This window comes from Rosa rugosa, chromosome 2, assembly GCF_958449725.1.
Source record: "Rosa rugosa chromosome 2, drRosRugo1.1, whole genome shotgun sequence".
NCBI lineage: Eukaryota > Viridiplantae > Streptophyta > Magnoliopsida > Rosales > Rosaceae > Rosa > Rosa rugosa.
In genome coordinates this window covers 2,385,487-2,673,844 of record NC_084821.1, presented here as the reverse complement: position 1 = coordinate 2,673,844, position 288,358 = coordinate 2,385,487, and the positions used below count along the sequence as shown (strand labels likewise).

General features: G+C 40.1%; 19 protein-coding genes, 2 long non-coding RNA genes and 3 pseudogenes across 27 annotated transcripts; 13 read left to right on the top strand and 11 right to left on the bottom strand.

The window, feature by feature from the left end:
• Positions 1-7,327: 7,327 nt before the first annotated feature.
• On the bottom strand, positions 7,328-13,059 carry LOC133733231 (uncharacterized). The gene is made up of 3 exons (XR_009857582.1): positions 12,712-13,059; positions 9,453-9,585; positions 7,328-9,364 (listed from the first exon to the last, which is right to left on the bottom strand). It is a non-coding gene; the product is annotated as an uncharacterized LOC133733231 (long non-coding RNA).
• A 10,604-nt stretch (positions 13,060-23,663) lies between these two features.
• On the bottom strand, positions 23,664-33,840 carry LOC133734705 (uncharacterized). 2 transcript variants are annotated; one of them, XM_062162318.1, is made up of 7 exons: positions 33,399-33,840; positions 33,093-33,230; positions 32,357-32,470; positions 31,303-31,822; positions 28,405-31,206; positions 24,480-27,263; positions 23,664-23,983 (listed from the first exon to the last, which is right to left on the bottom strand). In XM_062162318.1, the coding sequence occupies exons 2-7, from the start codon at positions 33,208-33,210 to the stop codon at positions 23,920-23,922; spliced, it is 6,402 nt and encodes a 2,133-aa protein (XP_062018302.1). In that variant the 5' UTR covers positions 33,211-33,230; positions 33,399-33,840; the 3' UTR covers positions 23,664-23,919. The 2 variants fall into 2 exon arrangements, with proteins under 2 accessions (XP_062018302.1, XP_062018303.1); XM_062162319.1 differs by having other exon boundaries at positions 33,093-33,219.
• Positions 33,841-65,843: 32,003 nt separating this feature from the next.
• LOC133728266 (uncharacterized) lies at positions 65,844-80,482 on the top strand. The gene is made up of 8 exons (XM_062155665.1): positions 65,844-66,206; positions 71,298-71,568; positions 72,180-72,214; positions 73,048-73,115; positions 73,634-73,694; positions 73,775-73,828; positions 78,575-78,724; positions 78,831-80,482. The coding sequence occupies exons 1-8, from the start codon at positions 65,844-65,846 to the stop codon at positions 78,927-78,929; spliced, it is 1,101 nt and encodes a 366-aa protein (XP_062011649.1). The 3' UTR covers positions 78,930-80,482.
• Positions 80,483-82,864: 2,382 nt separating this feature from the next.
• On the top strand, positions 82,865-88,068 carry LOC133731601 (protein EMSY-LIKE 3). The gene is made up of 10 exons (XM_062158973.1): positions 82,865-83,225; positions 84,254-84,459; positions 84,566-84,675; positions 84,770-85,010; positions 85,117-85,311; positions 85,435-85,503; positions 86,661-86,906; positions 86,992-87,060; positions 87,146-87,209; positions 87,612-88,068. Exons 1-10 carry the CDS (start codon positions 83,198-83,200, stop codon positions 87,782-87,784), a joined length of 1,401 nt encoding a protein of 466 aa, XP_062014957.1. The 5' UTR covers positions 82,865-83,197; the 3' UTR covers positions 87,785-88,068.
• Positions 88,069-88,189: 121 nt separating this feature from the next.
• LOC133731602 (uncharacterized) lies at positions 88,190-90,781 on the bottom strand. Its single transcript, XM_062158974.1, has 2 exons — positions 90,267-90,781; positions 88,190-88,587 (listed from the first exon to the last, which is right to left on the bottom strand). The coding sequence occupies exons 1-2, from the start codon at positions 90,631-90,633 to the stop codon at positions 88,265-88,267; spliced, it is 690 nt and encodes a 229-aa protein (XP_062014958.1). The 5' UTR covers positions 90,634-90,781; the 3' UTR covers positions 88,190-88,264.
• A 13,614-nt stretch (positions 90,782-104,395) lies between these two features.
• On the top strand, positions 104,396-106,707 carry LOC133732971 (receptor-like protein 2). Its single transcript, XM_062160572.1, has one exon. The coding sequence runs from the start codon at positions 104,444-104,446 to the stop codon at positions 106,670-106,672; it is 2,229 nt and encodes a 742-aa protein (XP_062016556.1). The 5' UTR covers positions 104,396-104,443; the 3' UTR covers positions 106,673-106,707.
• Positions 106,708-114,922: 8,215 nt separating this feature from the next.
• LOC133732790 (uncharacterized) lies at positions 114,923-116,208 on the bottom strand. Its single transcript, XM_062160374.1, has 2 exons — positions 115,720-116,208; positions 114,923-115,187 (listed from the first exon to the last, which is right to left on the bottom strand). The coding sequence occupies exons 1-2, from the start codon at positions 115,982-115,984 to the stop codon at positions 115,084-115,086; spliced, it is 369 nt and encodes a 122-aa protein (XP_062016358.1). The 5' UTR covers positions 115,985-116,208; the 3' UTR covers positions 114,923-115,083.
• Positions 116,209-133,268: 17,060 nt separating this feature from the next.
• LOC133732377 (receptor-like protein 2) lies at positions 133,269-135,950 on the top strand. The gene has a single exon (XM_062159916.1). It carries the CDS (start codon positions 133,495-133,497, stop codon positions 135,697-135,699), a length of 2,205 nt encoding a protein of 734 aa, XP_062015900.1. The 5' UTR covers positions 133,269-133,494; the 3' UTR covers positions 135,700-135,950.
• A 6,291-nt stretch (positions 135,951-142,241) lies between these two features.
• Positions 142,242-144,594, top strand: LOC133734014 (receptor-like protein 3). Its single transcript, XM_062161676.1, has one exon. The coding sequence runs from the start codon at positions 142,804-142,806 to the stop codon at positions 144,529-144,531; it is 1,728 nt and encodes a 575-aa protein (XP_062017660.1). The 5' UTR covers positions 142,242-142,803; the 3' UTR covers positions 144,532-144,594.
• A 16,827-nt stretch (positions 144,595-161,421) lies between these two features.
• Positions 161,422-163,086, bottom strand: LOC133728217 (sodium/hydrogen exchanger 3-like; annotated as a pseudogene).
• A 1,346-nt stretch (positions 163,087-164,432) lies between these two features.
• On the bottom strand, positions 164,433-168,083 carry LOC133733101 (uncharacterized). Its single transcript, XM_062160712.1, has 3 exons — positions 167,633-168,083; positions 166,796-167,528; positions 164,433-165,715 (listed from the first exon to the last, which is right to left on the bottom strand). Exons 1-3 carry the CDS (start codon positions 167,968-167,970, stop codon positions 164,651-164,653), a joined length of 2,136 nt encoding a protein of 711 aa, XP_062016696.1. The 5' UTR covers positions 167,971-168,083; the 3' UTR covers positions 164,433-164,650.
• Positions 168,084-169,449: 1,366 nt separating this feature from the next.
• On the top strand, positions 169,450-172,251 carry LOC133731726 (non-structural maintenance of chromosomes element 4 homolog A-like). Its single transcript, XM_062159132.1, has 7 exons — positions 169,450-169,912; positions 170,027-170,107; positions 170,353-170,584; positions 170,678-170,768; positions 170,970-171,183; positions 171,284-171,375; positions 171,800-172,251. Exons 1-7 carry the CDS (start codon positions 169,714-169,716, stop codon positions 172,046-172,048), a joined length of 1,158 nt encoding a protein of 385 aa, XP_062015116.1. The 5' UTR covers positions 169,450-169,713; the 3' UTR covers positions 172,049-172,251.
• A 112-nt stretch (positions 172,252-172,363) lies between these two features.
• Positions 172,364-175,042, top strand: LOC133734271 (non-structural maintenance of chromosomes element 4 homolog A-like). The gene is made up of 7 exons (XM_062161897.1): positions 172,364-172,784; positions 172,886-172,966; positions 173,083-173,323; positions 173,405-173,525; positions 173,629-173,842; positions 173,948-174,024; positions 174,321-175,042. The coding sequence occupies exons 1-7, from the start codon at positions 172,673-172,675 to the stop codon at positions 174,606-174,608; spliced, it is 1,134 nt and encodes a 377-aa protein (XP_062017881.1). The 5' UTR covers positions 172,364-172,672; the 3' UTR covers positions 174,609-175,042.
• Positions 175,043-176,453: 1,411 nt separating this feature from the next.
• On the bottom strand, positions 176,454-177,559 carry LOC133730117 (uncharacterized). The gene is made up of 2 exons (XM_062157782.1): positions 177,326-177,559; positions 176,454-177,231 (listed from the first exon to the last, which is right to left on the bottom strand). Exons 1-2 carry the CDS (start codon positions 177,471-177,473, stop codon positions 176,858-176,860), a joined length of 522 nt encoding a protein of 173 aa, XP_062013766.1. The 5' UTR covers positions 177,474-177,559; the 3' UTR covers positions 176,454-176,857.
• A 4,387-nt stretch (positions 177,560-181,946) lies between these two features.
• Positions 181,947-184,381, top strand: LOC133729297 (non-structural maintenance of chromosomes element 4 homolog A-like; annotated as a pseudogene).
• Positions 184,382-184,605: 224 nt separating this feature from the next.
• Positions 184,606-188,762, bottom strand: LOC133731751 (enoyl-[acyl-carrier-protein] reductase [NADH], chloroplastic). The gene is made up of 13 exons (XM_062159162.1): positions 188,556-188,762; positions 187,718-188,007; positions 187,042-187,151; positions 186,883-186,938; positions 186,717-186,801; positions 186,590-186,637; positions 186,209-186,283; positions 186,021-186,132; positions 185,833-185,884; positions 185,697-185,748; positions 185,549-185,606; positions 185,148-185,246; positions 184,606-185,058 (listed from the first exon to the last, which is right to left on the bottom strand). Exons 2-13 carry the CDS (start codon positions 187,989-187,991, stop codon positions 184,904-184,906), a joined length of 1,176 nt encoding a protein of 391 aa, XP_062015146.1. The 5' UTR covers positions 187,992-188,007; positions 188,556-188,762; the 3' UTR covers positions 184,606-184,903.
• Positions 188,763-198,376: 9,614 nt separating this feature from the next.
• LOC133728183 (autophagy protein 5-like) lies at positions 198,377-199,457 on the top strand (annotated as a pseudogene).
• Positions 199,458-208,350: 8,893 nt separating this feature from the next.
• On the top strand, positions 208,351-211,970 carry LOC133732969 (protein NRT1/ PTR FAMILY 7.1-like). The gene is made up of 5 exons (XM_062160570.1): positions 208,351-208,859; positions 209,347-209,746; positions 209,845-210,062; positions 210,204-210,763; positions 210,896-211,970. Exons 2-5 carry the CDS (start codon positions 209,347-209,349, stop codon positions 211,752-211,754), a joined length of 2,037 nt encoding a protein of 678 aa, XP_062016554.1. The 5' UTR covers positions 208,351-208,859; the 3' UTR covers positions 211,755-211,970.
• A 5,444-nt stretch (positions 211,971-217,414) lies between these two features.
• On the bottom strand, positions 217,415-218,470 carry LOC133728177 (AP2/ERF and B3 domain-containing transcription factor At1g50680-like). The gene has a single exon (XM_062155587.1). The coding sequence runs from the start codon at positions 218,468-218,470 to the stop codon at positions 217,415-217,417; it is 1,056 nt and encodes a 351-aa protein (XP_062011571.1).
• Positions 218,471-226,454: 7,984 nt separating this feature from the next.
• On the top strand, positions 226,455-229,620 carry LOC133733272 (protein NRT1/ PTR FAMILY 7.1-like). Its single transcript, XM_062160915.1, has 5 exons — positions 226,455-226,496; positions 227,070-227,223; positions 227,312-227,529; positions 227,761-228,320; positions 228,423-229,620. The coding sequence occupies exons 1-5, from the start codon at positions 226,461-226,463 to the stop codon at positions 229,285-229,287; spliced, it is 1,833 nt and encodes a 610-aa protein (XP_062016899.1). The 5' UTR covers positions 226,455-226,460; the 3' UTR covers positions 229,288-229,620.
• A 2,551-nt stretch (positions 229,621-232,171) lies between these two features.
• LOC133733998 (uncharacterized) lies at positions 232,172-236,057 on the top strand. 4 transcript variants are annotated; one of them, XR_009858004.1, is made up of 9 exons: positions 232,172-232,440; positions 232,868-233,020; positions 233,301-233,338; positions 234,099-234,144; positions 234,249-234,357; positions 234,451-234,522; positions 234,743-234,793; positions 234,909-234,976; positions 235,501-236,057. It is a non-coding gene; the product is annotated as an uncharacterized LOC133733998 (long non-coding RNA). The 4 variants fall into 4 exon arrangements; XR_009858002.1 differs by having other exon boundaries at positions 234,260-234,357; positions 234,451-234,793; XR_009858001.1 differs by having other exon boundaries at positions 234,451-234,793.
• A 13,083-nt stretch (positions 236,058-249,140) lies between these two features.
• On the bottom strand, positions 249,141-255,316 carry LOC133732818 (protein FAR1-RELATED SEQUENCE 5-like). Of its 3 annotated transcripts, XM_062160407.1 has the most exons (8): positions 255,205-255,316; positions 254,985-255,046; positions 254,044-254,144; positions 253,827-253,885; positions 253,516-253,600; positions 252,432-252,472; positions 251,284-251,386; positions 249,141-251,089 (listed from the first exon to the last, which is right to left on the bottom strand). In XM_062160407.1, exon 8 carries the CDS (start codon positions 250,289-250,291, stop codon positions 249,332-249,334), a length of 960 nt encoding a protein of 319 aa, XP_062016391.1. In that variant the 5' UTR covers positions 250,292-251,089; positions 251,284-251,386; positions 252,432-252,472; positions 253,516-253,600; positions 253,827-253,885; positions 254,044-254,144; positions 254,985-255,046; positions 255,205-255,316; the 3' UTR covers positions 249,141-249,331. The 3 variants fall into 3 exon arrangements, with proteins under 3 accessions (XP_062016391.1, XP_062016390.1, XP_062016392.1); XM_062160406.1 differs by lacking the exon at positions 253,516-253,600; XM_062160408.1 differs by lacking the exon at positions 253,516-253,600 and having other exon boundaries at positions 254,044-254,136.
• Positions 250,411-251,076, bottom strand: LOC133728145 (putative protein FAR1-RELATED SEQUENCE 10). Its single transcript, XM_062155558.1, has one exon. It carries the CDS (start codon positions 251,074-251,076, stop codon positions 250,411-250,413), a length of 666 nt encoding a protein of 221 aa, XP_062011542.1.
• Positions 255,317-270,695: 15,379 nt separating the features above from the next.
• Positions 270,696-274,712, top strand: LOC133732351 (zinc finger CCCH domain-containing protein 14-like). The gene is made up of 3 exons (XM_062159889.1): positions 270,696-270,941; positions 272,438-272,498; positions 273,613-274,712. The coding sequence occupies exons 1-3, from the start codon at positions 270,857-270,859 to the stop codon at positions 274,367-274,369; spliced, it is 903 nt and encodes a 300-aa protein (XP_062015873.1). The 5' UTR covers positions 270,696-270,856; the 3' UTR covers positions 274,370-274,712.
• Positions 274,713-288,358: the final 13,646 nt, after the last annotated feature.

Genomic DNA, 288,358 nt, shown 5'->3' with positions numbered 1-288,358 from the left:
TGGCCATGATCGAAATACAGAACCACGCAGCGGCAGTGGAAAGACAAAACCATATAGTCCTCAACACACTACAGCAAAGGGTCAAGAATAATGCCACCTTGGAACGCCTTCTCCAGCAGACACTGTTACCAACACTCAGTGCTACCCTAACACCTGAGACACTTTTCACCATGGGCGCACCTACATCTGGGATAGCCAGCCAGCCTGCCAGTACTTCAGGTGTCAATAACATATCAACCAACACCTTTGTCCCCACCACTGGCACCACTCAGAGGATTATCTACATGAACACAACTTTACACAATGATTCCCTTACCAAACCACCGCTAGAGCCTTCCTTACTCCTAGGGTTAAGTAACACAGCTTTAGATATGACTACCGGGTTACTCCTTCAAATGAACCAAACCATTAACAAACTTCAGCAACGAATTGAGGCCGCCGAGATCAGGGCTTGGTATCCGGTGTCAGTAAGGTTCAAGGGTAGGCCAGGCCTAGGCTGAGAAGCGACCATCTGACTCAAAGCCCTTCAAGATGAACAAATATAAAGGTACCACACACCCTTACCCGCATCTGGAAATTTTCAACTCCTTCCTCAACAACACCCACTACTCCCGACGCTATGGCTTGTCATGCTTTTGAGGAGACCCTGTGAGGAGGCTCTCACATGGTTCTTGGGTCTGCCACCCACTTCAGTGGATTGCTTCCAGCAACTAGCAGATAAATTCGTGACCAAGTTCATTCTTCGTGCCAGCGAGTACCAATCAACTGCTCAACTTTTCAGAGTGAAACAGCTGGAGGGCAAAGGATTGCGAGACTTCGTGACTAGGTGGCAATCTATGGCTACCAAGTGTCGGAATCTCACAAGATGATAGCAGAGAATGCATTTCGCCAGGCACTTAGGCCAGGTCTCTTCCTCTATGAAATCAATGCTCACAGACCAAGGGATTATGATGAACTCATGGAAGTAGCCACTCTACATGCATAGGCAGAATTCAAAATTTTTGGTATTTCCGAGATGGTAGCAGTACCGAGACTCCAGCAGCAGCAATAGTAACCCTCAACCCAAAACCTCTGGCCTAGGTTCGCCCCACACAAGAGGGCAAGGGCAAAGATTGGTAACAAGATAAACCCAGCTATAGTTAAGACAAACGCCAGTAGAACTATGGCAAGAGTCTAGAAAAGCCAAACAACAGTACGGCGACAATAACCGTAACAGGGACTCCCAGGACACTCCATATGTGAAAAATCTCCCTCAGCCAAGGTACGAAGTATTCACGACACTCAATGCTTCCTATGAAGGGATATAGAATAACCACATAGACATCATCCCTCCTCCTAAACGTCGATTCAGCAAAAACAAGCAGGCAAAGGAGGATAACGATAAGTATTGCACCTATCACAAAGACTCGGGTCACAACACTAATCTCTGTTATGCCCTAAACAACGTCATCGAATACCTCATTCAGAATGGTCAGTTGCACCAATACAGGCCTCCCGCCACTGGTAACAACACCATTAAATGTAGTACCCCGGAAATTCATTATTATTTTCTGAGGATTATTCAGGAATTTAATTAGTAGTTGTTTGACGATTTTGTGGTTTGTGGGTGAAGCGGAAGTATTTCGGACGAATAATTACTCGAAACGTTTTATTTTCGAGGGGTCAAAATGTTGACTTTTTATTCATTGGGTTTCTCCAAAAACTTCCTTCATGAAAGTCGTAGAGCGAATCGATACGATTTCGTGGACATATGGTATGCATAAATCGGAGTTAGTATGAGGAAGTTATGGCCGATGGAAAATTGGAGAAATTTCTCTAAATATAGAAATTTCCGGGTTTTTTTTCATAAAACCCAAAACTTTCAGAAACTCCATTTTTTTCCTCCGTTCTCTCTCCTCAGAACCGACAGAACCCAACCCGGACCCAGAAACCCGACCCGGTCAGAACTTCCATCTCCGGCCACCCCAGACGATGCCGCCAAGTCAGGGACGTTCAGATTGACCTAGCGCTCCTCCTTGTGGTAGTGGCTTGCAGCGGAGGGCACCGTACGCGGCAGATCAAAGCTGCAAAGCTATGAGCTTGGGACCCGATGGTAAATCCGACCTCCGGCCCACGGCTGGGTCTGATCCTTACCTTTCTAGAATCCTCTCCTCCTCTAGATCACACATATACAAGCCTTGGAGGACGATTCATAGTGTGGAGCAAAAGATCAAGGTACGAAGTTTAACGGTGGAGGATTCTTGGATTTCAAAACGTGATATAGGCCAATCTAGGCCGATCCAGACTTAGCTCCAGGTTTTGAGTTTGGTCCAGCGGTGGTGTTCTTCGCATACGGTACTATTTAGGGGACCACGCATACGGTTTTCTTTGTCTAGCAGTACCTCGGTACGTCCCCCTGTACACAATTATAATTCATGAATAATAATTCAGCAATTAAATACGATTTCAACATCATATCCTCATAAATCAACATTTCCATTTCTTTTCCGATTTAACCCAAACTTCACCATTAACATCAATTCATTAATTTCAAGGTTCTATGCTAGAACCGAGAGATATCAGACGGTGGGATTCTCGTAAATCGATAATCAAAATATCGAACTTCGGAAATTCAAAATCAATATTAAACTTCTCCGATTTGCACCAAAAATCATATCTACATGTTATACCACTCACAATTAAATTATCTAGCCAAAAACAGGACTTCAAAACCGGCCATACGCGCCTCCACGAGCCACCAACAGTGGCGGTGCGTGGGCCCCACGTGCCGCCGGCCAACTCCGATTCTGGTCACCAAATTTCACCAACATCATCATCTCAACATTCTAAACAACTTTCATAACTACAACAAAGTCCAATTTCAAGTCGAAAGTCCGGAATTTACCTTGAAAGCAAAGTGGGAAAAATTGAAACCCTTGATCTTCAATCCTTCGATTCATGCTCTACACTTCAAAGAGACTTTGAGGGATGGTTGTATGATCCAAGAGCTCAAAGACCCAACAAGAATCATCACCGGAGGTAGCCGGAAACGAGAGAAATCACCGGAAATGTCAAACTGCTACAGTAACTTTCTTTGATTCGATTCGTCGTATGTCTATGGTTAATGATAGGATGCAAGACATATATGGATGGAAACCTTATTTCAAGACAAAGAGATCGATACCAATTCCATGGCCATAGGTGGCCGGACTAAACGGCGGTGATGCCGGAAAGCCACGCCGACAAGAGAAGAAGAAATCCCGAAATGGAAAGTCTGATTGCTATTTATAGACATGAATTCAACATAATTATAAAATTGCCACTGACTTGAAACCCTTATAACTTCTTCGTTACAACTTTGATTTTAGCGTGCCACATGTCCCCGAACTCTGTTTAATGTTATCTACAACTTTCATGAAGGAAATTTTCTCAAAAAATAACCCAAACAAAAAGTCAACTTTTAGGACCCCCTAAAAGATTGAAATGGAGTCAAAAGTAAAAGTAAATGTCGTTTACCGTCCGAAAGACTAGTATGCCGGTAAATTTAGGTTGGGACGTAACAATGAAGATACTGACACCTGGTGGTATCCTCATAATCAATGGTGACAAGGAAATGGGTAGTCAGTGTAACTCTTTAACTATCGCCTGGGGCGAAGGGGAGAAGTGCTCTCGCTAGGTGGACAACCCTCTCCCTCTAACAAACCAGATGATCCCCGAGATGACCCAGGAATAAATTGCGACACTATATCTCAGCAAAAGAAGAGAACCAAGCAAATAGTGAGACCAAGCTCAGCTGAAGAGATCATATCTGTCTCAATCTCGGATGACCATTGCGAGAGAAAGGTAAGGATTAGGTCTGGTCTGGATCTCGAGACAGGTGATGCTTTGATCCAATTCCTCAAATCCAGACAGGAGATGTTCGCTTGGTCCTATGCCGATATGCACGGAATCTCGCAAGAGGTAATCGCCCATGAGCTAAACATCTCCCCTTCTTGCCCATCAGTACGATAAAAGCGGCGGGCCTTCAATGAAGAAAAATATAGGGCCATTCAAGCAGAAGTGAAAAAGTTTAAAGACATAAGCTTTGTCAGAGAGGTAAACTACCCCATTTGGTTGGCAAATGTGGTCATGGTCAAGAAGGCAAATGATAAATGGCATATGTATGTGGACTACACTGACCTAAACAAGGCCTGCCCCAAGGACAGGTTCCCGTTACCGAGAATCGACCAACTCGTGGATTCGATAGCCAGACACAAACTCTAAGCTTCATGGATGCTTTCTCTGGGTACAATCAGATCAAAATGGACCCCAAGAATCGGGAACACACTGCTTTCACAACTGACAAGAGCCTCTATTACTACGAAGTAATGCCTTTTGGCCTCAAAAACGCTCGCGCCACGTATCAACGGCTAGTTAACGCCATGTTTGTTGAGCATATTGGTACGATAATGGAGCTATATGTAGATGACGTGTTGATCAAGAGCTTGACAGTAGATGGTCACATCCCTAACCTGCACAGCGTGTTTGACATTATCCTTGGCAGTGGTATGCGATTGAACACAGAAAAGTGCATTTTTTCCGTACATGGTGGTAAATTTCTAGGTTTTGTCGTTACCACGAGGGGAATAGATGCTAACCTTGAGAAGGTTGAGGCGATACTGGACATGAAGACACCAATCACCAGAAACGAGGTCCAGTCATTAATTAACCAATAAGATGGTTGCCTTGTCTCGCTTCATCTCGCGGCTAATAGACAAGTGTACCCCATTCTTCAAACTGTTCAAGACCCAACACCAGAAACAAATCAATGGGGTCCGGAGCACGAGGCAGCTTTTGTTGCTATCAAGAACTATTTGGCATCTGTTTCTATCTTGGCCAAGCCTGTCCCAAGTGAGGTAGCAATATCTGGCACGGCTATCAGCTCTGCCCTGGTCAGGCGAGAGCACGCCAATAAACTACCAGTTTTCTACACCAGCAAAGGTTTTATAGATGCCGAGACCAGGTACCCAGGAATTGAAAAGCTAGCTCTCGCTTTGGTCAGTGCCGCCAGGCGCTACGACAACACTTCTAGACCTACACCATTCATGTCCTCACTGATCAACCCCTCAAGCAGCAACTGCAGAAACCTGATACATCAGGACGCTTGGTGAAATGGTCAATTGAACTGGGTGAATTCGATATCCATTACAAACCAAGGATGGCCAGGCTGCGGCAGATTTTATTTCCGAGTTTATACATCTGGAAGATGCCGAGAATCAAGAAAAAACGCCAGCGACACTGATACCAGGCGAGGTCTGGGAACTGTACATTGATAGTTCTTCTAACAATAGACACAGCGATGCCGGCATCATTATTACAGATCTAGAGGGTTTCACATACAAGTATGTTCTACGCTTCAGCTTCAAAGCATCAAACAATATTGCAGAATATGGAGCCTTGGTAATGAGTGTACAACTGGCACAAGAGTTAGAAGCCATAAACCTCAACATTTTCAATGACTCCTAATTGGTGGTTAACCAAGTAAGTGGTGATTTTCAGACCAAAGATTCTAACTTGAGCCATTACCAACACTTGGTAGGGGCCTCGTTACAGGGCTTCAGTTCTTTCAAGATTACCAAGATACCGAGACTGAAAATGCGAAAGCAGACAGCTTGGCGAGACTTGCTACAGCTCCTCTCGAGGATGGCGACAACAACATCAGGGTCGAGACACTAACTCAACCAAGTATTTCTAAACCATACTCTGAAATCTTTGTTGTTGAACACCAGCCTCTCCCTCCTGGATGACATCTTTCATCACTTACCTCACTAATGGCATACTGCCAGAGGATCCTATTGAGGCGACACGCCTCTGGCGCAGGGCTTCACTTTATATGCTCAAAGACGGCAAATTGTACCACAAGGGTCAGACATTCCAATACCTAAAGTGCATCACAACAAAGGAAGGTAATTATGTTCTACTCTCGCTACATGGCGGGGTGTGGGGCAATCACTCTGGCACCAGATCCTTGGCTTACAAAAATTTGCGCACTAGCTATTACTGGCCAACACTTGGTGCGAATGCTGAACGTGCTGTCAAAACCTGTATGAAATGCCACGAGTTTGCCAACCTCACACACGCCCCCTCGGTACCTCTATCTATCATTATTGCTCCATATGCTTTTGCCCAATAGGGATTGGATTTCGTAGGAAAAGTTCCCAACAACACAGATCAATATAAATTTGCCATTGTTGTAGTCGACTACAACACTAAGTGGATAGAGGCAGAACCCTTGGCCACCATCACCACAGCAAAATTGATAAATATGCTCTGGCGGAATATCTTCTGTCGCTTCGGTATTCTTAAGACCATCATTACCGACCATGGCTCACAGTTCGACAATGACACACTATGAGAATTTGTTAGGAAATATGGCACCACAATACTCTACGCCTCGCCAGCACACCCTCAAACATAGTGGAGGCCATCAACAAACTCATCAAGCATAACTTGAAGAAGAGGTTGGACAAGGCAAAGGGTTTGTGGGCTACCAAGCTACCTGAGGTACTCTGGGCTTTGAGAACCACTGCCACTGGGGCAAACAGGGAATCTCATTTCCTCATGGCTTTTGGCACTGAAGCAACAATACCTGTCGAGACCAACATCACTTCTGATCGTGTCGTCAGCTATGATCCCGAGACCAAAATAGAGGGGCTGAATCTCAACATGAACCTACTTGAATAGAAACGTGAGCGAGCACACTTAGGCAATATTAACAACAAGTAAAAGTTAGCTTGCCACTACAACTCTCGCATCGTCCAGCGTCCTCTCAAGGTTGGGGATTGGGTTATGAAGGAGATCATGCCAACACCAACAGGTTTGAAGCCCACATGGGATGGCCCCTATGAGCTTATTGAGTCTTCTGGCCCAGCCATATTCTACCTGAGGAGGACAGATGGCAATACTCTGCCACATCCTTGGAAGGCCCAACATCTGCGTTATTTCCCCATGTAGGCGACAACAACACCATCCCTGGACTCTCGCTACTGTTTCCCGTCAACACCAACTGTCGGTTGCACATCTACTTTTCCAGCTTTTTGTTTTTCAGTCTACCTATGTAATGGCTACTTTACAGCCTCCCTCATATGCTTGTATTTTGGTATTGCTTTTAGCAGCTTCTTAAAACAACACTAGGGGATTATTCAGTATATTTTGCCCATGTCTTATGCTTTATCTCTTATACATGCCCAAAATAGTAATCCTTTCAAAGTGTCATTTTAAGTAAAATACAAAGGACTACACGCTAAACAGCATCACAAACGTGCCTAAACAACTATAAATTAGTCAAAAGTATGCAAACATACTACTAGCTAACATATATCCTGATCAAATACATACAACTTCCAATAAATAAAACAGCAAATTTAACATATACCAAGTATAAACAAATTCTGCTCGTTTATTCCACCTAAAGCTTTGTGGTCAATAGCAATACACAGATATCTGTCAATTACATTTCGCTAAACAAACAACGCCAACTTTACGCTAAACATCTTCTCTGCCCCACGAACGGTGCCAACTTTGCAGGCATGACCAGCCACCACTGACGGACGACATGCAGCATGCCACGAGACTCAATTTCCCTCACCGCCTACGCCTTTTCCTGTTGCCCTTGGATCTCCCTAGCCAATCAGAAGACATCTCTGCTCCAGTATGGGTTCTTGATCTCCACATGCGATAGCGGCCCATCTCTTTGCTGGAGAACCGAGGCCTGCCTGAGATTAAGCTATAAAGCCTATATCCCAGGCCTGAGATTAAACTAAAAAGTCTACGGTGCTCAAACAAGGGCACGCCTACAAGCATGGCTTTAAGGAGAAGAAGCAAAATCAGAAACACAGAGAAACACATTTTCTTTGTTATCTTGATACTTCACACTCTACCATCGAAACACTATTTATACAGCCTACTGAACCATCGAAACACTGTCTTTGGCTTGGAAAACTCGACGGTCAATGAAATGTAATAAAATGCAATTATGATTGCGTTGGAATTAAAACACTCATTCAATGCTCACAGCGCATGGGAAGACTCACTGTCAGTCTATGAAACCCAAAAGTCAACCATGGTTAATTTAAAGCAGGTCACTCCAATTGGGCCAAACGGTGTCCAAATCACCAAAGCAAACAAATTATCCACAATAATCTTAAAAACAAAAAAAAGGTTAAACTAGCACTATCCTATTACAAAATGTCACTCCTTAGGGGACTTCTGAAAGAGGCTGCTACTGATCTCCATGTCTCGAGGGTGTCGGCGCACCTGTAGCTGTCGCTAGCAGCGTTATGGCAACTGTCTTTATCGGTGTCGGTGCACTCGTAACTGGCGCTGACAACGCCATTTGCCATTGGCTCGACCATGCTGCTGTCGGTATCGACCTGGCTGGGCAGCATCCAAAAAGGCCAAGCGCCTCTCTTTATGCAGGCGTAACCCATCTTGCTTTGCGATCTCATTAGCTTCTTCTTGCTCTTTCTTCTCAACCTCCATATCTAGCATGACCTTGTCCAATCTCGCTTTAGGTGCGCACCGGTAAACGTGCCAGAACCATGAGAAGACGGCCTGGAGGATTAGGAAGACTTTGATCCCCCAGGCTATGACTCTCCTTGGCTAGACTGCCTCGAGGGCCCAGCGTCACCAGTTCTGACCCTCTTAGTAAGCTAAGGATTAATTGGGACCCCCTTCATCAAATCCCCCAGCCTTAGTGGCTTTCTCTTCTTCTGGGCAACTGTCGGTGTCGGTTCGACACAAGTAGCTCCTTCCACTATTTCATGGCCACCCTCAGCAACATTTTGTGGTACCAAGACCTCTGCCACACAAGCGGTATCAGTATCGCCACCCCCTTCCCCTTGCACTTCTTGAACCACCACTTCTTGCACTACAGCCTCCACTATCGCTTCCCTCTAGCCACCACTTTCTTAAATCTTTTCCCTCTCCGGCCCAGCCTCTTCCTCTCGCCTCAGCGCCGCCAACTTCTAGGCAACAGAGGTCCATCCCTTGCCCAGAACATCCTGCTCTTGGTTCGCAACCTCTTCCAAATCGAGCTCCACCTCAATATCTTCTCGCTTCTCCCCTTCATTGACTCCTCCTGTATCCTCGATATGCAAGTCATCGAGGTTAGTACGAGATATTCTACCACATTGGGCGGAAATTCGTCAAATTCCTCCACACTAACTCAGAGATCAACCTCCCCATCACAACGAAAAATTTCGCCAAAAGAGCAGACTAACGTCATGCCTCTGGGCTTCTAGCGCATCCTTGGCGAGACCCAAAACCAAGTCATGATCCGACAACTCATCACACACACTCGTCTTCTTCTTGTTCTTCTCTTTGGCCTTGTTATCCGGCATCTTAACTGCAAAACAACGAAACAAAGCGTTAGCAACACAAATATACTAGTTAAAACAATTACGACTACACATTCACCAAAATGCAATACTCACTCGTCTTCCTACTCAACCCATACTCCTCGAGTACAGCGAAACGACACACACGAGATACACGCCTCGTCCCCTTACCAAAGTACTTCACGACCCTCTGAAGACGCTTCCTCTCCAGATCGGTCAATTCAATCGACTGGGGGACCACGACACATACCCAAGTGTTAGAATCCATATCTTATAAAGTCATCTAAATCTACAAAAGTTCATAAAAATGAGGGCAAAAACTTACTCAAAGGTTGAAAGTCACGGGACACAGGAGGTAAATACTCATTTCGCCATCTGATTACACACATTTTTATACATGTAATTGTATCTAAAACACTATAAATAAGTTAATCCTCAAGTCAATTATTATGTAATTAACCCCTTTTTTTTTATTGTGTAGAGAATAAACGAAGTTGCGGAAACGAGATAGAATGATGTGAAAATGGTGAAGATTTGAGTTTCCGACAAAAGGATGAATTAGTCAATGCGAGTCAACTATGGTCAATGACATCAAGGGAGTGGAATCCAATTGTCTCGGATGGTATATGCGGAAGTTCATTGAGAAGAGAGAAGAAGAAGAAGAAGCAAAAAAAAAAAAAAAAAAAAAAAGAGGAATATATATATTTTAAATAATTAAAATCTAGCCTTGATAACGTCATGAATTACCCTTCTTCCCCTCCCCACGTGCACTCTTCATCTTTTTCCTTTCTTTTTTCTTTTTATTTTCTTTCTTTTTTTTCCTTTCCTTCCTATCACGTTTTGACACATGTCCCATCCCTCTCTTCTTCCAGCCCTACACTACATTAATTCCAAGAAAAATTTTTGCGTGGGGGCTGCCACGTGGTGGGGCAGTGCAGTCCTCCAATCAAAAACCCAAAATTTTTCCCTCTTTTTCGAAACTGCCCCTGGTTTTTAATGTGAAATACCCAAAATATCCCCCTGCTTGGGCACTGATTGGCCCGCCCCACTGCCACGTGGTGCGGGTGCCATACGGAAGTCTCTCTCTAATTCCAATCATCCTCTTCTTTTAGAAAAAAAACGCCGACCTCACCTCATTCCATATTTATTCTTCTACCTACTGTAGCCACATACACCACTCCACCATTCCCTATCATCTTCTTCTCCAACACACCACACTCAACCACCCTCAATTCCATTTTTTCTTCTCCTCACCAAGAACCACACCACCTCACCAAAATTTCATCTTCTCATCTTTTCTTCTCCTCACTAAGAACACCACCACCATACCCACTTTATATTTTCTTTCAATCATCACTACACCACATCAAATCCTCATCAATTTTTCAAGGGATCTCATCTACATAAAGACTTGAGACTGGGTATAGTGGGAAGACATAAATCAAGATTTGTCATAATTACTCCATGGCAATTTGTGACTTGTTTTTGTTACTTTTCACTCCTCTTCACCTTTACCTCTTTAATTGATGTATATTGTTGTTGATTTGTGGATGGGTTGTGAGTAGTCTATTTAGGAAGCTAGGGTTTGAGCCCTAGCATGGATTTAATGTAATAAATATGTTTTGATTTAATGGTTTTCAATTTCGTGTTTGGCATATGTTCTATTCTATAATATTTGGTTTAGATGCATGCTTAGGAGCTTGATTACCTCTTGAATGTGTAGATAAGAATGTCTAGAACAAATTAGGGGACCTAATCACTTCTCTAATTGATGGCTAGGACACTTGTTTAGAACATGGTTAGTTACAATACCAATTTCGATTGTTGTATTGGCTAGCTTGGGAACCTTGATTCTAGGACTCTTCGCCATTTGGTGCAACTAGAGGCCCTAACAAGGCTCTAGATTGTCCCAATTGAGTTTCTATGACCCTTGATCCGGAGTAGGAATACCCTTTAAGGAATCTAATGACCCATGAGCCTTGAAAAGCCTTGAATACGGTTCTTGATGCCATTATGAATTGAATGACCATTGTCGGAGCATATTTGTTCATTAAATTTGGCTAGGATGATACCCTAATGACCTAATTTCCATATCTTGATTAGTACCTATTATATTAATTTTTAGTTGCAATTTTATTTTTCGCAATCAATTAAACTCAATTTTCACAAACCACTTTCATTGTCCATATCACTAGGTTGTGAGATTCCGCATTCACTTGTGGTTCTCTTGACCCATTTTAGGTTTGGTTGTTCCGAGCCGGGCATGTAAATAGCTTGGTGCTATTTTTCTAGGTTTATTTGTTAATTGTTGGTGACTTAGTAATCGGCACAACCAAGGATTGGAGTTAGCTTTTCAATCCCCGTGGTACGATAATTTCGGGTTCAAATATTTCCCATTTCTTTGATGACCGTGCCCTTATTGCCCGTAAGTTGCATTTAAGCACCAAATCACCATCCCTTTCTGGCTATCATTACTTTGCCCCTCCACGACGCATAGACAAAGGACAACAACTCCTCCACAATAGCATTATGCTTCCTAGCCTTCATAATGACACACCTACTATTGCCCTTCTTTGTTGAATATTGCAATTTGTAGCAAGCACTAATCTCGTGATGAATGGGGATTTGTCCATTAATTGGTTGCACTTCATAGCACAACAGTACCGAGCAGTTGCCTGAGGGTATTAGGCAGCACTTGACCGATGGCGAGATTTAGTCAAAACAAAATGTATTATAGCCAACCAGGTAGCGGTAGCAACAACCTGCACCTAAATTGGTACTTGTACACGGCAGTACAACCCTCTTCAGGGTGACTCGCCATCTCCCCCTCTCGCAAGGGGCGAAGCTCCACCTCATCTGGGATCCTCCAATTCACTCTAAACTCCTAGATCTGGTCTTCAGTCATGGTATCACTAGGCTAATCAATGGGAGTCCCATCACATAACTTCCATCGGCCATCGCTACCCCTGGCTATGGTACCTGCCGGTATCAGCTGGCGCTAGAACCCCCTTCATCCCCTCCCCTATTGGCAATCCCAGTAGCAGGCCCTTCAGCGCTTTCACTCGCTTTTGCCTTACCAGCCCGTTTAGGACCCATCACATCAATCTGCCAATAGAAATGGATATCAATCAATTTCTCAGTCTAACTTCCTATACCCAAACCACAACCATGCCCAGATTCCTATTCTACCCAGAATCTGGTTAACACAAGACCATGTTAGAATTTGAAACCACCCTCTCAAACACGGCAAATCGGCCTATATTCTACCATGATTATACATCCAAAATTACCCAACCTATTCATTTCACCAATAGCAAAGCAAAACATAAACATTCAAATTCAAAAAAGTCCGTACCTTTGAATTAATTTCTGGGAAGATTGTTGAATTCCGCAAGCGGTCGCGAACACTTCAAACCTCCTTCAACACCAGGAAAGACAAAAGGTGCTACCTTTCTCTGATACACAACCCACTTTTCAGAAATTTTCTCAACCTTTCTTTTTCTGGGTACACTGCACTCTCTGCAAAAACCTTGCGCTACGCCAAAACGAGGGAAGGAACAGTCCTGCTTTCCTTTTGTCCTTTATTTATATACCACAAAGAGCAACGTGAGCCCCAGGAAAAAATTAAGGAATTAAGATGAAATTAATTGAGATTAATTTTGTTTTTTTGATAAGTGATAACGACACTAGGGGAATTTTTTAGAAAACTTTACTGAAGTGAATCTTCAGTTTGTTAACTCGAATGTAAAGTAAGTTTCAAGACGAGTTCGTGATAATTTTTGTGGAATTTTCGGACGTCCGAACTATTTGTTACGAATTTTGGAAGTTGCGAATTGAGAAATTCATTTTTAATCAAAGGATTTAATTTCGGTGCGATCTAGGTCGTTGGTTTCGTTCAGAGAGCTGGTGACCCGTTTCTTGGACCCGCGACCCATGAAGAAGACCCGACAATATCTCCTCCGTCCGGCTATTTCTCGAAGGCGGACCACCGGCGCTAGGAATGTCTCGACATCCCGACCAAGCCTATGGCTTGGGTTTCCACCGACGAGCTCCAACGAAGCCAATTCGAAGTCGAGAAATTTCCACTGTTTCGGCTGTTCTTCAGCATTCTCCAGCGACTCCAAGCCGATGACGACATGCAAGGATTAGTCTTCTCGTTGAGCTCTACGTTCTGGTATAACTATTTTTCGATTTCGATTGAGTTTTGAGGAATTGATGTTTTGGGTATAATTCGTCCACCGCCGTGTACAGCTGTTCAGATTACAGGTTTAGATTTCCTTTGGTCATTTCGATCTTCAATTGGAATTCTGGGCTTGAGTTAATGTAAGGATATTGGGCTATTATCCTTCAACACATAACTTTCCCAAGGTTGCTAGGAGAACACAAGTTGCATAAGACTAGGAAAAGGCTTCTCCAAGTTTTTCGGTGGCTCAAGGAATCAAAGAGGCGTGCAAGACTTGAAGAGGAAATCCGGGAGAATCATTCTCACTGATCTTGAGTTTAAGGTGGTATTTATTCCATATCACTTTGCATTTAGAATTGATATGCATATCGGTTAAGTTGATTTGATATACTTATCTGCATTAAAAGGTTTTTGAGATGCATATCAAATATAGATTGGATTTGCAAACAGTTAGGAAGTATTGATTGTTTATCAAAATCAGTTTTAAAAGCTTTCCTTACTTATCTTATTTGATATGAAAAAGAGATTTGATTGAGAGGGAGTCTTTCTCCCCTATAAAAGGTTTTGAAACTGATTTCATTAGCAGAGTTTTTTTTAGCATCTAAAAGTTGTCTTGTGTTGTGCTGCATATGTTCTCACAAATCATTTTCTGAAAACTCTCTTTGCTTGTTGGCTGTTTTCCCTTGCATACTATGTTCATTTGCATACCTTATTCTCAAGATCAGTGAGACGTTGAGATCAAGGAAGGTTGGAAGATTAGCTCATTTAGATCGTGTGGAAATTGAGTTAGAAGTTAGATCAGTTGTAAATCAAGTTAGCTATGTTGCTAAGTGAAAGTGATAGTTATGAACATCACTACTTGAATACTGTAAACTCATTTGATTTATAGTGGATTGATTTTCTCGTGTTGGCTACGTTACAAGCCACGCAGTGAAGTTTCCTCAGTGGAGAGGTTTACACTGCGTTAGCAATCTTTGTGTTGAATTGAAAGTGCATACTAAGTTTTACAAAGCAGTTTTCTTAATCAAATTGTTTTATCTGATAATTACAGTTAATCCTAGAATATATCTTAAATGCAGAATGGTCGAGGTGGTGAGAATCCTAGAAGTGAGCTATCTCTGTGAATGGGAAACAGAATAGCTATTGTTGCTGCTGTGCTTGACAATATCAAATTCGTTGTTGCCATGATAGTCACAGACATTGACTTTGGGGAATTGAATTGAAGTGAAGAGTGAGAATTCATTATTATCAAGAATTTTCAATAAAGGTAATAGTCTCAAAGTGCACATTGGTTTGATATGTAATTGTTAAGTAGACGAGATTGATTTGGACGCTATTAATCATTTAGCTTGGAGTTGTGAATTTGATCTACTATTAATTGTATAATTGGAATCACATACCCAGTACATGCATATTTGTATTTGGTCTGTGATTATCCACTGTTAGTGAAATTCATGGTTTTAGTATCAAGTATAAACTTGAGTTATGTCTTGGAAATGGATTCACTCTAGTAATGGTTGTCAACATACAACGAAGGGGCTGGGTTTGAAATTTATGTCGTTAAGGTGAGTTGGGTGTTTGGATTAATTGTAAAGTTTGAGTTCGAAATATATACGTCTTCGCAACGTATGTTTTATCTTGTTGTTGATCAAAAGGAAGTTATCTTGAAAATAGTCAATATTTGGGTGTCCATAGTAATTGAAAGAACTACACCCAATGAGAAAACTAACGTACTTTCTTGACATTGATCTAATGAAATTGGTTGCCTTTTGACAAGAGTTATTGGTCGGAAGTGCTGCACTCCTAATTGTCGGACTAGGACTCCAGTTACCCAGGACGTGAGATGTAGTGGTGTTGGCCTAGGAAAGCGAATGGAGTTAAAGCTGCGATATTCCAGGTAGGGGACTCTGGACTTGCCTTAGTTAGTGGTTTTAATGTTTTCTAATGTGTGTGTATGAGTCATTTTATTATAAATTGAAAAATACGTTAGTGCACCTAACTATGCTAGCAAATGAGTATGTTGTGATGGCTTGAGAGCGAAGGGTGACACTGACTTTCTTGTGTTGATCCCCTTAACATCCGGAGGGTTAGCTACACTGGTTGGACGGTGCTTTTGATCGCAGTGACGATTTGATTCCGTGTGTGTAGCTAGGTAGCGGACGCTCTCGCTACGCTTACCTGATTATTACTTTATTTGAGGTAAGGTCGTGTAGTTGGTCTGTGGAACCGGCCATCAGGTTTGTCTTTTGGATCATGGTGCACCAGTGTTAGATTTTATAAAGAAAAGTTTTCTTATAAATGATTTTCACTACTCGCCGGCACCTATGTTTGAGTTAGTTTTCAAACCTAGCTGGGCAGAGTCTTAATGAGCAGCGAGGACAAAAGCTCACCCCTACAATAGTTTGTGGATGCAGCAACTGTGTACTGAGACGGGACAGTTGGACGAACGTTGAGCATGGCTTAGGTTCTTGATTTCTTAAATTGCGTCACTGCCAGAGTTTGTTCCACGTGACAAGTTCCTCCATTCTCCTTAGTTTTGCATAACTCATTCGACAAGTTTTGATTGTGCGTGAATTGTATCTCTTTGAAATCTTGGACTTTTGACTCTGAATCGGACAAATATCCGTAAATTGCTCTTTCCGGTTTTGAAATGACTAGTGCTTGTTTCAAAAGTTCTTTAACATCCCAAACAAGGTTTTCACCTTGTTTAAAATAAAAGCTTCCGCTATCCAAAATTTGGTAATTGAATTATCAAAATATTCAAAAATTTATTTCCTTTGCCTTGCGACTTTTAGGGTCTGAGTTAAGGATATTTTTGCTTGGATCATAAAGGTTTGCAGCACTGTAATGACTTCGATTTGGTGAGGTGCAAACAGATCGGATCACGACCCTATACACTAATAGGGTCACGATCCCACGATCTAGCCACGTGTGAGCCCAAAAACGGAATAATCATGAGCATACGCGGCCATCCTTACAAACGGCACACATGCATTTATGGAACGTTACAAAAGTCAAACGTTCCTCCACTACCACACGACACACCAGTCACAGCCAACCACATGGCATAATTCAAAAACCCAAGAAACCGCCAGGCATACGAAAAGACAAACTATGTACAACTGTCGCCAACTACTCTCAGCTCATCTAGCTCCCCGGTCCACACCTCCCTTGGGTATGGACTTGGGGGACTGGGAATATTGACAACGAGATTGATCTCGGTAGGCAGCATGTCTCGTCTTATTGGTATTCTTTTCACCAAAACAAACTCCTCACCCAAGGAACTCTTGATCGGGGACTTGGGGCACTTGTTTATACCTCTTATATAATATGCCAATAATACCAATAAAACAAGACGAATTGCCAAATACCCACCAGCAGGGCCTACTGAGACCACCGCGATGTGACAGCCCAAGCTGGCCCATCCCCAGCGTGGACACACTTCAAAGAGAGCATGCCTCTCGGCCCTCTCCCACATCTGAAATGAACAGGACATAACGTCTTCCAACGCCTATATAAGGCCAAAAACCTTCCACAACAGGTAAGTTCTCTAATCTAATTCTTCTCTCGATATTGTCAACATTTACTGACTTAAGCATCGGAGAGTCTTAGGCCGGCAAAAGCAGTCTCTTTCTGACTTTTTTTGTGTTGAACAGATTGTGAAGAGAGAGGCGAGACAAGATCAATCAGTGATTCCAGACCCTGTCAGCAACCAGCTCTCGGAAGTCCCCGGAAACAGTTACCAAATCGGAAAACCAGTCCGATTCAACTGGTTTTTAAGGTAGAATCGTTTTGTTTTTGGGTGCGGCTATTGCCACCCTACCATTTTATTAGTTCACCCAACACATAATTGAATTATTAAAAGACTATATTACCCAAATGCAAAATGACTAATAAGTACACTAATTTTTTTAAAATTCTAATATGTATGGAAAACTAAATACATAACTAATTAATTAAATACAAAGACTATTTAATTTTTCATTGAATAACATTAATTAATCTTCATCTTCTCCACCCAAATTTGAATTTATTAATATTTTTTTTAATCTTTTTGTTGCCTCCTCATTGTAATTGTGGTTCAATTCAAAAAACTATTAGTATGAACTTCATCATCTTTGCAATACCCTATGTAAAACACACACACACACACACACACACAAAAAAAACTTTTCTTCATTGCTCATAGTTGTTAACTTACTAATTTTTTAACATGGATTAAAATAGATGAATATTGAAAATGAAAGAAAAGAAATTTAAAAATGGAAGTAAATCATATTATAATTTTATTAGGAAACTTTAATATATTCTATTTGGTATAAATTAAATGAGAGATTTTCGTTAAAAAAAAAATTCTTTAATTTGATATGTCATATAAGGATATGTCTGGAAAGAGAAATGGGTTAGATAAGTAAATATAATAATTGAAATTAATATGTAGGGTGTAATGAGCAAGTAGGGTGAAAAAAGAAAATGGTAGGGTGGCAATAGCCGCACCCTTTTTTTTTTTTGCCCACACCTAGCCGTTCTTATCCCCGCCTCCAACATCTACCACATTGTCCACCCATCCTTGCCGACTCCCTTGTCCCTCTTAACTCTCTACAAGCTTTCAACCATTTTCATCTATCTACTTCATTCCTCCTCTCTTTCATTCTTGTCAGTAGAGGTAGCAAACGGGCCACTAGGCACGAGCCCCGCACGACCCAAGCCTGTTAATGGTCCGGCACGATCCGAACACGTTAGAATAACGGGTCAGGTTGGGCCTAGAAATATTGGCCCATTGGCCCGGGCCGGGAATTATGGGTCGGCCCGTTACAAACACAATGTTTCATTTTGTTTTTAAGTATATTAAAGAATTACAATGATGGGATTTGAACATCAGATCTCTTTATTCAAAATTTCATGACAATTCCACCAATGCAATTTTATTAATGTTGTCAAATTAGTGAAATAAAACATTATATCCTTATTTTGACATAAGTATTTTTTCTAAATATTAAATATATGTTTATTAATAAAGACTAATCTCACAATAATACGACTATAGAAAGGAGAGAAAAAAAATATGATACTAAATCTTCATTTAATTAATAAAGATTAATCTCACAATAATACACTAATGACTTTTAAACCTAGGGAGAAAACCCTAGCTATCTTTCTCTCGTCCTATAGCCGCACAGTTTTCTTCTCAATCTCTATCAACACTCGTCTGGTGGCAGCCCAGCGCTGGCACCGACCTTTGTCGCGCTGACGTTGCGGTGTCGCTGCCGGACGGGTGATACATATAGGGCATGCTCTTTGGTTGTGGAACAATTTTGGCTTGAAGGCTTGATAGAATTGGTCCTGCCAAATTTTTTTTTTTTTTTGCTGCAGATCTGAGGTGGATGCGGGGGCACCATCTCAAGGGGAGGCTTTGGGCGGAGTAGCTGGTTTGGGCTTCTTCCAGGCGGCGGCGACGGCTTGATGGCATCTATACAGGGTTAGGATGTTGGTGGCGTCTATGGCACCGTGCTCCGACGGTCTGCACAAGATGGCAAAGGCTGGGCTGGGTCAATTGTTGAGCATTAGGTTGGACTGTTTCTTGGGACCATTGGCCTGCAGCCCTTCTAATTAGCTTAGGTTTTCTTTGCTTTCCTATTTCCTATTTTTGTAGGGAACTAATGCACTTTTTGTGTTTTTAGATGCCTATTTACTATGTATGTTTCATAGTTCATACGTTTGCTTTAAAATAAATTAGCACTGATTGTCTAATGTGTGGTGCTAACATACCACGTCGTAAACTTACCCTAGAGATGGCAAGGGATTGTATGTATCTGTGCATTTCTAGCTTGCGTTGAATGAAATTGATATTTCAATTAAAAAAAAAAAATTATGAGTGTTTCTATTCCTACCTCTAAAATTAGCATTTAAACCTCTTATTTTTTTCAAGTGTTATTGAATTTGTCAATTCATGTACAATGACCAATAAAGACAAAATATATAAAAAAAATATGTTCCTAACTCCATTGTGTTCAACAGACCCGGCATATTCTTCCATGATGTTTGAACAAGCACTCTATTCATAAATGGCAGCCTCAAATTTAAACTTACACTCCTAACAAGTAGCATAATCACAAAAGATTCAACTATTAATTTCAGAACCCATTGAAATCTTACCAAAGAAAATTAAAGTGATTAACAAACATGTAATTAATCACATGTTTTATTGCAATTTGGAACCAATAGCATCATGGTCTTTAGTTTTTTAACCACTGCAAGTGGCCTAGTGGTTCTTGCCTAATTGGGTGTGCTCCCCAACCTAGGTTCGAATCCCGAAGCTGTCAAAGTGGCCAGGCACTGTGCTGCAATGCACAGTTAGAGCATTTCACATGCGCCGAAGGGGTTTATCTTGGGCCTAGGAAGCCTTTGGGTTCCCCTTGACAAAGTCAAAAAATGGTCTTTAGTTTTTTCTTCACCTGAGCATGCCTTGTTTTCTTTTCTTAGATTTTGGTCATCATTCTTGTCTTTTATCTCTCAATCTCGACACCCTTATTATTCTGTGTTCTTCTACATAAGTGATAGTATAAACTTCCTACCAAGATGTCAATATCAATTCTGTCAGTGCACTCAACTTCCTCTTCGATCCTGAGGTTTAGCATCGACTTCAAGTTGTACATCCTCCAAGAAGCAATTTAGTCTGCTATTCTCCACATAGAAGTCATTCAATACCTCTCCTTCTTTTGGCATACGTGATCTATGGTAAGGGTTCACTCAATTCGATGTTTGAATGATGAGACTACAAGGAAGTGGTTGCTTGCTCTTGAGTACTTTTGTTGAAGAACCCTAAATTTGGTTAAGATTTTATGGGTAAGGCTATTTAGGGAACATAGGGAGGTGTAATTAGCATTTTAAGTATTCGAAAGACTATGTTAGAGGTCTAATAAGTGGAGAGATCTAAATACTAATTTTAAAGGTATGAATAGAAACACTAATAATATACTAATAAACAACTTATTTTTGAGTTATTTTTTCTTTCTTTCTTTCTTATAGTGGAATATATAAAATTATTAAGAAACTAATCTTAAAAAACTAAGATTAAGAAAAATGTTTTGATAAAAAAAAATTAGGAAAAATGTTGTAGAACTTTATTTATTTTAATTTTCTACGTAGTTAAATAAAATCAATTTTTATTTACTCAAATTAAAATTTTTAAATCGTATTTTATAATGAAATGGCACGAGCACACCCCCTTTATTAATACGAGCACAGCCCGGCACAATATAGGCTCAAGCCATGGGCCGAACCAAACTTAATGTTAGTAAATGGGCCGGCACAAGCCCAACACTATAATAAATGGACCGGGTCGTGCCAGCCCCGCCCGTTTGCCACCTCTAATTGTCAGTTGATTTTTTTTTATCTCAAAGCAAAAAATTACCAAAAAAATAGGGATGTCAACATGCTAATTTGGGATGTATGAAATAATTTTAAAAAAGAGAGAATTCCACAAATAGTCACTCAACTATAACTCATTCGACACTTTGGTCACTCAAGTTTCAAACATATCACTTTGGTCACTCAACTATTACACTGTCAATCACTTTAGTCACTTTGTTAATTTTTTTCATTAAAAAAAATACTCATTGGGTGACTAAAGTGATTGACAATGTAATAGTTGAGTGACCAAAGTGATATATTTGAAACTTGAGTGACCAAAGTGTCGAATGAGTCATAGTTGAGTGACCAAAGTGTCGAATGAGTCATAGTTGGGCGACAAAATCTGCTGCAGCGTTGGCATGTCTACTGGTCCAAAGCCAGTTTACTCGATCGAAACGACTAGCCGATGCTCGTATATCCGCAACAACATGTGTGGCAGTCCAATCAATCGACGAAAGGGGGTTTTAAAAAGTTGAAATCAAGACCAAGGAGTCAGATTCCAGCTGAAAAGAAGAAAGGGATAAAGAAGATGCAAGAGAAAGTCCCAGTCTGATCGCCATGGCTTCAGCTGCAATAGCTGAGGAGGCATGAGTTGACTTGGAAGATCCTCCGAGAATGTTTCCATTGGAATCCCGTAGCAAGGTTCCTAGACCACAAGCCAAAGAGATGGGATCCCAAGCGGCATCGGTATTTATTTTCAGTGTGCCTGGGGCGGGAGCTTTCCAATTTGCAGGTTGTGCAAGATCAAGAGTTGGCCTCATGAAGTTGGGGGAGAGAATCCTTTGAGGGATCATGAGAAATTCCGTTGAAGCAGAAAAGGCTCTTGAGGCAACAGAGATAGAGGACGGAGCTTCACAATTGAAGATACAATGGCATCTGTGTTTCCAAATGAACCAAAGTAAGAACAGAGCATGGGTTTGGAAGGCCGTGTCAGCAGGGGAAGAAATCCCGTTCAAATTAAACACGGTAAAGATCCACCGATCAAGGGATGTGATGGATTGGGGATCAATCCTATACGAAAGAGGGTGACAAAACCATGTCTTCATTGCCCAAGGGCATAGGAACAGGACATGTTCAATAGATTCAGGGTGAGACTCACAGAGCGGGCAGATTGGAGACAAAGCCAGGTGTCTTTGATGTCTATTGTTGTTAGTTGCCAAAGCATTTGAGATAGCTCGCCACATGAAATGTTTGATGCGTGGAGTTATCTTCACCTTCCAGAGCCACTTCCAAATATTTTTGTGAATGGTATGCGATTGGTGCGGGTGAGCTGCGAGATGGGGGGCTGAGGCATTCACCCTGGTGTCATATCCCGATCTTACAGAGTACATGCCTGAAGTGGTTGCCGACCAAATTAGAGAATCCAATCCATCTGGGCCACCAAAAGGGGTAGCTCTTATAGCATTGATAGCCTCGGCGGGGAGGTGAGGGATGATTGAGTCCAAATTCCATTCATGAGTATTGAAGTCAATGAAGTCAGTGACTGGAACATCCGGTGCATTATGGGGCATAAAGGCTTGGAGATTGAGGGAAGGGAATCTTGGGATCCAGTTATCTTGCCAAAAGTTAATGGAGGATCCAGAGCCAACCTGCCAAATGCACCCAGAAGTAAGAATAGATCGGCCTTCCAGCAGGCTAGACCATGCCCAGGAGGGGGAAGACCCTCGTGTTGCTTCAAAGAAAGAGCAGTAGGGAAAATAACGGTGCTTCAGGACACGGACCCAAAGCGCATTGGGATTAGACAGGATTCTCCAACCCTGTTTTGCTAGAAGGGCCAGATTGAAAGTCTCAATGCTTCTAAAACCCAAACCACCATCAGATTTTGGGAGACCAAGGGAGGACCAATTTTTCCAGTGTATGCCCGAAGAAGTGTCTTTACCCCACCAAAAGTTTGCAAAAGCGGAATTGATTTGGTTGCAAAGAGTAGTAGGGAATTTGAAAACTGACATTGGGTAGGCAGGGATTGCCATGGCCACTGATTTGATCATGATTTCTTTTCCAGCTTGGGAGAGAGTTGAAGCATTCCATCCAGAGATTTTCTTTTCAATGTTTTCCTTGACATAGGCAAGAGCTGACACCTTTGAGCGGCCCCAAATTGTAGGCAGCCCAAGGTATAAACCCGGATTAAGAACGGGTTTCATACCCAAAACCATACTGATGAGATTAACAATTTCAGGGGGAGTGTTGGGGCTGAAAAAGAGAGGATTTCTATGTATTGATGGATTGACCTGAAGCTGAACAGTAGTGATGTAAAGTATCTGATAGAACCTCACAATTATACAATGTGGCCTTGAGGAAAAAGATCGAATCATCCGCAAAGAATAGGTGACTGACCATCGGTCCATCGGAATTCAATTTAACCGCATCGAGGAGGTTAGCCTCACAAATCTTCCTTATCATAGTGGACAACACATCATTAATAAATAAGAACAGGAACGGGGACAAAGGGTCTCCCTGTCTTAGTCCACGAGATGGTTTGAATTTCCGACCCGGAGCACCATTAACAAGGATTGCCATTGAAACAGATGTAACACAGGACATAACTAACCTGACCCAGTTTTGATGGAAGCCCATTTTGAGGAGAACCGCTTCCAGAAATTGCCAGTCCACACGGTCATAAGCCTTGTTCATGTCAAGTTTGATTGCAAATTCCCCCCCTGATCCCGACTTCAGCAACTTGAGCCAATAATATTGTCCTCATGGACAATCAATTGGACTTGCATCATTAACAAAAGCATATGTAAAAAACCGAGGGGAAAAATTACACTTATTCTGTACCCACATACAGCCAAAAAGGGCATGTCTAACACCATGCCCGTTGATGCCGTAGTTCTTAGTTGCAGAGCCAATGTTCACTTTTGTCATTACATGCATATTTCAGGAGTATTGCTGATTCCCTCTAAATTGTCTTCAGCAGGACCATGGGGTCCTAACTCTCTCCTCCTCCTCCTCCTCCTCCTCAAGCTGCTACTTACTGTCTTCTTGGACGACCTCTGGGAATTTGATTTTTCTTCTTTTCTCTGCTCTGGCCCTTATAACCAAAAAAAAGAAAAAAGACGAATTGAATAATCATTATGAATGATATCAAAGAAAAATGAATAAGCTAGTTCTGAACTCCGTTTTTTAAGTCCTTTAAAGTTGAATAGACGAACATCAGCATTAAGAAATCGAAGAGGATCTCCCTAACAGAAAGACAAACAGAATGAAAAAGATAAGACAATTGGAGTTTATGACACAACAAAATGCCTTCTCAGGGGAATGTCCAAATGTTATTCCAGAAGCTAGTATTATTTAATAAGAAGCTTTTATATATTTGTTTATTATGGGAACTCTATATTTCCTTGGGGTACCAATAAATCTGTAATAATTAACCTTTTGTAATTGTTTATTATGGCATGGCCACAATTATTGAATTATATACAAGATCTAAGAAAACCAACATGACTCAGGTGGTGACCATTGTTGATCATCATTTCATACTTTGTTAAGAAAAAAGCAAAAGAAGAATGGTCTGTACAGCGACATACCTTCTCAGTACAATGTCCAAATGTTGTGGATGTTTGGGTTCGACTTTGTTCCTGCTATGGAAGTCAGACGTTGAAAACTGGGGGCACCTCTCCACATACAAGTATTCCAGTAAAGGGCACTCAATAGCACTGCCTGTACTGCTGCAGAACCTTGTGAGTTGTGGAAGCTTTATCAAAGTTAAGTTCTTCAATTCTGGAAAAACAATCTTGTTGTCCACTGTGTCCTTACTTGCTTCAATAATGTTGTCCAACATTGGGCAAAGCTCCACTGAAAGATCTTCCAAGTGCAAAAGACATTGAGCTACATCAGCTGTGAAGAGATTTTCCAATTCAAAGCACCTGGAAACTACCAAACTCTGAAGATTCTGGAAGATTGCACAATGAGCAGGACCATTCCATATCTTTATTAGTTTCCCTAGATTCTCCAATCTCATTTCTATCAATTGTGTCAATATCATTTGTTCTGGCTCAAGCCCTTCACATCCAAAAACATATTCCAATTCATCTATCTCTTCACAAATCAGTTCTTCCAGATTTTGTAATCTCTGCAGCAACCGTGACGGTAGGAGTGCATCCACCAATTCATAGCAATGTTTCACCTTCAGTAACCTAAGATTGCATAGAGACCCAGGTGGCAATTCACCAACACATAACTCCTTCAGGCAATCCACTTGAACGAGATGCAACTCTTCCAAGTTCTGAAACACTGGTTCATTCCAAAAGCGTGTTATTGTGTTCATCAACATTTTCAAGTTCTCATTGGGGCCAATAACAGATAAATACTTCAGTGCATGTAATCTCCCACAGTCATATTCTACAAGAATGTTATCTAATCCCCAACACATTATATACTGCAGTTTCTCTGCTTTCATTGTCACCGCATTGATAAACCAACCTGGTAAGGCATTGATGGTTGTATCAAGAGTCAAGGCTCTTGTAAAAGCGGGTGAAGAACTTGAAACCAACGACACTTTTCTGATGGATGGGTCTCTGCTGATACAAATATCAAAGTTTACCCAATTTGGTTCAACCTCCACATCTTTAGGCAAACATTTAGCATCAGATATGAAAACCTTCAAAACATTTAGACATGACAAGCCAGTTAACTCATCAAACGCAACAATATTTTCTTCTCCTGCTCCCTCAACTTTACTCCCCCAGTCTGCAAAATTACACTGCATGTATAGTTCCTCTAACAAATTAAGGTTGCATATCACTTCAGACGGAACATTATCAACATAATCACCAGTGATGTCTAACATCCTTAGATGGCTCAAATCTCCGATTTCTTTTGGCAGTTCCACAAGAGGAAGTTCTCTCATACTAAGAATCTCAAGTTTTTTCAATTTTCCGAGTATGGATATGTTATCTATGGTTGACAAGCAACCATCTAGATACAAGGTCTGGAGGTTGATCAAGATATTGAATGATGTGGGTAGAAAAGAAATTCTGGTTCGGCTTAGATCTAATACCCTCAACACATTCAGACTTTGAAAGAAATATTCTGGGATCTCATTCAACCAAACATTACTTTGCAGAAACAAAATAAGGAGTTTCGGACATACCAACTCTTCAGGAAGCTTCCAAATTTTATTCATAATTAGTGAAATAGCAGAGTAGCCTTCATGTGCACTAATACTTGGCCATTCCTTTAATTGACAACCAGCTTGTACAAAAAACAGTGGGCCATCCTCAGACAACGAAATCCTTATGGCCACATCCCGAATGACATCATGGATCTTTACACATCCGTCCTGTTCAGTTTCCAAAAGCAAGCTACAATCTATAAGGTACTTGACCACCAAATGTGCAGTTACTCTGGCATCTTGCATTGTGCAGGAATCTTGAAACAACCCTTTCCCCATCCCATACTTTAACAACTCTTCAATTTGGATATCATAGTCTTCTGGGAAGAGGCAACAAAGCAAGAAGCATGACCTGGCATCATCAGATATCAAGTAATCATAGCTTAATTTTATACAATTGAACACAACTTTCCCATCTTCAAGGCTGGCAGGTTGAGAAGCCTCTAGTCGTCGAGCCGCTTCCTTCCAGTCATCCAAACACTTATCACCAAGTGCCTTCGCAACTGCTATCAACGCAACTGGAAGACCAGCACATGCTCTAGCTACCTTCTTTGCAACATCACACAAACTGGTCGATTCAAAAGACGTTCTTGCTTTGTTCACAAATAAGGTCCAAGAATCTTCTTCTGATAAGACATCAAGAGAAATGTTTGATTGGCATTCCATGGCACGACAGACATTCTGTGTCCTTGTGATGAGTAGGACTTTGGAATTGCATCTTTGAAGCTCGTAGTAGCTGGGAATTCCTATGTTTGACAAATCTGTTCTCTCCCAAATGTTGTCCAAGATTACAAGGATCCTATTTCCTCTCCTTATCCTCTGCATCAATCTACGAGCTCTTCCAATTTCTGTCTCCTCCTCAAATATAAAGCCCAACATATCTGCCAATGTGCCTTGAATTTTTCTCAAGTCAGGGTTTTGGGATACAACAGCTGAAATCACCTGATGAAACATCCCATTATCCCGAACTTCTGCACAAACATGTTCAACCATGGTTGATTTTCCAACTCCTCCCATTCCGTAGACCCCAATGGCTGTGACCTCATCAGCTTCTAGTGCCTTCATAACCTTATTCATGGCCTGTCTTGTTGCTTCAAATGCTTGAAAATCTCCCATGGGCATTGTAAACTCAGTTTCAATAGGTCGTAATGTACTGAACACAGATTCCGCAATGGCTTCAATATGTTGTCCTTCAGTCCTACAAAGATGAATTAAGGTTCAAATAATAATCAGGTGTATCAACAATAAACCCAAAATCACAATTACAACTCTTGGTAATAAAGACAGCTTATGAATTAACGGCTATATGAATAATGGCATTTAGACTTCCCAAAAACATGCCCAGTTGAAACATTGCATCAACACTAAGCCAGGTTGCTTTAGATTTCCTTGTCCCTGTCTCACAGTAGAAGGTTGGCTGAGTATTGGCACCTTCAATCAAATTTGCAGATGAGAGATCAATTGGTAAAGATGAAGGAGGTGGGCAGGATAGAGGTGTAGTATTGGGAATATACAAGATTTAGGATGTTTGGAATAGAGAGAGGATTGAAAAAGAAGAATGGTTGATCATTACAAATGAAAATTAAGAATCAAGAATGAAACAGAAGGTTATTTAAGATTTGTTTGATGGAGAAATCTCTCTCCCCCTCTAAAATGAGAAGACACTTTTTCATTCACATTCAATTTTTTTTTTTTTTTGTACCTTAATTACACTTGAAGAGTAAAAAAACCATTACTAACAATTCATGAGGGACAAAATGTCAAAATGCAATAAACACATGATGAAAAGTAAATCAAAAATTAAAAGCAAAACAACCTTCGACCACTCATTGCCACACATATCAGGTGTGGTTGTACTTTCTAGTATAATATTATGTTTAAATGTTGAAACTTCCAAAAAAGTAATTTGTTAAAATAAAGTCAAAAGAACACAGTGGAACAAGACAGAGGCTCCATGTTTTCTCCAGTCTCACACACTCTCTTTCCTACTTCTCCTAACTGTAAGGTTTCATATTTTTTTTCTTTAATTCATATTAAAAAAGAAAAACAAGAAATGGATCTTTAATTCATATAAGAAGCCTTTATATATTTGTTTATTATGTGGAATTCTATATTTCCTGGTGCACTAACACATAATAATTAACATTTTGTATTTGTTTATTATGGCATGGCCACTATTATATACAAGACCTAAGAAAACCAACATGACTCAGCGGCGACCAATCTTGATCATCGTTTCATACTTTGTTAAATGAAAAAGCAAAACAAGAAAATGAAAGACAAATTATACGATAAAAGAAAAGACAACTGATGTAAGTTTATGCCAACGTCTGACATACCTTCTGCCAAGTAGACCAAAGTAATGTAATTTATCGTTGACTTGGACTTGGTTCTTGCTCTGGAAGTCAGAAGCAGAGGCCGTAAACTGGGGGCACTCCTTCACATACAAGTGTTCCAAGGAAGGACACTCGATATCAATAGTAGCACCTCCACTGTACAATATAGGAAGTTTCTCTAAACCCAAGTTCTTCAATTTTGGAAGAATGATCTTCTTGTTGTTCACTCTTTCCGTGCGTACTTCAATTAGTCTTTCCAATAAAGGGCAACTGTCTACAAAAAAGTCTTCCAATTGAAAAAGAACTTGAGCAGTATCAAACGAGAAGAGACATCCTAGAAAGTTGCAATGATAAATGAACAAACTTTTAAGAGCTTGGAACATTGCACGTGGAGCTGGACCGTTACATATGTTTCTTATAGCAGGTAGATTGATAAAGGTCATCTCTCTCAGTTTTGATTGCTCTGGCTCAAACCCTTGACATCCAAACACGTGTTCCAGTCTAGACATATCCCTACAGATTATGTTCTCCAGATTTGGCAATCTATGTAACAATTTTGATGGTAAAAGAATATTCCCCAAGTTAGGACAATAATGGACCTTCAATAACTTCAGATTGTATAGAGACCCAGGTGGTAATTTTCCAACACATAACTCTTTCAAAGAAGTCACACACTCCAAATGCAACTCTTCCAAGTTCTCGAACACGGGTTTAACTGGAACCCATGTTATAGCATTCATCAGCTCTTCCAAGCTCTCACTGGGACCAATAATAGAGAGATGTTTCAGCATATGTAACCTCCCATGGTGATATTCAACAAGAATGTTATTTAACCATTTGCAGTTTACGTACAGTAGCTTCTCTGTCTTGACTGTTACCTCATGGACAAACCAAGCTGGTAAGGCACTAATTCTTGTGTCAAGACTCAAGGATCTTGAATCTTTATGACTGTGTTGAAAGCCTTGATTACTTATGTCTCTCTTAATGTCTCTGCTGCTTGTGTCCCCACTAATACAAATATCAAAGAACAACCAATTGGGATAAAACTCAAGCTCTTCAGGGATGCATTTTGCAGGTAGGGAAACCTTCAAAATATTTAGACATGTTAAGCCAGTTACCTCACCAAAGCCAATATTGGTTTCTTCTCCTTCTCCTTCAACCTTACTGACCCAATTCCCAAATCGAAATGGCATGTACAGTTCTTCTAATCTATGCAACTGCGATATCACTTTTGATGGAATTTTGCTAATAATTCCATCAGTAATGTCCAGCATCCTTAGATTGATCAGATTCCCTATTTCTCTCGACAATTCTTTCAAAACATTTCCTCTCATACTAAGAATCTCAAGCTTCTTTAGTTTTCCAATTAAGGAAAAGTCAATCAGTCTCTGGCAAAAATCTAGATATAAAGCTTGGAGGTTCATTAGGAGACTGAATGATTGAGGAAGTTCTGTAATGCTGGTGAGGCTAAGGTCTAAGACCCTTAATTCATTAGGACTTTGGAAAAAAGTTCCTGGCATCTCATTTAAATCAGCATTCTGCTGTAGTAATAAAATCTGGAGTTTTGGACATACCAGCTCTCCGGGCAGCTTGTGGATATCATTGTTCATTAATGAGATTGCAGAGTAGCCTTCATGTAATTGATGTTGCCAGCTTTTTAAACCACAGCCAGCTTTTACCAAAAACCCATGCCCGTCTTCAGATTTTGCAATATTCAGGGCAGCATCCCGAATGACATCATGCATCCTTACACACCCCTTTTTCTCACTATCCAAAAGCAAGCTAAAATGTTTCAGGTACCTTACAGCTGAATCAGCTGATGCTCTAGCTTCTTGGATTGTCTCGGCATCCCGAAACAATCCTTTCCCGATTGCATACTTGAACAAGTCTCCTATTGGGATGTCATAGTCTTCAGGAAATAGGCAACAAAGCAAGAAGCATGACTTGGTATCTTCATCTTTCAAGTAATCATAGCTTAATTTTATACATCTGAATGCCTCTTCTTCATGTTCAGGGTTGGCAGATTGCGACTTCTCTAGTGCTCGAGCTGCTCTTTTCCATTCCACTAGTTCTTTACCTCCAAGTGCCCTTGCAACTGTTATCAATGCAATCGGTAGACCAGCACATTTACTAACCACCTCCCTCGCTACATCATAGAAAACGATCGATTCAGAGTCTATTCTTGCCGTTTTCACAAACAAGGACCAAGAATCTTGTTCTGATAAGATATTGAGATGAATAATTGCTTGGCATCTCATCTCATGACACACATTCTCTCTCCGTGTGGTGAGTAGGACTTTGGAATTGCACTTTTGAAGCTCCTTATAGCTAGGTATTCCTATGTCTGACAAATCCATTCTCTCCCAAATGTCGTCCAGGATTATAAAGATCTTTCCCCTTCTCTTTATCTCCTCACTCAATCTAGCTGCTCTGCCAATTTCTGTCTTCTCATGTAATTTGTAGCCCAGCAGCCCTGCCAATGTGCCTTGAATTGTTTCCAAGTCAGGGCTTTGGGATACATCACCGATAATCACATGATGAAAAATTCCACTTTTTCGGGCATGTGCACCGACATGTTTTACCATGGCTGTCTTTCCAACGCCTGCCATGCCGTAGACACCAACGGCAGTGACCTCGTCATCTTTTAGCGCCTCCATAACGTCATCCATGGCTTTTCTTGTTGGTTCAAATAATTCAAAACCTCCTGTGTTGATTTCAATAGGTTGTACTTTTTCGATTTCCAAAACAGATTGTACTTTACTGCACACAATTTCCACAATGTGTTCGAGAAGATCTATATCAGTCCTACAAGGAAGAATTAAGGGTCAAATAATCGTCAGCTATATTAATAAGTACAAGTATAACTCTTGGTAATTGAGATGCTACTCTCATGACGCTTACCTGTAATTCTGTGTATCAAACCCAGCAAAGTCGGCCACTTTTCTTAAAGCATCTCTCCACTGCTGGACCTTCTTCGATTCGTATCGCCCAGACCTTTCATGCTTGGCTAAAGCATCCTCAAAACTCCCCTTTTGTTTTCTTACATGACTAGGGTCAACCTCATAAAAAACTGGAAGAATTCTAGGGCCGTCCTCCATGAACTGACAAATCTTTGTAAGTTCATCCAAACACCAAGCAGAAGAAGCATAATTTTGGGACAGAACAACAATTGCGAACCTTGATCCTTCAATTGCCTTTAGGAGAGTGGGAGAAACATCATCCCCTACTTGAAGATCTTGATCATCCATGAATGTTTTAATTCCACTCCTCTGCAGCCGATCGTATAAATGGGATGTAAAACCCCTTCGAGTATCTACACCCCTGAAACTCAAATACACGTCATACTTCCACCGACCAGCTGCTGATGATGGTTCAGCTGATGAAGGAAGAGAAGCATCAGCTTTTCGAGAGAACCAGGCCACTGAAAACAACCAAAAGAAAAACCGAGGTGTCAACAACAGGCAAAGAAACCAACAGTAAGGGGAACAATGGAAGAGAGACTATCTAAGACAAGCATATTGTCTACACAGACAGCCCCAAATCTTATCGTGTCTTTGTTTACTCAACTAGTTGCATATTGTTTATATTTTCAACCATAGATCTTATCGTGTCTTCAATTAAATATGGTGCAACTAATCGTTGCTATTCAAATTATACAAGACCCTTGTATTGTATAGAAACTTAATTTATTTGCTGATATTGCCATTGGAATCTTGTTACTCGAGTGCAGAAACTTAATTGAGTCCTTGATTATTGTTCTATACAACAAATCCATATTGAAAGGAATGTGGTAGCAGATCTGGGGGTCTGCAGATTGCCTACCATCCCAAGCTTTATTACCCAAGCAGTTTTGGATGACATTGATGGCTTTGTGAGGCTTGTGCCCCCATCTTTGTCAAAAAGAAAAAAAATAAAAAAACATTCCTAGAAAATAATGAAGAGTTGCATTACATACCATCTGAGCTGACCATTTCTGAATCTCGAGAAAAATGATCTAATAATTGATTCACTGGAGCTGATTCAATGGTTAAGCCCTCACTTCTTTTCTCATTTCTTACTCGATTTTTTGCTGCATGCAGGAGAATTGTTTAGAAATGTACTCACAATTATGGAGTTAAAAACTAATAGGAATTCATAAGAACCTTTCTTTGATGAGATATATGAAAGCTAATTTGGTAGTATCGACAGAAGGAAATTAAAAGAGGTGGAAAAATTGGTCTTGTAAATAGTTCACTGGTACTACATCCACAATGTTTGATGAGACCCCAACCTTGATCACCCTCTCAAAAAGGAAGATAGAAACAAAAACTAATAGTTCATAATTATGGAATGACATGCTAATGCAATATTGTCTTACATTTAAACTACTTACACAGTCCAAGAAGACAGTAAGTCATCGATATCATTTGAGAAATTTCTGACAAATATTTATCGAGACCTAGTTGGTTCAATCGTACTTTCCACAATATAAGCAAATCATGAGGAAAACTTGCCGTAATGTAAAATCTTTGGTGCCATGTTAAGCAATTTCCCTTAATCTTTAGTACAGAGATCTTTGAACCTAAAACTCCAATCAATAGCTGGGTAGCTGGAACCTACCCTCTACTTGCTTTTTGATAATTGTAGACCATTGTTTGTAGTGAGAACTAAACAGAGTAGACTGCTAGAGAATAATGTGCTAATTGATTCACCTTGGAGAATAGCACCACATCCACCACACTGGAAAACCTGAGAATCCGGCAACTCTGGTAGAAGCAGCCGACATTTAGGACATCTGACTAATCGGACTTTAGTATTGGGTAAATCCATGAGGTTTCCCTGCAAAGAAACTACATAATGATGCATCCGATATGAGTTAATTCCAATTGAAAGACTATGATCCACCTCAATCATTCATTGGCAATTATCGATGAAATTTCGAATTCAACTGTTACCAAAAAAAAAAAAAATGTGTTCTTAGAGGAAAAATAAGAATATATAGGGGAGCAGCAACGTACCTGAACTGTGGTGTTGTACAGAGAAGTGAAAAGGGACGGAGAGACTGGTATGCAATTGCTAGTGTTGGTATAATACCGAGCTCAACAGTCGGTTTCGGTCGGTATTGAAAACTCCGATCGTCGGAATTTGGAGGCGGCAAATGATTGCAGAAATAAAATCCGGCTATGAAAGAAGAAATATGTATATACAGGTTGCCTCGGATCTGTAGATCTTGAGGTTCGTGAATCGTGAATCGTGAATCGTGAAAATCAGAGTTGTAAGCCAAGTGAAGGAGATGAGGATTGCAGTATGAGGAGAAAGAAGAAAGAAAACAGAGGTCGAAGAAGTGACGGAAGAAAGAGAAGGTCGAAGAGACTGGGAGAAAGAGAATAAAGGGGTGGTAGATGGTTCCAAAGTTCAAATTTCAATGAGATAAGCTTGATGCAAACATCCTGGTTTTGAACGAGTGGCAAACACCAAGCTAGAGATAACACTTTAATGAGTATATGAGATATCATCATTTCATGTTAAACTAATTTCACTTAGAAATACTGAGAGCAAGTTCACCCGTTGGGTTACTGGGTCAGATACTATACACTGTTTTTTGCCTTTTATTTCCACCCTCTGGGTCACTGGATCAGGTACTGTTCACTCTGGGTAACCTTCTGAGCAAGGTTTCAAATTTGGGTTTCAATTTCGATTTCAATACTTCAAATTTAAGGAAATTTTTTAGAAAGTTTCGATTTCGGTGGAAATTTCAGTTAAAAATGAAGAAATCATATTAATTGCATTTATAAAATTATATTTTTGAATGAAACTTTTACATGAACCAAACTAACCTATAATAAACCTATTTACAATGTAGCCACTCTAAAATTATACATTTATAATAGAATTGTGATATTTAATATGTACGAGTAATTAACTAGTACTGTAGTAGGTAATAACACTATACTCTCACATCAAGATGATCACCACAGGCTCCACAGCAGCCTAAGCAATGAGGATGCACATAGGCAATCTTTACCCAAAGGAACTATCTGGAATTCTTCCCCACAAGAGGAGACAACTCGTGCTCTGTCTCAATAGTACAAGAATCAGTTCCTTGTTGTTATATGTTAGCTTCAGACTTCACCCAAACCACACACTATTCAATTGTACAACAAACAACTCCTTCAGAAAGCACATGTGATCCATTGTCCAGTAGTAGCTAGGTCTTTATCAGTTGTTGACTTGTTGTATAAATAGCATCCTACTGTAAACAATCTTCAATCAAGCAATTCCATTTCTCTTCATGGTATCAGAGCATCTGCTTAACAGCTCTTGATCCTGTGAACTCCAAAACCCTCCCTGGGTGTATGGAGTAATTTTCTCTGTACACCCATGGGTCTAAAACTGATTGCAGCATTTCTGAATTCTTCCTCTTACTAGTTCGATTCCAATTAAGTCTGCTTACTTTCTTCTTTACATTCTTGTTGTGTCCTCAAGCTAAGAGCTTTCATTTTTCACTTCAACTTTTTCTTTGTTTAAGTCTCTCTGCCCTTTTTTGTCAATTCCAAACCACTGATCCATCTCTTTTTCTCAATTTGATCATCTTTCTTGTTTCTTAATCGTTATTCACTCCTTATTCTCCCCACATCTTCCCTTTTCCTTTGTTTACAATTTCTTCTTCCCATGCTTGCCAACTCTCTCTCTTTCTCTCTCTCTTTCTTGTCCAGACGCTGCATCATGTTCCTCTTGCTTTTACTTTGTTTTTAGTCTCTCTTTTCCTTCCTTTTTGCGTTTGTTTTGCTTTGTTCAGTCTTTTGCTCACTTTGCATGTGCTTGGAAAATAGATATCTCGCTTAATAGCTCTCGGTGCACTCAAGGTGTTTCTTGGACAGCCCCCCCCCCCTTGTTCTACTGTGACATTGTCTCTGCCATTGCCTTGGCTGCAAACCCTGTTTTTCACAATCGAACAAAGCATGTAGATGTGGATTATCACTTCATCAGAGAACCTCTAGCTAACAAATCAATGCAGCTTCACCACATTTCATCAGCTGCAAACGTTGCGGATATCTTCACTAAGAGTCTTCCTAAACATCGGTTCTTTAATCTCAGTTCCAAGCTGATTGTGCGCATCCCGCTCATCAGCTTGCGGGGGTGTAATAACACTATACTCTCACATCAAGATGATCACCACAGCAGCCTAAGCAATGAGGATGCACATAGACAATCTTTACCCAAAGGAACTATCTGGAATTCTTCCCCACAAAAGGAGACAACTCGTGCTCTGTCTCAATAGTACAAGAATCAGTTCCTTGTTGTTATATGTTAGCTTCAGACTTCACCCAAACCACACACTATTCAATTGTACAACAGACAACTCCTTCAGAAAGCACATGTGATCCATTGTCCAGTAGTAGCTAGGTCTTTATCAGTTGTTGACTTGTTGTATAAATAGCATCCTACTGTAAACAATCTTCAATCAAGCAATTCCATTTCTCTTCAGTAGGTTGCTAAACTAGTGTTTTTATCTATATGTAATTATAATAAACCTATTTACAATGTAGCCTCTCTAAAATTATACATTTATAATAGAATTGTGATATTTAATATGTACAAGTAATTAACTAGTACTGTAGTAGGTTGCTAAACTAGTGTTTTTATCTATATGTAATTATAATAAACCTATTTACAATGTAGCCTCTCTAAAATTATACATTTATAATAGAATTGTGATATTTAATATGTACAAGTAATTAACTAGTACTGTAGTAGGTTGCTAAACTAGTGTTTTTATCTATATGTAATTATAATTGTGCCGTATATTAATAATGTGAATGTAATTTACTTTTGTTTTTTTTTATGGCTGGAACCCAGTTGAATTGTCATTGTTCCACAATATATAAATTACTCAACCTTGACTAACTCAAACTTAACTAAATGGCGTACAAGTTGAATTGTCATTGTTCCACAATATACAAATCACTCAACCTTGACTAACTTAACCTTGACTAAATTTTTTCGAACAGGTTGACATCGATGTAGGTATAATACTAAAAAGAGCGAAACCTCTCTCCACTTAGGGTTTCGAGTCTAGCAGCGGCGCCACCATCCAGGCTGGTTTCCGTCGTGCCTAGCAACGTTCGCCGTCGAGATTTTGGTTTGGAGGACTGTGTCTCCCTGGGCGAGAAGAAGTCTTCTTTGAAATCGATTCCGGGTTCCGGCAGATCGATCTCTTCCTGGGTCGGGTTATTTGCCGGTTTCCAGTGCAGAGGAATCGGGCTCGGATCAGGTGTTTATCACAGTCGGCGCCATTTCGTTCAGTGGGGCAGTTATTTGGTCTGCAGAGAGGAGGCACCTTCGAAGACGTGCACCTCTGGTGATCAAGGAAGCATCAAGGTCGACGCGCGTCAGTCTTTTGCCGGATTGATGGGGTGGTGGAACGGCAAGCCTCCGGATGGATGGATGGCGGTAGAGGAAACCTGGCCAATGGAGGCTAGGGCTGCTGTTGTCTCTGCTCGGGTATGGGCTTGGGCTTTTGGGCCTGGACTTGAATTTGGGTTGATGGGCTCTTCTCCATCTGCTCGAATTTGGACCTGGTTTTTGGAGCCTGGTCTCAAGCTCAAGCTTGGGCTGGTTGAGTTTGTTGCAGTTGCTTCGGATAAGAAGAGCAAGACCAACCTGTTGCCGAGGTTGTTGGCTCCCGAAGAGGGCGAGTATGGTGCTGGCTCCAACCCTAAGGGGAAGAAGCTAGCATTTTTCTAGGTCTCTGCTGTTAGACATTTGGTTTACAAGCCTTCTAAAATTGGAGTAATCTCTATAAGCTTTTTCTAAGATGTTTCTAGTTGTATTTGTACCACAATCGAGTGCTGGAAGATTAGACTAGATGAATGATTTTTCCTTAGAATAGCGAGGTTGTCTTGCTTGCTTAGGCTTGCTATCCAGCGAGCGTCCCTTTAGACTTTAATGAGTTTAGTTCGGCTTATATAGGTTATCTGGATTTTCAGATTTTCTTATGTAAGTTCTGTTAGACTCTGGCCTGTTTTCATGGCTTGATTACTAATGAAATCAATTCCTATTCAAAAAAAAAAAAAACTTAACCTTGACTAAATAGCGTACAAATTGAATTGTCATTGTTCCACAAATATATAGATCACCCTTGACTAACTCAACATTGACTAAATGGCGTACAAGTTGAATTGTCATTGTTCCACACTAAATGTGTACAAGTTGAATTCGGACAACGCATATAAAAGCATTGTTTGAGTAATACTAGTCTTACCCAAGGTTTCAAATTTCAGTTTCAGTTTCGATTTCGGTACTTCAAATTTAAGGAAATTTTGGAGAAAGTTTCGATTTCTGTTAAAAATAAAGAAATCATATATAATTGCATGTTATAAAGTAGAGAAAAGATAGAGAGAGAATAGTTGGGAGGAAGTAGAAGTGTTTTCATTCAGTCTCATTAGCCTCCTTTTATATAGAGGTAGGGTTTACATTAAAGTACACAACTAATGAGTATTTACGTGGACAGCCATATAGATAATAATATTTACAACACTCCCCCTTGGATGTCCACCAATGAATGATGATATTGGACGCGCTTATTGTTGCCTCGTTAAAAACCTTGTCAGGTAACAAAATCCCAGTAGGACAAAAATAACCCTGGTCGAATGACAAAAAGAGCACAACGCTCATATGTCCTAGGTAGCATGCTTCTGGATGCTCCCCTGATGAGAATCTCCCCCTAATTGTTGCAAGCCTTAATTATGTATGCGATAAGCTACATGTACCATGTATAGTGGTTTGATGCGTCTATCACTGAAGTGAGACCATGTGTGCTTTCATATAGAGGCTCATCACAAATTTTCATACCTGCAAAGGTTAAGCAATACTAACAAAGCTAGACTATTTTCAATAAGCCTTACCTCTTATGATAAGGTTAGAAACAATCTCATATGCTCAAATTCATACACAAAGTAATAGCTAAACAATATAAAGAAATTGACACATTTAACTTTGTATAGTTTAAAACATTGAAAAATCATCATGGCATATCTAGCCATACACATCAATATCTTTGTGTATTGATATGTCTCATATAAACTCTTCAAGAGCTCTAAGTAATTCATAACTTTGCGAAAGTTAGAATATGTTGCAACATTATATTCATACACAACACCAAAAACAGTCTTTTACCGCCCATAATGTGCGCCGTAAATACCCTTTTACGGCGCACAAACGCAGGCTGTAAATGCCGGAGCCGTAAAAGACATTACTCTTTAACGGCGTTCATAAGAGGGCCGTAATTGTGCATCCAAGCAGGCCGTAAATATATTCTCAACTATTATCCAATTTGATTTATGGGATGTTTGCACGCCGTAAATGTCAAGAAAGCACGCCGTAAATGACTTTTTAGACCACTTATTACGGCACACAGGGCATGCCGTAAAAGGCTATCTAGCACTCTATTCATGGCCTACTTCGAATGCCGTAAAAGACTGTTTTTATGGCACACTTTTGCATGCCGTAAAAGAAGTAGTTGCCTAGTTTTTTACGGCCCAATTTGCATGCTGTAAAAGGCTTTCCTGTCAATTTTTATGTCACTTACGATGCACATAGGCTGCCATAAAAGTCTTTATGGCAGAGAGGTTTCGTGGCTGCTCATAATCCAAAAATGGTCAACTAACATTTCATTTTGTAAATCCTAAGCAAGAATAATAATCTCAAAGTACAAGTGAATCGAATCAACATATATATCATAGATAATAGAAAGGGTTTTAACAATCCAATCTACTACAGACTAAGTACAATTTCTAGCCAACTTGAGTTTAAACTTATGTTAAGAATATAGCATATTACAAAATATACTGCATCATCTTTTGAACATCTAACTATCCAAATGCAGATTCTCTCGATCGACCATCACTTTGAGCACTTTATCATCAGTAGGGCATGTTAATATAAACCTCAAAATTTGGAAGTCCCTCAAAAACTGGAAGTCCCTGTTATGAATGTAAAACACAGTTAATAGGATTAAATACTTGTTACTCCTCAAACTTTTGCCTGAAAAACAGTTTAGTCCCTCGCCTTTCAAATTAAACAGGATAGTCCTTATTCTTTCTAATTCTCATACAACAGGTCCAAAACAGGTCTAAAATGACTATTCTACCCCCAATTTTCTATTATTATTATTATTTTTATTTTTTTCTCTATTTTTTAAATTTGTTTCCCCTTTTTTTATACTCTCTCTCTCCCTCCCCCCCTCCCTCTCTCCCTCTCTCCTAGCCGCACAGTCTCTCTCTCTCCCTCGACCTCTCTTCTTCTTCTCTTCCTCTGCCATCACCGGAGACCACCACTTCCGGATTTGGATTCGGATTTGGTGTTAGGGTCCACGGACCGGTTGGGACCCAACCCGGAGACGGTGCAAAAGCAGATCAAGGTTGCAGAGTTCAAGGTGATGGATGCGATCTACGATGGATCGGGAGCTTATTATGCTTCTCCGCCGCCGAGCTCCGTTCCGTTGCCGGCTTTTTTGGCTAAGAACGGAGCAGCGACCAGCGATCTGCGAAGGCTGCTGCGTCTCAATTTGGTGTGAACACGTGGCCCTCCGACGATGATTGGAGAGTGACCGGAAGGCTGATCCTGGCTGAGTGTTTGATCAGACAGTGGAGACGCAGTGTGTGGAGGATTGAAATCAGTGGCTGATGATGATGATATGTCCGAGTTGGCTCAATTGCTTCCTTTATTTTTTCAAGAGGAATAGAGGCATTGAGTGTGAATAATGGTTATGGTAATAGCAGGTTTCTAGTTTGCGAATTGAAAGAAGAAAATGGAGTAGGAAATCTGGGTTTATTTTGTATATTGGTGTAGTATGATAATGTTGACATGGTTCAAAGAGTGAGGGAGGAGAGGTAATGTGTCTGGGTATCTATTTGCCAAGAGCTTCGGTGATGCTCGAACGGCGTCGGCGGGCAAAGGGGTTTCTGGGATTTGGGTGCTGGATCGATTGGAGGTGGCGGCGTGATGAAATGGTAACCGGAGATGGTGTTCTCCGGTGGTTGCAGAGGGAAGAAGAAGAGAGAGGGAGCAAGAGGTCAGGGGAGAGAGAGAAGGACGCGCAGCTGAGCAAAGAGAAATGGAGAGTTTAGGTTTTTGGTGAGATGGTGGCCGGAAGTGGAAATCTCCGGTGATGGCAGAGGAAGAGAAGAAGAAGAGAGGTCGAGGGAGAGAGAGAGACCGTGCGGCCAGGAGAGAGGGAGAGAGGGAGGGAGGGAGAGGGGGAGAGAGAGAGAGAGTATATAAAAAAAGGGGAGAAAAATTAAAAAAAATAGAGAAAAAAATAAAAATAATAATAAAAATAGAAAATGAGGGGCATAATAGTCATTTCGGATCATTTTGGACTTGTTATATGAGAATTAGAGAGAATAAGGACTATCCAGTTTAATTTGAAAGGCGAGGGACTAAACTGTTTTTCAGGCAAAAGTTTGAGGAGTAACAAGTATTTAATCTCAGTTAATAATAAACAGAAGCAAGTACTCAGCAAACCATCTAATAGCAAATGACCATCTGAGTTAAACATATATATGAAGATGTCAATTTTTCACTAATAGTAACAAGTTCAATTACCTAATATTTCAGCACAACTTTTCTGAAAACAATCAATGACTTAAAAACACAAAATAAACCAACAAACACTAAAAGAGAGAGCTAGTATCCGGCCATAGCGCTTTTCCATTCCTCCAATCACACCAAAAGTAAACCCAAGCTCTCAACTACTTAGGAGAAGATATATGAACTCTGTAAAACAAAACCTGTACATAAGCCCAAAAAGAACAAAAGTACCTCTGAAAAAATGCAGCTCTTTCAGACTTTCCAACAATGCAATAAAAATCTGATGCTATATGAAAACTCAGATAATTTGAAATGAAACCAAGAAGTAAGAACCAGAAAACCAAAAAGAACGAAAGTAACCTTATATCTGCACACAGATATGGAAGAAAAAGAGATGATAGAATAAATTACCTCAAAGTTTCAATACTAGCTAAACCAACTTGATGTACTTGATAGGCCATGCAATTGTACTTCCTTGAGCCATGCTTAGTGTTCCAAACTCTCTGGTTGTAATTTAGGTATTATAAATGCAATCAAATAGACTCTTACATCAGAAGTGCAAAAACAAAGAAAATTGGTAGCAAATAAAAGTATCCTCACAAGGAGGTAAACACTCAAGTGATACAAAGGTATCATAGAACCATAAACAACAAAGAAAGAAAACAAATAACGTAAGAAATACGCAATCTAGCCTTGTGAAGTCCATTAATTATGTCATTATTCCAGCTAGCAAATGTAAGATGTGGACATACATTAATCACCTAGAGCAACTGTATATAATTACTTGTGAATGGAATAACCGAGATTGCATTGGATTCTAGCTTACCCTGTTGTAATAAGGAATTGTATCTGTATCCTTATTATTTAGGGAACTTGATATACTTGTGAATCAGGTAATATATTGATACAAGATAGAGGATATTACTTGAAGTATTAGGATTCGTTAATGGGAAGAATTCTGATATCTTACCTCTATATATATAAGGTTTGGTCCCTGCGTTCTCTACACAAGAGCTTTAAGGAACTCAGCCCCATTAAGAGTAAACTCGGACTTAGAGCAACTGCAGAAGACCAACCTTGCTTCAATGGCTTTCGACTCTTTTTCGGCATCAGGTATGTTCTCTATTCTGACCAAGATATATATTAATTTAACATGCCTTTAGTCGTGTGTTTATATACATGTGAATGTGCTATATTAGTGATTATTCAGATTTAATTCACAACACACATTTAAGTTAATACAATCAAACTCCTATAGTACTATTACTGAAACTCCTATAGTAATGTAAAGGATTGCAGTAGTGAATATTTGGTCAGAAGACAACATGAACTCACAAGATTTTCTCAACAGAGTACAGCATATACAATCGAACTGTCAAAAGGGAAGTATTATCTACTTGCACAAAACTAACTTCATAATCATGCCTAATTAAACACACTTACAATGGCCTAGTCATAGAAATCATCATTACCAAATTAAAATTCATCCTCCCTGATCAGCTGGGGAGTTTGATTAAAACTTAATTGCTTGGTCATACTGATAATATTTTATCAGTAACAAAATACAAGATTCAAAAATTATAAAGCACAGAATCACATATAATACATCAAGATTAGGCAGATCTCAAACAATTTTAGGGAACAAGAAAGAATAAGATTGGCCGAGAAATTCATACCAAGTAGGGCTGGGATTTAGAACCGTAAAACCGACAAAACCGCACCGAACCGGACCGAAAAACTCAGTTCAGTTCGGTTCTCCAATATATTTACTTAAGTTTTTTTCGGTTCGGTTCTAGAAGAAACAAGTTCGGTTCGGTTCCGGTTCTTTTTTTTTTTTTTGCTGGGAACCGAAGGACATATGTCCTTGTATCATTGGAGGTTGGACCAAGCTTATTTCCCTAAAATAAACTCTGCTATAGGAGATCTCAGCCTATTTTATATACAAAAATGCAAACTTTCTCTTCTTTTCAGCTTTTCTCCCTTGCTTTCTCCGTCCAAACAAAAAAAAACTATTAGCTTTCTCCGATGGAGAATGAACCTTTTCTCTCCTCCCCACCCCCACTTGAACAGTTGAACCCATCATTGAGGACCCTCATGATTTCTCTTTCAATCTCCCTCCTCCCCTCACCGACCTAATTGTGCTTCTCTTACAAGAACCCCCACACCAACATGATGGAAAACACCAAGACCCACATCCCTCTTCATCGTCTTCCTCATCTTCCAGACCCCGGAATGCCCCGACCCGCAAACCCACCATTCTCCAGCGATGCAAGACCGCCCGGGCCATGGCTGTCATGTGTGACCTGAAGCCAAAGACGGCCCAGGTCCCCATTCAATCTAGCACCAAGAAGGCTGCTGCAAAGAGATGGAACTGGAAAATTGTTTGTTTCTGGGTTTTTTTTTTTCAACTTCATCAAGGAACCGTTGAAACCGGAAAACCGATCCGAAGGTTCTCGGTTCCGGTTCCTGTCGGTTCCGGCACTGTCAACTACAACAACCGAACCGAAGTTCCCTTTCCGGTTTCGATTCCGGTTCCGGCGAATTTTTGCATTTTCAGAACCGAATCCAGCCCTAATACCAAGTGCCATTAGACTTTGGGTGCCAGTTCAGGTAATAAATCAACCAATCTCAACTATGAACAATTGGTTTCAGCATCCAATTTATCTACTCTGATCAAAAGCAATGATCACCAAACCAGTTAAATAAAACCAAGTTCCAGAATAGATAGAAAGAGTCATAGGTAGCCTTTTCATCAATTAACAGAACAAAGAGAACAAAACGATAAAAAACCAAAACCAAAACCAAAAGAATCCATCTTTTGGTGAACATAACTAGTGCTAACGTTCATGCCTCCATATACTGATACATTACCTAGTGAAAAAAAAAAAAAAAAAAACAGGTACAGGGCATATGTTACCCAAATGAAATGGACAAATAATAGACTAGTAGAAATGAAACAAATGCAAAGACTTTATCCAGTCATCAACCATTGCAGAATCAAAATAGACCCATCATGCTCCTCCCTCATTATTACGAATCTGTCTCAGATCTCTGCATGTTCATGTGAACAAGAATTTCAGCAAACTATGGCCCTCAACACAGCTAGCAAGAATAAAATGAGAAAGAAAGAAACCCACCTGAAAGTTGAAAAGGGTCTGGCTCCCATAAATTTTGACATGTGTACAACATTTGGGCAAATACTCATATTAGAATTCCAATTTCATTAGTCAATTACAGCTCCTAACTCCAAATCATAACCATCTCCTACTTCCTGCCTCGGATAGGCTTTGACCAAATCAGTAACTATGATAAAAAAAAAATATAAACTTTTTCTCTAAAAAATCTATCTGGGCTTGATCATAAATGCAGAAAACTCAAAATTTGAACACAACTCAATAGACCCAGAATGAGATTTGATTCCCCGAATCGAAACACTCCAACTAAAGTCCCACTAAAGCTAAGAACAATCAAGATTGATCAAAATAAAACCTCAAATGTAGGTACATACGGTCAAACAAGCAGTCAAACCAACAAACTAGGCAAACCAAGCAGACAAGAAACCTTCCCACAATTGAAAAACCCTAAATAGATCGAGCAGAAGATGAAAACTGAAACAATAAGTGAAAAAAATTGTACCTTGATTTGGCCAGAGAAAAAAACCCAGATAGCAAATGAGCAATACAAGGCCAAAGTTCTCAACTTTCTCCAAAAGGGTTTCAGAAACTTCAAGACCCTGAAACCGGTGGCCCCAATCTCCAAGAGCGGCAACCACTTCAATGTTCTTTAATTCGTAGCTCAATCGATCCACGACATTTCGATGAGAGGAGCAGAGAACGTGATGGTGGTGGGAGGTGCGCGGCCGGCGACTCGGCGGTGGAGAAAATCCAGTGAACGACGACTTGGCGGTGGGAAGAGACGTGGATTTCCTGAGATGGCGAAAATTGAGGTCTGTGTCGGGGAGAGAGAGAAGTTTTTGTGTTATGAAATGAAAAAAATAAAAATGAAATGTGTAGAGGGAAAGAGATGGAGGAAAATAAAAATTTTGGTGAAAATTTTTGCGCCTTTTACTTTTACGGCACACATCAATGCATGCTGTAAAAGACCATATTGAAAAAGACATTAACGGCGCACTATCCTTGCACGTTGTAAAAGATAATACTATTACAGCATGTATCAATGCATGCCATAAAAGACCAAATGAAAAATGACATTAACGGCGTGCATCTATGCATGCCGTAAAAGACCATATTGAAAAAGACATTAACGGCGCACTATTCTTGCACGTTGTAAAAGATAACACTATTACGGCTTGTATCTATGCATGCCATAAAAGACCAAATGAAAAATGACATTAACGGCGTGCATTAGATGCACGCCGTAAAAGACCATATCAGAAAGGGTATTAACGACCTGCGTGAAAATGCGCCGTAAATGTATACCTATTACGGTATGCATTAATGCACGCCGTAAAATGTGCGAGGTAAAAGAGTCATTTTCTTGTAGTGATAATTCAAATTCGATTTCGTAGTCTTGTCATAGTATTCATTAAGGCAATTTAGATTTCGTTGACTAGAACGAAATGAGTACATATGAGCTAGCTTTAGACTCTTTGATTCTATGAGTGAGCTTCAAGCTCTTTCAACCTTTCATGGACTTGAATCATTCATGTATTTGAATTCCTTGAGGGTTTGATAAGCAATACGCTTATTATGACACTTTGCTTTTGAGATTTTGCTTTTAGCAATGTGTCTGTAAGATCTTCATAATATACGATGACAACGTGCCATAAATCTCTCGTCAATATAACAGCTATATGTAACACTGACTTTATAGAAAATTGTCATTCGTATAAGGGAAGATGTTCACAATCTCATGTCTCTATAAATAGACATTGTGTCATAGTGATTTACCCTTTTGTAACTTGTAGGGTTAAAGGTCTAAGTATTTCATCACGTTTCAAATATTCAATTTCATTGGAATTGCCTCTTTCCAATTTGGCCAATAATATACTTTGTCGACATTCATAATGAAACGTGGTATAGCATCAATACAGCCCTTAATGATTTTTGGTAGCTACCATATGTAAATTATCATCAATGATCATTAATCATAGATCCCACACATTCTTATATGCATGCATTAGCTGTAATAAGTTTATTGATATTGGGTACCCATGCCACTTCTGGGGCATATATTGTCATTTTTTAGGACAATCATCTCTCATAGATGGATTATGTCAAGAATGTGGATCTTTTTACTTATAATCTCCTGTAGAGCGTTATAGGGCTTGTATGAACTTCCCTCTTTGGAAGCTTATAACTTTAGACCTGGTGGATACATTCCACACAAATTCACGCCGTTATTTAAATGACAGTAGTTTTTCCTCCCCCTAACGGCGGGAAAACTGTCTTATTTTGACCATGCTCAAAAACATGCATTAAAAAATCTATCACTTTCTTTGGAGTGAAGATGTTCATTGGCTGGTGGCGGATCCAAACCAAGTTTTAGGTCAAAACATGCTTTATTCATTAGCATCAACCATATTGATTTATTATTGTATCACTAAGACATCATTTTCTAATGGCGTACCTACACCCTCTGTATGTGTAGCCATATTAGGAGCTGTGATATTGTTTAATGACATTCTCTTCAGGAGAACCATGTCAATTGGATGCACTTGCATCCCACAAATCTAATGGAGTCTACATTGTTTGTATTAATATGGTTGGTCTCAGGAACTTTAACCCAAGCAGATGGTCTTTGCATTTAGCATATAATTTTGTCACTTTCTTTTATCAATTCACTAGTTTAGATATTTCTCGAAGTCAAAATGAGACGATGGAGATATCTCACACCAATTCATATCGTTCTTCAGGAACAATCTTTCTCCCCCTCATTGTAGGAGGATTGTCTCATTAAAATGACAACTCGCAAATATGCGGTAAATAAACAATTTGCTTATGAGTAAGATTAGCAGTCATCAAACTTGTAAGTGATTGCACGCAACATGGTAGACAAAAGATGACGTAATCGATAATGCCAAATAGTGTATTTGGTTCAATGAACTTCTGGTTCATGACATTACATATATGCCTCAATTTACTGTGAAATTCGATACAGTATATATCTGATGGCATAAAGTCTTCTCCAACCATATAGGAAGCAATTAATGCAACAATATTTCAAATTCGGTAACATGATAGTAGCTCATTTGGAGTCATAAATCAAGATCTACAACTCATGATATGAGTGTTACCTTAGCTTGAGTAAACATCAATTGTGAAATATTAACAATTGGAATGGACCAAATTCATTTTGAACTGCTGGCCAGAATGATATACTCAAAATTTCGAGTTAAAGACTACAATCCATAAGAACAAGTAACTTTATCATGTGGAGAACCTCAAGTTCTGTGTCATATAAATGTGTAGTCATAAAGAGGAGGGACTTCAAGCCCTCATATTATTGGAGATCCAAGAAACTTGAGGTTTCAATTTTTTTCAATTTATAACAACCTCTTAAGGAACATCAGGTTCCTAGATAATCGGATTTAGAAACATTTAGTTTCAATGAAAACTCAAGAGATTACAATAAATCTGTGGAATAACACAATAGTGCTTTCAAGTTGCTTATTTTAAGCAAAAGATGTCAGGCATGTGAGATGAATCTCAATGTTCTTATTAGTCAATGCAATTTAATCTGAACAATGCCTTTTTGAAAGTGGCTTGAGAAAGATCCACCATATAGTATACCATAGACACACGCCCATTTCTCAATTTCCTCACATTTGTGAATGCTAGGACAGTATTTGCATTGACTCATGATTTCTCTCTAGCTTGCCATGATCCACTTCTGGTGGCATTTCATAGTGTAGCCATGTCAATCGGCTTTCTCACCATACAATGAGACCATGATAGTGCGAGATTGTACATCTATGGTAATAATATTATGTGCTCTTCTGGAGCCATTTGTTAAGGTCTTTAGGATCGGAAAAGCTTGTTACATAAGCTTAATTGTATGAAATATCAATAATTTCAGTGAATCATGAACATCCATTTGGTCACATCCAAGCCTTGATTTTTACTCAATTATATATGACACTTCAGGGTCTTGAGCAATTTACATATATCCAAAACTTCTAGTTTGGCATTTTATACTAGTCTTGGGAGGACCAATTTATAATGAACTTTAGGTTCATTTCAAATTCATTTTGAGCTTCTGGCCAAAGAAAAAGATGTACTCAAAACGTCGAGTTTAACTTCATGATCATAACTTTTAAGTGAGAAACTTCAGGTGCTCATCTAGTCAGTATGATCATTGAGGAACTTCAGACCCTCATGTAATTAAGGATCAAGGAACTATAAGTTCTGATCTCTTTTAATTACAAAAGTCACGATCACAAATTTTGGAGTATACTCATACTCATTCGTCATAAGCCAATGGTTAAATATATGCTTACTTTTAAATTGGTGTCAATATAATTCCCTCAAAACTTCAGGTTTGAGGTTGACCGAGATTGAAACTCTTCGATAAATTGTCCATATACTCGAAACTTACGGCCCGAGTCTACACAATTAGAACTTCAGGTTCTAAGGTGGAATGCTTTAAGCAAGCATAAAGAAGAATGTATCAATCGACATTTGAAAATTACTTGAAACTTCTAGTTCAAGTTGACATAAAGTCAAATAAACTATGAATGAATTATATGTGTAATCGAAGCTTTAGGTTCAAATATTTTTCTATGCACTGCAAGTTCTAAAATTTCATAATTTGAACTTCGGGTTCAAATAAATTTGGTGCTCGAAACTTCAGGCTCGAGATGACTAAAGTGAAGCTTCAAGTTCACTTTTAACTAATTTATATTTTATACTCAAAGCTTCGGGTTTGAGTTTTACTATTAGAACTTCAGGTTCTACTTTGAAATTTTGAACTTCTGGTTAAAAAATATTACACTCAAAATTCATATGTTCGAGGTATAGGACTGCTGGTCCGTATGAGTAACAAAAAAAATTAATTTAAAAGATAAGTACTATAATGAAAGTACATAATAAAATAGAAAAATTGCAAGGAGGAAAAATAAATAGATAAACTATGCAATAAAATTAACTGTGGAAACTTCTGGTTCCATTAATGAAGAAATTACACAGAACTTCTGGTCTGCTTAACTTCTCAAAATGATAATTCTTTTTTCATGCTGATAACGTGTTATAAAGTAGAGAGAAGATAGAGAGAGAATAGTTGGGAGGAAGTAGAAGTGTTCTCATTCAGTCTCATTAGCCTCCTTTATATAGAGGTAGAGTTTACATCAAAGTACACAACTAATGAGTATTTACGTGGACAGTCATATAGATAATAATATTTACAACATTGCATTTATAAAATGATATTTTTGAATGAAATTTTTACATAGACTAAACTAACCTATAATAAACCTACTTACAATGTAGCCTCTCTAAAATTATACATTTATAATAGAATTGTGATATTTAATATGTACGAGTAATTAACTAGTACGTAATGTAGTAGGTTGCTAAACTAATGCTTTATCTATATGTAATTATAATTGTGCTATATATTGATAATGTGAATGTGATTTACTTTTTCTTTTTTCTTTTTTTATGGCTGGAACCCAGTTGAATTGTCATTGTTTCACAATATATAGATCACTCAACCTTGACTAACTTAACCTTAACTAAATGGAGTACAAGTTGAATTGTCATTATTTCACACTAAATGGCGTACAAGTTGAATTGTCATTGTTTTTTTTATTTTACTAAAATAGTTCAAAGAAGCTCTCTAATGGCTCTGACTCTCTCAAGAGCAATATCGCCGGTTCCTCTATTTGACGAGCGGCGACAAAACTTTTTGCTTGCTTCTTCTCAATTCATATTGCAGCGGCGATAATTCTCTTCGTCTACCTCTCTCGTTGGTTAGAGGAGGCGATTTTGCTGATGTTGGTGGGTTGGGGATAGAAATCCTTGTTGACCGGATCTGGTTTGGTGTTCCTATTGGTAGAGATGATGGATCTGCTCTTGATCCATTGATCTATGGTGGCAAGCGGCGGAGTGATTTGAGTACTGATTCGTGGTGGGGCAGCGTTCGACCGTATGGGGAATTTGGGCGAGGCAAGGGCTTCGTCTTCTTCTCCATTTCCTTGCAGTCTTCCAACGACGATAGTGGCACAGCTTTCGGGGACGGTGCAGCTGGTATGAGTCTTTGGTTAATGAGGACGGAGTCTCGGGTCTTTGATGGTGGAGGCGAAATTTTGCCTCGGGTTGTTGGCATAGGGGCTGTTCTGGTGGCCACCGGCGGCGCTTGGGACAGAGATGGAGGATGCATAGAGGTCGGCAGTGGCGGCGGCAACTGTGAGGTAGCTGGAGGCCGCGACAAAGCTTGGGCAGAGGTTGACGTGTGGAAGTTGGGCACTGTGCTCCTAGGGTTTGCTCTAGGGGCTATTGTTAGGTCTGGGCTCAGTTGGGCTTGGGCCCTGTCTGCTAGGGTTTGGGCCTGGAATTTGATTGTTATTTTAAATTTGATCTTTTATCTTTTTGTTCTAAAAGATAATGGGTCTGTTTGTTTCTTGCTTTGAGTGGGAAAGATCACAAAGAAAGGAGATACCCGTTAAGCCCTATATTGGAGGCGTTATTTTTATTCCTCAGGCTTCTACTTTTCTTTGTTTGGGCTTAATCTTAGAAGGTGGGTGTGCTAGGAGAATACTAGTTTAGGGGTGGCTTTGTAGTAGTTTCTACGAAACGGTTCTTTCTGTCGCCCCCATAGAGGGGGGATCGTTTTTGTACTGCTTGCTGAGCTGCATAATGGATGATCTCTTCGACTCAAAAAAAAAAAAAACTTAACCTTGACTAAATGGCGTACAAGTTGAATTGTCATTGTTCCACAATATATAGATCACTCAACCTTGACTAAATGGAGTACAAGTTGAATTGTTATTATTTCACACTAAATGGCGTACAAGTTGAATTCGGACAATGCATATAAAAGCACTGTTTGAGTGTTACTAGTCTTACCCAAGGTTTCAAATTTCGGTTTCAGTTTCGATTTCGGTACTTCAAATTTAAGAAAATTTCAGAGAAAGTTTTGATTTCGGTTGAAAATAAAGAAATCATATTAATTGCATTTATAAAATGATATTTTTGAATGAAACTTTTAACATAGACTAAACTAACGTATAATAAACCTATTTACAATGTAGTCTCTGTAAAATTATACATTTATAATAGAATTGTGATATTTAATATGTATGAGTAATTAACTAGTACTGTAGTAGGTTGCTAAACTAGTGTTTTATCTATATGTAATTATAATTGTGCTGTATTTGACAATGTGAATGTGATTTACATTTTTTTTATGGCTAGAACTCAGTGGGAGGCTTGGCCATCAAGCTTTTTTCACTAATAATTAGAAAAATACAATTATTTTTTTTGGGGGGGGGGGGGGGGGGACGTAATACCAAAACCCAGTGAATGAAAATGAACAAGTACAACAAAAACAATATAAAGTATTAAAAATAAGTGTTACTACGATATGGTTCGATCCATATGGTTGAACTGCTTCCATTTAGTATCATACAATACTGCTCCTAAGTACATGAATTTTGGAAATGATTTTGGTAGCAGATAAAAGCAAAAAGGTTTTTTGTTGTATTAAACTTAATTGGAAAAAAAATCAAAATTTCATATTTTCTCATGAAAATATAAGTAAAAAATTTCATTGTCGGTGGCATATAAATTTTGGAGAAATTTCGGACAAAATTTCGGTGTAAATTTTTAAATATATTTTTTGTGTGTAGATATTTCGAAAATTAATAATTTCGCTGAAATGTATGGAAAATTTTGAAAAATTTTGGAAAACTCTTGACGGAAATGATATAGCATATGAATTTTGTTTCGGTACTTCCAAATTACATAAATTTTGATGGAAATTTCAGCAGTTTTGGAGAAATTTGAAATCTTGCTTCTGAGTCAGTTTCGTGACCTACAAACTGAAATTTGGTGACCCAGAGTGAACAGTATCTGACTTAGTGACCCAGATGGTGAAAATAAAAGGCAAAAAGCAGTTGACAGTATCTGACCCAGTGATCCAACGGGTGAACTTGCTCTGAAACTTCACTTTTGGGATCAGGTACATCTGTACATATCAAAGATATTTTATACTGCCAGCATTAAACATGTCTTGTTATACATCTCAAAAATGCGGTCCAAAAGTAGCGATCCTTAAAATAACACCACAAAACTCATCATTTTGAAGCTTCAAGCTAGAATATCCAAATGCTTGATAATGCGGATGCCATTCTTTTTCCCTAAATGCGCCAGCGACCGGGGAACTCCGGCCACATGTTTGCTCCAAGGTATAGGCTAATATAAAACACCCAAATCAAAGTTTAGCAAGTACGATTTTTCTTTTCTTCTTTTCAGAAGGGCTTAACAGGAGAGGGTACACTTCCAGGAACCAATCAAGTCATTGAGTCAAAACTCAAAGTAACATAGGAAAACTACAATGATAACATAGAAGGAAATGTTGAAAATTATATGTGCATTGCATACATACCCAGCAGCAACAATTTGCTGAAGCATATTCCTGAGCATGTCAACTGACCACTTCACTGTCACAACTCACAAGGTTTATTCAATGGCTGTTGGGATCCCTTTTGCAGGTGTTTTGAACCGGAAAAGTTTCTAGTTTGTCTATTGAGTTTGAGGCCCCGGCTACATCACCAAACGTGATATAGTGACACACAGAAGTAAAACAAGTCATCCAACTAAAATGAAATGAAAAATTACCTCGGTAATAACCATTATGAGTAGTTACTGTTTGAGCCCAAAAGTAATTTTGGCAAGATCCTTTAGTGGATTCAGCACAGCGGGCCGATACCTGCGGCCCAAAAATAAGCCTACTCGGGTTTGGGTTACAGCTTCACCCATTCCGTGATCCATAACGAAAACGAAACCTTATTGGAGTCGGGTAGCGAGGATTGAATAGGAAACTTCAACCAATAATCCTTCTGTGGCAAGGAGCAGTCGAAACCCTAGGTATATATACCAGGTTTCAAGGACGAATTAAAGACCTCTCTCAAATCAATCAATCCCAGCGATTACAAAGCCTCCCCGGAGCAAACCTTCAACCTCGTTGAAACCCGGTGACCGCGCGCCAGTCCTAGTCTCTCCTAGAGCCGACTGTCAGCATCACCAGATCAACCCGGCGACCGTACTTTCAGTCCTAGTCTCCCCAGGAGCCGACTGCTAGCGCAACCGCCACCGTTACTACCAGGGAAGCAAGGGTAACGCCCTCGCAACCCAGCGAAGCTAAAGTCACGCTGTAGCACAAGCCCGTGCTTTCTCCCAAACTTCCCAGTGATTGCTCTGCTTAGTTTAAAACACTAAGTATCGATTCGGTGACGCGAAGAGATCACACCCAAAGTCCTTATCCGTAAGGCAAGAAGTCCTTCCCCGGAAGGCTAGAGAAGAACCTTGTGGCGAGGTTGGTGGTTTCCTCGTCCACAGACGCTTGAAGAAGAAGTCAGGTCAAGGGACTACCCCGACGACTGCACCCCATGGTGCTGGCACGCCTGCGCACACGCTCAAAAGAGACAGTTTGCAAGCCAACTGGTTTTTGCGCCAAACATTTTGGCACGCCCAGTGGGACCAACTAGTGTCTCTTCGTGAACGTTAGCCATTGGGAAGTCAAGCGAAAACCCTTACCAAAAGGGCTACGCTAACTGCTCAAAGCATAAGACCTCCAGTTACACACCGCATCCTCGTGCGGAGTGTCGTGGTCTTTCTGAAGAACAAGTTATTCAAAGATTCTCTCTCCATTCCAAATCCTCTGATATGTCAACTGAACGAGGAGAGAGTCACCAGACCGCTGCTGAGGGTCAAACTGTCACTGCTACTCAGATCAATGAGCCTGTCACTACCACTATCTCCAACACAGTGGGGAGTGGAGGAACAGAGGCTTTCGTGGAGAAGCCTATTCCAGAGGGAGCGACCACTGAGGTCGCGCTCGCGATCATCCTGGAGAACATTGAAAATCATAGCAGGTGGATAGCCGCTGATTTTGAAAGGGAAAAAGCGAGGACAGACAAGATCATACGTGAGATAAACGAGCGTCTTTCCCAACAGGCAGAGAAGACTGCAGAACAAATCTCACAGACAGAGAATGCATTGAGGGCGCATGCTACAAGTATTGCAGAGGACCAGAATCGGGGCCATAAAGGATTAACAGAGCTTATTGCGAATCATACGAAGCAGGCGGCGTCTGATATGGCAGGTCTTCGTAAAGATGGAGAGATTCTCGCAACTGAGGTGGCCATGCAAAGAGCCGAGTTGAACCAAACTAGAGAAGTGTTGAATAAAACGTTAGGAGACCCTAACGTTATCCTCGGTTCCCTTGGTCAACCGTCTGGTTCAGGCAAGTACGTGCCGCCGAATCAGCGAGAGAAGGTTAGCAGCAACACCGCTACACCTTCCACAACAGCTGCTGCTACGCCACAGAAAGATAAAGAACAAGCATTGGTTATTGGCGGTAGCAAAGAAAAGGCTACTTCGTCAGGCGGGCAGACCGCCAGACAGAAGCAGCAGACATCAAAAGGTGGCGAAGCTTCGTCCGACCCCACCTTGTTCGTTCAATACGACAGCGACGGAGCGGAAAACATATATCAAGAGCTGCCAAGAAGTTATTACGGGATTGACCAAGCTGGTAATCCTGTCAAGATAACAGCTTTGGCGAAAGAGATGCCTATGCCAGCAGTGACTCTTCAACAGCCCGCTACAACTCGCGTTGTCCAGATAGGAGAAGGGGCAGCAACTGTAAACCAAGCAATACCCGTACAGGCTGCTCGCCACACTATGGCAATACCTCCACCTCCTCCAGGCCCGGAATATGTTAGACGAGAAGAGGTAGAGGAGATGATCAGGCTGGCCAACCCTAGAGCCCAAATGGATGGGGTCTATGAGGGACCTTTCCCGCCACATATAATGCTCGCGCCATTTCCCAGGGGATATAAAAACATCATATTTTCTACTTTTTCAGGGGAAGACACCGAAAATGCAGTCACTCATCTGGCCAGGTTCAGAGTGCAATGCGGCCAGTACCAGAATGATGACATCCTCAAGTGCAGGATCTTTGGCACTTCTCTTTCGGGAGCGGCCTTCAGGTGGTTTTCCAAACTTCGACCAGGAACAGTGGCAGATTGGCCCGCAATGGAAAAGCTCTTTCGAGAAACTTTTGGAGCCATTGAGCCTGAGGTTGATTTGGCTTCTCTCACCCAAATGGCTCAGCAGCCTACTGAATCCGCTGTTGCGTACCTTCAACGCTTCCAGATTCAGAAGGCCAAGCTGAACGTGATCCTGCCGGAGAAAGAGTTGATCAAGTTAGCAATCAAGGGTTTAGAGCCTTGACAGCGAAAGAAGCAGCATGGCAGCATGATCCAGTCAATGGGAGAACTCATCACAGAGGTGGGCAGCTTCGAGCATCTCCTCAGAGAAACTGATGCAAGGAAGAATGCCTCCAAGGGGACATACGTACCAGGAAAACATCGCACCGTAGCGGCCCTGAGCTACCAACCGGCTACTTATGACCCCTACTATCACCATCACAGTGAAGATTTGAGTCAGGATGATCAAGAAGAAGAGGAGGATAATGACATAGCTGCTTATGAACTGACAGGGAGAAAGAATCCAGCCTTGAAACAGTTGAAAATCTCCAAGGAACCTGTCAAGCTCAAATCAATGGCCTTCACCAAACCGGAATTTGCGACGTATACATATGATGCCAATAAGGCGCATGAAATTCTAGATGAGATGATCACCGCGAAGATGGTGAAGACCGACTTTGGACCTTTTCCTCGCCCAGACCAACTGAAAGGGAAGAAGTACTGCAAATTTCACAACCTGTGGAATCATAATACAGCAGACTGTGTGAAACTCAAAGACCAGATTCAGGTATGGCTTAATAATGGTAGTTTGCAGGTAGAGGCTCCGGTAACAGCGGCAGCGCTCGTAGACCTGAACCCTTTTCCTGACACTGGGATCAACATGGTCGACGTGAACTGGACTAAGCAGAGCCGGAGGAAACCAACCCTGGATTTGAATGAAAGGGGGAAAGGAGATCAACCTGTCAAGGATGAGCCTCCTGCGAAGAAGAAGGTTGAGCCAGTAGGTCAAGCCTCATCTGTGGTCCTATGCTCGCGATGCAAAGAAGAGTGTGGCATCCAAGTGTCACACGAAGAGGTCGAGCAGACATTCCGTTTTGGTTCTCTCCCACCCATCAAATGGGCGTCGCCATCGCGGAACTATCAACCTTCCAGCCCAAGAGAAAAAGAGAAACTGGAATCACCACCATCCCCAAAGGATTCCAATCTCTTCCAGAAGTTGAAAGCGGCCGCGGTTGATCAGAAGTCAGAGGAGAAGGCTATGATCAAGCGCAAAGACATCCTGACCAAACCCTACATCCCTCCTGCTTCTGCCGCCACTATCAAGGAAGGTAAGTGGTACACAAGGGAAAAGGGGAAGGCAGTGGAGATAAGTCCTTCCAAGAAGAGAAAACTGCAGCGCAGATTTGGAGAAGCCAAACGCGCGCTAGAGGCTCTGGACCAGGGCCTGATCAAACCTTCGCAGCTGGTCAAATCACCTGAGCAGTATCAGAAAGAAATGGAGATACTAGCTGCTAAGCCGTTAATAACTCCCCGCAGCTTCCAGAAACAAGCAAGCTCAGCAAAAGGGGCATCTAAGCCCAGTGTTTTTTGCAGGCTCACCGATGAGAGGAGACCTCCGCCAGCTCGAAAGGAGAGTTCACCGACTAGGCGACCACATGTCAGGCGCAAGTTGTTTCGCGACGACTCAGAGGCCAAATCCTCAATTTTTGAGAGACTGGGGGGCAAGGACAAGATTACTGATACGTTACAGTGGAAACCTAAAAAGGTCCAGAGTGTCGTTGTCGCCCCTGAGGTCACTGCAACAAGTGAACCAAAATCCAGCTCGCCTAAGCGGGTTACCGGGATACCGGGGCAGGAGCAATGTGAGGTGAAAGGCCTTACGGAGGAATCATTGGTAGAGCGGCTGGCTAAGCAATTCAATACTGACACCCCTGTCAAAGAACCCAAGCTGAACCTGCAAGAGGACATGGATGAAACAGTTATGACCGATACTACCTGCAACATGGTTTATGTACTCCCCGCGAGGTATGCACTACCAGTCGCCACGCAGGATTGTGTAGAAACTGAGGAAAATGGCGCACAACCTTTGCAGATTACATCAGCAATCACAGCACCTGTGGAAGAGGCTGTCTTTCTTGAAACAGAAGATGCTAACAGCAAAGAATTCTTCATGAGCTTCACCAGGCCAACACCCGCTATGGTTCAACACATGCGACCTTTGTACATCACAGCGGAGGTTAGCGGCACCAAAGTGAGCAAGATCATGGTAGATACCGGAGCTGCTGTGAACGTCATTACTACCAGGACCATGCACTTGCTCGGGATAAAGAAAGAGAAGATCCAGTCTACATCCCTTACACTCAAGAACTTTGCAGGGACTGTGACAAAGACCCTGGGATTACTTTTCTTGCGCATCAAGGTTGGCCCTGCAGAAGGGGTTTATGCTTTCTTTGTGACTGATTGTTATGCAGCCTATAGCGCTATTCTGGGCAGGGATTGGATCCATCGGAGTTATTGTGTTCCATCAACTCTCCATCAGGAACTCATTATGTGGAACAGGGAGACAGATAAGGCGGAGGTGATCAAAGCGGACCCTAGTCCATTTCCAGTTTCCGCGAATTATGTAGATGCCAGGTACTACTTGGAGCCTATCACTCCATTGCAAGTCAGTGGCATCGATAACAAGGGCCGCCCCACAGGGGTGACGGCCTCTGATCTCGCACAGTGGGGGCTCACGCTCGCAAAGGAAGGCTTAGACAGGCCTGGCCACGCTGTGCCCAAACCTTTAAACGATTAATGGATTACGACCTTCCAGAGGAAGGGATAGAGGCCCTCCACTCGCTGTATGAAAGGTTATCTTCGTACTTAGTGGAGAAAGAGGCCTATGATCGAGTCGCAACTTTAGAAACCGTCAATGAAGAGTTCTCTGACCAGGAACAAGAAGAGGAGATAGAGATTCAGCTCGCTCCGGCAGCGCTGGATGACACACCCCCTAAGGTCAGAGACCCTACTGAAAAGGTCAATCTTGGAACAACAGAAGAGCCTATGGAAGTGGCTATCATTACTTACTTAGAGCCTAGCGAAAAACAGAGGCTTATTGAGCTGTTACTGGAATTCAAAGACTGCTTTGCAGAGAAATATGAAGATATGCCCGGCCTGTCACCGGACTTGGTTTGTCATCAGCTACCAACACTCCCTGACAAGAGGCCTGTGAAACAAGAACCGCGAAGAATGAATTCAGAAACCCAAGTCCTCGTCAAAGAGGAAGTTGAAAAAATGCATAAATCAGGCATTATCAGGGTGGCCAAATACAATCAGTGGCTTTCCAATATAGTGCCAGTTCGCAAGAAGAATGGCAAGATGAGGGTCTGCGTGGACTACAGAGACCTCAATATTGCTACACCTAAAGATGTTTACCCCATGCTGGTAGCGGATATGTTGGTAGACGCCGTAGCTGGACATGAAATATTGTCCTTTATGGATGGCACCGCAGGATATCACCAAATTCCGGTCGCGGAGGAGGACAGACATAAAACCGCGTTCCGATGTCCTGGGTTCGCGGGCGTTTTCGAGTATGTGGTTATGCCTTTTGGGCTGAAGAATGCTGGAGCCACTTATCAGAGAGCCATGAACTTGATCTTCCACGATATCCTGGGAAAGATTTTAGAGGTTTACATCGATGACGTAGTGGTCAAATCGAAGAAGAAAGGGAACCACATCATAGATCTCAGGAAAGTTTTCGAACGCATGCGCCAACATAAGCTGAAGATGAATCCCGCCAAGTGCGTGTTCGGCGTTCAAGCGGGAGATTTCCTGGGCTTCATTGTACATCAGAGGGGAATTGAGATCCCTGAGGATAAAGCGAGCGCAGTCATCAACGCGTCCCCTCCACGAACGAAGAAGGAGCTACAACGCCTGCTGGGTAAAATCAACTTCCTGCGACGTTTTATTTCTAACTCTGCAGGTAAGATCCAGCCCTTTTCTCCATTGCTGAAGTTGCAAGGACAGAATGAGTTTGTATGGGAATCTCAACATCAAGAGGCCTTCGACAAGATCAAGGCCTATTTAGCGAGTCCACCAGTGCTTGTTCCCCCGCGAGCTGGATTTCCATTAAAACTATATATTTCAGCGGCTGAGGCCTTTATCGGTAGCTTACTTGCCCAAGACGATGAGGGAGGTGTCGAGCATGCCATTTTTTACCTCAGTAGGACACTTACAGATTGCGAGACAAGGTACACTCCTATGGAAAAATTGTGTCTCACATTGTACTTCTCTGCTTGCAAGTTGCGACATTACATGTTATCCTTTACTACAAGCATCATTGCTCAAACCGACCTGGTTAAGTACATGTTGTCGCGCCCTATTCTAAGGGGTCGCATTGGCAAATGGGTATTGGCTCTATCCGAATTCTCGCTACAATATGTTCCACAGAAAGCAGTGAAGGGACAAGCTATCGCAGATTTTTTGGCACATCACCCTATGTTGGATATTCCCCCAGTCAAGGAATTAGAGATAGCGATCACCACCGCAACTCGACCAGATTTGGCGCACATCCCAGAGTATGCAATATGGTATCAAGCCACTGTCTCACTGCAACCCTGGGTATTATTCTTCGATGGCTCAAGAACAGAAACATTAGCAGGAGCAGGAATTGTTCTGGAAAACCCAGTGGGCGATCGTTTCTCCTATTCTTTCCAATTGGAGTTTAAATGCACTAATAACCAGGCAGAGTATGAGGCCCTTATTATTGGCCTGGAAGTCTTACTGGAATTGGGGGTAAGGGACGTTCAGATACGCGGTGACTCTCTGCTCGTGATAAATCAGCTCCAGGAGAAATACAGGTGTGTAAGCTGTTTGCTCGTGCCATATCTTACTCGCGCCATTGAGCTTCTGGATCAGTTTGATGACGCCGATTTGGAATACATACCCCGCGAGCGCAATTTCGCGGCCAACGAACTTGCTCAGTTGGCCATAGGCATTACATTAAAGTATGGAGTTCGCGAGCGCATTCTGAAAGTTGAGCGCTGCACGCTGCCTTCATGGCTCGCGCGGCCTGACCCGCCCGACGATCCAATCGTCGCTGTCCTAGAACCTATTGACGTCGATTGGCGAATTCCGTTGATCGCTTATCTCAAGCATCCAGATCTTACAGCAGACAGGAAGGTTCGTTTTCTTGCCTTAAACTACTTCCTCAGAGGCGACGAGCTGCGACGACGTGGGGAAGATGGCATGGACTTCAGATGTGTCTATGGCAGCGAAGCAAAACGACTAATGCGCGAGGCCCATACAGGAGTTTGTGGCGCCCATCAAGCGGGGCCTAAGATGCGTTGGCTTATCAGGCGACATGGCTACTATTGGCCTGGCATTTTGAAGGACTGTATCACGTTCGCAAAGGGATGCCAAGATTGCCAGGCACATGGTCCAGTGCAGCACATGCCCAACATTCCCATGCAGCCTATTATTAAGCCTTGGCCTGCACCTGGTGGGGCATTGGACTTGATTGGGATGATTCACCCCCATTCCTCCCTCCAACACAAGTTCATCATCGTGGCCACGGATTTCTTCACTAAATGGGTCGAAGCTGAACCTTTGAAAGAGGCTTCTGGTGCCACCATTCGCCAATTCATTTTCCAGCACATCATCTGCAGGTTTGGTATCCCTGAAGTGCTCGTTTCCGACAGGGGGGCAGCATTCATGGGCGGTGAGGTAGAAAAGCTTGTCAACGAATTGGGCATCCAGTTCATCCACAGCACTTCATATTATGCTTAATCCAACGGTCAAGCGGAGGCCAGTAACAAGATTATTATCACCCTTCTCAAGAAGATGCTTGTTGAAAACCCTCGCCAGTGGCACAGCACGCTGTATGAGACACTGTGGGCCTATCGCACCTCCAAGAGGAATCCCACTGCTACAACGCCCTATGCACTCATGTTTGGTCATGACGCGGTTTTACCCTTGGAACTCAACGTTCAATCCTTGCGAGTCCAAGATCAGCATCACTTGATCGGTGAAGACTATGTCCAAGCGATGTGGCAAGAGCACGAGGATCTCAGCGAGCAGCGCCTAGCAGCTTTGGATAATTTGGTAATGGAAAAACAGCGTATTGCTCGCGCCTATGACAAGAGGACACGTGGCCGTAGTTACAAAGAAGGTGACCTTGTTTGGAAGGCTGTTCTACCCTTTGGTGAGAAGTTGACAGGTCGCGGTAAATGGACCCCGCGATGGGAAGGACCCTTTGTTGTTCACCGCATTCTGGAGCGCGGGGCTTTTCACCTCAAAGATTTGGACGGTGACATCCATCGCAACCCCATCAACGGACGATTCCTGAAGAAGTATTACCCTAGTGTTTGGGAATTCGAGGACCCTCCAGATTCCCCTTCTCAGACAGGGGGGCAACCATAGTCTTCGTCAGTTCCCACCATCCATTACTACTCAGGCCTTTCTTGTGGCCTTCGTATCCTGTCTTCCCTTCACCTGCGAACACTAGGGGGGCAACAGGCTATATATTCAGGCCTTCACAGAGGCTTTATATTGTAGGCCTTCACAGAGGCTTTATATTGTAGCAATTTTATTTTCAATACTTATTGTAGCAATTTATTTTCAAATTCCTTGACAAGATGTGTTAAGAATATATATATGTAATGGCCTATGCATGAGGCCTTATTTTATAGCAGTTTCTTTTGAAAAAATACTCAGAAACTTTCATTCATAAAGTGGCTTTGCGGCCAGAAGCAGTACAAATCGAAACTATTACATTTGCAGGTTACAAGGCCAAAAGTGGCCCAAAAATCATAAGAGTTGCTGAAGTCTTGAATTTTGCGGCGACAAGGGGGCGGTGCTGTGATCATGAGTACTCTCCCTCTCTTCACCCACATGTCTTATCTGATCTGAGTCGCAGCTGCTCTCATTTGTACTGAAGATGGAGGGAAGGAAATAATCCATTACTCTCCGGGATGGAGATGGTCTGCAGGGGAGCGCGACTCACAACCACATCTACCTCTAGGGGAAAAACAGAAGTCTGACAGTCTGCCCCCGGAGGTAGGCTGCGAAAGAAGAACGCTCGGCCTCCAGTGGCTGCCCGCTCTTCTCCCGCCTGCTCCACGCGAGAAATCTGAGGAGAGGGATCACTCAGAATCAGGTTCCGCCGCGTTAGGAGCGCCGCGTGTTCTTCAGCCTAACTGAAACCGGAGATTCCTATCCGGATTTCCAGAGACCAAAGACATGCGGATGGACCTGAGATTAGGCCATGAGACCTACCCAGGTATTGAGATTAAGCCATAAGACCTAAGGATTTGGATTTGAGGCTGAGATCGTGAGGAGAAGATTTCAGAAACAGAAGGAAGAGAAGTAGGGTTTGTGACACTATTACTGGGAAAGCCATGTTCGCTTGAGTTTTTCTTCTCACAAGCACAGGTATTTATAGGACCAGTTTCAGTGGTCTCGACTCTAAGAGGGGCAGTTGAAGTACGTTCAATTCCATTAATAAGAGTATCGATGGAATTGAATGCAAAGATCTCGGAAATGAAGATGATTGAAAGCGCGTGGGAAGCGGGGCAATTTTCAAGGAGATAACCGCTTTGTTTCGAGAATATCTTTTCAAACAGTTTCAACAGCAATAAAGGTGGATTAAACGCTAAACTGCCAGAAAATCTGAACATGTATTTGGGCCAAGCAAGGTGGGCTAAATATTTTAGATATTAATAATAATATTGTTCCTACAGATATGGGCCCAGTAATGGAATAACTAGGGGCCCAAAAGTCTCCGGCCTGCTCGGGTCAAGCGGAGAAAGAGCTCGTCCAGTCGAAAGCTAGCATCTGCAGCAGCTTGAGCAGCTTGTTGGGCTGCCACACGAGCTTGGGCCAGTTCTTGAGACAGCGTCTCGAAAGCAGCGAGGGATTGTTCTAATTGAGGCTCCGCGTGGGCAAGCATAGCAGTGACATCGATCAAGCGGGCCTGAAAAGAAAGAATCTGGGATCTCAGGTGGTTTCTCTCAAGCGTCAGATCCCTGATGAGATCAGCTTGATCACCCAAAAAACCACGAGCATTGTCAGTTTGATGAGTAAGAGCTTGGTAGTGTGTTTCAGTCTGCCTAGCCTGCGCGTTAGCGACTGCCCTCTCGTTAAGCCCTTGTGGGAGATCTTGCAGCAGTTGGTCAACCTCTTGGAATTGTTCTTCAGTGACAGCGCCCTCGCGAAGAAGCACCCTCAGATACTACAAAACTCTCGTGGGCGCGCCAGGAATCAAGATATTGGGACCCAAGAGACGACGAAGACCTTCTCTGGCTTCATCTACAACTCCAGGTGGGGTCACTTCGAGCACGCGAGCTAATCGTTCTAAAGTGGACGGAGTAGGTGGCTCAGCGGCAGGGGCCTCAGGAGGCTCCGCAACAGGTATAGCCTCAGGCACAGGTTCATGAAGTTCCTCAGGTTCCCCAGCTTCAATGACTTGGGGGGCATGGGGAGCAGGTTCCTGGCCAACCACATTAGGAACAGGTTCAGCAGGATCCTCGTTCGCTATTTCTTCTGCTGCTGCTTCCGCGTTTGGACCCTAAAAAAGATGCACTTTCAGAATAACCGAGCCAAAGGTAAAAGATGAACATTTTTTGATTAAGAGAGTTACCTCTTCAACTGGTAGCTCGCGGAAATCTACTATTGGCGCTAGGGCAGCCTCACCAAAGGTTGGATCCAAGTCAGGCGCTGTCGATGCCAGAAGGGGAATGGGTGCCTCGCGGAAGGTAGGAAGGAGAGACAACCTGTCTTCAACCTCAGGTGGACCGTCAATTGTAACTTTTTCTGGAATTACAACCAACTGCATTTGGTCTGCCGCATTGATCACAGAGGGAGGGTCACCATTGGTCTCTTGGGCGTTTGTACCAGATACGCCCTCACCGGCAGCAGAGGATCCTTCCCCAACTGGCCTTGAAAGCCTGCGACGAACCTGAAGCAGAGAAACGTTATAAACCATACATAACAGAACAGGGCATCAATGTTTACTGTAGAGAGGCTTTACCAGTCGATCAGCGGCTGGTTCATCTTCTGCCCATGGATCAGTTCTGAGCTCAGCGCGACTGCGTTTGCGTGCCAGAGCAGCGGCAATCTGTCAAGATTTAAACAAAGTCAATTAGACGTCGAGAAAGCTGCTAAAATAAAGAAGGTTATAAAGCGAGAATCCTTACAGTCTGAGGATTATCATCGTCAGAGGAAGTGTCCTCTACTTCAGGCCTAATCAGTACTGCTTTTTGTTTAGCAGCTGGACCGGTGGCCGGAGAAACACCCACTGCGCGACTGCCTGAAGGTGGTGCGCGTCCCTGCTATAAATTTCGAGTTAGGGGACAGAGGTGGAGGTGATAAAGGAAACAAAGGAACATATCAAGGCAAGTACCTCTGGAGGTTGCTCGCGAATAACAATACCAGCTTGAACCAAGCGCGGGGCTCGCGCGGGTCGCGGAGCCGGTTCGGGTGGTGGAGGTCTCTCTTCATCTTCATGGAAGCGAGCGATTGCTTCAGTATCAGCATCATAGGGATATCTCAATTCTTCGAAAATGGCCGCAAAGAGTTCATCATCCCTTTGCCTCCAGCAGTTAACAGAAACTTCCTCCCACCATTGATCATAATCTTCAGCGGTCCCATCCACGGGGACGAGATTATTAGCCCAGTCTGGGAGGTCGACCAGTGCGAGCATGCTTTGCTCTGGAAGAGGCCCATCAGAGGGACCAATTCGTCGCCAAGAGGTATAGAAATTCCAGGCATCATAGAGGGGAAAAGGCACCAGCTGAATAAGACCAAACTGGGGGGCAAAATGGTTGGGGGCGTAGAGCTCATAACTGAGTTCATCAACAGCGAGCCTAATGTCTGAACAAGAGATCGCGCGGCGAAAAGCCAAGCGCGCGCGATCATTATAATTGGGAGCCCCAGGAAGAAATCCGTTTTGAAGAGGAGCAGGGTATCTCCTACTGAGTATTAAGTCACAGTATGGCATTTCGTGCAGGAGATACAAGTATGAGAAGCATTCAGAATAGGGGGGAGATGTGTACCTCGCATCGCAACAAAACCAATGACCAAGAAGGGCATTAGTCGGTGGTAGTAGTGGAATATCGTCGCGGCGGAAGAATGAAAAATAAGTTTGAATCCAGAAATCAAGGATCCAAAAAGGGCCAGAAATGCTGGTCTCAAAAGGATGCATAGTGGCCTGATATAGAGTACGGTAGAGGGCACCCAACACTGGTTGTCCTAATCCTACGTGGCGGCCATTGTAGAGGGCTGTCGCTAGAAAAGTCCAAGCACCAGTGGGCTTACAGGAGGAAGTACAGAATATGAATTTACAGAGCCAATACTCCAGAAAAGCAATGCCACCAGTCGCATTGCGTTCCTTGCGATAGAAAGTCAACCACCGCGGGTAAGAGCCGCTATGAGCACTGCGACCAGTTTGGTCCATGGTTGATGCGAAGGTGTCAGAATCGAATTGGCCATGCAGGTAGGGCTCGCCATCGATGGGCAATCCAGTAATGGTGAGGATGTCCAACAAAGTTATGCTCATTTGACCAAATCGAAAATCAAAGGTATTGGTAGCAGTATGCCAGAAGCAAAGGAAGGCAGCGAGTGGTGAGCGATTCCCACCGCGAGGAAGGCGAAAGCATAAATCAATAGTGTGGGTAATACCTGCCTCATTCCAGCGAGCCAAATCTCGCGCTCTTACTTCATGATACCAGGAAAGCTCATCTTCGCTAATTTTGGATGGCCAATGCCCTATTTTTGCTCTATGATTCTGTGCACCCCAACTACTGAAATCAGCAGGGGTCCTCTGGAGGACTTGATTGGGTCTACGAATGGGCAGGCTATAGAGAGTGAGAGCGTCAGCAGGAATGGAATCTCGCGGTGCCGGACCCAGTCCGGCGTGATGGTCCGACAGCCTGAGAAGCAGAGGCCTCTGGATGGCGGTATGGATACGACAACGGCCACCGATGTTGGCTCCCCAAGTGCGAGCGACATTCTCAGTGAGCTCTTTTTCCTGATCGATAATCACCTTCTTTGGGGGAGCCATTTCTGGGTTTCTGTAAAGCGGGTATGGAGCGAGAGATTTCTGGGTTTAGGAGACTGGAAGGGTTTCTGATGTGACAGGTCTCTAGTTGGTTGCGATATTTAAATAAAAGATTTTGTGAGGGAAACGATGCGACGAAAAGACGTTTTGCCAAGCGAATAGACGCTACCTTCATTAATGACATCGTTTCGATCACCGGACGTGTCTTTTTAGCCCCCTTCTATCAGTTACATCTTAGTGGGCCTGATATCGGGGCCTGGGGGGCAATGTTTGAGCCCAAAAGTAATTTTGGCAAGATCCTTTAGTGGATTCAGCACAGCGGGCCGATACCTGCGGCCCAAAAATAAGTCTACTCGGGTTTGGGTTACAGCTTCACTCATTCCGTGATCCATAAGGAAAACGAAACCTTATTGGAGTCGGGTAGCGAGGATTGAATAGGAAACTTCAACCAATAATCCTTCTATGGCAAGGAGCAGTCGAAACCCTAGGTATATATACCAGGTTTCAAGGACGAATTAAAGACCTCTCTCAAATCAATCAATCCCAGCGATTACAAAGCCTCCCCGGAGCAAACCTTCAACCTCGTTGAAACCCGGTGACCGCGCGCCAGTCCTAGTCTCTCCTAGAGCCGACTGTCAGCATCACCAGATCAACCCGGCGACCGTACTTTCAGTCCTAATCTCCCCAGGAGCCGACTGCTAGCGCAACCGCCACCGTTACTACCAGCGAAGCAAGGGTAACGCCCTCGCAACCCAGCGAAGCTAAAGTCACACTGTAGCACAAGCCCGTGCTTTCTCCCAAACTTCCCAGTGATTGCTCTGCTTAGTTTAAAACACTAAGTATCGATTCGGTGACGCGAAGAGATCACACCCAAAGTCCTTATCCGTAAGGCAAGAAGTCCTTCCCCGGAAGGCTAGAGAAGAACCTTGTGGCGAGGTTGGTGCTCTCCTCGTCCACAGACGCTTGAAGAAGAAGTCAGGTCAAGGGACTACCCCGACGACTGCACCCCACGGTGCTGGCACGCCTGCGCACACGCTCAAAAGAGACAGTTTGCAAGCCAACTGGTTTTTGCGCCAAACAGTTACATCTGGAGATGAATTCAATCTTTTGTTTTATATGCTAAATCTATGTCTTTTGTTATCCCCAAGGGAAAAATTATCATTTGATTATACTACTGGTTGCAGCAGATACGTACAGCCGTCATATGAGTCGAGTACAAGCATACCATGTGCTAAATGGAAGTACCACCAAATCCAAATGAAGTGCATTACAAAAGAATGAGAAACACATTCAAAAAACAAGGGGTTTGGACAAAACCTTATGGCCGGAATCTGCTCGGACATTTTCCTAAGCACGAGTGTCAATATACACTTCGATCGAATGAGTTTCCTGAATTACTACCAGAAATCTTTGCAGTATTCTCGAAATCACAATCAACCAACTCTTCTAGTCTGTAAACCTGAACTGGCATCCATACAAAATAGTAATAATTACTATGCAGTTTTACTCAACGGAAAGAAGAAGTGCTAATTGAAACTGAAAAGGTTAGCAGTTCATCAAAATGGATTCTTTGTTTGTCTGGCCATTTTGAGGCATTTATCCAAGATGCAGATTACTAACTTAAGGTGTCTCCTATATGGTTTGGACTTTTATAGTAAATCTTAAAGATACGACTTTGGATTAGTAATACAAGGCTAATATGTGAAAGTCGATCGAGCAATGCATTAGCATAGGAGCTACATGTCAACAAGATATAAAAGCGAAAAGTGACATCAATCACTGTGAAACCCCTAATTCTGATTCTTTCTGATCAAATAGAAAAAACTAATAGAAACCCAGTAATAGCTGACTGAAAATGAAATGAAAGGGTGGGTAATCAAAGAGGAAAATGAGAAACACTCCTTTCCCATCAACTAGTAGTAATTAAATCAATGAAGCAAATCACTCATCAAACACAATCCACTGCAGAATCATCAAGTATAGGGGTACAACCTTTTGGAGGATTGGTAAAACTTTAAACTAGCCTTTACTCTGGCTTGGTTATTCCTGTTTATTTTAGCCCAACCCCTGATTTTTTATTTTATTTTTCATTTCTATGAGTACATTTCTCTTACTGTAAAGAAAAAACAGAGGAAAATTTAAAGTAAAACCTAAGCTAAAATGCAACAACAGACTACAAATATCAAACTAAAGCAAAAATGGTTTGACTATGTAATGTATCAGATTTCTACAAGGGTCTACAAATTTTCATAACCTCATGTATCATTAGAGTAAAGAAACACAAATTCACTAACTTGCCAGGTGTTCACAGTTCACATGAACATTTTTGTGTTTATATGATCTATCTGCACAAATCCGTCTAAAAGAAAAAGATCATCAGTCATGACGAATGATAACAACCAAAAGTAAGAATGAAGAATAAGGCTAGTAACTTAAATTCTTCTTTGGGAGATTGGAGAGACTACTTTCATTCCCTTAATGCCACATAATCGCATTATGACAGTATTCTTTTTCAGAACCCTTTGGATGATTGGGGTTTTGTTTGAAACAGAAATTGAGGCTTTTGGAGTTCAATGAATCTTATGAGTTGAACTGAACTATAATATGTCAAAATGAATCTATGAATTGGATCCGATGCTCACTGATCAGTTTAAATTGAAGGTACACTCTTATTCAGAATCTTGTAAGGTGTATAAATGTATAACGGGAATTAGTATTCAAACTTAATCTGCAGACATTTTCATTTGAAACAAGGGAACCAATGAATAGCACTTAGAAAGCTGGATAATTCAGACTAGAGGCAGGATAAATGGTATGGCAACAAGTGGACAACACAGCTTTTGGCTCTCAGGGATGGACTCACTTAGATTATTCATTAGGGTATTCAAGATTTAGGAGTTAGGTTATTGATCAAGATGCAGGTTAAAAGACCGGAAACCCCTGTTAACCTGTGAAAAATAGAACTGACAGTGAAAGGGACCCTAATATGGGGTACTCAAAGCTAAATATTTAGGGAAAAACTCTGTCAAAGTTACTGGTACACTTCTGCCTATATTTAACCTTTCTAGAAGATATTAGGTTAAGCTAATTTTTGTTCATATTAACCTCTTAGATCTTCAACCAAACATTGCCTATCCATAATAAGGAGCAAAAACCTGCTGAAGAAGCTGTAGAAACTGGAGCTATGACAGAGTTCCGCCAGCCAATGAACATTCAAATCACATTTAGCAAGTGACTTGGAGAATCAAATGTGCAAAATTAAATCTAAAGCTAATATAAAACACGCACCCAATAGATAATGATCTAACACATACAGACTCTAGCTAGCAAATTAAGCTAAAGACCTCTTTTCATTGGCACTTGCATGATTTATGAGAGACAGGGGTATTAAAAAGGAACTGCAACAATCAAACGGTCAAACCATCTCCTGTTGTACATTGAGCTTTTGCTAGTATTCTTGTTTTGTTCCACAGCGTCAGTCAGGTCTTTGAACTGAAAGTCAGAGTAACATAGAACAACTACAATGATGATAGCATGAAATAGTTAATGATGTTACTACAATTTCAGGACAGAGATATACAAAGAGAATTTTTTAGAATAAAATATGGACATTAGACATAATCATGAGCATATCAACTGATCACTTCATTGTCAGGAAGTTATGAGATGGCTGTTGGAAATTGGAATCCCTTTAAGCAGTTATTTTTAACGACGTGATATATTAGCACATCAGCTAGATCAATCAACTATTTTAGCCTCATCTGATAGATCACCAACCTTGAATATGTTGACAAACCAGTCCCAATATCAATGATATCCAAATGAAATGACCATAGAAAATTAGGTTCATAACCATAATGAGTGATGTACGTGCTGAAATGATATCTTTCATTTTGAGCAGCATAACAAGTCTATGTACATAGTTTTGTTATCTGCAAAGGGAAAAAGAAATTAATTTGAAAACACAACTGCCTGCAGTTGCAATTATATATGAACCGGGTACTAGATCGTGTGCTAAACAGAAGCTACATTTCAAATTAGCTGAATACTAGGACACTGTGCTATACAGAAGCTACCACAAAACGATCTACGTTAGAAAAGAATGAAAAAACATAAATAATGCAGTAATGAAACCTACTGGACCAAAATCTTCACTCGAATGAGGCAGTAATCTTTCCTATTAAAGTCACAGTCAACCAACTTGCATTGCGTACAAGTTCATCAACCTGCACCCATTATTTATGTACTCACAGCCAAAATTAAAAGAGAGGAACTCATCAAAATGGCTTTCTTTTCTTCTCTTGCCAATCTGTGGTGCTTAACCAAGCAATATATTGCTATTTCAAGGGTTGTACTATACGGTTGATTGGGAGTTTCATACTAAAACTCAAAGATACAGGGATTTGTAATACAAGTCTCAAATCAAAAAGTGAAGCAATGCCAATACACTACTACAAAAAGTTAATCACACAACACTAATCACACAACAGAACTTAAATCATCTGTTGTGTGTTTGAGTAAGCTCGATTGTACAACAGTTTTACGGATATTCTGTTGTGTGAGTATCAACAAAGTGATAACTTTTTTATCAAAACTACATTGCACAACGGAGTTAGGAATTGTCCGTCGTCTGAGTGTTAAAAAATTTAGCGGCAGATTTCCCTCCACTTTGGAGTCTTGGTTGGCTCTTGAAACACCGAAATTTAGGCTACTAGGTACAACGGGTTTCATTATCTCCGTTGTGTGATTGAAAAACTAAGCACCAAAGTTTGATGAAGCTTGCTTGAATGTCATCCCCTAGATAGGCCTAGTGTAAGCTGTTCTAATTGTACAACAGATTTAAGATTTTCTGTTGTGTGAACTTGGAACTGGGCGGCAACAATTAATTTTGAGCCAAAGCTGTAGGCGCCATGTTTTCCCTCCATGATTTCACATTTTGATTTTTGTGCTGTATTCAGACGACAGTCGATGAGATGTCAGTTGTGTGAATAACTTTGAGAATTTTTAGCTAGGTTTAATTTTGCCACATCGTGTCCAAAAGAAAGGGAAAAGAAAAAAAACATAGCTCGGCCTCCTCTCTACACTCAACACTCATGGGCTCTCTCTCGACCTTAGACCTACAAACCCATCTCTTTCAAACGCTTTTCCAGCGAATGGCTTCGATTTCATAGGAGCCTTTTCCTTCCCTTTCCTCACCTTCACCCTCTTCTCCCTCGCTGTCACCGTCCTCAACAGCCTAAGCCTCCTCCTGGTTTTGGTTTTTCTCCGCCTCCCGCTTCATCTCTCTCTCCCGCGGCTCGCATTCCGCCGTCAAAGCTTCCGTCAGTCCTCTTCATCTTCGTCATCGGCAACCTCAAGCTCGTCGGTTATCGGTGGCGAACAACCTGTAAGCAACTTCTCTTCGCTTTCTCAGATTTCCTTTTCGTTGCTCCGGTTGTTGCTTCAACCAGATTCGGAGCCTAAAGCGTTAAATCCTTGAAAGATCTGAGCGCCTGAACTTGAATTTTCGACGAATTAGGGTTTTCTTCGTGTTATTGTAGGGTTAGACGAGTGTAATTGAGAATCAATCAATTGTTATACACTAGAATTGGATGGGTCGTGATTGTTAGGGTTTTACCGATTGTTGATTTTTTCGTTCTCTGCCTATTTGATATAGTTAGGTGGTTCTCGTTTTATGTTCACATTAATTTGGAGCTGATTATATCATCAATTGAGCAATTTCTGAAATTTATACCATGTTTAGTTGGCCAGGAAACTAAGAATCAGCTTATCATTTATTAATATTCTATCGGATGCTTCATGTTGTATGTTTGTTTTCTGGGTGTTTTGGGTCAGAAGTGAATTATCATGATATTGAGTTTCCATTGGTTTCATATCACACATTTGTTCTTCAGCACATAAACACAGATTTAGCCCCTTACTTTCTATAGCTCTCTTTGTTTCTTTAACAAATTGTTCAAGTTACAATTGTGACTGTTCTGCTTCTGTGTTCTCTAGGTGGAGGTTGGAAGACAAAAATATATGCGAGAGATGTAAGCATTCACAACTTTGAAATCTTGTAGTTGTATAGCTAATTGTATAACGTGTAGAAGCTTTCCTGTTACACTTTTGCCTTTTCTTTTCTTATTTGTTGGATGGTCCAGAATCTGTAACTCTTTCCAATTGCACTTTTGGTGTTCCTTTTTCGTTGGATGGTATTTGGTGTTCTTTTTCGTTGGATGGTATGTGGTTTTTCTTGCTTTGTTTTATGGTTATAGCGAGTTACTAATTTATGATGGAACATTAACAGAGGTTAATTTGATTTACTGAACCTTGCTTTTGAAGTATCTAGTTAACGGTGATAATCTTGGTAGTGGTATGAAATGTGTAAAAAATGATGTAGAATTTGGTGATGTTGATGGTAATCATCATAAGGGTACTGATATTGATACTGTAAAAGATAGTGTACAATGTATTGATGATAACAATGATGATTGTAGGTGTGCAGAGATATACATTTGATCAAATTCTATCTGTTTTTCTCAAGGATATTGGTCATACATATGTTGTTATACCCATGTTTGCAGTTTTTAGTAATAGGCAACATGTGGATTTGTTCAGATTTTTCTCTGTTGTGAGACATAAAGATCGGTATGATTTAGTTTCAAAGAAGAGGCTATGGTGTTTTGTGTCCAAAGAATTGGACTTGAATGGTGGAGCAACAGTGACTTTTGTAAAGTTGATCTACTTTAACTATTTGAATGAGTTGGAGATATGATTTAGGGAGAGTTGTACAAGTAGGACTTGAATGGTGGAAAATTGTTTAGTTGCTTATCCTATCAAAGAGCTGCTGATCAATTTTTGGTTTTCATTGTGCTAATTTCAGTGTTGTGCATTTGCCTGGATTTTGAACAAGCGAAAGCATCAGCTAAGAGTACTGGTCCAACTTCTAAGGTATAGATTACTCTGCCAAAATTTCTCAGTAAATATTACCATTCACTCCAACTAATTGTTCATTAGTTTGGATTACTGTTAACAAGTAATACATTAGTTTGGATTACTCTCCTCACCAGGTTGTTACTAATTCACATTCACTTTGTCTGTGTATACAGCTATACTTGCATACTAAATTTGCTACGGAGCAAGATAAGAATGTTGAAGCTTCAAATCCATTTGGTCAATGTCATTGTTTATATGCTTTTGTTTACTGGTTTTTAATATCTTTTCAACACAAAGTGCCTTTCATAGAAGTCTAGTTAATATTGTTGTTGGTGACTTGTTAACTAGGATACTCGTGACTAGGGTATTATAATTCAACTGAGCTTTAAACAATGAGTATGATTTTCTGGATTATTATGTGAATTTTATTACTACAGTATGTACTCTGTATCATAGATGTTCTCGTCCTTGCTCTCTCTTATTTGTTGTCTTAGTTTATCTGTGGTCAATGTGATTTTATTTGTGATCTATAGATTTTATCTGTCAACAAGGACATCTGACGGACTTTCAGTATCAACACTGACCCTTTCCAAGGTGATTGTCTATTTTGTTTCCGTTTTGATTATGATTTTGAATTTTTGCACTCTCTTATGTACTGATTCCTATCGTTATAGGGTTTACAAAACCGAGAGGGAGAAGATATGGTTGCAAGTGATCTTGTACTCAAGGTGTGTGACAAACAAGATACAGGATTGTTATGATGGTGTATACAAGATACAAACAATTTTTGCCCTTTTTGATTTGGAATCCTACATATGATGGTGTATATACTATTGTCCCAGTAGAATACTATCATATGATGGTGTATCTACGAATATACTGTCCCAGTAGTATACTATTGTCCCAGTAGTATACTATCATATGATGGTCTGAATCCTACATTTGTACTATCACTAGGCCAATAACCTGAACACACGACACTTTTTACACAACGAAAAAAAAAAATTTGTTGTGTGATAAAGGAAAATGAATCATACAACACGTTTAAAAAACTTACGTCGTATAAGGCTAATAAAATTCAGAAGTTTTTAGCTAGAAGGTCATTACACAACACTTACGAGAATGGTTTGTTGTGTGAATGAAAAAAAAATGAGCGGCAGATTTCCCTCCTACCTCGACTCAAATTCAGCTCCAAATTTGTACTACATTGCACAATAGTATAGTTATATATGTTGTGTGAGTATAGCTTTGCAAAATGTCATACAACAGTTTTTATTTTTGTGTTGTATGATTAAGGAATATATATTGGGAGGTTTGGATGTCTCTCCAAATGCCCTCAAAACCTACAAATTTTGATTAACGTATATGTCATGATTGTAAGCTCCTACAACATAAACTACTTATTTGTGTTGTCTGAATGAGAAATTTCTATCCTAGCGCCAAAACTGAAACTTTGATTGCACATAGCGGGAACTTTCCCTCCTTACAGTTCTCAGCTCAAATTTAATGTGTGCAGAATCAGACAACGTAACTTCATTTATGTGTTGTCTGACTCATGAATACAAAATAAAAAGACGCAAATGCCCGAGTTTTTGACAACTTAACTAGGTTACAGCTAGCAACTTTTGTCTTCCACTTCATTTATTTCCAACACTCGAACAAAACACCATAAAACACAATTTCTTCATCAGTCTTATTCTCTCCCCGAAACACAAGTCATCACCCAAAAAGCCATCCCTTCTCGACTTGAGATTAGTGAAGGAGGATTCTGCAAATTGAGAAGAAGGATGAGGTTCTTCAATCTATTGAAGATTAAGGTTTACAACGTCGATTTTGGAATTTGTGGGCTACTCGATCTAATGGTTTAAGAGCTATTCGATTTGGGGTTTCATGGGCACTTGATTTGGGGATTTGTGGGCTACTCGATTTAAGGGTTTCACGGCTGCTCGATTTGGGGGTTTCACTAAGTTCTTCTCTCTTTCTCTATGCTTTGATTCGACACAACCTAGAAGGAGAAACAATCATAGTTCATGTTCATACTCGCTCCTTTGAGTATGGGTTTTGGGATCGGCAACCTAGACGGAGAAGCAACCGCATACCCTTTCTATCTGTTAGGCGATGACGATAACGATGACTTAATTTAACTTGCTGCTATGGTGGTGGTTCCTGCTGCCACCCAGCCCAAGAAGGGTGTCCCAGCCCAAGCCATTTTCAACGTGCTAAGTCTGCCAAGCTCCCCTCCAAGCCTCTCTCTCCTGCTCAACCTGGTAATTGTTCATTCATTTCTTGGCTTTTCTTGTTATGGAATACACTTTTGACTATTAATTAGCTTTGGTAACTCTATTAGAATTCTTAGAACTGAAATAGATTAAGGTTCAAATACTGCACACCATGTGTTTGATAGTATGCCTCAAAGACAACCACCAAGCTGAACCAGTGGGATGTTCTGTTGTTTTCGAAAAAGCTATACTTCTTCTTTTAATCTCACTTTTTGATACCTTAAAATAGATTCTTCAATGATTGTTTTAAACTTGGTTTCATGAAAAATGAAGTTGAAATGAGATACTTATGCTATTTTGAAGTTAGCAGAGTGTTTCAGGATTTCTGCAGAAATCAGCATTTTCTATCACTTTGGATCTCTGTTTGACCATTCATTTGAACTCCGAATAACTTGAAATTTTGAAAAATTGCAGCTCTACATGTCTAGTTCAAATCTGGAGAGTTGTGCTTGAAATCACTAAAAGAATAATTGTTGGTAAATTTTTCTTTCTTGCTACCAGTTTTCTGAAAATTTCTGAAACTTGCAGGTAACTAGCAGGTCTCATATTAAATTCTCTACTCAATATTGGTGATATACTGATGATCACTTGCCTTTGACAGATGGGAGACTCAGTGCAAGAGTGAAGTATGACTTGAGTGACGATTTCAATTTGCTCAGGTAAAGTTTTGTTGGTTTCATTTTCAGAATACTCTTCCTTGTGTGTGTGTGTGTGTGTGTGTGTGTTTAGAAATGTGTAAGTAATGACCTAATTGACATTCTTTTCCCTTTTCCCTTTTCATATTGGGGTTTTTTGTATAGTTACTTTGTTTTGTGGCTTCATTAGGTGAGAAAAAGTTTTGGCCAAGGAAAGGGATTTGAGCCATTTTCAGATTTTCTGGAATTTCGACCCAGTCACTTACTTTTGCAAGACTATACTGATTTACTAGGAATTTGAGGTTGGTTCCTTTTAAAGAGTTTTAATAGACATCTTAAAGGGTCATGTAGAACTGGAATCACCCAAAATGGAATTTTCTGGAATTAGTTATGAATTTTCAAAGTCAGGAGTCAGTCACAGAAATTTCTTATATCAGCTTCCTAACTTTAGCCAAAAGACAGACTCCTATAACACTTTTTGATTCAAAGAGGGCCTCTTATTCGTATCAACATTAGTTACATTACATCTTATACACCTGGTATCAATATTAGATTTGCTCTAATATACTTTTCCTATTCTGCTTTGCAGGCCCTCAAAGAGTACCACTCCTGCTTCAGACACCACTGAGTATGCTTCTTTCTGCAGTTCCTATAATGATATTTGATGCATGTGATTTGAGCCCAGAAGAAAAGTTCCTGAGTTAGATTTGGTTTGTGTGTTCCATGTTGAATCAGTTAATGTAGCTGGGATGTGCTACTTATGTGAATATACAATAATATGGTGGATGTGTGCTATCCATGTTGTGACCTTACTTGAGTGTTGTTATCTTGACATCCTATATGTGCCCTATATAATATATATATATATTTTTGGGGTGAAGCAGCTGTTTTGTTTTCGTTTTCTCCTGTTCTATACAATTTAAATAACACCGTTGGATTCTACTTGCCTTAATATGTTACTTATTTGGTATATATAGAACCTAATGATGTTAACTCTCTTGTGTTTCAATTTCAGTGTGCATACTGATACCTATGTGCATCTTGAATTGGTTAGCTGTTCTATAGTGAGGCTGGCTTCTTGAGTTTTCTGGTCGCTAATCTGTGTTATATGGGCGTGGATTCCTTATCCATCTCTCTCTCTCTCTCTATATATATATATATATACATATATATACATATATATATATATACATATATATATATATATATATATATATATATATATATATATATATATCTATTTGTGAATAATTATTTACTTTACTACATTTGTTTCATATACTTTGCATGATTTATGACATCAGCTTATGCTATTAGGAGCACCTGAATTTAATTTTTTCATGTTTTGCTGCTGAAAAGTGTTCATTGGGATTGGACATTCACCATTTTCAACTCTGCCATTGACTAGAGCAAAGTTTTATTTTTGTAAATTTGCATTTGTTCTACATACTTTCTGTTAATTTTTAACATGTATACATAATCATTGTACTAGTTATGTAAAGGATAAAGTTGATTCTGGCTATCTGGTTTTTGATCATTGAGATAACTTGATGAACATGTGTGTGTCGTTGTACTAAATTCTACTTTGTCCAGGACTACAAAGAATTTCATGAGACAACTAAGCATGCTCTTTAGAAGTTTAAATCTTGTGCTTTTGTTCTATTCTGTGCAGGACCAAAAGGGAGAAAGGGAGCAGGGGTAGAAGCTTGGTATTTTCATATGTGGAATGAGGGGGCTAAGTTTGTCGTCAATACATATATCTAGGAGCTATTAGAATTATTTTTTTGTCTTAATGTATGGATGATTGGGAAATACATCCTTTGTAGACACATGTGATTCTTTAATGTATGAATCGGAGTACTTCAATTGATGAATTGGATTCAAATTTCTTTTCAATATTGATCAGTACCATTATTTAAGTAATCATGGAGCATTAATTTTGCCCAATTCTGATCACACAATGATCAGGTAACAATCATACCACACTAGTACTCTACAAGCTGTTGTGTGAGGAGTAATGAAACAACTGAATAATTCTAACTCATGTTGTCTGACAAGCAATCAAACGACAGACAAGACAAGAACTCAGTTGTCCTAATCTAAATCATACAACAGAAAAATTAAAAAAAACGTTGTCTGATAATGTTTTCCAACAACATCTTGAAACAAGTTTCGTTGTCTGATGCATGCACCAACCATGCACAGCATGGCTGCGCAGCAGCTTTGCCTACCATCTGCCGAGGGAAGGCACAACGCTGATAACAAGAGTATGTCGACTGTTTTTATATCATACAACGGTGCATTACCGTTGTGCTATTTTTCATCACACAACGCGCCGATACACAACGGTGGCTGTCCATATCCCACAACGAAAAATATCCGTCGTCTGTTTCATTTTTTGGCCTAGTGTATAATAACTGGATTTAGGGCAACGCCCTTGCTAGTGGGCCCAAAACGAGTCTGGCACCTTAGATCTCATGGTCGTCCCAAGTAATTGCATAATTGAAATTAACACTGCAATCCAGTTTAATGAACTTTGTATTAATATTTCATACTGCAGGCAATGCAATCTGGTGTTGCTTATTATGTGATGGGAATGGTAGTGAAGGAAAAGGGACCGGTTTTTCACTTGGCTTTTCATCCCTTGGCCACAGTAGGTAGCATTAATCCTGGGTTCCTTTGTTTTAGCAGAACAATTGTACATTGCGAGGTAGGCTCACATGTATTTATTTGTCTCTGGTTAATTTAATTCAATTAATCTATGCCTACATATGCATGACAGTTGATTGACTAGTCTGTTTCACTCTTGTTCGTAGTGTTATCGGAGCAGCTTTAATCATCATTGGTCTGTATCTCGTGATCTGGGGAAAAGCAAAGGATCAGTCTCCTCCATCACAGTGCTGCATGATCGATGAAGTAGCACTACTAACACAAAGATCAATAGATGATCAACAATGTTAAGAGATTCCATGTCACTGCAAGCATATGGTTGATCCTTCAAAACTCTGGCAAACCAGTTTGTTAGTCTTTTTTCTTTTTTCTTCTTATTTTGAATTGAAAGGATTACCTTTGTTCTGATTAAATATTCATCAGCTAGCTTAAAGTATTAACTATGTTAAGTAAAATTAGGACTAGATTGTTTTAGCTGTTAGAGAATTTTGCATGTGATTGTGCCTAAAGAAATCTAGCCTACTTACGAGTTATTTCTTGCCACTTCATGGATAGGCTGATCCTTGCAAATTCTACCATGCATGTCAGCTTTTAGTTGTCGTTTTCCTTTTCCTCTTTTCTTTTCTTTTTCTTGTTATTTTGATTTTTGAGTAGCAAGGATCACCATTGTTCTGTTTTAAGTACTCATCAGCTAGCTTTAAAGTATTAACGTACTATTAGACATAAGATTAGACCACCATTGTTCTAGCTGCATGTTTGAGCATTTTTCATGTGATTGTGCCTAAAGAAATCTGGATTGCTTAACTATAACAAAATGACCTCAACTGGAATCAGATAGTAGGCTGCAAAGGTATATAATTAAGCAATTTCCAGTTCTAGTTGGGTGATTTTTGGAATGATCTCTGTTCAAATACAAACATGAATTTGGCCTGCTGGATGTTTTTAGGCTTCTGAATATTATGCAGCTTAATAAATGAAAAACTCTACTTTGGATTTTGGACATTTTATACTCTGTTACAGGATATTGCTTGGTCACTTTGGTGACTCGACAAGAGTTAGTGCATACCGAATAAGTTAATTGGCCTGAAAATTTGTGGTTATTGCTTGTATCCTACATATGATAGTGTACATATGTTGGAATCCTACATATGATAGTGTCCCAGTAGTATCCTTGGTATATTCGTAGTATGCTGGATTCACAATTACGTACTGGTATGTCGAATGTGATGTTGTGCATTATTTTGTTCGACTTCGTCTTGACCACATGCATTTGGTTTACTCTAATTGATTCAATGAAGACATAAAAATAAGGTCTTGTGCATGCATGTATCTCAGAGAGGATGCAAAAGCATTAAAAATAAGGTTTTCAGGTGTCTAAGATCACGTTGGTATTGTAATGGATCATTTGCCAAAAGTTAGAAACTGGACCTAATTAACTTTCTTTGTTTGTGTTTCTGCCATGTTCTTTTTTTTATTTTTATGCAGAAATATGATGTTGACACAGCAGCAAAGGCAACTGTCCTTGGCATCCAAGTTGGGTGTGGATTCAGGCCTAAGATTCCATGTAGGAGATGAATCTAGAGCTAATGCTGCACAAGATAATGAACTTTTCCATCAGAATCCTCAAGCATATGCTGCACAAGATGGAAATTGGATTGCTCGTATTGCAGCATTGTTTGTGGGTGAGGATCGAACACAATCTTGTATAGCTTATGAAATTGGAAGGCTTAGTTCAATGAAATGTTTTTTTTTTTTGATAAGTTCAATGAAATGTTTAAATGCTTATAAAATTGTATATAGTGAATCGATTGGAGTTTATTTTGATGTATCAAAGTTACTTTTAGCATTAATATAAAATTATTGTTCATTGGTAATAATCTCTAGCATTGATTTTGTATGATTTCACCTAGCATTGATCTCATACAACATAATCAGTTCAAAATTAAGGCTTCTCCTACAACACTAATTGGCTATTAGCCAATCTGATTACAATATTCACACCACAGCTAACCAAATATAGTGGTTGTGTGAACTAACAACCAACAACGAAAGAAAACAAAGTTCTGTTGTGTGAGATTCATGACACACAACATAAATGAAATCATCTCTGTTGTCTGAGTAATCAACAGACAAGAGAGATAATTTCACTTCAGTTGTGTGTTATTAATCTCAGACAACAAAGAATGAGTAATATCTGTTGTGTGTTATGAACCTCAGACAACAAAGAATCAGCTATATCTGTTGTGTGTTATGAATTTCAGACAACAGCGAATTTCTTCTTCTGTTGTCTGAATGTGTCGACACATCCCCGCGCATGCCATGGCAGGCACATGCCTGCGCAGAATTCACACAACGGAAACAGGTATTCTGTTGAGCAAAGTATTGTCACACAACGGTAAAATCACCGTTGTGTGATTTTTCAATCACACAACACTCGTTTAGACCACAGTGAGGCTGGTCATCACACAACTCCAAATATCTGTCGTCTGATTAACTTATTGTAGTAGTGATATAAGCATGTGTAGGAGCCAGATGCCAACGAAAATACCATCAATCAATTTCATCCACCATATTCTGTGTACTTTGACACCAATAGAAAGAAGAACTCAATCCAAGTTTTGATTAAAGTTTGTAAATTTGGTATAATAGGAATACACAAAAGCAAACGTAAAGGAGAATTGCAGTGCTATGGACTAAGCAAGTGACAGTAGTGAGAGGAACTTGCCGGAATTTCAAATGAGAGAGGAGGAAGGAGACAACCACAAGCCACAGGAGCGTTCGGTAGAGCTGAGCAGCGACTTCTTCAAATGCGCCTGCGCGGTCTTTTCTCGGTTAGCACTCCAAGTGCTAAATTGGGTTGGTCCGGTTTCTCGAATAACACGACCCATGTAGTTGCCATGGGCCTTGCTTGGAATGGGTTGGCTCTGTTTCTTGAACACTCGCTCACTAATTTAGTAAACCGTGTTCATCTACGTGTGGATTAAATTTTGATAGTGAAAAATAATGAGACAAATAATAAAATAAACTTGTTTCAATTGCTAATCACAAAACACATATTATTTGATCTTTTACAACATATAATGATACTTCCGCATCGCAGTTTGATATCTTTTCAAAAAGTATAATATTAGCTAATGCTGTATTTGAAATGCGTCATGTGTCATTACAGATTTCTAATGGCACGATAGATGCTGAAGGTGGATTCCACGGTCTACTAGCACAACATTGCGGCTTGCCAGCGACAGTGGAAGTTGGGTTGAAGGCATGGGTGCCCAGACCATATTTCCATGGGCATGGGCTTGTGGTGTGGTTCGTGGTGCCTTTGTTTGGGCTTTAATTATCAAGCCCGCTCGTTATTGAGTCCGTATTTGGAATCTAGGAGGTTTTTACATAAAAAGTTTGGTTCTGGGTCATCTTTGCATAGGGACTCGAATTCATGGTTCTTGTTCTTAAAAGTTCTTATGCTGACATCCAAGTTTTTGACACCTTTGATCGCACTCACTCTCTCGGGAGCCTCACCTTAGTCTGGTATTGAAAATTCTTTTACAGTGTATCTCCCTTGTTACAATTACAATTATGGTCACTATTACATTTACACTGCTCACATGACATATGCATTGCATTTCGAAGCCTTTAGACATTTAATCATGTTATGGTTATTTTTCATTTTAGCTATGTTTGTGCATCTTGTTTCATTTCATTGCCTTTCTTTCGATGTTTGCATTACTCTCTGTACTCAGTTTCATTTAATATGTACGCACGTCTTTTATTCAGAAAAAAAAGTACCAAGCTACTCATTAATTTGGTTAATTATTGATGACATATTATATAATATCAACTAAAATAGTTTCTTTTAACATATATTTCTCAAAGCATTGGTATTATGTCCCGAACTATGTTTGTCCTCACTTCTTAGGCTCTTAATTTATTATTTATCTTAAAATAGAAGAATTTAAAATTGAAACCTCATCCACACTCATGAAAATAAATATGATAGGACGAACTAGATCACAGTTTCTAGTTAAATTTTTGTTAAAAAAATAAAACATATTTTTTTCCGGCCACCAATAGGAAGCGCGGAACTCAAACTGTATCATTAATTAAAAAAACCTGAAGGCGCCAGAAGAACTCGTTTGAAGTCCGCGACTTCCCTCCGGACCCCTCCAATCTCCAAATCCCCACTCTCTTTTTTTCCACCCCTAAACTTTTGAAAATTGTAATTCCGCCCCAAATCTAGAACAAGTATTCCAAATCCCCAATCCCCCCCTATCAACCCTAATCGATCGCCTTTCTCCACCACTCGCCGAGCCGATAATTCAACTTCTCCGAGCCCACGGAACCCTACTGGTCGTGAATTTGGGTCCAATTTTGACGAATTGGCATGGTTTCTGCGGTACCTCTATGTACCAGTTCGAGTTCTTGACGAGATTGATCGAATTTCCGAGGAGTCTGAGTGAATTCGACGTGGGTTTGATTTGGAATTAGTGAAAGGTTGAGTCTTTGAGAGGCTGTGATGGCCTACGAGCTCTCGGATAGCAGTGGTGAGTTGAATTTTGGTATAAAGATTTGTGTTTTGTGGTTTTTATTGAGCTCCAATTCTTGAATTTATGTTAGTATGATTGAATTTGAGCTCAATGGTGGTTTTGGGTTGTTTGATTGTTGCTGTTCAAGTAGTGATTTTGATGGCATTTGGTTAAGTTTTTGAGTTTCTTTGGTTTATTATGATCGGATTGAAGCGAAGTTCATGATATGCATTATAGGTAATAAAGATTGAGGGTGATGATTTGTGCTAAAGATTGAAGTCTATTGTTATGTTTCTTGTGTTGAAGTTGGTTACTAGAAGCCAGGTTTCTATATTCTAGCCATGGTTGATGTGTAGGAAGAGGAGCCCTAATGTGAGAAACAAGAAACAGAATAGCATTGAGAGTTTCGATATAGTGAGTAAAATACATGTACTTGTTGATGGGTTTTTTTTTTTTATACACCAGAGAAGTTGGTAATTGGAGAATTTAATGTAGGAATAGCGATAGTAGTCAGAAGGTGTATTTTAAGAATGAAATTTCTGTTTCTTTTTATGTTTTTAACCTCCAAAAACCGTTGTAGAGTGATGACTATTGGAGAAGCGTTTCTCTTTCAATTTTTCTAGTTTGTTTAACATTGATGCCGCAGTTGGATGTTAAAAGTAAAGTTTTTAATAGACTGTATGGTTTTAGAACTCTTTCTTCTGTTCAAAGTATTTCTCATAGACTGTTGGTATTGTCTGCATTGCATATTCCATGAGTCTTCTACACATTTGAGGAAGAATGTATTTTATCTGCAATAAAAGATCCCTGTTTGTTCTTTATACATATGTTTTATGCCTGTGTTATGAGAGTCAGAACAAAGGAGTGTCCCCTTTTGTATTTTGCATGCAGTTATTGACATGTATTTAATTAAATGAGGTGATTTTATGATGGGCATGAATGAGGATTTTATGTTTTGCTATGCAGCTCCTTTCTAAGTTATGCAATATCTAAGGGCCATGTCTCTAGAAAACAATAGTTGTCAATAATCTGTGTGACCTTTACAGGAACGGATGATGACCTTCCCCCATCTCATCAAAACCGATTTCAAAGAGGAGGCCGAAGTTCTGGGAATGGAAGATCTGCAGCTGTTGGTTCTGCTCCATTACCTAGGATGCATGGTGATATGGAAACACAGATCCACCACATTGAGCAAGAAGCATACTGTTCAGTCCTGCGGGCATTTAAAGCCCAATCTGATGCCATCACCTGGGTAGGTGTTTGTTTGATCATGTTATTGTTTCTTATTTTTCTTCAACTGTTATTTTGATTTATATATCCAGTAGATTTGAAAGTCGGTCATCTTATGTAATTTTCAGGAGAAGGAAAGTTTAATAACGGAACTTAGAAAGGAGCTGAGAGTATCGGATGAGGAACACAGAGAACTTTTGTCCAGGGTCAATGCCGATGACATGATCCGTAGAATAAGGTTTGATTATATGGGGGGGCATATTTCTCTGAGCAGCAAATCTGTATTACTTTTGCTTTGTTCTGAATTTTTTTCATGTAAAATATCATAATAGGGAGTGGAGAAAAACCAGTGGGCCTCAGCCTGGTACACATAATGCTGCTCAGCCTGTTCATGACCCCATACCTAGTCCAACTGTTTCGGCATCACGTAAGAAACAGAAAACATCACAGTCTGTAGCTTCTTTATCACATGGTGGTGCTCCATCTCCAGTGCTGCCTCCATCCATGCAACCTTCCTCATCAGCCTTGAGACGTGGTCCTCCTCCAGGAGCTCGGAGCAAGAAGTCAAAATCAGTACGTTGAAATAACTTTAATTAAGAAATGTCGGTATGAAGTTTATGTTATAGGATCTATTAATCTGTTTTTGCTAAACGAAGTATGTTGCTTCTTCCCTATGAAGTCCACACAGTTCCCTTCTACAAGTATTACCGGAAGGCCCCAAGCCCCAAACCGAGGTTCTTCAGGTGGCTTTGTTGCAACTGAGCCTGCTGAGGCAACAACTTATGATCCATTAATAGGAAGAAAAGTATGGACAAGGTGGCCTGCGGACAACCATTTCTATGAGGCTGTAATAACTGATTACAACCATATTCAGGTATATGCTCTTGCATTGACTGAATTCATCTAAACTTAGATTAAGCTTAGTAATTGGCAGCTTTGATCACGCGATACTCCAACAGAATCTTTTCCTAATCTTATAATTGTCGAAATTTGACAGGGCCGACATGCTCTGGTTTATGATATCAATACAGCAGATGAAACATGGGAATGGGTCAACCTAAAAGAGGTAAAACCTGCTGCTTATCCTAGCGTTTTATGTACTGTTGTAACCATTTCCTTTAATAATAGATCCATGTCTCATAATTTGGAAAAGTTAAGAGTCCAAATTTTTGTTATTTTTCCTTTTTTTGCACATTTTGACAAGTGAATGACATCTCCTTGTAATCTGATTCTGGGGATGTTTCTCTATAGTGTTAATTTTGCAATTCATTTTAATATGTAAATAACATTGGGTCAGCTTTGCTTTGCCAGAACTACTGGTGGCATCGTGCTATTACCTGTCAAGGTTTTAACTGAATGGATGTTTAAAATTGCTATCCGATGTTGAGTTTTCTCATTTACTTCATTATTTTGGTACATATTTATTTGAGTTACCTCTATATCAGCACAAATCTCTTTCATAGATAAAATCCTTGCTCTTGGCCCTGAGCAGTACTTCACAAAATTTAATAAATATTGTAGACTTTTCCTCAGACACATGGAGTCCTCCCCCGTGAACGAAATCAATATGTGTGTGTGTGGAGACACAATGATAATGGGAAACATTAAAACAAATGATGCATATCATGTCTGTGTTGTCAACATGGGGTACATAGGTGAATATGGAATTGTGATGGCTGTGTCAATATGGAAATTAGATGTTACTACTTGAAAGGTTTGAATAACCAATTTTGCATCATTGTCACAATCCAGTGTTTGGCATTTTCTTCTGCCTGTAGCTATAATAACATAGCCGGGCAGCAGAGGCCAAGTGATGAAAATAGAACGGAAAAGGTATACTAACATGGTTGGCTTGCTTCCATGAAATAATGAAAAGGTATATTAAAGGGGTAGCTGCACACTTAATACAATGGAAGGACTTTTTTGTTCCGTCTATACACAATGGGCAGCTGCACACTTGACCCAGTGAGGAAGCAAGTAAAAAAAGTAATGAAACTTTTTCTGCAGAATGGGCTAGCTGCACACTAGGTTTCTCCATCCTTAATTATTTCTGTATGCTGTGTATTCCTAAGAGAGGACTAGCTGAATGTATAGTATTGGATCAATTCTATTCTTGCTACTAGGTTCTTAAAAAAAACCCAGTACTTGACTAATTTGTTAACTCTGTGATCCAAGCTTATTTTCCCAACCCTTCTTACTAATTGATGTACCTTCAAATGTTAGATATCTCCTGAAGATATTCGGTGGGAAGGTGATGATCCTGGGTTTTCTCGTAGGGGTGGTCGACCTGGATCTGGCCGAGGGACTAAGAAGTCCATCGGACGTGGTGGTGCAGTTTCAGGTGCAGGAAGGGGTAGAGGGACCACAAAAGGTCAGCCTAAGAAGGATTTGCCTCCACAACAAAATGGCATTGGCAGGAAGGCCATGAGCGACATTGAAATACTTCATACAGACTCGTTGATTAAAGAGGTATGAGGAAACTTGTAAAGAGTTTTTCCATGTTCCCCAATTAGCTGGTGGTTACTTATTTTTCCCTCGTTGCTTGAAACTACAGGTGGAAAAGGTCTTCAGTGCTGGCCATCCTGACCCGATGGAGATTGAGAAAGCTAAGAAAGTTCTCAAAGTAAGAACCAATAAACTTTATTCTTTTATTTGCATTACATCAAACTTTTCATTGCTGGGATAATGATGGATTCTTTAAAATGCAGGAGCATGAACAGGCATTGATCGATGCAATTGCAACGCTTGAAGATGCATCCGATGGTGAAAGTGGTAATAACTAATTATATATAACCCATGTCCTCAAATACATAATAAAGCCCCCCGCCTTTATTGTATCTTTAGTCATGGTTAGTCAGATTTGACTGTTACTGGGTACAACTTTTTCTATTAAAATTTGTTTGCGAGGCTCCCAAAATGGTTGTCTAGTTGTGTGCCTTTGTGTTAGCAATCTTTTCTCATCTTTTTCCATTTTAACATAAGGAAGGGTAAATGCAAACACCCATTTTCTGTCATAGTAAGGAGGAATACCTGAATTACACTAGCTCGTCCACAAATTTCAATGGATGCATATTGTTGCAGTGAATGTATCTAGGTGGCAGCAGAGCTGCACAAGGTCTTATTAAGTTTTGTTGATGACCACTACAATTTTTCTAATATTGGCTTTCAAAACAGATGAACATACATTCTCTCAAAGACAACCAATGGACCAAGAACGAGGATGGAGAAAACGGCAATATGATGAAATGGCAGAAGGTCAGGCAGTTGATGGTTCAAATGGTACTAAAATCATGAGAGATGGTAGAATTGCATCTGATGACCAACGTTTTGAAGGCGATGGCATATGATCTTCTGAGCTTTGTAGTGCTCAGTTGTAATCCTGCTTGTAATGTAGTGTTGTGCCATATTCTAACTCCATGACCAGCCAAGTGAATACTATTTGGCTTTTCTGTTTATTGGTTAGTGGTAAGCTTTAGGTGTCATTTCATTCTAGTGTAACCTTAAGCCCAGATATAATCTTTCTCAATCGCCCTTTGCCTTTTCTTTTCTTTTTGGTGCAATGAATGACACTTGACCATGTAAAGAATGTTTTAGTGATGGCACTCTCTAATATTCATTGTTTTGCCAATGATATTTGGTCATGAGCAAATACAAAATTTACTGTGAAGTATATACTGATGGCATGGAGCATGCAAAGCAACTATGCTCCTGCATATTACACATGATATCAAGTTAGCACATGCACAACAACATTCAGCAGCTCAACGCTAAGAGCAGAATCTGATGAATTTCAACACAGCACGACCCCATTCAAAATGGTTGATTATTTACAACGATACAATAAATTCAAGGATAAGATTCACCATCTGTGTATCATAAGCTGCGCCTTCCATTTGGAAGTGGCTAACTCCTTCAATAAGGTGTGTTTCAACACGCCCTGCCGCAGAACTTAGCTTGTTCTTCAGTTGCTTCACACTTGTAAACCCATCTCGAGTCCCCATTACAAAAAGTTTTGGTTTCGGGGATTGTAGGATGGCTTTGTGGTGTCTCCCAAAAAGGATCGAGGCAGTAATGCCGAAAGGATACCCCAGACTCACATATCCTACAACTTGTTCAATCTGATCAACCGCTGAGCCTGCAATTGGGGCACCTACACCAGAACATGAGGGGAAATTATACACATATGAGCATCAGATTTATTCTGCTAATAATAATGAAATTGGCTTCAGTGATACATAAAACTGACAAACAAACAAAAGTGGACTACCGGACTAGGCTCTATATCAAGTATTATATCTGAGGTTCAAATAATATGTCCACTTCTACAATGCTCCAGATACAGTCCAGAACAATCCTAAAGCAAGTCCTTATCACAAGAATGATAAAGTTTGGGCACCATATTCTCCAAGGTAAAGCCATTTATTTCTCAGTGTTTTACCCATTAATTATTTTCTCCTATCAATGAGCTTTTCTGGTTGATATCATGCAAGAGTATAACCAAGACATGGATAACCAAGAATTATGGAAAGTTTATGTAAGTTAAGGTGCAAGATTAAGAGGCAGCAGTAAGAAGTACATACAAAGTTAAGCCCTAAGACTAAATATCTAACTTTTAGCCAAATTTACTCAGTAGTTCCCAAACCAAAACTACTGAACATTTATTTTATTAGATCATGCATTCAGTCCATCTTCCACTATTAAGTAAATTGCACAATGAGTGCGCATCATACTCATTAGCTCACAGCTATTTGAATGTCAGGCTTCTCAATAACATGCCATTTTTAATTCAGACACGTTTACTTACTAGTTTATTGCTACAGGCGTGACTCGACTCTTCATATTCTGTTTTATTTCCTTTTAAATTTTCTGGGGTCTAAGTGGCGGTATGTGATTCACTGATAATTGTATGCAAGGCATTAGAATGAGCAAAATTAGTAACTCATTTCAGTAGTGGAACTGCTTTTATATGTCCTTTTAATAAGTCTCTAGATTCAGAAACATGAGTCAAAACCAATGCTTCTATGGAATAGTATAATTTTGAAGTAACAAATAAAATCTAAAGTGTTGCACTTAGAATGAGGACATAACCTTCATTTCACCCCACCTCATGCCACTTGAGGTAATATTATGGGCAGAATCCACAAAAGTTTTTTATCTAGAGTTAATCCTCCTAACTAATGCAATGCAAAGTACTTCTAGAGTTAATCTGAAAACCAGAGAGAAAATTCACTACAGTTGCAGAAAGACCTCTGGATCCCACTTATTTTCACTCTTACATCATCAAAATCCCAACTTTGGATGATTAAAGGACAGTTGAGTTGAGCAAAGCAGAATTATAAAAACTCTAAAATCAGCAAAGTAAAACAAAATACGAGTTATTCGATAATGTTAACAAATCACATCTCAGACACAAACCATCAAATTTCCTTGATAACCGAAGGATATACGAACACACACACACCTCTTCTCTTCAAAGATGAGTTACATCACTTCTACTAGCAACAACACTCAACTCATCGATCCGCACCATTCAAAGAATCAATTTAGTAACTACACCTAAACAAGAACTATGATTGTTCCAAGCGCACAATTCACAGATCCACAAAATAAACCGCCTAAACCAACTATACAACCAAATCCAGAAACTACCCGCATAAAAAAACCTGTCCTTTATTTCACAACACACTTTATCCAACAAAGATGCAGCCGCACACACATTGTCTATACAACTCTCAACTATAAACACACTTGATCCACCAAAACGAACTAAACACGAAATCTAATCACTACCCACATATACAAAACAAACACATACAAGAAATACCATACCTGCAGAAGAACCCACAAGCAAAATTCTATTAGCAGACAAATTCTCAGAGACCCATTTGCACACAGCAATCACATCCTTGATTTCTGCAAACCCAGTAAGAGAAGCCTTCCCAGTTGACCTCCCAACTCCTCTCATGTCAAAAGTGACAGCTTTGAAGCCTTTCTCAGCTAACCCAGCTGCTATGCCTCTCAAAAGGCCCTGACAGCCACCCAGGACAGAGTAGGGATGCACCAGAACCGCCACAAGATCATTGCCCTCCTTCATTTGATGTTGTTGTTGGGCTTCTCTGGGTCTGAAGAGCCTTGTGTTGAGCTTGGCTCCATCACTGGTCTCAACTGTGCAGGTCTCGACCGTACAGTTTGACATTAGGAAAATGGGGTTCTGGGTGTTTGTTGGGAACTGAGAGTTCAAAGTTGCGTTGGGCTGGTGGTGTTGTTGGGAATCAGGGTGAAGGAAACTGGTTTATGTCGTTGGGAATTTTTGTGAGAGACGACGAAAATGCGTCGGTAGAAACTGCTATATTCGAAATATATTATGTCGGGGCAAAAACTTTGTTCAACCCGACCCGAAGGAGGAACTCTCACGTGTTGGCCCAATACATGGTGGTGCAGCTGCCCGGTGAGTCACTATTTTCTACTGTTCAGTGGGCCTGACGAGATTACGTTCTGCACTGATATTCAGACCGGCCACGTGGCACGACCGTCTCATCGAAGATTTTTTGTAAAATGTAGCAATTGTAATTTTTCTAATATAGATCGATGCTCGAGGTGTTCAACTCATTGTTGGCTCGACGACTTTTGCTCGCAAATTAAACAAACAAAAATCTGCCCTAAAATTAAGTACTTCAGAAATCACCGGCCGATTTAGATTCTAATATGCGGCTTACAAAATTCGTAAACAACAAAAAGCGATGGTTAAGTATCGACTCATAAAAATTGAATATTCTAACGATATAGTTAAATAATTTTAAAAAGACAAAGTAATTAGCTGATGATTCTACGGTTTGTAATAAAAAAAGAAGATAACGTTTCAACGATTCTTTTTCTATAAAAAAGAGATTGAGGTGAGTGACATCGTAGAGGAAGTGTAGTCTAATCTGGTGGAATAATGCAGAAAAGTCTCATTTTCAAACACACTGAAGTCGCATTCATAAGAAGTCAAACTATTCCAAAACCAACTTCTCCCAAACCAAATTATCTGGTGCTAAAGTCCCATATCTGCACAAAGTAACTCTTCAAAAGTCTTTGTTGCTTATTTTAGATTGCATTAACTCGACCACTAAAGAACTAGTAGACTTTTAAGTTTTTGTAGGCAAAAAGATACTTATAAATATAGGGAAAAGACTCTAATGAAGACCTTTAAAATGAGGACTAGTTGAGGATTTTCTAATCAACTGTTTGGGAGACCCGCTTTTTAATTATATCTCAGCAAATCAACCGTAAGATGTTTAGGTATGCATACGTAGATAATTTCTGAAGATTTTCTTTCTAATTGCTAATCATTAAGGTACAGAACTAGATCAAATCAATAGACGAACGAAATTTGTCAAAATCTGAACCGTCTATGTTTATAAATGATAATTCAAGATTATGAATGCCTTAACGATTTTCAATTTGGTTGAAAATTTGCAGAAATGATCTGCTTATAAATATTTAAACATATAACGGTTGATTTGTTAAAATGTGATCGAAAAGTGGGTCCCACAATCATTGATTAAAAAGTCTTCAACTAATTCTTATTTTAATGGTCCTCATTAGACCCTCATCCATAAATATAGATGAACTTACTAAACTATGACATATAGATCTACAAAGAAAACATGTTACTACCAGTTTCAGTCCTCTATTCTCTTCCATTATATCCACAAAATATGCATTTGATCAAACCGAGTGCAGATCTCTACCTCTTCTTCACTCTCACTCTGTATTCTCCTCCATTAAATTGGACTCCATCTAATTGTTGCAGTTGGGAGGGCATTACTTGTAATCAACATGGTTTGGTCACTCATCTCAGCTTATCCTCAAAAGGGCTCGAAGGAGTGTTCTGTCCTCATCACTAGTCGATCTCACACATCTCACTTACCTCAATTTGTCTCACAACTCACTTTGTGGTTTCTAGATCGACCCAGATTCTTCTTGCCAATGAATCGTCTTGCTATTCTTGACTTGTCCAACAATCAGTTCAATGGTGAAACTCCATCTTCATTCTTCTGAAAATCTTTTGAGTTCTCAAGTTTCAATGTCAGCAACAATATCTTCACTGGGTAGTCTATTCCATCCACTAAATGCCTTCATTCTGATCCCTTGATTAGAATTTTGGATTTTTCTTTCAATAAATTCAGTGGCAGTGTTTCTCATAGACTAGGAAGGTGTTTTGTGTCGGTAACAATAACCTCTCTGGACTACTTCCAGATGATATTTACAATGCTACAATGCTTCAAGAGATTGCATTACCTTTCAACCAGCTTTATGGAGCCATTAATGATAGAATCGTCAGCCTCACCAACCTCAGAATTCTTGACCTCAATTCTAACAGACTGAGCCGCAAGCTTCCCATTGATATTGGTAAGCTCTCCAAAATTAAATTCTTGCTTCTTCATTTCAACAATCTAGGAGGTTCTTTGCCCCCTTCCTTGATGAACTGCACAAAACTTGTAGAACTGAATATGGGACTCAAACACTTGGAAGAGAATATCTCTGTACATACATAACACTTGCCGACCATAATCAACACTCATACTTAACCATGTCACCTTGTCGGAATGGCTTCAACGGTGTGACCCCTGGAAACACAGCAAGACAACCTTCAACGGTAGGCCGACTCCAGGCCCAAATATGCCTCGACGCGCCGACACGAGCCACCCAAAGTCATCCCTGCAGAAAGGACCAAAACTCAGCAAACTGAAGTATATCAGTCCCACATCGAAAACAAGAGTGAGGTAACTCACTATTTCACCTATAAAAGGTCCACTCCTCTCTCTTCATTGATTAGGTATTCAATAGCTGTATACCGTTATATTTGTCAATAGAAGTACATCGTTTAACTTTAGCATCGGAGGAGCGAAGACCGCCAACCGCGGTCTCCCCTCTTGACGCCGTTGTATTTCTTTTGACAGATTAGCGGGATTTCGTGAACTCTACACATATCGGAAGATTGGACCCTAATCCACGTTATCAGAAGCCGACATCATATGACGGTATTCTGCAAGATCACATGCTACGCCCAAGTTCCTTGACTCAAATATGCTTCCGTCATCCATTAATATATACTAAGCATTAGCACACTTTTTGACTAATACTTGGTCATGCGGCAATACCTTTTGAATTCTAGCATTCTAGAAATATGCATGCCTACACCTCACCTCAATTGGACCACCTAGCTACGTTAGCTAATCACATGTACATATATTGCTCACTGCACATTTCCATGTACATATTTGATAAGGCATTAGCTTTATTTGCCTTTGTCATTATCAAAATTGACATTTACTATTGCCATGCCTTTACTTTTCAGCAAGCCTAAAGTCTGTTTCACAAACAAATTAGGCCAATCAATATCGGCTACTATGCCAATCAAAATATATTAATTTACCATTAATATAAATTACATTGCACCACTGCCATTGCTATCTAGTAAATACATCTTACAAGCACTTAACACTATTACAAAATTATCTTGTTAAGGAGGCATACCGAACATTTCTTCGGTCAATGAAGCATTGGTCATCTATTATGGTACACTAGCTAAAAGCAATGGAGCGTCATGCTTGGACAACTCTAACATGATTCGGGTACTTGTATCAATTCCAACTCCAAACCACTCCAAATCGACATAAGATAAGTAACTATATCTTATCATTTACGCTCTTGCATAGAGCCATTGCCATGCCTTAACATGTTTTTACTACTTCTAAGCATGTCTACAAAAATACAAAATATTATTAGCATCCACATTACAAGTACATGCTAACATGCCATGTTTCCATTTAATTACAATTTAATTAAAGAAACATGTGACCATCAAACAAACTAGGCCATGTCTAGAAGCTTGTGACACTTATGACTTAATTAAACATGCTCGGATAAATACTTGCAATGGTTACGACTCGCTTGGGTATCGAGCATGGCCACGACTTGCTTGGGCCACGCCCCGCATGCTCGCATAGCTCCTATCCGCTCAACTACACCCAACTTGCTCGAACACAACCTAACTCGCTCAAACATATCCAACATGCTTTACTTAAACTCTAAGTTCCCAATGCTCCATAGCTTTCATAGGAAGCTACTCTCAAAATTTTATATGGACACCCATTACACTTGCCGCTATCTATTGCGCATGTCACATGGTCATAAGATCCACATAAATATCACTTGCTATACTTATCTATTGTTTATCATACAATTAGCAATACTTTACATATACTCTATATGTAAACGTATGGTCTAGCCTCCGGGCACCATACTTTGTCAAACTCTCCCCACGGGAAAGAGACCTAAACGGGTCTAGACTCCACGAGTCTATGGTCCATGACCAACCGCCAAGCGGTAAGGCAACGCCTCATAATGACAATGACCGCTACGCGACATTACAATCAAGCTTTTCTCCTCCAGGAAAGAGTAAAGGGACCGGTTAACGCAGCCCACGGCAGCCATTGATCCGGTGGTTGACCCCCGACGCTTGGGTATCAATGATTAGGTTCTCTACCTAACGCCTAAGCTTCCCGCTCACGCCTCCGCGGCACCTCCCGAGCTTTCCGCTCATGAGCTCTAAACGCTCACGCCTCCGCGGCACCCTTGAGCTTCGCACTCAGGCCTTCACGGAATCCCCGAGCTTCCGCTCACGCCTTCTCGGCAACCCCAAGCTTCCGCTCACACCTTCCCGGCAACCCCGAGCTTTCGCTCACGCCTTCCCAGCACCCCCGAGCTTCCTGCTCACGCCTTCCCGGCACCCCCGAGCTTCCCGCTCACGCCTTCACGGCACCCCCGAGCTTCCCGCTCACGCCTTCACGGCACCCCCGAGCTTCCCGCTCACGCCTTCACGGCACCCCCGAGCTTCCCGCTCACGCCTTCACGGCATTCTCGAGCTTTACACTCATATCCCCTCGAAATAGTACACGTTAATGGAACATTGAATTCTTCTACCATTTGTCCTTTGCAACAAATCGAATTCTTTTCACGTTCCATTAATACGAGCGACAACCAAACAAACACAAGCGTTCGCGTATTCATCGTTCACGAATTACAAACGTTTGCCTTCACGGCACTCATGCAACTTACACCGAGCGTAACCTCGTCAACTCGACTTCGTTCGTTTTCTTGCAAGCACCACACGAATTCATATGCAATTCATATGTTTATTCATGATATGTTCACACAACCATACACGTTCTCCAGTTTGTACGTCATAACCGATCATACTCGACGACATTCTCATGTATACATCAATATGTATCATGCACCCCGTACATTCATATATGCCAATGCATATCAATGCAACTCACATATGTTGCCCAATACAACAAGCATTCTACATATGCTCGTTTTTGTCTTTGCAGGTTAACGAGTCCCTTCTTGCTTACCGAGTTCGGGACTTGTAGGGGCTAGGAGCCTCTCGGACGTCACTTATGCTTGATGACATCATGTTTATAACTCCCCAACCAAGAAGCTCCTCTTACTTGGGGACTTCGGGGACTTGTAGATACCTCTCACTAGCATGACTAATTTGCTATCTCACCAAGCATAAGTAACACCTTCTTAGGGGGCCCACAAGCCATGGTGGGACCCAATCGAGACATGCATCCCGTAGCCCAATTTCCAAGCTACGCCACGGTAGTCTGAAGCGGCCAATACCTCGCCGGGAAGCCACCTTCCCGGCCTTGCCAACATGCCTCCACAATATGGCTTTCTAGACTAGAATAGTGATTTTTACATCCCACATCTAAGAAAATGTAAAGGAGAGGGGTTCCCTTACCTATAAAAGGGACCCCTCTTCCCACTTAAGCATCCATCCCATTATACACTTTGTAATCCCTTTGGGCCGTAAGGCCCAAACACATATAGTGCAATATTGAAGTGGACGTAGTTTCCCGCTAAGGTGGGAGATGAACCACTATCAGCCAGACAACAAACTTCCCCACAAGACATGCCGATTCATGAATTTAATTCAATGGATCACATGTATGAAAATAAATAACTTTATTGAATTAAACATCCAAGCATAACCAAATTATAAAAAACCAATATTTCAAAAATCACCAAAGATAATTCGAAAAATAGAAAGCATTATTCATAACAATAATATAGATATGGCACAAGTGCCTATTATGTCCATGTCCTCGAGTTTTTCAATCCTTGATGTATCCATTGGCTGCTTGGAAATCAGTAATCTCCAAGGTGGTATCCATAGGAACTAACTCTTCCACAAGGTTGGCCTCTCGAGTTCCGCGTCTGGCATGATACTCTCCTATCTCTTCATCTGTTGCCCGGCAGGTGTGGGACCAATGGTCAGTGCCTCCACATTATAACATAGATTATGTTCATTCTGAGGGCGACGGGCTGGGCCAACATTCTCTCTAATTTGAGCTTGTTGGACCTGGGCATTTCGGTTTCCACCACGTGGGCCTTGTCCACATCCTCCTTGACCCCTTAGGCCATTACCTTGGTGGTCACGGTCATATGGGCCATTTCTGGGCCCATTTCTCCTTCCATGTCTCGGATGTTCAGGCCTCCTTCCCCTTCCACGACCCCGGTTTCTCCTTGCGCGGTTGTTATCGCGATGGGCAATAGCATTTGCTTCAGGCAAAGGAACTGCTCTGGTACCGGTAGGCCTTGCTTGATCATTCCTCAAAAGTAGGTCGTTGTTCTTTTCAGCGAGCAATAGAATAGTGATCAATTATGAGAATCCAGCAAAGTTTCTCTCCCTGTATTATTGCTGCAGGACCATACAGGAAGGAGGGAAGGTGGAGAAAGTTTTCTCTAATAGATCAGCTTCTGTGAGCTCTTCTCCACAGAATTTTAGGAGTGTCTAAATCCGGTAGATTTCAGAGTTATACTTATTCACAGTCTTGAAATCCTGGAAACGTATGTTCTGCCAATCGTGCCTTGCTTCTGGCAAGTAGATGGCCCTCTGATGGTTGAATCGCTATTCTAGAGCGACCCAAAAGGACCGTGGGTCCTCTTCAGCTAAATATTCCACCTTGGGTGCTTCCTCCATATGCTTCCTAATGAAAATCATAGCCCTTGCCTTCATATCTTCAGGGTGATGTTGTCAGCAAAAATTGTTGATCTCATATTATTTGCAGTTAGATGAAGCTTGACATCCTGGGTCCACTTAAGGTAGTTCCTTCCGGAAACTTTCAAAGCGACAAATTCAAGCTTGTTGAGATTGACATTCTCTACAAGGATTGAAAAGACAATAGTTAGTGCTATGGGTAATAACTTCCATAAGCAATCAATAAGAATTTCAGGTTCTATAACATGGTATGAAAAATTAGATTAAACATGTATGGTGAATTCGTGAATGAAACTTCAAGTTCCTTATATGGCATTATCAAAATTACAGGCTCGATATACATGAAATGTTATTACTGAATCCTTTAGGTAACTCCAATTAAATACGACCAAGTAAGAGTATGAGGTTTAGGTGGAGCGAGGCTCACTTAAGTACAGAGTCTCATTGGATCTTACCTAGACATCGCATCGAATTGGATGAGCCTAGTTGGAAAGATTCATAACCTTTCAATGTTTTCGAAACTATGGGTTCGTTATGCTTGAACTTCTGGTTCAATATTTATGCGTGAACTTCTGGTTCATTAAGTACCTGCATTCTACACATATATATTCTAATCCAAAAAATTTCAAGCGAGTAAAATATTCATATAATTAATATGAGCAAATAGAGAAGCAAGTAACACCAAAAAAAAAAAAAATCATTATGATAATAAATAATGGCGGGAAGAAATACCACAAAATCGTTATAGTAATAAACGCAATATACGTCATTAAGATGAAATAATGAAATAATAAAGAATAAATTATGAAATAATTATGGTAATGAGCATTGTAGATACCTCTACTAGCAAGACTAGTTTGCTATCTCACCAAGCATAATTAACACCCTCTTTGGGACACCCACAAGCCATGGTGAGGCCCAACCGAGACATGCATCTTGTAGCCCTATGTTCAAGCTACGCTACGGTATCCGGAAGTCGCAAATCCGTCGCCGGAAAGCCACCTTTCCGGCCTTGCCAAGTTGCATCCACAATATGCATTTCTATACTAGAATAGTTGTTTGCTTGTCCCACATCGAAAACCATGTAAAGGAGATGGCTTCCTTCACCTATAAAAGGAATGCCTCCTCCCACTTAAACACCATCCCATTACATCTCTTGTAATCTTGTTAGGCCGCAAGGCTCGACACACTAGTACACATTCAAGTGGACGTAGTCTCCCGCTAAGGCGGGAGGTGAACCACTATACTTCGCTTGTGTCGCTCTCTCTCTCTCTCTCTCTTTTACTTATCGTTAATTAGATCCCCACGAATCCAAGCATTAACATTGGCGCCATCTGTGGGAAGCCAACACAAAGGCTTCGTCACCTACCACGAACTTTGACCCGAAAGTGTCGAGTCAACGCTCGTTCAACATCAAATTGGGGCCGGTCAATGCTTGTTCAACGCTGGAGATGGTTGGTCAACGCCTGGCGGGGTCGGTCAACGCCCGGCGGAGGCGGTCAACGCCCATCAGGGTCCGGTCAACATCTGGTCAACGCTGACAAGGTTGGTCAACGCTGAACCTTCAAAAAAAAAAAAAAAGATTTGGAGCAACTTGGGCGTCCAACCCCTATGCCAAGATCAGCGGCAAATGTTACCCATCTTGGGCGGTAACTTTAAAAAAAAAAAAAAAAAAAAAATTTGGTGATGAGTCGCACTGGACACCCAAAGATCTCCTCTGGGCACCCATTCCATTTGCATTCATCACCTCCGCTCCGCTACGCTGCTGCACTTGCTCCTCCGCTGAGCAAAACCTCCTCCGCTGGCCCAAACCTCCGCCAAGCACACCATGAGGCACCACCAGCTTTTAGCCTTACTTCTTGTGGCACCGCCGACAAGAACCACCATGGCTATAGCTCTGCTCCGCTCCACTGATTAGCGGAGGATACCTCCGCTGATCCGTGGAGCAACCTCCGCTGCACTACCCCACGCCGGGGACTTCCGCTCACCAACCCCGAGCTCTGCAGCTCCGGTGCTCCGCTGGGAACAGCTCCGCCCGACTCTTCTTCTCCTCCTTCTTCGTTGCATCCTCCGCCAGCAAGGCTCCGCCGCCGGCCAGCTCTTCAGCACGACTGTGCCGCTGACCAACTCCATGGCTGCCCCGGAGCTCCGCTGACCCGCTTCGCTGCCCAAACTCGGCGGCACCGCTAGCCTTTCAACCATCCCAGGTCGGTCAGGCAACAGGTTCCTCCGCTAGCCTTCGCTAGAATCCTTCGCCGGAGCTCCTCCGCTGGGCATCACCACTGCTCCGTCGGTCATGCTCCGCTAGATGCGAAAGCCAACCACCGCTGGCATCCTCCGCCGGCCATCACTCCGTTTTGCATCTCCGCCGGACTCTGCTCTGCTAAACGAGAGCTCTGGGCCTCCGTTCGGTTTTGCATCTCCGCCGGACTCCAGCAGCGAACTCCGCCGGTCTAGATCCGCGGGTCCCCTGGGAAACTTCCGAGCTCCGCAGCTCCGGTCACTGCTGGGCTCCGGTCCGTCACTGCGAACCAGCTCCGCAGCTCTCCCTCCGCTGTATAGTCTGCATGTCCCTGCTGCAGCTCCGCTAGCCAAACCCAACTGCATTTGTAGTTCTCCCTCTGCTGGCAGAAGCAGCAACCTAAGCGCAGACTACCAGGCGCTGCACTTCAACTGCCTAGGAGCAGACTGCCAGCTCTGCTCCGCTAGCTCCGCCTAAACACAAACTCCAACGCACCGCCGAACTGCTCCGCCCAACTCTCCTCCGATCGAGCTCGGAGCCTCCGCTCCGCCGGGCTAGAAACACCCTACTGCTGGCAGCAGCAGCGTTGCAATCTTCATCTGTCATGAGCAAGTTCCGGGCTTGAATCTTGAGGATTGGCGGAGCTTCAATCTTCCGGTCACGTCTTTGGAATAGCGGAGTGCCCTTCACTAACAACGAGATGAGTTTTTTTCGCCTTACTCATATAAACCAGATGCATGCTTTATATGCCTCATACACGTCCGGTACGCATGCCTTTTGTTAGTGCGGCAGGTGTCTTCTTTTACGGAGATGCTCCTTTTGTGCTGTCTCATGTACTACTAAACGCATGCATGCACAACATGTACTTGTCCTCAGTGCCTTTTTAAAACACATGACAACGTGCTTGTGTTTACATAAATGCCTTGGCTTGAAACGCAATTCATGTGTCTGCTGCATCTATTAATTACCTAGGCACATGGGTTTTGTCATACACATGATATATTTGGCTTACATGCTGGTAGTTAGCCAATCACTCTCCATGAGTATATGCCTATTACATGCCTACAATAATCATGTGTATGCATATTACATATCTGTACTATGTTCATTGCACCATGCAGATCAAATCTCAGTTTTGAGCTTTGCATAGTTCAAGTATGCTTCAGCTCATGATATGCAAGCATTTAATTAACTAATGTCATGTAGTAATCACTACACTATGCTTCAAAAATGATTACATCAAGTATGGTTACATAGAGCACATATTAAGCCAATCTAATATGTCCCAAATTGCTAATCATTTACCCTATGCTAAGGAGACACAATCACCAACAACCGCTTCAATTAACGAGCCTTCTATTATGGAGCGTAGTGTTTGGACAACTCCCGCTCCAACATGATTTGGGCACATACGGTGATTTCAACTCCAACTTGCCCCAAATCGGCATAAGATAAGTCACTATATCCTATCTCTTGCGCTCTTGCAATTAGAGCCTTTGCCATGACTATACATGTCTCCATGACACTTAACCATGCCTACAAAATGTTATTAGCAACTTTACTACAAGTACATGCTATACACATATGCCATGCTACTACTTAATTGCAACTCAATTAAATAAATATGTGACACTCATCTAGAAGCTTGTGACACTTACGACTTACTAAAACATGCTCGGATAAACGACTTGCTCGGGTTACGACTCGCTTGGGTATCGAGTATGGCCACGACTTGCGCTTGGGCCACGCCTCGCATGCTCACACAACGCCTACACACTCAACTACACCCAACTTGCTCGAACAACCCAACTTGCTCGATCATATCCAACATGTTTTACTTAAGCCCCAAGTTCACAAACGCTTCATTCTATGTCACCGGGACTACTCCCACAAAATTACTATGGACACCCATTACACTTGCCACTATCTATTGTGCGTGTTATATGGCCATAAGATCCACATATACAACTACCAACATTTTACATGTTCATACACATTAATGGAATATTGAATTCTTCTACCATTTGTTGTTCACTACAAATCGAATTCTTTTCGCATTCCATTAATACGAACGGTAACCAATACAACAAAGCATTCTACATATGCTCGTTTTTGTCTCATTGTGCAGGATTAAACGAGTCCCTTCTTGCTTACGGAGTTCGGGGACTTATAGGGGCTCCGTACCTCCCGGTTACTTATGCTTGGTGACATCGTGCTTATAACTCCCCAACCAAGAAGCTCCTCTTGCTTGCGGACTTCGGGGACTTGTAGATACCTCTACTAGCAAGACTAGTTTGCTATCTCACCAAGCATAATTAACACCCTCTTTGGGACACCCACAAGCCATGGTGAGGCCCAACTGAGACATGCATCTTGTAGCCCTATGTTCAAGCTACGCTACGGTATCCGGAAGTCGCAAATCTGTCGCCGGAAAGCCACCTTTCCGGCCATGCCAAGTTGCATCCACAATATGCATTTCTATACTAGAATAGTTGTTTGCTTGTCCCACATCGAAAACCATGTAAAGGAGATGGCTTCCTTCACCTATAAAAGGAATGCCTCTTCCCACTTAAACACCATCCCATTACATCTCTTGTAATCTTGTTAGGCCGCAAGGCTCGACACACTAGTACACATTCAAGTGGACGTAGTCTCCCGCTAAGGCGGGAGGTGAACCACTATACTTCGCTTGTGTCGCTCTCTCTCTCTCTCTCTCTCTTTTACTTATCGTTAATTAGATCCCCACGGATCCAAGCATTAACAAGCATAAATTACTATGGTAATTCTTCTGGATAAAAGTCAATCAAAATCAAAACACGGATTGATCAAGCGCCAATTAAGTGGCATTGAATCTACTTCTGGAATTAATATTAAATGGTGCCAACAAATATCGACATGCCATAATGGCACAGTGGACAACATGTGGGTTGGTACCTATTTTGGCTGGGTTCAAATCGCAGTAACTGCACTTTTTTTTTTTCCTTGTTGAATTGGTGCTATGACTAATATGACATAGAGAGCCTCTACTAGTGATTTGGTACTACACTACTACTGGACCAAGTACTAGAGATACATGCAGTCCACAAATTCTTTTCCAATCAAACAGCCTAAAGCCAAACAATTCAAGACACATGAATGAATATATACGAACATATATACCAAATATTAGGGTTCATGCATTATGGTGATTTTTCATATTCAATCAAAGATAAACACGAATGTGAAATTCAAAATTTAGGAAGCCTACTTGGTTGTAGATCTAGAAAGTTGATGTTGATTGAATGATGAACCGCCTCTATTCTCCGCAACCCAGGAGTTATTCGCCTCTTCTCTTAGCAACCCGCAATCTAAATCCTAGAGTTTTTCCTGCAGATAACGTGTTGTAAAATGAAAGTAAAAGTGTTTCAGAAAGAGAGAGAGTTTGGATGCATAGAGATGGAGTGTGTATATTCATCTCACTATGAGGAGGTTTATATAGGAATACATGGTGTATACAAAAAGGCAACGTTTTATAGCAACGTCAATTACTCCTATACACAATTCTATCAATCATTAATCCATAATGAAAAGCACATATCATTCTCCACCTATTTACGTGACATAGCCATAACTATTTACAACAACTTTGTAATTAATATTACAAATAAGGGGTTTTCTACAGTACTTGGATGTTTACCATATACTCATTTATATCTAATTGAACCAAAATTACAGTTTAGTTGAACCAAATTTACAACATTGACAACAAAGTTATCACATTTGTTTTACACATTTACATATAGGGAGAATTCCACAAATGGTCACTCAACTATGACTCATTCGACACTTTGGTCACTCAAGTTTCAAATATATCACTTTGGTCACTCAAGTATTACACTGTCATTCACAAAAGTCACCCAAGGAGCATTTTTTCTCACAACAAAGTGACTTTTGTGATCAATGATAGTGTAATACTTGAGTGACCAAAGTGATATATTTGAAACTTCAGTGACCAAAGTGTCGAATGAGTCATAGTTGAGTGACCAAAGTGACTATTCTCCCTTACATATAATTGAACAAAGTTACCACATGGACAACAATTTGTTCATAAACTTGTAAAAATATCAAAGGTGGAGTAATTACCTCTAATATAACTAAAATTACCAAAAAAATAACTCTATTTACCACAATGACAACAAAATTATTGTTAAATCTGTAAATGAGTGTATCACATACATACAGGTACAGTAGAATTTCCCTTACAAATAATACTATAGTTTGGGATGACAACCAAGTTGTCTATAGAATTCAAATAAAAGAGCGCTAAAGCGTCCAAATGCTGTTATCACTCTCAGAATGAAAAAGTTAAGTTGTCTGTAGAATTCAAATAAGAGCGTGCTAAAGCGTCCAAATGCGGTTATCACTCTCAGAATGAAAAAGTTGGAACAAATGGTTGACTGAAGCATCACCATTCGTCTTAAAGATAGAACTTGGACTTCAATTACCAAAGCTAAACGACGAAACGACTTCCACTTCCGGTCTTCAACCTAGTGTGTGGTCTAAAAGTAAACAATGAAGGACTTCTGACTTCTGAGCAATCTCAAGATGAACTGAATCATCTACCTCTGTCAAATTTATATGCTTCTTCATCAATGGCTTCAGAATCTAATATAAATACAGACCTCTGAACAATCTATATGAACTAGATCTAATATCACGTACCCCATGGCTAATGGCTTCATTGTCCTCCTTTTCATACTCTCTACTTTTTCTACAGACATTCGTGCATGCAACCAAACTGAACGCAGCTCTCTTCAGTCCTTCGCCCTCACTTTGTCTACTTCGACTCCTCTAAATTGGACTTCCGGTGATTGCTGCCGTTGGGAGGGCATCACTTGTAATCCGGGTGGTTCGGTCACTCATTTGAGCTTACCCTCCAAAGGCCTCAAACTCAAAGGAGGTAATTCTTCTTCTTCATCACTTGAAAATCTCACACATCTCACCCACTTTAACCTCTCCCATAATTCACTTTATGGTTCGCTAGACACAAGTATTAGTGGCTTCTTCTTGTCCTTGAGTCATCTTGAAGTCCTTGATTTGAGCTATAACCTTCTCTCCGGAGAGCTACCCTTGTCTCTACCTTTCAGATATATCAGAGTAGTGGATTTATCCAACAACCGAATTAAAGGCACAATTCAATCTTCATTCCTCCAGCATGCCTGGAATTTGAGCAGTTTAAATGTCAGCAACAATCACTTGACAGGCCAAATCCCATCCTCTCTCTGTCTTCATTACTCTTCGGTTAGACTCTTGGATTTCTCTTTCAATGGATTCAGTGGAATCTTTCCTCCTGGACTACTGAACTGCTCCAAGCTTGAGGTCTTACGTGCCGGTTTCAATTATCTTTCGGGGCCCCTTCCTAGTGACATTTACCATGTTCCAACACTTCAAGAAATCTCATTACCTTCTAATAATCTCTTTGGACCCATTAGTAACAGCATTGTCAATCTTACCAACCTCAGAATTCTAGAGCTCTACTTCAATAAGCTGACAGGGTCGCTTCCTCTCGATGTTGGGAAGCTCTCCAAGTTGAGGCTCTTAATCTTTCATTTAAACGATCTACAAGGTTCTCTGCCACCATCTTTGATCAATTGCACAACCCTTATAGAGCTGAATCTGGGATTCAATCAATTGGGAGGAGATATCTCCAAGCTTAATTTCTCCATACTTACTCGACTTAGTAAACTTGACCTTGTGGGGAATCACTTCACCGGTACCTTGCCAATAAGCCTTTACTCATGCAAATCTCTGAAAGCATTGCGACTGAGCGGGAATAATCTAGAAGGACAAATAAAACCCGAGATTCTATCACTGAAATCGCTGTCTTTCCTCTCCCTGGCTCGGAACAGACTGACCAATGTCACAGGTGCAATGCAGATATTGATGGGTAGCAAAAGTCTCACGGTACTGATTTTGTCAGTTAACTTTGTAGGTGAAGAAATGCCAGATGGAGATGGAATGATTGATTCTGCGTTCCAAAATCTTAGGGTTTTTGCTGCCTCCGATTGCCAATTTACAGGTCAAATACCATTATGGCTGTCAAAGCTGAAGAAACTTGAAATCCTGGATCTGTCTTCTAATAGAATCACTGGCACGATTCCTGGTTGGTTAGGGACTCTTCCAAATCTGTTCTATGTAAACTTGAATAATAACTCCCTTTCAGGTGAATTTCCAAAGGAGCTTTGCAGATTACAAGCATTGGTATCACCACGAAAGGCTGCAGATCAAACAGGCCATGGTTATTTTGAACTACCCACGTACTCCAAATTCGAACGCACTAATGCGTCCATAACTCCCTTGCAGTACAAGAATCTGTCCAATATGCCAAGACTAATATACATCATGAACAACAGTCTAAGTGGACGGATACCTACTGAGATTGGTCAATTGCAACTTCTTCAGAAGCTGGATCTTAGCCTCAACAACTTGCTTGGCGGCATTCCAAACCAGATATCTAACCTCACAAACTTGGAGAGATTAGACCTCTCAAGCAACCAATTGTCAGGGGGAATCCCAGCTTCACTATCAAGTCTTCATTTCTTGTCATCATTTGCAGTTGCATACAATAATCTCCAAGGACAAATACCATCAAGCACTCAGCTCCAGGGCTTCAGTGCCACTGCATTTGAGGGTAACCCAGGACTTTGTGGAGCACCACTTCCAATTAATTGCGAACAGATGAATAGAAGTGGTATAAATAACAGGACCGAAGATGTCCATAATGGTAGTGAATTTCCATGGTGGCATATTTCTGTGGCTCTTGGTTTCATTACAGGATTCTGGGGAGTTTGTGGACCTCTGGCGTTGAGCAGGTCATGGAGATGTGCATATTTCCAATTTCTGTACGGGATAAAAGATAAGGTCAAGAACATGGTAGCATATGGCAGAATGTAGAGAAGGCTTAAATTAGTCGAAGCTTCTCATTTTAATATTTTATATAAGCTTTATAAACCACTAAATTACATATATAGCATGCCAAATTATGTCAATCTGTGTTTAGGGTTTCATCCGAGATTTTGATCGAGAAACCTGATATATCCAAAAAAGTCATTTACGAGTAATTTCATCTTTAAGAATATAAATTTCCAATCTTCAAATTATTCTTCTTAATATGACGACACAATCGACAATTCTTTCTTTTTGATATTCTTTGTTGAAATTATCTAAAGATGTATTATGAAGGATTTTCGAAACCTTCTAGCTTGACGGTGAGACGTCGTTAATATAATGGAACCTGATTCCACTTTCCCAAAAAAAAAAAAAAAAAAAGCTACAATCTCGTCTTATAGTACAAGATAATTTTCTTTTTATGGGGTTTTGTCCATTTACCCCATTTTCCCCCTTACCCCATTAAGTTTTTTTAATTCCCTCTTACCCAATGCACTCTAAGGGAGTCTTCCCTAATACCCCATTAAGATTTTTTTTTTGTTTTTAATTTTTTTTTTTAATACCATTTTACCCCTCACCCCTTTGTTACTTAGAGAGAGAGAAACCATATGAGACTTCGCCGGAGCCCGTCACCGGCCGCCGGAATCCGGTCACCAGTCGCCGGAATCCGGTCACCAGTCGCCGGATGCCGCCCACCGGAATTTGCTGAAAATCTCACCGGAAAGTTTTGTTGCCCCCAATAGACGACTATCAGCCATGTATTGCCCCCCAGTAGACGTCTATTGCCCCCCAATAGACGTTTAGATTAACAAAATGGTAATTAATCTTCCTAAAACTACACAAATAAAACTTTGATTAAAGAAAAAAAACGAGGAGATTACATCAATTGAAAACGTCTATTGCCCTCCAATAGACGTATATTGCCCCTCAATAAACGTTTCGGTTACCGAAATGAAAACTAATCTTCCTAAAATTACACAAATAAAACTTTGATTAAAGAAAAAAATCAGAGATTGTATCAATTTAAAGCGTCTATTGCCTCCCAATAGACATGTATTGCCCTCCAATAGACTTTTATCAGACGTCTATTGGGGGGCAATATTGCCCACCAATAAAACTTTTTTTCTTTCTTTTTTCTTTCCTTCTGGGCCTTCTGCCATCATGAAACTGGCCTCCATCTCATCAACTCTCTTCCCAAGGACCCATTGTGCAGCTATTTCCACTGTCCCATTATTTCGGCACCTAGAAACTACTCTGGGCACCCAGTCTTCTTTCTTCTCCCTTCTTCCACAGTTGCAGACCGGAATCCTAACTTCTTCCTTCGCATCAAGGCCCGAGTTCGCCTCTGGCGAGGTAGCTAGGACCGGAGCTTCTTTGCCTTCTTCATGGAGTTCAACCAGTGACCTGAACGACGACGACGCCGCTGATCTTCCCAATCTCGGCATTCGTCTGCAGGTTGGAATCAGAGGCTTTGAACTGCGATTCGGGGAGTCTCCGATTCGGAATCCGTCTGGGAGCCTCGGACGTGGAGCTGGCTGGAATCCGAATCGAGTTCGCAATCGAGGCGGGGATAGTGACAGTGGTCCACGTCACACAGCAACCGGAGTGAGCTAAGCTTCGGCGATGTCGCGAAAGCCGATCCGGCATAGATTTGGAGCCGCCGGTGGAAGGTTTTGGGCAGACCGAAGATGGCCGCGGAGGTGAGATGGTGGCCATGGATTTTCCGGCTTCGTCCACTGTCGACGGCGTGACCAACGATCCGGAATTGTCTTGAGGCGATCTGAGAGAGAGAGAGAGAGTTTTTTAGATTGGAGGAGAGAGAATGCACGATCTGGACTATTGGAGAGAGGAGTTGCATTTGTGTAATTATTTAATTAGACTGAGGGTAGATTGGTCATTTTCTCCTAAATTGGGTAAGTAAGAATAAAAATCTGTTGCTGGGGTAAGTGGGATAATTTTTGCTCATTTTGGGGCTTTGGGTAAATGACCCTTTTTTTAAATTTAATTTAATTTATTTATTTATTTATTTTATAAAGATGATCAAAGGATTTCACTCCTACCTGTTTGGACCCAAAATGAACATTTCGGCCTGACAAGGCATATGTTGGAGAAATTGAGCCAATGTCAGTGGCTCAAGCTATATATTGTCGACAAGTTCAAAATATATATTTAGAGGCTAAATAAAGCCTACTATGGAAACATGAAAAGTCAACTTTAGCACATTTTCCTACTTCGGCTAGGAAAAACCGAGCTAGACAAGGAAGGAGGGGTGGCAGACTAACCAAATGAAATCGAAATGTGCTAAAACTTTTCAGATCCATTCTAGACAGCCCAAGGATCATTTCTTATGAAGAGTGCAAGAGCTTTTTTTGAGTGGAAGGTCTTCAAACAATCAACCCAATTTTCTACAGAAGCAAAACTGGAAAACTGGACCTGTAAGAGGTCCAGCAGCATTTTCGGCCCAACCACATGGAATAAAAATCTGAAAATTTTTCAGGATGATCTACACTCATAGTGGAACATTTCATATGAAGAAGTCGAAGGCATATAATGAAGTCTTGTTGGAGAAATAATTGAAGGAATAAAGGGGCAGAAACTGACCTAAAACCAGCTCAATATTCACATGTTCATGTTTCCTACCCACATGAAGAAAGCTAGATGCTTTTCTCTTTTTCCTTGGATATATTTTTCTTCTACAATCTCTTTAATAGATCATCACCACTTCCATGTTGCTGCACCTTCATGCTTTGCTTTCATTTCATCTTTTCTCTATCTTTTCCATATTTTACAAGTGAACTTAGATCTACTTTCATTATTTTTCTTCCACTCATCATTTCACTCTTCTTTTTCTTCCCTATATAAACACCTTCTCCTCTCATTCTAACACACACATTCACAACACAACAACATCTCTAAGATGATCTAAGTTCTCTCTAGAGCAAACCTCTCTAAGAGCAACTCCTCTCCTTTTCTTTCTCTTAGCGGTGATCACACTCCTAGTCCTAGTCTTCTCAGAAGCCGACTTTCAGTGCCACCAAACCCTCTGTCAACGTACTTCGGTCCTAGTCTCCTCGGGAGCCGACGGTAGTGCCGCGACCACAACGGTTACGGAACCAGCCAAGCAAGGGTAACGCCCTAGCAACCCAGCCAAGCTAAAGTCACGCTTTAGCAAGTTCTCCTCACTTCCCGGTGGTTCTCGCTCTGCTTGATCTACAACATCGAGTATCGATTTGGTGATTTTCAAGAAGCTCAGCAAAAGTCCTCACCACGAGGCACAAAGAATCCCACGACGAGGTTGGTGCTCTCCTCGTCCACAATTGCTTGAAAGAAGTCAGGTCAAGGGACATCCCCGACGACCGCACCCGAACGGTGCTGGCACGCCCGCGCAGAAAAGAGACTGTGGACCAACTGCAGCAAAATTGGAGCCAAACATTTTGGCACGCCCAGTGGGACTACACCAGAGTCTTTTTATGTTCACCATCATTGGGATGCCAGAGGAAATTCTTTACCAAAAGAAATTCCTGAAGTCATGGCGACGATAGAAGGCTATGTGCCCATTCCCATTCCAGAGAATGCGAGCATAGAAGAGCGGCTTGATATCCTTCAAAAGAATTCTACCGCATACCATGAGAATCTGAGTAAAGCTCTCGCGGAGGACCATCGATGGCTCGATGAGTTCACGATTCCAGAACCTGCTCGCGAAGAGGTCATTTCTGAGACTAACTTGCCTATAGGTGGCAATCAACGTAAGGGTCTCACTGGTGAGTCACAGCCTTACACAGAGGCTGTGCATGGAGAAGGTCATCAACAAGATTGTTCTTCGGACAAGAAAGTTGTCTCTGAACAAATATCTGATTTCTCCACTGATCAAGCCAAATATGTGGCCACTGATCAGATGCATGGGGGGCAAGATATGGCCCATGATCATCCCTTTGATCAAAAGAAGCAAGTTCATGATCATTTTAATTGTGACTCTGCTACTGGACGTCTTGGTGAAGGTGATCAAAATCAGAGCCAACTTAATTATCAATTAAGTTGTGGTCTACAGAAGCCAATTTGTGGCTTTATTAATCAATTCAACTTGAAGTTCTTCATATATTCTTCAAGGCCAAGCGGTGGCTTTGATATATGTGGAGGGCACATCTACAACCCACGTTGCATGAATGGCCAGAACAATTATTCTAGTGGCCAAGTTGTCCTTCGCAACTGTAAATTTGAGTATCATCAATACAAGTTAACTCTTGTTTACAATTATCCAGCAAGTGAAGCTCTTGATGTGGAGAATTCAGACCAGCAAGTGGTTGTCTATAATGGCCAATCTGTGGCTAATCCTGAAGACACCATGTTCTATGACATGGTAGTTGGCGACAAAGCCGATCTTGAAACATCTTCATCTCCTCAATTGCAATTGAAGATCATGCCTCGTCAACCAACAAAGATACTTGGGGGGCAAGAATACCCCTCTCACGAGCCAAATTCCTCCAAATTCTTCAACGAGAAGTATCTTTGTTCTTTTCCTACAAGCTCTCACAGGAGGAATTTTTACCCTACAAATTTTGATACACCGGAGCTTGGAGTGAAGCATAGATGGCCTCCCCCGTGGCCTTCTGGAGGTTAGCCAAATATAGTGCTGCTAAATTCTTTCTTTGTTTTTAAATTTCCTGTCAATTTTCAGTTTTCATTTTTATTTTCGTCATTTGTGAATCATAACGGAATAGGTGAAGTCTCTTTTGTTACTATTGGCCTAAACTCCTTATTGGTGCCTAGTTCAGGTCCCTTAAGGTTAAGGGCGGCTTTTATTAACACTTGTTGAACTGTCTTCACACTTATGACCTTTCTCATCTTAGTAAGTATAGCCTATGTGAAATGGTGTCTAGAAAGGGGACAACGTTCATGACAGGTTCTTGAATCCAGAAGTGCGTGCAAATGGGCCTAAACCACTATGTGGGAGTAGCTCATGCCAAAATGGATTCTGCCTCTCTTGTTCGCCCTCCCCCACCTGGCCATTTCAGTAAGGTTGCCCAAAGGATTTGAAAGAAAATTTGTGTCTAGGCGACTATACTTGGGCCGCATGTCTAAACCTTGATTCACAATGTCTTATTAAAATTAAAAAAAAATATACAAAAATACAAAAATACAAAAAGAGTTTCAAATTTGTACGTCGCGGAGGATGCAAAAAATTGTGTTCTTGCCTAATAGTGGCTGGAACTTGCTAATATACTTAAGAGGCCATTGGTATTGGTCTGGGCACATATACAAGAGGCATTTAATATGCCTAGTATGGTATTAGCAGTGGAGGAGGTCAAATCAATATTTTTGCCAATAATTGTGGCGAAAGCTGGGTTGCGAATTGTTGGCAGCGAAGTGGTTTTAATTACATGGTCTCGCAAAGGATGGTTCGCGAAGGAAGACTGGCGATTAATATATGTATGCTCACTATGTATAATTAAGAGGGAGAGAGGCTACTGTTCAAGTAATTTTAGTCAAGCCAATACAAGTGGCTTTGGAGCAACGACATTATAAGAGTAGTGTTGATTCAAGACCTCTTTAGTCAAGACAAGGACCTTTGACTTCGAGGTCTGGGGGGCAATGTTTGGACCCAAAATGAACATTTTGGCCTGACAAGGCATATGTTGGAGAAATTGAGCCAATGTCAGTGGCTCAAGCTATATATTGTCGACAAGTTCGAAATATATATTTAGAGGCTAAATAAAGCCTACTATGGAAACATGAAAAGTCAACTTTAGCACATTTTCCTACTTCGGCTAGGAAAAACCGAGCTAGACAAGGAAGGAGGGGTGGCAGACTAACCAAATGAAATCGAAATGTGCTGAAACTTTCCAGATCCATTCTAGACAGTCCAAGGATCATTTCTTATGAAGAGTGCAAGAGCTTTTTTTGAGTGGAAGGTCTTCAAACAATCAGCCCAATTTTCTACAGAAGCAAAACTGGAAAACTGGACCTGTAAGAGGTCCAGCAGCATTTTCGGCCCAACCACATGGAATAAAAATCTGAAAATTTGTCAGGATGATCTACACTCATAGTGGAACATTTCATATGAAGAAGTCGAAGGCATATAATGAAGTCTTGTTGGAGAAATAATTGAAGGAATAAAGGGGCAGAAACTGACCTAAAACCAGCTCAATATTTACATGTTCATGTTTCCTACCCACATGAAGAAAGCTAGATGCTTTTCTCTTTTTCCTTGGATATATTTTTCTTCTACAATCTCTTTAATAGATCATCACCACTTCCATGTTGCTGCACCTTCATGCTTTGCTTTCATTTCATCTTTTCTCTATCTTTTCCATATTTTACAAGTGAACTTAGATCTACTTTCATTATTTTTCTTCCACTCATCATTTCACTCTTCTTTTTCTTCCCTATATAAACACCTTCTCCTCTCATTCTAACACACACATTCACAACACAACAACATCTCTAAGATGATCTAAGTTCTCTCTAGAGCAAACCTCTCTAAGAGCAACTCCTCTCCTTTTCTTTCTCTTAGCGGTGATCACACTCCTAGTCCTAGTCTTCTCAGAAGCCGACTTTCAGTGCCACCAAACCCTCTGTCAACGTACTTCGGTCCTAGTCTCCTCGGGAGCCGACGGTAGTGCCGCGACCACAACGGTTACGGAACCAGCCAAGCACGGGTAACGCCCTAGCAACCCAGCCAAGCTAAAGTCACGCTTTAGCAAGTTCTCCTCACTTCCCGGTGGTTCTCGCTCTGCTTGATCTACAACATCGAGTATCGATTTGGTGATTTTCAAGAAGCTCAGCAAAAGTCCTCACCACGAGGCACAAAGAATCCCACGACGAGGTTGGTGCTCTCCTCGTCCACAATTGCTTGAAAGAAGTCAGGTCAAGGGACATCCCCGACGACCGCACCCGAACGGTGCTGGCACGCCCGCGCAGAAAAGAGACTGTTGACCAGCTGCAGCAAAATTGGAGCCAAACACTACCCCCCATAGTGACTCGAACCCATGACCTCGATCTTAGGTAGTACAAGATAATTTTGTTCTTTGTTCTTTCTTTTTAATTTTCTTGTGAGCAAAACAGATAATAATTTTTGAACTTTAACTTTTGCAGATTAAACAATTCAAAATAAAGGCATAAAGGTTGCAAATGAAGAAACTAAGTGAATGAATCGTTTTTTTAAATGAAGTTTGAAAATGACGAAGTGGTGTTAGCTCAGTAGTTAGAGCACCCACTACCTATGTACGAAGTAATGGGTTCGAGTCACCATGGGGGTAGAAGTGAAATCCTTTGATCATCTTTTTACAAAGAGAAAGAAGAAAAAAAAAATGAAGTTTGATAATCAAAGAAGAAGATAATTTCGTAACAGTCGAATGACTAACGACCTTCAATTTATTTTTTAATATCTCAAAAATCACTAAAAAGTGCAGACCAATTGAAAAGATAATGTTTAATGGGTTACTCAAAACGAAGATTCGTTGGTCACAATTCGGAAACAACGAACCCAAGAGATTTTCTGTACAAGGCCCAAAATAGTCTATGATACATTGTTTTCTTTTCTCCTAATCGGACCTGAAGAATCCAAGCCCAAAAAAATTTGAACTACAGTAGAAAAGGCAGCTATTTTTAATTTAATTTAATTTTTATAAGATTTCACGTTAAAATTAATGTCCATAGTTAGTATTTAGGCTATTTAAACCTCCAAATATTTAGTGTATTTATAGATAGGTTGGATAATGTCTGATGTTTGAAGAACTAGAATGGTTGCAATCAGAAAAAAAAAAAGAAGCCCTGTGTATATGCAATGGATGCCCAAAAGCATTCTACAAAACATCTCTGCCTTTCTCTATCCCCCTCTTGTAATACCCCGATTCTCTTTTGCCTTCTTTGGGCCAAAGTAACTAAAACCAGCTGAACCTAAGCATCCTATAGCATTAGCTAGCAACACGAAAACCAAAAACCAACCAAAGCACGCTCTAAGCTTAATTTACATGATACAACACTCACGCACCATCACCTCCTTGTTCGTTTCCTTGGCCTCCCTGCACTCCCCACCTGATCCGCCTCGCCATTGTCTCCCCCCCCCTTTTCCGCTTCCAGCCGCCGCCGTCTCTGGTTTCTTAGGCGGCCTCCCGACCCCTCTCTTTCCCCTCCCACCGCTCTCCTGACCTCTTCCCCGATTTCCACTAGAGCTACGAGTCACCCTCACTTTCCTCTCCACCTCCGTTTTCTTCCTCCCAGTCCTCTTCTTCTTCTTTTCTTCCTCCTCTTCCGCCACCTCCTCCTCCTCTTCTTCATCCACCATGCTATCCTTACTCTCATCCTCCGAAACATCCGAAGAGTTCTTACCCCGCCCAACTCCTCTCCTACCATTCTGCTTCATTCTCTTCAAAATGCTCGCCGCGCCTTGCTTCTTCTTCACGTCTTCTTTCTGCTACCTAGAGAGAAAATTCACTACAGTTGCAGAAAGACCTGTGGATCCCACTTATTTTCACTCTTACATCATCAAAATCCCAACTTTGGATGATAAAGGACAGTTGAGCTGAGCAAAAGCAAAATTATAAAAACTCTAAAATCAGCAAAAGTAAAACAAAATATGAGTTATTCGATAATGTTAAATGACATCTCAGGCACAACCAATCAATTTCCTTGATACCCAAAGGATATACTAATACACACACTAACTTCATTCAAAAATGAGTTAGATCACTTCTACTAGTAAGTAGCAACTACACTCAACTCGTCGATCTGCATCATTCGAAGAATCAATCTAGTAACTACCACAAGCTAATATACTTTCACCTAAATAACAAGTATGGATTGTTCCTGGCACACAATCAACAGATCCACAAAATCAAACCACCACCAATTAAACAACCAAATCCAGAAACTACCCACATAAAAAACCTGTCCTTTCTTTCACAACACACTTGATCCAACAAAAATGCAGCAGCACATACACATTGTCTATACAATTCTAAACCATAAACACACTTGATCCACCAAAACGAACTAAACACGAAATCTAATCACTACCCACATATACAAAACAAACACATACAAGAATCCCATACCTGCAGAAGAACCCACAAGCAAAATTCTATTAGCAGACAAATTCTCAAAGACCCATTTGCACACAGCAATCACATCCTTGATTTCTGCAAACCCAGTAAGAGAAGCCTTCCCAGTTGACCTCCCAACTCCTCTCATGTCAAAAGTGACAGCTTTGAAACCTTTCTCAGCTAACCCAGCTGCTATGCCTCTCCAAAGTCCCTGACAGCCACCAAGGACAGAGTAGGGATGCACCAGAACCACCACAAGATCATTGCCCTCCTTCATTTGTTGTTGTTGTTAGGCTTCTCTGGGTCTGAAGAGCCTTGTGTTGAGCTTGGCTCCATCACTGGTCTCAACTGTGCAGGTCTCGACCGTACAGTTTGACATTAGAAATATGGGGTTCTGGGTGTTTGTTGGGAACTGAGAGTTCAAAGTTGTGTTGGGCTGGTGGTGTTGTTAGGAATCAGGGTGAAGGAGACTGAAACATGTCGTTGGGAATTTTTGTGAGAGACGACGAAAATGCGTCGGTAGAAACTACTGCTGTATTCGAAATATATTTATGTCGGGGCAAAAACTTTGTTCAACCCGACCGAAGGAGGAACTCTCACGTGTTGGCCCAATACATGGTGGTGCAGCTGCCCGGTGAGTCACTATTTTCTACTGTTGAGTGGGCCTGACGAGATTACGTTCTGCACTGATATTCAGACCGGCCACGTGGCACGACCGTCTCATTGAAGATTTTTTTGTAAAATGTAGCAATTGTAATTTTTCTAATATAGATCGATGCTTGAGGTTAGGGCTGTCAATTCTGACATGACCCGATAACACGACTCGAAACCCGCAAGAAATAAAGCAGGTTGAACCCGCACGATTAAAAAGCGGGTCAGCGGTGGGTCAACCCGCCATGACCCATTTAATAAATGGGTCGGCACAGGTCAACCTGCCAACACGAAGTGAACCCGTATAACTCATTTGTGCTATGTTTATTCTTGAAATTTTGGACGTTCGGAGTATTTTATCATAGGATTAGACAATTTGAAATATTTCACTTTTTAATTATTGGATTTAATTATTTATGAATTATATATAATTATTTATATTCTTCGTCTTGTAGAGTTTTTAGTGAATTTAATCAATTTAGGCATTTTTTTAGTTAAATGGGTCTCATTGTTAACGCTTAAATGAGTCATTTTGTCTAACAAGACACGACCTATTTATTAAATGGGTTAAGCGGGTTGGAAACGGGTAACCCGTTTAATAAATGGGTTGGGTTTGGGTTTAAATTTTTGACACGATTATTAAATGGGTTGGGTTTGGGTTTATATTTTGCGACACGACAAATACATTGACCCGACACGACCCATTGACAGCCCTACTCGAGGTGTTCAAATCATTGTTGGCTCGACGACTTTTGCTCGCAAATTAAACAAACAAAAATCTGCCCTTAAATTAAGTACTTCAGAAATCACCGGCCGATTTAGATTATAATATGCGGCTTACAAAATTCGTAAACAACAAAAAGCGATGGTTAAGTATCGACTCATAAAAATTGAATATTCTAATGATATAGTTAAATAATTTTAAAAAGACAAAGTAATTAGCTAATGATTCTACGGTTTGTAATCAAAAAAGAAGATATCGTTTCAACGATTCTTTTTCTATAAAAAAGAGATTGAGGTGAGTGACATCGTAGAGGAAGTGTAGTCTAATCTGGTGGAATAATGCAGAAAAGTCTCATTTTCAAACACACTGAAGTCGCATTCATAAGAAGTCAAACTATTCCAAAACCATCTTCTCCCAAACCAAATTATCTGGTGCTAAAGTCCCATATATGCACAAAGTAACTCTTCAAAAGTCTTTGTTGCTTATTTTAGACTGCATTAACTCGACCACTAGAGAACTAGTAGACTTTTAAGTTTTGTCGGCAAAAAGATACTTATAAATATAGGGAAAAGACTCTAATGAAGACCTTTAAAATGAGGACTAGTTGATGATTTTCTAATCAACTGTTTGGGAGACCCGCTTTTTAATTACATCTCAGCAAATCAACCGTTAGATGTTTAGGTATGCATGAGTAGATCATTTCTGAAGATTTTCTTTCTAATTGCTAATCATTAAGGTACAGAACTAGATCAAATTAATAGACGAACGAAATTTGTCAAAATCTGAACCGTTTATGTTTATTAATGATAATTCAAGATTATGAATGCCTTAACAATTTTCAATTTGGTTGAAAATTTGCAGAAATGATATGCTTATAAATATCTAAACATCTAACGATTGATTTGCTAAAATGTGATCGAAAAGTGGGTCCCACAATCATTGATTAAAAAGTCTTCAACTAATTCTTATTTTAATAGTCCTCATTAGAGCCTCATCAATAAAATATAGATGAACTTACTAAACTATGACATATAGATCTACAAAGAAAACATGTTACTACCAGTTTCAGTCCTCTATTCTCTTCCATTATATCCACAAAATATGCATTTGATCAAACCGAGTGCAGATCTCTACTCTTCTTCACTCTCACACTGTATTCTCCTCCATTAAATTGGACTCCATCTAATTGTTGCAGTTGGGAGGGCATTACTTGTAATCAACATGGTTTGGTCACTCATTTCAGCTTATCCTCAAAAGGGCTCGAAGGAGTGTTCTCTCCTCATCACTAGTCGATCTCACACATCTCACTTTGTGGTTTCTGGATCGACCCGAATTCTTCTTGCCAATGAATCGTCTTGCTATTCTTGACTTGTCCAACAATCAGTTCAATGGTGAAACTCCATCTTCATTCTTCTAAAAATCTTTTGAGTTCTGAAGTTTCAATGTCAGCAACAATATCTTCACTGGGTAGTCTATTCCATCCACTAAATGCCTTCATTCTGAACCCTTGATTAGAATTTTGGATTTTTCTTTCAATAAATTCACTACCCGGTGAGTCACTATTTTCTACTGTTCAATGGGCCTGATGACAATACGTCCTTCACTGATATTCAAACTGACCACGTGGCACGACCGTCTCGTTGAAGATTTTCTTTAAAATGTAGCAATTGTAATTTTTCTAATATAGATCGATGCTCGAGGTGTTCAACTCATCTTTGGCTCGATAACTTTTGCTCACAGTGGTTAGAGCACCAACTACTTATGATCGAGGTCATGGGTTCGAGTCATCATGAAGGTAGGACTGAAATCCTTTGATCATTTTTTATAAATGAGAAGAAGAAGAAAGAAAAGAAAAAAAGAAAAAAAAATCTTTGCTCTCAAATTAAACAAGCAAAATTCTGCCCGAAAATTAAGTTACTTTAGAAATTACCGGCCGATTTAGATTCTAATATGCGGCTTACAAATTTCATAAACAACAAAAACCGATGGTTCAGTATTGACTCATAAAAGTTAAATATTCTAATGATATAGTCAAAGAATTTTAAAAGACAAAGTAATTAGCCGATGATTCTACAATTTGTTATAAAAAAAAATAAAAAAAAGATATCGTTTATTCGTTTTCTATCAAAAAAGAGATTGACGTGAGTGACATCATAGAGGAAGTGTAGTCTAATCTGGTGGAATAAATCGGAAAAGTCTCATTTTCAAACACACTGAAGTCGCATTCATAAGAAGTCAAACTATTCCAAAACCATCTTCTACCAAACCAAATTACCTAGTGCCAAAGTCCTATATCTGCACAAAGTAACTATTAAAAGTCTGGCTTTGCTTGGCTAGTTGGTTTGGGAGTCTTCTGAGGCTCTTTTATATAATTTCCGGTGAATTTCCAAAGGAGTTATGCAGACTACCAGTGTTTATCTGAAGAAATTACAACTCAAATAGACCACAATTATCTTGAACTCCTCATCTTCATCATGAATAGTACAAAAGCTAGACAGCAAAGTTATCTGTCTAAGAACTTGCCACAAATAGTCTTACGGAACAATAGAATTGATGGCATTATACCTAGTGAGATTGGCCAATTGCAGCTTCTCCATGCTTTGGATCTCAGTGTTAACCATTTTTCTGGCAACATTCCTGACCAAATTTCCAACCTTGAGAACTTGGAAACATTAGATCTCTCCGTGATTAATTTGTCTGCGAGATGTTGGGAAATTAATCCCCCGCCATGCAAGTACTAGTAGTAGAGATGGAAATAAGAAACAACTAAGCCAAGAAGACAACAAGTTTTAACGAGGTTCGCCAAAATCCATGCCTACGTTCTCGGAGAGTTTTCATCTTCATTATGAGAGAATTACACAAGTACAAGATACATCACTCAAGTTTATACACAACTCGAGCACTCAAGTTTATACCCAACCTGAGCCCTTATATCCAAAAGGATACCCCTTGTACACCCTCTCTCAATCCTAGAAGATTACTCTACCCCAAGAGCTACACACGCCCTTGAACACACTCCCCCTATCTTCTACATCTTGAAGACCCTTGGAGTTGCTACTGAACCTCTCCTTGCTTGCCTCTACACAAGCTTACTTGCTCTCTACACAAGATGACTTACCATGATGCCAATTTATAGGCAATGCTTCATGGTAGATTGTAGTGTGAAAACATGTAAAGTCTTCAAGCCCTCCATTTCAAATATTGTTGCTATCTTTATTTACAGCAGCCCATGTGATTCAAAGAAGGTGTTTGAGCCCAAAAGTAATTTTGGCAAGATCCCTGTAGGGGATTAAGCATAGCAGGCCGATACCTGCGGCCCAAAATTAAATCTACTTGGGTTTGGGTTCTAGCTTCACCCATTCCAATATCCAAAAGGAAAATGAATCCTCACTGAAATCGGGTAGCGGAGATTGAATAGGAAACTGCAATCGGTGATCCTTCTATGGCAAGGAACAGTCGAAACCCTACGTATAAATACCGGGTCTCAAGGACGAAACAGGACACAACTCTCCAATCAATCAATCGCACAGATTACCAAAGCCTCTCCAGAGAAAACTACCTGCAACCTAGTTGCAAACCAGCGAAGCAAGGGTAACTCCCTCGCAACCCAGCGAAGCTAAAGATACGCTTTAGCAAAACCCGTGCTTCTCCAGACTTCCCGGTGATTGCTCAGCTCAATCTACAATATTGAGTATCGATTCGGTGACGCAAAGAGATCACAACCAAAGCCCTTACCAGTAAGGCAAGAAGTCCTTTTCCGAAAGGCAAGAAAAGAACCTTGTGACGAGGTTGGTGCTCTCCTCGTCCACATCGTTTGATCAAGAAGTCAGGTCAAGGGACTCCCCGACGACTGTACCCCATGGTGCTGGCACGCCTACGCAATCACATCAGCAAAAGAGACTGTTTGCTACCCAAGTTGGTTTTGGAGCCAAACATTTTGGCACGCCTAGTGGGGGCTCACGCTGTGCCCAGCCCTTTGAATAATTAATGGATTACGACCTTCCACAGGAAGGGATAGAGGCCTTCCATTCGTTGTAGGACAGGATATCCTCATACTTAGTGGAAAGAGAGGCCTACGATCGAGTCGCAACATTGGAAGTGGTTAGCGAAGAAATATCTGACAGAGAGGAGGAAGGAAAGGAAATCCAGCTCGCGCCAGCAGCGTTAGATGACACTCCTCCAAAAGTTAGGGACCCCACAGAGAAGATCAACTTAAGGACAGCTGACGAGCCCATTGAAGTGGCTATCAGCACGTACTTAGAGCCTAGCGAGAACCAGAGGCTCATTGACTTATTACAAGAATACAAGGACTGTTTCGCAGAGAAATATGAAGATATGCCAGGCTTGTCTCCTGACTTGGTTTACCATCAGCTGCCAACGTTACCTAACAAGAGGCCTGTAAAGCAGGAACCGCGAAGGATGAACTCGGAGACCCAAGTTTTGGTCAAAGAGGAAGTAGAAAAGATGCACAAGTCGGGCATTATCAGGGTGGCCAAGTACAATCAGTGGTTATCTAATATAGTGCCTGTTCGCAAGAAGAATGGAAAAACGAGGGTCTGCGTGGATTATAGAGACCTTAATTTGGCTACTCCCAAAGATGTCTACCCTATGCTGGTGGCGGACATGCTGGTAGACGCGGTGGCGGGACATGAACTGTTGTCTTTCATGGATGGAACTGCAGGATATCACCAGATTCCGGTGGCGGAGGAGGATAGACACAAAACCGCATTCCGTTGCCCTGGCTTCGCGGGTGTTTTCGAATACGTGGCCATGCCCTTTGGTTTGAAAAATGCCGGGGTCACCTATCAGCGAGCTATGAACCTGATATTCCATGACATACTGGGAAAGATCTTAGAGGTTTACATCGATGATGTGGTCATGAAATCTAAGAAGCGAGGGGACCACATTACGGATCTCAGAAAGGTCTTTGAGCGCATGCGGCTGCACAAACTTAAGATGAATCCGGCCAAGTGTGTCTTTGGAGTGCAGGCCGGCGACTTTCTTGGGTTCATTGTTCACTAGAGAGGGATTGAGGTCCCTGAGGATAAGGCGAACTCGGTAATCAACGCGTCTCCCCCGCGAATGAAGAAAGAACTCCAGCAGCTGTTGGGCAAGATCAATTTTTTGCGGCAATTCATCTCTAACTCTGCCGGCAAGATCCATCCTTTTTCCCCACTGCTGAAGTTGCAAGGACAGAGCGAGTTTGTTTGGGAACCTAAACATCAAGAGGCCTTTGACAAGATCAAGGCCTATCTAGCAAGCCCGCCGGTGCTGGTTCCTCCCAAGCCTGGATTCCCACTCAAATTATACATTTTAGCGGCTGAGGCTTCTATTGGCAGCCTTCTTGCCCAGGACGATGAGGAGGGGGTCGAGCATGCTATCTTTTACCTTAGCAGGACACTTACAGATTGCGAGGCAAGGTATACTCCAATGGAAAAGCTATGCCTCACCCTATATTTTTCGGTATGTAAGTTGCGACATTACATGTTATCCTTTACGACTTGCATCATCCCGAAGACAGATCTGGTTAAATATATGCTATCACGGCTTATTCTAAGAGGCCGCATTGGTAAGTGGGTGCTCGCCTTGTCAGAGTTCTCGCTGCAGTATGTTCCACAAAAGGCAGTAAAGGGGCAGGCCATTGCTGACTTTTTGGCCCATCACCCTATGTTGAACGTACCGGCAGTGCGGGACTTAGAAGTCGCGGCTGAAGCGATAGATTGGCCAGACCAAGCGTGCCTACCAGAGTAAGCCACGTTGTACCAGACCACAGTCTCCCTCCAACCCTGGGTCCTGTACTTTGACGGTTCCAGAACGAATACACTAGTGGGGGCAGGTGTAGTCCTGGAAAACCCAGCTGGCGATCGTTTCTCCTATTCTTTCCAGTCGGAATTCCGGTGCACCAATAACCAAGCAGAATATGAGGCCCTCATCATAGGCCTAGAAGTTTTGTTAGAACTGGGAGTTAGAGATATCCAGGTCCGCGGTGATTCTCTACTTGTTATTAATCAGCTCCGCGAGAAGTTCAGGTGTACGAGTGATTTGTTGGCGCCATACTTGGATCGTGCACTCGAGCTTTTGGTGCAATTCGAGGACGTGGACTTGGAACATATTCCTAGCGAGCGCAACTTTGCTGCCAATGAACTGGCTACATGAATAACTTTAAAATATGGCGTTCGCGAGAGAATTTTAAAAGTGGAGCGTCGTTCGTTACCGTCTTGGCTCGGGGGACCTGATCCACCTGACGAGCCCATGGTGGCGGTGTTAGATCCTATAGATGTGGACTAGCGCATCCCTTTGATCACGTACCTCAAGCAGCCAGATGCGACCACCGATAGAAAGATTCGCTTCCTCGCGCTCAATTATTTTCTCAGGAATGATGAGTTACGGCGGCGCGGCGAGGATGGCATCGATTTCCGGTATGTGTATGGTCGCGAAGCAAAACGACTAATGCGAGAAGCTCATGTAGGCGTGTGTGGAGCCCATCAAGCGGGGCCCAAAATGAGGTGGCTCATCCGACGCCACGGGTATTGTTGGCCTAGCATTCTGAAGGACTGTATTGCGTTCGCGAAAGGTTGCCAGGATTTCCAAGCACATGGGCCAGTTTAGCACATTCCGAATATTCCTATGCAACCTATCATCAAGTCGTGGCCTGCGCAAGGCTGGGCTCTGGATCTGATAGGAATGATCCATCCTCACTCGTCTCTCCAGCACAAGTTCATCATCGTCGCTACTGATTTCTTTACTAAATGGGTAGAAGCTGAGCCTTTGAAAGAGGCTTCTGGCGCCACAATACGCCAATTTATTTTCCACAATATTATTTGCAGGTTTGGCATTCCGGAAGTGCTGGTTTCAGATAGGGGGGCAGCGTTTATGGGACGCGACATGGAAGAGCTCGTCGCTGATTTGGGTATCCAGTTCATTCATTCCACCCCTTACCATGCCCAGTCCAATGGCCAAGCAGAGGCCAGTAACAATATTATAATCACTTTGCTGAAAAAGATGCTCGCGGAGAATCCGCACCAGTGGCATGAAACACTATATGAGACGTTTTGGGCCTTTCGCACTTCGAAGCGGACTCCTACTACCACTACTCCTTACTCTCTGATGTTTGGCCATGATGCAGTTCTACCCTTAGAGATCAATGTTCAATCTTTGCGAGTCCAGGATTAGCATCATTTGATCGGCGAAGACTACGTCCAGGCAATGTGGCAGGAGCATGAAGACTTGAGTGAACAACGTTTGACTGCCTTGGATAACTTAGTAATGGACAAGCAGCGTGGCCACAGTTACAAGGAAGGTGAACTCGTTTGGAAAGCAGTTTTGCCGCTGGGTGAAAAGTTAAATGGTCACGGCAAGTGGACTCCGCACTGGGAAGGCCTTTTGTCATTCACAGGATTTTAGACAGGGGGGCATTCCACCCTAAAGATTTAGACGGCGACATCCATCGCAACCCCATCAACGGCAGGTTCCTGAAGAAATATTACCCTAGTGTGTGGGAGTTCGAAGATTGACTTGGTTCATAAACTCTCGCAAGCGTACGAATCGTGTCAAGATAGGGAAGTATTAAGCCCAAAATTATCGTACCACGGGGATTAGTGGCAACCCACAATCCTTTGGTAGTCGGAACTAAAGTCACTAAGCAAATAAAGAAAATAAAACAAATAAAAAAAAACTAATCTAAGGCACCAAGCCTTAGCAATACTCGGCTTTGATTTTCACCAAAGCCTAATCAAAACTAAGAGCCTAGTGATGACTATCTACAATGAGGTCGGAGTTCAATATTTTGAGAGATGAGTTTAGATTAACAAAAAGTAATAAAATGTAAAGCAACTAATAAAAATGCAAAGAAATTAATAAAAGTATAACCAAATAAATGGGAATGTCAGGTGTTAGGGAGGTTCCTTCACCCAAATTCTATGTGTCGGAAGCTAATCTAATGTAGATGCAAATTTCCTACTTTGGCGGTAGTCGTATCCAAGGCGGGTCAAGGCTCAAGGACCGAAATTCCCTTTCATGGTATTCCTACTCCGGTTCAAGAGTCGTAGGAACTCACTTGACATGAATTAGAGCCGGTTCAAGGGTTCCTAATTCACATCAAGAGGCGTAGAGATCGAGGAATTAGACTACTAAGCGACCCGCCCGCGCAATCATGCAACGGGTGTAAATCACCATGCTTATAACCCCTCGAATACGAAATTGAAGGTTTCTAGCTTAGGAATTAGAGGAGGTCAAGCCTCTAACTCCGTCCTAGACATGCTCAAAATACACACCCTAGAGTTTACTAGGCTCCTAGACATGCATTTTAACCCAACAAAAATAGATATAAGCATCCATCATATAAAAATTGCATCATTACATTAAATTAAACATCTTTTACACAAAATTTGGGCTAGGGCACACAACCCTAACCCCCAACAAGAAAATTACTCACAACTCATAGTCATAGACATCAAGATTACAAAATTCAAATAGCAAATAGTAGAGAAGTGTGGGAGAAAACAAGGATAGTCACAAATAGCTAAAAAGCTAGCATGACTAGCCTTGAATTACAACTCCCACAAAATACCCAAATATTGAATTTTGTAGAAGTTGAGCCCCTTGATATATCCTTGAAGTTTTGGGTGAGTAATCCCTCAAATTCTTAAAATAAAACTAAATAAAATAGAAAATGGAGGAAGAGGATGGGAGAAGAGAGCAGCCGAAAGGGCTGCCTCTGTTTTTGAATGTGGTGCGGCTGTTGCAGTCCGTTCTTTTGAGAGAGGAAGAGAGAATGAATATATAGGGATAACTAGGTTGTGGTCTCTGTGTGTTGGGTGAGAAAAAGGGTTGATTAGAAATGGACGGTCTTGATTGCAAGAGAGGACAACAATGAGTGGGTAGGATGGCACGTGGTTGGCTTGAGAGAGATGATATAAGTCTGATGACAGATGCCATGCACAACCCACGTGCCTGCCTAGGGATAGAGAGAAAGACAAAAAGGTTGAGATTAATTATAGCTTAATTAAAGCTATAGCCATGCAGCTCCGTTGTAATCAAACTAATTTGGTTTAATTAATATCTAATCAAATCATCGTTCCATTTTCCAATTAAGCCCATGCATAATTAATTTAATTAAATCTGCCTTCATTTCTTTCTCTTTCTCATTTGTTGGACGAAAGTGACTCATGGTTGACCAATTGACCGGTCGCCTACTTGTCGAAAACTCTAATTTGCTCTAATTTTGCACGATTTCTTCTTGTTTTCGCAACTCCGCTTATTTACTACAAAATAAATAAAAATAGATTAATTACATAATAATTGACTTGAGGATTAACTTATTTCTAGTGTTTTAGATACAATTACATGCATAGAAATGCGTGTAATCAAAGATCCACCAGTCCCTGCAGTTGGGGGGCATCCATAGTCTTCCTTGTACGCGTTCTCATCTTTAGTAGGGCCTATTCAGTGGCCCCACTCTATTGTACTCGCTTCACATAGTCAGACTAGGGGGCAACCCTCTGTGCATATGGGGCTTTGATCTCGCGACCCTTACATTTTTGCAAAATTATTATTTTTATGTTATAAATTTTTCTTCCAGTTTTTGTAATCTTTTGACAGTGAGTGTAAGAAGATGGGTACTAAGGCCTATACCAGAGGCTTTATTATATAATACAAAATTGAAAATTGCAGAAAAATTATTCATTTTGTATTCATAAAGTGGCTTTGCGGCCAGAAGCAATACAGTTTATTCGCAAAACATTTTTTGCAAAAGTATAAAGCCAAAGGTGGCTGAGAATCACAGGATTTCAGATCTTCTAAGAGTTTCTGGATCTTCTTTCAGGGGTAGAGTAGGCGAGGCGGTTACTCTTACTCTTCCTCTCTTCACCCTTCTTGAACCGGGACTGCAGCTGCTATCATCTGTACTGGGAGGAGAGGGAAAGAAATAACCACCGTGGTCTTCCCAGATTGGTTATCCTCCGGGATGGAGGTGGTCATTAGAAGCAAGCGCAGCCCAGTTGCCTCATCTCCCTCCAGGACAAAACGGAACTTTGAGCTGGTGAGTCCGGGAGGTAGGGTGCCGAAGAAGAGCGTAAGGCTCAAAGTGGCCTTCCTCCCTTCTTCGGTTTGCTCCGCACATGGGAACCAGAGGAATAAGGCTCTGCAGGAAGTGGTCTCCCCTGTTAGGAGCGCCGCGTGTTCTTCAACCTAACTGAAACCGGTGGATTCCATCCAGGATGTCAGAGAGGCAAAAAAACGCGGCTATCCTGAGATTAGGCCATAAAGCCTACTCAGGATTTGAGATTAAGCCATAAAGCCTAAGATTTGGAGGCTGGGGGTGATATTGGGAGAAGAAGATTTCAGAAAAAGGAGAAAGAGAAGCAAGGCTTGAAAAGCCATCTCTGGGCAAGTCATTGTTGGGTGAATTCTCTTTTCGCCAAGTACAAATATTTATAAGGCCAACTTCAGTGGCCTCAACCCTTCGATGGACAGTTGAAATGGATTCAATGTCATCAATAGAGCCATCAATAGGGTTACATGCAAAAATCTCAGAAATGAAAGAGTTGAAAACGCGTGGGGAACGGAACTGTCTTCAAGAAGGTAACCGCTCCATTTCGAGATTATCTTTTTCAAAAACAGTTAATGAGCATATTAAGTGCGCAATTGCCTATAGAACTAAAGGCGTATTTGGGCCAATCAAGTGGGCTAAATAACCAAACAATAATAATATTAATATTGTTCATACAAAATAATGGGCCTAACACCCGAGGCTTAAAGTCCCCGACCCGCATATGTCAGGCGGAGAAAATGCTCTTCCAGACGAAAACTGGCATCAGCAGCGGCCCGTTCTACTTGTTGGACTGCCGCGCGGGCCTGGGCTAGATTATGAGATAATATCTCAGAGGCGGCTAAGGGCTGCTCCAGTAGAGGCTCCTCATGGGCGAGCCTGGCGGTTACGGCGTCTAGCTGGGCTTGAAAGTCTTGAATTTGGGACCGAAGGTGGTTCTGCGCAAGCTTCAGATCTCTAATAAGGATGGCCCACTCGCCCAATAGGTCCGCCCAATAGGTCGCGCGAGGAGTCCATCTGTTGAGCAAGGGCTTGGTACTCCGTCTGGGCTTGCCTGACCTGGGCCATCGTGACCGCTTTCTCATTGAGTCACCTGGGTAGATCATCCAGCAACTTATCTATGTCGTGGAACTGGGCTTCAGTGATGGCACCCTCGCGAAGAAGTACACGGAGGTATTCTAGGGCTCGCATAGGTGCGCCAGGTGTCAGAACATCCGGGCCCAGGAGGCGGCGCAGGCCTTCTCTAGCATCATCCACAACTCCAGGGGGAGTCACTTCAAGTACGCGGGCTAGCCGTTCTAATCTGGACGGTGGAGCTTGTGGGGGAGCAGGAATATTAACAGGGGCTGCTTCAGGCTCGGGCTCTGGATTCATCTCTTCCCCTGCTTCAGGTACTTGGGGGGCAGGTTCCTGGTCAGCTACATGGTCGACACCGGGTTCCGGGATTCTCGACAATTATTTCCTCGACCGTGACATCCGCCTCTTGGTTCAGAGCGACGTTTCGACCCTAGAAAGAGGCGTTAGAATATCTGAAGGATTAAGGTGGGAATTAGAAGAGAGGACTACAAGAGATATACCTCTTCAACAATGGGCTCGAGGTTAGTCGCTGTTGCCATGGGGTCTTGGGCAGCCTCGACAACGTGGGGAGTCGAGTTAGACGCTATTCGCTCCAGAATAAGTGTTGTGGTTGGCCGCTCGCGAGGAGTATATGGTGGTGGCATTCTTTCATCAGCCTCAGGCGAGCTATCATCTAGAATTTGCACTGGGACCAATGCCAGTTGCGAGTCACTCATGGTGTTGATTGGAGGTGGAGAGTTGTTTGGAACAGGCGATGTTAGGACCTGTGAAGAGGAGGTACCTTCGCCAGCAGCTGATGATCCTTCCCCAACTTGCTTGGAGGACCTGTGACGAACCTGCAAGTGAGGAGTGTTATAGTTTCAGACATAACAATGAAATGAGGTGTCAATGCGTGCTGTAAGTATGTGTTACCAGGAGGTTAGCGAGTGGCTCGTCATCTTCCCATGGATCATTCCGGGGGTCAGCGCGACTGCGTTTGCGAGCTAGAGCGGCGGCGATCTGGCAAGATGGAAAAGTGAGTGGATATCGAAAGAGACTATTAAATCATAATGGGAGAGATTCTTTACCGTCTGCGGATCTTCATCATCAGAGGAATCTTCTACTTCAGGCTTCGTCGCTATTGCTTTTTGCTTCGCGGCTTGGCCAGTGGCCGGAGTGGCACCTATTGCTGAATTGCCAGAAGGCGGCATATTTCCTTGCTACAATGAAGTATGAGTTAGGGAGATATATGAAATAGAAGGAGAAAAGTGAGGGGTGTGTTAAGGAGGTTACCTCTTGAGAGGGCTCGCTGATTACGATTCCAGCCTGAGCAGGACGAGGGGCTCGCGTGGGTAGCAGAGATCTTGTCTCAGCCTCAGGGAAGCGAGCAAGCAATTCAGTGTCAGCGTCGTAGGGATATCTTAAATCTTGGAAAAGGGTCGCGAAGAGCTCGTCATCCCTTTGTCTCCAGCAGTTAACAGACACTTCTGACCACCATTGCTCATATTCCTTAGCAGCCCCATCGATGGGTTCGAGTTTATTGGCCCAGTTAGGAAGGTCGACCAGTACAAGCATGCTTTGGGCTGGTGGAGGTCCAGTTGGGGGGCCAATTCTGCTCCAGGAGGTGTAGTAGTTCCAAGCGTCATAGAGGGGAAATGGCACTAACTAGATGAGACCGAGCTGGCGAGCGAAGTGATTAGGTGCATAAAGTTCGTAACTGAGTTCGTCGGCAACGAGTCTGATATCTGAGCAGGAGATCGCGCGGTGAAAGGCCAAGCGCGCGCGATCACTATAGTTAGGATGCCCAGGAAGGAACCCGTGTTCGAGCAGAGGCGGGAATCTTCTACTAAGTACTAAGTCGCAGTAGGGCATTTCGTGCAGGAGATACAGGTATGTGAAACACTCGGAGTAAGGGGGGATAAGTACCTTGCTTCGCGGCTAAGCCATTGACCAAGGAGCTCATCAGCCGGAGGAAGCAGCGGAATGTCGTTGCGGCAAAAATATGGGAAATAAACTTGAATCCAGAAGTCAAGGATCCAAAAGGGGCCAGAGCTGCTGGTCTCGAAAGGGCGCATAGTGGCTTGATACAGAGTGCGATAGAGAGCGCCTAGTACTGGTTGTCCGAGCCCTATGCGGCGGCCGTTGTAGAGGGTTGTGGCCAGGGAAGTCCAAGGACCGGTGGGCTTGTTTGGCAGAGGTGCAAAAGATGAACTGGCAGAGCCAGTACTCTAAGAAAGCAATCCCACCAGTGGCGTTATGCTCTTGGCGGTAATGGGTCAGCCATCGTGGGTAAGAGCCGTTATAGGTGCTGCGACCGGTTTAGGCCATTGTCGAGGCAAATGTGACAGAGTCAAATTGACCATGCACGCCGTCGATGGGCAATCCAGTAATGGTAAGAATATCTAGCAATGTGATACTCATTTGGCCAAAACGAAAATCAAAGGTGTTGGTGGAGGTATTCCAGAAACAAAGAAAGGCGGCTAGCGGTGAGCGATTGCCACCGCGCGGAAGGTGAAAGCATAAATCAATAGTGTGGGTAATACCTGCCGCGTTCCAGTGGGCCAGATCTTGTGCTCGCGCCTCGCGATACCAAGAGAGTTCCGCCGTGCTAATGGTGGACGGCCAAAACCCTATTTTGGCTCTATGATGATGGGCGCCCCAACTGCTGAAATCTCCAGGAGTCCGTCGGAGGACTGGAATGGGTCGATGGATGGGTAGACCGAAGAGGGCGAGAGTGTCATCCGGAATGGAATCTCGCGGTGCTGGACCCAATCCGGCATGGTGGTTGGGAAGTCTGAGCAGCAGAGGTCTCTGGACATTGGTATGGGTAAAGCAGCGGACACCGATCCCGGTTCCCCAAGTATGGGCGGCTGCTTCGTTAAGTTCCTCTTCCTGATCAATGATCATTTTCTTGGGCGGAGCCATTTCTGGGTTTCTGTGAAGGTTTCTGGGTTTAAGAAAGACTGGAGAGTTTCTGATGTGATAGGTTTGGAGGTGGCTGCGGATTTAAATAAGAGATTTTGTGAGGGAAACGATGCGACGAAAAGACGTTTCACAGTTGAATAGATGCGAGCCTTCGTTAATGGCCTCGTTTCGGTAATGAGTCATGTCGTTTAAAGTCCCCTTCGATCAGTTACAATTTTTCGGGCCTGATCTCGGGGCTTGGGGGGCAATTTGAGCCCAAAAGTAATTTTGGCAAGATCCATGTAGGGGATTAAGCATAGCAGGCCGATACCTGCGGCCCAAAATTAAATCTACTTGGGTTTGGGTTCTAGCTTCACCCATTCCAATATCCAAAAGGAAAACGAATCCTTATTGAAATCGGGTAGCGGAGATTGAATAGGAAACTGCAATCGGTGATCCTTCTATGGCAAGGAACAGTCGAAACCCTAAGTATAAATACCGGGTCTCAAGGACTAAACAGGACACAACTCTCCAATCAATCAATCGCACAGATTACCAAAGCCTCTCCGGAGCAAACTACCTGCAACCTAGTTGCAAACCAGCAAAGCAAGGGTAACTCCCTCACAACCCAGCGAAGCTAAAGATATGCTTTAGCAAAACCCATGCGTCTCCAGACTTCCCGGTGATTGCTCTGCTCAATCTACAATATTGAGTATCGATTCGGTGACGCAAAGAGATCACAACCAAAGCCCTTACCAGTAAGGCAAGAAGTCCTTTTCCGAAAGGCAAGAAAAGAACCTTGTGACGAGGTTGGTGCTCTCCTCATCCACATCGTTTGATCAAGAAGTCAGTTTCATGGGACTCCCCGACAACTGCACCCCACGGTGCTGGCACGCCTACGCAATCACATCAGCAAAAGAGACTGTTTGCTACCCAAGCTGGTTTTGGAGCCAAACAGAAGGCAGCAATCTTCCTTCCTATTGCAGATTTGTAGCAGCCACCTCTATCTTCAAAGATTGCTGCCAACATACATGTGCAGCACCTATTCAAGTTGCATCAGCCCCATGGCTTTATCTTCAATTTCAACAAGCCTCAACAATGTCTTGTAGCTAGGTTATAGCTAGCTAGCTATTCACCCAAGTCAATACTTGCTGCATCTTGTCCTAGTTGCATGTGAATGAACACCAAGTCAATATTTGCTGCATCACATGAATCACTCTCCTCCAAAGGAGGGACTAACCTAACACGAGAATCCCAGAATCATTGGCACTTAACTTCTTGTCAATCATTTTTCAATGTTTCATACAATAAGCTAAAAGGTCCAATACCAACAAGCACTCAGCTTGAAAGCTTCAACTCCTCTGTATTTGAGGGGAATTTGAAACTTTGCGGTGCCCCACTTCCAAATGAGTGCCAAGAAGTTGATGAATTGATGAAGATACAAACAGCCAAGATGTGGACAATGGTGAGCAGATTCCATGGTTTCATTTCTCCGTTGTACCCGGATTCATCATAGAATTTTATGGAGTTTGTGGTCCTTCAGTGTTTTAGAAGAAATACAGATGCACGTTTGGTAGACAATTTACAATATAGGCTCTATGTGATGATAAGAATGTGTTTAGTTAGAGTTGAGAGAAGGCTTTGGTAGTTTATCGTTTCCATGGTTCTGTTTTTGTGATGACATTTATGTGGGAGAGAATGCTTTTAAGTTCGTTTTCATATTTAATTTCTGTCATCATGAATCTTCAAGAAACGGTTCTTTTAAGTAGGATGAAACCAGGAAAACAGAAAAGGCATATTTAAACGGTTAAACTTTGGTACTCCAAGCAATTTTTTTTTTTTGGATAGATCCAAGCATCTTTTCTTTTTGTGAAAAGGCTTGTGAAAAATGAAGGATCAATTTATGTATCAATCTTCATGCTACCAGAAGATTAGAGTACCAAAAGGGTATAGCCTACCACGAACGCCGACTCCTTCGCCCACCGAAAATCGAGCTACCAGAAGCCAACAGCGAGACTCTACTCGAGGTGGAGAGACTAGAGAGACTTCCGCGTCCCTAATCCGCTGCCATCGCTAGTCTCCAATTATGCCAAATCGATTATGTTTTGTCTTTCTTGCTAATGCAAGTATATAAATATTATATTAATTCAAAATTTGTATTTAAAATTACAAATAACACTAAAGTTTGGGATGACAGACAAGTTGTCTATGGAATTCAAATTAGACGAGCAAAGCGTCTAATCCCAGAATGAAAAAGTTGACTGAAGCAGTACCAATTACCAAACCTAATCCAAAAGACTTCCACTTCCAATCTTCAACAGTGGATGACTAATGGCTGTACAATCTAGCATAAATACAGACCTCTGAGCAATCTATATTTATGAACTAAATCTAATATCACCCCATGGCTAATGGCTTCCTTGTCCTCCTTTTCATATTCTCTACTTTTTCCACAAACATTCATGCATGCAACCAACCTGAACGCAGCTCTCTTCAGACCTTCGCCCTCACTTTGTCTGCTTCAACTCCTCTAAATTGGACTTCCGGTGATTGCTGCGGTTGGGAGGGCATCACTTGTAATCCAGGTGGTTCGGTCACTCATTTGAGCTTACCCTCTAAAGGCCTCAAACTCAAAGGAGGTAATTTTCCTTCTTCATCACTTGAAAATCTCACACATCTCACCCACCTCAACCTCTCCCATAATTCACTTTATGGTTTGATAGAGTCAAGTAGTGGCTTCTTCTTGTCCTTGAGTCATCTTGAGGTCCTTGATTTGAGCTATAACCTTCTCTCCGGAGAGCTACCCTTGTCCCTACCTTTCAGATATATCAGAGTAGTGGATTTATCCAACAACAGAATTAAAGGCACAATTCAATCTTCATTCCTCCAGCATGCCTGGAATTTGAGCAGTTTAAATGTCAGCAACAATCACTTGACAGGCCAAATCCCATCCTCCCTCTGTCTTCATTCCTCTTCGGTTAGACTCTTGGATTTCTCTTTCAATGGATTCAGTGGAATCTTTCCTCCTGGACTACTGAACTGCTCCAAGCTTGAGGTCCTACGTGCCGGTTTCAATTATCTTTCAGGGCCCCTTCCTAGTGACATTTACCATGTTCCAACACTTCAAGAAATCTCATTACCTTCTAATAATCTTTTTGGACCCATTAGTAACAGCATTGTCAATCTCACCAACCTCAGAGTTCTAGAGCTCTACTTCAATAAGCTGACAGGGTTGCTTCCTCTCAATGTTGGGAAGCTCACCATATTGACGCACTTAGTCCTTCATTCCAACAATCTACAAGGTTCTCTGCCACCATCTTTGATGAATTGCACAACCCTTATAGAGCTGAATCTGGGATACAACCAATTGGGAGGAGATATCTCCAAGCTTAATTTCTCCAGACTTACTCAACTTAGTAAACTTGACCTTGTGGACAATCATTTCACTGGTACCTTGCCAATAAGCCTTTACTCATGCAAGTCTCTTGGAGCAATTCGACTGAGTGAGAATGATATAGAAGGAGAAATAAAACCCGAGATTTTATCACTGAAATCCCTGTCTTTCCTCTCCCTTACTCAATATAGACTGACCAATGTCACAGGTGCAATGCAGATACTGATGAGTAGCAAAAGTCTCACGGTACTCATTTTGTCACATAACTTTATAGGTGAAGAAATGCCAGATGGAGATGGATTAATGATTGATTCTGCATTCCAAAACCTTAGGGTTTTGGGTTTACCCGATTGCCAACTTACAGGTCAAATACCATTATGGCTGTCAAAGCTGAAGAAACTTGAAGGCCTGGATCTGGCTTCTAATAGAATCACTGGCAGAATTCCTAGTTGGTTAGGGGCTCTTCCAAATTTGTTTGTTATAAGGTTGACTAATAACTCACTGTCAGGTGGATTTCCAAAGGAGCTTTGCAATTTACAAGCATTGGTATCACCACAAAAGGCTGCAACTCAAACAGTCCATGGTTCTCTCGAACTACCCATCTACACCCAACGCACTAATGCGTCTGTGACTGAATTGCAGTACAAGTATCTGTCCAGTTTTCCAAGAGCAATATACATCAGGAACAATAGTCTAAGTGGAAGGATACCTACTCAGATTGGTCAGTTGCAACTTCTTCAGGAACTTGATCTTAGCCTCAACAACTTGCTTGGCGGCATTCCAAACCAGATATCAAACCTCACAAACTTGGAGAGATTAGACCTCTCAAGAAACCAATTATCAGGGAAAATCCCAGCTTCACTATCTAGTCTTCATTTTTTGTCATCATTTACAGTTGCATACAATAATCTCCAAGGACAAATACCATCAAGCACCCAGCTCCAGGGCTTCAGCGCCACTGCATTTGAGGGGAACCCGGGACTTTGTGGAGCACCACTTCCAAATAATTGCCAACAGATGAATATAAGTGGGATAAATAATAGAACTGAAGATGTCCACAATGGTATTGAACTTCCATGGTTGCATATTTCTGTCGCTCTTGGTTTCATTACAGGATTCTGGGCAGTTTGTGGACCTCTGGTGCTGAGCAGGTCATGGAGATGTGCATATTTCCAGTTTCTGTACAAGATAAAAGATAAGTTCAAAAAATGGTAGTATATGGCAGAATGTAGAGAAGGCTTAAAATTAGTCGAAGCTTTTCATTTTAAATTTTATAAAAGCTTTGTAAACCACTGATGCTGCTACACAACTTAATTCGTTCGCAGAAGAAAGCAAAATAACTGAGTAGCTAGAACAGGCAGGTCAAGTAATTGAAGGTATCTGCTGGTGATCACAATTCACAAGTAGAGTGTATAACAAAGCTTTTCTGGTTTATAATTAAATAATTGAATGCTTGGTGTTGAGTTCATCAACATATTTTCACTTCTACTGAAAAAAATCAATGTATTGTGAATTTTTTTTTTTTTTTGAAGAATGGCTATGTAACAGCGCTTCTGCATTCGTGGGGAATCCAAAACTCATAGTACCAAGCTTTTTCATGATCATATAAAATGTTCATAAAATGCTGTAGCTTTTACATTAACCATATACGGATCCTGATATAAGATATTTATACACAACCCTGTTAGCAATCTTATTCTGCAACTGACTAAAACAGGCCCCAAGTATTTCAAAGATTATGCAAGTGAATACAAGTAGTCAGTGCCATTATCTTTTATGCATTCTGTTCTCAAGTTTAATTTCTCAGTTTAAGCCATTGTTTGTTTCCCATCAAGTAGAAAATTAAAGATTCAAACCAAATTAACAAAGATTAATAAAAAATGAGAATAACAGCCATGCAAAGCAATCAAATTACTCACATGAGGTAGGTAGGACGAGCTCGATCAGCAGATGTAGGAGATATACAAGCAGTATCCCAGAAATCCAATAAGACCCATCTCCATTTTATATAAAACCCAGATAATTAAGAATAGAGCTTTATGAGTTTGAAAAGTTCTAATCTTTGCTCTTTTTTTTTTTTTTTTTTTTAAAGAAATGGTGTTGTAAGGAAAGCACTCTGGTTCAATTGGGTCTTGGAGCAAAAGCACCATTGTTGCAGCGGATCTATTTCCGGGTCAAGATTCAAGAAGATGACATGTCGGGGCAAAATTCTTTTTCAACCCGGCCCGAAGGAGAAACTCTCAAGTGATGGCCCAATACATGGTGGTGCAGCTGCGCACTATTTTCTACTGTTTAGTGGGCCCGATTGACATACGTGCTGCAACGCTATTAGACATTCAGATCAGCAACATCTAAAGCTGGGCACGGGCCGGGTCTTACCAAAATAAGCTCGACCTTTATTTCTTCAACCTCTCTTCTGTACCTGCAAATCAGACTCACAGCCAAACTTAGTTTCAACTTCTTTGGAGAGATGGTAACCTTATCCTCAACCCTAGACAGCCATTTACCAGTCACAGTTTTCACCATAGTGTTTGCATCCTCTAAATCCCTGATAGTTGTTAAACCTTAATTTACATAGATATGCATTTATCTAAATATTGAATTTAACTTGTTTTTGAGTCTATTTTAGCTTTCACTAAATCATTTTCTTATTTATTTAGGAATATTGCAAGAGTGAAGAAAACATCAATTTTGGGCTTTGAAGTGGAGAATTGGAGCTAGGAAGAATGACAGTCAAATGTAGAGCAAAATGTTAAATTTCAAATTCCAGCGAACCACCACTCATAGTGATGCCATGTATTTTCCGGCCATATTCATGGAGGAGCAAGGAAGATGAGTACCATAGCATCTATTCCATTACATCCATTCACCATCATTTTATCTTAACCAAATTCCAAACATTTTGGTTCCAATTCAACCAAACACTCCCTATTACCCAAAAGTCCACAATCATCATCACTTCAATATCTATCATGTTTTAAGCTTAATCACTATCTCTCACTCATAGGAATGGGCAAATGGGGGCGGGGACGGGGACGGGGTACCCACGAGTTTTCCCCGCATTTTTCAAGCGGGGGCGGGGATGGGGTTCCCCTATCACATGTGCAGGTGCGGGGGCGGGGTGGCATATTTCCCCCGCAGGGGTGCGGGGGCGGGGTTTCCCATTTCCCAGAAGGGGTCCCCATTATTAACTTGTAGACCACAACTCATATAGACCACAATTATCTTGAACTCCCCATCTTCATCATGAATAGTACAAAAGCTAGACAGCAAAGTTATCTGTCTAAGAACTTGCCACGAGTAATAGTCTTATGGAACAATAGAATTAATGGCATTATACCTAGTGAGATTGGCCAATTGTAGCTTCTCCATGCTTTGGATCTCAGTGTTAACAATTTTTCCAGCAACATTCCTCACCAAATTTCCAACCTTGAAAACTTGGAGACATTAGATCTCTCCGTGATTCATTTATCAGCTAGAATCCCAGAATCATTGGCAACTCTTAACTTGTCATTTTTCAATGTTTCATACAATAAGCTAGAATGTCCAATACCAACAAGCACTTGTTGGGATTTTGACCCCACGAATGAACCGAGATTCAGGAATAGACACACCCTGAAATAACACACAATAAAGCAGAATAAACAAACAAGGATGAAAAATAGTTGACATGAGATTTAACGTGGTTTGGCAAATTTCCTGCCTACAATCCACCCAAGATATTTGCTCTCACTATGAGAATAAAACTAGTACAAGATACATGAGTTAAATCTCATTACCCAAATCCCAAAACCCTTGTGCACCCTTATTCATAGAATACCCAAGAACACATTATCTCACCTAGGAGAATTTCTCTCTTTGCACTTTTCTCTCTCACTCTCGTGCACAACCCACAAGCTATTTCTATTGCTTGTCTGATGCTTACTTGCATGTTTCAATATATTAACCTTGCTACATATATATAGGCATACCAAGAGCAAGGGTGGCAAGCTTCTTGTCTTGTGAATAACGTGGAGCAGCAAACAAAGGCTAAGCAAGTCTTCATTCAACATGTTACCACCATTAATAGCCTACAACAATTAATACATTCACATACCTATTTCACCTTGCCAATTTACCCACATATGCACTACTTGAAACATGGAACAATGTTTTCCACACCAACTATGTCAATTGTCAAACATAGTTGCCACATTAATATATACTTGTGGGTCGTTACTCTTTTTGCATGAGAATGAACACCAATCTCAACATCCACCCTGGTGAGAATTCCATGCAAAACCTGCACCATCAACAGAAACTCATTGGCCTTCACATAGACTAGCTACACACCCTGAATCAATCAAATTTGATCCACCTTGATTCAGCACTTTGGCCAACCATGTGTAATTGCATTAAACTAACTTTACTAGTTAACTTCAAGGAAGGGTCTCGATGCACCCTCTCTTCCAGCAGGATTAAACCTTTCACCATTGTTTGTATCCTAGAAATCTGTTAGCGCTCCTTGTTTTCAACAATCCATCAAGTTCGGAAGTATCGTCCTTCCTACCAGACAACATAAACCACCACACTTCTTTCCTTTCACCAGGACCATATAATCACGTGTGATTTCCATGACTCCACCTGCAATTGAATACTTGCATCCCATGGAGTCCATCTGACCAAGCGATATTAGATTCCTCTATATTTCTGGTATATATGCAACATCGTATAAACTGCGAAGCACTCCATCATACATCATTACTTTCACCATTCCAACGCCGTCAATTTTACAAGGGGCTCTATTAGCCACAAACAAGTTACGTCCCTTACTTTCTTGGAATGTTGCAAAATAATCCCTCTTGGAGCAAACATACATAGTACAACCTGACTCTAAAATCCAGTCTTCACAAGGAGAAGTGTTTATACCTTCGAAGACTGTGAAAATATCTCCATAATCTTCCGCTACCCCAGCATTATTATTCAGACCAGTACCATCCTTTCTTCTAGGAAAATATCGTTTGATGTGACCGAACTCTTTGCACCCATATCATTATACACACTTTCCTCCGAAACTAGATCTGGACCTACTGCGTGCATCAGATCTACCATCGGATGTCCTTCCACGATTTTCACCCCGAGCAACAAACGCAGACTCATGCCCATCTTCGAGAGTGGCTTTCTTCTGAGTACTATCGGACACCAACGACGCCCTGCACTTTCTCTAAGCTTACTACATCTTTACTGTACAACATGGTTGTCACTAGATTTTCATACGAATCGGGAAGCGAGGTAAGAAGTAAGAGGGCCTTATCTTTCTCCTCAATAACCACATCAACTTTCCGAAGTTGATCCAAGCATCCATTAAACACGTTCATGTGGTCCATGAGATTATCACCGTCATCCATCTTCAACTTGTATAGTTGCCGCTTCAGATGTAACTTGTTGGTCAAACTCTTAGCAAGATAGAATTTTTCCAACTTCTCCCACAGAGCCGATGGAGAATCTTCACCCATAACATTGTTGATAATGTTATTAGCTATAGAGTCATACCGTGCTAACACAGTGTGACTCTAGATCCTCCCACTTATCATCTTTCATTCCTTCTGGCTTCCCATCCTTGCCTTTTAAAGCTCTAACCAAGCCTTGTTGGACAAGAATATCTTTTACTCTCCTCTGCCAAAGAGTAAAGCTACCTTTGCCATCAAACTGCTGAATTGCAAAACTCTTTGTTGTAATCGTGGTGCCCTGAATCTCAAATGAACTGCCGTAGCTTTGAACCAAAGCTCTGATACCACTTGTTGGAATTTTAACCCCACGAACTAACCGAGATTCAAGAATAGACACACCCTGCAACAACACCACAAAAAAAAACAGAATAAACAAACAAAGATGAAAAACAGTTGACACGAAATTTAACGTGGTTCGACGAATTTCCTACCTACGTCCACCCAAGATATTTGGTCTTTCACTATGAGAATAAAACTAGTACAAGATACATGAGTTAAATCCCATAACCCAAATCCCGAAACCTTTGCACACCCTCACTCATAAAATACCTAAGAACACACTATCTCACCTAAGAGAATTTCTCTCTTAATTAGCACTTTTCTCTCTCACTCTCATGCACAATCCACAAGCAATTTCTATTGCTTGCCTGATGCTTACTTGCATGCTTTAATACATTAATCTTGCTACATATATATAGGCATACCAAATGCAAGAGTGGCAAGCTTCTCATCTTGTGAATAGCGTGGAGTGACAAACAAAGACAAAGCTAGTCTTTATTCAACATGTTGTCATCATTAATAGCCTACAACAATTAATACATTCACATATCTTTTTCACCTTGCCAGTTTACCCACGTATGCACTACATGAAACATGCAGCAATGTTTTCTTGTTTTCTACACCAACTATGTCAATTGTCAAACATAGTTGCCACATTAATACTTGTGGGTCATTACTCTTTTTGCATGAGAATGAACACCAATCTCAACAATTTTATGGTGTTTGTGGCCTTTTAGAGCAACTCCAACAGTTTCCCCATATTTTGATTTTTCTCTACTTTAGGGAAAAATTAGCCTCTTTTGCTCCAACAGATTCCCTATAACTATCCCTATTTTCGGGAAAGTGAGGAAAGAGAAAACCAAATTCCCTATATTTACAGCAATCTCTAAAAATTTAAGGAAGAATATAGAGATTTTAGAGATTGCTGTAAAATAGGGAATCTGTTAGAGTTGGAGAAGAAAAAGATGCTAAAGCTTTGACTTTTGCTTCCCTATTATACAAAAATTATAGGAAAGCTGTTGGAGTTGCTCTTAGTGTTTAAGAAGAAATGCAGATATGCACGTTTGCTAGACAATTTACTAAATAGGCTCTATGCGATGATAAGAATGTGTATAGTTAAGAGTTCAGAGAGGGAGTGTATTCCATGCACCGTCAGTGCATGGGTACTTGCAATATGAATGGATGTAATTTTTTTGATATTAAAATATATAAAGGAGTAGATTAGATGAGTGGCTGTTATTTTTTTAGAGATTAAAATAACTGGCAGTGCACTTGCACTGTCGGTGCATACAATCTTTGGTGGTTTATCTTTTCCAAGGTTCTGTTTTTGTGATGGCATTTATGTGACAGATCGAGAATGCTTTTAAGTTTGTTTTTATATTTAATTTATGTCATCATAAATCTTCAAGATGAAGAATTTGGCAAAGAAATGGTTCTTTTAAGTCGAATGAAACCGGAAAACTGGAAAAGCATACTTTAGTACTCTAAGCTTCTTTCAAGTCAGTTTCTTTTTGTAAAAGACGAAGGATCATTTTATGTAGCAGACTTCATGCTCTGGATTAGTGTTAATCATCATTATGGTATATATTTTGGCATAGTTGGATTATGTTTTTTTATTTCTCGCTATGCAAGTATATAAATATTACATTAATTCAAAATTTGTTAAATATTACAAATAATAAAGTTTGGGATGACAAACAGGTTGTGTCTATTGATTTCAAAGAAGAGCAGACCGTCTATGTGCGTTAATCACTCTCAATGAAAAAGTTGACTGAAGCACCAACATTCATCTTTCAAAAGATAGAACTTGGACTTTAAGTACCAAACCTAATCCAAACGACTTCCACTTCCAGTCTTCAACCTAGTGTTATGGTCTAAAAGTAAACGATGGAGGACTTCTGAGCAATCTAAATATGAACTGAATCTAACTTTGTCCAACTTTATGCTTCTTCATCAATGGCTTTACAAACTAACATAAATACAAGCCTCTGAGCAATCTAATTGTGAACTGATCTAATATCACCCCATGGCCAATCGCTTCCTTGTCCTCCTTCTCATATTCTCTAGTTTTTCTATAAACATTCACGCATGCAACCAAACTGAACGCAGCTCTCTTCAGTCCTTTGCCCTCACTTTGTCAACTTCAACTCCTCTAAATTGGACTTCCGGTGAGTGCTGCCGCTGGGAGGGCATCTCTTGTAATCCGGGTGGTTCGGTCACTCATTTGAGCTTACCCTCCAAAGGCCTCAAACTCAAAGGAGGTAATTTTCCTTCTTCATCACTTGAAAATCTCCCGCATCTCACCCACCTCAACCTCTCCCATAATTCATTTTATGGTTCGATAGAGCTAAGTAATGGCTTCTTCTTGTCCTTGAGTCATCTTGAGGTCCTTGATTTGAGCTATAACCTTCTCTCCGGAGAGCTACCACTTTCTCTGCCATCCATCAATATTCAGATTGTGGATTTGTCCAACAATAACTTTCATGGTGCAATTCCATCTTCATTTTTTTGACAAGCTAGCAATTTGACTAGTTTTAGTGTCAGCAATAATATGTTGTCAGGGTCTATCCCCTCATCGGTTTGTCATAATTCTTCACCCTTCATTACGTTATTGGACTTCTCCTTCAACAATTTCAGTGGCAGTATATCTCATGGAATAGGGGAGTGTTCCCAACTAAAGGTTTTTCGTGCCGGGAACAATAACCTTTCGGGATTACTTCCACAAGATATCTATAATGCTACCATGCTTGAAGAAGTTGCATTACCATTCAATTTTCTTAATGGAGTCATTAGTGATAGAATCGTCAACCTCACCAACCTCGCAATTCTTGACCTCCACTTTAATCAATTGAGTGGCATGATCCCCCTACACATTGGGAAACTCTCCAAGTTGAAACTCTTGTTCCTTCATTTCAACAATTTCGAAGGTTCTGTACCCCCATCTCTGATGAATTGCTCTAACCTTAGAGAGCTGAATCTTGGAATCAACTATCTGGAAGGAAATATCTCTACCCTTAATTTCTCGAGACTAAGTAAACTTAGTAAACTTGATCTTGGTCAGAATCTGCTCACTGGTATCTTACCAAGTAGCCTTTACTCATGCCGGTCTCTTAGAGCAATTCGACTGAGTCATAACGATTTAGAAGGAGAAATTCAACCTGAGATTCTATCATTGACATCCTTGTCCTTCCTCTCGCTCGGTTTCAATAGGTTGACCAATATCTCAAGGGCAATGAGGATATTGGGGCGTTGCAAAAGTCTTGTATACTTATCCTTCGCCTTTGGTTTTCGAGGTGGGGAGTTGCCGGCTGATCTTGGCGTGGTTGATTTTGATGGACTACAAAATCTTCGGCTTTTGGCTTTAGATGATTGTGGCTTCACTGGTCAAATACCTGTATGGTTATCTAAGGTAAAGAAGCTAGAGGTCTTGGATATGTCTTTTAATAGTTTAACAGGTTCCAGTCCTAGTTGGTTGGTGAATCTTCCAAGGCTCAATTTTTTGAACTTGGAAGCTAACCTAATTTCAGGTGAATTTCCAAAGGAACTTTGTAGGCTCCCGATGTGGGTATCCGAAAAGACTGCTAATCAAGAGGATGATATCGAGCTTGAATTGCCTGTCTATGGATCCCGAGGTCCAACAGTGTTTGTACAATACACATTGTCTTACTTTCCTCCTGCAATGGACTTAAAGAGTAATAACATTAGTGGTAGCATACCTATTGAGATTGGCCAATTGCGGCTTCTCCGTCATTTGGATCTTAGCAACAACAACTTCTCAGTAAACATTCCAGAGCAGATATCAAACCTTAAGAACATGGAGACATTGTACCTTTCCAAGAATCATTTGTCTGGGAAAATTCCATCGTCACTCTCGTGGCTTAGTTTTCTGAAAGACTTTGATGTTTCATACAATAACCTTGACGGCGAAATACCAACAAGCACTCAGCTCCAGAGCTTCAGTGCATCGGCATTTGAGGGGAATCCGAAACTTTGTGGCACTCCACTTCCAACTGAGTGTCAGCCAACTAAAGGCAAGGATGCAGATAACAATAACATTAATGAAGATAGTACGGAGGATGAGGATGAAGATCAAATTCCATGGTTGCATGTTTTTGTTATTCTTGGGTTCATTTTAGGATTTTGGGGTGTTTGTGGCCCTTTGGTGCTGAAGAAGAAGTGGAGGTATGCATATTTCGAAGTCCTAGACAATGCTCATAATAGGATTTATGTGATGGTAATCAGGTGTATAGCCAAAATGCAGAGAAGGCTTAGAAGCTAGAGTAGAGTAGATTACTCCCAATAACTGTTTCATTTTTCCTGTTCTCTTATTGTTGTTTGGTGCTGTAAGACTTTATTAATGTGTTTTGATATTTCAGTTGGCTTCTGTACTTGTTAAGTTAATGTTATTAATTTTACAAGCCGTGTAATCAGAGATATAATTCACCATTGTTGCTTTGCAAGATTATGAGTAGGGTTTTTTAGATGAAGTTTGATAATCAAAGAATAAGATAATTTGCAAGGCCAACCTGCTCGTTCACCTAGGTATGACCAACCAACAAACCAACAGATATTCTGATTACATAACTCACCTTGAAGGCTTGAAGATCTTAATTGTTACACAAACTAATCAATTTGTTCGACATAGATGAATGACTGACAACCTTCGATATATTTTTTATTATCTCAAGAGCAAATAAAAATCACGGCAAAGTGCGGACCAAATGAAAGAATAATGTGAGTGATTCAAAACGAAGATTCGTTGGTCACAATTCGGAAACGAGTCAAACGACCAACCCAAAAGAAAAGACCAGCATGCAAATAACATATGCTCTATATACAAGGCCCAAAATAGTCTATGATACATTGTTTTCTTCTCCTAAACGGACCAAAGAATCCAAGCCCAAAAAAAGTGGATCTACAGTAGAAAATGATTTTTTTTTTTTTGAATGAGATTTCACATGACAATCAAATCAATGTCCCCAATTAGTTTTCAAACCTCATTTCCAAAATAAATAAATAAATGTTAAAGGAAAAATACATTATGTGTCTTCGTCAAAGTGATTGACGGAGAGGGAATCAAGTAATTAGCAATCACCATCAATCAGCATGGATCAAGGATCAATCAGTAGTGTTTGGACCCAAAATGAACATTTTGGCCTGACAAGGCGTGTCTTGGAGAAATTGAGCCAATGTCAGTGGCTCAAGCTATATATTGTCGACAAGCTCGAAATATATATTTAGAGGCTAAATAAAACCTACTATGGAAGTATGACAAGTCAACTTTAGCATATTTTCCTACTTCGGCTAGAAAAAACCGAGCTAGACAAGGAAGGAGGGGTGGCAGACTAACCAAATGAAATCGAAATGTGCTGAAACTTTCCAGATCCATTCTAGACAGCCCAATGATCATTTCTTATGAAGAGTGCAAGAGCTTTTTTTTAGTGGAAGGCCTTCAAACAATCAGCCCAATTTTCTACAGAAGCAAAACTGGAAAACTGGACCTGTAAGAGGTCCAGCAGCATTTTCGGCCCAACCACATGGAAGAAAGCTCTGAAATTTGGTCAGCATGATCTAGATTCATAGTGGAACATTTTTTATGAAGACATCATGGCCAGAATCTGAATTTCTGATGGAGATATACATGAAGGAATAAAGGAGCCGAAAGTGCTTCCTTATCTCCCAAATTCATCATTCCTATTAGTGCTCCACCTCCATCTCCACCTCCCTTATCTCCCAAATTCATCATTCCTATTAGTGCTCCACCTACACCTCCACCTCCCTTGTCTCCAATTAGTGCTCCACTTTCATTTGTTTAATGCCAAAGTAGTTGGCATGGTAGCCTATAAATAGAGGTTACATTGAAACACAACACACACATTCACATTCAACAACAACATCTCTAAAATGATCTAAGTTCTCTCTAGAGCAACTCCTCTCCTTCTCTTTCTCTTACCGGTGATCATACTCCTAGTCCTAGTCTTCTCAGAAGCCGACTTTCAGTGCCACCAAACCCTCTGTCAACGTGCTTCGGTCCTAGTCTCCTCGGGAGCCGACGGTAGTGCCGCGACCACAACGGTTACAGAACCAGCCAAGCAAGGGTAACGCCCTAGCAACCCAGCCAAGCTAAAGTCACGCTTTAGCAAGTTCTCTCTACTTCCCGGTGGTTCTCGCTCTGCTCGATCTACAACATCGAGTATCGATTTGGTGACGCAAGAAGATCAGCAAAAGTCCTCACCACGAGGCACAAAGAATCCCACGACGAGGTTGGTGCTCTCCTCGTCCACAATTGCTTGAAAGAAGTCAGGTCAAGGGACACCCCCGACGACCGCACCCGAACGGTGCTGGCACGCCCGCGCAGAAAAGAGACTGTTGACCAGCTGCAACAAAATTGGAGCCAAACATTTTGGCACGCCCAGTGGGACCAGGTTAGAATTTTCTTTTCTTTTCTTGAAGACATTCAACCACCGGCCTTCAAAACAAACATTTTGGCACGCCCAGTGGGACAAACTGTGAGCTGTAAATCACACCGCTATTAAGAAGTTGAGGTTAGTAAGGGGTTGTGAATCATAACGGAATAGGTGAAGTCTCTTTTGTTAATATTGACCTAAACTCCTTATTGGTGCCTAGTTCAGGTCCCTTAAGGTTAAGGGCGGTTTTTATTAACACTTGTTGAACTGTCTTCACACTTATGATCTTTCTCATCTTAGTAAGAATAGCCTATGTGAAATGGTGTCTAGAAAGGGGACAACGTTCATAACAGGTTATTGAATCCAGAAGTGCGTACAAATGGGCCTAAACCACTATGTGGGAGTAGTTCATGCCAAAATGGATTCTGCCTCTTTTGTTCGCCCTCCCCCACCTGGCCATTTCAGTAAGGTTGCCCAAAGGATTTGAAAGAAAGTTTGTGTCTAGGCGACTATACTTGGGCCGCACGTCTAAACCTTGATTCACAGTGTCTTATTGAATTCAGCTACTTTCAATTCAGACTTCCAGAAGCCATTGGGAAGTCAAGCGCAAACTCTTATCAAAAGGTTTACGTTAACTGCCCGAAACATAAGACCTCCAGTTACAGACCGCACTCGCGTGCAGACTGTCGTGGTCTTTCTGAAGAACAAGTAATCCAAAGATTTTCTCCCCACCCTCCATCAACAGAAATGTCAACCGAACGAGGAGGAAATCAACATCCTACTACTGAAGGCGAGAAAATTCCCACCGCCCAGCCTAATCAGGCTGACGATACGTCTAGCATCACCCAGGTAGCCGCGAGCGCAGTTACAACTATTGACTTTGTGCCTATTCTCGTTCCAGAAAATGCGACCATAGAAGAGCGGCTTGACATCCTTCAACAGAATTCTGTTGCATACCATGAGAAGATGGAAAAAGCCCTTGCGGAGGACCGTCGACGGCTTGATGAGTTCACGATCTCGGTCAAGAGGCTTGAGCTAGGGGCACAACAAACACAAGGGCAATTCGATGGCATGAACCAAAAAATACAGAAGAACCACGAAGAGCTGTTGGTCGCAAGCAAACACATCGCTTCAGAAGTCGCGACGATTCGCAAAGAAGGATCCAACGTCGCAACCCAGGTGGCCATGCAGAAGGCTGACCTCGATCAGGCCAGAGAGGTTCTACATAAAACACTGGGAGATCCTAGCGCCATTCTGGGCTCTCTAGGTCAGTCCCCTATATCTGGCAAGTACATACCACCAAATGCTCAAGAAAAAGCAAACGGCGGCAGTACAACCACATCCACTACTGCCGCATCAGTCAGAGGTAAAGAGACTACTCTGGCAACGGGTGGGAAGAACAACGCCGCGTCATCAGTCACCCAAGGAACCAGGACTTTGAAAATCAATGAAGGGGCCTTTGTTGATCATAGCCTGTTTCCACAATATGACAGTGACGGAGTTGAATACGTGCACCACGATCCACCTCCAGCAAACCATTATGGTACCGACAGGGTTAAAAGTCCAGCGAAGGTCACCACAACCACAAAGGGTCAGCCAGCAGTGGGTTTTACGTCACAGACGTCAACCCTACACAAAGTGACCCATGGAGGCGGCATATCTTTGGTTAATCAGGCTTCACAGGCGCCACCGCTGATCTGGCCAGTTGATGATACAGTGGTTCACCCACCTCCTCCTGATCCTAGATATATAAGGAGAGAGGAGGTAGAAGCAATGATCAGGGCCGCGAACCAGAGGCCTGACCTGGAGGAGGCCTACCAGGGGCCCTTCCCACCGCATATTACACAGACACCTTATCCTAGGGGATATAAGAACATTACGTTCTCTACTTTCTTGGGAGAGGAAGTCGAAAATGTCGCGGCCCATTTGGTTAGGTTTCGAGTACAGTGTGGCCAATACCAGAACGATGACAATCTGAAGTGTAACATCTTTGCTACTTCTTTATCGGGGTCTGCCTTTACCTGGTTCACTAAGCTGCAACCGGGATCAGTTGCAAGTTGGCCCGCGATGGAGAAGCTGTTCAAGGAAACCTTCGGGACTATCGAGCCGGAAGTAGATCTGGCTTCACTCACTCAGATGGCTCAGCAGCCAACTGAATCCGCTGTCATGTACCTTCAACGCTTTCAGATCCAGAAAGGAAAGTTGAACGTGATTCTACCGGAGAAAGAACTGGTAAAGTTGGCAATCAAAGGCTTAGAGCCCCGCCAACGCAAAAAACAGCATGGAAGCATGTTCAACTCTATGGGGGAACTGATCACAGAAGTAGGGAGCTTTGAGCATCTCCTCAGGGAAATGGACGCCATGAGAAACTCATCCAAAGGAACATACATGCCTGGGAAGCATAGAACTGTGGCTGCGCTCAGCCATCAATCAAGTTCCTATGATCCTTACTATAGGAGCGAGGAATCCGGCCTGGCAGAGGCTGACGAGTCTGAAGAAGACGAGATAGCTGCCCTGGAACTCACCGGAAAAAAGGCTTCAACACTAAAGCAACTGAAACTGTGCAAAGAGCCGGTGAAGCTCAAGTCGGTGGTTTTCACCAAACCAGAGTTTGCAAGTTATACTTACGACGCGAACAAAGCGCATGAAATCTTGGATGAAATGATCGCCGCAAGGATGGTGAAAACTGACTTCGGCCCATTTCCCAAACCAGAGCAGCTAAGGGGGAAGAAATACTGCTAACTCCATAATATGTGGAATCATAATACAGCCGATTGTGTTAAGCTGAAGGATCAGATCCAAATCTGGTTAAATAACGGTAGTTTGCAAGTAGAGGCACCGAAAACAGCAGCAGCGTTGGTGGACCTAGATCCCTTCCCAGATACCGGCATCAATATGGTGGACGTGGCATGGGGTGAAAAAGATCAGCAGAATCAAAGTCCAGACCATGCGGCTAAGGATTTGAAAAGGGTTGGAGACAAAGTCATGAAGCGGGAATCCAAGACTCGTTTACCCATCGTCCTATGCTCTCGGTGCAAGGAAGAATGTGACACTCAAGCCCTAGATGAGGAAACATCCCAGACTGTCCGCTTTGGATCTCTGCCGCCAATACAGTTATTATCATCCTCTAGAAACTTCCAACCATACAGCCCAAGAGTATACAGTGGTTCAGAAACTCTTTCTCCAAGGGACTCAAACTTATTCAAAAAGTTGAAGACCGCGAGGGAAAAAGAGCAAGTAGATAAGCGGCAAGGGGTTTTAGCCAGACCTTACATTCCGCCAGTATCGACGTCCTCCATCAAAGAAGGGAGATGGTATACACAGAAGAAGGGCAAGGCGGTGGAGATGAGCTCTTCAAGGAAGAGAAAACTCCAGCGGAGGTTTGGAGAAGCAAAGCGAACCTTGGAAGCACTAGATCAAGGACTGATCAAACCATCGCAATTACTAAAATCTCCAGAAGAGTATCAGAGACAATTGGAGGCACTGGCCTCCAAGAGATTCGTTTCCCCGCGAGTTCAGAAACAGCAGCCCAAAGTATCACGTGAAGAGCGAAAGCCACGGACCCCCAAGAGCAGCGCTCAGGAGAAGTCCCTAGTTCCCGCAAGGCGAGAACCGCCGCCAACTCGTAAAGTCAATGTTTGGCGGAGAATATCTCACGAAGGAAGAAATAGCGAGCCTTCAATCTTTGACAGGCTGGGGGGCAAAGACAATCGGTCCGCAACTGTGCAGTGGAGGCCTAAGAAAGTTCAAAGTTCGGTGGTCGCTCTCCCAGAGGAAGTGCCAACGGCGAAACAAATTTCAGAGTCGTTGAACCAGGTTCCCATGGTACAGGAGCACGAACAAGCCAAAGCGGTAATCCCCGCAGAGGAATCATTGGTTGCTTTCATGGCTAAACAGTTCAACACCGAAATCTCAGCAGATGAACCCAAGCTCAATCTTGATGATGACATGGACGAGACAGAAATGGTGGATACCTCTTGCAATATGGTTTATGTGCTTCTTGCTAAGTATGCCTTACCAGTCGCTGCGCAGGAATGCGTAGAAACTGACGCAATTGGAAAACAGCAGTTGCAGATCATTTCAGCCGCAACAACACCGTTGGAAAAAGTAGTGTTCCTTGAGACTAAAGATGCTAACAGCAAGGGTTTCTTCATGAGCTTCACAAGACCTATGCCCACCTTGGTGCAACACATGCGACCTTTGTATATCACAGTGGAAATTAATGGGACTAAGGTCAGCAAGATAATGGTTGATACCGGCGCGGCTGTGAATGTCATTACTACAAGGACCATGCAGCTTTTGGGAATCAAGAAGGAGAAGATCCAGTCTACCTCTCTCACATTGAAGAACTTCGCGGGCACAGTAACCAAGACGTTAGGTTTACTGTTCCTAAAAATCAACGTGGGTCCCGCGGAAGGCGTTTATGCGTTCTTCGTTACGGATTGTTACGCGGCCTACAGTGCCATCCTGGGAAGAGATTGGATTCATCGGAGCTATTGTGTTCCATCAACACTCCACCAAGAGTTGATCTTGTGGAACAGGGTGACAGATAAGGCTGAGATAATTAAAGCAGACCCTCGCCCTTTCCCTGTTTCCGTGAATTACGTAGATGCTAGGTACTATTTTGAGCCAATTACTCCATTGCAAGTCAGTAACATCGACAATAAGGGCCGCCCCACAGGGGTGACGGCTTCCGAGTTGGCACAGTGGGGGCTCACGCTTGCAAAAGAAGACCTAGTGAGGCCCGGCCATGCTGTGCCCCACGCAATGGATAATTAATGGATTACGACCTTCCAGAGGAAGGGGTAGAGGCCTTCCACTCCTTGTACGACAAGTTATCTTCGTACTTAGTAGAGAAAGAGGCCTATGATCGAGTCGCAACATTAGAAGTGGTTAGCAAAGAAATATCTGGAGCTTTTTCATTAATAAAATCTTAGGGAAAGGAGCTTTTCATCTCAAGGACCTGGATGGAGATGTCCATCATAACCCTATCAATGGCAGATACTTGTTGCTATACACATGGCGAAACTACCACCAAGGAAGAAAAGGATCCTCATTCGCGATCAAAAGCAGTCTCCTTCGCATGGGGGGCACGCTAAAGTTCTGATCTCCTACAACCTGCCCAAGTTTCGCCAGATCCATGGGGGGCAATAAAGTTGGCAAAGGAAGCATCAGTTCATAACAAAGGCAATCCAGATTGTGGCATTCAAGCTTTATGGCCTATTTAGAGGCCTATATGGAAACAGTCAAGCCAATACAAGTGGCTTTGGAGCAACAACATTATAAGAGTAGTGTTGATTCAAGACCCCTTCAGTCAAGACGAAGACCTTTGACTTCGAGGTCTGGGGGGCAATGTTTGGACCCAAAATGAACATTTTGGCCTGACAAGGCGTGTCTTGGAGAAATTGAGCCAATGTCAGTGGCTCAAGCTATATATTGTCGACAAGCTCTAAATATATATTTAGAGGCTAAATAAAACCTACTATGGAAGTATGACAAGTCAACTTTAGCATATTTTCCTACTTCGGCTAGAAAAAACCGAGCTAGACAAGGAAGGAGGGGTGGCAGACTAACCAAATGAAATCGAAATGTGCTGAAACTTTCCAGATCCATTCTAGACAGCCCAATGATCATTTCTTATGAAGAGTGCAAGAGCTTTTTTTGAGTGGAAGGCCTTCAAACAATCAGCCCAATTTTCTACAGAAGCAAAACTGGAAAACTGGACCTGTAAGAGGTCCAGCAGCATTTTCGGCCCAACCACATGGAAGAAAGCTCTGAAATTTGGTCAGCATGATCTAGATTCATAGTGGAACATTTTTTATGAAGACATCATGGCCAGAATCTGAATTTCTGATGGAGATATACATGAAGGAATAAAGGAGCCGAAAGTGCTTCCTTATCTCCCAAATTCATCATTCCTATTAGTGCTCCACCTCCATCTCCACCTCCCTTATCTCCCAAATTCATCATTCCTATTAGTGCTCCACCTACACCTCCACCTCCCTTGTCTCCAATTAGTGCTCCACTTTCATTTGTTTAATGCCAAAGTAGTTGGCATGGTAGCCTATAAATAGAGGTTACATTGAAACACAACACACACATTCACATTCAACAACAACATCTCTAAAATGATCTAAGTTCTCTCTAGAGCAACTCCTCTCCTTCTCTTTCTCTTACCGGTGATCATACTCCTAGTCCTAGTCTTCTCAGAAGCCGACTTTCAGTGCCACCAAACCCTCTGTCAACGTGCTTCGGTCCTAGTCTCCTCGGGAGCCGACGGTAGTGCCGCGACCACAACGGTTACAGAACCAGCCAAGCAAGGGTAACGCCCTAGCAACCCAGCCAAGCTAAAGTCACGCTTTAGCAAGTTCTCTCTACTTCCCGGTGGTTCTCGCTCTGCTCGATCTACAACATCGAGTATCGATTTGGTGACGCAAGAAGATCAGCAAAAGTCCTCACCACGAGGCACAAAGAATCCCACGACGAGGTTGGTGCTCTCCTCGTCCACAATTGCTTGAAAGAAGTCAGGTCAAGGGACACCCCCGACGACCGCACCCGAACGGTGCTGGCACGCCCGCGCAGAAAAGAGACTGTTGACCAGCTGCAACAAAATTGGAGCCAAACAAGTAGTTAATGTCATCATTGTAATTGATATTTCCGTTGTAATTCTCTCCCTATATAAAGGGGCTATGAAATGAAATGAGTAGACCAATTCCAATTGTCATTTTACTTTAACACGTTATCAGTACGCTCAGAGCCAATAGTCAAGAAAAATCAATTCCAAACCCTAGAAGAGAAAAAAAAACCTCTCTCTTCCTCTTCTTCTGTGCCGCCAACGATTCCAAAAAAAAAAAAAATTCTTGCCCAGATCGCCCCCCCCCCCCTCCCCCTCCTTCAGCGTTGCCGCCTGCAAGCTGCCACACCCGAGCAGCCCCAGCATCCTTCACCGGCCGAGCAGCCCCAGCCCAGCAAGCACAGCCTTCCACGCCCAGGCCACTCGATCCCAGCCCACCGGGCCGAGCACCGCAGCCTCCAGCCTCCTGCCCCCGCGCGTCTGTGGCAGTCCCTAGTGCCTTGCAGCAGCAACCCACGCGCAGCAGCCACCGGTCTGCAGCAACCCGCCTGCAGCAGCCCCACGCCTCCACCGCCGCTGCTGCTACCTCCGCAAGCCTCCGCCAGAGCTACCTGCAGATCAGCGCGCCTCACCTGCCAACTCAGCCTTCTCGCCGGAGCGGCCTCCATACCCAACAACAGGAGTCCTTCCAGAAAAAGGGGGACAGAAAGGTGAGATGAGTTCGTGAGGAAGAAGAAAGAACAGAGAGGAAAAAAAAAAAAAAAAAAAAAAAAAAAGAGAGAAAAAAATAATAAAACAAACAGTAACAATCCGGCCCAAAGAAAAGGACCCGGTCCAACAACATTCAAAAAAAAAAAAAAAAAGGGGCCCAAAGAAAAACTGCTGCCCAAACAGAAAAAAAAAAAAACAAAAGGCCCAAAGAAAAGGACCCAGCCCAAAAATTAAAAAAAAAAGCCCTGAGGCCCACAAAAAAAAAAGATCAGGCCTAGAAAAAGGAAAAAATAACAAAGCCCACTGCAAGAGGAAGCAGCTCAGCTTTTCTCAAGTCCAAAAAATATCGCTACGCACGCCTGCATTGGCGCTAGATTGTTTTATTTTCTCAAAACCAAGTATGTTCTCTTTTATTTATTTTCATACTATGGTATATTTAATTGTTTATAATTAGAACTTTTGAGCATGTTTAGTTAGATAATATTGATTTATTTTTATTTTTAAAGCATGCCTTGTTATTTTATATACGTTTTAGTATTCGTCGAAATTTGAGCATGCTATATTACTGCTTATTTTATATGTTATATATATTCATGGAATCTACAACATGTGAATTTTATTTATGTTTACTATCTTTAAGCATGATTTATATTTTATTCTGTTATATATTATTTATGAAATTTTGAGCATGCCATGTACTTTATTTTTATATATGCTATGTTTTATTTATTATTACATGTGTTATGCTTAATTTTAGAATGCAACATATAAATTCCGTTTTGCCATGATAATGAAAATTCATGCGCATTATACACACAACATTACCGTGATAAAGTATTTTCACATAGCATCGAAAAAAATGTGACCATTACGAATCTTGGTCTTGAAATCTAATTCACATTTTTGGAAAATAATTTACGTAGATGTCTTTATGACTGTGTAATTTATATCTTCCCTCTTGTTTATGTAGATGGCTGATCCAACTCGACCTGAATTTGACATTTTGGACTCAGAACGGACTTGAGTACCACCGTTGGGTTTCCGATGTAGAAACTGCCTTTGTGGCAAAAGACTACACTGCCACCATTACCGACCCCAAAGATGACGAACTATCTAATAAGGTGAAAGCAAATGCCTTAATATTTCTGAGGCGGCATATTGATACTAGCCTACGCTGGGAATACCTACAGCAGAAGACACCCAAAGAATTGTGGAATGCCCTTAAGGGACGTTTTGGGAATATTCATGAAACTTTACTCCCAGAACTGACCGTTCAGTAGAATGAAATTCGCATACTTGACTACAAAAGGGTAAATGACATCAATAAAGACATGTTGAGCCTCAAGGCACGTCCCAATTTATGTGGAAGGAAACTCACAGAAAATGATATGATCCAAATGACTCTTTCCATTTTTCCTGCTTCAGCACTTATACTAGCGAACCAGTATACGTTGGAGTATAACAACAAAAGAATCACTATCTTCAATAAGCTAATCAACCTACTGCAAGTGGCTGAGAGGCATAATGAGGTTCTCTTGAACAACAATGCCAGGCCCACTAGGACAAAGAAAATTCTCGAGGCTAATTATGGAAAAATGAAAGGTGGAAAGAACTCCAATGTAAAGGGGTTTAGACATACTGATCCCTACCCACGTGGCAACAACGCACCATGTGGCAAGGGACATGGGGGGTCGTGGTATGGGCCGTGGAGGCCCTCCCAATGTATGGAGCAGAGATGGTGGTGCTGGCCATAGTGGTCATGGAAACAAGGTGCAAAGGGCACCTAAGAACCCTTCAGTCAAACAGGAAAGAGTAAGCAATAAACCATGCTATAGGTGTGGAGTCATTGGGCATTGGTACAAAAACTGCCAAGCAAGCAACATAGTTGCAGCCACTCACAAGAGGTATAGGGAGTCTAAAGAACAAGAGGCTCACTATATGGAAGAAGGAGGCCATGACCCAGATGTCAACCTCACAATTGCAGACTTCAATGGCAACAAGGAACTTGCTCAGTCGATGAATGGACTAGATTTTGACCGATCTGCTTTATCTATTTATTTTCCAAAGACAGATGTGAAGGCATAATGCCTCATTTTTAATTAGACTATTATTTGGTCTCAAAGAATGGTTTGATGAATTAGATTTCTGAACAAAGACCTTGATTTGATTATCGTTGGCTTATTAATAAATTTTGAATTTTATTCTGAAGCACTGAATTTATTCAAATTTATTCACTACACATATTTACATGGTTCGAAATTGCACTATAAAGATGTAAAGCAATACATCTAGAGAAAAAATTATTAGAATGAAAAGATTATCATTCTACTAAAATAGAAATACTCTAAAGAATATGAGATATATTTAAAGTCACAGACGCTCTATAGGCACCAAGAGCTAATCGAACCTTGTTAAAGTTTTAAAGATATTTGTGCCAACGGTTATCATGTAAAAACATATTGTGAGAATGGACTTGAATACATTTATATTACCTCTAATAAATGTGGAAGGAAACGCATTTTAGAGAAACTTATGAGTCGATCTAGTGGACTATACCAAACTACGATTCGAATCATTGAATCTTATGCCGTCACCAACAATGAAATGTGGGACACTTACTCATACAGGCTTTGGCATGACCGCCTAGGGCACCCCGGTCATGACATGATGATCCGTATTTTAAAGAACTCATATGGACATCCCTTCTTTCGAGTGAAAAATAAAATGGGACAAAAATCCATCACACTGCAAGGTGTCGGTCCTAGTACTGCTCAAATGTAGTCATTGCCTTCTGAAGTACCAGAAGCACTACCTCCCTCCCATTATGCCTCATTGACTATTTCAAAGGCAAATCACTCATTTTGTAAAGCCTGCTCTTTAGCAAAAACAGGATCGAGACCTTCCTATGCTAAAGATACAAAACAAAACATTCCATTCTTACAAAGAATACAAAGAGATATATGTGGACCTATCCATCCAGAATGCGGACCATTCAAGTACTTTATGGTTATGGTGGATGCTTCGACACACTGGTCACATGTTGCTTTATTGTCCACAAGAAATGCTGCAAAACTCCTAGCACAGATTATACATTTAAGGGCTCACCACCCTGATCACCCTATCAAGTCTATAAGGCTTGATAACGCTGGAGAGTTTACATCAAAAGCATTTGATGATTATTGCATGTCTATCGGGATCGATGTAGAGCATCATGTACCCCATGTGCATACACAAAATGGTCTCGCAAAAGCCACCATCAAAAGGCTACAGATGGTGGCTAGGGCATTGGTTATGCGCACCAACCTGCCTATATCTGCATGGGGTTATGCAATATTGCACGCAGCTTTACTTATTCGTTTCAGACCCACTCCTGGCCAACCATTTTCTGCGTACCAGTTGGTAACTGGATATAAGCCTGACATTTCACACCTACGCATATTTGGTTGCGCAGTATATGTGCCTATTGCACCCCCACAGCGCACCAAAATGGGTCCTCAAAGACGATTAAGTATTTATGTTGGATACGAATCCCCAACAATTATCCGCTATTTGGAACCCTTGACAGGCGATCTCTTTATCGCTAGATTTGCGGATTGTCACTTTGATGAGACAGTCTTCCCATCGTTAGGGGGAGATAGGAAAAAGGATTTTCCAAGGGAACGACAGGAATTGTCGTGGTTTGTTCCCACTCTGTCTCATTTTGATCCCCGCACTTCACAAAGTGAAAGTGAAGTGAAAAGAATAATCGATCTTCAGAAGTAGCAGATTCGATGCCTGATGCGTTTACTAATATCGTAAAAGTGACGAGATCACATATACCAGCTACAAATGTGCCTGCAATGTTAGAAGTCCCCAACAAGGGGCACGGTGCCGCAGATAGAGGCACTGCAACCACACTTAGTGGAGGTGTTGTTGAGGCCGTGGCTCCCTAAAGGAAGAGGGGGAGGCCACTTGGTTCGATTGACACTCACCCAAGGAAGAAGAGGGCGAGTAAGGCACAAACCAATCATCAATGTATAGAATCCCTCTCATGAGATTGTCTCTGATTATAGTTATGTCCATGAATCAATACTGGAGGACGCTCCGATGTTTAAAATGATTCCAGAGAACAAAGAAATCTCAAAGGATTATGAGAGTGCGTATGAGTTGATAGAAAGATCTTCCATACACATTGATGATATATACTGTTGCTCAAGGAATCATAGAGCACGATGATATCGAACCACGCTCTGTTGCAAAATGTCAACAAAGAGCAGATTGGCCTAAATGGAAAGAAGCAATCCAGGCAGAATTAGATTCTCTGACAAAGAGACAGGTATTTGGTCCGGTAGTGCTAACCCCACCAAATGTAAAGCCTATAGGACATAAATGGGTCTTTGTCAGAAAGCGTAATGAGAAGAATGAAGTCCTGAGGTACAAGGCTCGCCTTGTGGAGCAAGGTTTCTCACAACGCCCTGGAATTGACTACGAGGAGACATACTCTCCCGTAATGGACGTTATAACGTTCCGCTACTTAGTTAGCTTGGTAGTTTCCGAATGACTGGAAATGCAGCTCATGGATGTGGTTATTGCATATCTCTATGGGGATCTAGATTCAGAGATATATATGAAAGTGCTTGATGGCCTTACATTACCCAAGTCAAGTGACTCTAAACCACGGAGTGCGTTTGCAATTAAGTTGAAACGCTCACTTTACGGATTGAAACAATCCGGACGGATGTGGTATACTTGTCTAAGTGACTACTTGATTGGGAAGGGATATAAGAACGATGAAGTATGCCCCTGCGTATTCATAAAGAAAACAAGTTCCGAATTTACAATTGTAGTTGTATATGTCGATGATATGAACATAATAGGTACTCTTGATGAAATAAGAGAAACCGCGAGCTACTTGAAATCCGAATTTAAGATGAAGGATCTTGGGAAAACTCGATTCTGTCTAGACCTTGAACTAGAACACCGAGTTTGTGGAATATTAATCCACCAGTCTGCGTATGTCCAAAAGTCAGGCGATTTAACATGGACAAAGCGCATCCTGCTAGCACTCCCATGATCACTCCCATGATCGGTCGAAGTTTGGATGCAAGGAAAGATCCATTTTGTCCAAAGGAAGATGACGAAGAAGTGTTGGGAGCTTAAATTCCCTATTTAAGTGCAATAGGCGCATTATTGTACTTAGCCCAATGTACTCGACCAGACATTGCATTCTCAGTGAACTTGTTAGCTAGATTTAGCTCAGCGCCAACGCAGCGTCACTAGAATGGTATCAAGAACATTTTCGATACCTAAAAGGAACCATTGACTTGGGACTGTTCTTTCCCTACAGAGAGACAAGAGGGACCGCAGATGGAACTGCAATCCCTAAAGGAAATGTTGATGGCGAAAGCGCCACTTCCTACACCGAAACGCCAAATGACGTTTTGGTTGGTTTTGCTGATACTGGGTATGTCTCTGACCCACATAAAGGTCATTCCCAAACTGGTTATGTATTTACCAATGGGAACACGACAATATCTTGGAGATCAACCAAGCAAACCCATCTGGCTACCTCCTCGAACCACTCAGAGATCATTACTCTACATGAGGCGGTTCGTGAGTGTGTATGGTTAAGAGCTATCATCACACATATTCGAGGGACTAGTGGTTTGAGTTCTACCACGGAAGAGCCTACTTGCATTAATAAAGATAATGCAGCTTGCATCGAACAGATGAAGCTAGGGAATATCAACGGTGATAATACAAAACACATATCACTAAAGTTTTTCTACAATCAGCAACAACAGGCCCTCCTCAAGATTCAAGTGAATCAAGTAAGGTCTGAGGAGAATACAAAACACATATCACTAAAGTTTTTCTACAATCAGCAACAACAGGCCCTCCTCAAGATTCAAGTGAATCAAGTAAGGTCTGAGGAGAATGTAGCAGATTTGTTCACCAAATCATTGCCTAAGGCCATATTTGAGAAACATGTGAAAATCATAGGAATGTGAAGACTTTCCAAGCTCCCTTGATTAATGTAAGGATCAGGGGGACATGTAGACGTTAGGGGGAGTCTAACACACACATGTCATCCTCAAATGTAAAAGGTGTGTTATGCTCTTTTCCTTCGACCAAGGTGTATTTTTTGTCCCACAGGGTTTTTATTGTTACTTGGCAAGGTTTTTAGTGAGGCAACAACTCATACACCATTTCATCTTTGACTTGGCACAAGGGGAGTGTTAAAGGAAAAACACATTATGTGCCTTCGTCAAAGTGATTGACGGAGAGAGAATCAAGTAATTAGCAATCACCATCAATCAGCATGGATCAAGGACCAATCAGTAGTTAATGTTATCATTGTAATTGATATTTCCGTTGTAATTCTCTCCCTATATAAATGGGCTATGAAATGAAATGAGTAGACCAATTCCAATTGTCATTTTACTTTAACAAAAAACTAGTTTTTAAACCTCCAACTGTTTAGTGTATTTATAGATAGGTTGGATAATGCTGATGTTTTAAGAACAAGATTGCAATTAAGAAAAAAAACAAACAAAAAACACTGTATATGCAATGGATGCCCTAAAAAGCATTCTACAAGTTCACAATACATCTCTGCTTTTCTCTCTGTCCCATCTTGTAATACCCCGATTCTCTTTTGCCTTGGACAGCCACCTTGGACAGAGTAGGGATGCAGCAGAACCTCTAGAGGATCATTGCCCTCCTTGATTTGATGTTGTTGTTGTGCTTCTCTCACTTCTCTGGGTTTGAACAGCCTTCTGTTGAGCTTGTCTCCATCACTGGTCTCAACTGTGCAGGTCTCGACTGTACAGTTTGACATTGGAAATGGGGTTCTGGGTGTTTTTGGGGAAGTGGCGGCGTTCTGAATTAGAATGAAGGAAATATATTTATGCGTTGGCAATAATTGTCAAATTCGAAATAATATTTATGTCGGGGCAAAATCTTTTCTCAACCGGCCCGAAGGAGAAACTCTCAAGTGTTGGCCCAATATTCCAATACATGGTGGTGTAGCTACCCAGTAGTCACTATTTGGTTCAACAGGTGATTCTAGAAAGAAAGGTACAAAACCCTGCCCACCAAAAACAGGCCGCATGAAGGCATTGTCAAATTTTCGCCAATAATAGTTGACAGTTTGAGACGGAGTGCTTAGGAGTGTTCTTAAACTAGTAGGACGGGATATGTCCATGGACCTGATATTGGCTACTGAATCTTGCCAGTTTGTGAGCAGTGGTACAATGAAGGAATTAGGACTAGAAGGTTCAGAAGATGTCATACTAGTGAAGTAGTGTTGTTTTGATGTAGGAAGCAAGCTAGAGCCTCACTAGGGGTTTAGTCATCAAACCAAACACCACTGTGCTGAAAAGAACAATTGTGATAATGTTGGTGATCATGTATGCATTTGCGCGCAGGTCAGTATGGTATTGAAAAGCACGACGGGATAAAATCAGCTAGCTGTCTCCATTATTCTATTATAATTCTATCCCCACAACATGATTGGTCCACATAGATTAAAAAAATATTTTCTTAATCTTTTGTTCCATTTTTTAATCTCTGTGGACCAAACATGTTGAGGGGACAAAATTGGGACACAGAAATCTGAGACAGCTGATTTCATCCCAAGCACGACCGATGTGGCATCATTGATTACAGCTTCCCCAAAAACCAGGTTGTACAACAAAAGTGTCTCATCTTGATTAAGCACCTAGCTGCAAGGTGCAAACAGAATCAGTTGCAGAATATATTGCTCCAAGTGCAAGATAATCTTCGATCTTGATTCTTAAGGGAACCAATGTTGAACTTGCAGAAAAAATGCATAGCACCTAAGGATATATATGGTGGCAAAGGATATGAGAGTGCCAATTAACAGCTCCAAACATCATGATTGTCATGAAGTTATGAAAAAACTGCTTCTTCTTCAGTTGGAACCCGGCATTGAAAATGATCGGAGGAAGTAGATGGATTAAGTCATTAAGGAAAGATCTTCACTAAACACTAAGAGCATCTCCAACAGATTATTCAAAAATCTTGTGTCAAATTTGAATTTGAAGGATGACGTGTCATGGTCATTTTTGACAATTTTTTGATCCAACACATTAGTTATATTTAAATATTATTTTATTATTTTTCAAAAAAAAATTATAACAAAAAGAAAACTATTTTTTCTCTTTCTTCTTTATCTCTTCTGATCTTCGTTCTTCTTCTTCTTTGGGTTTTTCTTTTTCTTTGATGGGCAACAAGCCAACAACATATGGCTAAATTTCTCAGCTTGGGTGTAGGTCTGTAGGAAAAGGATTCAACTTTTCTTCTTTATCTCTTCTGATCTTCGTTCTTCTTCTTCTTTGGATTTCTTTGTTCTTCTTTGATGGGCAACAAGCCAACAACATATGGCTTGATTTCTCAGCTTGGGTGTTGGTCTGCAGGAAAATGATTTGACTTTTCTTCTTTATCTCTTCTGATCTTCGTTCTTCTTCATCTTTGGGTTTGTTTTTTCTTCTTTGATGGGCAACAAGCCAACAATAGATGACTTGATTTCTCAGCTTGGGTGTTGGTCTGCAGGAAAAGGATTCTACTTTTAATATTGGTTTTATATGGCTTGATTTCTCTCATCAGTCTTTGTTGATAGAGCAGTGGTTAATCTTTCGTTCATCATCAACAGATGCCCAGATTCTAAGAACAGATCTGGGTAGGAGGAAAGAGAGAAGAAGAGAAGGACTCGAGGCATTAAAAAATGAAAAGAAACAATTTGACAGAGTTGTGAGAACTGTCAAATTTAACAGTGAGAATTGGAATGTTAAATCCACGTTTGATTTGACAGATCTATTGGAGCATTTTCATCTTTCATTTGTTGCCGTTGAGTCTCCACCGTATCATTTGACAGAACGGTTGGAGATGGTCTAACATGCAAATGAGAGCTTTTCCCTTTTGTGGTTAGCAATATAACAATACCAGTACAATCCAATCACAAGCGCGGTAATGGACTACTCATTCATCCATCTACTCTCCTCCAGCAAATGGCCAAGCAAAATACAAGCGCAAAGAATTGAAGTGCCACAAATAGGTTCATGGAAACAATGGAAGTATGATCGGAAGTCCTAAACATTCCCATCGATTCTGATGCCATTGAGCTCATAAACAATGCCATTGTTGTTGGATTCAAGTTATAGATGCTTCTAGAAATTTCGACAACCTCAGACGGATAAGTCCAAGATGGCGTAGATTCTTTGAAGGAATCGTTTTAGAGCTAAAAATTGAAAATTTGAGTGAAAAATGAGATGATTTAACAATTTAGGTTTAGAGCAATCTAATAAGGTGCTTAATCAAGATTAGACACCTTTGTTATACAGGAGCTTAAAATATTTAGGATTATTATTTACGTTTTCTAATTCTATCATATTTAGGATTCGTACTATATTTAAGCTCCTTATTAGATTGTAACTTTAAGTTTTTATATATAGCAAGAATCCTAAATATAATAGAATTATAAAATGTAAATAATAATCCGTTATTGACTAAGACAAGGAAACCTAATTTAGCTAAAATCGGAGATAAAATTCTAAATTCTAGAAGATTACATAACTTGCCAAATTTCGCCAATTTGTATTTAGGGTCCCAACTGAGATTTTGCTTGCAAAATCTGATATATCCAAAATAGAAAATTTCATCATTAAGAATCTACTAATTTTCAATCTTCATATCGTTCTTTTTAATATGACTATGCAAACGACGCTTCTTTCTTGTCGATATTATTTGTTGAAATTATCTAAAATCTCGTCCTACAACATAAGATAATTTTCTTCTCTGTTTTTTCTCTCATTTCAATTTTCTCTTTGAACTTTAACTTTTGCAGATTAAACAATTCAAAATAAAGGCATAAAGGTTGAAAATGAAGAAACTAAGTGAATGAATCGTTTTTTAAATGAAGTTTGATGATCAAAGAATAAGATAATTTATAAGGCTACTCCTTCACCTAAGTGGCTGAGTATGACTAACAATCCATCAACTATTCAGATTTACGTAGTTCATCTTGAATATCTTAATTGTTACACAAAGTAATTAATTTGTTCGTAACACTTGAATGACTAACGACCTTCAATTAACTTTTTACAAAATCACTGAAAATTGCAGATCAATCGAAAAGATAATGTTTAATGGGTGATTGAAAACGAAGATTCGTTGGTCATGATTCGGAAACGACCAACCCAAGAGACCAGCATGCAAAGAATATAATACTATACAAGGCCCAAAATAGTCTATGATACATTATTCTCTTCTTCTAAACGGACCTGAAGAATCCAAGCCCAAAAGAAAATTGGATCTACGCTCTACAGATCTTCACATTAAAATTAATGTCCCTAATTAATATTTAAACCTCCAAATCTTTAGTGTATTTATAGATAGGTTGGATAATGTCTGATGTTTGAAGAACTAGAATGATTGCAATCAGGAAAAAAAAAAAAAAAACCCTGTGTATATGCAATGGATGCCCAAAAGCATTCTACAAGTTCACCGATACATCTCTGCATTTCTGAGTTTCTCTATCCCCCCCTTGTAATACCCCGATTCTCTTTCCCCTCTTTGGGCCAAAGAAACTAAAACCAACTGAACCTAAGCATCCTATAGCATTAGCTAGCAACATGAAAACAAGAACCAAAAACCAACCAAAGCACGCTCTAAGCTTAATTTACATGATACAACACTCATGCACATCACCTCCTTGTTCGTTTCCTCGGCCTCCCTGCACTCCCCACCTGATCCGCCTCGCCATTGTCTCTCCCCCGTTTTCCGCTTCCAGCCGCCGCCGTCTCTGTTTTCTTAGGCGGCCTCCCTACCCCTCTCTTCCCCCGCCCACCGCTTTCCTGGCCTCTTCCCCCTCGCCTTCCACTAGAGCTGCGAGTCAACCTCACTTTCCTCTCCACCTCCGTTTTCTTCCTCCCTGTCCTCTTCTTCTTTTCTTCCTCCTCCTCCTCCACCTCCTCCTCCTCCTCCTCCTCCTCTTCATCCACCATACTATCCTTACTCTCATCCTCTGAAACATCCGAAGAGTTCTTACCCTGTCCAACTCCTCTCCTACCATTCTGCTTCATTCTCTTCAAAAAGCTCGCCGCGCCTTGCTTCTTCTTCACGTCTTCTTTCTTCTCCGTCTTCACCGCCTCCAAACCATCACGCATACTCACCTCATTTCCGCCGGACTCATGCTTTGTCTTCGCTTCTACATTCTTGCTGTTACTCGTTGTTGTCGTCCTCGACCTTCTCTCTCCCCTTCTTTCCTGAGCCGACCTTCTCTTCCTTACACCCTTGTCCTCCACCTTAACCGGTGCACTGTCTTCAACCTTCTTCCCATTCACCTTCACCTTCGCTTCTTTCTCTTCAACCTCTACCTTTCTAACAATTCCTTTCTTGTTTTCCGATAATGCATTGATGGAACCACGTTTACCGCACACAACGATCGAAGACGACTTGCTGGGTCTCATGGAAGTAGTAGTAGTAGTGATATCGGACTCTACATTGGGCTTGGGCTTCACTGTGCTCACGGCGGGTCTAGGTCTCGGTAGCTGGTCGTTCATTTCCTTCAACACCAGCGAGCGTAGCTCTAGAGCCGCCACGTGTTCCGGCGCGGTCCTGCGGAAGAAAACGACGGCGTTGCTGAATACGAGGAGGAGGTCGCGGAAGAACTTGTGGGTGCAGTCGTTGTAGGCCCCTTTCTCGAGCCTGGATTGGACCACCTTGAGGTCCACGTGTTCCCTAATCAGGTTCTTGTACCTTTGTGACTCCTACAGAAAAAAAAAAAAAATGAAACAGACGGCTCTTGATCAGTATAATAAACCATGGATAGGATTCAACGCTTAAAAAATTAGGGGCTTTATGGTAATTTGGTGCATCAAAAGTGAAGGAGTGAGGACCCAATATACAATAGTGGCCCACCACTTTCATTTTAGCGCTTCAGGAGCTGTACCTTGCGCATGTGTAAGTGGTAACATTCTCTATGTTGGGGGGCTAGCGTCAATTCCGGGCGGAACATTATAGATTACTCAAAATTATACACCAAAAAATTGAGTGCATAATTTTGGGTAAATAAAGAAAACACTAGTACATAATAAATCTATTGCTTACTAAGAAGTTCCCTAAATGGAGGGATTAAAAAGGAAAGATGAATTCATGGGATGAATTTAACTTCAACGAATTATTAGATTCGACCATTATGTGAAATCCCAACTGCTTAATACAGTGTTCCTTATCAGTCATTCAAATTAAGCATCACTAAATAAATTCACTGTAGCTGAGTGAACATTATTATATTTCTATCAATATCCGACTAACGTGACAGAATTCACTTTCTGTCACCAGGCTTTCTGGCCAGGAAAATGGCCACTCATGCAAATAAACGGCCAACGAAAGATCGACGGTTACATATACACTAGTGTCAAAGCGTAACGTCCCCATAGTCCCATAGTCTACGACCTTGGGGTTAACCTCAAATTTAAACTCCAACCCTGGACCCCACCACCACCTCCTAAGCCAATTCATCTCCATCTTGACTATGTTTTTTGTACTGTAGCACCAGGTTCATGCCATCCTCGCTCAAGATTGAATTACACTGTTACAGCGTTACTGCCTCATTAACCCTACTCCCAATATACCAAAATACCCCCACTCAATCCCAGAATGACAGTTCCACCATCGTCACCGGGAAATGCCACACCGTGATTGGTTCGGACTCGAAAAGAAACTAGTCTAACTTAGAGTTCCCCTCGTCCTTTTTTCTGGGTAGCTTGATTAAATATTTGAATTTTATGAGAAAAAATAATTATAATTACTTTTTTTCTTTTTGAAAATAATTTAATTAATAATACCTGGCTCCGAAGCCGGCGCTGGAATACGGAGCCGAGCCGATGCGAGCGGACGATCCTGAGGACCTTGACCAACGGCTCAAGTTTAACGAGCTTAACCCGTTTCGTGGTGGCGGGAGAAACTTCCTCACCACCCTCGGGCTCTTCGCCGCTGCTACTATCGCCACCTTTACGACGTCGTTTCCTCCTCCTCGTCAAGCTAGCCGAGCTTTGAACATCGCTGTTCTGCTTCCTCACTTCCTTTACCACCGCCCGTTTCGACCCCGACAGCTCGTTCGACTCGCCGGGTCGACCCGTCGTCGTCGGCTCTGCACCTCCTCCGCCTTCGCGATCGTTTTTATCGTCCACGTCGTCGTCGTCGATCACTTTACCGTTGGCGGAGGCCGGTTCGGATCGGGTCTCGGTCTGGACCGGATCTGGTTGGTTCCTCTCCGGGCCGGGCTCCGCGTCCGCATCCGTTTTTTTCTCCACGACGCCGTTTGCTTTCGCCTCGCTTCTCTGGCTTGTGGAATTGGACTCGTTGAAGGATCGGTTCTCGCGCTCGGAGGAATCGGACACGAAGTCTCCGCCGGAGTTTGGTTTTCCGGCGAGTTTCTCCGGCAACTCCGATTGCTCTCCTCCTCCGCCGCCGTCGCGATGGAGATCCTTTACCGGAGCCGGATGCCCCGCCTCCGCCGCCTTCAAGCTCCGGTCTCGGTCCTCCTCCTCCATCTTCTTCACCTTCAACTCCAACGACCTGTAACACATACAAACACACACTCTCAGATCTCCAAGACCATTGAAACGACGACGTCTCACAGTCTAGATCTCAATCAAAGAGGCACGGCGAGAATTTTTTACACGATCGAAACGTCGCGACGGCGGACCTCGCGGCGGAGCTCCTCGACTCGGAGCCTGCGGAGCTCGTCAACCATAAACGCCAGCCCGTCGTCGTCGCCGCTTCGCGATTCGGCGTCGTTTTGCTGCGAGACGACGAAGCGGCGTTTGAGGTCGTCGAACTTGTCCCTACAGTTCTGAGCAGTGAACACCGCCGTTGTCGTCGTGGAGCTCCGGGACTTAACCTCCTTGGCGACGGAGTCCCAGCGCTTCGTGCCGTGACGGTTCACGGCGCACACCAGCAAGAGCTCCTCTAACGTGCCCCACGGTTGCGCGCTCGTTTCGTGTTCCCTACTAGCCATGCTCCTCCTCTCATTTCATCATTGAGTTTTCAAAATTAGGGTTTTTGGTTTTATACGATCAAAGATGAAAGTTTCATTTTTTTTTTTTTTTTTTTTTTAACACGCTATGATGGGGTGATGGTGATGAATGTACAGATTTATTATGTTTGTTCGTAGCTTTATATTTCCATTTTGGTGCCTCCCTGTTTTATTTTTGGGTCAAGTCGTGGTTCGGCTTTCAGCTTTCTTAAAGCTCGCGGCCTCGCTCCACCGCCTTTGGGCCTAAACTTCGAATTGGGTTTTCTGTAACAAAATTCCGAAACTAACCCTTCTACCCCGATCGATGGTGGGGAAGATTAGAAGAACATGTTGAAATACTTTTTCGTAGCAAGAAAATGATGGGTGTGGTCGGAATTTTGAAATTTGGTAGATGTATGCGTTATGAATGGTGCATGCATATATATGGTGCGAAAGATAAAATACCGTTATTATATGATCTAAAAAAGTAAAGATTTGATTCGGTGTAAACGACAAATCTGACAAATCTCGTAGATTAATTATAACATAAAGATTGAAACAAGAGTGAATCTCAATTATAAGGGAAGTTGGTGAGTGCCACGTATGACATGGGGGCATCGCTTCGTATATAAATGAAGTGTCGATCAAATAGGCGAGGTAACCAATGCTCATCAACGAGCAATCATTACATTTGGATATGTCTACTCTGACGTTACGATCCCTATATTTTGTCAAATTTTTTTTTTTTTTGATCCGAAGAATGCATAAATTCTAAAAGTTAATTTTCAACCGTCTTTTAATATTTAACAAAAAAATGGGAGTGAAATCTACACTCCTCTTTCTACAATCTACAATATACAATCCCAAATAAGTTTTTAAATATTTTTTTTTCATCAACATATGTTGCTTTTATTACCAAAATACCATAAATTTTTAGAGATAAAGTAATACAAAAATTAAGGAGGGAGTGCTGAATGCAAAAAATTAGAGTGCAACTTTCACTCCAAAAAAAAAAAAAAAAAATTCTTTCATATGATTTTTTCAAACCACCACACATAATGAGATCATTTAAATTCGCAACCAGAAATGATTCGAGTAGATTCAAGCGACGAATCTATTATGAGCTGAGAACAGTACCATCCCCAATCTAGACATCTCCAACAAAAGCCCACAGCTAAATTTTTTGTTTTTGGTGGATCCATAACCCTAAATCCACCACGAGTATTACACTTGACAAAAACATATCACTTCGAAATTCACTGGATAATAATAGAACAAAGGAGCCCATAAGATGTGTAAATACCACACAAGAAGCCCAAAATAAATACATCTTAAACTGCATCACACAAGAAACCCAAACAGAAATAACTAATGTGTGAAGAAGTAAGAAGCCCCAAGGTATCAGCCCAAAAAACCCAAGCGAACAGCTCATCATTACATCATATGATATTCGATTTAAAATTCAAAATTTTAAACACAAAACTCATCTATTCCTCTTTAGGTTTCATAATCAAAACCTCTCAAATCCCCAAAACCAAAAATCCCGAATTATTACGAGCGGGAAAACCACCGCGGCGTTTAAAGTTTCAAACCCCTAAAAAATTCTCTCCCTTCTTTAAAGGAAACCCAAACCGCATTTTCCAATTTTACACTTTCCCTCTCTCTCTCTCTCTCTCTCTCTCAAAATTAGGGTTTACTTTCCTTCCAATTAGGATTCAGGGCTTTTCAGATTCCTCCTCCGATTCGATGCCGAGGACCGCGAAACGCGAACGGAGCGCCGGTCAAGGCCGTGGCGTCGACGACGGCGAGGAGGCGGAGCGGCTCCGAGCCGTGAAGCGCGAGCGACTCAATTCCGAGCAGGTTGAAAATGAGTCAACGGATCAAGACGCCGGTCAACGGCGAGCTCTCCGATCTGACTACAATGAAATCCTGAACCTCATTAGTGGTGTGTATCTCTAATTATCGGGAATTTATATTTGTTTTCGAAATTGAAATTTTTGTTTGTGTTTTTATAGATTTGAATTTATTGTTTAATTGCTGGGTTTTGTGTTTGTTGCAGAGAAGAGGAATGAGTTATTGAAGCCGGAGTCGGAGAAGTTTGGCGTCATCATCGGTAGAGTTGAGAAGTTGCATGAGCTAGGTAATCCCTTTCACTCTGTGAGTTTATGATTAAATTTACTGGTAAAAAAAAAAAGTTGAGAATGGAGAAAATGAAATTAAAGGTTGAACTTTTTAGAAAAGTAATTTACTGAGGTTTTTGTATTGCCATTTTGAATGAATTTTACTTTACTTTGTGTTGTAGATTACTGAGAAGGATGAAATTTCAGATATAGTTTATTTCTTATAAGTTTGCGATGTTCGTTGTGATATTTTTTTTTTTTTCAGTTCAGAAGCCAAGAGAGCAAGTGGCAGATGCAGAGGCACTGTTAGACATAACCAACACATTGGTGACCTCTGTCAAGTCACAGTCCAGTGCTGGCATTACCCCATCGGACTTCATTACCTGTTTGATTCGAGATTTTGGGCAATTAAGGGATGGCCATGCCTCGATTCGGTGGAAAGATGTTGGGGTTGCTGTGGCACCAATTTTCAAGAGGGCTCATGGTTGCTGTACAATGTGAGTTGTTTGTAATGAATTCCCCTTTGTAAAGGATTTGTGTGTATTTTACCTTGTTTATTTACTAACTCTTAATTTGTTACTTTGCTGAAGGCTTGGACCCATGAATACTGAGTATAAGGAAAGGAAGGCGGCTGTTCGTACTAGACGAATAAAGCCTACCACAACTGATGAGCCTGAGGAGGTAAAGTTGATTATATTGGGTGTATTTTATGATCTCGAAATGATAGTCTAATTATTGCTAATAGGGCAATCGTAAATCTAATATTTCTGTGTTAGCCAATGCAGTGGCAATGTCTGTTGAAATAGTTTACTGTAGGAATGTTTCCTGCAATTTGAGAACTTTGCCAGTGCTATTTACACATTTGTGTTTTCTATGCAACAGATTGATGCACAGGAAGAAGAAAAAACTGATACAGATAGGAATATGTCAACGATGTTTGAGATATTAAGAAAGAAGAAACGCGTCCGACTGGAATGTTTAATATTAAACAGAATGTTCTTTGCACAGACAGTTGAGAATTTATTCGCTCTTTCATTCCTTGTTAAAGATGGCCGGGCTGAAATCATAGTTGATGCAAATCGCGCTCATTTTGTTGGTATGTATATTACAACAGAATACTAACTATTATCTTTCTGTTTAGATTTGTGTTTTAATTGTCTCCTCTGGTTTATCCAATTATTCTTTTTCTTCTTCAGCACCAAGGAATGCTGCCAAGGCCACTGAAGTGGCATCTCGTGAGGTTGTTTATAGACACTTTGTGTTCCGATTTGATTTCAAGGACTGGAAGGTATAGTCTACTTTTCATTCTTTTAGTGTTACGTTTTATTTGCAACGTCTTCTTGATTGGGTGCAAGATAGTTTATAAAATTGAACAAAAGATCACCACTTTTTTCTTATTTGTATGTACGGAGTTGTAATCATCTTGTTTGAGAAATATAATGACAATCCCTACTAGCTTTCACAATGAAACTGAAAGAAAGCAGGCATCTAAACTAGAGGATTGTTTAAGTTGGCAAGCGTTTTTTTTTGTTTGTTATTTTTTGGTTAGTGGCTAATGAAATCACTTCACACCTCCCCCCCCCCCCCCCCCCCCCCCAACACAAACAAAAGCATTGTATTGAGTCTTAGATCATGTGCATCTCCAAATGGATCCTTGTTATGCTTGATCATCCGTGTTTGAGAACATCATATCCTTTCTTATATTCTTACAGTTGATGAAGGATATGGTGCCTGATGGTGAGGAGCTAATGCCACATAGAATCCCTGCCAACTCCGAACCTGCCTCCCAGGAGGAACCAGCTGCATACGTGTCCCAAACAGGACACACAACTCCAATTCGAAAGCTTTCCAGGAATCGCGGCCGGATGGTGCAGGAAGAAGCTATTGTAGAAGAATCCCCTGAATATGATAATGACCGTGCTGCTGGAGGCGCACTTCGCAGGTCTAAGCGCAAGCTATAGCTATTATGGGATAGTCCTGCTGTATTTATTCAGTGATCAACCGTGTGTTGGCTTGTATATAGGATTAGGTAGATAGCCTTTCTACCTAGATTAGATTCTACCTTTCATACAGGTTGGTTTTGACACTGTTGTGATCCTTTTGGAGTTTACTGACTTGTGCCATTAGCATTCTATTCCCTATCAAACGTGCTTTCGTCCCTAAATATCACTTTTCGAGGAAATGAGCATGTGGTGGTTTGGACTTTTAAATTGACGATACTAACCAAGTAGTCTTCAAAGGTGTTGAGTAGTTTTGCGTGTTTCATGCAATAGTAGAGTGTAGACTATTAAAACTATATGATTGCATGGAGTTGATCTACATCAATGTGTGCGTGCTAAGTATCTAAATTACATGTATATCAAATAAGTAAAATCTCCCCTAAGTTAAAGTGAAAACCGTTTCACGCAGGGTAAGAAACTGCACTAACGCGGGAAAAGTACAGCTGGTAACTAAGCACCCCGCCAATTTTTCTAGACTCTTGAAATGTGACACCTACGCCTAGAGTAGTCTTTTCACCACTGACTTAGGGTTCTTCTGTTCATCAGTTTTGTGATCAATCTGCTCCGAGAATCTCTATAATTCCAATGGCTGAGAAAGAGTGTACCGTCAATTTTGAGCTACTCAACTTCGGCCAAGACCCGGTGCCACGGCGAGAGCTCCGCTCCGACTACCTCGCCGTCCGGAGCTTCACCAGTGGTATATTTTTGCCGGAAAATTATTCACTAAAAAAAAAAAAAAAAATCAAAGTTGCCTTTGTTAAATACTTTGGTTTCATTTCCTTTTTATTTGTGTTGCAGAGAAAAGAGACGATTTAATGAGTCCGGATTCGATGAAGTTTGATGTGATCATTGATATAGTTGACAAACTGCATGAGCAAGGTATTACCATTAACATTTACAATTTACAAAAATTATTTAATCACTGGGAGAAGTAAAATGAATTTCAATACTATGATGTTGATTTTTAGTGATAAATTGGATTTTGGATTTTTCAGTTCAGCTTCCGAGAGAACAAGTAGCGGATGCACAAGCACTTAACACAGTGGTGGCCTCTGTTATGTCACATTCTAATGGGGAAACTACCCCCAGCGATTTCATTACCGGTTTGATTACATATTTCGGGCAAGTCAATAGGCCATCAGTGAACAAAGATAATGCCCATGTCTCACTAAAATGGAAAGATATTGGATTTTCTGTTTCACCAATACTCAAGAGGGCTGTTGGATGTTGCATAATGTGAGTCTTTGCATGAAATCAAGACTTAATGTTCCTCTGCCTTGTTTTTGTTCTAACTCATGGTTTTGTAAATTTTGAAAGGCTTGGACCCATGAATATTGAGATTAAGCAAAGGAAGGTTGCTGTCCACGCCGGAAAGCCTACCACAAATCATCTGCCCAAGGAAGTCCTCGTTTGTGTGTTGTATGAAAAATGTTTTGCTGTAAGTACTCATGGCAAGAGTAGGTTTAATGTTTTTGTATAAGTACATGTAATGTAGTGTTCTGATTTTGTTAATGCTATATACTTATGGTTTATACCAACAGATCAATAATGAAGGAGGCGAAAGAACTGATACAGATTTGAACATGGCAACAATGTTTGAGATTTTAAAGAACAAGAAAAGGGTGGAACTCAGTTGTTTGATACTAAACAGAAGGTCTTTTGCACAGACAGTGGAGAATCTATTTGCTCTGTCATTTCTGGCAAAAGACGGCAGAGTTAGAATTGCTGTCGAAGCAAATGGTTCTCATATTGTTTGTAAGTGGAATAGTAAAATAACACAAAATTTAATTTATGTCATGTAGTTCACGGTAGTGTTTGAACCATCAATGCTTATGGCTTATTCAATATTCTCTTGTTCAGCTCCTACGAATGGTCCTGTTGCCAATGAAGTGGCTTATCACCATTTTGTGTTCCGATTTGATTTCAAGGACTGGAAGGTATAATTTAGTGTTCATTTCTTCATTGTTAATGATGTATATATCTACTTGAGTTTTAGTGTAGTAGCATGGTCTTAACATATGTACAATGTAGAAACTGGGAATACAGCGCATCTCCCTAGCTATCAGAATCCCTTTAGAAAAAGCAATGTGTCTAGAAACTATAGAAATAACACAAGATGATCCACGAATTGTTCTTTGCATGTTAGTCGTGGTTAATCAGCTCATAAGTTATAATTCTCCATCCATTTGATGCTTGTGTCAGTCCCCTTCAATGTTTCTAAATTGCTTTGCAGATAATGATGGAAATGGTGGCTGTTGGTGAGGAGCTGATGCCTCATAGAGACAGCACAAAGTGCACACCTGCCTCTGAGGAGCAACCAGCAGCATTCAATTCCCAAACAGCGACAGCCTTACACACAACCCGGATTCAAAAACTTACCAGAAACCATGCCCTGGTTGTGCAGCAAAAATCTGCTGCAGAAGAATTCTTTGAAAATGATGATGCTGTTGGAGCCACAGAACTTCGCAGGTGTAAGCGCAGGCTTTCGTTTAATACATGTTTAAGCGGAAGCTTAAGTTGATGGGAAGATTGGATTTAGGATCCTCTACTGATCTTAGGGTGTTGATTTTACACCTGTGTCTAAAATGACGTAGTTTATTGAATAAAGTTCAAGACAAATGTAATTTTAAACATAAGCACAAAATCAACATTGCTAAGATCAGTAAAGGATCCGGATCACAGTCATACAGGGATAGTAGGTTTATTTTGATCAACTACCTGCTGTATATCTAGACTACTACTATTTAGTGCCGAATTTGGAAGACAGCTTTCTACTTGGATTCCATTTTGCACCAGGTTAGGTTGACCGTTAATCCTCTTGGAGCTGTTTTACTTATGTACTCACTGTAAACTGAAGATCAAGTACGTATATACGCAGGCTTTGGGTATCTATGTTCCTGGTGGCATTTTGAAATAAATGCCCGTTTTATACTTTAGTGGATCATATTAATGAAGCTCTGGACTCATCATTAGCCGACTTTGATCAAATTGCTTGTTCTAATTAGAAGTCAAGACAGATGTGGTTAAAAACTAGAAACCACTGACAATTGCACTTAAATGACACAAGATTCATACAATAACCCTTCTATTGAGATCGGTCTTGCCACATATTCAAGCAGGGTTTTTTATTTGGATTAAATACTGCTTACTCCCTATACTTATAGGGTTTCGTCGTTTCAGTCCCTGACCTTCGATTTTCACCTAAAAAATCCCTGAACTCTCAATTTCCTCTCAATTCGTCCCTACCGTCAACCCTCCGTCCAACAGTCCGTTATCTCGCTGAGGTGGCAGTCATTTCCATGCCAAGTCAGCTGGGTGCATTAAATTTCAAAGGAAAAATGACCAACTTACCCCGTGCTTCAATTTTTCCATTTTTTCACTCCTAACTTGGTCAATTTTTTGCTCCAAATCCCCAAATCACATAGATCATAAACCAAAAAATGATTTCTGCTAATTTTTTGTGGCATAATAACCCAAACAATCAGAGTAAGCTGGAAGTATAAATTGAGCAATTAAGGTTCATCAACTATGAAGGTTCAAGACAACCATTCACCTACATTCATAATAAACCCAAAACACATGGTATTTTCAGCAATAGCAAGCCACAAAACAGAGATCTAATTTACCCAAAATAAGAAAAATCTGAGCATTACATCCTCAATAATTGTTCAAGTACCAATTCTGCTAGAATTGAAGATAGCTCTAATCATCTTATCAAAAGATTAGAGATAGCAACCAAGTGTCACAGCACAAGGTTGCCCAAAAAAAGGATGCCTAAAAATTAATAATCTGCTTGCTAATGTCTGTTCGATTTCGACAACTATTTTCCATCTCCTTTACCTGAGTATTGCTTGATCCTTTGAGAGGACCTTCTAGCTGTTGCATCATGCTTCCTTGATGCCTTAGAAGATTGGACTGGCCTTGAACCTGCTGGGGCAGATGCAGCTTGAACAGGCCTCGAAGTTTGCTTAGCAGATGCTGCAGCTTGTTGAGGCCTTGATGCTTTTGGAGCCGACCTATTTGCTTCCAACCTTGATGCCTTCAAGGCAGCCATTTTTTTCTGGAAACATACACAAAAACCCAATAGAAGTACATGAGCAGAGTTTTAAAAAGGTTGAGCATTACATACATGGAGATATAGAAAAGATAATCAATTAGGTTACCCTTTGGTACTCTGCCCTTTCTTTGGCTTTTTGCCTCAATTCATTATTGGTCATGGACTGTTTCTTGGCTTTCTTGGACTGCAACAAATAAGGAACAAGTAATAACCATGTTAATTGACAACCATACTTCAAATGACAATTACTTGAGTCATACAAGTACTTTATACTCCCATTTTACCAGATTTTCAGAAGTTTGTCCCTCCTCATTGGAATTCTTCCTCTTCCTATTCAATGCTGCAGTCTTCTTTTCTTTTGGGGGTAAATGTCTTTGACAACTTTTGATGTTGTGACCAACTTGGCCACAATTACGACACCTCAGCGATCTTTGTACCCTTCCTAGTTTAACACCACCATCTGTCACCTTTTCTGAAGCATGCTTGAATCTTTTTGTTTTTGGTCTTCCAGGTTGCCTTGTATATTGGGGGGGTAAGATAGGTGGATCCTCACCTCTAAACCATAAATCCATGCTATTAACAGGCTGGACCAGGTTGCTATAGATACTCATATAGGTCTTCTTGAGATAGCAAGCTGCCACATAATCATCCGGGTCTTCCCTCTTCATGTAAATGGCAGAAATAGCATGCTTGCAGGGAATTCCAGTCAAGTCTCACCTCCTGCAAGTGCATGTCCTCATTGCAAGGTTCACAACATTCTTTGATCCCTCAATATTGTCAACCTCAGCAATGTCTCCACCATTGAATGTTGCAATACAATCCACAACAGCCTTTTCCTTGTTTGTCTCTATAATAGCCCTTGGCTTGGGGCAGATATTCCCATGGTATCCTTCCATTTTTTCCTTCCTCACTGCAATCCGTCTCATTAGCTTCACCCTTAATTCTTCAAACATAGTCACAGGGGGCTTACCCCTAGCATCTAATATCCAGGCATTGAAACTCTCACAGATGTTGTTAATCATGATGTCACAGTCCACATCTGTGTTGAAGAAAGCCCGACACCAATGTATAGCTGGTCTCTCGAGTGCTGCAAACATAATCAATTAGGTTGTGATAAAAAACATCATATTGTAAAGAAAATAGAAAAATGGAACATTGCAAGTAAAAGCACAAAAAAGTACCTGTCATCCACTTGTAGGCATCATCATCTAGGCTTTTCATCTCATTCATTTCTTTCTGAAAATAAGGCAAGGTGGTTGCCTTGGCACAAGCCCACATTTGATCCTTCATGACCTTTCCCGGAAAGAGCTTTGTGAAATTTGTCCACATATGCCTCACACAAAATCTAATGTGAGCCCTTGGGACTACCTCTTCAAATGCAGGTATTAAACCTTTTTGTTTATCACTTATAAACACCCAACCCCTTCCTTCATGTTCAATGTCCAGATCCTTCACCAATAACTCCAGAAACCAGATCCATGCATCCTTGGTTTCCAGCTCCACCATCGCATATGCAACCACCCATGATGTGTTATTTGCATCAATTAATACAACTATTAACAGTTGCCCCCCAAAAGGTCCCTTCAGGTGTGCCCCATCTAGTCCAATGACAGATCTGCATCCAGCCATGAAGCCATTTTTTAGAGCTCCCAAGCAAATATACATCCGTTTAAAAACTGGCCTCTTGCTACCCTTAGGAAAACTACACTTAATATCAATAGAGGTTGCTGGATCAACCCTCTGAAGCTCCCTGCCATAATCACAAAGCCTTGCATATTTCTCTCGAATGCTTCCCTCATATTCCAACAGAGCTTGCCTTTTAGCTTTATATGCCATTGAGTTGGAAACCCTTGCTCGAATGGTTGAGGACATTGTTTTTGCAAGAGATTCTGCAAAAACAAACACTCAACACTTTAATATATGGTAAAGCAACACAACTGCAAACATAATTAAGCAACACAAATGGAAAACACATTTAGACTTTGAACTTTCATACCTGGCTTCACACTCGCATTAACCACAATCTGGTCCTTAAACTTTGCTGTCAAATATCTAAGCTTCACCATGCTATTGTTAAATTTTCTTGTGCACTTGTGTGTACCATCATATCCCTTGATCATGAGAGTGCTCTCATGCTGCATTTTGGAAGCAAACAGAAAGAAGGGACAATTGTCCTCCTTGCATACAACCCGCAGCCTTGTCTTATCATTCTTGATGAAGATATATTCCCATCCACCTTGAATAGCATGCTCCCTCAATGCATCTCTCAATACTTGAACTGTGGCAAACTTCTGTTTTAGTTTAAATTCTGGTTTCTTCATGTCGGATTTGGGATTGAATTCCAGTCCTTCATCTTCAAGCTCCCCATCAGAATTTATGGTAAAACCCAAATTCTCATCATCAGAATCTTGAAAACCAAACATGGCCTCATTATCTTCAAACTCAGTCACATTTTCTTGCTCACTTTCCCTTTGACTACTAGTAAGCTTTACACCAGCCTTAGGTGTTCTTTGTGTATCTTCTTCATGCACAACTCCTTCCATCCAATCCTCATTGTCCTCATCACCATACTGTTCATACTCCTCATCATTGGCCTGGGGGTCATAGTCATCATCCTCATTGCCATCTTCACCAGAACTGACTTCCTCACTGTCATCTTCATCAGAAACCCCTTCCTCACTGCCCCCATCATCAGAAACCCCTTCCAATCCACCAAAGGTCTGAATAGCATTGAAGTAATCGATATTTACATCATGAAGACCTGAACTTTCATTCTCTACACCACTAGACAGCCCCTGCACACTAGACTGCCCTTGCACACTAGATTGCCTTTGGACGCTAGACTGCCCTCCACCACTTGTGACTTTCCCTCCAGTTGAGCCTTGCTTACCACTTGAAGTATACTCCAACAGCTTCTGTTTTCCCTTGTCCTTTGGATTAAGACCACAAGCTGTGCTTGCTTGAATTGGTACATGGTCTTGGTCAACCTCTCTGATCTCAATTCCCTTGCTTCTTCCTGGTATTGGTTCATTTGATATCTCCTTAATCACCACACCTGGCGTTTTTGTTGGTTCATCCGGTAATTCTTCTATGACCACCCCACAGCTACCTTTTTGACTGAAAAAGAAATCTTCAAATATGAAGCAATCCTCATCCTCTTCCCCAAACACCCCTTTAAGCTCCATGTGGTCCAGATAAAGTATGATCAACCGCCAATGGGGAATAGCTGTACACATAACCATCACGTCTGCATCTGTTTCCAATTTCATCAACTCATCAGTTTCATCCCCACACCTATACCAGTAATCGATTCTTTGGTGTTCATATCCCGGATTCAGTTGCTTAGCCATGTTGTCAACCTCTACAAGGGACATCTTGTCCTTGTCTACGTTATCAAAGTAATCCACCTTTCCAGCAACATATGTGCCCTGCCTCAAGCACCCTCCATGATAAACTTTAACCGTAAAATAGTCTGGATGTTCTGCAAATTCAACAATGAAAATGGTTGGTCAATGCATATGGTCAATTAAAAATAGTTAGTCAATGAAAATGGTCAACCAAAAACATTTAGTCAATGCAAAAAACACTTAACCAAACTGCCTCCATGAGTAGCTGAAAACAAAAAGGAACCAAACAAAAAAGGCTTTACAGGGCCAATATTCTTCACACATGGGAGACAAAGACAAGCACAATTCTTTACTTTACTAAAAGCCAAACTAGGACCACAACCAGAAACCAGACAGAAACAGCAATATTAAAAGCCAAACCTACACATCCAACCACAATTTCGACAGTATTAAAAGCCAACCTAGTAAATTCAACAACCACCGAATGCAAATCTCAATTCACTAAACCCACACACATAGTAGGCACAATCTCTATTACCACTCAATACAATAAGCCATCTTTCTCGAAACCCAGAAAGGCAGAAACCCATAAAGCATACCATATCCTCAAATTTTAATCAAACCCTAGCACTCGAAACCATCACCACACTAAGAAAAACCATTTTTAGCTACCAGCAATCCCATTGCAATAACCCAGAAACAGAAGGCCTAACCAATTTAAAAACCCCCAATTTTGTATTTCAAAACCCTAGATTTCGTCATCTTCAATCCCTTCATGTCGGAGATGAATAGTTCCCCTCCAAAACTTACCATAATTCGGGATTTCATCCTTCTCATTCTCCCGGTCTGTAGCTCGAGGAACCCACAAATCAGCATCGTTCGCGACCATGTCGCCACCACAAAACGTCGCTCTTCTTCGACTCAGGTTGCCTTCCTCGCTCCTAGTAACTTGATAGGTTCTGGGTTTTCGATTTGCAATGTTGCCGGATCTGGGTTTTTTGGGAGTTTGGAACTTGGAAGAGATTAGCTCCGTTCTCACAAAATCGATTCGACTCAGGTTGCCTTCCTCGCTCCTAGTAACATGATAGGTTCTGGGTTTTCGATTTGCAATGTTGCCGGATCTGGGTTTTTTGGGAGTTTGGAACTTGGAAGATATTAGATCCGTTCTCACAAAATCGATTTTTTAGGGTTTCTTGGGAGTTTAGGATCTGATTTCGACTATATCAGATCGAACGCACCGTAATAGAGGCAGGGCTGTTTTCGTCATTTTACAACCGACATGGATCCACGTGGAGCCAGGTGTCGATTCAAGTGGCGCCAGGTGTCGACTCAAGTTGCCACATCAGCATCTTAACAGACAATTTTGACTGAAGGTTGACGATAGGGACGAATTGAGAGGAAATTGAGAGTTTAGGGACTTTTTAGGTGAAATTCGAATGTCAGGGACTGAAACGACGAAACCCTAAAAGTATAGGGAGTAAACAGTAATTAACTCTTTTTATTTTATACACAAGTTCTCACAAGCACAACATTTAACTACATAAAAGAAGAAATAGAAAAGGATTTAGAATCAAGGTTCTTGAAAAATGTTAGTCCTCTGGGAAACTATTTCTCATGACAAAATGGGGCCATTGGCCAAGACATCTAATTAACTACTGCATTGTTATAAGTACAATCTAAGATTGTGACCAATCGTTGAGCGCCATTGATTAACTATCCTCAGTGCTGATCCTTTGGGAATTGGGATGTCAAGTTTCTCAAATATTGGACTGTCAACTCCGACACCCATTGTGTTCAAGCCATTATCAACGTATATAACAGAATCTGTGATGGCAGAAGCCAACGGTGATGCCAAGGAGTTTACTGACTTGTTCCATTACCATTCTGTTCCCTATCTAACGTGCTTTTCTTTCCTAACTATCACTATTGAGGAAATGAGCATATGGTGGTTTGGACTTTTAAGTGAAACAAAATTGACGATATCGAACGAGTAGTCTTCAAATTGTATGGAGCAAGGAGTTGAGTAGTTTTGTGTGTATCATGCAATAGTAGACTGTAGACCATTATATCACTAGTTTTCACTGGTGTACGATTGTATGGAGTTGGTTTACATGAAAAAGTATCTACCCGGAACTTTGGCCTAAATTACATGTATATCAAATAGTTTAGCTAACCAGCTAGCAAGAGGACACGTGTCCATTAACTAGCACTCTACCAAAGTAAAAGTTAATTAAAGAAGTTTTACGCAGAGTAAGAAAACTGCACCAACGCGGGAAAAGTACAGCTGGTAACTTAGCACCCCGCCAATTTTTGTAGGCTCTTGAAATTTGTAACCTACGCCTAGACCCTAAGGTAATCTTTTTCAGACGTCTATAAAGGAGCTAATATCGCCTAATCCTTATTAGACTATTTATAAAAAATAAAAAAAAGAGTCACTTGTATATATTTAGGGTTCTTCATCAGTTTTGTGATCAATCTGCTCCAAAAATCTCTATAATTCCGATGGCTGAGAAAGAAGGTACTGTCAATATTGAGCGACTCGACTTTGGCCAAGACCCGGAGCCCCGACGAGAGCTCCGCTCTGGCTACCTCGCCGTCCGGAAGCTGACCAGTGGTATACTTGGCGGAAACTTATTTACTACAAAAATCAAAGTTGCATTGTCCCTTTGTTAAATACTTTATGTTGCAGAGAAAAGAGACGATATAGTGAGTCCCGACTCAAAGAAATTTGATGTTGTTATTGACGAAATTAACAGACTTCATGAGCAAGGTATTACCATTAACATTTTAGAGAAACTATTCATGTTTTCATTATGTTTGTATCACGGTTTTGAACTTTTGTTAAGTAGTTTGCTTTGATCACTGTGAAAAATTAAATAAATTTCGACATTGCTATAATCTTGATTTTTAGTGATAAATTGGCGATATCCGTTTCGTGTTTTTCAGTACAGCTTCCCAGAGAACAAGTCTCGGATGCGCAAGCACTTCTAGACGTAACTAAAACCGTGGTGGCCCCTATTATGTCACATCATACTGGGGAAACTACCACAAGCGATTTCATTACCAGTTTGATTACAAATTTAGGGCAAGTCAATAGGTCATCAGTGAACGAAGATGATGCCCATGTCTCACTTAACTGGAAAGATATTGGACTTTCTGTTCCACCAACACTCAAGAGGGCTTTTGGTTGTTGCACAATGTGAGTCTTTGCATGAAAACAAGAGTTAATTTTTGTTTCCATTGTTTTTGTTCTAACTCATGGTTTTGAAAATTTTAAAAGGCTTGGACCCATGAATACTGAGTATAAGGAAAGGAAGGCTGCTGTCCGGCGTACAAAGCCTACCACGGCTCATCTGCCCACAGAGGTAAAGCCGTTTTACTCGTTTATATTGTGTGTTGTATGAAAAATGTTTTGCTGTAATTAGTAATTACTCGTGGCAAGAGTAGGTTTAATGCTTTTGTATATGTACTTGTAAATTTGTAATGTAGTGTTCTGCTTTTGTTAATGCTATATACTATACGCAACAGATTAATGAAGGAGGGGAAACAAATGAGACAGACTTAAACATGTTAACAATGTATGAGATATTAAAGAAGAAGAAGAATGTCGAACTCAGTTGTTTGATACTGAATAGAAGGTCCTTTGCACAGACCGTGGAGAATCTATTCGCTCTTTCATTCCTCGCAAAAGACGGTAGAGTTAGAATTGCCGTCGAAGCAAATGGTTCTCATGTCGTTTGTAAGTGGAATAGAAAACAATACAAATCTAATTTATCTCATATAGTTTACAGTAGCGTTTGAACCATTTATGCCTATGGCTTATTCAATACTCTCTTGTTCAGCACCTACGAATGGTCCTGTTGCCAATGCAGTGGCTTATCACCATTTTGTGTTCCGATTTGATTTCAAGGACTGGAAGGTATAATTTAGTGTCCATTTCTTCATTTCTTCATTGTCGAATGATTTATATAATTCTACTTCTTCTTGAGTTTTAGTATAGTAGCATGGTCTGTACAATGCAGAAACTGGGAATCAGCGCATATCCCTATCAAAATCCCATTCGTAGAAATCAGTTGGTAGTTTTTTAAAACAATATGTCTAGAAACTATAGAAATAACACAGATGATCCATGGATTGTCCTCTGCATATTAGTCGTGGTTAACGAGCTTTTAAATTATACTTCTCCATCCTTTTGATGATTGTGTCTGTCCTTGAATGTTTCTTATTTGCTTTGCAGATAATGACTGAAATGGTGGCTGTTGGTGAGGAGCTGATGCCTCATAGAGACCACACAAAGTGCACACCTGCCCCTTAGGAGGAACCAGCAGCATTCAATTCCCAAACAGCCACAGCCCCACAGACAAACCGGATTTGAAAACTTACCAGAAACCATGGCCCGGTTGTACAGGAAAAATCAACTGCAGAAGAATTCTTTGGAAATGATGATGCTTCTGGAGCCACAGCACTTCGCAGCTGTAAGCGCAAGCTTTAGCTTGACATGTGCAAGCGGAAGCTTAAGTTGAGGGGAAGGTTGGATTCAGGATCCTCTACTGATCTTAAGGGTGTTGATTTTGCACTTGTTGTCCAAAATGACGTAGTTTATTGACAAAGTTCAAGACAACGTAATTAAACGTAAGCACAAAACCAACATTGTTAAGATCACTAAAGGATCCGGATCACAGTCATACACGGACAGCATGTTTATTTTGTTCAGCTACCAGCTGTATATCTAGAGGAATATTACACAGTATCAGATTAGGAAGACAGCTTTCTACTTGGATTCCATTTTGCACTAGGTTAGGTTTGACCTTCTGACATTCCTCTAGTCCTCTTGGAGCTGTATTAGTTTTGAACTACTCACTGTAAATTGAAGATCAAGTAGGTATATACGCAGGCTTTGGTTAACCATGTCCCTGGTGACATTTTGAAATGAATGTGCATTTAGTACTTTACTGGATCGTATTAATATGAAGATGCATGTATCGGTGCTTGTTTAATTAACTATAATGAAGCTCTGGACGCATCAGTGGCCGACTTTGATGAAATTGCTTGTTATAATAAGAGATCAAGACAATGTAGAAATAATGAACAGATGTGGTAAATACCACTGAAAATTGCACTCAAATTACACAAGACTTTTATAATTGCCTCTCTATTACGATCGGTAATGCCATTTATTCAAGCAGGGTTTGATATTTTATACACAAGTTCTCACAAGCAGAATTTATAAAAAAGGGAAATTGAAAAGGATTTAGAATCAAAGTTCTTGGAAAATGTTAGTCCTCGGGGAAACTATTTCTCATGACAAAATGGGGCCATTGGCCAAGACATCTAATTAACTGCATTGTTATAAGTACAATCTAAGAGACTAAGATCGTGGCTAACCACTAACCATTGAGCCATTGACTATCCTCAGTGCTGATCCTTTGGAATGTCAAGTTTCTCAAAAATTGGACTGTCAACTCCGACACCCATTGTGTTCAAGCCATTATCAACGTATATAACAGAACCGGTGATGGCAGAAGCCAAAGGTGATGCCAAGAAAGCGGCTGTGTTCCCTACCTCCTCTGTTATTTCAGATTTGTGGGATCAGTATGTAACAAACACAATAAAGGGAAAAGTTCAATGAAATTTAAGTAACAAAAAAAAAAATCACCTGCAGATAGTTCTTTTTGCAGAGGTGCATTGACTAGCGAATAGTCAATCATCATATCAATGAATCCAATTGCTTTGGCAGCACGGCTTCTTAGTGGACCTGATGATCAAGAAATAAAGCTGAGCTGGTACGGATAGAAAAATATGAAAATAGAACTCCACCAAGCCTAATTTGGTCATCCTCAAAGTGGTCATTCATAATTTATCAAGGAAACTTGAATTCATGATTCTGAATGCACATGATGCTTTGGAGGGGGCCATTTGATCACATGGTCATTTAGAGAGATAAGATCACACATGGTTCATTTAAAATCAATCCATGGGGCCCAAAAATATGATAGATGGAGATGTACTTAGAAAGACTACAAAGATAATTTAGTCAGTAATAGGTGTACACAGTACCAGCAGATATTGTGTTGACCCGAATTCTCTTTTTTCTGCCCGCTTCAAAAGCAAGCACCTGCACAATGCCAATTGTTATATCAAATTAAGATTGTAAGGACAAAAAAAGGTACGGTATATGACATGTAAGCATGTAAGAAAAACTCACCCGAGTGTCACTCTCAAGCGCAGCTTTTGCAGAGCTCATACCTCCACCGTATCTGCATATTATCATTCAAGAATGAATCATCTTAACATATACTGGGACATATAGATTGTAAAGAACACGATGCATGGAAAAATACCCAGGAATTATCCTCTCAGAAGCAATGTATGTAAGAGAAAGTGAAGAACCACCTGTAAGCACAAAATCCTCCTTAATTCCACACACAAGGTTTATCTGTAGTACATCTTACAGTAAGACATAAAGACCAAGTGCACCAAAAGAAAAAGAAAAAGAAAAACTACTGAATGAGTGAATGTGGAAGCTTACCTGGATTAATTATTGGGAGGAAATGCTTCAGTAATGAAACATAAGAATAACTTGATGCAGATATAGCCGCAAGATATCCTTTCCGGGATGTCTCCAACAGAGGTTTAGTGACCTATTAAAGATAACTTTAATGTGCGCTCGGAAATGGTGACCAAAAATTCAATATGACTGTTACTTTATTATTGTACCTCTGGTCCATTAGCAAGGGAGTGAACAAGAATGTCAATACTTCCAAAATCACTCTTCACGGCTTCAGCAGCTTCCTGCAAAATATCAAAGCAAGATTAAAGAGAACTATTTTGTTTAAAGAGGCAAGTGAAGCAAAATCCGAAAAACCCTTGCCTAAATGATCAAATTGGAACTTTGGCCAAGATAATAATACTTGAGGGGGAAAAAAAAAAACTTTACTACATGTTGCAAACATATAGAACCCAGATGAAATTTCAAGTTCAAACTTTGGGAAGGTGGGAGTAGCAACATAGAAAACTGTTGGCCAAAAACTAAGTCGAATCTCACGTATTCCCCAATTGATTTGGAAACAAATAATACTAAGATGCTTTAAGTCATACCTGGACAGTCCAGTTACTGGATCCGGCATAGCGCTTATTTGATTTCACCTGGATGATATAAAGTCTACGGATTAAATATGACTGGCCACTTTTAGTTTATTTAAATTAATGTAAACTGAAATATTACCTCCTCAGGAACATCGTCAAGGGTATCAAAAACTGCATCAAGGGGATATACTTTAGTAATCTCCATCAAAGAACCATCTGGTAACCTGAAACATCATATATCATGTTAGATGCTATTCATCAAAATGAATAGCAATACCAATGCGAACCCAGATCTGACATCTTACACGCGTGACTCATCAAACTTCCCACGTCGCAGGCTGGACTCAAAAATGTTCAAAGCCTGCACGTACAAGGTTCTGATTCAATAAATAAATCACTATCCAAAATTTACAAAGAGCAAACAGCAAATGTGAAATTACACGAGATCAGGCCTATCAACTTACAGGGACCCAAGTTCCCACGAGAATTTCAGCACCTGCAGCAGCTAGAGATTTTGCAATAGCCCACCCATATCCATTATCATCAGCTACACCAGCGATGAATGCTCTCTTACCTGCAAAAAGCACATACATTTTTAGTTAGAAAGGTAGTGTGCTCAGCAATAGGTGAATACCTCACTGAAATAGAGATAATGAACTGGGCACATATGTAATATTCTGGATCAGTAAAAACCTGAAAGCTAAATTTTGAAGAAGAATTTCTGCAAATACACAGTGATGGTTTACTTAAATAATTAACTGTAATCTGGTACATCATGTAGAGATAATTTTGTTCCTCAAAGCAACGGGCTACATCTACAGTCACCTTTTTCATGCGTTTACAACAGAGAGAGGGGAATCATGTAAATGGAGAACTAAAAGCTTCTACAGATAAGTAACTTTCAACTTTTTTTATTGCAATACAGAGAATCCATTCAATCCATAAAAAGAACAATAATCATTAGGTTAAACTATGTGAAACAAAAAAGAACTAAAGACAGGAATCACAAAATTAAGTTTTCTGTAACAAGATATATTAAGTTGTAAAAAGGCCTTTTTATTAAACGTAATGAAAAAGAACTTTAATACAAATCAAGTGCCAATATGAGTGTGGGAGCAACGAGTTGGAAAGAAAATAAACCTTTCAGATTAATTGGCAACCCAGAGGGCGTGTTCTCACTAGATCCAGCCATTGCCTTTGTAACAAACTTATCCATTTTCAAAGATGATGATGTAAAGCTCCGCTGGAAAGATTGCACAGATGATATATGGCACGCACTCGAGAGCTTAGACGATGATACCACTTTAACATTGCCGTGAAGCATAGTGGCACCAGACCTGAAAACTCTATGAGAAGAGGAAATGCAGGGTCTTGCTGTTGCCATTTGCAGGCTAGAAGCAGCAGTAGTTGCCATCTTCACTAAATGGAATCTACATTACATCATACACCAAATCAGAATTCACATCCATAACGCAACGAAGTAAAACTTTGAATAGAATCATCAACACACAATTGCTGCCAACATTTCTTAAGGTAAAAAAGATTCAACTTTTGCTGTTCTAAATCAAAAGTTGTCATTTTGCAACTATTATCTTGCAATTCCCAAAATGCTGAATTGCCCCACTACCCTCTAAGCTAAAGAAAACCCCTTTTCAACAGTAACTCTTAACAGAAAAGCAGCACAAGCAAATCCATAGGAAACCCAGAAATCTACTCAAAGTAAGCTGAACCCAGAAAACAAAATCACATAAACCCAGAAAATTTTGGGAAAGAGAAACCATAAACCCACAAGAGTAAACTTCACTAACCACCACAGTATGAATTCAGGTACCTATCTCTGCCTTAAACCCCAGAAAATTTCAACAACAGTGAAACACATCTGGGGAAGAAAAAAAAAACCTAAAACCTCTACTGCATTTCAGAATAACAACAACAACAATTACAACAAGAGAGGACTAATGCGACATAAATCTCTTACCTTTTTGCAATAGAAAGCGCCAATGTGAAGAGCAGAAAAACAAGAAAGCTAAGACCTTTATTGTTTTAGAAAGAGAAAGACAAAAGGGGTAGTTCGAACTCAGAAGAGCTTTGGGTCTTTTCTCGTTTCACTTTCAGCTCTTCCTCTCTTTATTTGCAACAGGGTGTCTTATGATGCGGCTTTACTCTTCACAGCTACTCAGTGTGAGCACTGAGGTGCCTGAACTCAAAAACTTGTTTCTTTTTTCTTTTGGGTAATGCATTTGGGCCTGGGCCAATCTCATCATCCAGCCCAAATAAAAAGTCCACAAAAGATTGTTGTTGACTCGAAACAAAGGGTTGCTTGTTCTGGTCAGACCTATTTTCTTTCCTGATTAGGCTTGGTTTGTTTTCTTATATATTTTGGGTTCTAGCTAGGGTTTGAAGGATAGATAAGCAGTCGCTTAAGCAGTCGGTTCTTTGCTTAAGGAGAAAAGATGTCGAACGAGGATTGGTATGTTTACATGAATATTGACAATGGTGCACTCTGTCGTCTAAATCTGAGTAAACTATGCGAAGAGTCGACCAGGCCTGAATTTGAAGTTCTGCATAAATTTCGAGCCGATCAGGTTCGTCGATCTCCATCCATTGTCCACCTCTTCAACGATTCCAATACAATTCTCCAGTTTCAATTGCCTAGGCGTGAGTATTACTGGAACTTTGCGACCAGCATTGATGACAAACTCTATGTTCTAAGCTCACACTATCAGGTTTTTCAGGTTTTTGATCCCCTTCATAGGCTTTGGAAAAACCTCCCTCTTCCCCCGTCTCCTAGTTCGACAGAGAGTTATATGCCCGACAAATTTGAATGGGGCCACATGATCGCCATTTTTCAGAGAAGTTATGAGTTTTCAGACGTTTTTGACACCGTTGAAGAGAAGTGGATGGTCGCAGAAGGTTTGCCGTGTCTAACTTGTGCCCTAGAGTTCCAGGGATTTCTAATTGGCAAACCGAGATTCGAGAATCAAAATTGCCTTGTTGCTTATAAGTTGGATGAGAATGGTTTGCCGAATCGCAATTCTCGCCAGAATATACATGGGCTTTGGGAGATATTCTATCCTCCTATAGATTTGGAAGGAAATGGCTTCTCAAGAGATGATGGCTGCTTTCTCAACCGATTTGGTGATGACGGTGGCCGCATTTGCTTCCTCTCTACAACTAGATGGAACAAGGAATTCCTACTCGTTGCGGTGTTTCGATTATCAATCTCAACAATCTGCGGTATCCCAGTAGTCGATGCAGTTTTTGAGCATAAACTTCTTTATAAACTAGTCGGTGGAGTTTTCAAATATCTCTGGTCATGCAAAACTATTACCTCATGTTTCGTCATACAGTTGCCTCCAAATTCTTCAAGCTATCAACTTGGTTCCATGCCACCCATCATGCTAGACAACCTGCCTTCAGATGAAGATGATGATGAATATAATTATATTTCTGACCACGACGAGGATGATGAGAATCATGCAAGCAATGACAATGATGCAAAAATTTCAGCTCCAGAGGCACAAACTTCTGCGAATGAGCTAACGGCAGACACTGAACGAAAATGGGATTTTGCAGACACGGTATGGGATGATGGCATTAAGGATAAGTCCCTATACTTTTGTTTCGTAGAGCAGAGAACGGATTTTTCATTCTCCTACGTTATAAAAGCCATGAAATTCAGTGATGTGCTATCATCATCACCATCTCAAAATTTATGCCAAGTTGCTTCTACTTCTGGCTGGCATCTTGCTAGTCCCCAACGTTGTGGTGTCTTCGGTTCCCAGATTCTTTTTGCTGGCAGCGGGTATGAGAACTTTCACGGGTACGAGAACACAGCAGGAATACCTAGAACGGATATTCATGTGTTTGATGTGACGTCAATGGATTCAACGAATGCCAACCATGGTTATGATAACATCAAGAGCTTCACAAAATCTTTTGAAGGATTGAAACCTGAGCTGCTGCTGGCTGAGGTCGAAGGCAAACTATATGCTCTTGCCGGGTACCCCATAGCCGAGCAATTGAATCCAGGTCCATTTTTCGAGGTACTTGACCCGATAGAGAAGGAATGGTCGCAGCTGCCAGATCCTCCGCCTTACACTCTTTACGCTCCACATCACACTCTTTACGCTCCACATCGGTACTCCCATGCAATTGCGGGCACCAACATCCTAGTGACGAGTCACTTGTCTCCAGGAGTGTTTCGCTTTGACGTAGCTGACCACATCCACAGAGAGTGGAGACTAATAGAAAAGTCCGGCTTTACATTTGGCGGCAATACTACTTTAGTTGTGGCCACCGCTGACGATTGCGGGGGTGATTTCGTGCTTTTCACCTATTGTAAATCCAGTAATGCTATAGGTGTCTATCTCATGTCACGTGAATTTGATTCTATTGTATATCTCCCACCTTTGGAGCTGCCAGAGAGTGTGTCGTCTTTTCTTGAAGCAGCACAAGATGGTTACAACCATGGTCACTCTAGTTTTGTCCATCTAGGAGGTAGAAGAGTCTGCCTTGTATTGTCGTCCCTATTCGAGGGTCCATACAATATGTATAACGTAGCTGAGGTTGATAAGATCAGTGTTTCCATCTTAGGATTCGAGTTTGAAGTTACAGAGAACCGGGATTCCTTGGTTGCCACATTTCTGTTTCATCGCGTGCTTGAATACGATATCAATAGCTCTACTACATTACATACCAAGCAGAAGCAGGACAACAACTCAAAAACCTCCGACATAAACATGGTGGGTGCATTTCTGCTCTAACTAAGCTTTTCTTTGCTTTTCAATTCTTTTTGCAAGGGATGTTCCACCTTATGATGATAAATAGTCGATCTGCAGCAAGCCACTACTCGGTTTTGCTGTAGTGCTTGGATTGGCTAATTTACTTGTGCAATTAATTTTATCTTCTGTAGTACGACGCCTCATGGATATAACTCGTTTTCATATGAACAGACATTTTCATCACTTACCTCTTATTTACCATTACGGATGTTTTCATTTTCATGGTCTATTTGGTGAAGCGACTAACAATATCAAGAAAAGTTCATGAATTACAATCAGCGTCACGCTAATGATCTTGAGGGCAGAAATGCTCACATTGAAGTAGTTCTGGTGCATCTTCGTAATTTGCTTAAAACGCCTCGCTGAAAATAAATTATCGTTAATTTAGATAAGAGGTCCTAATATTAATAACAATCGATCTTGAACCAAAGGCTAGAATAGTACAAAATCCACTCATGAGCTCTAGAAGCATGTAGAATCTACCAATGATAAAAGACTACTCATTACATGAACACTGACACCCAGAGGTCTATACCTAAATATAAACACCTCGCCTTCAAAGTACAAACTTATACAGATCTAGAGGATTAGAGACCTCCTACCCCCATCACCCAACTGCTAAGTAATACGTGAGGGCGTCAAGACACTTGGTAACCCGGCTGGCCCTCAGCCAAATAAGTCCAGAGTCCAGACCCAGAAACCTGCCACCTATAATTGGACTTTGGCCTAAAGGCCCAACTCCCAAAATAAGTTATGTGGGTTGACCTTGAAGCCAACACAGACGTCGGAGCCAGACCTTGAAGCCAGAATGCGACAGCATTCTGCAATACGACATCGTCACCAAAGTCGGCGCCTCTTCCAAATCCTCCTATCATAGACAAGAAAGATGGATAGATGTCGCAAAGATCCCCATACACGCATACACGAGATCTGACCAACACCTCCAAATGCTGTCCCCAAGCCTAATGCTATCACAGCTTGGCACCCATTAACAAACATCTGATCCAAGCCTGGATCGATCACCCGGCCTCTACCACTGCCGACGCAGCCCAAGACAACAACCAAAACTGAGAGACCCCGCCGAGCAAGCCCGCAGTCATCTCTGATATATAGAATAGAGAGAGGTGAAACAACATCCTTCCCCCTGTCACAGATCTTTTGCCTCATATCCGTTTTTCCCGTCTAGCGATTACCGCCGTACAAAGTTCTGGTTTGATTTCGTTTTTTTTGTTTTTTTTTCCCCCTTATTTAGGACCTACTCCTTGTTCTAGTCGTCTAGGGTTTTATTAATTGACTCCCTTATGTGTTGATATACGATCCGGTCTAGCTAGGTTGCAGGCTATAAAGCAGTGGCTTCTCGATCTTCTATTTTCTCTCATCTCTGTTTATAGTTTCACACCAAAGGGACAAGAATGGACATGGAAGCACAGAGGTTTTTATGGGAAGGAGCAATTCCTTACAGATTCATCTCCACGAATCCGAAGTCACCACTCTTCCTTCTCCCCCACCCGCCCTGATCTTAGCTCCTCGGCTAGGATACCTACCATTGTTAGCCTCGCATTTAAAGCCTTACTTCAGCAGTGCACTTCCTCCTGGTGTTGACACTATTTGGTTCGAGTACAGAGGCTTGCCCTTGAAATGGTATATACCAACAGGAGTTCTTTTTGATCTTCTATGTGCAGAACCGGAGAGACCTTGGAATTTAACGGTGCATTTTAGAGGATATCCAGGAAACATAGTGATGTTGTGCGGAAGCGTAACAAACAAGGTATTGATATGAATTCAACAGTAACAAACAAAGCAAAAACACCTAATAAACAAACCACTGAGAACACCAAGATTTATAGTGGTTCACTCAATCAGTGTGATTGAGCTACATCCACTTTCGGAGCCGGCAAGATATTCCACTATGATCAATTTGGAGAAACATACAATTAGAGTTTATGAACAACTCTCACTACCCAAATCCCCAATACACCCAAACCTATTAACTCTCCTTTGATTCAAATAGAGAAGAAGAAGAATTCTTCCTTCTCATATACAATACATAGCAACACCAACAACTAAGCTTAAGAAGCTTCAACTATGGAATTGCAAAGTCTCCAAAAGGAGAGGAAAGACAGAGTATTCAAGGATGGCTATCAATTATGTTTCTCTCCTTACTTCAGTTGTTGCCGATGTGGGGATTCAATACAAAGAAACTAAACTACAGCAGCTCTATCTCTCTCTCGCTCCAAGAGAAAGATTAGGAACAAAGGAAAAGTTGCAAACATTTCACTTTTCACTTTTCCTTTTTCCTTTCTTCTTTTCCATGTTTTCTGCCGCAGAAAACATGCCTCCATGTTTTCTTTTGCTACCTTTTTCCTTTTGCAACTGGCCCATCAATCTCCCACTTTCTTCTTCTTTCAGCTGCTATGTCTTCAAGTGAAGACAACATCAACAATCTCCACCTTGGCTTCACTTGATACAATAATATCACAAGTAAAATATCACATACCAATTTGCCGCTCCTACATCCCCGTAGGGAAGATCAAATGTTACGAACACCAATCAAGTTCAAGCAATGCTTGAACTTGCTCAATGGAACTGGTTTGGTCAACATATCAGCAGGATTTTCTTCAGTTCCAACTTTCAGGAGCTCTATATCACCATCCTCCACCAGTTGACGAATCTTGTGAAATTTGACATTGATATGTTTAGTGCGAGCATGAGTAACCTGGTTCTCTGCCAAATGAATAGCACTCTGACTATCACAATAGAGATCCACATAATCATGAATTATTCCCAAGTCCTCAAGCAAACCACGAAGCCATACTGCTTCTTTTGTACCCTCTGTTACTGCCATGTATTCAGCTTCTGTAGTCGACAAAGCAATAGTAGATTGCAAGTTCGACTTCCAACTCACCGCTCCACCAGCAAGAGTAAACACATAAGCTGTAGTAGATCGGCACTTATCCAAATCACCTGCGAAATCAGAGTCCACATATCCAACAACACACTGACTCATCTTATCCTGCTTAAACACAATTCCAACATCCACAGTACCAAGAATATACCGTAGAATCCATTTCACTGCTTGCCAATGACTTTTACCTGGGTTATGCATATATCTGCTCACCATACTTAAAGCCTGTGAAATGTCAGGTCTAGTACACACCATGCAGTACATCAAGCTACCAACAGCACTAGCATAAGGAACTTTAGCCATATATTGCATATCATCATCAGTGCTAGGAGACATAGAAGATTTAAGCTTGAAATGAGAGGCAAGAGGTGTACTTACAGGTTTAGATTTATCAACCATGCCAAACCGTTGTAGTACCTTCTTCAAATATTGTTTTTGTGACAAACAAACCTTGCCTTTGGATCTATCTCTTTCAATTTCCATGCCCAAAATCTTCTTAGCTTCTCCCAAGTCCTTCATTTCAAATTCACCACTCAACTGTGATTTTAATTTTTCAATTTCCACCTTGCTCTTAGATGCAATTAGCATATCATCAACATATAAGAGCAAATAAATGAAGGTCCCATCATGTAGCTTGCGAAAGTAAACACATGGATCATAAAGACTCCTAGTGTACTTCTGACCAAACATAAATTTATCAAACCGCTTGTACCACTGTCTTGGAGACTGTTTCAAACCATACAATGATTTATGCAGTTTGCAAACCAATTTTTCCTTACCAGCAACTTTGAAACCATCTGGTTGAGTCATATAGATCTCTTCTTTCAATTCACCATGTAAAAATGCAGTTTTGACATCAAGTTGTGCTAACTCAAGATCAAACTGTGCAACCAAGGCTAAAAGAATACGAATAGAAGAATGCTTCACAACAGGAGAGAATACCTCATTGTAGTCTATTCCTTCTTTTTGTGCATAGCCTTTAGCTACCAATCTAGCCTTGTACCGAGATCCTTCCTTTTTAGCAAATACCCATTTGCAGCCAATTGCTCTCTTCCCATGTGGTAACTGAACCAACTCCCAAGTCTTGTTCTTGTGAAGAGACTTCATCTCTTCATCCATTGCTTTTTCCCACTCTACACTATCCGCATGTATCACAGCTTCTTCATAGGTAGAAGGAATTTCTTCTTCAGTAATTGGAAGTGCATAAGTTACCATATCATTTAGCCAAGCTGGCTTTGGAGCATTTCTTTTTCCTTTTCTAAGTGCAATAGGTCCATGTTGCTGTGGAGACTCTTGAGCTTGAGCCTCTACTTCAATACTTGAATCTTCATTTGTTGAATCATCTGGCTCAACTGTAGGACTACCTGGATCAATTGGAGTTTCATCAACTTTTTCTTTAAACTCCACCTGCTTCAAACTCTCTATGGTCATCTCCTGTTTTTGAGAATCAGTCTGTTCACTCTGATTAACCATAACAGCCTCATCGAATGTCACATCTCTGCTTACAATAACTTTCCTCACATCTGGACACCAAAGCCTAAATCCCTTCACACCATCATTAAATCCCAAGAAAATAGCCTTCTTGGCTCTCGGATCAAGCTTGCTTTCCCTGACATGAAAATAAGCAGGACAACCAAAAATATGTAAGTAATGATAATCAGTAGCAGGTTTTCCAGACCATACCTCCATGGGCGTTTTACCCTCATTTGCAGCAGTAGGCAACCTGTTGATGAGATGGCCTGCATATGTAACTGCCTCAGCCCAAAACTCTTTGCCTAATCCAGCATTAGACAACATACATCGAACTTTCTCCAGTAAAGTACGATTCATGCGCTCTGCAACCCCATTCTGTTGTGGTGTCTCTCTAACTGTGAAGTGTCTCACAATGCCCTCATCTTGACATAACTTCAAAAATGGATCAGACTTGTATTCACCACCATTATCTGATCTGAGCCTCTTAATTTTTCGACCTGTCTGAGTCTCAATCATCTTCTTCCACTTCACAAATATATCTAAGACTTCATCTTTATGCTTCATGGTGTACACCCATACTCTTCTAGAGAAGTCATCAACAAAAGAGACATAGTAGTGTTTACCTCCCAAAGATGCAGTTTTGGTAGGTCCCCACACATCTGTGTGAACATAGTCTAGAGCACCTTTAGTCTGATGAACTGCAGTACCAAACTTCACTCTAGTCTGCTTTCCCAATACACAATGTTCACAAAATTCCAACTTGCAAGTCTTTGCACCCTTCAACAAACCTTGCTTCACTAATCCCTGCATTGCTTTCTCACCAGCATGTCCAAGACGCATATGCCATAATCTAGTAGTATCTGCATCATCTGTAGTCTCAGAAATTGCTGTTTCACTTGTCACTGTACTCCCTTGTAGAAAATACAAGTTTCTATCTCTAGTACCTTTCATCATCACAAGTGAACCTGACACAATTCTGGCAACTCCATTCTTCAATGTAACTGTGAGACCCTTTGATTCTAAAGTTCCCAAAGAGATAAGATTTTTCTTCAAGTTCGGAACATACCGAACATCTGCCAATTCTCTAACAACCCCATCATGCATTTTGAGACGAATTGTACCAATCCCTCTAGTTCTGCAAGGACTATCATCTCCCATCAAAACTACTCCACCATTTAGTTCTCTTAAAGTAGAGAACCATTCCTTGTTAGGACACATGTGGTGTGTACAACCCGAATCCAAAATCCATTTCTCAGAATAATCAAGTGCAGATGAGCTTGCCAAAGCAAAATCAATCTCATCCTCTTTAACATCATCAAAGGTAGATGAACAACTCAATGCAAAACCAAAATCATCATCATCTTCAGATTTTGCAACATTCACTTCAGAACCCTTCTTGTCTCTAGTCTTCAACTTGGGACAATCTTTCTTCCAATGCCCCTTTTGGCGACAAAAGGCACACTCATCTTTTGCAGGAAATTTGCCTCTTGACTTGGAACGAGAATTACCTCTTTTTCCACCAAACTTTCTTTCTCCAGATCTTCCTCTTACTACAAGTGCTTCACCTGTCACTTTCTGCAATTGCTTCTCCTTCTTTCGACACTCATTATTTATCAATGAATTACACACATCATCAAATTTCACAAATTCTTTTCCATGCAACAAAGTTGTAATCAAATGCTCATACTCGTCAGGGAGAGAATTTAGCAAACACAAAGCCTTATCCTCATCACTAATTTGCACATCTAAATTAGCCAAATCTGCAAGTATCTTATTGAAATCACTGATGTGTTCAGACATAGAAATACCTTGCCGATAATTGAATCGGAAAAGCCGCCTCTTCAGGTGAAACCGGTTTTCAGCACTCTTGGTCATGTATTGGTCTTCCAATTTCTTCCACAGAGCTTTTGCCGAAGTTTCCTTCATGATAAAGAACTTCATATCCTTTGCAAGACACAATCTGATAGAACCACAAGCCCACTTATTAATCTGCTTCCACTCCTTCTCACTCATATCTTCTGGTTTGTCTTCAAGAGCTATATCCAATTCTTGTTGACACAAGACATCCATCATCTCACACTGCCACATGCCAAAATTGTTTGTTCCATCGAACTTCTCAACTTCAAATTTGGCATTGCCAATTGATGGCCTAGTAGTCGACGATGAACCCGAACTCGAATTTTTCGTCATTGAATCCAATCAATACTCAACTCCCAAATTCAGAACCGAAGCTCTGATACCAGTTTGTTGTGCGGAAGCGTAACAAACAAGGTATTGATATGAATTCAACAGTAACAAACAAAGCAAAAACACCTAATAAACAAACCACTGAGAACACCAAGATTTATAGTGGTTCACTCAATCAGTGTGATTGAGCTACATCCACTTTCGGAGCCGGCAAGATATTCCACTATGATCAATTTGGAGAAACATACAATTAGAGTTTATGAACAACTCTCACTACCCAAATCCCCAATACACCCAAACCTATTAACTCTCCTTTGATTCAAATAGAGAAGAAGAAGAATTCTTCCTTCTCATATACAATACATAGCAACACCAACAACTAAGCTTAAGAAGCTTCAACTATGGAATTGCAAAGTCTCCAAAAGGAGAGGAAAGACAGAGTATTCAAGGATGGCTATCAATTATGTTTCTCTCCTTACTTCAGTTGTTGCCGATGTGGGGATTCAATACAAAGAAACTAAACTACAGCAGCTCTATCTCTCTCTCGCTCCAAGAGAAAGATTAGGAACAAAGGAAAAGTTGCAAACATTTCACTTTTCACTTTTCCTTTTTCCTTTCTTCTTTTCCATGTTTTCTGCCGCAGAAAACATGCCTCCATGTTTTCTTTTGCTACCTTTTTCCTTTTGCAACTGGCCCATCAATCTCCCACTTTCTTCTTCTTTCAGCTGCTATGTCTTCAAGTGAAGACAACATCAACAAGTGATCCGTTGTGAAGATGAAGATAGCATAAAGTGGAGCTTTATCAACTCATTAAAAGAGGCAGCATATATAATCAATGGAAACTGCAAGAATGTGATGAACATGTGTCAACCTGATCAGATGGAGCTCTGGCGCTCTGTCTTAAATGGTAATTTGGAAGCCTACCTACGGGTATCTTCTAAACTTAAGCTTGGAGCATTTGGGGAAATGAACTCAAGCTCTCCAAGATCCCGATCGAGTATGGTGAAATTGATGTTTCTGGGCAGGTGAAGCAAGGCCGAGTTCCTGTTCTGTTATATGTTTGGTATGTCATTGATTGAGGACTTTGATGACTTGGAAGATGCACCACCGATTGATAGTTGGGACAAAGTTTTTTACATAAACCAGCCTGTCGAGATACAAGGAGAAGGTAGATGCTTCACTTTACATGATGCAGTGAAAAGCCTTCTGCCAGACTATTTTGTGGAGAAATCGTTGGGCACTGCTGAATCATTGACAGTAGGTGGTGATGACAAGCAAAGAGTTTCATCCGAAGATGCAAGCGATCGATGATAAAAAAGACAAAGAGGAAGTAGAAACTTCATGCGACGACTGTGTAAAGGCTAGTTACGAATATGAAGAGCCTGAAATCAAGCTGGTTCGTATACAAGGTATTGAACCGAAACTGGATCTACCATTTTCTTGGGTGGCAAACAACTTAATGCACCCTGAGCACTTTCTTCATATCTGTGTATATCTGAAAGTACAAGAAGTCAATAATACTACGTCATAGGTGGCATTTGCATGTAATCATGTTTTCCATTTTACATTTACTGTATAGAATAGAATTATACAGTATGTTAGTTGTCAATACATAGATCTAGATTCCATAAAAAAAAAAAATTCATCCCATTCACATAAGAAAAAAGAAGACGTTGAATGACGATTGGTACATGTATATGAAGATTAATGGTGCACTCTCTCTAAATATTAGTCAATTATACGAAAAAAGTAGGTCTCAACTTCAGCATCTCGCTGATTTTGGATTTAATCAGCGTCATTTTTGATCCAATATCTGCCTCTACAACCTGACCGATGAAATTTGCAGCTTGAAATTGCATGAATCCATGATGCCAAACCTGGCAATCACCAATTCACCACTGATAACAGACTCTATATTCTCTTACCGTAGAGCACAAAGCTTTCAGGTTTTTGATCCTCTTCACCGGTCGTGGAAAACTCTCCCTCTTCCACCGTCTACATCTATCTCCGGACGCTTTGCATGGGGCCACATGATCGGCATAAGACAAGCAAAATAATTCATACGTGTTTGACAGTATTGAAGAGAACTGGATGCCGGCAGTTGGTTTACCGCGTCTGTCATGTGGCCCTAGGAGTCCCAAGGATTTCTAATCGGCATCCCAGCCTTAGTTAAGTGTCCAAAAATTGCTTGTTGCTTATAAGCTGAATGGTTTGCCGAATTGCAATTCTCATCACAACGTACAAAATTGGGATTTGGGAGATATTCTACCCTCCTTTATGAAATTACGAGAATACATGAACTCTTAAGCTTTCTCACCCGTTTTGGTGATCGATGACGGTAGCATTTGCTGATCTGTGCAGATGGAGATAGCCCGGCTGAGCGATTAGCACTTGTTGAAGTGTCTCGAGTATCAATCTCAACAATCAGTGGCATCCTCAGTAGTGAGTGCAGTCTTTTAGCATAAGCAGCTCTATAAACTAAACCAAAAATATCCAACTATTTATCCATGCAGTTGCTTCCAAATGCCTCAAGCTATACTAGTGATTTGTTGCCACCCATGCTACCCATTCTAGACAGCCAGCCTTACATGATGACCATAATAGTCCGGCACATCATTATAACACCTGGCCTCCCCCTTGGTGCCCTCCGCCTCCAGCTGGGAGTGTATTATTACCAATACCACCAGTCCACGACTATGGCCTCCCCTCCCCCCACCGCTGCCTTCAGCTGGAAATAATGTATTTGTACCACCACTAGGGCTGCCCCCTCCACCGCCAGCTGGGAATCTGTTTGTACGATCACTACCGCATCAACTATACCCGATGCGGCCAACAAATGTGGAAGCAGTGGGAACGACTACCACCATGAGGAGCTGGTGGTTTATTTGCATGTGGAAGAACTTTAGCTGATGCATCAACCTCTACTCCAAAGGCACAAATAACTTTTGACAATGAGCTAATGACAAACGTGGAATGGGAAGATGATGGATTAAGGATAAGTCCCTATACTTCTGTTTCATGGAGAACAGAACGGATATTCTTTAGTTTCCTACTTTATAAAAGCCATAGATTTTAATGATCTCAGGTCATCTCATAATTCAAATTCAAAATTAAGCCAATTAAGTTGCTTCTACTAATTCCGGCTGCCATCCTTGTCTCCCTAGCTGTGGTGTCTTCAGCTCCCAAATTCTCTTTCCCGGCAGGGATGACGTCCTCCGAGTACGAGAAGAATTTGATACAGAATCAGAAGATAAAGTGGATGTGGCAGAATTACCTAGAAGGGATATTCTCGTGTTTGATGTGAGGTTAGATGATCCAAATCATCTAATGGATCCCAGCCATGAAGCGGTTCACTAAATTTTTTGAAGGAATGAAACCTAAGCCGGTGCTGACGGAGATAAGAGGCAAACTCTATGCTCCTGCGGGTTGCCCAAAACCCCCGCATTTGAATCCGGGTCCCTTTATTGAGGTGTTCGACCCGAGAGAGAAGGAATATATGGTCTCCACTGCCTGATCCTCCACCTTACACTCTTTAATTACGCTCCACTTGAGTACTTTAGACACCAACCACTGCTACTGTCATGCAATTGCGGGCACCAATATTCTAGTGATGAGTCACTCGTCTCCAGCAGTGTTTCGCTTTGACGTGGCAGCTTGTAATAACCGGTTTTTCTTTTAACCAAAACAGTTGGTGGCAAACACCTTTGTTAAAAGGAAGGGTGTTCCTTGATTCAAGGCCGGTGTCTTAATCATCATTCATGATTATGCATAATTGAATAATCATTCAATCATACCAGACAACTCTCTCTCACTCTCTCTGTCTCACGTCCGAAAACCATCCAAGAAACAGAGCAATCTTCATCAACTCATCTCTCCCTCCACCGACCACCAATCAAGACCAGACCAGTTCCTATAGTTCCACCTCGTTCTTGCGCAGCTACCAGTGGCAACCTTGCACCGCAACACGGCCGGCAGTGGCGGCGGAGGACACGGTTCCGTTTTGAGCTCGATTTGGTTCTATCTCGATATCTTGAGCTACAGGCCGCCAATTCTCTTGATTCTTGTCTCATTGGATTCGCCTCAACTTTCTGAACAAGCACCAAGAAGGACCAGACCTGGGAAGAACGATTTCACGTTCATCGGAGCTCGACTGGTTTAGATCGACAAACAACCCTTCGATCCGTGTATCTCGAGTTACAGACCACCTCTTTATGTGATTCTTGGCTTAGTGAGTTCTTCTTGAAGTTCTGAACAACTCTCCAGAAGGAATCGAAGCGTTTCGTTGAAGTTTTTACGTCGAAACTCAAGCTCGCCGGATTCTGGAATTTTTCCGACCACCGAAGCTTTCGATCGGTATATCTCGAGCTACAGACCATATTTTTCTGTGATTCTTGAACCAATGAGTTCACCTTGAGTTTCTTAACAACTCTCTAGAAGGGATCGAAGCCTGAAATTGAAGTTTTGACGTCGAAATCAAGCCTTGCCGGATTCTGCAAATTTCGCCGGATTCTGGAAATTTTCCGGCCACCTCGACTGTTTTAGGTAATTTCAACCACTTCCGGTCATTTTCAGCTTACATGGTAGTTATGAAAGTTGTTAAGCATGATGAGAGGAAGAGGAGCAGCCCGGCCCCGACACCATTGGCGGTGGTCGGCGGCGGCTCTGCCACTAATTCCGGCGGCCCTTTCCGGCCACCTCCGGGGGTCAAAAATATAGTTTCTGTGCATTTTTAGATTCTATATTTCAATACGATCATCTTGATATATTATATGCAATTTTTGGATATCGTATGATTAAGTTATGAATTTTTAAGTTTCGATCGTTAGATTTGTGATATGTGAAGTTAGGACCGTCAGATGGACTTGTAGTTTTGATATGATGATCTTATGACTGTCCCAGTGACTTTGTGTGGTCATGGGCGAAGATCCGACCGTTGGATCTTCGTATAAATGCAAAACAGTGATTAGGGAGGCGATTCGTGAGAATCCGTCCGTCGGATTTTCGTATAAAATTGTGAAGATGTTAGTAAGGACGATTCAGGAAGATCCGACCGTTGGATCTTCGTGATGATTTTTGGAGGGTGATCCTAAGGGCGATCCGTGAGGATCCGACCGTTGGATCATCATTTAATTTCGATCCGACCGTTGGATTGTCGTTTGAATATGTTTTTGAGTTATTGGCTAAGTTAAGGTCATGTGTGATTAGGTGATTGACGGTCTCCCTTGGGTGAGCGATTTCGGTGTGTATTGTGTTAAACTGAAGACGCAGCGGGAATATCGAGGTGAGTAAATCGCACATGGTTCATTCACGAACCGAAATTCGGTGATTTTATTTAATTGAGAAATTGTGGAAATTGTTTTATGAAAATAAATATTTGTTTTAAATTATATGGACTTGATCGACTACGGTCCATAGGTAAGTAAAATGTATTTAACTATAAAAAAATGAATTTCTAGATTTTATTGCATGTGAACTATAGTTGGTATTAGTGGTCACTCTTGTGTGGGTGACTACATATATATATATTTACGTGGAATATATATTGGATGGTGTGATTTACTGAGTTATATTTTGAGCATTACCCTTTGGAATATGTGATTTATCTTAGATGTTGTGTTGTCTATGATAATGGGTAATTGAGTAAAGTGCGATAGTTGAGTCGTTGAGATGAATTAAATGAGGAGTCGAGTGAATTGAGAAAAGCAGTCATTCGTAAGGTGAACCTTGGCCCAGGTGACACTTTACGATACAGTTAGAGCTCTAGTCTGTCTGCCATCATACTGCTTGGGGGATAAACGAGTTATCATATGCCCTTGGGTATGACATCACATACTGAATGGGATGATTAATATAATTAATCATAAGCCTGTAAGTATGATATACTGAATGGGGTGATTAATATAATTAATCATAAGCCTGTAAGTATAATATACTGCATGGGATGATTTATATAAATAAATCATAAGCCTGTGAGTATATATTGAGTAAGAAGTTGTTTATTTTTGAGTAGTCATGATGAGATGTGAGTTGATTGATGCTTGAAGTGACGTTGTACACTTCAATTCTTATGCAAAACAAAATTAAAATGTGCTTGAGTTGATTGTGTTACTTTAAATCGTGCAATCCTTTCGTTTACTCATACGAGCTTTGCAAAAAGCTTACCGGGTTTGTATTGTTGCAATCCCGGTACACTATTCAAACGGTGTAGCGGGTAATCCTGCAGGTCAGAAGAATCAGGGCGGTGATCGAGCCGGTTAGAGTATTTGTTATAGTTTTACAGCATTTGTAATAGTGAGGTGAGTTAAGCTCATTGAGCCTTAGAATTTGATTTGGTGAGAGTGTGTTGTAATAATTAACTTGAGGATTTGATTTATTGTAATATTGAGAGGTGTGAAGTGTGGTTGTTTTGAGAAAAAAATTCAGGTTGTATTTATGTGAGTTGTATTAATTCATGTTTCGGATTTGGATTTGTTATTCAAAATCCGGGGCGTGACACAGCTGACCCGCTCAACCGGGATTGGAGACTAATCGAAAACTCGTTTTTCTCTTTCTCTCCCTTGTGCTCTGCCTCCAATAATGTTGGATATCCAAATTCCGGCTTTAAATTTGACGGCCAAATTACATTAGTTGTGGACAGTGGCAGCGATTTCGTGTTTTTCACCTATAATAATCATAGGTCTACTACTGTTGTAGTAGATGTTTTAAGCACACATTGTTATCTAGCACTGTTATAGAGGTTATTATCTAAAAGTGGCAGCTCATATCTAGGACTCACGTCTGTTCACGTCTTTGATTGGTATTGATTTGTATGTGAAGTGTATTAATGAAGAAGAAGACCAGAGGGAGAGACTATTATGTTTGGTCGTGGAGGCCAACTGAAACCTTCAATTCTCGGGCAATTGCAAGAAAATAAATTCAAGGAGAGGCACTAATTTGATTTTAATTTTTTCAGATTTATCTTTTCATGTAGCTAAAACGCCCTCAATTTTAACACTTTGTGATGAAACATTTAGCAACAATAACTGAAGTGTAAAACGGTGCTAAAGTTGAGTGACTGAAGTAATATTATTTAAAAGTCAATGACCAAAGTGTCGAACATATCAAAGTTGTGTGACCATTTGTGATATTCTCCATAAAAAAAAATAAAAAATAAAAATAAAAAAAGGGATAATGACCATTTACACAATTTTGGCCTAAAAATTGCCCACTTACTCCACTAAGAGTTTTTTACTCCCACTAACATCTATTGACAGTATTGCCCTCATTTTAATTAATAAATTACACTCATCTCTCTCTCTCTCTCCCCCTCCCCTCTTCGATTTATTCTCTCTCTCCTCCCCCCTCACCGATTTCTCTCTCCCTTTCTCTCAACTCGTCTCAGACTCTCTCTCTCTCTCTTCCTTCCCTGCCGAGTCGACTCAGCAACCACCGTCAGCCTCGAAGATGCAAAGTTCACCAACCACCATCAGCCTCGAAGATGCCGAATGAGGAATGGACGGCGATTGAAATATGAGGCGGTCGGGGGTGGAGATTTCGGCGTCCCCGCACCAGATCCAGAAGGGCATATTGATCAAGAAGCAGCACGCCCCGATCCCCGACGCGGTGGCGCGTTACCACAAGCACGGGGTGGGCCCTGACAAGTGCATCTCCGATTGCGAGCACCGCTGGCACGAGAAGAAAACCTCTGATGCTCCGCCGCCACGCCAGGGTCGTCATCAGACCTCCGAAGCTCCACGTGCCAGCCGAAGTTCGGGTCTGGGCTTTGCTCCGGCTCGGGGCTCTTACGCCGTCGTTCAGGCTTCTCTTCTTCTTCTTCCCCCCCCCCCCCCCCCTCTCTTTCTGGTAAAATGCGTAGGAGGCCTCCAACGTCGTCCATGTTGTTGCGGTGGTTTGTTTCTCCAAAAAATTGGCCGATTTCAATATGGGATGTTCCTAGTAGTGATTGTTTTGTTTATTATGATTTGGTTGGGCAATAATAAGATTATTGGGGGGCAAAAAAACAAGGATTAATTTCAGTTTACCCCCCTGAGGTTTGGGGGTGTCATCATTTCACCCCCTCTACTTTTAATTTTGAATTTTTACCCCCTAAACTTTCCAATTTCAATCAATCGTGTCCAATTTCTCCTATTCCGTCCAAAGTCAACGTTAACTTTGACTTTTGAGGGGTAAAATGGTCATTTCAAGATAAAAAATAAAATTAAAAAAATTTAAAAAAATTTCTGTTTTTTTTTTTTTTTTTTTTTTTCTTTTACTTCATTTTTTTTTTCTTTTTTTTTCTTCAACCTATACACCAAAAGTTATAATAGGTTTATAAAAACAAAAAAAAATACTCTAAGTGGTTGAAAGCTGCTCGCTGGTCTACGATATTTGTGATATATCTTCGATAAAGTGAAGAGTTTTAGGATATATCCCTAATAAAGTGAAGAAATATCTGTAAAAAATAATTTTACACTTTATCTGTAAATAAATATCTGTATATCCCCAATAAAGTGAAGAAATATCTGTGTAAAATCATTTTGGTCTACGATATTTGTGATATATCTCCAATAAAGTGAAAAAATTTAGGATATATCCCCAACAAAGTGAAGCAATATCTGTAAAAATGATTTTATAATTTATCTGTAAATATTTGTATATCCCCTATAAAGTGAAAAAATATATGTGTAAAATCATTTTTTACATATATTTATTTACAGATAAAGTGTAAAATTATTTTTTACAGATATTTCTTCACTTTATTGGGGATGTATCCTAAAATTCTTCACTTTATCAGAGATATATCACAAATATCATAGACGAGCGAGTGTATAAAATCATTTTTTACAGATATTTATTTATAGATAAAGTGTAAAATTATTTTTTACAGATATTTCTTCACTTTATTGGGGATATATCCAAAAATTCTTCACTTTATCGGAGATATATCACAAATATCGTAGACCAGCGAGCCGCTTTCAACCACCTAGAGTATTTTTTTTTTTGTTTTTATAAACCTATTATAACTTTTGGTGTATAGGTTGAAGACAAAAAAAAATATAAAAAAAATACAGAAATTTATTATTATTATTATTATTTATTTATATTTTTTATCTTGAAATGACCATTTTACCCCTCAAAAGTCAAAGTTAACGTTGACTTTGGACGGAATAGGAGAAATTGGACACGGTTGATGGAAATTGGAAAGTTTAGGGGGTAAAAATTCAAAATTAAAAGTAGAGGGGGTGAAATGATGACACCCCCAAACCTCAGGGGGGTAAACTGAAATTAATCCAAAAAACAATTACTGGAAGGCAATAATAAGATTATTGGGGGCCAATAAAAAGATTATTGCAGGGTAATAATAAGATTATTGGGGGGCAATAAAGTTGGACGCCGGATTCCGTTCATCGGTCTAATCACCATAATCCTGCGGCCGGTCATCGGAATCTGGCGATCGGTCAACGGAATCGGCGGTCGGTCAACGGAATCCGACGGCCGGTCACCGGAATCCCGCGACAGCCTACAGGAGTCCGGCAAAGTCTCTCTCTAAGTGACAAAGGAAGAGAGGGAAAAATTGTCCTAAAATTAAACAAAAAAGAATAAAAAATAACTTAATTGGGTATTAGGGCAAAATATATATATAATAGGAAAAAATATAGTTAGTCACTCAACTTTCGCTTGATTGACATTTTGGTCACTCATGTTTATAAAATCTCACTTTAGTCACTCAAATTTAACTCCGACTATCACTTTAGTCCACCAGTGAATTTTTCCAATAAAAAAAGTCACATGACGCCTCTCATGTCATTTTTCAAGGATTATCTATCTCACTAGCTCATGTCATTTTTGAGCTAGAGAGAATAGAGAAAAATAAAAAAATAACAAAAACTTAAATTTGACTTCCATATAAGTATTCTGTTGGACTGCTAAATCATCTTAATTAAAGTTAGTCAAAATTTTAACTTTTGGTTAAAATTGCTAGTTTGGTAAATTAGTCAATAACATCTTCCGCTAGATTTGAGTCCATCGAAAAACCTGACAAGTTAATCTAGCAACTCTTGATTACATATATCACTTCTTCTTTTCTGTTGATTACATATATTCTTGTTACTCTTCACCTCGTTTGATTTTTTCCAATGTCTCGTTTCTTCATTTAAAAAATGACAACCAATTTATATCAAATAGATCCTAAAATTCATGGAGGGGGCCTAATCATAATGGACACCAACAGTCTCTATTAATTATCTCCGTTTTTTTAGCATATAATCCAAGTTGAGGAATTGAATAATAACCGCACAAAAAGAATGGACCTCATTATTAGGTGGTAAAGTTTGTTTGGAAGGATATGATATAGTATTATTTTTTCAAATTTGAATCTTGAATTTTTGTTTAGTGATCTACAAGCATAAGTACTCCTAGTTTTCAGGTCCAAGAATCCGAATCACTTGTAAACTCTAACTAGTAATGGATAAGAAAGCTTAAAGTTTGTTGCGCAACAGAAACCCCTAATATGTTGCTAAGAGTTGTACGGACTCTTATTATATAATTGGTTGTTACAGACCCGCATGCATCACCAACTGTTTGATTGCAAATCTCTCTCTGCTGTGTTTCTGTTAGGGTTTCCTGCTACAGACGATCGAATCTATTTATATGAGCAGCTAGTGTTAGTTTTCTTTGTAGTATGAGCATGATAGGGCAAGCAGGGAACTGTTCAAGGAGTTTTGTTTGAGTTCCTGGGTTTGGATTGAAGTACAAGACAGTGCTTTGGTGAAATTTGGTTCACTGTTCTACCATAAATGACAAAAGGGTTTACTGTGTTTTCTAGTTTTCCGGCGACTCATGTGATTTGGCTGTCTACCTTTCCACCTCAAATTACCGACACGCGATCTTCACCATCACCGGAGTCCAGTGCAATTTCACAGTTTGCTTTCTCAGTGATCAAGTTCCGTAAAAGGTCAGTAGACTAGCCTACCTTTATGTAGCTTTCATGTAAGCACAATAGTATATTGATTCATTGTGTTGTTCTCATTCTTGATATCGCCGTTTCTTATTTCTATCTGTTCCGTGTTTAATTTGAAATAATAGAATTAGTTTGCAGTGCGGAATCACAACCCCGTGTAAATAGCATATACATTGTTAGTTAAAGTACCCTATAACCTTTATCAAGTATATATAACAACGTTAATCAATTCATGGAAGTAAATTTAAAATCTTTATGTAAATCTTAGTCCAACTCGTTATGCTTTGTCCCTTTGGAGCTACTAGAGAGGCTGGTATGTTGTTCAGTATTCTTGTGTGCCAAATCTCTCTAATTTATGTTCATGGCTGTTCAATTTACATGTGTCACAGACCCTGTAACTTTCTCTAATGTTTGTTAATTACTACATATATAGCTAGTAGCACAGGTATAACTAACTAATTGTTCCCTAAAAAACTTGCAGATGATGACAGGAAACAACAACAAAGATGTTGCAGAATCATCAGAAGTTCTGAATAGAAGCTCTAATGACATTGAACAGAAGAGAAACTCGCACGAAAACAAACAGCAGAGTAATTTTCATGAAATTCAATTGAAGAAACACTCTCATGATAGTACTGAAGAGAAAAGGGACTCACATGATACTGAAGAGAATAGGAACTCTCACGGTACTGAAGAGAAAACCAACTCCAACTCTCATGATATTGAAGAGAAGACCAACTCTCATGAAAATGAAGGGAAGATCGACTCCCATGAAGGTGATGAACCACCTGAGAAAGGGACAATCACTACTAGAAGTCCCAATGCACCAAGCCCTATTAGAAAGAGAAGAGGAGGATGGAAACTTGCAATTCTCTTGCTAGGTATCTATTGTTTATGATTAAACTATCACTTTTACATTCTATGAATACAATTATCATCATGATTAGTGACATGTACTCTTTTGATTTCTTATATGCAGCAAATCAAGGCCTAGCAACACTAGCTTTCTTTGGTGTTGGTGTGAACTTGGTTTTGTTTCTAGTCAGAGTTCTTGAACAATCAAATGCCGTAGCGGCCAACAATGTTAGCAAGTGGACTGGAACAGTTTATCTGTTCTCTCTGGTTGGAGCTTTCCTCAGCGATTCCTATTGGGGCCGTTACTTAACCTGTGCCGTCTTTCAGGTCTTCTTTGTAATGGTATGTATTTTCTTATACACCATTTCGTCATGTAGACCATATATCGGTTATTTATTGGTCCAATTCTGGGAGCATTACCACCTCTTTGTATACTTTTATATTATCTGTAAAAGCTAATGAAAAATAATGTACCTTAATCAGGGCTTGGGGCTAATGTCACTTACATCTTGGCTCTTTCTGATCCATCCATCTGGTTGTGGCGATGGAGAAAAACTTTGCAATCCCCCATCCAAAGCTGGTGTTATTCTTTTTTACCTATCAATATATTTAGTGGCATTTGGATATGGTGGTCACCAACCTACTATAGCAACATTTGGAGCGGACCAATTTGATGAGGCAGATCCTGAACAGCAAAGTTCCAGAGCAGTTTTCTTCTCTTATTTCTACTTTGCACTCAACGTGGGGTGTCTCTTCTCAAACACCATCTTAGTTTATTATGAGGATCATGGATATTGGAATATAGGGTTTCTGGTCTCATTAGGGTCAGCAGTCATAGCCCTATTGTCCTATTTGATGGGATCAAGTCGGTATCGGTATATAAAACCATGTGGCAACCCTTTACCTCGTGTTGCTCAGGTATTTGTGGCTGCTGCTAGAAAATGGCATGTTGTTCCAGCTGATCCAGATAATCTGTATGAGATGGAAGGAAAAGAATCTGCAATCAAAGGGAGTAGAAAGATTCTTCACAGTAATGAAATTGAGTATGTAATATTACACTTTAACTAGTTCTTTTGTTAGATAAATTCACAAACGATAAAGTGGTTTACATTTCGAGCATAAGATATCAAAACTGTGCTAACATGTTCATGGTTTTCATTACTTAATTTGGTCAGGTTTTTGGACAAGGCAGCAACGATAACGGACAGGGATCAAAATGAGAAAAACCCTTGGAGACTTTGTACTGTAACCCAAGTCGAAGAAGCCAAATGCGTCCTGAAACTTCTACCTATTTGGCTTTGCACTATTATTTACTCAGTGATCTTCACACAAATGGCTTCTCTATTCGTAGAGCAAGGTGATGTGATGCATGCCCAAATCGGAAATTTTCATATCCCAGCTGCTAGCATGTCAGCTTTTGACATATGCAGCGTCCTAATCTCCACCGGAATTTACCGCCAAGTCCTTGTGCCTTTAGCTGGAAGATTAAGTGGAAACCCTAAAGGGTTATCAGAGCTTCAGAGAATGGGAATTGGACTAATTATTGGAATGTTAGCAATGGTTGCAGCTGGTGCCACGGAGATTGCAAGGCTCCAATATGTGGAGCCGGGTAAGAAAGTAAGCTCTTTGAGCATATTTTGGCAAATTCCACAATATGTTTTTGTTGGTGTTTCAGAAGTTTTCATGTATGTTGGTCAACTTGAGTTCTTTAATGGAGAAGCCCCAGATGGGATAAAAAGCTTTGGAAGTTCGTTGTGCATGGCTTCAATCTCTCTTGGGAATTATGTGAGCAGTATGCTAGTTGCTATGGTGATGGGGATTACAGCTAGAGGTTCAGACCCAGGTTGGATTCCAAATAATTTGAATGAAGGTCATATGGACAGGTTCTACTTCTTGATTGCAGGACTAACAGTTCTCGACTTTGCTTTTTATTTATATCTTGCTAAGAGGTACAAGTGCATTAACCTTGAAGGCCCTGAGAATGAAAAGGTTAGTCAAGAAAGTCAGGATGATGAGGTGCTCAGAAGCGTTTAATTTAGACCTTACTTATGGTGCTTGATTTGGTAATAATGGTGCTTAATTTTGCATGCAGTCAGTCTTTTTGTTTAGACTTTTATTGGTTTTTGACTCTCCTCCTTCTTGACATTTTGGGAATATATAGTTCTTTAATCGTTCTCGTGTGTGAGCAAATTATGTGATTTAAGAAGTACTGATCACAACGTACAAGCATGTTATTGAGGTTTCTACTAATTGCCGAACCAAAGTCTTTGCCGAACCAAAGAAACGTACAGGCATTTTAGATGAAATCCATTTCCATCTAATTGCCGAACCAAAGTCTTTGCCATCTAATTACGGAACTGAAGTCTTTTAATTTGCAATTAGAAATAAAGCCATGTACGTAATGAGTAATAAGCAGAAGCAAAAAAACCCACAAGAAAAATATGTTTCTTTTTTTCCTATGAACAGCAAGAAATATGTTGCCTAAATGGAAAACCCAATAAGTAGTGTCATATCCAGACCTAAAGCGTCTATGCATGCATAATTTTAACACAGTGTCACCCACATTTGTGTCCTTCGTGATCTTTAATTTGGATTTGTCACATGATGAACTGTTTGTTAGTCCACCCTTGAAGTTCTTGCATGAGGCTAAAGGCATTCACATTTTGTATGATTACGAAGTTCACTCAGCCTATTTGCCTACACAAGATACATTTCACTGGTTTAGTAGGACATGACAATGATGGCATGCTATAGATGTATGTATGTGTTAATTTCATTTGGGTGTGTATCACCACTAGGGTCAAAACTTTCTTGCACCGGACAAAACGATACCCAATTTTTAAAAGTGATAAAAATGTAACTAAATTTAAAAAAACAAGTTAACTTGATACCCAACTTTAAAAAGTGATCAAAATGATAGCTAAAATTTTAAAAACAAATCAACTTGATACCTCGGCTTATTTTTTGTAACTTCTCTGTTAAAATTAATTACGTGTGGTGCGGTGTTTTGTGGGGTTATAATAATATTTTACACAAAAACTATTTTTTAATTCTTTTTTATTTTACTCTGTTGATTCTTCTTCTATCTCTACCCCCTTCTCCCTCCCCATTTTTCTTTGTTTTTTTTTTTTTTTGCCTTCATTAATGAAACTGCTGAATACAAAGGGGGGGACGTAGAGCCTAAACCCCGAACAATTAGTAACACGAGAACTTCCTGACTAGTAACAAGAGCTCCCACTAATCCTATATATTCAAACATGCACCAACTAGCAAGGGTTGACATACTAGATATCTGGGCAACACCATTTGCTTTACAAAAGTGGCATACCAGAAAGACAAAAGCTCATACAAAGCCATAACACAATAAAACCAGCTTTCCCACTATGCTCTCGACCAGAACAACCTCTGACGACACTTCGTTTCATCCTGCCACTAGGAGGTTGCGTCCATTTGATAATAACTCGCCACCTCTCTAGGACAAACAAGGCACTAAGAGTGCACACCCACACCGACCTATGGCAGTGACTTATTATAAACAGTAAACAAGCATAAATAAATTGACAAACATAAATAACATAGCTAGCCCAAGCCGGGCCCAAGAATGGAGCCGAAGCCCAAGCAACAATCCAAGGAAGAGGAAACCCACCAACTGCCAGCAGGGCCTGGCCCAACCCCATCCCAACCACCGCCGACAGACCACCTTCCCGCCATACTCGCCGGATTCCCACCGTCCACGCTCCACCAGCACGCCTGACCGCACCACCCTGCCAGAGCAAAACCAAATCGCGCCTGACCCTTCCAGATCAGATCCACACCAGAATGGATCCAGTCGATCCAAACCATATCACACCACCACGATCCCTCCAGATCGGGTAAAACCCAAATCTGATCGAACCCCGCCGCCGATCTAAATCAAGCCACGCCGCCACCCAACCAACCATCCTCCGATTCCGCAGCAGTACCCCACACCTCCGCCCAGGCCAGCAAGGGGCAAACCACAACCCGACAGCCACCGTGTTCTCCTCCTTCCTCACCTCACAAACCGCCGCCACCATCTCCCCACACCGGCTTAGAATGTCGATCGAGGAGCCCGGCACCACATCAGTCCCACAGGGGACGACAAAGGCCCATCCGACGACGGCGAAAGGGCTCGCCGCCGGACAGGAGGAAAGCTCACTATTTCTCGTCAGGCGCGTGCAAGCGCGTTCTAATTGGACTGATATCCCTCTTTTTTTCTTTTTTTCTTTAGAAGGTGGGAAACATCCCAACTTTATTTGTTTCTAATATTGATGGTGGAATTGAAATTGAATGGAAGATTTTAATTCTATAGAATAAGAAGATTGGGCTATAGATGGTTGATGGCCCCTCTTACCACAAATCACTTCAATTTCTGGGCTTGATTTTGCATCTATGCCTCTCTATATTAAATTTCGGATTCCAATTCTATAAAAATTTTAAATTCCAATTACAAAAAATTCATAGATTGCAGAAGAACGAGGAAAAATGAGAATAGAAAAAGGAGAAAGAGAAAGAATTAGAGGATAATATTGTCATTTCCATCTAAAAATTAAGTGAAAGGTTGTATGTACTCTTAGCTTTAACGGATATGTGATGGAAAATGGACGGATGTATGGAGTTGATCAATTTTTATGAGTCTAGGTACTTCTTTGATCACTTTTGAAAGTTGGGTATCATTCTGCCCGGTGCAAAAAAGTTTTGACCCTAATGGTGATAAAAACCCTTTCATTTTACATTCCTGATCTTTATACCTTAAATCAGCTGTCTCTATATATACTTCTAATTTCAGCATATGTATCCTTGTGCATCTTGTGCAATAATTATTTTTTTCCGGCAAATATTTTTGTAAATTGAAAATGTGGATCTAGTGGGCTCCCTTATATGATGATGATTCACTAACATTGCATGCAAAATTATATGTAATGAGAAGAGAATTTCAAAATATATAGTGGGCAGAAAAGTTTAAGGATTGGACAAGATTGAATAAATTGGTAAATATAGGGGCAGCCGTGATGAAATTAAATTAAAAATGGAGGGGCACAAAATGATTTAGGATGTAAAAGTTAAGGAGGTAAAATAAAATTTTCTCTATATACATATTCCATGAAATATTGCCAAAACTGAAATAATTCTTCTATGCCATTTTATATGCCTACAAACGTAATGAATAGTAAAGGGTGTTGGTAAATTTTGGTATGTCCAATACTTTCAGTGATATGTGCAATCTTCTTTTCTAGTCTCCAGCCTTCAATACTACCCCTATTGTTTGAGAGGCAGATAGTGATGTATATATTGTTGAGAATATATACATTCCACATGGGAAATTTTTTTTGAATCAAGCAACACAATTCTCATTCAACTCAAGCCAGAATGGCACGGATACATACCTTCCCTTGCCATCTATGGGCAAGTCTAGGACGTGGCATGCTAGCACCACTCATTAGACAATCAGTGCTCACAAATGAAAATTTAGAACACAGTACATAGGCATAGTTCAACCAAAAACTAAAATATCTCCTTGCCATCCAAGTTAGGGCACGGAGGTTTGGTTGGGTCCAGCCTCCTGGATCCCAAATTCGAAACCCCATAGAACCAGATCCCAAAACTTTGAACTTCAAAACCGGATTTAATTTTTGCACCCAACACAATTTAGGCCTCCAAAGTGATTTGGGCACCCAAATGCATCTGGACATCCAAAGCTTGCTCCATTCAACAAATTTGGGCCCCCAATTCCAGTTGGGCCTCAATAATGATCTAGGCACCCAACTCAGATTGGGCACACTCACGCTTGCACCAATCGCCGTCGCGGCCACCATTGCCACCGCACATACAAGATGCAGGCGATCTCGTCTCCACTCTGGATCCTGAGCCAAATCTCTCCACGTTAGCAAAGGCCTTATCCAACTTCGAGAATCACCAGGAATTCTAAGTTTGAGACACCCCCGACGCGGTCGAGTCCGCCTAAACTCATCTTCTCCTACAAGCTTACTTCGGCGATGAATCAGCGATTTCACCATCTTCCTCAGGTCCCATAATTTGATCAATGCAGGACGAGGCCAAGAGAAACCTCCTACCGACCACCCATATGAAGTAGATCGGAGACTCGACTCAAGAGGTGCAGGATCTCCACACAGACGATTGCTAAAGACCCTAATCGTACCTAAGAGTAAGACGCCACAGCCGCTTTGAGGAAAGCGCACGAGGCTTGCCCCTGGAGGTCCGCCACAGTTCAGATCGGACTCAATCCGGCAAGGAACAGAAACCTTGAAAGTTTCAGAACCATGGTTCTGTTGGGTGATCGCCGGGGAAAGCCAGCGTTGGAGGGCTGAGATTGGATTGTGGGGTGTGAAGTAGGTTTGTCCACTTAGAATGAAGACCGGCGGCGGTCGCCATGTTTGGATCACCGAGCACAAGCGGCTAGGTTTTGGGAGCGGCATTTTTCTTTGTAATTCCACATGGGAAAAATGAGACCTTGCCTATGGGTTTATAAGGGTTTGGGTCACTCCATCCATTGCCAATTGGTTTTGGATGTGAACCCCATATTACTTTATCATGATATCAGAGCGGGTTATCCACCTGTGCATGCCAAACGGCCACACGGGCTCCACGTCACCCAAAAAGTTGTCCACGTGTATGGCTTGAAAATTCGCCACACGTGCGGGGGCGTGTTGAGAATATATACATTCCACATGGGAAAAATGAGACCTTGCCTATGGGTTTATAAGGGTTTGGGTCACTCCATCCATTGCCAATTGGTTTTGGATGTGAACCCCAGATTACTTTATCATATATAAGCTAGGTAGACTTTTTTGCGGAATATAGAAAACAAGATTTTAAAAATAAATGAGGATATATATGGACTTTGGACAAACAAATAATTACCAGAAAAAGAAAATCAAAAGCCATGAATGATGGAAAAGAGAGAAACAGAAGAAGGTGGAGGATCGGGACTACCATTTAGTAGTGCATGTATGGATCAATGGAGTCAAGTATTAGTGGTAGACAACTTCTGTCCAGATCAAAAGATAAATTGAATAAGACACTTCTCGATCATGAATTAGTGTGTTTGATTTGATAAGTCATTCGCACACAGTGTAATATATATGGACCTATCCTTATCAAATTTCTACAATCCTCTAGCTCGATCTGAAATCAGGTTCCTCTTATATGCTAATCTTTCATAAGCATTTCTGCATATGCATATCCGATAATCCTACATATTCAAAGTACTAGCTAATAGCCATATCATGCATGGATGTAAGCCCATGTTCGTTATTGACAAAAAGAAATGAATGATATATTAGACTAATGGATAAAACATTTTTCTCTGATAAAATGCTGACAGATGTTTCAAATTCGAATTGTCTATCTCTGTCAAAACAATAATAAAGAAAAGGATAAGAAATAGACGAATTTGTATATGTGTGTACGTGTGTATATATGTACGTATATGATGCTTGCTGGTAAGTTGGAGAGTGATATAGAGAGTTGGCTCATGAAAGAACACAAAAGCAGAGCAACAATGAATTCTACCCCATGCAAATTTACTCCATCTGCAAGTTACACTCCAAACTGTTGCATTAGCAATTGATAAACTAAAATGAAAACGTAATTCAAGAAAGGATTGAAGAAATCTAGAGAAAAAAACTCCTAGTAAGATCTGATCTTCTAGCCACTTAATTAATATTCACACCAAAGAGCCTAACTCCTTTTTCCTCCACCATGGATGCCTTATTTTCTTCACCATGTTTACATTCACCTTCTTGCAATTTGTAGCTGCTATTTCCGCTCAGATTTAGTTCCAGTTTCCCCTCCTTCTCAACTAAACATTTGTTGTTTTCTGCCTCACTATGCATTACATCAATTAAGGAAAATGTAGTAGTAACTTCTCCACTTTCATCTCTTATTAACTCAGCACTCTCACATGTATAGAATGTGATCACATCATTTGCCTTTAAGATGTTTTCCTTCACAAACCGATTCCAACCCCTTGTGAAGACAAAACTTTGACTACTCTTCCAATAGCAATACCTAAATTTCCATGCCCTCATGACCTTGTCATAGAAAACTAGCTCAACATCGTCAACCCCATTTTCTTCCACAGTCTCACAAATACAAGGAAAATACTTAACAGCATATTTCTTCGGTATCACAAGCCTATTAAGCTTACCCACATCGCTTGGTGTCAATTCCTTTTGAAATAGTTGCCTACACAGTACTTGTCCATTCCCATGTACCGTAATTTGGCTGGGAGTACCCTTTCCAACTTCCTCACTCTGAGACTGTGTTTGTGACCTAACGAAGGCACCAAATTTGGATGGATACGAACCGTCCCTAATCATTTTAATTACTTCTTCTGTGGTGAGATGGTTTTGGAAATCAGGCTCTTGAATGGTCAGGTTGGTCCACGGGAAATTTCTATGGGACTCGTTACCTTTTCGAAGCTTGATTGCAGCACTATCGTAAGCCATGGCCGCTTCGTTCTCTGATTTGAACGTGCCAAGCCAAATTCTTTGGTGGTTTGCGTATATCTGTGCACCCCAATGACCATTTTGTTGTGGCACCACTCCTTTGAATTTTGCAAGTGAGACATCATTGTCATGCCTCAAACGCTTAGTTGGGCGAAGTTCAAAATTGGTGTCGTTTGAACCCGACGTTTCTCCCGGCACAGCAACGCTGTTATTATTTTTAAGGGCACTTGAATTAATCATGGTTGATGCTTCATCTTCCATTGTGAATTTGGGAAAAGATAAGCTGTACAATAATATTGGCATGGAGAAGAAACTATATGTTCAATACTACAATTGATCAAGTAATGGAACCAAAATGCAAAGAGGGTTTGGGAGAGATTTCAGCATTGCACAGATACTTGATTTTGGGAGAGATTGAAGGATTTGGAATCTGCAATCTGCAATCAGAGATATGATGTTTGCATGAAAATGGTAGGTTTTTATTTGGAAGGCGGAGAGTTCAAATTTTTGAACTGAATTAGGTAAAGCAAACAACCAAAATATGTGTTTAATTCTAGAACTAAAGAAACGAAATTTTCCCCCGTGAAAAATCAAAGTCAATTAGAACAAATTTCAAAGTCTCTTTTTATCTTAATTTAGGCATATTAATTAGGTGTCACATTCTGAAACTAAATACATAACCCATTTTGTTTAGCACGTAGTTAATTACAAGCTATATACCCGGCCACTTGTGTTTCTCATTCTGAAACTAAATATATAACCCATTTTGCGTAATGATGACCTGCCTCAATAAGTCCTAGAAGTTTCCATTTTCGATCAGTATATTGTGTATTAATTCAAGGTTTTTTCTTTATTAGTTCACTCGTGTCATGTTCGAATATGTATGAGTCAACTGTAATCTGACCTTTAACAAATAACCAGTAGAAACTATAAATGTGGTTAAATTTATTCTCCAAGATAAAGATAATTAAGTCCTTCAAATCAGGGATCACATTGATCTAATTAATCAGTTGACATCCACAGTTGTTTTGCGTGTGGAATTTTGCTTTTTTTATTTATGAAATTATTTTTTTAACTTTTTTTATTTAGATAGTTAATTTGGTTCTGACAAAAAGAAGTGATTAATTTGGAGTTTTTTTCTTTTTCTTTTCTCAATAGCAAATTAAGAATTTAAAAATATAAAAATAAAACAACAACAACAACAGTTCTTATAATTGTAATACAATTCCCTTCAAACAACACTAAGAAAACCAATTGTTCGCAATACCCAAATAATCTGCATACAAATATCTGTTGCGCTCACTAGGAGGACTATCATACCATGTAAGCATCGCATTGGGTATTTCACCATCTTGTCAGCTGTTGTATTGCCTTCTTTGAAGATATGAGTGCAGCGAAAATTCATCGGTGAACTTTAGAGAGATAGTTGTGCCACCAAACTCTTAGATTCCACAGAGGAGAAAACGACCCTGAAGTGAAACAAGTAATCACACTAGAAGAATCCCTTTTCAACCAAAGATCAAACCAACCTCTAGCGAAGGCAATCTCAACTTCCAAAATATATAACAATGTGGAGTTCGCCATAAAAGGTAGAATTCCAGCCTAAGAATTGACAGAAGCTCCCTAAAAAGTCACATAATGCATCACCAAAAACTCGTCCACAAGCAGCAGGGCCTGGATTTCCTTTTGACAAGCCATTAGTATTCACTTTAACCCAAGAAAAAATTGGTGATTGTCATAGTACATGCTGAACCTTAGGAGCCTTTCCATGTTTTGGAACAACTCCAAGAGAAGACAATAAAAGAGCATCTAGAACACCCCTATATTAACCAAGAGCAAAAAAACTAATTTGTTGAACCCAAGCCATTATTGGATAACACATAATAGAAAACATAGGAGACCGATTTTCAAACCTGAGACGATTTCTAGCCTTCCATATTTCCATGAGAGTATACATACCCACTGCAAGCCACAAATTATAAAGTTGAGGGGAGAAAGGTTTACGACAATAGCTTACCCAAAAATCCAAGAGAGAGCCAAATGTAGAAAATGAAGTACCGAGTTGAGTAGCCAACCATCTCCAAATTCGTTGGGCTAAAGGAAAATGCAAAGATATATGCAAAGAGAACTCTGTGAAACTATATCATAAAAGACAAATAGACACAACATGTATTTCACATCTCTTCACATCGGTAGGTAAAGGATCATATAAAATGTGCCGAGCCAAGAAAGAGTCATATGGAGGAATGAAAGATCTCCAAATATTAGAAGCTCAATCCTTCAAAGTCTGGTGTTGTCTAAGAGAGTTATACCCATTTGAGAAAGATAACTTGGTGGAGGAAGATGGTTCCCAAATCAGCATAGCTTGCTCGTCAATGAGAGGAGGAAAGATCTAAAATTTGTTCAGCCAAAGCCGGCAAAGTGTGGCAAAAGAAAGGAGGAAGCTGTCATGAATGGTTTGAAATAAAATCTGCCACATGAAGATTACTTAACGACCCATCTGAGACGCTCAAAATTTTCAAGATCGGAGCAAGCAGCCATTTTCTTTCCAAAATGACACTAAGGCTATGTTTGGTAGGGCTGTTCTTTGAGAAAAAGCTGGCTTCTGCTTATTTCTGAGAATAAGTGGCTGAAAAGCAAAGCTGCTGAGTGTTTGGTAAACTGGCTTTTTATAGGAGCTGTCAGTGACAGAAGCAGTGGAAAAGTGTTTGGTAAATCAAACTGGCTTGTGCTTTTTATTTGTGGAATGACCAAATTGGACATGGGAGATTATTTTGCCTTATTCTTAACTTCGAAAAGAAAAAAACCTAAACCCCTAGAATTTTTTTTTTCTTTCTCTGCCGCCACCCTAAACAAAAAAAAAGTATAGAGCCTCAGCCGCGCGCACGACTGGCCTCGCTCCCCTCCTTGCAGCAGCCTACCTCCACCTGCCCAGCCCCGGCGCTCCTGCCCTGCGCAGATCCCACCACAGCCGCCAGACAGCCAGATCGATCTTCCGGATCGACCATTCAGCCTCCGCGCTGCACACCTCAGACCGAGCACCACCGGAGCCGCCCTTGAGACCCACCGATCTCGACCTCAACCCAGATCGCCTGTGCAGCCCCGCCCTCGCGCCTACCTAACCCACCTGCACACAGCGTGCAAACTAGAAGAAGACGCAGAAAAGTTTAGTATTCAAAGGAAAAGGAGAGAGGAAAAAATAAAAAGAAAATGGCATCGGTGATGAGGGAGAGAGATGGGGAGCAGGGGAGGTGATGATGCGGCTGTGATGAGGGAAAGAGATGGGGAACAGTGACGAGGGAAAGAGATGGGGAACGATGGTTGAGCTGAAATTGTTTCAGCTAGGAAGGACAATTTTTGGTATTTTGGAGATTTCATTTATCTACAGTAACTACCGCTACAGTACTTTAGTGGCTTCTGGCTTCTGGAAGCTGCATTCTGCAGCTTCTGCTTATCTAAGGAAGCCACAGCAGCTTCTGAAAAAAGCTGTCAGGAAGCTCAGGTACCAAACGCCAATTTGAACCGGGCTTATAAGCACAGGAGCTGAAAAGCTCCCCCAAACACAGCCTAAGTACCGTTCCCAGTCAACCAACAATAGTTTTAAGTAAAGTGAGGAGCAAAGGACCGTAAGCCTGGCCAAATTGAAGACTCGCGATAATTCAATTACTTTTAGGAGAGATTATTCAGAGCACCGCCGTGCACTTGCACCAACATAAATGAATGGTTAGATTGCATTAAATACACTTTTTGTTTATTAAAAATAAAGTTGATAATAAATATCAAGGGTTGAGATTATTTTATAAGGCTTAGGTCACTTGCACCGTCGGTGCATAGAATAATTTTCCTTACTTTTAGATAATATAGGATAACGAGACTATACATACTCACCCCAATGAGAAAAAGATGTAAACGAATCCCAAGCTAACTTCAAAATAGCTGCTGAATCAATTGTGGATAAAGCACGAATACCTAACCCTCCTTTTTTCGGAGCACATACTTGAGCCTAAGGAATAGTTGCCAACCTACTGTTTCCCTATAACTCTAGACCAAATAAAATTGTGTGCCCATAGGTTTAACTTCTTGAAAAGATGTAAAGGCCATTGATACACTAAAAATCTATGTAAAATACTCTGAAAAAATGATTGCACAAGTTGAGTGCGGCCTACTATTCAAAGAGTCTGCCCTTGCTAACATGTGAGCCTTTATTTTGCTTTATCAGCAATAATTTGAAGATGACATCAGGGAGGCTTACCACAAAAAATAAAAATGAACTCTCAAATTATCCAGCGGGTTTAAATTATCCAATGGGTATGACATCAGCAATAATTTTAACCGGTTTGCGCGAAAGATGCGTTGAATAAGTATCCAGCTAGGAAGATACTTAGGTCCAAAATAGAAAGTACTTTTCTCTGCATTAATAAATTGCGCCCCGAGAGGTTGCACTATAACGATTAAGAAACCTTATCAATCATCCGAGGCCCCGTTTGGATAGCAGGAAATCATGGTATGGAATGAGAATTAATTTCATTTTCCATTCAGATGTGCCGTTTGGTTGTAATTAAAGATCGGAAAGGAAATAAAAAATAAGATTTGACTGGAAATTGACTCCCTCATAAAGCTTGAATTGAATTACCTAGTGAGGGGTGATATTCTATTTCCATTTCCCACTGTCAAAGGCAAAATTACATTAATTATCCCTCTAAAAATTTATATTCCCCACCACTATTCCTTATAAATTGATGTACTTTAATCAGTAAAAGGACGTTATTGAAAATTATAATTTCATATTTCATTCTTATTACTTACCAAACACTACAATAGAAATGAAAAATTAATTCCAAAATTTAATTTCTAGTAATATTCCAAACACTCACATGTAAATACCAAAACATATTCCATTCCATATCCGTCTGGAAAGGAAAATAAATTCTTTTCCAATTTTGACATTCCTGCTAACCAAACGGGGCCTGAGAGAATTCTTAGGAAAATAAATGGATTAAATTCAGTTTACCCCCCTGAACTTTGGGTCTAAAATTAGACTGGTCCTTAAACTTTTTTTTAAATCAGACTGGTCCTTGTACTCTCAAACTACATCACCCGAGTCCAAATTTTGAATCCGGATCCAAAAATGATGTAATCTGCTGAGTTGGAGCCGACATATGGGCCCACACTTCAGATTTTTAAACTCTAAAGGAGGGCAGAATGGACATTTCAAATTTATTAATTTTTATTTTTGTTTTTCTCTATATTCTCTCTCTCTCTCTCTCTCTCTCTCTCTCTATATATCGACCACCACGCCGGAAATCGGAGAAATCTTTTCCACACCCAAACTCAAACCTAATTGCTATCAAATTCAAATCCACAACCCATTCACTCCAATATAGAACTCATTCATTCCGTCACCCAACTCTTCCTCCACCCGGTCTTCACCATTTTCACTCGTACCGGCAATGGGAATCTTAATTTCCCAATCTAGCTCTTCCCCAACTCCGATTACCAGTCAACGTCATATAACCCACCTCATTGTCATCTCCAATTCTCCAGAACCCACCACTTTCCGATGGGCAGCTCCGAAGAACCCAGCAAGCCCATCTCCCTCTACAACTCTATCCTCGCCAAGTCCGCCTTCACATATATCGTCGCCTCCCCCGCCTCCGCCGTCTGCAAGAAGCTGGCCTTCGACCTCATCCGCTCCACGTGCCTCACATCCGACCTGTAGGACACCGTCTGCACTGGAGCTCTCACCTATCCGACCCGCGTTGGACATCATCACCAACTTCCTGAGACGAGTCACGGCGTCGTCGGAGACCTGGGCCACCAGGACCTGCTTCTTCTTCTTCAACTCTGTCTCTTTCTCCTCGCCTTCTCTCTCCTCCATCCTCTTCCTCTCTGCTCATGGCCATCAAGGGTGAGATAGTGGATTTGAATTTGATAGCATGCAACTGAATTTGAGTTTGGTTTTTGGATTTGAATTTGATAGCAATTAGGTTTTGGATTTGAATTTGATAGCAATTGGGTTTGAGTTTGGGTGTTGATGGGTTCGGAAGAAGAAGAAGAAGAAGAAGAAGAAGAAGAAGGAAAGGGAATTGGTTGGGTTTGGTGGGTTCGGAAGAACAAGAAGAAGAAGAAGAAGAAGAAGGAAAGGGAATTGGCTGGGTTTGGTGGGTTCGGAAGAAGGAAGAAGGGGTTTGGTGGTTCGAAAGAAGAAGGAGAAGAAGAAGGAAAGGGAATTGGATTATTTAAAAAAAAAAAAATCTTTTTATTGTGAGAATGTCCATTATGCCCTCCTGTAGGGTTTAAAAATCTGAAGTGTGGGCCCATATGTCGGCTCCAACTCAACAAGTGACGTCATTTTTGGACCCGGATTCAAAATTTGGACTCGGGTGATGTTGTTTGAGAGTACAAGGACCAGTCTGATTTAAAAAAAAGTTTAAGGACCAGTCTGATTTTAGGCTCAAAGTTCAGGGGGGTAAACTGAATCCAAAAGAAATTGACTTTAACTAACCAGTCTAGAGTAGAGAATAAAAGCAATGGCTAAGAGCTTCTTAACAGGAGTGGAGAGTGATAAAGTAATCTGGGGTTCACATCCAAAACCAATTGGCAATGGATGGAGTGGCCCAAACCCTTATAAACCCACAGACAATGTCCCATTTTTCTCATGTGGGATGTATATATTCTCAACACGCCCCCGCACGTGTGGCGAATTTTCAAGCCATACACGTGGACAATTTTCGGGTGACGTGGAGCCTGTGTGGCCGTTAGGCATGCACATGTGGGAAACCCGCTTTGATACCATGATAAAGTAATATGAGGTTCACATCCAAAACCAATTGGCAATAGATGGAGTGACTCAAATCCTTATAAACTCATAGGCAATGTCCCATTTTTTCCATGTGGGATGTATATATTCTCAACAGAGAGAATGATCCCCTTGCCTAATACCTTGAGCACAAAAGAAAAAACCTTAGGAAGAGCCATTAATTAAAATTGATAACTTTGCCGAATGAAAAATAGTGGTGAGCCAGCTCGTGAAAATATTAGAGAACCAAAAATTAATTAAGACTCGGAGTAAGTTGAGATATCACTTCATGCATATCATTTGAAGTGAAATGGTTGCTTTTTATTTTTCAGTTCTTTTTTTTTTTAATAAAATAAAATTGAAACTAGTCGTTCTTTTGTATACGGAAATAGTTATTAATTGAAACTTTAAGGTGAAACATGTCTTCATAAAATGTCCTTAGCTGATGAAAAGAAAAAGATATAAATATTTATGACACACATTGCTATTGGTTTTTTTAGACTACAGCATTTGACGAAATGTATGTACACATAAACGGCTAATCCATTTCCTTGATGTGCCAAAATAGTGTTAGAGTAAAAGACTGTTGTTTGTTCCTTCTTTTTCTTCTTTTTTTCCCTTTTAGAAATACTGTTTAACAACTGCTCGTTATGCTTGGTGATGAATAAGTTTTGAGATAATATAATATATAAAATGTAAATTCAAAGTGATATTGAGGACAGATTATCACACAAGAACCTAAAGCATACGAAAGAGAAACAAATATCTATATATAAACAAGTGAGATATCATTTTATCAACAGGTCATTTTCACATGGGAACAAATCCCATTCATGGAAAAAACGACCTAATTTGTGGCAGAGACTCTTCTAAGCTGACCTCTCCTTCTCCCTATTCCACCAATATTAAATTTTCTTATTTCTCAGCTTTTCCTTATAAAATTTGTCTGGTAACAAAAGTATAAAGTAGTAAATGAAAATGATAATGACTTCTAGCTCTCCTCCCATTAGTACACCCCTAGCTATCGTTCTCTTTCTATAGCTATATATATTGGATCCTCACAACAAACTCTTCTCAACTCTTCTCTTGGTTCCATCCAAGTACTTGCTTTCTCTAAGTAGTCCGCAATATATCTTCTTCAACCCCATTGCCTGTTGAAGAGAAGTAAGTTAGTTATTGTTTATGTGTAATATATGTTTCTAGCTCTAGCTCTTCTCCTCCAGCTAGCTGTTCAATATAATTTTACCATGTTAAATGTGTTTTTATATATTCTCGTTCCCATTGTTTTACATGTCTAAAGCTATAGCTCACGCACAATATCATATCATCTCCCTCTTTCATTGATTATGTTTTCTGTTTCCTCTAAAATTGAAATATATATTTCTTTAAATTTGTGTTCAGCTTCATGATTTCTGATATTTATCCATGGATATTTTGTAGAAAGAAACTTCAATGCCTACTGTGGATTCTCTCAACTGCACCAATGAGGTTAGTGAAGTAGGACTATTTGTGTTTATCAAGTAACTATTGTTCCAGAAATAGGTAGCAACTTTCATCAATGTGACCAATCTTCTAGGACCACAGGTTTGTAGCTTAGTCCAACTACCTAGCTAGTTACCTTGAAATCCCAGTTTTGGTTCTTATTATTTATCACTAGAGTCTAGAGGCTGGGGTAACTTCTATCTAGCGATACTAATTAACATGACCCAAAAAAAAAAAAAAATACCTCTTCTGGCTTTTACCATCTATTGAAACTTCTTATTACTAATTATTATTATATGTGGTATTTGGCCCCTGTTTGACCATTACATAAATATATAGACCAATCATGATTTTGTATAGTCTCAAATATGGCTTTTTAATCTCTACATTGTCCTCATGAAGCTTTAATTAGCCCTTTTAAGATCAAATAGAGGATTTCTTATGTTGATACTTGATAAGCTGTCTTTCATATGTATCAATGGGCAACATTTCAATTTATTATTTCAAATAGTTTTCAATATTAAAAAAAGGTTAGTATTAAGAAATGCAATTCTAACTTCTTTTCAATTCTCTCTAAAGGAGGTGAGAGATCAAGACAATAAGACCAATGGAGAATCAGAAGCTGTGAGTAGAAACTTCCATGAAAATGAACTGAAGGGGACAACTGCTAAAACCAAGGCGTCCATTATCAGAAAGAGCACAGGAGGCTGGACTTTTGCAAGTCTCTTGCTAGGTACCAAATTATAGAGGTTCAGAGACTAGATCATTATATCTTAACTTGATTAACTCGAGTATATATGACTCTGTTTTTATCTGTGCAGTGAATCAGGGGCTAGCAACACTAGCTTTCTTTGGTGTTGGTGTGAACTTAGTTTTGTTCTTGACCAGAGTTCTTGATCAAGAGAATGCCGTTGCTGCAAACAGTGTGAGCAAGTGGACTGGAACTGTTTATTTGTGCTCCCTAATTGGTGCATTTCTCAGTGACTCTTATTGGGGCCGCTACTTAACATGTGCAGTCTTTCAGCTCATCTTTCTACTGGTAAACATTATTCCTCATTTTCAAGTAGTTAGGTATTCTATGATATCTGTGATTTCATGTTGCCACATATACGATCCATCTAAACCATACATTCAAACGTGATCGCGTTCACCTAATCAATGGTCTCAATAAATTTCCGGCCAAGAAACGCAAGGGAACGTTAATTTTTGTTGTCTTGTTATGTTATTGTCGGATTACGATTTGACTCCATACATTCAACTAATTTCTCAGGGATTGGTGCTATTATCACTGACGTCTTGGCTCTTCTTGTTCCATCCTTCTGGTTGTGGAGATGAGGAACTAGTATGCTCGCCCACATCATCAATTGGAGTTGCTATCTTTTACTCATCAATATATTTAGTTGCATTGGGATATGGTGGGTACCAACCTACTATAGCAACCTTCGGATCAGACCAATTTGATGAGGCAAACCCTAAAGAAATAGCTTCGAAAGCAGTTTTCTTTTCCTATTTCTACTTTGCACTCAATCTTGGGTCTCTTTTCTCGAACACCATATTGGTTTTTTACGAGGATACAGGCAGATGGACTATTGGGTTTGTGGCGTCATTGGGATCTGCTGTCTTGGCCCTATTGTTCTTTTTGTTGGGGACACCAGGGTATAGGTACTTAAAACCGTGTGGCAACCCTTTGCCACGTGTCGCTCAGGTATTTGTGGCTGCTGCTAGAAAATGGGATGTCGTTCCTTCCAATTCAGGGGACTTGTATGAAGTGGAAGGACCAGAATCTGCCATCAGAGGAAGCAGAAAGATTTTTCACAGTAATGAGATTGCGTAAGATATTACTGTGCCTTACCATAATAATTAATATAAATACTTAATTATTAGTTCATTAGAGAACACTTGATATTAATTAGTACATAATTTTGATTTCAGGTTCTTGGATAAGGCAGCAACAATAACAAATCATGATCTACGTGGTCCAAATGATCCATGGAGGTTATGCACTGTAACTCAAGTTGAAGAAGCTAAATGTGTTATGAAAATGCTACCCATTTGGCTTTGTACCATAATTTACTCAGTCGTCTTCACACAAATGGCCTCCCTTTTCGTAGAACAAGGTAATGTGATGAAATCCGACATTGGAAGTTTTCACCTCCCAGCTGCTAGCATGTCTGCTTTTGACATATGCAGTGTTCTAATCTGCACTGGTATCTATCGCCAAGTTCTCGTGCCTTTAGCTGGAAAGCTAAGCGGAAACCCTAAAGGCTTAACCGAGCTTCAAAGAATGGGAATCGGGCTCCTTATCGGAATGTTATCAATGGTTGCAGCTGGTGCCACAGAGATTGCAAGGCTCAAACATGTGGTCCGTGGTGAGAAGATAAGCTCTCTAAGCATATTCTGGCAAATTCCACAATATGTTCTTGTTGGTGCTTCTGAAGTCTTTATGTATGTGGGTCAACTTGAATTCTTCAATGGTCAGGCCCCAGATGGGATCAAAAGCTTTGGAAGTTCACTATGCATGGCTTCAATTTCTCTTGGGAATTATGTGAGCAGCTTGCTAGTTATAATGGTGATGGGAATTACAGCTAGAGGTAAAAGCCCAGGATGGATCCCAGATGATCTAAATACAGGTCATATGGATAGGTTCTACTTCCTGCTTGCAGTACTAGCAGCTTTTGACTTTGTGATTTACGTGTATTGTGCAAAGTGGTATAAATGCATTAACCTCCAAGACTCTGATGAGAAGGAAATTCAAATCATGGAAAGCCAAGAAGATGTGGTGCTCAAAAAAGTTTAGATACTTAATTATGTGCTTTTATAACTCGATGTACGTTTACTTGTAGGCAGCCCAGCTAGCTTTGTTTCTTATCATATGGAACAGAAGTTGTAGAATAATCCTGTTGCAGAATTAGAAGAAAGAATGACCTTGTCACAGGCTCTATTAGCATCCAAAGAGATTTGGGTACAAGGGATGATTGCTTTCCTAATTTTGCAGTAGGAAAGGTAATTAATAAGCTTTAGAAATAATTTGTTGCTTGGGTTTGGCAGCTAGCTAGCTTTGATAATTTTTCTTGTAAGTTTCAAAGTTTTGGCAGAGATAATAATGGAATCAATGACATTTGATTAGAGATCAAGTGCCTGTTTATTCTAAATTAATTATAGCATTTTTTTTAGCAGATTACAACTCACAAGTGCAATTACTAATCTTCTGTTAGTTGAACTCACGACCTCAGAACTCCCACTTACGATGTAGAAATTTATGGCACTAGACTAAATAGTACTAGGCTAATTAAGGCATTGTTAAAATTCAGTTTGTACATTACGTTTGCTCAATAAAAATCATTGTTACTGCCCAGGCCGGGGGCTAGTGAAAGTAATGTTCGGCTAACACTGAATCCGAAGCTTTGGGGTTGATTTGGTAAGGTATGCAGCGATTACCTGTCAAGTACAACTCACAAGCTTCAAGAAGGAGACTAGGTGACCGGTCTTCGCTCCTCTGATTCCTAAGTCAGTTTAGTATTGACATTGACAGAGTAACAGTAGGTGAGTAATAAATGCGTACCTTAGATATTATGGGAGTTGGCTTATATAGAGGACTTGAGGGTTGGATGCTTCACTTGTTTCCGATGTGGGATTGATATGCATCGGTTATAGAGATGACCCTTACTCGAAGGATTGTTTGACGAGTGTGTGACGGTGCGTCTAGACATGACCGAAACTAAGCTTGCCTTAGGTTGGAAGCTCTGAGTACTCCAGTACACCTAAAGGTTACTTCAGAGAGACCGTGGCGTGGCCGGAACGGTCACAGAGTCTAAGCTGGTTATGCTTGATGATAGGCTACATGTACAATATAATCATGCATCACACATAAGATTTTATTTTTATTTTCAAATACATTTAATAATTAAAAAAAAATTCAAAAGTCCTAACTTCTGGATTATGGTTTAGGAAAATGAATGTAATATATATATATTGATATATACTACTTCTATAGGAAATTTAGGGGGGTGTATTCATTTAAGAGTCTACAAGATTTTTTTGTATTTTGAAAGTCTATGGGTATTTAATTGAGATTTTAAATAATCCTTTAAAATCTTGATGTATTCAATTAAGATTTAGAATTATCCATTCAAATATGCAGATATTCAAAAGTATACAGATTTTTAAGGATTTTATTAAATGCTGGATTTTGGAGGATTTTATAGTGCTTTTTATACATATCAAAACTCAAAAACAATCCAACCACTTCTCAAGAGATTTTGATGGATTATTTCTCACTCAAAAAATGAAGAAGCTATTCACCAAAAAAAAAAAACAGCTCTCAATAGGTGACACTCCTCCATTTTGTCTTAGACCTATCTTCCCACTATCCTCCTCTGCCTCTGCTTTCATCTAATAATTTTTTTTATTTTTAATCCTTCTAGCTAATTAAGCTCACTTTCAATGGTATTGTTAAGATAATACATACACGCATGTTTCTTTTGTAAATTATATATGAAATAAATTTTAGTTTATTACTTTATTTTTTGTGTAACATTTTGACTGATTAGTTTTCTCTTATTATTCATATATCATTACACACAACATAAAGAATGGTACATTGCCATACACACACACACACACACACTTTTTTGTCATTGATATAGCATTATAATTGGATCCATACATCCATTGCTTTTAAAGAAGAAGAAAAAAAATTAACCTACCAAAAATATCATTAGGACTTGTAAAATCAAAACAAATACCAGGAAATCAATCCATTAGAATCAATCAGAGTCCATATAGAATTTAAACAATCCATGGATTAAGTAAATCTATGGATTATAAAAACTCAAACAAAATCTTTTAAAATCTAAATTGAATACAGCCCCCATAGTGCAGCTAGCTTTGGACTCGACCGCTTCAAGGAGTTCAAGTGGGTGCAAAATGATTGACCATATTTACATATTGGTCAACATGATAATCGAATTGAAATCCTAAGAAAACAATTAATGGTAAATTTAAGGAATATATTGTTTCTTTCAGATGAAGTGACCAAACATCATGCGCTGCCTCAAGTCCTAAAATCTCAATATCAAATCAAATCTAGCTGGGACTGATTCATAAGTGGGCACTATGAAAATTGACCAAACATCAATTGGGCACACCTTAGTGTCTCCAAAAAGTTTATTCAATGATGTGAGCTTTGTATAGACTTGGGGTCAACCATGCACGCGTGGAACTTCAAAAATCCACGAAATATACAACTATACAGTAGTACTGCTTCTACTCTAGTTAGCTGGTCTAGTTTGTTATATATGCACGTACCAAACCCCACTATATATGGCGAGCTACGGATTATTATATAGCTGGCTTCTCCCATATTGTTAGTGTTATCACATCAAATATATGCATCAACAATCGAGGTCATAGGATCCCTTGTGCTGTTATAAATGATTATGAACTTCCCTAGCTAGCTATAGCACGTGCTAGATGGGATGGCTTAGCTAATTCAATTGAGAGTTCCGCTTGCAATTAGGTTATCAGGACACAAGTGTGCAAATAATATTAGCGAAGAGACTTCTATGGACCAAGGTCCACCTGCACCAAGCCGTTAGGGGGCGCGTGACCGACACGCGCGGTTATGTAACCGCATGGTCCGCATCTGGACATCCGGTTACGACAGAGATGTATATGCACATGGGCGCACGTGATAGGTCCCCATTTCGATTCACCCTACCTCTGTTCGTAGAGTCTTCGGGCTATCTCAGATCCAGATCGAGCGTTCTCCTTGGAATCGTCCCCGAATTTTGTATCCTTCTCTCATCGTCATCTCGGTCATCGTTATCCTTCTCCCCCAATTTGACTCAGCTCCTCGAATTGGATTCACCTCCCCGATTCGTGAATGAGAAGGTGTTGACCCATCGCGATTTCGAATAAGTCAATCGATTGGCGGCGGCGCATTCTTTGGGTAAGCTGCTTTACTTTACCCTGTCAATAACAAGGTGTTCGTATATTGTGGTTTCAATTAGTTGTGTGATGTGATTGATCAAGCAGAAGTGATTTTTGTTATTGCTGAGTAGGTTTTCTGATTCATCAACCAGAATAGATGAGGTTTTTTAAACAATAATATTTTTGTTTTTGTTTGTTTTGGCAAAGAGAATAGATGAGCTTGATCAATGGTTTTGTAATTGCTCAATGGGTTTTGTGATTCTCTCTGAAACCGTCTAATTCTTGAGGATTGTATTTTGATTATTTATGTTCTCGGGGTTTGATTACGTATTTGATTCTGGATTGCTTATTCTATTCGTTGCTCTATGCATCAGAATGTCATGTGCAGTCTGATAAGATTTTCCTTGATGTCAGAGCTACTTTGAACATTTTGATTGTGTTTGCAGGCAGAGATTGAATCTCATGTGCAACCTGGATCTGTATCAGTATATGTTCGTTATGGACAAAGTAGACCAAAGGATGCAAATCTTTTAGCTCAAGCCCATGTTGTGATCCCACTACATATGGAGTTTTAGCATCGATCAGAATTTTCTATAGAGGTAAAAGAAACGAATCCTATTTGTAATTGTTTATGAATTCTGCACTTGTTTATGGAGTTTCATCTCTATTGAGGTATTTATAAATGATTCCAGAATTTGTTTGAAATATGTGAGATATTTGTGAAATATGTGAGATCTCTAACAGGTTTTCAATCCATGTTAGAGATCTTTTTTGTTTGAAATATGTGAATATATTTGTAGCGATCAATTGATAGAAACTTGAAATGACCATGTCAGATTTTAATGTTAAACTTCTCATATAACAATTTCTCCTCTACAGGAATTGGTGACTGAAGATAATCGTGCTAAACCAACCAGGTGAGGGGTTTTGTGCTATGATCGAGATAATTCTGTCTATTTTCCTTTAAATCTGTTCAACTTGATTGTTTCGTGGTTGATTGTTTTACAGAATGAACAGTATTGTTTCATTTTAGAACCATTTATTGAATAAGTACTTTTCCATATTGTTTGTTTTCTAATACACTTAATTTTGTACTTCAGTACTTTAGCTTTGAGATTACCTGCATCCATTAAAATTGTGAAGAGTATCAAACTCTAATGACTCAGTTTCTTCCAATGTTATCCATGTTTTTAACTGAATAGTTTCACTATTTTTAGCAACATTGTAGTATTAAGAAATTAAAAACACCATAATCAAAGCTTCACACTTTATAATCACACACTAGATTTTAAACAAGGTAACAGTATGCAGCCTCCATTGGATCTTTTGGATTGCTTGGGTGGTTGTGGATGCGAGGTGAATATAGTGATAGAAGGTTTGGTTTACTTGGGTGGTTGTGGATTTAGTTATCTGGGTCCTAAATCAGTGTGAAAATAAGATAATTGATTATCGTCAGATCATGTTTGTAACAGCATTTTGTTTGTTTTGAGTCTCCTGCGTTTGAAAGTTTTAAATTTTTTTTTTCTCACGTGTTATTGTTCTTGGTCGTTGTCCAGAAAAATTGGGTTTTGTTTGTTTTCTTGAAAGTTTGATGTTCATTTAGCTGAAATTATGATTTTTTTAGTGTTTTTGTAGCATGGTTTTCTGATTTGGTTTCTTGGCTATTTGGATTTGTAGAGTTGCAGTTGATAATGCCTCGGGCAGGAAAGCCAGTTTGATTAAGGTGATTGAATTTCTTGAATTGTCTCTGCAAACATTTCAAAAGGATCGCTATCTGAACATTTAATTGTTTGGTTTTTATGTTTATTGATTTTTTTTTTTGGGAAGTTTTGCCGTAGATGGTGCAAGTTTGCTAGAGGTGGTTCAGGTTTTGAATTATTTAAGTCTCATTATAAGAAGGCTTACATTTCTTCAGATGGGGATTAGTTCATGGCTGGTAAGGATTTGTGTTCCAATTGCTGTAATTGAGGTCAATTTTTGACTTCTTTGTGACTGAGTCGTTCCTTGGTTTGAATGGTGTGTTTTGCAGTGTTTCATGTTACTGATTAATTAATAGGGGAATAGGCTCTTTGATGATGGAATAGCTGAAGGCATTCAACAGGTAAATCTTCAAATTTAGTCCCTTCTTCTTTCAATCTGTGAAATATGACGTTTGATTTACAATGAAGATACCTATTTTTCCCCTAAAAAACTCATGGACACAGGAAAAATGCAGCTTGGTCATTTTGTATGGCAGTCAATTTGTATGAGCTATAAATGGATGGAATTTTTGGTTTCCTTTTTCTTAATTGCAAGATTGCAATTATTTTTTACTAATATAGGTTATGTGGTTGGACTGCTATAAGAAGATTATATGGTTCGCGTGGAATAAAGTGAGTATATTGTTACTATCTTTGGTTTTAGGTTTTCAGTTCCAATTGGTGTAATTGAGGTCAGTTTGGCTTCTTTGTGGCTGATTTCCTTGGCTTGGATGGTGTGTTTTTGTAGTGTTTCATGTTACTGATTAATAGGGGAATAAGGTCCGTGATGATGGAATAGCTGAATGCATTCAAAAGGTTAATATTCAAATTTAATCCCTTTTTCATTCAATTTATGAAACATAATGTCTAATTTACAATGAAGAGACCTTAACCAAGCTGGGTCCCTCCTACCAAGTCGAGTCCGTGTACATATCTCAATTTTTTCCCTTTAATTGCTCTTAATTACTTTAAGGCTTGCGTCCCAAAATTTAGTTCACTATATTTGATTCACACATTTAATTTACTTTATCCCCATTTATGACAAGGTTTTGTTACTCCTATACTAAAGATCCAGCAAGTTCAGTCGAACTTTTATGATTAAGCAAAAAGCTTTCTACCCTCATTTACATAGTAACAAGTGTCGAACGCATAGTAACAAGTATAGAAACTGTATATATTGGATTTAAATTAAACGTGAATACACACAATTTGTAGTGTGGTTAGCTCAACAAAACGAACATAAATAAAGAATGTTTCTTTTCAATATTATATTAGCTGTTCATTCATTTAATATTCATGCTATTTCATTATGGTATAATCTCCTCTGTTTATTCTCTCAGTTTCTTGAGCCTTTAAGCTTGGTGAGTTATGGTTTCTGTGCATAAAAAGATTAGCGCAGGCAAATCGTACATCATCCTCTTGGCTTCTTGCTGCTGCATAATCAATCCAAGTCAGCTTTCGACTTCCAAGTAGTCAAATTTCTAATTTTTCTGTGCATAAGCTTCATTAAAAAAGTGTTCAGCTTTTGCATATTTCAACTTGACTTCCTAAATCTCAGTATTAGTGTGTTTTTGAGTTTTGATTGCTGGATTTGAGTCGATGGATGAAGCTTCATCTGAGCTCTAGGATAACATGAATGATATCATGGAAACAAATGAAGATCAAGCATGTTGCCTCTGAGAGTGAGACATTGTAATGTGTGTGAAGAATTTTCATTTTTGAAAGTGTGTCAACTTGCATGTTCGGTTAGAATACAGGCTTTTGTAATATGTATAAACTTCATAACATCTTTGGTTAACGTTTTGATCAGTAATGATTGTCAAAAAAACTTATGATTGTTACTTTATCGTGTACAAATACAAATTTAAGTAGGGGAATTAGTCCCTTTTTCATCCAATCAACGAAATACGAACTCTGATTTAGAATCAAGTCAAATCTTTGCTGAGAATCTCGTTACCATATCAAAATGAGCGACTGGTTTAGATTGACTTTTTGTCATCAACTTGATCATTCATTTTCTTTAACCCTTACTATAGTATAGCTGCATTTAGGATGCCTATTTCGTTCCGTTTTGTATGATCGTATAGTTGTTTTAGTTCCTGTTTCATTGAAAACCCTCATTTCCTAATGTGGGCGAGGTTTAGGCTCATGATGTGGTCCATGTTAGGTGTTTTTGCAGCGTTCAGGGTCCAAAAATAAACTCAAAACTGAGACGTGTGTTGGGGTTTGATTTTGGGTTGTTAGGTTGGTAAGTGAGGGGGAAGTATGACAGAAATTTACTCTAGTTTGAAGGTGTGAGAGTAGTAGTCTCTGATTGCATTCAGCTAATTGGACCAAAACAATGTACAGTCTCCACTGCTTTTGCTTGTATATACATGTATTTATAAATGAACAAGCAACAGCCCAACAGACCGTATGAACTTCTGTATGAAGATGAAAATTCCGTAATTGTATTATGGCCGAATAGGCAACTGGCAAACAGACCGTGTGAACTTATGATTAAAATGAAACTTCCGCAAGTGTTCCTCAGTTTGAATAGGCAACTGCCGAACCGACTATTTTAACTTATATATCTTTCATCAAACTTTCAAGTGTTCGTTAGTGTACGTAACCTACAAGTCAGAGATCATTAATAAGACAGCTTCCTAAGGACTTTAATTACATATAATAAATATCAAGAGGAATATCCAAACATACAAGTCAGAGATCGTTAATAAGACAGCTTCCTAAGGACTTTAATTACATATAATAAATATCAAGAGGAATATCCAAACATTATGGCAAGCCGTATTGGTTTTGCGGGGGGAGCAAGGTAATTTATGCATAATCATTGTGGCGTGGTAGTATCTATTCTCGTTCGACGTAAATTGAACCGTGAACCGTGATACTTGGGGGTTTGATAATATTTCAAATTTCATGTGATGGTCAGGTTGCTTGCCATGGCGGAGGATTCATATGGGTAGATGAATGCAAAGTGGGATTTCAAGTTGATGAGTGAATAAAAATCTCTCTCCATATTAGAAGAATTCATATGGGAGGGTTGGCAAAATAGGGTTGAAGAAACAGATAAGCATTTTAGAAGGTTGCGTTTTCATTTGGCACTAAAATAAACTTCAATTTTCATTTTCTGTAGAAATGATACATTGTTAAGTGAACGTTTCTAGTTCGTTGGTCACTAATATGATGTCGATGACATTGACCTAAGTAACAATGTTTTTGTATTGTTTTGTGTGGAAGTTTCCACTGCAGCGTTTGAATAAAGTTGGTGAAATACAAGTAAATCAATACTGGCCAAATTTCAGAATATGCCGAACAGGTCATGATAACTTCCAAATTACGAACGCAACTTCCTACTCGAGGACTGATATTTATGGAAAAATTGTCATCAAATTCGGAAAGTGCCTAACAGGCCATTATAAATGCCGAAAGTTGATTGCAACTTCCATTTCAATCTAAGTATCTGACTTTTAACTGTGTGCAAAGCTTGTTTTGAAAAAAAATATCACTTTGGATACAACAACTAAAATAAATTAAAAAAATATAAAAAATAAATAAAAAAACAAAAATTAATTTGACGAATCCAAAATTCAACACCTGACATGGTTTCATGTCATAGGTGTATCTCAGACAATGTGCGTCTAAGCATAATTGAAACAAACATTTCGGTTTCCCATAAAAGATATCAATGGCACTTTCAATTTCACGAGATGCATCATGAATATGAATATGAAATCGTCGGTTACATTCCATGTACATATAAAACAGACCAACCAAAATATTAACGGACCATGTTAATTAAGAAACTATCAGTCATGGCAAAATATAGCAATAGCAAAAAGAAAACGATTGCGCACATACCGATGTATGGCCGAGAAACTTGTTGTGACTATGACCCCTCGGGTTCCCCGGAGTTGGAAATTTCATGTGATCTGGAAGTAGACACGGAGGGTATTATGGAGTCGTACCCCCCAAAGAAGGCAAAATCACGGGCTTCTTCACTGTGGTGCAGCAAAGAGTTAGTATTCCGGCTACTAGCATAAACTCGTATTCCTCCTCATCGGGACAGGTGTGGTCAGCTGTCACACCCCAAACCCGAGACCAATATTATACTGAAATATGGTACCCGAATTTGTGATGTGGGTTATTACAAATAAAACTTCCTCAAAGGATAGATTAAAGTAAAAGAATTTGCAAATAAGTCTGAATAATACTTTTATTAGAAATTGAAATTATTATTTTTACAATACTAAAGCTGAACAAAATATATTACATTATTTCTTTTGAGAAAGCAGTAGAAAATAAAACATTCATTTATTTAGAGAAACGCCCCATTTTCCCCAAGCGTCTAATCGCTACCTGAAAACAAGAAGGTGTAGCATCATGAGCAACACAAGCCCAGTAAGTACACAACATACATTCTTATATTAATGTGTCTTATAGGAAATCAAAGTGAATAACCAAGTAAAAATGTACCGGGAACCATTTATATGTTCATACGAATTCTTAAATATGTATATGTATACACACAATACACACACACATATATACAAATATATTCATCCGTGTGAATGGTTTATAATAAATCATATAGTCACATCTCCTTATTGAACCAACAATATATTGCAGCATTAATACGTGAAGTAACCTCAAAGAAATGCATGCTCAATTCTCTTTTTCACTTAGCATCGTAACATATTAATAATATATCGCAGACATATATTTGATTGAAATAATATAAGTACACTTCTCTTCTTAGTGAATTTTCGGATTAACTGGTAACGAATCATAAATCCACGTACTAGGGTCCAACGTACTATACCCAAAGTACGGGTAAGCCGCAGCATACTAGGGTCCAACGTACTATACCCAAAGTATGTATACCCAAGGTCGGCTACTTCCTTCCTATGAGTATAATAGTGCACTATCTGTAGGGACTAGGGCCCAGGCTAACTCCTCATAACACCAAAACACATTTACCAGTAATTCACTTAAGTACGGGGTAATACTAATCACCCGGCTTCACAATTGTACTTTTCAAACATAATCAAATCCTCAAAATACAATCTTTATGAATTATAGATCGTAATATATATGTATATGTACACACACATATATATAGAGACATATACTTAGGAATAATTTCATATGAAAACATATGTAACATAATTGTATAACACAAATAAGTAAATTCACTAGTAAACAACATAATAAAATAAATAAGCTTATACATAATTGAAATCAAGTAAAATATTAAAGCACAAGCATTAAATGAGTAAATATACACAATTAATAAGCTTGTAAATAACTGAAATAAAGTAAAATAATAAAGTACAAGCATTAAATAAGTAAATATACAGAATTTAACAAAATTATATTATAGTTAGTATTTCAGTTCTTATGTCCAAATCCATTGAAGTTCATCAAACTTCAAAATGTGTTATGATGTCCATCACAAGTCCGAATTAGTCAAATGAGTACACCATGTCAAAGGGTTTTTCACAAGGAATTCAATGGAATAAGTCATGTAGTCCAGATCAGAGGGATATAGTCCAGAAATGGTGAAGAACCATAACAGTGCAGAAACCGATATTTTTGTTACTGACCTTTGGTGTTTAAGTCTTTACGTTCTGTGTATTTTACCATTAATTCTCAAACTCTCCAGATCACAAGTAGAGGTCCTAAGCTTCAAATTGATATAAAGTTTGTAGAAAACGGATAAGAAATGAGGGAGATATGAATTTTTGAAGTTGTGATGGCTGTATGAGATTTCCAGCGAGTTTAAAAGTTGAAAACTTTGATTAGCCATAACTTCTTCATTTCTTAACCTTTTTGAGTGATTCAAAAGCCTAAATTAAAGAACTTTTGATGAGGAATTTAATACTGTAATTAGTTTTGACAAAACAGAATTTGTTATATACGAAAATACGAGTTTGCAGCAAAACAGATCCTTTTCCATTTTATCATTGATTATGCAATTTGATAAATCTTAAAGACAAAAGAATATAGGAAGGTATTCATGTACTTACTTAAGGAACTCAGAAGGTCTTGTGATCAAACTTTGGACTTCTTTCACAAAAGGAAACTTCTTAAGGGAAATAGGATGAAGGATTTGTGTGAGGAACTTTTAGTTGGGTTTTCTCTTCAACTAAGGGAGTTTTTGATCAAATTTTGCATTTGATCTTCAAGTTGAGTATGATCAGATCATAATGATATATATAGGCTAGAATTAAGCACTAAGATAAGTGAGTGACTAATATTGTAATGCAAGTGGCTAATCCACTAGTTAGGTTAAATGATTAAAAGGAAGAGTAAAATTAAAAGAGTAGTAAAAGAAAGAAAACATAAAGCAGCTTTGCCAATTATATATATATATATATATATATATATATATATATATATAGATACACATTTACCTAATTGATAAGTAAAGAACTTTAGTGCTTTCTTAAGGTAAAAAGAAAATATCAATAATTAGTACTAAAATGACATGCATCATAAAAATAATATGGATGAGAGTCTTGAGCTTAATAACAAAGTAAGACATTTCGAATATAACTAATAATATAGTACTCTATAGTTGACACTAATTTTCGGGTTATTACAGTCTACCTACCTTAAAAAAAAATTCGTCCTCGAATTTTTACGTACCTTGTTCTATGAACAAATGTGGATGTTTCTTCCTCATTTCTGATTCTAACTCCCACGAAGCCTCGTTTTCATCGTGTCGATTCCATTGTATCTTCACTAGTGGGATTTCCTTAGTACGGAGTTTCCGTACTTCTCGACTCAAGATGCGAACCGGTGCCTCCTCATATGTGACATCTTCTGAGAGTTCTATGGTACTATGGTCGATGACATGGGAATTGTCTGGTTTGTATTCCCGTAGCATAGATACATGAAAAACGTTGTGCACGTTGGATAAGTTTTGGGGTAGATCTAGTCGGTAAGCTAAATCACCAACCTTCTCAATGATCTCGAAAGGTCCAATAAACCGTGGTGACAACTTGGCAATCTTTTTCCCGAAACGAATAACTCCTCTCATTGGTGAGACTTTCAGCAAGACACGATCTCCATCCTGAAATTCTACCCTCCTCCTATGTCGATCCGCATAACTCTTCTGGCGACTTTGTGCAGTTTTCAAACGTTCCTTAATTAAAGTGATAACCTCTGCAGATTGCTTAATTATATCAGGTCCGGGAAGAATGGCTTCTCCAACTTCCGCCCAACATATTGGAGTACGACACGGTCTTCCATAGAGAGCTTCAAAAGGTGCCATCCCTATGCTTGAGTGATAGCTATTGTTGTAAGCAAACTCAATCAAATATAAGTGATCCTCCCAACTCCCTCCAAAATCCAAAATGCATGATCTAAGCATATCTTCTATTACTTGATTGACTCTCTCAGTTTGTCCGTCAGTTTGAGGGTGGAACGCGGTGCTCATGTTTAACTTCGTCTTCATTGCCGTTTGTAGGCTGACCCAAAATCTTGATGTGAACCGGGCATCACGATCAGACACTATTGAAACAGGAACTCCATGTAGTCGCACAACCTCTCTCAAGTATAGTTTACTTAAGACATCAATGGAATCTGTTATTTTTATTGGTAGGAAATGTGCAGACTTCGTAAGGCGATCAACAATGACCCAAATTGCATCGTTGGCCTTTTGTGTCCTTGGTAACCCTGTGACGAAGTCCATCGTGATGTGTTCCCACTTCCATTCAGGAATCTTGAGAGGTTGTAATAATCCTCCCTTTCGCAAGTGCTCCGCTTTCACCATTTGACATGTAAGGCACCTAGAGACATATGCGGCAATGTCTCTCTTCATGTTGTTCCACCAATAATTTTTCTTCAGATCTTTATACATCTTCATTCCTCCTGGGTGGATTGTAAATTTTGAACGATGTGCCTCCTGCATTATATCCTCTTTTAATGTTGCAATATTTGGCACGCAAAGCCTCCCCCTAAATTGCATTCCTCTTCCTGTGTGAGTGCTCCAATCTTCAGGGTGCTTCTCCTTCATTGCTTGAACATGTTTCACGAGATCTTCATCTTTTCCTTGTGCTTGGATGATTTGACTAATTATAGTGGGTTGCACCACTAAATTCCCTATAAAAACTCCATGCATGTTCACTGAAGGAGTAAGATTGCATTCGATTAGAATTCCCAGCATGCTCCAATGATCTCTTATAATTGAGGCAAGGTGACATTGAGGTTTTCTACTCAAAGCGTCAGCCACCACATTTGCTTTCCCTGGGTGGTATTGCAGTGTGAAGTCATAGTCCTTGATAAGCTCCATCCATCTTCGTTGTCGCATGTTTAAATCCTTCTGGGAGAAAATGTACTTGAGACTTTTGTGGTCGGAGAATAGATCGAATCGTTCTCCATACAAATAATGCCTCCAAATTTTCAAAGCAAAAACTACAGCTGCTAGTTCAAGATCGTGGGTTGGATAGTTCTTCTCATGCACCTTCAATTGTCGAGATGCGTATGCTACCACCTTCCCACTTTGCATGAGTACACAACCGAGCCCTTGATGTGATGCATCAGTATATATGATGAAAGGAACTCCACTTTCGGGGATGGTGAGGATGGGTGCTGTTGTCAACCTTTCCTTCAGCTTTTGGAATGCTCGTTCACAATTGTCATCCCAAATGTACTTCACATTCTTTCGAGTCAACCTCGTCATTGGGAGAGCAAGTTTTGAAAACCCTTCTATGAACCTTCGGTAATATCCAGCAAGGCCAAGAAAGCTTCGTACTTCAGTTGGAGTGGTAGGAGCTTCCCATTCTAACACAGGTTCAATCTTTGCAGGGTCCATTGCTATCCCCAGTTGAGAGACTACGTGGCCTAAGAACTTCACTTGGTGTTGCCAGAAATCACACTTCTCAAGTTTCGCACATAACTTGTGTTCCCTAAGCACTTGTAAGGTAGTCTCCAAGTGTTGTGTGTGATCCGCTTCACTTTTTGAATAAATCAAAATATCATCGATGAAGACGATGATGAATTTATCCAGAAATGGACTGAACACTCGGTTCATCAAATCCATGAATATGGCTGGTGCATTGGTTAATCCAAAGGACATCACCAACCACTCATATTGTCCATACCGTGTGTTAAATGCGGTTTTATGGATATCATCCTTCTTGACCAGAAGTTGATGGTACCCAGAGCGCAAGTCAATCTTTGAAAATATTCGAGCTCCCCGTAGTTGATCAAACAAATCATCGATTCGCGGCAATGGATACTTATTTTTGATAGTCACCTTGTTTAGTTGCCGATAGTCGATGCATAGTCGAAGAGATCCGTCTTTCTTCTTCACGAACAAAACAGGTGCTCCCCAGCTAGAAGCGCTAGCCCGGATAAATCCGAGATCAAGCAATCCTTTGATTTGCGTTTGTAACTCCTTCAATTCTTTTGGTGCCATTCTATAGGGAGTAACAGAAATTGGTCTGGCTTCAGGTATAAGGTCAATGCTGAATTCAATTTCTCGACTTGGAGGTAAATGAGTGATTTCTTGAAAAACGTCTTTGAAAGAGTTCACCACAGGGATTTGGTCTATTAAAGTTTTTGAACTCTTTAATTCGACATTGGCAAGAAGTTTGGAAGGTATGAAATTTTTGGGCAAGTCACACTGAATTTTTCTAATGGGTTGACCAGGAATACAGAAGGTGATGGTTTTCTCACGACAGCCTATGAGGGCATGATATTTGCTTAACCAATCAAATCCTAGAATTATGTCAAATCGCCTCAAGTTTATGACTATGAGGTCCATGGGAAATTCTGTATCTAGAACATGTATAGGACATGATTTGCATACTTTGGTTAAGGTGGTAGATTTTTCTAATGGTGTTGAGACTGTTAAAATTTCATCATGCTCAGTTGGTGTCAATCCCAAAGTTGTGACAAATGCAGCAGATATAAGCGAATCGGATGCACCAGTGTCAAATAGTATATGAGCATGAGTACTATATGCTATCAGCGTACCTTCCATCACGATGTTCTCACAAGCTATGGCATTTAGCTGGACAGGACGAGGTGGTGGGTTATTGTTTCGCCTCGGTGCATTGCACTGGTTTGAGAAATGTCCCACCTTTCCACAATTGAAACAAGATCCTGGAATGCGACGTGGCTTTGGACAAGCATTAGCCATGTGTCCCGTTTCCCCACAGTTGAAACACCGATTTGGCCCTCTTGCCACCTCCTTTCCTTTTTCAGTTGATGAGTCTCTCCCTTTCTGCTTCTTCCATGGTTGTCCGCTTCTCTGATTAGACATTGGATGACTTCTTTTTCCTCGGAAACCATTCTCTCGCTCTTTCTCCATGCGGTACTTTTGATTCTCTTCTTCTTGAGTTAAGGCTTTGTCTACAGCTTCTTCGTACGTGATTCCACGCTGAGTGACCATTCTTCGAATATTGGAGTTCAGTCCTCCAATGAATCGTCTTGCCTTTTTGTCATCGGTATCTACCATGTGTGGAGCAAAACGAGAAAGTTTAGTGAACTTAGTCTCATACTCAATCACAGTCATCTTTCCTTGGGTAAGTTGAATAAACTCTAATTCTTTCTTGTCTTTCTCAACTTGTGGAAAATATTTTTCCAGAAATTTCTCTTTGAAGACAGCCCATTCCATGAGTTCCATTGCTGCAGGAAGTGTGACACGTTTGACCGTGTCCCACCAGAAACGAGCATCTCCTTCTAACAGACAAGTAGCCACTCTTCGTAGCTCTACTTGGGTACAGTCCATCATTTCAAAGTGGATTTCCAGATTGTAAATCCACTCTTCAGCCTCGTGAGGTTTCCCTCCAGTAAATTTCGTTGCCCCTAGACTCTTTATGTATGTTACTAGCCGTCCTAGCCTCCCACCGACTTGATTTGCCTCCATCCTTCTTGCGAAGGCTTCGACAAAATTGTCTGCATCGACAGGTGGATCTCTTCTATTGGCCATAGTCCTAATTTAAAGAAAATGATCTATATGGTTATAATCCAAACCAAAATATTCTTAAATATTTTATTATAAACATAAATTATAGTAAAACTAATTACACAATGGTTAGAAAAGGCTTTTAAGAGCTATTTTCTAACATCAACTTGATTACAAGCATTATTGAAACACAACGATCTTTTCATGAAATGAAAATACAAACAACAAATTTCTAGGGTCTCCCCTTATTTTAAGAACTACCCTTCTCCAGGACCACATTAGGACTAGAGGTATCTGTTTCCTCCATTCCGTCATTTAAACCAGGAGTAGGCATAAAACCAAAAGGAATAGACACATGGGGGCGAACACTCATGTATGGCTTTGATCTAATATGTGTATGAACATGAGAAGATGATGGTGCAACAACATCTTTGACATGTTTAACACTAGGAGATTCTACTGACTCTTCAGATTGAGCTACTTGTTGGTAATTGGGTGGTCCCCAATCTTTCGTCCTAAGCATCCCATTTGCAATGGCCTCATCATGTAGAATCATCATGTTTTCGGGATTACTTAAAATCCATCTAGCTTCCATGTATAGATTAATTCCTTCATTAACATATAAAGTTGCCATGTAGTACTTATCATCAAGGTTAATGCCAGGGTTGTCTTGGGAGATGTCAATACACATGTTATATGCTAGTTGCCTAGACTTGGCATGTAGTTCCGAATACTCATTCCCATATTGGACATCACTTCGCAAAGCTTCTACGTATCGATAATCCATACTGTTAAGTGATCATTGATAAATAGATACATAAGTAACAAAATTCAAACTAAACGATAATCCATACTGTTAAGTGATCATTGATAAATAGATACATAAGTAACAAAATTCAAACTAAAATATTAATGATATTAATATGATTAAAACTTCAAGATGCAAAGACTATATATAAATAAGAATTTATACACAACTTGAACAATACACATATAAATATAACCCTCCCCGTTCTTGTTAAGTTTTACAAAAATAAAGGTTTTTTTTTTTTTTTTTCAAAACTTAAGAGAACGAAAGCTCTGATACCAATCTGTCACACCCCAAACCCGAGACCAATATTATACTGAAATATGGTACCCGAATTTGTGATGTGGGTTATTACAAATAAAACTTCCTCAAAGGATAGATTAAAGTAAAAGAATTTGCAAATAAGTCTGAATAATACTTTTATTAGAAATTGAAATTATTATTTTTACAATACTAAAGCTGAACAAAATATATTACATTATTTCTTTTGAGAAAGCAGTAGAAAATAAAACATTCATTTATTTAGAGAAACGCCCCATTTTCCCCAAGCGTCTAATCGCTACCTGAAAACAAGAAGGTGTAGCATCATGAGCAACACAAGCCCAGTAAGTACACAACATACATTCTTATATTAATGTGTCTTATAGGAAATCAAAGTGAATAACCAAGTAAAAATGTACCGGGAACCATTTATATGTTCATACGAATTCTTAAATATGTATATGTATACACACAATACACACACACATATATACAAATATATTCATCCGTGTGAATGGTTTATAATAAATCATATAGTCACATCTCCTTATTGAACCAACAATATATTGCAGCATTAATACGTGAAGTAACCTCAAAGAAATGCATGCTCAATTCTCTTTTTCACTTAGCATCGTAACATATTAATAATATATCGCAGACATATATTTGATTGAAATAATATAAGTACACTTCTCTTCTTAGTGAATTTTCGGATTAACTGGTAACGAATCATAAATCCACGTACTAGGGTCCAACGTACTATACCCAAAGTACGGGTAAGCCGCAGCATACTAGGGTCCAACGTACTATACCCAAAGTATGTATACCCAAGGTCGGCTACTTCCTTCCTATGAGTATAATAGTGCACTATCTGTAGGGACTAGGGCCCAGGCTAACTCCTCATAACACCAAAACACATTTACCAGTAATTCACTTAAGTACGGGGTAATACTAATCACCCGGCTTCACAATTGTACTTTTCAAACATAATCAAATCCTCAAAATACAATCTTTATGAATTATAGATCGTAATATATATGTATATGTACACACACATATATATAGAGACATATACTTAGGAATAATTTCATATGAAAACATATGTAACATAATTGTATAACACAAATAAGTAAATTCACTAGTAAACAACATAATAAAATAAATAAGCTTATACATAATTGAAATCAAGTAAAATATTAAAGCACAAGCATTAAATGAGTAAATATACACAATTAATAAGCTTGTAAATAACTGAAATAAAGTAAAATAATAAAGTACAAGCATTAAATAAGTAAATATACAGAATTTAACAAAATTATATTATAGTTAGTATTTCAGTTCTTATGTCCAAATCCATTGAAGTTCATCAAACTTCAAAATGTGTTATGATGTCCATCACAAGTCCGAATTAGTCAAATGAGTACACCATGTCAAAGGGTTTTTCACAAGGAATTCAATGGAATAAGTCATGTAGTCCAGATCAGAGGGATATAGTCCAGAAATGGTGAAGAACCATAACAGTGCAGAAACCGATATTTTTGTTACTGACCTTTGGTGTTTAAGTCTTTACGTTCTGTGTATTTTACCATTAATTCTCAAACTCTCCAGATCACAAGTAGAGGTCCTAAGCTTCAAATTGATATAAAGTTTGTAGAAAACGGATAAGAAATGAGGGAGATATGAATTTTTGAAGTTGTGATGGCTGTATGAGATTTCCAGCGAGTTTAAAAGTTGAAAACTTTGATTAGCCATAACTTCTTCATTTCTTAACCTTTTTGAGTGATTCAAAAGCCTAAATTAAAGAACTTTTGATGAGGAATTTAATACTGTAATTAGTTTTGACAAAACAGAATTTGTTATATACGAAAATACGAGTTTGCAGCAAAACAGATCCTTTTCCATTTTATCATTGATTATGCAATTTGATAAATCTTAAAGACAAAAGAATATAGGAAGGTATTCATGTACTTACTTAAGGAACTCAGAAGGTCTTGTGATCAAACTTTGGACTTCTTTCACAAAAGGAAACTTCTTAAGGGAAATAGGATGAAGGATTTGTGTGAGGAACTTTTAGTTGGGTTTTCTCTTCAACTAAGGGAGTTTTTGATCAAATTTTGCATTTGATCTTCAAGTTGAGTATGATCAGATCATAATGATATATATAGGCTAGAATTAAGCACTAAGATAAGTGAGTGACTAATATTGTAATGCAAGTGGCTAATCCACTAGTTAGGTTAAATGATTAAAAGGAAGAGTAAAATTAAAAGAGTAGTAAAAGAAAGAAAACATAAAGCAGCTTTGCCAATTATATATATATATATATATATATATATATATATATATATATAGATACACATTTACCTAATTGATAAGTAAAGAACTTTAGTGCTTTCTTAAGGTAAAAAGAAAATATCAATAATTAGTACTAAAATGACATGCATCATAAAAATAATATGGATGAGAGTCTTGAGCTTAATAACAAAGTAAGACATTTCGAATATAACTAATAATATAGTACTCTATAGTTGACACTAATTTTCGGGTTATTACATCAGCATTGGAAGGTATATCGACACTGTCACCATGTGATTTGCCCCCTCTACCATCATTAGTGGCTTTGTCGCATGTTCGAACATTGTGGCCCGGTTGGTGACACTTACCACATTTAATAGCGCCTTTGGTCTGCCCTGCTTTGCCATCATCAATAACAGTGGGGGGATTTGTTCGAGTACCTTTTGATATGCAAATGTTAGGATCCTTGACAACATTCTCGTGAAGTTCGTCCAGACTGTTATGTGCAGTATCCTCTTGCTCTTCATGAACTGGATATCTCCTCGCCCTAATAGACATACGCCTCATGGATTCAATTGTTTCATAGTAAGCGTCGTCGGAAAATGACGCCCTGAAACAAGTCTGCGTACATTCTGCCATCATCTCACCGTACCTTGCCAGGCGAAGTGAATTGTCGGAAATCACTCCATTACTAGGTCGGGTTTCTTCATTGATAGTCGTCGCATCTTTAGTCCACCTCTTTGTCACCAAAGACTCAGGAAACACCGTTATCTGCTTCACTTTCATCACAGTAAATATATGGCAGCAAGGAATTCCATCAGCCTCAAACAACTTGCACGTGCAACTGAGCGTGGGGACACTATTGTTGTTGCGATATGTAACGTTCCACTTCCTATGCTGTTTTACCGTATTGTGTAAGAGTGACCACTGACGATCCCAAATCAGGAAAATGAAATTCATCGTCCACGATAAACCGGGATTCAAACCGAATTTGATCCTGTAACAACAGGAAAATGTCATGTGTAAATTTCTTCTCAAGTTGCTCTTGCAATAAACTCATGTGGTCGCCAATAACCGGACTTGCGTTGACAGAAACAAAATCATCAAACAACACCCTTTCCCTTATTCGATTCATTGTCTTATCCAACCGAGGCAACACCTCATAAAGCCTCATGTATTTACCCAATCCGGTCTTCATATTACGATGCATTTGTTCGCATCTCTGTGTGGAACGAACACCAGCAAAGAAATCTTCCTTGAAGAAAGCCTCAGCCCATCGCTCTCGCTTGTTGTACATGCCAATAACCCAAGGGTTGTCATGTAGACCAGCCATGGCAACCACGTAGTTCCAATAAGATTCCCACTCAGTAACGGACAGCCCAGAGTATATCAAATGCATGAAGTCCCTTTGAACATTGACGTGATGAATCTTACCAATAACATTCTTAGAAATGTGCCACCCACAAAGTCGATATCTAGCATCCGGTATAAGCTCCACAACCGCATTTCGCATAGCGTCATCCTGGTCGGTAATGACAGATATTGGTTTATTTCCGCCCATAGAGTCAATGAAGGTTGATAACACCCATTTGTAAGTTTCTTCGGTCTCATCGACCAATAAAGCACAACCAAACGGAACAGTCGCCCGGTGATTATTAACTCCCACAAAAACGACCAAAGGCTTCCCATAGATATTTGTCTTGCAAGTACTATCCATTATCAAAATGTCGCCAAAGTTGTTGTAGTCAACAAGACACTTTGAGTCTCTCCAAAACAGATTTGCAAGTAGCCCTTCTTGATCAACACAAAAATAACAGTAAAAATGGGGATCACGGGACGCTTTCAGATTCATGAAGCTGATGGTAGCTTGAGCGTCACCATCAACCAGTATTTCTCTCCTTTCTGAATCTTGTTAGTTGTACAAATCTTTTATTATGAATCCGACATACTCATATCCCCCGGCTTGGTGAACTAACAATTCGTAAGCGCGGCAAGTAGGAACGGAAACTTTTTCAATGAGCTAACTTGTGCAGACGCGTGTTTTCCAACCATCCTGTTTGACCTAAGAAAATGAACCATTTCCTTTTGAACCAGAGCATGGTTGTGGTCGGTATCAAACTGCGACACGTAGAAAGAACCAGTTTTATTGCAACGCAATACAGTTAGGCGGGCTGGACAACCGCATCTAGTCACCATCCTCTTAATTCCAGGTTGTTCTTTATTTTTGCCTTGAGAGGAGACACTACCAACCACTTTTGTACGCTTCTTTGGGTTTTGAACCTTACGCCAGCCCTCCTTAGAACAACAGAGCGATCTTCTAAATATTTGACCACCACGGTCCTTATCGGATTTGCTCTTCCTTACGGAAAACCCCTTGGCGATTGAGTGGTATGCATAAAATCTCTCAACGTCCTCAACTGAACGAAAAAATATTCCATTCATGTCTGAAAATTGTAGGTCTTCATACTTCTTCCCCTTGTAACGTAAACAGTTTGTGGACTCATCCAAGCCAAATGTGAAGGTCTCCCCTCTTGATTCATCACTGAAAAACCCACCCTCCTCATTAGAAAAGCCCCCAGAATTATGGTATTGTTCCTCACTGAAGCGCAAACCATGCTGGTCCGTGTCGCTGTCCATTTACGAGACAAACCTGTTATTTGAATGGATGAATTACTGTCATGTTACATAATAAGAATAATAATGCGTTAAACTTATTGAAACATTTTTTACACAACACCAAAGCCGAATATGACAAAATGATTTATTATTTTTAATTCCTGATATCTACCCTAAAGCGTTATAACATCAACCATTGACCTGACATGAACACAATCATAGAAATACCTGTTATGGAAGGAAGCGCGCTTTATGAGGAAAACGGACGTGAAATTGGTAGGTGTTTGTTTCGCAGCAGGTGATTCAAATTCTTCTTTTCATTCAGTTAGAGCTTAAGCAAGTTGACAAATAAAAATAAGAGAGCACAATAAGTACCACGTAATCAGAATGACCACCAATTCAGGTAAAACTCATCCTACAATACTACTTAAGTAGATGAAATGAAATGAGATGAAAATAAAACACTGCTAATATGACATCATTAATAGCATAACAATACCAACTGCCATATCCTAACTTTTAGATATACAATTATTTTCGTTTTCAAGTAAAATAACACTCAAAAGAACCAGATAGGTCACCCTGAGATACTTAAAGCTCACAGCAAAAATTTATAACCTACTTAAACCTTCAGTACGACTTATTAACATAAATAAGGTGATCAAGTGTATTGAGTCGGCCTTGTGTGATAGTTCAGTTAAGAAGCACCACAATAGCAATTTAAATAAATGAAATGATTTGTATCTTCAATAACAAATTAATTTAGCAGTGTCTCTCTTTTGTCCAAACATAGGCTCAATGACTCATTTATAAACAAAGTGGTTCAGATCTAAAATCAGAGCAAAATATAAAATAACATACATACTAGAGTGCTTGCATGTTATTGCTTTGTAAAGATATTACTACAGTTCTAATACATAGGAAAGACTGTTATCTTCCGCAGCTAAACCATACTACTTAACTTCCAACTTCCAATGTTAAACTATTTTCATCCGCAAAGTATTGAGCCCCACGGAATTCCTATTTATAGCAATGCAACTACTATGTCTAAACCCAGTTGCACAATACATATAAGCTGAATATGGAACTGCTAAACAGGCCATTTGAAGTTTCAAATCAAAGTGCAACTTCCAAAACATTTTCTGTGCTGAATAGGCAACTGCCGAACAGACCAGTTGAAGTTCCGTATCAAAATGAAACTTCCATGACTAACTATAAGCTGAATAGGCAACTGCTCAAAGATAATTTCAGAGTAGAAATGCAATGTGCCGAAAAGTAACAGCTGAGACTTCCCTCCAGAGCATATCACAAACGTGGTGATAGTGCCAACAGATATGTTTAAACCATAAATTGTGCAACTCGGTTCTGAGCACTACCTTTAATCCTGCTGGTATCCATGCTTTCCTCTTTGCTCCCACTGAAACAGAAAGGTTTGCACTTAGAATTGAGAACACAATCCAATAATTCATGATTATATATAAACTGAAAACAAGGGTCATACTGTACTAAACGAAACAGTTAAACATTAAAGGTAATCACCAAGTAGTAAACTGCAATAATAGAGAAACGTATACTAGAGCTATTAATTACTCCTACCACACTAACCCAACAGTAACTGCGAAGAAGATGGTTGAGGTTAGCTATTGAGTCAAGCTGGAGAGTCTGGTATGTTAGGAAATTAATCAAACCGTTAATAGAAGCTTTGTCATCCTTACATTGGAGGAGTAACATTATGAATCAATTTCCCAACATTGAAAACCAAAAATGACAGCTGTGTTCAAGAAGAAGTTGGCAACCTTAGATAGTTTTTACTGACATAGAATTACTAGTAGTTTTATGAAATATCATTTCATTTAATTTAATTTTCAGCTTATGGGGTTTGCAAGCACAAAAAACACTTAATAATAACCATGTAAACTAAATTCAGAGATTGCATACTGGAGGAGTTGCTAATGACCCATGACATCAAGTAACATACATGATTGACATGACCTTTTGGTCTAATTAAGAAATCAATCTAACTCAAATCCTAATTTATTGATTATTGCTATTGTTGCTACTGCAATCACTACTACTCTGTATATTATCATTACCATTTCTACTGCTACAAATAGTAATTATACATAATCAGACACAGTCCTGATCACCTGGTCAGCAATTGACCAGGGATCATTTGCTCAATCACCGTCCGATTGAAATCGGACGGTTCACAACTCTCTTCTCCTCTCTCATCACTTAGCTGTGAACCGTCCGATTTCAATCGGACGGTGATTGAGCAAAAATTCCATGGTCAGCAGCTGACCATTGGAACGGGATTGTAATCAGACAAGCAAAAGCAATATTGCTACCCATGACTATTAGACTTATTTTTGTCATCACTTCCACCCTCTAGAGGTGTTACACAACCTAACAGATACTCATAAAAAAACCCTTGTCATAATATAAAAACCCGGTATAAACCTGTGGAAAGAGGCAATGTGAATGTTGCTGCATGCTCTCAAGCTAAAGCTACTGAACTATTCTCTCTTTTATCCATGTAAGAAATCTGGTATCACAGATAGGAATTAAATGGAAAATGTAAACGAAAAACATGCAAGGAACAAATATTAGTCATATTTAGAATGTGACGTAGGAGTTACATATTTTCTGACAGAATGAATATCTAAAATATGGATTGACAATAATGCAGAAGGCAAGAATGAATTTTGAATGATTTGTGGGAATAAGTTTACCACAATGCAGTTATGTAAGCTAACTCAGGGAATAGTTACCTGTTGTCTCTATTTACGGAAATTCAAACAGCTTTTGATTACCCCGCACTCCCACCCAACTGAAATTCAAACAGGTTTTGTTAGTAACATCAGGTTATAGATTGACGGTATTGGTTTTGCATGCAGGACAATCTTTGGGGACCATGCAACAGCGAAATGGCACATCTTTTTTTGTATAAGAGTCATTGGGGTGTTTTTAGATCAGGAAAGGTCTTACCATCTATGATTATGAAGCACTTCTGATTTCTGATACAATATTCGACCAAGGTCTTGCCATATCGTAGATCATCTGATAGTGGTAGCAGCCCATCTGCTATCCTACAAGAGGATGACAAAATGATTTCAAGTCTACCATAAGCATATAACCATGACAAGCCAAAGGAGGCATAGATTCAAACAAATGATAAAAGTGTTCGTACAGATAACATGACTCAGAACTCATTATCTGAACATTCTTTCTACCGCAGTAAAGGATAAATGCATGAATCAACCAGGGGCAGATCCAGTATTACAAGCTCGATGGGGGTTGAACTTCTTAACAAAGGGGGAAAAAATTATCCCTTCGGATTCGGATCATGATTTCACATTTTAGTGTAACACCTAATTAACTTATATTAGATATATGAGAGCAATGCCAATACAATTATAATTCACACACATGCAGGCTGAAGCAATACACATACACCCCAAAAAAATGTACAGCTAACATAATGACCTAGGAAAGTACTAATGATAGATAGTAATTAGTAAATGCTGATCCTTCATTTGTATCAAAATAGGAAGATTTAATGACCTTGCTTTTTTCCTTGTTTTTTTTCAAGCTTTCATTTGTGGAATTGTGGCCATCTGCTTCTCAATAATAACTTTTATAGTGAGCAGTTGCTGGGTTTTATAAAAGCTTAGAAGTTATAACATCTTTACTGTAATTTCAATGTTGATTCACACGCACAGTGCCACAAATCTCAGCACACCCTACACACCCAAGAACTGGGTTTTATCAGCTACATACAATTTGAAAACTGAAATGTTGAATTACAAGCACAAAGCCACAAATTGGGTGTGCCCAACCCACAGAAGAGCTGAGTTTTATCAGATACATACAATTTCATAATTTCATTACAATTTCAATTGCAATATCAAATGGGTGTGCCTTTATACCTCTTTAACCTGACTGATTCAATTTCAATTTCAAATGGCCGAGCCGCCCAACTGCCGAATAACTGATCAATTGAAGTAGAAGAATAAGTGAATAATCCGCTAACGATGTGAAGAACAAAAGATCAAAAAGTCAGAAAAATAAAATAAAAAATAGAGCTTTCACATTACGAATAAGAAGAGAAGAAGAGCAGGAGAAGAAGACGGAGAGGGAGAGAGATACCTGGAGCTCGGTGACCGAGAGGAGGACTGGAGGAGGAGAAGAAGTGAACAGAGTCAGAATCGCCGCTGTGCTAGGTAGCCTGGGTTGGTGTCTTCGGTTTCGCGGGTTATTTTTGGTGAACAAAAAGAAAAGATAAAGTTATGACCTAGTTTATTTTTGGGCCCAAAAATGTTGGTGAGCCTTCAGCCCAACCGAGTTACTACTTGGATCAGCCCCTATAATCATCTTGGAGTATATGTATTTTTTGTTTTTTGTTTTTTGTTTTTTGTTTTTTGTTTTTTGTTTTTTGTTTTTTGTTTTTTGTTTTTTGTTTTTTGTTTTTTGTTTTTTGTTTTTTGTTTTTTGTTTTTTGTTTTTTGTTTTTTGTTTTTTGTTTTTTGTTTTTTTTGTTTTTTTTTTTTTTTTTTTTTTTTGAGAAGTACATGTCTTTAAATTAATAAAAAACGCAGAGTTTAAGTACTCTCTTTCCTTAAAAGAGGTAAGTACTTTCGATCCACTAGGTCAACCGAATGAGGTGTAATACCGCAATATGTATCAACTCCACGCTTGAAAATGAATATTATAAATTTCGCTTGACAACCTTCGAAGGGGAAGGTCGTCATCGGATCGTGCACTTGAGAATCCTTACGTCACATGTCCCAAGTACAATATTTTAGGATTCAAAAAATTTAGGAAAATCTGTCATCGATAGTATGTCCATCGGCTAGGTCAAACGACTAGGGCTTAATAACCCTATTTTTTATCTATACAACCTTCAAAGGGCAAGGTCGTCATCGGATGGTGTACTTGAGAATCCTTCCATCACATGTCCCAAGTACAATATTTTAGGATTCCAGTCAAAAATTTAGGAAAATCCGTCATCGATAGTACGTCCATCGGCCAGGTCAAACGACTAGGGCTTAATAACCCTATTTTTTATCCATACAACCTTCAAAGGGCAAGGTCGTCATCGGATCGTGCACTTGAGAATCCTTCTGTCACATGTCCCAAGTACAATATTTTAGGATTCCAATCAAAAATTTAGGAAAATCAACGATCCGCCGGGTTAACGGAGCGGGTTTGGATCGATTTTTTTTTTTAAGTAAACGGATTTGGAAAATCGAAATTAACAAAAATGCTAAGTCGATTTCAAAAATACCCTAAAACCCAACATCCAAATCGACTTCCTTAGAAAACCCTAATTCCCAAATTGACTTCGCTATACAGTTGTAATACCAAATTCGACTTCAATATGTACAGCCTAACTCAAAATAAATGTGAGACCCTGCCTTCGATCAATGGCGGAAGTTGTTAATTGAGAGAGAGAGACACCGACAGAGATATGTGTTGTAATAGATGGTGGTGCTGAGAGTGTAACTTTGTCGGGCGGATGAGAGTGCAATGGAGATGATCGATATGTGGGTGTTTCTTCTTGATGAGAGTGTTTCTTCTTGAATGTGCTAGGTGAGAATCAACGATGCTTGCTCGGGTGAGAGGCGCCAGAAGAGGAGACTAGTATTTTTTAAATTTTTCACGGGATACCAAACTACATAAGGTGGGGTTTTTTTTTTTTTTTTTTTTTTTGGAGAATGAACTGCATAGAGTCATTAGAGTGGTTTCGATTGTTTGGATAAAAAAAGGTTAATTTTTCTGTTTTGTTATTTTTATTTTTTCAGGGAAAATACATAGAGTCATTAAATTAATATGTTGACTGTGTGTTGACGATAGGGAAAATACATAAGTTTAAAAAATTATGTCTGATTAACTTAGATTGTCTGATCAGTGTCATGTGATTCAATTTCGCTAGTAGTATTTTGTCGAGTTTGAATTTTTTTTTTTTTTTTGGCACTAATTCATTGAATGCCAACTAATATTCTCTAACATGAAGATTGGCTATATGCCTATATGGAATTTAGTACACCTCTAAATAACAAAAAGGATGACGATATATAATTTCGAAAAAGACTGCAAACACCAACCATTACATGTGAAACATATATTATTTTAGGGGTTAGGTCCAAAAATCATTTCATTTTGCCACTGTTAGGAGTTCGATCCGCTAGGTCAACCGAATGAGGCGTAATACCGCAATATGTATCAATTTCATGCTAGAAAATGAATATTAGAATATTTCACTGCAAACTTCAAAGGGAAAAGGCGTCATCGTATCTTACACTTGACAATCTTTCCGTCATATGTGCCAAGTACATTATTTTAGGTTTTGGATCCAAAATTCGGAAAAATCCGTCATCTATAGGATGTCGATCGGCTCGGTCAAACGACTAAGGCTTGATAACCCTATTTTTTGTCTCTACAACCTTCCGAGGGCAAAGCCGTCATCAGATAGTGCACTTGATAATTCTTCCGTCAGATGTCCCAAGTACATTATTTTAGGCTTTGGATCCGAAATTCAGAAAAATCTGTCATCGATAGGATGTCGATTGGCTCGGTCAAACGACTAAGGCCTAATAATTCTATTTTTTGTATATACAACCTTCCAAGAGCAAGGCCGTCATCGGATCATACACTTGAGAATCATTCCATCTGATGTGCCAAACACATTATTTTAGGCTTTGGATCCAAAATTCGGAAAAATCAGTCATCATTAGGATGTCGATCGGCTCGGTCAAACGACAAAGGCCTAATAACTATTTTTTCCATATACAACCTTCCAAGGGCAAGGTCGTCATCGGATCATACACTTGAGAATCCTTCCGTCTGATGTGCCAAGAACATTATTTTAGGCTTTTGATCCAAAATTCGGAAAAATCAGTCATCGTTAGGATGTCGATCGGCTTGTCAAACTACTAAGGCTTAAAAATCCTATTTTTTTTCTATACTACCTTCTAAGGGCAAGGCCGTCATCGGTTAGTACACTTGAGAATCCTTCCGTCTGATGTGTCAAGTACATTATTTTAGGCCTTGGATCCAAAATTCGAAAAAATCAGTCATTGTTAGGATGTCGATCGGCTAGGTCAAACAACTAAGGCTTAATAACCCTATTTTCTTTTCCATAATACCTTCCAAGGACAAGGCCATTATCGGATTGTGCACTTGATAATCCTTCCGTCAGATGTCGCAAGTACTTTATTTTTGGCTTTGGATCCAAATTTTGGAAACATCCGTCATCAATAGGAAGTCGATCGGCTCGGTCAAACGACTAAGGCTTAGTAACCCTATTTTATTTTCCATACAACCTTCCAAGGACAAAGCCGTTATCGGATCGTACACTTGATAATCCTTCCGTCTGATGTCCCAAGTACTTTATTTTTGGCTTTGGATCCAAATTTTGGAAACATCCGTCATCAATAGGAAGTCGATCGGCTCGGTCAAACGACTAAGGCTTAATAACTTCCATTTTTTTTTTCTATACAACGTTCCAAGGGCAAGGTTGTCATCGGATCGTACACTTGAGAATCCTTCCGTCTGATGTGCCAAGTGCATTATTTTAGGCTTTGGATCCAAAATTTAGAAAAATCCGTCATCGAGAGAGTGTCAATCGGTTCGGTTAAACGACTAAGGCTTAATAACCCATTTTTTTTTCTATACAACCTTCCAAGGACAAGGTCGTTATCGGATCGTGCACTTGATAATCCTTCCGTCAGATGTCCCAAGTACTTTATTTTTGCCTTTGGATCCAAATTTTGGAAACATCCGTCATCAATAGGAAGTCGATCGGCTCGGTCAAACAACTAAGGCTTAATAACTTTCAATTTTTTTTTCTATACAACGTTCCAAGGGCAAGGTTGTTATCGGATCGTGCACTTGAGAATCCTTCCGTCAGATGTCCCAAATACAATATTTTAGGATTCCAGTCAAAAATTCGGCCAAACCCGTCATCGATAGAATGTCGATCGGCTGGGTCAAACGACTAGGGGTTAATAACCCTATTTTTTATCTATACAACCTTCCAAGGGCAAGGTCGTCATCGAATCGTGCACTTGAGAATCCTTCCGTCAGATGTCCCAAGTGCATTATTTTAGGAAGCCAATCAAAAATTTAGAAAAATTCGTCATCAATAGGATGTCGATCGGCTCGGTCAAACGACTAGGGTTTAATAACCCTATTTTTTCCCTACACAACCTTCCAAGGGCAAGGATTTGATCGGATCGTGCACTTGAGAATCCTTCCGTCAGATGTCCCAACTACAATATTTTAGGATTCTAGTCAAAAATTCGGCAAAATCCGTCATCGATAGGATGTCGGTCGACTGGGTCAAACAACTTGGGGTTAATAACCCTATGTTTTCTCTATACAACCTTCCAAGGGCAAGGTCGTCATCAAATCGTGCACTTGATAATCATTCAGTCAGATGTCCCAAGTGCAATATTTTAGGAATCCAGTCAAAAATTTAGAACAATTCGTTATCGATAGGATTTCGATCGGCTCGGTCAAAAGACTAGGGTTTAATAACCCTATTTTTTCCCTATACAACCTTCCAAGGGCAAGGATTTGATCGGATCGTGCACTTGAGAATCCTTCCGTCAGATGTCCCAAGTACAATATTTTAGGATTCCAGTCAAAAATTCGGCAAAATCCATCATCGCTAGGATGTCGACCGGCTGGGTCAAACGACTAGGGGTTAATAACCTATTTTTTTCCTATACAACCTTCCAAGGGCAAGGTCGTCATCGAATCATGCACTTGAGAATCCTTCCGTCAGATGTCCCAAGTCGATTATTTTAGGAAACCAGTCAAAAATTTAGAAAAATTCGTCATCAATAGGACGTCGATCGGTTCGGTCAAACGACTGGGGTTTAATAACCCTATTTTTTCCCTATACAACCTTCCAAGGGCAAAGATTTGATCAGATCGTGCACTTGACAATCTTTCCGTCAGATGTCCCAAGTACAATATTTTAGGATTCCAGTCAAAAATTTGGCAAAATCCGTCATCGATAGGATGTCGATCGACTAGGTCAAAAGACTAGGGGTTAATAACCCTATTTTTTTCCTTTACAACCTTCCAAGGGTAAGGTCGTCATCTAATCGTGCACTTGAGAATCCTTTCGTCAGATGTCCCAAGTGCATTATTTTAGGAATCCAGTCAAAAATTTAGAAAAATTCGTCATCGATCGGCTCGGTCAAACGACTCGGGTTTAATAACCCTATTTTTTCCCTATACAACCTTCCAAGGGCAAGGATTTGATCGGATCGTACATTTGAGAATCCTTCCATCTGATGTCCCAACTACAATATTTTAGGATTCCAGTCAGAAATTCGGCAAAATCCATCATCGATAGGATGTCGGGCAACTTGGTCAAACGACTAGGGGTTAAAAACCCCTTTTTTTTTTTCTATACAACCTTCCAAGGGCAAGGTCATCATCGAATCGTGCACTTGATAATCCTTCCGTCAGATGTCCCAAGTGCAATACTTTAGGAATCCAGTCAAAAATTTAGAACAATTCGTCGTCGATAGGATGTCGATCGGCTCGGTCAAAAGACTAGGGTTTAATAACCCTATTTTTTTCCCTATACAACCTTCCAAAGGCAAGGATTTGATCGGATCGTGCACTTGAGAATTCTTCTGTCAGATGTCCCAAGTACAATATTTTAGGATTCCAGTCAAAAATTCGGCAAAATCCATCATCGCTAGGATGTCGACCGGCTGGGTCAAACAACTAGGGGTTAATAACCCCATTTTTTTCCTATACAACCTTCCAAGGGCAAGGTCGTCATCGAATCGTGCACTTGAGAATCCTTCCGTCAGATGTCCCAAGTCCATTATTTTAGGAAACCAGTCAAAAATTTAGAAAAATTCGTCATCGATAGGACATCGATCGGCACGGTCAAACGACTGGGGTTTAATAACCCTATTTTTTCTCTATACAACCTTCAAAGGGAAATGTCGTCACCGGATCGTCCACTTGACAATCTTTCCGTCAAATGTCCCAAGTACAATGTTTTAGGATTCCAGTAAAAAATTTGGCAAAATCCGTCATCGATAGTTGGTCCATCGGCTAGATCAAACGACTAAGGCTTAATAACCCTAAATTTTGCTATACAACATTCCAAGGGCAAAGTTTAATCGGATCGTCCACGTGAGAATCCTTTCGTCAGATGTGGCAAGTACATTCTTTTAGACTTCAAGTCATAAATTCGGCAATATCCTACATCAAAAGCATGTCGCTCGGCCTGGTCAAAGGATTAGGGGTTAATAACCCTATTTTTTTCTTTTCACTACAAGCTTCAAAGGGCAAGGGCATCATTGGATCATACATTTGAGAATCCTTCCGTCAGATGTGGCACATACATTATTTTAGACTTTCATTTCAAAATTCAGAAAAATCCGTCATCAATAGGATGTCGATCGGCTGGGTCAAAAAACTAAGACTTAATAACCCTATTTTTTCTCTATACAACCTTCAAAGGGCAAGGTCCTCACCGGATTGTCCACTTGAGAATCCTTCCGTCAGATGTCCCAAGTACAATATTCTAGTTTTCCAGCACAAAATGCTAATTTTTTTCACTACAAGCTTCAAGGTGCAAGAGCATCATCGAATCGTACACTTGAGAAGCCTTCCGTCAGATGTGTCAAGTACATCATTTTAGGCTTTGGGTCCAAAATTAGGATAAATCCGTCATCGTTAGGATGTCGATCGGCTCAGTCAAAGGATTAAGGCTTAATAACCCTATTTTTGTTCGCTACAACCTTCAAAGGTCAAGGGCATTATCGGATCGTACACTTGAGAAACTTTCCGTTAGATAAGGCAAGTACATTATTTTAGGCTTCGGTTCGATAATTCGGATAAATCCTTCATCGTTAGGATGTCGATCGGCTCGGTCAAATAATTAAGTCTTAATAACCCTATTTTTTTTCACTACAAGCTTCAAAGGGCAAGGGCGTCATCGGATCATACACTTGAGAAACATTCCATCAGATATGCCAAGTACATTATTTTACACTTCGGGTCCAAAATTGGGAAAAATCCGTCATCGTTAGGATGTCGATCGACTCGGTCAAAGGACTAAGGCTTAATAACCCTATTTTTTCTCTATACAACCTTCCAAGGGCAAGGCCGTCATCAGATTGTACACTTGAGAATCATTCCGTCAGAAGTGGCAAGTACATTATGTTAGGCTTATGTTCCAAAATTTAGAAAAATCTGTCATCAATAGGATGTCGATCGGCTCGGTCAAACGACTATGACATAATAACCGTATTTTCTCTATACAACCTTCCAAGGGCAAGGCCATCATCGGATCGTACACTTGAGAATCTTTCCGTCAGATGTGGCAAGTATATTATTTTAGGCTTCGGTTCCAAAATTCAGAAAAATCCGTCATCGATAAGATGTCGACACGCTCGGTCAAACAACTAAGGCTTAATAACCCTATTCTCTACACAACCTTCCAAGGGCAAGACCGTCATCAAATCGTATACTTGAGAATCCATCCGTCAGATGTGTCAAGTACCTTATTTTAGACTTTGGTTCCAAAATTCGGAAAAAGCCGTCATCGATAAGATGTCGATCGGCTTTGTCAAACAACTAAGGCTTAATAACCCTCTTTTTTTTCACTATAAGCTTCAAAGGGCAAGGCTGTCATCGGATCGTACACTTGAGAATCATTCCGTCAGATGTGGCAAGTACATTATTTTAGGCTTATGTTCCAAAATTCAGAAAAATCCGTCATCGATAGGATGTCGATCGGCTCGGTCAAACGACTAAGGCTTAATAACAGTATTTTCTCTATACAACCTTCCAAGGGCAAGGCCATCACCGGATCGTACACTTGAGAATCCTTTCGTCAGATGTAGCAAGTCTATTATTTTAGGCTTCGGTTCCAAAATTTGGAAAAATCCGTCATCGATAGGATGTCAATCAGCCTGGTCAAACAACTAAGGCTTAATAACCCTATTTTTTCTCTATACAACCTTCCAAGGGCAAGGCCGTCATCATATTGTACACTTGAGAATCATTCCGTGAGATGTGGCAAGTACATTATGTTAGGCTTATGTTCCAAAATTCGGAAAAATCCGTCATCTATAGGATGTCGATAGGCTCGGTCAAACGACTGAGGCTTAATAACCGTATTCTCTCTATACAACATTCAAAGGACAAGGCCATCATCGGATCGTACACTTGAGAATCCTTTCATCAGATGTGGCAAGTATATTATTTTGGGCTTTGGTTCCAAAATTCAGAAAAATCCGTCATCGATAGAATGTCGATCAGCCTGGTCAAACGACTAAAACTTAATAACCCTATTCTCTCTATACAACCTTCCAAGGGCAAGGCCATCATCTGATCACACACTTAAGAATCCTTCCGTCAGATGTGTCAAGTACATTATTTTAGGATTCGGTTCCAAAATTCAGAAAAATCCGTCATCGATACGATGTCGATAAGCTCGGTCAAATGACTAAGACTTATTAACCCTAGTTTCTCTATACAACCTTCCAAGGGCAAGCCTGTCATCAGATAGAGCACTTGAGAATCCTTCCGTCAAATATGGCAAGTACATTATTTTAGGCTTTGGTTCCAAAATTCAGAAAAATCCGTCATCGATAGGATGTCGATCGGCTTGGTCAAACCACTAAGGCTTAATAACCCTATTTTCTCTATACAACCTTCCAAAGGCAAGGCCGTCATCAAATAGTGCACTTGAGAATCCTTCCATTCCATCAGATGTGTCAAGTACATTATTTTAGGCTATGATTATAAAATTTAGAAAAATCCGTCTTTGATAGGATGTCGATAGGCCTGGTCAAACGACTAAAGCTTAATAACCCTATTTTCTCAATACAACCTTCCAAGGGCAAGACCGTCATCAGATCATACACTTGAGAATCCTTCCGTCAGATATGGGAAGTACATTATTTTAGGCTTCGGTTCCAAAATTCAGAAAAATCTGTCATCGATAGGACGTCGACAGACTCGGTCAAACTACTAAGGCTTAATAACCTATTTTTTATCCATACAACCTTCCAAGGACAAAGCCGTCATCAAATAGTACACTTGAGAATCTTTCCGCCAGATGTGTCAAGTACATTATTTTAGGTTTTGATTCCAAAATTTGGAAAAATCCCTCATCGATAGGATGTCGATCAGCCTTGTCAAACGACTAAGACTTAATAACCCTATTTTTTATCTATACAACCTTCCAAGGGCAGGGCCATCATCAGATTGTACACTTGAGAATCCTTCCGTCAGATGTAGCAAGTACATTATTTTAGGCTCCGGTTCCAAAATTCAGAAAAATCCGTCATCGATAGGATGTCGATAGGCTCAGTCAAACGACTAAGACTTAGTAACTCTATTTTCTCTATACTACCTTCCAAGGGCAAGACCGTCATCAGATTGAGTACTTGAGAATCCTTCCGTTAAATGTGCCAAGTATATTATTTTAGGCTTCAGTTCTAAAATTCAGAAAAATCCGTCATCGATAGGATGTCGATCGGCTTGGTCAAACTACTATGGCTTAATAACCCTATTCTCTCTATACAACCTTCCAAGAGCAAGGCCGTCATCAAATAGTACACTCGAGAATCCTTCCGTCAGATGTGTCAAGTACATTATTTCTAGCTTCGGTTCCAAAATTTGGAAAAATCCGTCATCGATAGGATGTCGATCGGCCCGGTCAAACGACTAAAGCTTAATAACCCTATTTTCTCTATACAACCTTCCATGGGCAAGGCCATCATCAGATCGTACACTTGAAAATCCTTCCGTCAGATATGGCAAGTACATTATTTTAGGCTTCGGTTCTAAAATTCAGAAAAATCTGTCATCGATAAGATGTCGATCAGCCGGGTCAAACAACTAAGGCTTAATAACCCTCTTTTTTTTCACTACAAGCTTCAAAGGGCAAGGCTGTCATCGGATCGTACACTTGAGAATCATTCCGTCAGATATGGCAAGTACGTTATTTTAGGCTTCGGTTCCAAAATTCAGAAAAATCCGTCATCGATAGAATGTCGACACGCTCGGTCAAACAACTAAGGCTTAATAACCCTATTTTTTCTCTACACAACCTTCCAAGGGCAAGACCGTCATCAAATCGTACACTTGAGAATCATTCCGTCAGATGTGGCAAGTACATTATTTTAGGCCTTGGTTCCAAACTTCAGAAAAATCCGTCATCAATAGGATGTCGATCGGCCTGGTCAAATGACTAAGGCTTAATAACCCTATTTTTTCTCTATACAATATTCCAAGGGCAAGGTCGTCATCCAATCGTACACTTGAGAATCCTTCCATCAGATGTGACAAGTACATTATTTTAGGCTTCAGTTCTAAAAATTAGAAAAAATCCGTCATCGATAGGATGTCGATCGGCTCGGTCAAATGACTAAGGCTTAATAACCCTATTTTCTCTATACAACATTCCAAGGGCAAGGCCGTCATCTGATTATACACTTGAGAATCTTTCCGTTAGATGTGGCAAGTATATTAGTTTAGGTTGCGGTTTCAAAATTTGGAAAACCCCGTCATCGTTAGGATGTCGATCGGCTCGGTCAAACGACTAAGGTTTAATAACCCTTTTTTTTTTTTTTTTTTCACTACAAGATTCAAAGGGCAAGGCCGTCATCGGATAGTACACTTGAGAATCATTCCATTAGATGTGTCAAATACATTTTTTTTGCTTCGGGCCCAAAATGCGAAAAAATCCGTCATTGTTATGATGTCGATCGTCTCGGTCAAAGGATTAAGGCTTAATAACCCTATTTTTTTTCCATACAAGTTTCGAAAGGCAAGGGCGTCATCGGATCGTGAGATTTAGACATCGTCCGTTAGATCTGTTAATTACATTATTTTATGCTTCGGGTTCAAATTTCAAAAAATTCCGTCATAGTTATGACTTCGGTCCACTCGGTCAACCAATTAAGACTTAATAACCCTATTTTTTTTCCATACAAGTTTCGAAAGGCAAGGGCGTCATCGGATCGTGAGATTTAGACATCGTCCGTTAGATCTGTCAATTACATTATTTTATGCTTCGGGTTCAAATTTCAAAAAATTCCGTCATAGTTATGACTTCGGTCCACTCGGTCAACCAATTAAGACTTAATAACCCTATTTTTTTTTCACTACAAGTTTCAAAGGGCAAGGGCGTCATCGGATTGTACACTCGAGAAACCGTCCGTTAGATGTGATAAGTATATTATTTTAAGCTCTGGATTGAAAATTTGAAATATTCCGTCATAGTTACGACGTCAATCCATTCGGTCAACCGACTAAGTATTTTTTCTTATTTCTATTAACTCCGCACTTCTAACAGTAAGACCGTTAACGAACCCAAGGCTTAGGAAACGATAATAAAGTACGCATCACGATGAGTCTGTGAGAATTTATTTCTAATTTTTCGGACACCCGAGTTATTTATTACGATTTTTAGAAGTGTTAGAATTTTAGAAATTATTTATTTATTATATTCTACAGAAATAGAAATTATTTATTATAAAATAATTTTGAAGAGGTGCGATCTGGACCGTCCACTCTCCACTGTTTGATCTGAACCCTTAATCGAAATCATACATATGGCCTACAATACCCAGAAGACTAGTCACTTTCTCGACCCGGACACCGGCGACAGTAACCCGATAATAACTCCGGCTTCAGGCGATGTCACGCCGTCGCACCGAGTCCCTTCACCTCGCCTCTTCATCGACTTCTCTCTGCTCTTGGTTCTTCTCATTTCTGAACGATCAAGGAGAATCGAAGCTTCAAAGCTTCCGGCTTTCTACCGGTTTTCAAGCGTTTTCCGGCGATTCCGGGGACGATTAGCCATGCATGAGGTATGAAACTTTGTCTACTCATCGAGGTCCACATCGTCACATAGTTAGTTTCGTTTTAGATTAAGTTTTGAAGATTTGGTGTTTGGGATTTCCGGCCACCGCCGAGGCCACTGTTTCCAGCGGCGGTTTTGCTTCCTCTGGGTCCAATTGGTTTCGGAAATTTGTATTACAACAAGAAATGGCAATTTCGAATCAGTGGAAGGAGAGGAGATGTAATACACAATTCCGAAAAATTGAAATTGCAGTTTGTTTCGGCATGGTTTGAAATTGCAGTTTGTTTCGGCATTGTTTGAAATTGCAGCTTGTTTCTGCATTGATTGAAATTGCAGCTTGTTTTTGGTATATTAGAACAACAACAGCCCATCGATTTTTAACCAAAAAAAAAAAAAACAACAGCCCATCGATTTTGTTTCGGTGATGGTTTAATGGAATGGAAGGCAGTTTGTTTGATGGATGGAATGGTTTGATCGATTTTTTTTCTGGTATAATAGAACAACAACAGACCATTCGACCATTTGTTTCTGTTCTGCTGGTTTATGGAAGAGGACGGAAGCGGAGCGAACCCTCGAGGGTGGAAGGAACGAGATTAAACGGAGCTTGGCGAGTACATATAAGTCGCCCAATTCAGGCGCGTAGAGTGGCAGGGCAATGGGACCCACGACCTCAGATTCCATCCATCCACGATTTCACTCGCCACTAAGCCGCGCGTGCTGCTGACGCGCCCAATTTAACCGTGGTCCACCTGAACCATGGTCCATATTAGAATTTTTGTAATATTAGGTCGATCATGTCGTGTCCATTATATCATAGAAGTTAGACTACTCAAATTCTTGAAGAATAAGAGCACTTGGTGAAGTGTTTCGGATTAAATACTCAAATTTGAATTGAGTTGAAATAATTATATTGGTGCGCCGGCCGGACCAATTAAATGTGGATCACACTAACACGTTATTAACATCGCTAAATTGACCCTATCAGATTTCGATCCATACGCAACACCATGCATGTATTATCGATCATTTGCATCCCAAGTTGATTGAGACTTGACGTACATCCATCTCCTAGCTAGCTAGCTAGCTATCACAAATATTACATCGATCGTTGTTAGCCTATGTGATAATACAGCTTGGTTGATATATACATCTCTTTTCTAGATATGAGTCGGTTGTGTATGACTCGGAAGGAATCTAAAAAGGAGAGGCCATGCACGAAAGGCTCTCTGGGCTACATCATCATCCAGTACTCGATCTCTATCTGTGACAATTAAATTGTCGATCGTAAACCATTTTCACACAGAAAAGAAGATGCTAATTCATTACCTCTCTGCTAGCTATGGAATATATGAGCCTTTACTCTTGGCTCGACATGGGTACAAATAATACCGTGTTTGGTGAATGTTAGGATCAAACCCTAAGACTGATTGCCATAAGGGTTTGTAATTAAATTACATAGCAAAAGCTAATTTCTAAAATCAATGACCTCGCACTACAAGCTATATAAATACCATATATCTATATTTCACTTGAAAATTTATTCAATCTTGTGGTTATGCATGCAGGTTATCTATGGCCCGGCCGACAAGACCCGGCTGTTTAACGGTCATGTCAGGGCTAGTCCTGAGATTTGTGTGGCCTGAGGCGAAATCTCGAATAAATTGACATTAAGTGTTCAAGTAATAATTTTTTTTGGGTAACTAGTAATGCATTATTCATATTGGTTTATTCTATTGTGTATTTGGACAAAATAAAGAAGAAAAGAAAAAGTTCAATGTGTATTTATTTATTCTATTGATTAAATAAGTAGTATATTTGGACAAAAAAAAAAACTCTAGGCTAGAGACTTCTATTCAAAAAGTTCAATGTAAAAAAACATTCTAGCCCAGCAGCTGAAGCTGGGTTTCGAACCTTGATTGATATCGAAACAGAAAAGAAAACTAACATATTTGTGCATCTCTATATTTTCCAATTATACTTGAGCATCATATATGGCAACGCAAGAAGACCTAGAAAAGCTTGGGGTGGAGGCTTTTGCTATACTAGACAAGTACTATGGCCGGCCCACTGCAGGAGGGGGAATCAGTACTCCGTTTCCTTATTCTCATGAAGATCATCACCAACCTCGAGCTCATCCTCATCACATACTAGCCGGAAGACCACGTCCTCAGCAGGCCGGTGTTATTAACAGCAAGGATGCAGCTCTGGCCTTTGGAGGGTTTGAGATCAAAGAATATGACCAAAAACGGTTTCGACGTTAGTAGCCTCGCTAGCTAGCTTATACTTCGGTGTAAATTAGTAGCTAATAAATAAAGCTGTTCATGCATGTACCGTATATGTTTAAAGGTGATCGGTGGTTCAGATCAAAAATATATGCACAAGTGATTTGAATCTGCTCTTTATATATAATCTAGATATTCATAATTAATAATGTGTGTGTATTTGTACATATCATGACTAATTACAATTTATATATATAAGCTTTGTTCACTAAGGTTAACTTTACCGGCCTTGGTAAAACTGCAATCACCTTCACTAACAAAATTAGTAGTCTATGTATGCTTCTATAATGAAAGTTGCTGAAGCTTTGAATGATGAGAGGTTTAGAGAGTTCCGACAATAGGCTCAGGACAAAAAAGAAGACGAACACGCTCATCATGAAAAACACTACATTTTTTTAACCGTTGGGCTGATGTTTCACTCCGTAGTAATGATTTCAATAAAATTACATATAGCATCCTTTGAGTAAGTAGACAAATCGGAGGCCCCCAGGAACCGGTGGCTTGAGATGGCTGCCTCACATGGCCGGCCTTGGATCATGTTAACCAGATCACCTAGGGTCAACATGATTTTTAATCACCCGGATTTGTATTAGGCTTAGAAATGGACAGTCCTAGTTATGGGTGATTGACCTTAAACTATATAGTTCGTGCTTGTCCCTTGCTAATACTGAACATGAACACATAATTGAACTTTCCTTCTAGTTTTGTGGTTAAAGATTGCAACAAGTTGGAAGGTTTCGAAACCTAGTACTTGAGGAAAAAAAAAAAAAAAAAAAGGAAAGCATTTTCAATTTACAAATTGAGTAAGGTCATGATATGTTAATATTTCTCATATATATCAACTATTTTTATCAATTTGAGGACTCATTTTATCATTTTAAGGACTAATTTTACCACTTGAGGACTCATGTCGTAACTAAGAAAATTTCCCACTTTAAGGACTCATGTTATCAGTTTGAGGATTAATTTTACTATTTTGAGGACTTATTTAACCACTTTAAGGCAATTGTATGCATGTCATACGTTAACACATTATACAATTTCCCTTACAAATTGACCCTTTATTCAGTTAGTGCCAGTTTGAGTCACTAGTGAAACCAAACTAAATCTGTTCAAAATCGGTTTTGTTCGGGATAATAAATATATTATTTAGACACAAAAAACCTTGGATCAATCAGTTTGGTCAGTTTTGAACAGAGGGCCCATCAACATTTCAGTTCTCACATAAGCCCATCAACATTTTGTTTTGTAAATCAAGCCCATCAACTAAACAATGTCGTAAGCCCAATAAACGCATTGCTGTGACGTATCTCATCAGATTCGGATTCCCAAACATCAGTGGGATCCCAAACATGATTTCAATGATAACGTCACACGGATAGCACGTGAACTCTCCATCACAGTCACAGGACGACAGTCGTCGTAAGATTTACTTACCCAAAAAAAAAAAAAAAAAAAAAAATTATCAACCGCATTTAAATTCCAATTTCATGTCCGCTTTTCCCCTCTTTTCACGAACCCTAAGACCCAAAAGAAAATTTCAATCCTTATTTTCTCCCCCTCTCTCTCTCCGCTAGGGTTTCTCTGGTTCTCACTCTCTCTCTCGAGCCTTGTCACGGTTCCCTATCTGAACTTGGTTGCTCTCTTCTGAGCTTTAATGGACTTCGGCGGTGGTCGCAAGCGAGGCAGGCACGAAGCGGCGTCGTTTAACGGCAATGGCGGCTTCAAGAAATCCAAGCCAGGTTCGTTTTCACATTGCTCTCAGCTCTGCTCGCTTGTCTTTGAAGCCTTATGCATATCTATATATGTGTGTGCTGTATCTATGTGTGAGTTTTATGCATGAAGTTAGGGTTTCGTGATGTGCTTTGTTCTGCTTTGTGCATTTTGTGTGTGATTCAATCTCGGTTGGAGTAGTGAGAGAGTGGAAAGCTGAATCAGCGTGATTGAGTTGCGGGAATTTAAGTTTAGGGCTGAAGATTTGAAATCTTAGTGTTGAGCTTCGTTGAATGAAATCGAATCTGAGAAGAAATGAATCTTGAGCTGAAATTTTGAAGTAAGGAATTGAGCTCAGTTTAGTTTGTGTAGGAAATTTTAGAGAGAGAGAAGTTTAAGTAGCTTTGTTTGTTTTTTGGAGTTGGCAGGATTTATGTTCCAGAACACATAAATTGGGCACTAGGCAACTCGTTTAATTGAATATATTGTGGTGTGAGGGCACTTTAAAGTGGATTCTTCGTAGTGGAGCAAGATTTGGCAATATGTTTTCAACTTTCTGTTGGAACGCTGTTTTTGCTTGGTATCTCATCTGTTTGTTGGGAAAATTGCTACACTATTTAGGCATGTTTAGTCAGTATTTTGTGGATGATCTCAAGTTTTTAGCAGAATTGTTCGCTTTGTGGTTCAATAAGATTCTTTGTTGGGTATATAAAGTTCCATTTTAAGTTTTGGAACTCTTATGTCTAAAGAGTTTGGGGGCATGTTTGAAAATTCTAGAAAAGAATTTTGGTGTAAATGGAATTGTCTATATTTTTTTTTTGTTCTCTGGTTCCATATATATTTTGATAATTGATGAACGAAAGTACAGTGAAAGTAGACAAGCTACTATTTATACAAGATACATTACCAACAGCTTCTAAAACATCAAAACCAGTTCCAAATTATCTCAATGAGAACATAACTAGATTAAGCTTCACCATTATGGAGAGACCAGGACCCTCAAATGCGCATGAATGAGGAAAACAGCTACATCCAAAATTCAGTTGAGATTGAGGCCACAATGATACTCAAACATGAACTCTATCCCTTAAACCTACGGTTCCTTCCACTTCCTCCATCCTATGATTAGTTGTTTGTCCTGCCCCCCTTTCTTTGTTATGGAATGTTTGGAATATCTGCTTATGGGTTTTTGTGATTTTAAACTTCACTCAAACGCTACAGTGGAAGATTTTCAACTTGATTATCTTGTTTATTGAAACTCATATGTTGAACAACCATGATCTATATATCATTGATAAAGTTCTGCAAGCTTTTTGTTGGTTCAAGTACCTAGAATTTAGAGGTTTGCGTTCAACAGTATAATGGGTGTTCTTTGACCATTTGGATTCTTGAATGGAATTTGTTGTTTGTATATCTTTTGTTAGTGATAAAAATGGTAACTTGATGTTGGATATCTTTAAAGTTCTGAGGATTAATAACTCACTGTAAATATAACTGAGGGAAATTAATTAATGTTGTGCAACAGAAATGGAGTCCTTTTCAACTGGTATAGGAAGCAAATCGAAGCCATGCACAAAGTTTTTCAGGTTATAATCTTAACTTATCTAAAATCAATAGTCTAATTTAATTTTCCATATTGATAATTTATATAAATTCGTAAAAAAAGTGATGCGATTTTGTGAGCAAAAGTATTGCAATTTGGACTAACGGAATGGGCAGTTAAAGCTGTGATACAGGTCGAACTCTGTTCTAATCATGATAACAAAGACTGAACAGATATGGTTGAGTGACAACGGTCGAATATTCTAAAAAATTTGATGCTGTGTTTTGGGACGCAGAATTGTCCTGTATGTTGCGGTTATGTTTAATTTGTTTTGCATCACTTTCAAGTCGAATCAATGTCATGGGTTGCTGAGTTGCCTACTAAGTTGTGAAGCAGGTTATTCTATGTGTTCAGACTATGAAACAAAAGTAAACTGAATTGGTTTGTCTCAGACATGACGGGAAAGGTTGATCTGGGAAAGAAAAAACAGATATTGTTGTCAATTGTGCCATGTTTCAAGCCTCAGTTAGTAAAACATCATCTTTTGGCAGCCTTTGATGTGGAATTTTCGCTGGTCCTTTATAGTGAATCTGCAAATGTGTTAACTTGTCTGCCACAGTTGAAATTTTTCAAGTTGTATATACTCATTCAATTGTTTAAGTTATGTCATAGGCTTAAGAACTCTCTTTCATCATTGGAATTTCTGGTTTAGGAACAGAAGAGGAGTTCAGTGGCAACTCACATAACAGATAAATTCAAACAAATTATACCACTAGTACGAAATTATAAATATATGAACTTTCTTTTTGCTGTAGTAGTAGGAAGGGGAATAAACCCATGGGGGGAACAGGCCAATGCTATTTTGGTTCTTTTTCCCTCATTCCTTGCATCAGATTATGATTCCAATTGTTTAGCATGTCTTTTCCTTGTGTATAAGTGGAAGACATTCACTGCAGGAAATCGATCAATATCTAATGCTTGGTATACAATTAATAGCGAAATAGCTGTAGATAATTGTCTTTGCTGAATATTCAGTTCACCAATTCTGAAAAATCTTGTAAGCTTGAATCATGTGAACTTTCTAATCTGGAGCTATATGACAGTTATAATGTGATTGATTACTTTGTGGGCTCATAAAATTTGTTGTTTTTATACAGCACTTCTGGTTGCCCTTTTGGAGAGGGATGTCACTTCTTGCATTATGTTCCTGGTGGCGTCAAAGCTGTATCTCAGATGACTGGTAGCAACCCAACTCATCCACCTCCTCCCAGACATTCAGCAGCCCCACCATCATTTCCAGATGGTTCTTCTCCACCAGCTGTCAAGACACGGTTATGCAACAAATACAACACAGCTGAAGGTTGCAAGTTTGGAGATAAATGTCATTTTGCTCACGGTGAATATGAGCTTGGGAGGCCCACTGCTCAATCTTATGATGATCCTCGTGGTGGGGGAGCAATGCATGGAAGGATGGGAGGTCGGAATGAGCCTCCCCCACCAAGTCATGGAGGTGCAGGTAGATTTGGGGCCATTGCCAATGCTAAGATTAGTGTAGATGCTTCCCTCGCCGGAGCCATAATTGGAAAAAATGGTCTGAACTCAAAGCAGATTTGTCGTGTGACTGGAGCAAAGCTTTCTATAAGAGAGCATGAGTCAGACCCGAAGCTGAGGAACATTGAGCTTGAGGGTACTTTTGATCAGATTAAAGATGCCAGTGCCATGGTTCAAGATATTATTGTGAACGTGAGCTCAGCTGCTGGACCTCACATGAGAAATCCTTCTATGGGGGCTTCTCAAGGAAGTAGTAACTTCAAGACTAAGCTTTGCGAGAATTTTACTAAAGGTCAATGCACATTTGGTGACAGGTGCCACTTTGCACATGGGGCTGAAGAATTGCGCAGGGGAGGGATGTGATTTCTTTCAGTACTTCTCATCTTGTTCCCGTACCAATTTCTTGTAGGATACAGTTCTTACAGCATTATTTGTGTTCCTGGATTTTTTTTTTTAAGAGTGCAGTTCTCCTTAGTTTTCCAGGGGTTAATATTGGGGAAATTTAGTAGTTTGCCATATCTGCTCCTACTCTTCCCACTCGTCTTTCCGAATCATTCGGAGTTTTCTTGGTTGAACTATGTAGTGTAACTACAGGTTGCCCTGCTGCCTGCAGCATGTTCTGTGGAGAATGCTGTTGTTGGCTGCCTTAGTTTTGTTTTGATTAAAATGAAGAAGATAAAAGATGTTTTGATGGTTAGGGCTTTCATTTAAGTTTTCTCATTCAAATAGTATTATGCAAACATTAGATTGGAATAAACGTACCCGAGTTGTACCCCCATTTTCATCTGGAAAGCTTGGTGTTGAAATGACACAAGTCCTTGTGGCTTTATATACAGTGTAAATGATTAAGCTGTAGAGGCAAAGATCTGAAAGACATGAACTTATGAAGCAATAGTTTTCTTACTTTACTCTCTAGGCCAAGTCCAAACTAACCCGTGAACTGGGCTGTTGCCTTTTCAGTTTAGGCGGAAATACTTGAACCAAATAAACTGCTTATTTCTACATCTGATTTCTGCAGAAAAAAAAGACTTTTAACAATTACAAAATCTATAGAGGTCACTGGCCTAGCCAATGATGACCAAAATCATAAGGACTATTTAAGATATCAACACAAATTCTATGATTTCAGTCAATTGTAAGGAAAATAATGAACTAGAAATTTATTCATAGACTAACCATCGTCATATATTGAGGCAAACCATAACTTAAAAAACCAATATTTATGAGTATCATCATTCTCATCCCATAAAGCATACTTGGAAATTAAAGCTTCAAGTTTCTGTTTCGTAAGATTAAGAAATATTATTATTGAGACCCAAGTCTAACACCCAGGATTCTTCTGTGCCTGCTTCTTCTGATCAATTAGAGCTGCCCTCTCCTGAAGTTCCCTCCCCTTGCTTCTCCTTGAGCTTGAGCTTGCGATACTTGATCCCGCAAGCGTTGCAAAGTGTCTGCGAGCATAAAAAAGAGAGAGTCTAAATCAGTGAAGCTCCACTAGCAGGAGTAACCAAGTAATATAGTGATAACGCACAAACACACACACACACACACGAACATGGTTAACTTGAACTTACCTTTGGCCCCAGAGGTCCTCTACGCCACATTGGAGTTTCGCTGACCCGACAATTGAAGTTTGTACAGGTCCTATTCTGATTATCAATTTTTGGCGCAGGGCGTTGACAGCGCGTTGTGTTCTTTTTTCTAGATCCCCCGACCTTGCCTTTGTTGTGGGATACATTTAGGACACAAAATTCCCTCATTTCTGTTGGGGGAGTAAGTCTCTGTTGCCTTCTTTCGGTAACAGAGACTGACCTCTGGAAGTCAGTTATGCTCATTGCAGAGTATTGTGACGCATGAGCATTGCCAGCAGATACAGCAGATCCAAAACCCAAGCCCTAAACAGTTGATCAATGCAACAAATGATCAATTTAATTGTAATGAGAAAAAAATATTCTAATTATTTAAGGTCATGGTCTTCAACACATGTTTACTGAATCTACACATGCATGTTAGACTAAACACTAGGACTAGGGTTTTACGGATAAGTGGGGATACTACAATTACTAGATCAAAGGGTTTTTTTCTTAATGTTTTTCTTTTGTTGCATTAAAGAAAGTATCAAATCTCTAATCTATCGTATGATTCCTATCCCTAGTCCATTTTCCAAAAACAAATGGGGGGTGTCTCATCCGTTTTTCCAAAAAAAAATAAAAAATAAAAAATAAAAAATAAAAAATAAAAAATAAAAAATAAAAAATAAAAAATAAAAAATAAAAAATAAAAAATAAAAAATAAAAAATAAAAAATAAAAAATAAAAAATAAAAATAAAGGAAAAAATAAAATAAAATAGAAAAACAAATAGGAGGGCTAGATGATCATATCGAAAATGACAATAGCATTACTGTCATATTATTACTCTAGAACAAACACTATCTTTGCAAATGTTTTCAAAAGAAAGTTTATGGGAAAGTAGCAAATTCCTTTTTATAGATGTTGTCGTAATGAAGTATACTACATGCATTTAACCAACTTTCTGTTATTAATTAGTAACTGCATATATTATTTGTAAAGACAGTGCTAATAATTGAACACAGAGGCTACACTTTGAGTCTATTATTGTGTATACTATACATTGTTAAATGACAACATAAATAGCACCAGCCAAACATTCATGAATATGAAACACTTCAAAGAAGTCATTTCATATTTAATTCATGTAGCAAGCACGATGAACAACATATAATGTATATAAGAAAGAGCTAAAGGCAATGTGTTTAACAACCTTCTAAACACACATATACATACGTACATGCTACTTGTAAATCAATCTTCATTGTTTTACTACTCACAAATATTATATAGTTCACTAGCTAACTAAAGATCAGAGATATATCAATACCTGATTAATATCGTAAGAACCATGTGCATTGAGATGTTGAGGAACATCCTGAGGAACTTCATCAGGATGATCGTCATCCTGGATAGACGGTAAGCTTAGTTTCAGCGTTAAGTCAACTTGATCCATCTTCTGAAGTTGGTAATAAGCTAGCACAGATAATATGAAAGCTAGTTAGTCAATTTAATTAGTTTGAAGCGCAAAGATTTAAATTGAAATTCTTAATGATTCTGCACAGAGAGAAATTGGAGTGTGCATGACTAGTCATGCATGAAAATTTGGAAACTGAAAGATATGATGGAGAGAACACAAAATGATATGGAAAGGCTGACGCAAACTACAGAAGAGCAAAACGTTTCATTAGCTTAGAACAAAAGGACATCATTAAGACAAAGGGATTTAGAGTGTGTTTGTGCGTGTGGAATTAGAGACTCATCAATAAAGCATTTATCTTTATACTTCCGAAACCCCAGTACCAATAAACGAATGAAAATTTTGAATTTCTAACATTACTCTATCAAGGGAAAAAAAAAAAACAATGAATCTATCTCATAGTTCTAATAACTTATCACTATATCAAAATAAAATTACAACCCTCAATCTCGGAGGGTTTCAAATTTTGGGATCTGTAGGCATATTTCCTTTTTGAAATTTTTGCCCCCAATAATTTTGAGAAAAACTAACAAAAACAGCCATATAAACAATGTCATTGTACGTGTGTTAACAAGATCAGAGTAGGCCTCTGGCAGTGAGTCACGTCCCTCATCATCGTTGATTATGTTGATTGTATGACGGAATCCACGTAACCAATGACCCACAATGATCGGAGGTGTATGCATGTCCGACGAATGTAAATTTAAAATTTTCTTTGACCCACGATGATCGGAGGTGTACGCATGTCCGACAAATGTAAATTTAAAATTTTCTTTAATTTTAGACAAGATCGAAAGATCTGATCAAAAGAATTGACAGAATCTATCTCAGAATAAAAATCAACACGATCCATATCATTGAGAGGCGCCGTATGTCAATTTGGGCATACACATCGTGTAGATCGATCATGAAACTCATATATCACATCATGGAAATAAACAAAATCTCAACAGATTCATATATTAAAAAAATCTTTTGCAAATAGTAGTTAACCAAGAACATATCCCTTTCAACCAAAAGAAAGAAGGATCAAATCATCTCCAAATAAATGGATCTACCATTTTCCTTATTGATCCTTTTTGAGGTATGAAAGATTTAACCATTCTCTGATGGATATCTCATGATCAAGTATCAATTTCGAAAATCAAAGTAGACAAGGTAAATGAATCTAATTTCATAGATATAACATGCATATGATATTAGATTAATTGATCTCACAAGATGATCATTGATCAAATCAGCTAGCTCGCTGGCTACTGCTGCTACTAGTACCACACACACACACACACACACACACACACACACACACACACATACTTACATGTACACCAAAAAGGGGATTGACTTGAAAAGTTTGGGGAGAAAAAGGGCTGAGGAAGAGAGACTTGAAAGTGAGACGCTCAATTTTTATGGAGTGCCTGAAATGAAAATGAAAGGCAGGATTTATATGATGGTAAAAGGGGTACAGTTTTGGTCTTTTATGGAATGTCCAACAGAACAAAAGGAAAACTCTATCCCTCAATTCATTGCCATACAGAATAGAATACCAATACTTAACCAAATTAAAATAAAAATAGATTGATCAATACCCACCACTGCAATGTGATACACGTGTCTACATACATAATTCTACTCACCTGGTTTTCATTCCATTATGTTTATATTACCCCCTTAGATCTCAATTTAAGACAATGAATTAACCCAAGAAAGATCAAGAACAATGTCATTTGAATTCTGAAAATTTGAATAATCAAGTTCAATTGGACTAATAGAAAGATAGGCTCCAGTTATTAATGTAGATTGAAGGTTTTCACAACACAGCATCCATGTTTTCACCTTTAATTTATTTGGCAGTTATGGTGATTTTTGTCAGTAACTCAGTATGCATTAAAAATTTTGGGTTGGCATAATGCCTGAAACTTAACCAGATGTGAGCGTCGGTAGTCTTAAAAGGTATGTCAAATAATTTAACCCTCATGTATTAACACTGCTGGAAACTTTTGATCGACTAAGTTCCATGCTTGCTCTAATCTAATCTTCAGATAATTACTTTGTAGTCTGCGTCTGGACGTGTATACTAGTAAAATACATGTGAAGTAAGCATACAGATCACTGTGGTTCACAGCCATATTAGAGTTCCGATCAATTTCCGGCCAAGATGCAAAGGCAAATGTTGAAGGCTAGGGTACGTGCATGTGCATGCTATCAACAATTAAAACCGTGAAAATTCAACTTTTCTTTTTCTGAGGGTTTTGAAAGATTAAATTAGAACAAAAAAAATTGACTTGATCAACGTTGTTTTGGTCTAGTAATTGACTTGAACTTTTGTTTGGTCTGAAAATTGGCTTGAACAATTTTTATACGTACATTTTGTACAGTTAATTATGACCATGGTGATGTACTGGTATCCATATGACAAATTATCCACTTTTAAATCTCAATGATAAGACTTAGATTTTGATACCTTTTTGGCTCTTTTGGTGGTTGGTTGAGCGGTACGTAAATAAGGAATATTAATATTTTGGAATGAACAATTAATTATTTAATTATGCATAACGAATCATTTCCAAATTTACGTAAAAACAATTTTAAATTAATATGACTAATCATGTATGATTTATTTTCCTTAAAAATACAAATAACTTATTTTTAGAAATTGGAAGTCAAGATTAGGAGCGTTGAAACCACGTGGTGTGGTGTGTTGGTCGAATGACCTAGTCTGGAACCCCCAAGTCTAGCGTTCGAATCCCAGCTCCATCCCGTGGCCAGCAGATTTGAGGGACCCTTTGGGTTCGTGCGTCTGCGGTGCAGTGGATTAGTCTGGCTTTGCCAGGCTTTCGCCTCAATGTCGGTGCAGGTGTCCTGGCGCTGGGATACCACTGCATGCATGGGTGTGTGAGTTACTAACAACTAACCCGATCAAAAAAAAAAAAGATTAGGAGCGTTGAGACTTGACTAAGGTAAAGTTCTAGGGGTTTGACCCAACTATAGGGTTTAGGGCTAAAGCAGGTTTTTTGTCCAAGCAAGGGGTTAGGATCAATGCGCTAGGGTCTAGATTTAGGCTGAGTGACCCAGGTACAGTTGGGAAATAGGCTAAGTTTGGAGCATTTTGGGTCGAACATCCACATGCATGTCGACTAAGTGACTCAGGTACAAGGTAGTGTCAACCATGGGGCTATGTTCCCCAACCCAAAGGCCACCATAAAAAGTGAGATATAAAAAGAGACACACATTTGCCGTTGAAATGTCTTTCGCCAAAAGTCTTCTGTAAGAAAATAAAACAGGGATGAACCTGATAAATTGTTTGGAAGCCATAAAAAAAGAAGAAGAGTTCCCATAAAAAAAAGAAAAAAAATTAGACATACCTAGATTCCAACGTAGTGAAAACTCTAGCCGAGCCTCCCTCCTCTTTTCTTCCCATTCGATAGGCGCCTCTTTGCGTCGTCGGACTATGACATAGTTTGACGCGGTTGTTGACTAAGGTGATTTGTAGATGGAGAGTGGGATGTCGAAGAAGGAACTATTGATCAAGATCGATGGTTCTGCATTCGAGATAGGAATGAAGCAGTTCGGGGAATCTTTGGTGCAAAGTGGATCAACAAGTGTAGATCACTATTCTTATGGTGCAGATTGGCGTGGCGATCAGTGCTCGAAGCTGCAGATCGTTATTGGTAATATTTTCCAAGATGGTGACAAACATAATAAGGTTGTGGCCTCTTTTCAGTTATAGTTGTCGTTTCTTTGATGTTTTTATTTATCTCTATTTTTTTTTTATTTGGGTTTAGATCTCAAATAAGTCCATATTCTTTCTAGTTTTGGTTGTCTTCATGGATTCTGGTGGTTGCTTACATTTGGATAGCTGGTCTTTTGTTCATAACCTAGTTTGTGACCGGCTTAAGGTCGTGCGTTTCATTACCAGCTTGGCAGCTTGCATTGATGTGATCAGGAGATCCTAGAATTGCCCACCAGTTCTCTACTGTGGTCACATGTACCAGTTCATGCTGAGTTGCTGACTATATTGGTCAATTTGACTCGATAGGCCAATCTTGTCCTTGTCGTTGGATACATTGACATGTCATTCTATCATCTCTCGAGTGAGGAGACTTAGTATTAGTCTATTGATGTTTGTCGTTGGTTGGAATTCCTTAGTGGGTTTGTAATTATGATCAGTTTGTAAATGTAGTTTATTAGAATGAAATTGAGAGAGAGAGAGAGAGAGTTCGACAAATTTTTTCTTTGCAGACAAATTATTCATCGACAAATTTTTGTCATAACAAAAAAGAGGAAGCTTATGCCGATGAAATTTCATCGAAATTACTATCAATAAAAAAAATAGTAGCGGCTACCCGATCCATGTAACTTTGGCAGAAATTACATATAATAATCAACACACTTTTGCTGACGGATAATTCGTTTCAAAAAGCCTCCAATAATCAAAATAAAAAAGGATGTGCATTGGAGAAATGATAAATAAATCCTATATGACTAACTAAATCTAATTTTACATATGATATATATATATATATATATATATATATATATATATATATATATATACAGCACTTCTCCACTGCGGACGTCCGCAGTTTTTCTTAGGTACGGATTTTAGGTTTTGACCCACTTTTCGATCATATTTTCACATCTTAACCGTTCAGTTTTTAGGTCCTAATGTATAGATCACCTCTGCAAAATTTCAGCCAAATTGGTGATCGTTAAGGTATCCAAAACTGCAATTTACAACAATGTACACGAACGGTTCCGGTTCGGTAGATTCGGTTCGTTCGTGTAAATCGCAGTTTTGGATGCCTTAACGATCACCAATTTGGCTGAAATTTTTCAGAGGTGATCTATACATTAGGACCTAAAAACTGAACGGTTAAGATGTGAAAATATAATCGAAAAGTGGGTCAAAGCTGGAAATCCGTACTTTTTTCTTAGGTGCGGATATCCGCACCTGAGCAAAGTTATATATATATATATATATATATATATATATATATATATATCTATTTTTTTTTTTTTTTGTGAAATGGGATTTTGAACCCAGTCAAGCTGGGAGGCTTAGCCCCACGCCCATATTATTAATTAAAGAATAATACATGTGATTTGTTTTGAAAAAATGACTTTCTATTAAAAAAAAAAAAGGATTAAATTCAGTTTAGTCCCTCGAACTTTAGGCCTAAAATCACTTTGGTTCCTGACTGTTTTTTTTTAATCAAGATGGTCCATGCACTTCCAATTTCCATCATCTGGGTCCAAAATTTAAATTTAGCGCGAAAGATGACATCATGTACTGAGTTGGAGCCGACACTGGGGCCCACTTTTCAGATTTTAGAAGGGCAAAATAGACATTTCTAAATTAATCTAATTTCTAATTTTCTCTATTTTCTTCTCTCTCTCTCTCTCTCGGGTTCACACCTCAATCAAATTAAGCAAATAATATATCAATTTTATGCTACTCGAAGAAAGTAATCAGATCATAGATTTGAGGACTAACAAGAAAAAATAATTTCACCAACAACAATATTTTCGACCAAAGCAGTAAAGGAGGAATATGCAACTAACACCAAGCTTCATACAACCAAGCTTTCATGTGATTGAAGTTCTTAACAACATAATATAGCAGATACTTGAAATAGACATCTCAAGGGGCAAACCAATAAACTGAAAACATCAATCGAGACAGAGAAGGGAAAACCATAAGCCATAATCATTGAACTATGAAATTTGGAGGTTTTACTCAACTCTAAACTACTCTGCACCAAAACAGGACTTCAATTTTCCTCTCTATTCTTCCAGACTGATGCAGAGCCCTAGATCCCTGTAGTTAATCTGCAAAATCCCCAAAAATGAGTGAAGAGCTTGTCCGATATTCCTTTTTGGCCTCTTTTTTAAAAGGAAAAAAAAAACTAAATCGACGAGAATTAGAATTTACTAGAAAAATAAATAATTAACAGAAAACTAGAATTATTACAAAACTGTTAAACCAGGATTTGTTCAAGGCTCAACAAAGAAGATGAAACTTTTTTTTATATATGATTGCTGTAATGATCAGAAGGTGCCTCTGCCTTGTACCTTGTTTTAATCTGAAATGTATGCATTGCTAAGAATAAGGAAAAATCAAAGCACAACCCAATTTCATAGTGCCATCTCAAACCACCACAATAGCTAGCTAGTTGCAATTGTGAATTGTTATCACATGCCATCAGAAATCAATAAGAAGATCCATCTGTTCATTATAGCAAAGTTCATTTCCTCTTTTCAAAGGTTCATGCTTTAGTTATTTTTTGCAATTAGTGTGCCAAAAGGTTCATACTTTATACAATAGTAGTGAAAAAGACTACAATTTGATTCAACAGATCTAAATCCAAGTCAACAAGAGCAATTTGAATCCAATTCAAATCCAAAGAAAAATAGTACTTACTCATGGACGAGTACTTGATTTCCTTAATAGCCTGAGGTCAGGAGTGCCCCACCTACAGGCATAACCGCTGCTGTTAGGGCTCTCTGGCCCGTCGGCCTCCAGCTCCAATTTGGTCCTCGCCCACAGAATACCACCACCTCCATCACACCCCAAACTCTCGCTCGATTCCTTCAATTTGCAATCTGGTTGGGCTTCGGGTCGAAGTTTACGTCGCCGGAGCTCGACTCGGAGGTCATGGAGAAACCAACTGGGGGTGACATTTGATGGAATTGGGTGAATGTGAGAAATTAGGGCTTTAATCGGGTTTGGGAAGATAGAGAGAAGGTTGTGCCTACACCACCGATTCCGATCGAGGACGAGGACGAGGAGCGAGACGACGTGGTGTGGAGCTTCAGATCGAAGGGAGGTGGAAGTGGTAGAAGGGTTTTTCGTGGTCGTTGATCTAGAGAGGAAGGAGAGAGAGAGAGAGAGAGAGAGAGAGAGAGAGAGAGAGAGAGAGAGAGAGAGAGAGAGAGAGAGAGAGAGAGAGAGAGAGAGAGAGAGAGAGAGAGAGAGAGAGAAGAAAATAGAGAAAATTTGAGGAAAAAATGAGAAATTAGATTAATTTGGAAATGTCTATTTTGCCCTTCTAGAATCTGAAAAGTGGGCTCCTGTGTCGGCTCCAACTCAGCACATGACGTCATCTTTCGCGCTAAATTCAAATTTTGGACCCAGATGATGGAAATTGGAAGTGCATGGACCATCTTGATTAAAAAAAAAAGTCACGGACCAAAGTGATTTTAGACCTAAAGTTCGAGGGACTAAACTGAATTTAGTCCAAATTAAAACATACATCGAAATTAAAGCTTCAAGTTTATGTTTCTTAAGATTAGGAAATTTTATTATTAGACCCAAGCTAATACTCAGGATCTCCTGTGCATCTTTCTGATCAGTTAGAGCTGTCCTCTCCTGATGTTCCCTCCCCTTGTTCCTCCTTGAGCTTGAGCTTGCGATACTTGATCCCACAAGCGTTGCAAAGTGTCTGCGAGCATCAAAAAAGAGAGTTCATATCAGTGAAGCTCCACTAGCAGGAGTAACCAAGTAATATAGTGAAAATGCGCAAACACACGCACACATATATATTTGAACATGGTTAAGTTGAACTTACCTTTGACCCCAGAGGTCCTCTACGCCACATTGGAGTTTCGCTGACCCGACAATTAAAATTTGTACAGGTCCTATTCTGATCATCAGTTTTTGGTGCAGGGCGTTGACAGCGTGTTGTCTTCTTTTTTCTAGATCCCCCGACCTTGGCTTTGTTGTGTGAGACGTTAATGACACAAAACTTCCTCATTTCTGTTGGGGGAGATAGAATATGTTGCCTTATCTCAGTTACTGAGACTGACCTCTGGAATTCAGTTATACTCATTGCAGAGTATTGCGTCGCATGAGCATTATTGCTAGCAGCTGCTCCAAAACCGAAGCCCTAAACAGGTGATTGATGCAACAAATGATCATCAATTTGTAATAAAAAGTATTTTAATTATTTTAAGGTCATGGTCTTCAAGACATTTTTACTGAATCTACACATGCATGCATGTTAGACTAAACACTAGGACTAGGGTTTTAGAGATTAGTGTGGATACTACAATTGCTAGATGAAAGAGTTTTTTCTTAATGTTTTTTTTTTGTTACATTAGAGAGAAACAATCAAATCTCTAATATATCCTATCCCTAATCCATTTTCCATCTTTGCCTCATTTACTTAGACCAACCTTAATTAAGGGCATTACTACATGAATTAGTTAAATGTGGGGTGTTTCATCCATTTTTTTAAACAAAAGCATTAGGAAAAAAAATAAAAAATAAAAAAGTAGATAAACAAAAAACAGGAGGGCTAGATGATCAAATCGAAAATGATAGTAGCATTACTAACACATTATTACTCTAGAACAAACACTATCTTTGCAAATGTTCTTAAAAGAAAGTTTAAGTGAAGGTAGCGAATTCCTTTGTTTAGATGTTGTCGTAATAACCAAGTATAATACATGCATTTAACGGAGCTCATGTTATTAATTTGTAACTATATATATTATTTGTAAAGACGGTGCTAATAATTAAACACGTACGGCTACACTTTGAGTTTATCATTGTATATACTATCCATTGTTAAATGACAACACAAATAGCACCACCCAAACCTTCATGAATATATATGAAACACTTCAAAGCAAGTCATCATTTCATATTCAACTCATGTAAGAAGCACGATGAACAACATTTAGACATTTAGTGTATATAAGAAAGAGCTAATGACATTGTGTTTAACAGGAATCTTTATCCATGCTACTCGTAAATCAATCTTCGTTTTTGCTACTCACAAATATCATATAATTCACTAGCTAAAGATCAAAGATCAATACCTGAATAATGTTCGAAGCACCAGGTGCATTAAAAGACTGTGGAACTTCAGGATGATCATTGTTGTGATCATCCTGGACACACGGTAAACTGAGTCTAAGTGTTAAGTCAGGCGAATCCATCTTCTGAAGTTGGTAAAGCTAGCATAGGTAATATGAAAGCTAGTTAGTCAGTTTGATTAGTTTGAAGCGCAAAGATTTAAGTTCAAAATCTTAATGATTCTGCACAGAGAGAAATTGGAGTATGCATGACTAGTCATGCATGAAAGTTTTGAAACTGAAAGATATGAAGGAGAAAACACATAATGATATGGAAAGGCTGACACAAACTACAGAAGGGCAAAACGTTTCATTAGAAAAGAACAAAAACACATCATTAAGACAAAGGGAGTGAGAGTGTGTTTGTAATAACCGGATTTTTTATAATTAATCAAAAGCAAGGAACATGATCATTTCATTCTTTACCTTTCATGATGATTGTCGATTAGAGCACTATGAATTGTTGCCGACACTCGATCGACCGACAGCAGAAACTTAATTCCTTTCCTCTCTATTTCTCTCTCGTTCTCTCTTTCGTTTCCTCTCGTCACAGTCGAAGAAACAAAACAGAGCTTTGTTCATCGTGCTGCACCGTCCACCACAGACCACCAAACAACCTCAGACCACCTTCCACGGCTTCGCCTCGACCTTGCGCAGCTACCGGAGGTAACCTTGCGCGGCGGCACGGCCGGCAGCGACGGCGGCGACCCCGAGTCCGGTTTAGCTCGTTTTCGTTCCAAACTCGATATCTCGAGCTACAGAGCACCATTTCACTTGATTCTTGGCTCATTGAGCTCGCCTCATCTTCCTATACAAGCACCAAGAAGGATCGGAACTGGATCGAACGTTTTCACGTTCGTCGGAGCTCGACCCGTGCGGATCGAACAACCAACCTTCGGATCAAGATATCTCGAGCTATACACGATCGTTTCTTGTGATTCTTGGCTTGTTGAGTTCATAAGGAAGTTCTGAACAATTCTCCAGAAGGGATCGAGGCGTGAGGTTGTAATTTTCACGTCGATTTTGGAGCTCGCCGGTTTCTGGAAAAATTCCGGCCACCGACTGGTTTTTGGTACATTTCGATCCCTTCCTGTCATTTTTGGTCTTGTGCTAGTTATGAAAAGTGTCCAGAATGAGAAAACGAAGGGGACAAGCACAGCCCCGATACCAATTGTGGTGGTCGGCGGTGGCTCTGTCCCTAACTCCGGCGGCCCTTTCCGGCCACCTCCGGAGGTCAAAAATTTAGTTTCTGTCCATTTTATGATTCTATGTTTCGATACGATCATTTCGGCGTATTATACGCATTTTTCGGTTATCGTATGAATTAGTTATGAATTTTGAGATTTCGATCGATTTCGATCGTTAGATTTATGATCTGTGGAATTAGGACCGTCAGATGAACCTATAATTTTGATATGATGATCGTATGACTGCCCCAGAGGCTTTGTGTGGTCATGGGCGAAGATCCGACCGTTGGATCTTCGTATAATTGCTAAACAGTGATTAGGGAGGCGATTCGTGAGAATCCGTCCGTTGGATTTTCGTATAAATTAGCGGAGATGTTAGTAAGGACGATTCAGGAAGATCTGACCGTTGGATCTTCGTAATGATTTTTGGAGGATGATCCTAAAGACGATCTGTGAGGATCCGACCGTTGGATCATCATTTGATTTCGATCCGACCGTTGGATCATCATTTAATTTCGATCCGACCGTTGGATTGTCGTTTGATTTTGTCTTTGAGTTATTGGCTAAGTTAAGGTCATGTTTGATTAGGTGATCGACGGTTGGATTTGGCGGACGATTCGTAAAATTGTATTTTGAGCTGTTAAGAAGACGCAGCGGGAATTTAGAGGTGAGTAAACCTCACGTGGTTCATATTACGAACCGAATAAATTTAATTACCTTATTTTGTCGTAATTGCGTGAAAATATTATGGAATAAATATTTGTTTTAAAATCATATGGACTTGATCAACTACGGTCCATGGGTAAGTAAAAATGATTTTTACTATACAAATGAATTTCTCGGTTTTATTGCATGTGAACTATAGTTGGTATTAGTGATTATTCCTGAGCGGATAATTACGTATATATATATTTACGTGATTATATGTGAATGGTGTGACATTGAAGAGTGTGGAATTGGGATGATTAAATTATTATGAATTGACATGTGACTTACCATATTTATATGTGATGAACATGATTGATGAGTTCTTGTTAATATTCATGATTTACATTGGAGGATGTATAGAGTTAGAGAATGTAGGGTTCTGAGGATGAGGTGTCCGAAGTTCGACGGTTAAGGATAACCGGAGTGTTTGTGTGCTGAGGACGGGGATGTCCAAGGTGCGACGGTTTATTATTAACCGAAGTTGTGTGCTGAGGACGGGGATGTCCAAAGCGCGACGGTTTATTATTAACCGAAGTATATGGTGC

Bases quoted from the DNA above. Each gene is read 5' to 3' on its own strand.
- LOC133732971 (XM_062160572.1), top strand. From the start codon at position 104,444: ATGGCTAATGGCTTCATTGTCCTCCTTTTCATACTCTCTACTTTTTCT.
- LOC133732790 (XM_062160374.1), bottom strand. From the start codon at position 115,984: ATGAAGGAGGGCAATGATCTTGTGGTGGTTCTGGTGCATCCCTACTCT. The intron at 115,188-115,719 runs GTATGGGATTCT...GCTTTTGCTCAG, and splicing joins GCTTGTGGGTTCTTCTGCAG to CTCAACTGTCCTTTATCATC.
- LOC133734014 (XM_062161676.1), top strand. From the start codon at position 142,804: ATGTTGTCAGGGTCTATCCCCTCATCGGTTTGTCATAATTCTTCACCC.
- LOC133732818 (XM_062160407.1), bottom strand. From the start codon at position 250,291: ATGAATCTGAAAGCGTCCCGTGATCCCCATTTTTACTGTTATTTTTGT.
- LOC133728145 (XM_062155558.1), bottom strand. From the start codon at position 251,076: ATGGACAGCGACACGGACCAGCATGGTTTGCGCTTCAGTGAGGAACAA.
- LOC133733272 (XM_062160915.1), top strand. From the start codon at position 226,461: ATGCCTACTGTGGATTCTCTCAACTGCACCAATGAG. The intron at 227,224-227,311 runs GTACCAAATTAT...TTATCTGTGCAG, and splicing joins TTTTGCAAGTCTCTTGCTAG to TGAATCAGGGGCTAGCAACA. The intron at 228,321-228,422 runs GTAAGATATTAC...TTTTGATTTCAG, and splicing joins TTTCACAGTAATGAGATTGC to GTTCTTGGATAAGGCAGCAA.
- LOC133734705 (XM_062162318.1), bottom strand. From the start codon at position 33,210: ATGGATTTACCCAATACTAAAGTCCGATTAGTCAGATGTCCTAAATGT. The intron at 31,207-31,302 runs GTAAGCGTCATG...TCTTCCTTGTAG, and splicing joins TTTGATACACAGAATTACAG to GACTGATATAGATCTTCTCG. The intron at 27,264-28,404 runs GTATGTCAGACG...TCATCTTTGTAG, and splicing joins TTTGGTCTACTTGGCAGAAG to GACTGAAGGACAACATATTG.
- LOC133731726 (XM_062159132.1), top strand. From the start codon at position 169,714: ATGCCGAGGACCGCGAAACGCGAACGGAGCGCCGGTCAAGGCCGTGGC. The intron at 169,913-170,026 runs GTGTGTATCTCT...TGTTTGTTGCAG, and splicing joins AATCCTGAACCTCATTAGTG to AGAAGAGGAATGAGTTATTG. The intron at 171,184-171,283 runs GTATGTATATTA...TTTCTTCTTCAG, and splicing joins AAATCGCGCTCATTTTGTTG to CACCAAGGAATGCTGCCAAG.
- LOC133730117 (XM_062157782.1), bottom strand. From the start codon at position 177,473: ATGTGGACAAATTTCACAAAGCTCTTTCCGGGAAAGGTCATGAAGGAT. The intron at 177,232-177,325 runs GTACTTTTTTGT...TTATGTTTGCAG, and splicing joins TGCCTACAAGTGGATGACAG to CACTCGAGAGACCAGCTATA.
- LOC133731751 (XM_062159162.1), bottom strand. From the start codon at position 187,991: ATGGCAACTACTGCTGCTTCTAGCCTGCAAATGGCAACAGCAAGACCC. The intron at 185,749-185,832 runs GTATTTTTCCAT...GATAATATGCAG, and splicing joins TCTGAGAGGATAATTCCTGG to ATACGGTGGAGGTATGAGCT. The intron at 185,607-185,696 runs GTGAGTTTTTCT...GGCATTGTGCAG, and splicing joins CGCTTGAGAGTGACACTCGG to GTGCTTGCTTTTGAAGCGGG.
- LOC133731601 (XM_062158973.1), top strand. From the start codon at position 83,198: ATGGCCTACGAGCTCTCGGATAGCAGTG. The intron at 85,312-85,434 runs GTATATGCTCTT...GAAATTTGACAG, and splicing joins CTGATTACAACCATATTCAG to GGCCGACATGCTCTGGTTTA. The intron at 87,210-87,611 runs GTAATAACTAAT...CTTTCAAAACAG, and splicing joins TGCATCCGATGGTGAAAGTG to ATGAACATACATTCTCTCAA.
- LOC133728266 (XM_062155665.1), top strand. From the start codon at position 65,844: ATGATACCAGGAAAGCTCATCTTCGCTAATTTTGGATGGCCAATGCCC. The intron at 71,569-72,179 runs GTAAGCAACTTC...TGTGTTCTCTAG, and splicing joins TTATCGGTGGCGAACAACCT to GTGGAGGTTGGAAGACAAAA. The intron at 73,829-78,574 runs GTGTGTGACAAA...TTCATACTGCAG, and splicing joins CAAGTGATCTTGTACTCAAG to GCAATGCAATCTGGTGTTGC.
- LOC133728177 (XM_062155587.1), bottom strand. From the start codon at position 218,470: ATGGAAGATGAAGCATCAACCATGATTAATTCAAGTGCCCTTAAAAAT.
- LOC133733101 (XM_062160712.1), bottom strand. From the start codon at position 167,970: ATGGCTAGTAGGGAACACGAAACGAGCGCGCAACCGTGGGGCACGTTA. The intron at 167,529-167,632 runs GTAAAAAATTCT...TATGTGTTACAG, and splicing joins CGTCGCGACGTTTCGATCGT to GTCGTTGGAGTTGAAGGTGA. The intron at 165,716-166,795 runs GTATTATTAATT...TTTTTTCTGTAG, and splicing joins AGCGCCGGCTTCGGAGCCAG to GAGTCACAAAGGTACAAGAA.
- LOC133732969 (XM_062160570.1), top strand. From the start codon at position 209,347: ATGATGACAGGAAACAACAACAAAGATGTTGCAGAATCATCAGAAGTT. The intron at 209,747-209,844 runs GTATCTATTGTT...TCTTATATGCAG, and splicing joins ACTTGCAATTCTCTTGCTAG to CAAATCAAGGCCTAGCAACA. The intron at 210,063-210,203 runs GTATGTATTTTC...TACCTTAATCAG, and splicing joins TTCAGGTCTTCTTTGTAATG to GGCTTGGGGCTAATGTCACT.
- LOC133732377 (XM_062159916.1), top strand. From the start codon at position 133,495: ATGGCTAATGGCTTCCTTGTCCTCCTTTTCATATTCTCTACTTTTTCC.
- LOC133734271 (XM_062161897.1), top strand. From the start codon at position 172,673: ATGGCTGAGAAAGAGTGTACCGTCAATTTTGAGCTACTCAACTTCGGC. The intron at 173,324-173,404 runs GTGAGTCTTTGC...AAATTTTGAAAG, and splicing joins GCTGTTGGATGTTGCATAAT to GCTTGGACCCATGAATATTG. The intron at 173,843-173,947 runs GTAAGTGGAATA...TCTCTTGTTCAG, and splicing joins AAATGGTTCTCATATTGTTT to CTCCTACGAATGGTCCTGTT.
- LOC133732351 (XM_062159889.1), top strand. From the start codon at position 270,857: ATGGACTTCGGCGGTGGTCGCAAGCGAGGCAGGCACGAAGCGGCGTCG. The intron at 270,942-272,437 runs GTTCGTTTTCAC...GTTGTGCAACAG, and splicing joins CTTCAAGAAATCCAAGCCAG to AAATGGAGTCCTTTTCAACT. The intron at 272,499-273,612 runs GTTATAATCTTA...GTTTTTATACAG, and splicing joins CCATGCACAAAGTTTTTCAG to CACTTCTGGTTGCCCTTTTG.
- LOC133731602 (XM_062158974.1), bottom strand. From the start codon at position 90,633: ATGTCAAACTGTACGGTCGAGACCTGCACAGTTGAGACCAGTGATGGA. The intron at 88,588-90,266 runs GTATGGTATTTC...GTTCTGGTGTAG, and splicing joins GCTTGTGGGTTCTTCTGCAG to GTGCCCCAATTGCAGGCTCA.